At 64.5% G+C, this 270171-nt stretch overlaps 2 protein-coding genes and 1 long non-coding RNA gene across 8 annotated transcripts; 1 reads left to right on the top strand and 2 right to left on the bottom strand.

Annotated features, from left to right (window-relative positions):
• Positions 1 to 23559: 23559 nt before the first annotated feature.
• Positions 23560 to 27035, bottom strand: LOC136322712 (uncharacterized). Its single transcript, XR_010728854.1, has 2 exons — positions 26933 to 27035; positions 23560 to 24496 (listed from the first exon to the last, which is right to left on the bottom strand). It is a non-coding gene; the product is annotated as an uncharacterized lncRNA (long non-coding RNA).
• A 63544-nt stretch (positions 27036 to 90579) lies between these two features.
• On the top strand, positions 90580 to 199032 carry RXRA (retinoid X receptor alpha). 6 transcript variants are annotated; one of them, XM_066255758.1, is made up of 10 exons: positions 90580 to 90754; positions 171943 to 172208; positions 177688 to 177838; positions 177989 to 178168; positions 189240 to 189409; positions 193939 to 194068; positions 195020 to 195152; positions 196525 to 196616; positions 197068 to 197173; positions 198743 to 199032. In XM_066255758.1, exons 1-10 carry the CDS (start codon positions 90727 to 90729, stop codon positions 198888 to 198890), a joined length of 1404 nt encoding a protein of 467 aa, XP_066111855.1. In that variant the 5' UTR covers positions 90580 to 90726; the 3' UTR covers positions 198891 to 199032. The 6 variants fall into 6 exon arrangements, with proteins under 6 accessions (XP_066111855.1, XP_066111854.1, XP_066111853.1 ...); XM_066255757.1 differs by lacking the exon at positions 90580 to 90754 and adding an exon at positions 101550 to 101709; XM_066255756.1 differs by lacking the exon at positions 90580 to 90754 and adding an exon at positions 137365 to 137503.
• A 34315-nt stretch (positions 199033 to 233347) lies between these two features.
• LOC136322132 (collagen alpha-1(III) chain-like) lies at positions 233348 to 236119 on the bottom strand. Its single transcript, XM_066254290.1, has one exon. It carries the CDS (start codon positions 236117 to 236119, stop codon positions 233348 to 233350), a length of 2772 nt encoding a protein of 923 aa, XP_066110387.1.
• Positions 236120 to 270171: the final 34052 nt, after the last annotated feature.

Below are 270171 nucleotides of genomic sequence, written 5' to 3'. Positions count from 1 at the left end.
CTGTCTCTCTCTTCCCCTCCCGCAGCCGAGGCTCCATTGGAGCAAAAAGATAGCCTGGCCTGACCAGGCGGTGGCGCAGTGGATGGAGCGTCGGACTGGGATGCGGAAGGACCCAGGTTCGAGACCCCGAGGTCGCCAGCTTGAGCGCGGGCTCATCTGGCTTGAGCAAAGAGCTCACCAGCTTGGACCCAAGGTCGCTGGCTCCAGCAGGGGGTTACTCGGTCTGCTGAAGGCCCGCGGTCAAGGCACATGTGAGAACGCAATCAATGAACAACTAAGAAGTCGCAACGCGCAATGAGAAACTGATGATTGATGCTTCTCATCTCTCTCCGTTCCTGTCTGTCTGTCCCTGTCTATCTCTGCCTCTGTAAAAAAAAAAAAAAAAAAAGATAGCCTGGGCGCTGAGGATGGCTCCTTGGCCTTTGCCTCAGGTGCTAGAATGGCTCTGGTCACAAAAGAGCGACGCCCCGGAGGGGCAAAGCATTGCCCCCTGGTGGGCGTGCCTGGTGGATCCTGGTCGGGCGCATGCGGGAGTCTGACTGCCTCCCGGTTTCCAGCTTCAGAAAACAAAACAAAACAAAACAAAAAAACTACAAACACTCTCTAGAATTATAAAATCTGAAAATATAAAACTCCTAGAAGAAAACAAAGAGGAAAAGAAAGATCTTCGTGACTTTGGTTTTGGCAAAGATTTCTCATATCTGACCACAAATGCACAATCCATTTAGTATTTGATAAATGAGACTTGACTACATTAAAAAAATAAAATGAAATGGAAAGACAGTCTGCAGATTTGGAAAAGATAATTTCAGAAACACAAAAGCTGACCGAGAGTTTGTATCCAGAATACAGAGAACACTGCCCAAACGCAATAATAAGTAAAAATTTAAAAATGAACACAAGAAGGTACGTGGGTATCAAATAAGCTCACACAAAGGTGCTCAGTGTAACTGGCCATTAGGTCAATGCTGAACGAGATACCACCGTAACCTGTGACAATGGTCTGCTTTCCTTTCATTTTTCTGCAAAAAGCTTTACTGTTTGCATTGGGCGCAATGCATGGGAGAGGGCCCAGGGTGGTCAGAAGGACACCTGCTGGTTTCAGGGAGAGGCTCAGGCAGCAGCCGGACACCAGGGGGTGCAGAGGGGCCCCTCAGAGGCCGCGGGGCTCCACGGCTCCCGGTCAGGCTTGAGGGTGAGCCTTCCGAAGAGCCCCTCGCCCGGCCCAGCCTGGGGCCGGCGGCCCGCGGAGGTTGGTCAAGTGGTCGGCCATCCTCTTGATGAGTTGCACCTGCTCACCCAGGCAGCGGGCCTCCAGGAAGTCACAGGGCTGAGGGTCCGTGCGGGCAGAGCCCAGGGCACGCAGGTCCAAGAGGGCCCGGTCCAGGTTCTGCCCCGTGGCCATCGCGGCCTCTGTGGCGTCCCGAGCTCTACCCCACTCGTCCTGGGGAGGCTGCTGCACGTCCTGGCAGGGGACGCGGCCACCGCGCTGGTTCCGCGTCTTCAGGAGCCGCTCGGCGCCCTGGCGCTGCCCCTGGGCCAGCTGGCGGAAGGGTGGCCCGCGCCCTCCGGGGACACGTCGCTGTGGCCGGAACTGGAGCCCGGAGACAGGTAGATGCAGGACGCCCGCGGGCGCAGGCTGGCCAGGCGGTTGACGCAGCCCTGAACTAATTCTGACGCGTTTGGGAGCTCGTGGTTGGTCGGCAATGAGGAGTTAAGCTCAGAACTCGGTGCTGGCCGTTCCCGGGGGCCGAGGGCGGCTGAGATCGTCCCGAAGGCGGCGACTGGGAGAGAGGCTGGAGGGTGGTCGGAGGCCCCCAGGAGAAGGGGCGTCCCTGGACTGTTCTGTCCGAATACTGTGGAAGCAAGAGGCAGATCGGGGAACAGTGTGGCCATTATCTTATAAAGTCAGACCTACACTTACCCTATGCCCCAGCCATTCCCTTCCTAGGCGTTTACCCAAGAAAAATCACACAAAAATCGGTGCATGAATGTGTATAGCAGCTCAGTTTTTAATTGTCCCAAACTGGAAGCAACTCAAATATTCTTCAAACCAGGAAGTACTTTTTAGAAAAAAAAAAAAAAAAAAAAGAGCTCTTGATCTATGCAGGAACATGGGTGAATTTCAAACGGAAAAATGCTAAGGACAAGTCAGACTCCAAAGGCTGCAAACCGTCTAGTTTCATTTAAATGACACCTAGAAAAGGCTAAACTATGGGGACACACAACAGTCACCGAGTGGACTTGGGGAGGCGGGGGAGGCTCTCTGTGTCTCGATCATGGGGGTGGTTACACGGTTTCCGATTTGTCTGAGTTTACAGGACTGGACACTAACACAGGACGGATTTTACGATAGATAATTACACTTCAGTGAACCTGACCTTAAAACCATCCATGGGGGGAGAATTCACATCTACATAGTGTTGAATATTTTAAACCACAAATGCAGTATACGCCCCCCCCCATTTATTTAGGTCTTCACCGGTGTCTATTGATAAAGCAACATGATTTTTATTTTCCTGTACAGGTCTTGTGCATATTCTTACTGATTTATTTACTATGTTTATTTATTTATATATTTAGGAAATATTTATTTTCTAAATTTTCCCATTGATTTGAGCGAGGGGGGGGGGAAGGGCATGTATGAGAAGCAACCATGAGTACACAACTAAATACAACAATGTGTTGATGCTTCTCTCTCTTTCCCTGTCTCTCACACCTTAATAAAAACATCGTTTAAAAATATGAAAAATGAAAACGTTGTAGTAATATAAGGTTATAGTAATTAAATATATAGAAATATAAAATATGGAAGATACATAAAATTAAAAGGATATTAAAAATAATTATTAAAATTAAGTAAAGCTATGCCAGTTGGATAGGAATTAATATAGTGGCTTAGTGCCATAACTCTGTACTGTGATAAACAGACTCTGACTTTCAAGCAGAGCCCAGTTAGTGTGTGTGTGTGAAGTTATACATAGATAAGAAGTGGCTTGGTGTTATTTACATTAACTTTGTAAATTAAAGAAAATAAGAACATCTTAAAAAGTGATTGAATGTAAACATTTCAGTAGATTGACATAAAGGGGGTTCCCTGGGATGAACTCCCAAAAAGGCAGTTTGAGGTGATAATCCTGTAGATTGACACCTGTTAGAAGGCGTTGGCCAGAAAGGGTACCAAAGCTGAGGGGCCCCCTGCTGAGGAAGTCGCCCAGACTCCAACGTTGATGTGGACTGTCTCCACGCCGCTCTGAGCTCTGACCAAAGCCAGCAGAGAGGAGCACGCCGACGGGGCCCCCTTAAGCTGTACCCAGGAACGCCAAAAGGGTTTGTGAGTAATAAACTGCCTGTGTGATTATTGCAACTAATTTGTGTGTCGGTTGTGTCTTTCCTGCAGTGACATTTAACAGTAGCAACCTCATAGCCGCCTCAAGAGTAGTCTCAAAGAGGCTGCCAGCCCTGCTGACAAGCAGGAGTGTCCCACTGCAGGGGGAAGTCGAATCAGGGACGCCTGATCCACGTCGAGCTTGGGCTCTACTGGGACAGAAAAATTTAAAAACTAAAAATATTTATAGCTAAAAAATAATTTTTGGTAGAACTTACTGGTTTAGTCATCTAGACCTGAGGTTACCTACTTAGGAAGTTTTTATTTTGTTTTTTTAATGATTAAACCTATGTACTGGTTATAGCAGTGGTCCCCAATGCCCGGGCTACGGACCCGTATTGGTCTGTGGACCATTTGGTACCGGTCCGCAGAGAAAGAATAAATAACTTACATTATTTCCGTTTTATTTATATTAAAGTCTGAACGATGTTTTATTTTTTAAAAATGACCAGATTCCCTCTGTTACATCCGTCTAAGACTCACTCTTGACACTTGTCTCGGTCACATGATACATTTATCCATCCCACCCTAAAGGCCGGTCCGTGAAAATATTTTCTGACATTAAACCGGTCCATGGCCCCAAAAATGTTGGGGACCACTGGGTTATAGGACTACTCAGTGTTTCTATTTCTATTAGTTTTCTATTTCTTCTTGTGTTTGTTTCGATAATTAATCTACTCTTTAAAATTTGCCCATTTCATCTAATTTCATACCTTTTTTTTCAAATGTATTGGTACCTTGTTCATTTTTAATGGGTGTTACGCTTTTTGTTTGTATCTTCGTGGGACCTAAACAGCGTTATTTTAGAGTCTTTGTCAGACCGCTATGCAAACTTGATTTCTTCTTCCTACCATTTCTCCTTGTTTTAAAGAATGAATACTAGCCTGCAGGCTCACGCGCGTGGGGGGGGGGGGTTGGAGTTCGGCTCCCTCTGGTTTCGCATGTTGTTCATACTCCACCGTCTCTGTGACCGGCCCTGAGTACTTTTGTGTGTGTCTACTTGGCCCCTGGGCCCTTAGTCCAGAGTCAGGCTTGGAGGTGCTCTCTGCAGGGTGGCGACACTGGGGACAGAGCAGAGCCAGTTCTGGAGGCAGAAGCTGTCTTGACTGGGCTGCTCCCTTTGAGCTGTGGAATCACCCTTCCTCCGCCACCTTCACCCCCTCACCCCGACCCCCACAAACCCCTGACCTCCCCAGGCCACAGCGCCTCCAATCCACAGCCTTGGTGCTCGGGCCACCTTCCCCTTTTCCTGTCCCCTTTCACAGCTGTGCGTCCTGGTCCCTCCTGGACTCAGGCCCCCAGTTCCCATAGGAAGCTCCCGAGTCCATCTTTTCCACCGCTCCCCACCCTGGGCCGCTGTGCCCTCCGCCCCACCCTCCCTGGGCCGCTGTGCCCTCCACCCCCACCCTCCGCCTTCTGCTTGTCCTCCCTGGAGATGTTTAGTGCATCTTTAGCCCCGCCCTGTGCTTAGGGTCCCCCCCACCACAAGTTGTATTTAAGGCTGCCTCGTACTGGACAGTGGGGTGTGAGAAAGTGTACCCCAAATCCCCTTTGTCTGTCTCGGCCTCTCCAATCCAGAGCAGATCTGGTGGCCTCACCCTGGAGTCCAACGCCGTTGAGAATGTTTTCTGAAAGACAGTCGCAGTCCCGGCACGCATCTGCCCCAGCGTGGTGGCCTGAGGACAGGGCGGTGGCTTTCTAAGCCAGGTTCCGGACCCTCTGCGTACAGATGGTATCCGCTAGTCTAGTGCGCATTCCTGCGTGTGTGGCAGGTCGAGGCAGCAGCGAGATCGGACGTTGGCCCTTCTCTCTTTCTCCGACTCAGAACCTTCTTGCTGACGCTCCCTGCGCCCTCCAGGGTCAGCTGCAACAGAAGTCCCTGAGCCGGGCCGGCCCCCGACGAGGCTCCCCTGACACCTGTCCTCTGCCTTTGTGGCTGGGGTGCCCTTGCGGGTCTCATGACAGCCCTGGACGGTCAGCCGCAAGACCAGTGGCCGTCATCCTGAAGGCCGCTGGCCGCTGGTGCCAGGCCTGCCCGCGGAGAGCCACTCCGCATCCACCGAAGGACTGGGTGTTTTGTGCCCAAACTCCCCAGAATAAGACCAATTTTGTTCCCCTCTGTCCGCTGCTGGGCCTCTGGTGGCAACGCACAAGCCTCCCCCCCTGACCCGCCCCGCTGCCTGGCTGGCCCTCGGCCTCTCTCCAAAGGGGGAGCGGAGGAATGTGCCCCTCCAGAGGTCCCTTTGCGAGGTCCAGTGTGACTTCCTGTCTGAAGGGCCTCTGAGTTTATGGAATTTGAGAAACGCTCTGTGCGTGAAGGCAGGGGTCACCTTTGACCTCCCCTCCCCCCTTACATCCTGTCAGAGGAAGCCAGCCACTCTGCCCCACCTACCAGAGGGGGACAAGACAACATCCCTGGGAGGAAGTGCCATGGCCTGGCCACCCCATCCTCCCTCTGGAAAGTCCTGTGCCCTCTTCCCTGGGGGGCCATGAGGAAGACAGTGTGTACGAAAGTCAGCTGTGTGAGGCCTCCGGTGTTTGATCAGGGCCAGAGCTCTGCAGGGGGCGGGGACGGGCACCCCCCACCCCGCAGGGTGGGGAGACCAGAGGCACCCCCTAAGAAGAGATACCTGTGGACAGGAGCCCAGTCCTTCAGCCGGGAGGGTGGGCGTAGGCAGAGTTTTATGTACCTTGCACGGGCTCCGCCAAGCAGACGCATTATTTAGGGACTGGAATAAAAAGCCATTCACTTTAGCTCAATGGACTATTTAGTTCAATTTGTGTGTGGCTGCAGGTAATTACTCCGGTGTAATAACGGGCGGTAATCCGCGCTGACGTGGGGTGGGGGGAGCCCGCCCGGCTTCCCGTGAATATTGCGCGCGCGCACGTGCGTGCGGGGCTAGCTACACTAATTATCCGTGTGTTGCCATGGTGATCTGCGCGGACGCTGTGTTAACGACACCCTGGAAACAGAAAGCCAGGGCAGGCTGTGAATCGAACCATTGTGTATGTGTGCCCCTCTCTTGGAGCGAAAAAGCGCGTTTCACATAAAATAATCATGAATAAAATGAGATCATCCTGGCTGTTGTTGCCAGGAAGCTGGTGAACCGGACTGCAGAAATGTGACTTTACCCTCCACTCGGAATCGCAGCCTCCCCCCACCCCTACCACCACCACCAAAAAAAAAACAAAACCCCAACAACCCACAAACCACGTTGTGGGGTTGCTAGGCAACCCCCCAGGGTGACATCACTCACACAGCCCGGCTGCCTCCGATGTCATCCCTACATATTTATAGCGCGCCGGTGGAGAGGGTGTGCTTGTAGGAACGGCATTATTTTTCTCCTGGATGACGGGTCTGAATGGCGGGCGGGCGGGCGGCCTGCGAGGGATGGGGAGAAAGAGAATTGGGGGACACCTGTGTGTGTGCCTCCTTCCCTGGGGGGCATGAGCGATGTTTTATTCCTATCAGGTTACGCTGATGGGTCCAAGGGAAAAAGGTACGTGCCCCAGCGCCAGTCTGGGAGCTCGGTCAGTGCAGGCGGCCTCCTTCTGCCTGTGAACAGGAGGCTGTGTGTGTGTGTGCCTGGCCTCGGGGAGGTGATAACGTGACAAAGTCCCAGAGGGCGACAACAGGCCCTCAGCTCCCGGCTCCAGCCTGGAACCCACACCAGGAAGGAGCAAGCCAAGCAGGGATGTGGCTGGCCGGTGTGATGCTGAGCGCCCCGTCACAGGAGGCATTCAAGGGGAAGCTGGACTAGAGCACAGCGGGTAGGAGAGGCAGGAGGTTGAAGAGGGGCATGCCGTCAGCCTGGCTGACCAATGCCGTCTCTCCGAGCCGTGATGTTTTCGTTTTCTGGTTCTGGGGTTGCCTTATTGCTCACTGCGAGGCAGGCTGGCCACGTCGCCGTCAAGGCCTCCTGGGGGGGGCAGAGGTGAGCGGACCCCAGTAAGCAGTGAGCCTGGAGCACACGGAGGAGGCTTACCCCAGCGCAGGGGACTGAGGGAGGGCTTCCTGGAGGAGGGATCGCGAGGAGGTCTGGCCTTCACCCGAGGGTCGTCCTGAAAATCAAGCCCACCTGGCGGCGACAGGAAGAGTGACCAGGGGCGGGGGTAGGAATCACAACACACCTGATCTCTCCTGGACGAGTCTGCGGTCTCTTTTCCGGCCCTCCCCTCTTGGCTATCTGGAGTGCCAGGGCTCGGCCCCCTGGCTATGCCCCCGACCCGTGACCTCCCCAGACCTGGCCCTTTAAATGTCGTCCGTGCAGTACGTATATTCCAGTATATTCCAGTACGTATATTCCTCCGGCGACAGCCTCCGCCCTGAGGTCCGGGCTCCGTAGGTTCAACCACCCAGGCGACACTCAACCTGCCACCCTCTTACAGCCTCTTTGTGAGACTGCCCCACAGCGCAGAAGGGGCGTGTCCAAACCTGAGACCTGCTCTTCCCTGCTTCTTCCCACCCGAGATGACACCCTCATTCTCCGTCTGGTCTGGCTGGCCCCGCGACGCCCTCCCGAGACACCCTGGGACACTGTCTTCCGTGTCCCCTCCCTCCAGCCACGTTGCTCATTCCTGCCTCAGGGTCCCCCACCGGCTGTCCCCCCGGGTTCTCAGGGGTCCCTCCCTCATGTCATCGGCCCGCGGCTTGCAGGCTCCAATGCTGGAGGCTTGCCCCACGCTCCGCTCCCCTCTGTCCCTGTCCCTGACGGTAGGACGGGTGGCACCCTCCATGCTCACTGCCGAGACCTGTCTTCTTTGCTTCGCGATGAGGCGTGCCTATCTCTCCCTAGCGTGGAAATTCCGTGAAACCCGCGGATTTTCTGCCTTGGTCACATCTAGGTCCCACGCGGAGTTGTGGAGTTAATAACAAAGTAACGTAGGAGCTGGTGTCGTGGTGACAGGGGTGAGAGGCACCGGGATGGCTTCCAGCAGAGTGGGGCACGGATGTCACAGGCCCTGGAGCTTCTCATCCGGTCAGGCAGCCCAGGGGTCTCTGTCCCGCCCCGCCTGGGGACGGGGGTCTGAGTTCTCGAGGGACAGTGACTCACCTGAAAGTCGCTCACCTGGTCAGTGGGTCTGCACCTGTGGGCTTTCTCTCATTAGCACAACCTCACGACTTCCCAGCACAGGGGCGTCCACAGCGCCGGGAGCCAGGGGGTTCTCTGCTCCTGCCCAGTCTGGACAGACGCGATGCCGGGGGCGTTGGGTGGGAAGGCACACAGCAGGGGTTGTTGTTACTTTGGGGGCGCACTTTCTGAGCCGGGGTGTGAGGGATAGCACCGTGGAAGGGGCTGAAGGTGGACGCTCAGGCTGGGAGACACCCTCCAGGGGAAGCATCGTGGTCCTCTGCCTGGAGGCTGAGAGGCTGGCTAGTGGTCACAGAGCTCGAGGGGACCAAGGGGACAGGGCCGCATGCTTCCTGTAGGAGGAGAGGCTGGGGCCGGCCGATGAAGTCGCGGCTTGGTCCAGGGGACGGCAGAGAACACGCACACGTCCCCCCTGAAGGAGGGCCCCTCCCGGAGAGGGCTTTTAGAACGGTACCCTGGCTGTGGTGTTGAGGATGACAGAGGGGACGACTAGAGGTGACAGGTCAGCGTGTGCTGTTCCTGAGGAGCACGGTGTGTGTGTGTGTGTGTGTGTGTGGGTGGGTGGGGGTCACGCTGACCCACTGTGGTCCCCCCTTCACTGAGCTCTGGACAGGGGGCGGGGACTCTGAGTCCCAGCGTCCTCCTCGGTGGAGTGGAGAGCATAAAACGGACCTCGTAGGGCCCTCCTTCAGATCGGCCAAGAGCTTGCTGAGACCAAGTTCCTAGTGACGGGAGGTGGGGACCGGACAAAGGGGATGGGGAAGCCCCCAGGCCTGCATGGATGCAGGAGAGCCGTCCTCGTTCCCAAGGACACAGTGGTGGCTGTCTGTGGGCACCCGCGTGTCCGCTGTCCGCGGTGGGGAAAGCCCCACCACACTGTAAGTTTTTCCTTGAGATATTTTCCAACTCTATTCTTTCCTTAAGCAAGTTCAAGTTCAAGTTTACTTATGAGCTGCTCCTCTCCCTCCCTCCCTCCCTCCCTAGAATGGAAATTCCATTTAAGCAGCGGATTTTCCTGCCTTGTCCACATCTACGTCCCGCACGGAGCTGTTGAGTTAATAACAAACATAGGAGCTGGTTGTCGTGGCGACAGGTGAGACACCAGGATGGACTGCCCAGAAAGTCTTGCCGGCTGGAGCTTGAATCCTGGCCCCCGCCCACCAGACCAGACAAAAATCTAGAGAGCCATATGGGGTCTGGGGCAGAGTGGGTTAACTTCTTACTGAGCAAAGACACGCAGACAGACAAAAACAAAACCCAACTACCACACGCTATGGCTGTGACTTTGTGAGACTGAGGACGTCCAGGCACCCAGAGTGGAGGCAGTGTGACCTCAGAGTAGCGAGCTGTCTGTCAATCACACTTCCTGCTCTTGTCTGTCACCGATGGCAGGAGTCATTGTCACCACCCGAGTTCAGTATGGGGACCAGGGCTTTTGAGGACCTCTGCAAGGTCCCAGGAGGCGGGGCTGGCACAGGGGTCCCTGGCTGTCACGACAGGGGCCCGTGACGGTGGCTCTGTTGCTGTGCGTGCTCATGGTCCTCCGTCCCTACATCCGCGTGCCAAAGTTACAGGCCTTTGGCAGCTAGAATGAACGTTCCCGGTGGATTTGGAAACCGAGCCGCAATACCCTCCCTGGTGTCATCATCACGGCGCCCACGAGCACACTTGCGGTCGACATTCACGGGCCCACATGCTCCCCAGGGGTGACAGCGCGCAGGGCCAGCGTGCTGACTCTCCACTTCCCGTTGTCTCCTGTCGACGCAGCTCGAACACTGCGCCCACTCTCCCCGAAGAGCCCGTCTGGGTCACGGTTCAGCAAGGACGGGCTTGGCACCCGCCGGTCGTAAGCGGGGCAGAGGTCTGCGGAACTGCCCTGTGCTCGGCAGGAGCCCTGTCCCTCTGACTCACACAGCGCGGCCTCTGGCGTGCCAGGGCCCCATCCTCGGGGACCTCGGTGGGCTCTGTCTCTGCCACGTCTGTGCCACGTTGTCCCACTCACGGGAGATGCCCGGCCCCTCCCTGGGCTCCGGCCCGGCGTCCTCTCCACCACAGAGCAACCCAGCCACGCGGGCAAACGCGGGTCCAGCTGGGCTGCAGCTCCACGGCGGCCTCCCTCTCTGGGAGCTGCCGGGCTGGCAGGGGAAGGTGCATGGACGGGGTCCCTGTGGAGCAGCAGCGGCCAGCTCCATGGTGGCCTCCGTCTCTGGGAGCTGCCGGGCTGGCAGGACAAGGTGCATGGACGGGGTCCCTGTGGAGCAGCAGCGGCCAGCTCCATGGTGGCCTCCGTCTCTGGGAGCTGCCGGGCTGGCAGGACAAGGTGCACAGACAGGTGGCCAGCAGCGGCCAGCGGAAGCCGGCTCTCAGTGGGCCTCCAGGGCTGGGGGAGGGTGAGACTGGCGCAGTGGATACGGGGTCTCAGCAGTTTTGGAGCGGAGGAGCGAGGAGAGCGCAGGGCTGCTTCTGGAAGGGAGCTCACGTGGCTTGTCCGGGAGCGTGGGGGCCGGGGGCCGTGGGTGCAGGACGAGGCCCCAGTGATGACGGGCGTGACCACAGCTCCTCGTCACAGGGCATTTCCAGAGTCAGGCTCTGTGCTACCTATTGTCCTAGTCTCCTTTTTAAAATTTTTTTTATTTTTCTAAAGTGAGAAGTGGAGAGGCAGTCAGACAGACTCCCGCATGTGCCTGACCAGGATCCACTGGGCATGCCCACCAGGGGGCGATGCTCTGCCCATCTGGGGCATTGCTCTGTTGCATCCAGAGCCACTCTAGCGCCTGGGGCAGAGGCCAAGGAGCCATCCCCAGCGCCCGGGCCATCTTTGCTCCAATGGAGCCTCACTGCGGGAGGGGAAGAGAGAGACAGAGAGGACGGAGAGGGGGAGGGGTGGAGAAGCAGATGGGCGCTTCTCCTGTGTGCCCTGACCAGGACTCGAACTCAGGACATCCACACGCCTGGCCAACGCTCTACCACTGAGCCAACCATCCAGGGCCTGTTCTAGTCCTTTTGTCTCACAGAAACACACACCACAACCAGTGACAGAGGCACCCATTCTACAGATGAGACTGAGGCTCAGAGAGGTGACCCTACTCAGGAGCTGGCCGTTAGCCAGGCTCTGGGGTCTGACGCAGGAGGTGGCCTGGGGGAGAGGAGCCCCAGAGAGAGGGCATCAGAGGTTGACTGTGGAGGTGTCCAGGGGTGTGAGGAGGGCCTCAAAGGGGTCCCGGTGACTCTGGGCTGGCAGGTGGACCACCATTCGCCATGCCCTGGAGGAAGAAGGCAGCTCTGGTGAGAGCTCCCTCCCCCCACCAGGGGCTCAGTCCTTCCTGTCCTCCGAGAGGCTGAGGCCTGGCCCTCCTGCCCTCACTGGCTCTGACCCCTGGTCCACCTGGCCAGGTGGTAGAGGACGGCAAGCCAGCTGGTGCCAAGAAGAATCAATGTCACAAAGTCACTGCCACACTAAAGCAACAGCAGCATCCTCATCAGCTGCCCCTGCCTTCCCAATCCTGAGATGGCCGAGTTGGCCAGGTGACAGTGTGTCCCCTGGCAAAGGGGACAACACGACTCCATTAGTTACTGCTGGCACGCAGCAGGTGTCCCCAAGGGCAATGTGCTCTGGACCAAACACAGAGCCGGTGTTAATCTGCTGAGTGGAGGCGGCGGTGCCCAGACCCACTTTATAAATCACGTCTGCGTGTGGGGGACGACAGAGAGAGAACTCCTCAGGGCTTCGAGCTGCCACGCATGGGACCGCGTGGCTGGTGCCCTTGCAGGCGGCTGGCCTTGGACTTGCCCTCTGAGGCAGGGGTGGGCGGCCTTTGCAGCAGGCGCAGTCTGCAGTGGGGGGCGGGGGCGTTGTCCTCCGACGGGGATGACACCTCGCCCGTGGCTGGGATCGCGAGCTGGGTGTCGGGAGCGGGTTCTGGCGGCTGCAGCCTTGTCTCTTGCGGGCCGACCTTGCCCTGTGATTTCACCTGTTAGGGCTTCCTTTTCCTAATTCAGAAGTGGGAGGTCATCTGCTCAGAGGTGCCATGACGGTCTTTCAGGCTGTGTGGGGAGACGGGGGAGGGTCATGGGAGCATTCAGCGGATGGTGTCTGCCGCCCCTCCCAGTCCGTCCTTCCTTTCCCCCTCCTTTCCTCCCTTCCTTTTCGTTCCTTCCCCTCCCTCCCTCCCTCCCTCCCTCCCTCTGCCCCTCCCTCCCTTCCCTCCCTTCCTTCCTTTCCATGACTTTCTAAGAAAGAGTGTGAAGTGATTAAAAAAAAAACAAACAAAACCAAACCAAGAAAGTTGAAGGTGGGAAGAGTGAGTGGAACCTCAGGGCAGCGTGCTGATTGAGGGTGGAGTCGGGAACTCATTATCTGGGTCTGCATCCTGCCCTCCCCCCCCCCCCCCCCCCCCCCCCCGCCAACTTGGGAGCTGTGTGACCTCAGGGAGCTTACTTGATCTCTCTGTGCCTCTGTGCTCTGGTTTGAAAGATGGGGCTGGAGAGAGTCCTGCCTCCCGGTGGCCGTGAGGACTGGAGTGCGGACATGTGGACAGGCAGGTGGCCCTTTGCTGGTCCCTGGGGGACCCGTGCCTGTTGGCCATTACCACTGGGTGTTTTGTTTTTCTCTCTGTCTGCCCCCCAGGAAGTGCCCAGGTGTAGCCTGCTCAGAGTGGGGCTTACCAGGGGGTCGTGAGCCCGGGGAGAGGGCCCCCCTGAGCTGTGCTTGGAGCAGGTGACGCAGATATGAGTCCCAGGGGAGGCCGAGGAGGGCAGAGTGGAAGACAAAGAGGAAGCCAGCGGGGGCCAAGGTCAGGGTTCCCAGGAACTTTCCTGCGGTAGCTGATCTGGTTGTCTGCGGGCGCCCAGTGTGAATGCGGGACCGCCGGGGGCAGGCAGCCCGGGGCAGCCAGGATCCCGGGTCTGGCGGGGGCAGCCAGGCGAAGCACCCATCCCTTCCCCTCCCCCACTCCTCCCCTGACTGGAGTCCAGGGCCTCCTCTCCCAGCTCTCTGAATCTCTGGGGAGGGGTGGGGACATGCAGGAAGGGCCCCCACCCCCGGCCCAGCCGGCCCACTTGCAGCAGACCCTCACCCAGCACCCACTTCCTCAGCTACCCGGGGGAGAGAGCCAGCGATGGGGGGGGTGGCTCCGGGCCCTGCCCGGTTCAAGGCTGGGATGAGATTCCCTGCCCGGCCACGCCAGGGTCAGCCTGGGGTCACTGCGCCTTTGTGTGTATCTGTAAGGGGGTGGCCACCGGGAAGGCCTTTCATTAACCGGACCCCAGCCTCAGGCCACCAGGTTGGGAAGAAGGGCTGGGAGCCTCCCCAGCAGGGACGCGGTGGCCCTGCCCTTGAGTTTGGCATTTGAATTCTACATGAGCCCGGAGGCGGCTACAAATAGCCCAGGAGATGGGGGCTCTGCTGGGCTAGGTGCTCGCCTGCTGCCCGGGGACCGGGAGTGGAGCTCAGAGGAGCAGCGAGGTGGGTGGCGAGGGGGCAGGACCTGGTCTCGGGTGGGCGAGGCCCTGCGTGCAACCGGGCTGCTGCATCCATCCGCCCCCGCTGACTTGCCCTCCTCGGCTGTGTGACACTGGGCGGTCACTTCAGCTTCTGTATCTGGAAATGGGGTGAGTGACAGACCAGGGTCTCGGAGCGCTGTGGGTGGGGACCATGGGGGACACACCGTAGGTGCTCCACCGAAGCTGTCTGTCCTTGCCTGGAAGCCGGAGGAGGGCAGAGCTCTTTGGGTTGGGGAAACTGAGGCTGGTGAGTGAGTGGTGGAGCAGGAAGGCCAGCCCAGGCTGGACGCGTGAGTGCCCCTTTGTCCTGGTGTGGTGGTGGCGAGCCTGTGGGACTTTGCCATTGTTTCTCCTGCCTGTCCCCCCCCCAGATAGCCCCTTATCACCCAAGGTTCCCTGCAGGAACCTCTTTTTCTCTTCAGGGTGCCCAGGCCCCACCACAAGGTGGCTGGCATGGAGGGGGCAGTGGTGGGGGCGGGGCAGGGCAGCCTGCAGCCAGTGTGGACAGAGGGACACAGAGCAGTGCACAGAGCCCAGCCCCCCCTCCCTGCCCAGCCCCCCCGACCCCAGCCACAGCCGCCCCCTCATCCCTGGGTTTTCATTAAAACAGCAGCGGCTCCGAGCAGCCCAAGGTCACGGTGGGGCTGCGAGGGGAGCTGAATGCGGCCATTACGCTGGCCTCTAATGTCCCTGCGGCCGTGGCTTGGTGCTGGCACAATCAAGCACCGGGGACACTCCAATTTCCGCCTGTCCCGCGGCGATCGTATTAGGGCCTGAGTGATCTCCTCCGGGGGCCGCAGAGAGGCGAGGGGGCGGCCGGCCCCGCCGCCCAGCGGCCCGAGCCCCTCTGCGTCTCTCCCTCAGGAACAAAGGGACGCACGATGGACGGACGTGGCTGAGAAACGGCCACACACGGGCCATCGCCCACGTCCCCCCTGCTCAGAGTTCGAGCTCAGTTCACGGCTGTGGGAAGCGCGCTCACTCTTCCAGATGCAAGGGCTGGGGGGGGTGCGGGCGCAGCCTGCGTGGCCCCCCCTCCACGTGGAGGTGGTTGGGGGTGTAAGGAGGCGCCAGAGGGGGTCCCAGCCCACCCGCAGGCGCCCTCTGGACCCTAGGTTCTGTCACCCTGTTAGTGAAAGGCCCGTGACCCCAGGCCCATAGCAACCCTGACCTGTCAGGTTACATTGGGGGGGACGTGAGTGTGGGGGTGTCGGGGGTGCTGTCTGCAGGGACCTGTGTCCCCCCCAGCCACTCTCACGATTGCACAGATGTCCACTCACAGCAGCCCATGTGGATGGGTCCCTATTCTGGAGCTGGAGGCTGGGATACCAGTTTTTAGAACTTGGCTCAGCAGAAGCTGGGAACAGCTGGCAGCCCCAGGCTACTCGGCAACAGAGGGGCCCAGCGCCCCGGGGGAGTCTTGGGTGTGCTGTGCTGGCTCCCCAAGGCGGCCTGTGTCTGGTCCTGCTTACGTGGCCGGACCCCAGGCACAGAAAGGGCCGCTGCCTGAGGGGTGGGGCTGACCGCAAAGGGGCCCACTGGGAAATTTGGGGGGCGGTGATACAATGTTGCTACCTGTGGATCCTGACTCTCAGGAGGGTACAGGAAAATGGTGAATTTTACTGAATGTAAGTTACGCCACAATAAACCCCCCACAGAAACCCAGAGAGGATTCTTTTCCCTTGCACCCAGATCCAGGGGCAGTCTGCGATGGGTCCGGGCTGGTCAGCCCTGCCTTTGTCCCTCTCCTTAGGAAGCTGGGAAGGGCTGTTGGGGTGGGGTGGGGGGAATCTCCTCTCATAGGCGGGGTGGGGGGCAGAAATGGGGCCCTCAGGGACCCCGCCCCTGGCTCAGCTTCTGGGAGAGGGCCCCCTGGGGTGCAGAAGGCAGGCTCAGCTGGGGACACGCCTGCCTCCTGAGCAGACAACAGGGGGGTTTCACAGACACACCAACCCCTCAAGGATTCCACCGTGGGGGCGGAGGCAGGACCGAGCTGGAATCAGAGCTCCTGGGTGCCTTGTCTGTCTTTCCCGTTGCTCTCTGATGGCCGGCCGATGAGCGCTGGGGGGGGAGTGCCCTTCCAAGGCAGGGTCCCATTCCCTCCTCCTCCTCAGCTGTGACTGAGATGGCAGGGGCTCTGTCCCTTATTCCTACAGGCTCACCGCCTTCTCCCGCCCTCCCCCCTCCGGCAGGGCCTGGGCAGCCCCTCCACCTCTCCCCCCCAACTGACAGCCCCCCCTGGAATTCCATGCTGGGGGGGACAGCTCCCGGGGGTGCCCCCCCATCCCGTGCTCTCTCCCAGGGAACCCTAACCCTCACAACACACAGCTACTGACATGGGGGGGGGTCCTGCATCTTCAATATTTATTATCCTACTGGCCACGTTAGACCGGCCACCTGTGACTGTTACCGCACCCCCCGCCCCACCTCAGAGGGAATGGGGAGCCCTCTCCTGAGGAGCAGGGGTCTTATAGCCTTCGGGTCCCCTGGATGACACATTTCGTGGCAAACCCACTTGAGGAGCCCCTGCTGTGTACGGGCCCCGTAGGGTGGGCCCAGGCCCTGTAGGGAGGGCGGCCGACAGCCAGGTACCCCCCAGGGCTGCCAGGGGGGCGGGAGGCAGAGAGAAACCGGCCACGTGCCCCGTCTGCATGCCCGGCAATGGGTGCGTCTAAGTGTTCTCGTCTCACAGATGGGAAAACTGAGGCCCAGACTGGGGCTGGAACACTGGTCTGTGCGACCCACGGGCTCCCCACTGTGGCCACACAGGAGACTCTCCCCTCTGCCCCTGCTAGGGCCTCTCCCCAGACCAGGTGTGCCAAGGTCTCTGGGCAGGGCCCTGGGCACCTGCATTCTGTAATGTTCCTGGTGGTTTGCGGGGGGCTGAATTGCAAGTCATAGGGAATATAACTTATCTCACATATGATTTAAAAAAAAAAATGTGGCCCTGGCCGGTTGGCTCAGTGGTAGAGTGTCAGCCCAGCGTGTGAGGGTCCCAGGTTCGATTCCCAGCCAGGGCACACAGGAGGAGCACCCATCTGCTTCTCCACCCTTCCCCCTCTCCTTCCTCTCTGTCTCTCTCTTCCCCTCCTGCAGCCAAGGCTCCATTGGAGCAAAGTTGGCCCGGGCACTGAGGATGGTCCATGGCCTCCCCCTCAGGCACTAGAATGGCTCCGGTTGTAACGGAGCAACACCCCAGATGGGCAGAGCATCTCCCCCTGGTGGGCGTGCCGGGTGGATCCCAGTCAGGCATGCAGGAGTCTGCCTCCCCGCTTCTCATTTCAGGAAAAAAAAATCTATATGATGTCCTGACTATAATATTAAGGAGGAATGAAAGAGATATCATTGATAACAAAGTAACTTGCTTTTGGTACGGAGATGCCGCGCCCATGCCCAGTAGAAGCCGTGGGAAGTCTTGCCCTGGTTCATGGATTTCCTGTGTGGGCCACAGCGGGGACGCATACAGCTCAGGGAGGTATGAGCCCCCGGCACCTGCAAGGTGTGTCTTTCTGTGATGTGACTTTCCCAGATGGTCAACTTCCAAACAGAACAGGGCACAGAGGCTTCAGTTTATAGGTGGACCGTGTCCTGGAAAATCCAGTGATTGCTAAACATGCACAGAAAACTCCGGGGTCTGGAAGCCTCTAGCTCAGCAATGTAAGTAGTCTCCACCCACCAGAACGCCTGGGGGGGGGCATAGAGAAGTCGGGGGTCAGAGTCAGGCACTGTCGCCGGTGGGACTGGCCGGCACCACGGGGGGCCCTTGCTCACTGTTTGTCAAGGGTGCCACCCCTGCCCTGGTCACTGGGACAACCCCAAATAGCCCATCCTGAATTTCCAAAACGCTCCTTTGGAGGCGAAGCTACCTAGCTTTAACCATCGTGATGTCAACCCCAGGGACAGGAAATGCTCCGGGGGACGTAGGGAGCAGCAGAGTGACCCGCAGAGCGTCCAGAGGCCCAGAGAGTGGGCAGGGGGGCACGACTGAGCACAGAGAGACCGGGGCCGGGACCGAGGGGAAGAGACTGAGGCACTGGTCCCAGGGTCCTGGAAGCTCGGTCCTCGAGAGAAAGAATGCTTCCGTGCAATATCCTTACAGATCAAAGTGAGCACAAAAAGTCTACAATACCAAAACACCCACTTGGTCAGCACAGAGGGCCTGCGTCCCTGAGGTCTCCTCTGGTCTCAGGCTCTGCCCGGGCCGAGCAGGCGGCTGCGGGGGGCTCGGCTCTCAGGGGCTCTGTCCCCGGCACAGGGGTGCTCTGGCCCTGTGGGCATCCCAGTCCCTGCGTGGCCACACTGCCCGGTACCTGCCGTCCACGCAGGGCCTCACCATGCTGTGCTGTTAGGTCCAGGTCTGGCAGACCAGAAGGAAGGTGAGAGGCCCAGGGGGAGGGCCGCTTGGGTTCCATGATCTACTGAGACGTTGTGGAACGTGCTGGATCAAGCCCCTTCGAGATCGATCGGTCTGGGGGGGCTTGGTGACCTCGCCCACAAGGCCATGTGGCTCTGATGGTGTTACAGAACCGGGCTGTGCCGGCCCATTCACGGGGCTTCAGCCTCCTGGCCTCTCTGGGGGGGGGGGCACAGAGGCAGGCGGCCCAGGGGGTGGGTGCCCTGTGGGGCAGAGGTGTCCGGTGGTCTGGGCTGCCTGCTGGCCACACCAGGCTAGTAAAATCCAAGTCTCTTGGGGGTGGGCCGGGGCACGACTGTTTTAAAACCTCCCCAGGTGACGCCAGCACTCGGCCAGGACTAAGAACCCGCCAGGACCTTCCCCGGCCAGCGGACCTCCCTGTCTGTGTAGTGAATTGTTTGAGCGTGGGCGTTGCCCCGGCTTCGGGGGGGGGGGGGAAGCAAACCCCCTGGGCCCCGTGTGCTGTGCGTGTGGCAATGCAGGGTGACCTGTCAGGTTTCAGACACAGTTCCTTTCAAAGCGCCTTCGCCACCTTGTCATTCTAAGACTTGTCGTTCAATATTAGCAGGATCGAGCCCGCGTCGCAAACGGGGTGGGCACGACCGTTCTCGGAGTCCTCTCACCTTGTGCCCGGACATCCCAGGTTTCTGTTCTCAGAGTGTCTGTCCCAGGGGTGTCCCCGGGGCTGCACCTTACTAGCCAGGAAGCTGAGGGACAGAGGAGCCAAGTCACCCTCCTGGGGGCCCTCAGGCCGGCCTGGAAGACGAGGGAGGGGTCAGAGCTGGGACCGGGGTCCCCTTGCAGCTCCAGCCCCGCCCCCTCCGGGCTGCAGCCAGCCCTCTCCATCCTTCCTTGGGGTGAGACCTCACCGTGCCCTCTCAATGTCACCCTGAGCCACAGCGAGGGCAGCTTCTCGGCGGCAACATGCGGCTTTAATCAGCCTGGTGGCCTGGCTGTCCCCGGTCCTTGCCGGGGTGACAGCAGCTCACGCTGAGCTAGCTGCTCCGTTTGCTGGGGGTGCCTCTGTAGCCACCAGACTGGAGGATGAAACGCAGCCTGACGCTCGCTGCGATGGAAGAAGGCTGAGCCGGCAGGGATGGACGGAGGGATGCCTGGAAACCCGAGAAGGGCTTTTTCACGGGCAGGGGAGGGGAGGGCAGGGAGGGCGGCGAGGACCGGACCTGGCGAAGGCGCCGCGTGGCCCCGTGGCGGGGGTGGCGTGGCCTCCAGCCCGTGGTTTTCCCCGCGGCTGCAAAGTGGGAGCGGAGTGCTAGGCCCCGCCTCGCGAGTGTTACGGGCGGAGCGTAGTCGGTGCCCCGGCGGCGGAGGGACGGCGATGGCTGTCGTCTGTGCGGACTGTACCGTGGGCATGACGGGCCCTACACCGGGAGGGCTGCGTGATGTCGGGGACCTCTCAGAGAACAGCACACGGAGAGAACCGTGGAATGGCCGGCTGGAGAACAGCTTCCCCTTCGATATTCAATTATCCTTCCCTTCCCCCACCCGCTCCCTCCCTCCTCCTTCCTCACCCCCCCCCCGCCCCCCCATCTGCAATTGGATTATTTCGGGCCCACAATGCACTTGTGTTAACACGTAGGAGCCTCTCCTGCGAGCACCCGGGGAACCCAATAAGCAGCAATCGCTGTGGCTTCTCTCTTGGGGGGCGGGGGGGTGTCGATGGGGGGAGGGAGAGCATGTCGTCTGGGGATCTCGGCATCATTCTCTCCCTTTTATGAACCGGAGAGACCAAGTGACTGGCTGAGGTCACGGCACAGTCCAGGGCCGGGGTCGGCCTAGGGTTCTGACTCAGGTCCTTTGGTCTCCGGTGTCCGTGGTCTTCCGTCTTGATATCCGGTCATCATTCTTCCACGTCCCTCCCTCGGGGCTCTGTGTGGGGTGTGTGTGTGTGTGTGTGTGTGTGAACGTGTCAGACCCCGTGTAAAGGCTGAGACAGAGAGCACACACAGGTCAGACTGCAGAGCAGAGGGGCTCAAATACCATGGGGGGCTTTGGGGAAGGGTCGCCGTGGCCGGGGCAGCGGCCTCTGCAGGTGGGTGGTCAGGTCGATGTCTCCTGGAAGAGGTGACCCAGAAGGCAGCACAGTGGTGGGAGGAGCCGGCTCTGGACGGCGGCCGCCGCGCACCGGCCGGTGTGGGGTGGGGAAAGCAGGGCCCTGTGGCGGGTCAGCCCTTGGTACCATCTCGTCCCCAGGCCTGTGAGGTGGCTCTCGCCCTCTGCTCGGACAGGAACTGGGTGCTGGGCCCAGTGTGTGGTCCCTGTGGTGCGCCCGGGGCCAGTTCCCGTCGGGCGTGTGGGCATCAGAGCCAGCGGAACCTGCTCCTTGGAGAAGACGGCAGCCCCACCCAGGTACTCTCCAAGTGGGAAGGGTTCACACGCATTTTTCTTTTATTTATTTATTTATTTATTTATTTATTTATTTATTTATTTATTTTTTTAGAGAGAGAAGGAAAGGGAGAGAGAAAGAGAGAGAGAGAAACATCGGTTTGTGGTTCCACTTATTCACGCTGTCATTGGTGGATTCTTGTATGTGCCCTGACTGGGGATCGAACCTGCAACCTTGGCAGGTCAGGACGATGCTCTAACAGCTGAGCTACCCGGCCAGGGCCTCCCACACACTTTTCTGTGACACCTGCCTGCATTCACGGGGTCCCTATTACCGGTAGAGCCCTTAGGAGTGTGAAGAGTTGCAGGTTTCTTGACAACACATGCTACTTCCCAGTCAGCTGAGGTCTCAAATACTGGGCGGCTCCCCCCGCCCCGGGCTGGTCCGAGGTTGACCTCGAGCCCCCACGGCAACGTACTCTCCCGAGAGCCTGGGAACCCCGCTGGGCCCGGGGTGTCCATCCTGCGGAGCCCGGCCCGCCGAGTGTCCACTTGGTTCGCTAGCCCTGAGGCCTGTTGCCTCATCAGGCTTGGTGCTTCCATGTGGAGGAGACAGGGGTCCCATGGCCTCCTGTACTTTATCCTGTTCCCTGGTGGACAAAAGCCAGCCAGTGGGAGAGGCTGGGGGCCTCCTCTGTGGCTGCCACACGGGACAGGCCTCCTCTCTGGACAGGTAGCCTTACCCTGTGAGTATGGCTGCCCTGAGGGAGGACACAGTGCAGAGACCCGCTGCCTGGGCCCCCTCCCACCGGGGGTGACTAAGAATGGGACACATGGGAGAAAGCTGGCCAGGCCAGGCCAGGCCAGGGGAGGAGAGGGGCTCGGGGAAGTGGAGGCTCTGCCCCGACCCCTGCCAGTTCCGCCGCTGAGCCCTCCTGGGGCACCGACTTTGGGGCAGCGAGCCTGTGAGCTTCTCATTCTCTCTGATTTAACTTAGCCCTATCAGTAGCCAACCTGGGCCCCCTCCCCCCTGCCGGCCATGTCCAGGCTCTGCTGGGCACTGACCGATCGGCCGGCCGGGCTCCAAGCTTCCGGGGTCAGATGGGGGATGGATACCCAGCCCCTCACTGTCCCCGGGCTGGAGGGTTCAAGGAGGCACAGTGTCTGGGGTCTGGCCCCCGTGAGTGTGTCCTGTACACGCAGTTTATCCACATCAATTTCCTTCTAATCAAAAAAAAATTTTTTTAACGGGGGTGAAATTCGCATACCACAAATCTACCCCCTCCTTGGAGTGGACAATTCAGCACACTAAGCACATTCACCGTCTTGTGCAACCAGCACCTCGTCTGGTTCCAGAAGCATTTCATCACCCCAAGAGAAACCCTGTTCCCCCACCCTCCTACCCCCCACCCCACCCGGCAACCACCCAGCCTCGTCCGGTCTCTAAGGACTCGCTTCTGCTCAGTTCGCAGAAATGGGATCGGACAGGACGTGACCGTTCACGTCTGTCTGGCTTCTGCCACGTCCCCTGATGGCCGGAGGAGGCCCCGCCGGGTGGTAGCCCGTGGGTTGGTGCTCCGGTCCTTTCCGGGGCTGAGGGATGCTCCGCCGTGTGCGCGGACCACGCTCTGTTCGTCCACCGTTGGCAGACGGGCCCGCACCAGGGCTGAGGGATGCTCCGCCGTGTGCGCGGACCACGCTCTGTTCGTCCACCGTCGGCAGTCGGGCACGCACCGGGGCTGAGGGATGCTCCGCCGTGTGTGCGGACCACGCTCTGTCCGTCCACCGTTGGCAGACAGGCCCGCACCGGGGCTGAGGGATGCTCTGCCGTGTGCGCAGACCACGCTCTGTCCGTCCACCGTTGGCAGAAGGGCCCGCACCGGGGCTGGTCCCGACCGCTTGGCTGAGGCGAAGGGCGCCGCGGTGTACGTGGTATGCCAGCGCTGGCTGGTGCCCCGTCTGCATCTCTTCAGAGCACGTGCAGAGGAGCGGGATTGCTGGGTCTTGGGGGCGATCCTGCGTTTAACTGTGTTTGAGGTACTCTCCCCCCGCCCCAGTTTTCCTGAATGTCCTTCTTTTGGATGGCGTGGCAGTTGGCCAGCATCCCACAGGCTTTGTGTCCCTCACCCCTCACTGCGATGGAGGCACTGCGGTGACTCCCACAGGCCAGGTGACACGTCACCTGTGCAGCCAGGACCCAGCCCCTGCATCCACTCCTCCCCGGTGGAGCCCCAGCCGATCTCCGCCTCCTCCGGGAAGCCCTCAGAGGGGCTTCCCCCCTTTCCCCTCCTGACCCATCTGCCTGGGCATAGAGCTCGGTGACAGCTTTGCTTCCGAGGACAAGCTCCTTGCTGGCGGTGACCTCGTGTCCTCGTTCTTGCGGCAGCCGCCCCTGCCCCCCTCCCCTGGGGACCATGCGCACAGTGGGTGTTTTATAGATCACCAGGTTGTGACTGTTGACGGGCTCCACCAGTTTCCGGGCTGAGCCCAGGACGGGGCCGTGGCCCGAACAGGCTCCGCGCTCTCTCTCTCTCCACGGCCGCCGCCGGAGGGGCTTTGGCGCCTGCTGGGCGCGCGGCACGGGCTGGCGTCAGCTGGCTTATGGAACCTCCTTCCGACTTAAAGGAAACCCTGTGTGTTTGGAGGAGAGGATGCTGCCAGGAGTGCCCGCCTCCCTTGCCTCTCTCCTGGAAAAATAGATCATTCTTTTCTTTCTCCCCCCTAGCAGAGCAGATGTTAACTTTCCAATAAACGGAGGGCGGAGGGGAGTAGATGAGAGACATTTAGCAAAGTATCACTGAGCAGGCCAGACTTACCACTCTGATTTCAACGGGGACTATAAAATTTTATGAGCTATTAAATTGTCCTGAAGCTCCTTGAACGCACAAGCTCGAGAGTCTGCGATTGCCCATTAAGAGAGAAGTGGGTTACATCAGGAGAACTTTTACCACTGACGCTCGAGTGTGTTCCATCAATAAAACTTTTAACCAGCCGGCCGTGTGGCGTGGGGCAGATTCCATGGGTCCCACTGTGGACTGGCCGGTCAGCGGTCCTGGACATGTCCATGAGCATGGACATCGCTAGACAGCAGGGCTCTCAGCCAAGGCGGGTCGCCTCTCTAAGCCTTCCAGAAGGTTCTGCGTCCTGCCTGGGGGTTCCATGGTCATGGGCTGGAATGGAGGGGGGCTCCCAGAGACCAGCATGTCACAGGGGTGCCCACCAAGGACTCGGAAGGGAGCCCCGTGGCAATACCTTGGCCTGAAACCCCCCTGGGAGGGGTGTGGGCTGCAGGCCAGCCAGCCCTGCAGGGGTGAGTGTGGCAAAGGCAGGGCCGGTGGTCCCAGGAGGCAGGGGCAAGGGCGCCCCGTGATAAAGCTCCTCGCTTTTATAGACAAGAACTGGGGCTCCGACAGGGTGTCCAAGACACTGTGCAACTGACGCCCTGGACGCCGGGCCAGTGTCTCTGTGCCACCGGTTGTAGGTGGGACGCTGCACCCCTGGATGGTAGGCGTCTCACCAGGGGAGTGAATGTGAAACTGTGGGACCCTCGGGAGGGGAGGTGCCCTCCTCGGGGGGTCTGTCTACCTGCAGCCGGAGGACTGCGGAGGAGGAGCCATCGCTACAGAGGTGGGCTTCCGGAATCCTCGCAGGACTGTGACTTCTCGCTGACCCACGGTCTGCGTCGGGGGGCGGTCTGCCGTTTCCCGGTCTGCTGCCCTTGGCGTTGGCGTGAGCTCCAAGGCCAGAGGTGCCATCCTGCTGGACAGAGGGGAGGTGGTCGTGGGGACGCTTGGACTTGAAGAGGATGAATGCCCAAAGGAAGAGAACTCGGAGCCTTCTTCATCTCCTCGGGCCTCTGTGTTCGCACCTGTAGGAAGGGGGTGATCGCATCTGCTTTGTGGTGGGGTCCAAGGCACGAGACGGGCCTCACACCCACCTGGCATGTTGAAGTGCTCAGGACATGGTGGCTTCACCGGACCAAAGAACACTTAGTTTGTAGGGAAAGAAGGAGAGGTCTGGTGATAACAGTGAGGGGAACAGAGTCAGCTTTGCCTTTCCCCCTGAGGTCAAGACTAGGAGGGCTGGTCGATGGCGGCCTGACAGCCGGCCACCTGGGTGTGACAGGGCGGGGAGGCCAGCCTGCCCAGGGCGGACCAGGAGCCTGGCCTTTGGGAATCCCGCTGAGCTCAGGGGACTTCGAGGGCCCACAGCTGCAGTTGTTGAGGCAGGTTTAAGGGCCATCTGGCGACTGCGTGTCCATTCTCTCAGGGCTGGGGGGGGGGGATGTAGGCAGGTGGGGACGCCTGACCAGGCAGTGGCGCAGTGGATAGAGCGTCGGACTGGGACACGGACATCAAAACCCTGAGGTTGCCGGCTTAAGTGCGGAATCACAAATATGACCCCTTGGTTGCTGGCTGGAGCCCAAGGTCACTGACTTGAGCAAGGGGTCACTGGCTCGGCTGTAGCCCCCACCCCTGGTCAAGGCACATATGAGAAAGCACTCAATGAACAACTAAGGAACCACATCGAAGAACTGATGCTTCTCATCTCTCTCCCTTCCTGTTTGTCCCTATCTGTCCCTCTCTCTGTCTGTTAATAAATTAATAAAAATAAATAAGAATAAAAAGGTGGGGATCCTCCCCCCAGGGGCACGGCTGTCCGAGGTGCTGCCTGGCCCTTGGTCTTCCGAGTCCCAGGAGCACGCCGGTGACGTGCCAGAACGGTTCCTTAGCCACAGCTCCACCTGAGCTCCTGTTCCTGCCCCTCACTTCCTGTCCACAGGGGGTGGGGGATGGGGGCCGAGGCACCCCTGGCCTTTCCACCCTGCCTGGCAGCCCCTGTTCTCAAACCTTGGGCGCTGGGGAGGCGGGGAGTCCCGGCCCCTGGCAGGCAGCCGGCTGGAGGGCTGGCGCCCGAGGCCAGAGCCCTTGCATCAGACCCGTTGGGCAATTCCTGCTGGCCGCGCTCTGCTGGGGGCTTGGCTTTCCCGTCCAGCGTCTGGATTAGCACAGTCGGCTTCCTATCGCTGTTTATGTGGCCGGCGCTTGTCTCCGGGGCCTCTGGAGCCTGCGTCTGTGTCCAGCTGGGACCCCTGCGAGGCCCAGGCTCCACAGTCAGGACGACGGTCCTCCGAGGACCGCAGCCCCCGCCGCGATGGAGCCTGCGGCCTGGAGAGGCCCCCGGGGTCAGCGGTTTCCTGGGGCAGCCCAGGCAGAAGGGCCTGCCTCCGACAGGGTTTCGGGGGCGCGTCTGCATGTAGCACCAGGCAGGAAAGCCGGCCTGCTGTCGGGCAGTGTGCTCGCCAGACCCCAATTAGCCTGTTACGTGGAGGTCCGTGGCCTTCCTGCCTGCCTGGTGATAGGGCCGAGGGGCCTCTCCCCGCTGGACCCCTCCCCTGGGGCCCCTCGCTGATTCCTGGAGTCCCACGACCCAGGATGCCTCAGGGGTCAGAGGGCGCGCTCAGCCTCCCTCTCAGCTGGGTCTGGAAGAAGAAGGGGCTCTGGCCTGAGGCTGTGACCCGACCTTGCTGCCCGGGTGCTGCAGGGCTGGCCGGCCGGTCAAGCCGCGTCCCGCTGCGGGTCCGAGAAGGAGGGGAGCAGGGGCGGCTTCGGGGTCTCCCAGAGAGTTCGGCGTGGGTTCCAGCCTGCAGTCTGTGCCCTTCTCCGTTCTCCCACTCCCGGCCTTTGGCTCAGCAGGGACTTGTAGGGGCCCCGTGTCCACAGTGTCGCATTTCCAGGGCGAGTTCGCCTGGCAACCCACTTCTCAGCCATTTCCACCCTAGTATGAATCAGCTCTTCAGCCTGGATGCAGAGTGGGGAGGGGAGGGGACTCGGCTCCCTCCCTGTGTGCGGAGTGCCTGACCCAGCCAGGGAGCCTTGGGGAGCAGGAGCAGACCCTGGGTTCGAGGCCCTGGCCCTCCACGGACTGTGTGACCTTGGGCATGTTAGGTGACTTCTGGCTGTGGGCGTGAGGCCCAGCTCCGGGGGGGGGCAGGGAAGAGGGGCACAGAGGCAGCCCCCCCACCCACGCCCTGTGGTTTCCAGGGCAGGGACAGGAGGTGCTGCGTGGATACTGGGGCTCAGGGAGGGGAGGCCCAGTCTGTGGGAAGAATGCGGCGTGGCCCTGAGTTCTGTCCCCCGTGAGGCTGTCTTGGTGGCATGGCATGTGACCCCTCCTCTCCGTCTGCCTTACCCCTTCGCTGCCTGGCTGGGTCCATGTCCAGTGCCTCTGTCACTCCCCTGGGGACGGCGGGCAGGTGGGCGTGACAGACCTCCCATGGCCAGGACCAGCGCTGGGCACACTGAGGGTGCCCCAAGCACCTCTCTGCGCTCCAGCCGGTGGGGAGGGGGGCGCTGAGGACCTGGGGGCAGGCCAGGGCGTGTTACCCACCCCCCCTCCACGCCATGTGCCGCCCTCTGCTTTCCTGGGTGGGGCGGCTGGCATGGAGATCGCGGTGGCTCCGTTTGTCCCTGGGCATTTCAGAAAGCGGATTCATTTGGCCTGTGGTTTCTGAGTCGTTTTGGCTCACAGGTACCCAAGGCTCAGCCCCACCGGGGGCCTCCCGCCAGCTGCGGGGCTCCCGAGGGGCGGAGGGCCTGGCAGCCCTGGAATTGGCTGCTGACCGCTGCCCCCTCACACCTCCCCCTCCCCCCGGCTCCTCCCGCCCCTCCACGTCCCAAATGGGCTTCCTGGCCAGGATGCGTCCCGCTGCAGCCAGGCAGCTGGGGAACGGGGGACACTTCTCTGCTTCCCGCGAGTCTGGGCAGGAATCCAGGGACTTGGCCCATCTCGGGCTGCCCAGCTCTGCAGCGGCACCGAGGACGAAGGGGGCTCTGGGGACAAGCCCTGGGCCTCGGGTGGCACTTGTGTCACCGGGAGTGGAGCAGCCTGTGGGGGACATGGCCCTCACTGGACGGGCAGGCCTAGGACACCAGCCCAACCCCTTGGGCCAGCCAGGAGGGGTGTAGCTGAGGGGCTGGGCAGACGGGAGACACCCCGGGACCCAGAGGTACCCCCCTTCTCTGGGTCTCAGTCTCCTCCTCCTCACCAGTTCCCCCATTCCCTTGACGGGCATCAACTGAGCACCTACTGTGTGCCCAGCGCCGTTGTAGCCAGCTCTCCTAATCTGCCACCGTTATGTTGGCTCCTCCTCCAGGAAGTCCTCCCTGCCCTCCTCACTCCCCAGGCCAGGCCCAGTGCCCCGTTTTGTTCCCAAGGTTTCCCGTGTGTCCCCTGCAACTGGGCACCTCCCAGCTGCCCAGGCCCTGGCTTGGGCCTGTTCCCGGGCGCACTCACTGGCCTGAGCAGTATCCCTCCTGCGTCCACTCCTGAGTTGGGCAGATTGAGTGTTGGGGGCTGGTGGGAGTGAGGAGTGGGGGAGGGATTCCAGGAGGAGCTGACACTCTGACGGCCCTGCTGCAGTCAGAGGACAGGGCCCAGACCCGGCCACGTTCCCCCTGTGGACGATGTTGGGGGACACGCTTCTCGGTGGCAGGCACCTTGCCCAGAGCACGGGCTCCGTTCTAACCTCTACCGCTGGCCTGAGAGGGAGAGGGCATCCGCCCACTTTACAGATGAGAAACCGAGCCGCGGAGGCTCTCGCCGCGTGTCTCAGGGCGACAGAGTGGTGAGTGACCGGGCTGGCTCTGGGACCCGGTCTCATCACGAAGGCCTGCGCCATGCGGAGAGCACAGGCCCCCCCAGCGCCTGGGGGGGGGGTCCCGTAGAAGCTGCTGTGTCCTCAGCTCCGCAGGCCTTCTCGCTTGGGTTACCCCAGCTCCTGTGCAGGCCTGGCCTTCAGGGACCAGGTCTCCGAGCCCCACCTCCCTCACTGAGCTTTCCGGGGCGCGGCGTGAGCTCCAGCTCCCTCCCACGGTGGCGGTGGTGCTACCCCGGGGCGTGCTGGGGAGTGCTGTGCTCTGACACGCGTGTGCCCTGTGTACGTGCAGATGGACCCAGACACACACACACACACACACACACACACAGAAACACCCTCGGGTGTTCACATACTCCGTGCTCACAGCAGAGGCGTGTGTATACACGTACCCTGGCGGCTCCAATACGCACACACGTGGAGCCCGCATCTGTGCACGCCAGCCGCGGCCTGGAGCACAGGCGTGCGCATGGAGACCCACCGCCACGCAGGACCCACCGCCCCTCCGCCCAGGAGCGTGTATCCCTCCGCCCCGGCCGCCCCGTGCCCCCAGGCCCCCGCCCCCGCTCCGGCAGCTGGGCCCTCTTTTGCAATCCTTGCATTTATTTCTCAGTCTTCTCAGGCACAGGCTTTCAAAACACTCTGGGCTTGTTTACTGAGCTGCGCAAGAACATTCTGTCTCCTCTCCAACTCGGCCTTCCAGAAGGATCAGGAACGTGCCCATCTCCGCGCTGGGCCAACTGTGCGCCGTGCCAGCCGCGGCCCCGGCCTCTTAAAGGGCCAGCTGGGCTCGCCCGAGAGCGGGTCGGCGTGCGGGCTGGGACAGGGGCCCGCTGGGCAGCTCCCTCACCCCACCCCGCCCCCATGGCTGCTGGCCCCAGACGCGGATGTCCCTGTTGACACGGAGATTGGGAACCAGCACAGGGGTGACTGGGGGGAGCTCCCTGCGTCTCGGCAGACCACCGGGCGTACTGCTGCTCGTAGGACGGGTCCTCCACCCCACCCCCCACCCCCGTCGTGTATCATGATCACCTTGTAACCAAATGAGGGAAGGCCTCGCCGCTGCCCAGGCCAAGTGGGGAGGGACCTGCTGTCCAGGCACTGCCCACTCAGCTGCCCCCCAAAACAGGGGCGGGGGGTAGGGGCAGTGAGCCGTTCTTTTCTGTTCACGTCTCTCTAAGGCCCCGTTACGTGAGCTCCACTGTCCCCCGGGGGCCGCACAGGGCCCCGCTCTGCGGAGGGCTACAGAGGAGGTGCCGTACCCTGAAAAGGGACGGCCACCTAGACCCGGGTGCGGGGGTCCAGGTTTGAGAGAAGGGCTGAGTCATTCTGTGGAGAGCCCCCCCCTCCCCCACCACATCCTCCTGGCTGTTGGTCAGTGGGAGAATGACCTTTGCTTGTTGCTCTCACACGGCTCCTCCTGGAGCCTCTTCCAGGGCCCAGCGTCCCCCTCCCCCCCTCCGGCCCCTCGCTCCGGCTTCCGGCCTCGACAGTGACCACCCTTCGACAGCCAGCACTCGGCCTACCGCAGACCTGTCCCCTTCATCCCTCCTTCTCTCTCGGACCTGCCCCCCCCCAGGCCCTGCTGCCTCTTGAGCACGAGGCCCATTGGGGTGTCAGCCTGCTTGGTGGGTGCATCTCCATGGCGTAGACTTGGAGCAAAGGAGTGGTGAGCCCACCCCGCTCCTCTGAGGCCTGTTTTTTTTTTTTTTGCCAGGAACACAGTATCCAAGGAAGGGTGTCGGCAGGAGGTGCAGAAGCAGAGCCAGCCCTGGAGGGCAGCCGGGTGGGGGAAGCAGACAGAGGAGCTGTGTTTTTGGTCCTAAGTGTTGTGCTGAGCTTCCTGGCCGCCAGGGCAAAAAGGGAAATGTGACCAGAGAGAGGCTCTTCCTTTTCAGCAGAGACCCCTGTATCACACTGTTTACTGGAGGGTCCTTAGATCCAGGCCCGGCGGGGCAGGTGGTCTGAGGGAGACTGCTGCCTACACCCTTCCTGGAGCTCTTGCTGGAATCAGCTGTGAGAGGTGCCTGCTGAGGGTGCCAGGTGTGGGTGTTTGCACTTCAGCTGGGGAAGGGGTCTGGGGGTAGCCCTCACCCAGGGAGTGGTGAGGAGGAGGAGGAGGAGGATGGTGATGATGGAACTCCATCCAGGCCAGTGGAGGACGGGGCACAGGACACAGGTGTGAGGCACCTGGTACTTGGGACCCCTGAGTCCTCAGAGCCTGGTGAACCCAGGCCCGGCACGGGGCGGGGGGCCCCGGGTGTGCGTGAGGTTCCTAGCCGTCACTGTGGGTCTGGCCCCGCTGCGGCTATGGCAGGGCTGGCTGCAGGATGTCAGCTCTCCGAGGCACAGGGACGCAGGGATGCTGGCTCACCACAAGGCCCCAGGCAGACTCCCACCCCAGCTGGGCTCCTGGGTCTCTTCCCACGGGCCTGATGCCCCGCCGAAGGCTGGAGGAAATCTGACTCCTACACAGCTCAGACCGGGCCTGGCAGGGCCTACCCTTAGCCTCCTTCGGCCCACACAGTGACACGGGGCATTGAGGCCCAGATACCCAGGAGCTGGGAGGGCTCAGCCCCCCACTGTCCTCACCCTACAGGATGCCACCGGAAGGCCTCCTCTGGCTGCTGGAAGTGACTCTGCCCATGCTCCCTTCCCTCCCGAGTGTCCACCCTTGTCCGGAGCCCCTGGCATGATGGGTTCACAGACACTGTCCTCGCTGGCACTTCTGTCTCTTTGGAGGTAGCTGTCCCGCCTCCAGACGCCTCTGCCTTCTTCTCCTGCACCTCCAGGGCCGTCCACCCCAAGCCCCACCTTCCAGGCTTAATGGTTCAAAATGCCCCGTTTTGATCACCTGTCTCCCCCGTGAGGGCGCCTGTCCCCCCCCCCCCCCTCTAGCACGTGTTCTTTTAAAAATCAGCCTGTGGCTTCACTTCTGGGGCAGGAACGGCCGTGACCGTGACCTGAGCCAGGCAGGGGTGGGGTGGTCCCAGGACACTCCCCACACCCTCCCCGCTGCCCTGCCGGGGGGTCTGGGGCAGGGCGGAGCTCCCCAGGTCTGAGCCTGATCTGCGGCAAGGACGACCCCAGGACAGACGACCCCAGGACGGACGACCCCAGGACGGAGGCAAGGCTCTGCTCCTTCCTCGGAGGCAGCCTCTCCAGGGTTGCTGCCCTCTTCCTGAGCGCCTGTCCTGGGGGGCAGGGGCCTGCCCAGCCCCAGAAGCCCCGGTCACCTGGACCTTATGCTGAGGGGCTGGGGGAATCAACATGGTCTAAGTCTGTTGGTGACTGGGACCTGAGCCCTCGGGCGGCTCCGCGGGGCTGATTCCTGGACAGGGAGAGGCGGCCATGGAGACAGCGCAGTGCCTGCTGACCCGACGACGCCCACGGGCCTGAGTCAGCCGGGCCTGTGCAGGCCCGGGCCAGTACCTGCCTCCCGGCCCTCGGGGGAGGCAGTCTCCTCCTGGGAGTGGGAACGGCGGCGTCCAGCGCTTACAGCAGGGGCCAGTGGGTGACTGCCACTGGTGCTCTTGTCGGTGAGGCTAGGGCCACGGGGGAGATGGGGACGCAAACCCACCTCTGCAGGGCGGCCCCCCCCCACCCGACCCCCAGGTGCTGCGTTCTGGGCTCCCAGGACTGGCCCGGGAGGAGCAGGCTGTGTCCCTGGCCCCCAGGCAGGCCCCGCACGGGGCAGCGCTGCGCCTGGTCCAGGTCATCCCCCGCACACAGTGCTCCCTCCTGGTGCTTCCTGGTGTCCCCCTCTCGCAGCTGGGCATTGTTCCCTGAGCCTTCCGCACACATCAGTTCCCGGGGGTCCCTCACCACTGGCCGACCCCCTCCAGCCCTGCCCCGCACGGCAGCCCGAAGGGTCTTCTAGAACACGGGTCTGACCGTGTCACTCGGGACCTGCCCACACCTCTGCACCTCGGCGTGAGCCACACACCCCACGCTGGCTGGTGGCCTCCTTCTGTCTGGCACACAGCACATTGTCATCCATGTCCAGCTCAGATGGCACCTCCCCAACCTCCCCAAGGCTCCCTCCCGTCCCTGACGGAGGGGCCTGGCCACCACCTCCCCCGGCCCTGGACAGTGGCTACTACTTGTGGATGCCGTGGGTTCATGCTTTCACTCATCTCTCCTCACTTCACCCGCTTTCTGCAGGCGCCCAGAGAGCCTGGACCTTTGCTCAGGGCGTCCCGGTGCCAGGGGGGTCGTCTGGCAGGACACGTGTGTGCCAGCATTTCCTAGTCCCCACAGCTGTCTCTCTGCAGCCTCCTCGCTCCAGGTGGGGCAGGAGCCGAGGGCAGGGGCATCGGTCAGGGGCCTCAGACTGGAGGTCAGAGGGGGCTCTGGGCTCGACGGCCCCCAGGAGGCCTGCGATGTGGACACGTCCTTTCCTCTCTGGGTCTCAGTTTCCCGGGCTGTGGAATGGAGCACGGAGCTTGGAGTTTAATGGGCCAGGGCCACGAAGCGCTTGGTGAACCGTGTGCTGGTGGTGACCACACACGTGAGCGAGCGTGTTCAGCGCCACCCGGATCCCGTCTCCAGTGGGCCTGGACTTCAGAAAAGCCTTCGGGCCTCCCCAGTGGCTGCGGCAGAACATTCCAGGGCAGGGCCCCTCGCACAGCCCACTAAGGCCTCTTCCTTCTCCCTCCTGCTCTGGGGGGAGGGGCTGCTGACCCCCTGCCCCACACGGCGAGGTCCCATGTGACCGCGTGCGCCTCCAGGTGGGTGTCCCAGGCCCCTGAGGTCTTCGGGCCCCGGTGAGGACCACACTGGTGCCAGGGTGCGCGCCCCTCACCCCAGAGCCTGGGAATTACTCCTGGCTCATGTCAATAGCCTCTCTCTCCCTCTCTCTCTCTCTCTCACACACACACACACACACACACACACACACACACACACACACACACCCGTGAGTGTCTGTTTATCCCGTTCCCATGGCCATGTCCCGGCTGGATGTTCCGGAAAGCCTGGTGCCCGCTCGGGGCTGTAATTTTCCTCTTGGAGGCCTCTCCTCCCCACACTTCCCCTCTCCACAACCCTCATTGAGAACGAGGGAGCCCGGGGCCGGGGCAGGGGTGTGCCCAGAGCCCGGATGGGCGGGGTGGGTGGTGGACGCTGGGTCTGACCGGCCCTGCTTGGGCTTCCCTGACTCCGTTCTGGGCGGCACCGGCCTGGACCCGCCACTCGGTTCTCTCCCTGATTCCCCGGCACCTCCGGGCCTCGTTCTTTCCTCCCTACCCGCCTCCTCTCCCCTCTCGCTCACTGCCCCAGTGCTATGGGCAGCGCCTGCCCTCCTGCGGCCCGCGCACAGCTGCTGGTCCAGGGACCCCAGCCTGAAACGAGGTGGCCCGCCTTGGCCAGGCCCGGGAGGCGACGTGTTTCCCCAGCTGGCCCCCAGCTCCCCTACCCCGGCTGGTGCGGGCGGGAGGGCGGATGTGCAAGGGTGGGGCGCCCAGGAGGTCTGAGGGTGTCCGCTCTTGGCCGTGCCCGCAGAGGCAGCGGCCGACGGCTTGGTTTCCACCTCGGTGAGTCGCCGTGAAGGAGGGGAAATGGGTTTGTGGAGAGTTGAGAAATATCGGAGATGATCCGTAACCGACCTGCTGGGGAGGACGGGCGACCCTGCCCTTCCCCCCAGAGCCCGCGTGCCCACGCCCCTGAGGCCGGCCTCCTGTGTGGCCACCCGGGCTGTTCAAACAAGTGTGGTGGCCCCCATTGGATGGGCAGGTTAACTGAGGCCCAGGCAGACTCATGGGGCCTTGCTCAGGGCTGCGGGCTCCTAGGGTTGCCTCCGAGAATGATTTATCCAAGGGCGCCAGGGGCCAATCTGGCTGCCCTCCCCCCCCCCCGTGCCCTGGGGCCGGCGGGGACCCCGGGGGTCCTGGAGTGTTTCGTCCCCTGAGTTTTCCTGCCGGCTGCCTGCTTCTGATTTATCCGCACAACGCACATCAGAGGATTTGGCCCCAATCCGAAGGGCTCTCCCTAAGCCTTTTTATCTGAGAAACAGGAAGCGGTGACTTTTGCCAGAAGAAAACTGAGGGACCAGGCTCGGGGCTGTCTCCCTGGGAGCCGACCTCTGGGTTCAAACGGCCTTAAATGACATTCAAGGCCTCTCCCACCCACCAAGCCCGGAGTGGGAAGGGGGCCAGGGCGGGGGGAATGTCGGAGCCTGGTTCTGCGGCGCCTGGGGCTTCCATGCAGCCCGCCGGCCACTCTTAGCCGGTGTCCTTCCTGGGCCTGCGTGCCCGGCCTTGGCATCCTCACTGTGTGAGGGTTGGTTGTGGGGTATTTCACACAACCAACCCTCTGGGTTTCGTGAGAAGTGGGCAAGCTGTGCAGTGTGGGGGTGCACTGTGCTGCATGGTCAGTGGTGGTTAGAATTCATCAGTGAGTGGTTAGTGATCTGGGTGCATTGCTCACCCCATGGTTGCCTGGCCCTCTCAGGCCCCTAGGTCACCCACCTGTCTGTAATATGCCCCCTCTTTCCCATCCACACAGCTGGGACCTGGCCAGTCTGGTGGGCTTAAACGCATGTGCTCTGGCCGCTGGCCGGCTCTCTGCTCAGCCCCTCCCTGAGCCTTGGGGTTCCCTGTGCTCTGGTGGGTCAGTGGCATCCACACACCTTCTGCGGACAGCACTGAGCACGGGAGCCGCTCAGGGAGGGCAGCAGGCTGTGTCCACCTGGATGGCGCTGCAGTGTGGGCCCCGGACCCGGGTCCTCTCTGGAGGCTGGGTAGGACCGGCCCCCGGGTCTGGGAGGTCATCCCCTTATCACCAGGTCCATCCAGGCTATTAGCAGCGTCCACACCGGGGGCGGGAAGGGCGGCCGCCCCCTTTGGGGGGCAGGGCCACAGCTGACCCGAGGAGAGCGTCCAGGCGCAGGGCAGCCCGTTCCTGCCTCTCTCTTTCTGAAAGAGGGTATTTTTGTGGCCCTGCTGCTTTTTAATTCGGCAGAGCAGTCCAGGCAAGGTGGGTGGAGACAGGAGGGCTGCTGTCTCTCTCCGTCCTGGAAGGAGGCTGGGACTCCGGCTCAGGGGCACCGCCAGGCTCCCCCAGCTGGGGTGGGGGGCTGCCTGCCCTGGGGGCGGACTCCCAGACTCCCACTGGTCCCCTTGCTGGTTGGTGCCCGGCACACCGGGGCTTCCCATCTCTCCCGCTCCCAAACCCTCAGCTGGTCCTGACCTTGACCCCTGGCCCCGGGGTCAGCATGCTTCTCCACCTGCAGGGCGCAGGTCAGGCTCTGGGTTTTAGGTCTAAGGACCGCAGACCGCGGGGCACGAGTGACAGGCCGCACCACCACCACGGTCCGGATCTCGCCGGCGTCCGCGGCCGTGGCCCCGCTCTCTGCCTGCAGCAAATAAATAAATTGATTAGCGCCACGGCTCTCGGGGAGGTTGACGCCGGTTGTGTTTGTGCACGGGGGTGGAAGAGATGTCTCTAAATTTAATTATAATTTAAGTGTAAAATATGCCTCCCCGGGGAGGGAGTGTGGCGCCTCCTGCGGAATCACTCCGCCGCTCTCGCCCAATCACCCCCGGAACGAGGCCGCCTCTGTGCGCGTGAGCGGTTGATTTCCAGGCACCGGTAATAGGCGAACACAACATTTAAAGTCATTTTGCCCAACGTTGCTTTTGAGGAGGGACGGAGATCCGTATTTAAAGACCCGTTTTATCACTTTGGAGCGTTACCTGGCGCTCCCTGCGGCCCCCTGAGCTGGCACCACGGTCCTCCACGCCCTGGGCCCCCTTCATTCATTACCGGATGGGCTGGCTCCGATCTGGCAGCGATGACACTAGATAACAGTATGGGTCCCCGGCCGGCCGGGAGCGGGGCAGCCTCCGAAGATGGACACCCGCCCCGCGGGCCCCTCATGAACTAAGTCAGGGCGGAATTTACCGGCCCCTTCGGGAGGCCTGGAGTTGGAGTCGGGCTTGCAGGAGGCATCTCTCCGCCCACCCTCGCCCTCGGCCTGGGGGTGGGGGTGGGGAAGGGATGTGATTCCAGGAATACAGAGGGGTGGCACCGACGGGGGTGGGGTGGGGGAAGTGGGGGGAGCCCACTGCCCGGGCGGGTGACGACGTGCTATTTTCATGGCTCCGCCGTGGAGGGAAGAGAACGGCTCTCGTCATGGCAGGAAAGCCACACACGATCACACGGAACGGTCCCCGCTGCAGGAGCGCTGGCACTGGCTGCCGGGCTCCTCTGCGTCCCTGGGGTGCGGTGCTGACGCAGAGCCAGCTCAGGGAGGGGCTCAGAAACCAGGGCAAAGGGGCGCGCGGGTGGAGACAGTGGCACGGGGACACAGCCAGGGTGAAGGGAGCTGCTGGCTCGGTGTCGTCAGCATCGGCACCCTGAGGAACCCCGACACATGCAGGCGCCCAGGCTCAGGGGTGCTGTCAGCCTCCCCGGGGGAGGATTCCTGATTTGCCGCTCACCACGGTGGCGACTTTGGGAATCTCAGGAAACCCCTGTGTGCCATGCCCGGGGTGGCGTAAGTGGGGCTCCGAGCTGCTGCCCGGGAACCCTGGAGGGCAGCTTGGTGGGTGGCAGGACTAGTTACCCTGACACCACTCATCCTGCTGAGGGGCGTGCAGGCGCGTCCCATGATCCAGGAGACGAGGGTGTCTCCAGTGAGAAGGGCTTGGTTGGGGTGGCCGAGAACCTACTGTCCTCAGGGAGTTAAGTGTGGATGCCTGGTCCCTCGAGTGCCTGGTCCCTGGACGCTCCTGTAATCTTCATGGTCAGGTCCAGCGGACATGCGCACAGTGTGGCGGCAAGCACCCACCATGGGATTTGCGGGTACCCCCATGGGCTGTAGTTTCTGTGCTGTCACTGTCACTATGAAATGCTCGAGGTTGTCACGTTTCACGTCCTGGCTCTTGTATGCTGTTCCTGGTGCCACTCTCCCCTCCCCCCCAGTCCTTCAGTGAGGAAGATGAGTGGATCCTGGAGTCTCGTCATTTGCAAGAAATGACCCTTTGGAGACCAGCAGAAATCTGAGTTCTTGGCTTTCCTTGAATCCAAGGATGCTGGAGAGAGAGAGAGAGAGAGAGAGAGAGAGAGAAGGAGAGAAGAAGGGGAGAGAGAAGGAGGGGAGAGGAGAGGGAGACGGCTCCTCTCCCCTGAGGAGGGGACCAGCCTGGTGCGCGGTACGGTGGCTGGGTGCAGCGCTTTAGCTGGCAGAGGGACAATGCCCCGTGAAGACTTAAGACGTCGCTCTTTCTGCTTCCACCCAGCCCTTGGCAGAACAGTGGGGTCTCCCAGGGAGCACCACAGGGGGCAGGTGACCTCGGGAAGGTCACTTAACGTTTCTTGCCTGGGCCTCAGTTTCCCCATCTGTACGAGGGGGTGGGCGAGAGTGTCCCTAACCCATCTCGAAATGGTCAGATTGTCCTGACACTGACATTCTAGGATCCTGTGACCAGGCACGTGGCAGGAGGCTCAAACACTCTTGTCGTCGTTCACGTATTCAACACACCTGAGTGTGAGGTTCGGAGCACGGCCCTCCAGGTGCGGCGCAGCGAGGCCAGGCTTCCAGCACACACCGTCAGGGGGCCCGAGGCGTGGCCGTGGTGGGTGGGAGCCCAGAGCAGGGCCTCAGCTGGCCCTGGTCATTCAGGAGAGGCAGGGATGGCGGGCTAAGGGGTGGGGGTAGGCAGGGACATAGGGGGGAGCTCAGCAGAGGACCCGGGGGGGAGCCTCTTCTGCAGGGCAGTCCAGACTGTACTCAGGTGGCGGAGGGGATGGTGTGGCGAGGGCCGGAGAGGGGTCACGGAGAAAGGACAGACCAGCGGCGTGGATGTTTAGGATCTTCATCCTCTCTGGATGAAGGAGGCTCCAGCCCCCCAGTCCCTGATGTTAGCTCCTCGTGGAGGACGGAGCAGGGTGAGCGGTCCTTTCCCAGGGTCCAGCCTGGGCCATCATCGTCCCCCTCACCCCCTCATGTCCTCTCGGGGTGATTCTGCAGCCCGGCCTAGTGAGGGGCCAGAGGCCATGGCAGCGGTGGGCCGTGTCCATGCGTCTTCGGCAAAGAGCCTCATAAAGGGGGCCCCCGACTGGAAATCAATTCTTTAAAGCTGAAATCAATAACAATAACTAATATTAATACTGATTATCTTTTCTTTACTGCACTTTGTAGCTAGGATGAATTGTTTTTAAGGATTAGCAGAGAGGCCTCCGCAATGCAGTAGGGGGTGCAGTGGGAGGCAGTGACGGGGGGCTTCCCTGAGACCAGGGGGCCCCTGCAGCCCCTGCGGGAGGCAGTAATGGGGGGCTTCCCTGAGACCAGGGGGCCCCTGCAGCCCCTGCAGCTTTGGTTGACCGTGTCCAGGATCTATTTCCTCACCACGGTCTCCACAGGACCGGGCTCATCAACAGGCACAGGGGGCCGGTGACCATGGGAGCGTAGGATGGGTGCTGTGGAGGGGAGGCTAGCTGGAGCGTGACCCCAGGCTTGAGTGTTCCTGGTGCTGGGTTCCCCCCTCGGGTGCAGGGCAGGCCCCAGGGAGAGGGTCACATGGGGAACACTCAGCACACAAACGGGGTGGCCCCGGCTCGGGCCTGCTCCTCGTGGGGCTCTCCCCAGCAGGGGGGCGGACAGCCCGTGAGTGGGAGCCCAGAATCTGGAAGATGACTCCACCGGAATCTAGCCAGGCTGCCCGACACGGCCCTCGGGGGGCTCAGCATGGGCCACCACAGGGAACCCCCCTGCCCTCTAAGAGGAACAGGCTGCTCACGCCCGTTTTCTGGTTGTACACCCGGGGTCCACATGGGAACCCCTAAGGGTGCGCGTTCACAGAGCAAAGCAGGATCCAGGACTAGGGGGCCCCCCGGGGGATGCCACAGGCTGAGAGCAAGTGGCTGTCCTCATGTGAGATGAACAGACAGGCAGGAAGGACACCGTCTTCTAGAGGGGGGGGCAGGGATGGGGGCACCTCCTGTGTGTGTGTGGGGGTCCCTGCCTCTTGTAGAACCCACCAGTCCCTTATTGTCAGGGTCACTGGGCCTGTTTCTTTCTCTGTTAATGGAGCAGTGACAGTGTCCACATCGCAGGGTGACTGTGAGGGTCCCCTGTGCTAACCCTAGAGGCGGGTTAAGGTTGGTTGAGGCCCCGGGCACAGAAGAAAATATTGGGCCCCTTAAAAAAAAAGAGAGACAGGGAAAATAAAAATACATGTTCACCACATTTTTAAATAAAAAATATTATGTACTATTAATGTTAAAATTGCACATATGAAGCCAAACTTGGTGTTATTAAATCCGCCTCTGGCTGACCCACTGTGCTCAGGCTGCTGCCCGGGCGGCTGTTACTGCTGCCATCGCTGTTAGAGGGCTGTGTGGTCTCTCTGTCCCTGGTTCTGATCCAGAAGAGGATTTTTTTTTGTATTTTTCTGAAGCTGGAAACGGGGAGACAGTCAGACAGACTCCCCCATGCACCCGACCGGGATCCACCCAGCATGCCCACCAGGGGGCGATGCTCTGCCCATCCAAGGCGTCGCTCTGTCGCGACCAGAGCCACTCTAGCGCCTGGGGTAGAGGCCAAGGAGCCATCCCCAGCGCCCGGGCCAACTTTGCTCCAATGGAGCCTTGGCTGCGAGAGGAGAAGAGAGAGACAGAGAGGAAGGAGGGGGGGAGGGGTGGAGAAGCAGATGGGCGCTTCTCCTGTGTGCCCTGGCCGGGAATCGAACCCAGGACTCCCGCACGCCAGGCTGATGCTCTACCACTGAGCCAACCGGCCAGGGCCCCAGAAGAGGATTTGAGGACACCCCCTGATCTTTCTGCACCCTGCGACCTCCTACTTTTCCCCGAAGCCTCGTCCAGCCCTGGACGAGGGCCTTTTGTGCACGAACAGCCTTTGTCCTTCCCTTCTCTTCCGTGTGTGAGACAAGTGCTTTGGTTGGCCACTGGGCACAAGCACACCTGTGACTGTTCATACACACACACGCACGCACACACGTGCATGCAGACATTGGCGCACACTCGTGCCTTGGGAGGTACAATGTATCCCGGAAAGAGGGCTACGGGAGGGAAGGGGTGTGTGTGTGTGTGTGTGTGCACGCACGCACAAATGTTTTGAGGACACAGTGGAAATTATTCGTTCTACAATGTTAGGTGGCTGGGTATTTGCACAATTAGACACTTTCTGCGTCTTCAGTTGGGAATCCTCTGGGAAAAAAATTTGTGCCGAACACATAGAAATCGAACGTGGAAATCTGAGGAAGAGCTCACTGCTGATCCGGACGGAAGGAGAGATGAAACCTCTTCGGGGGACAGAGGGAGCTTCCCAGCGGCCATGGCCGAAGGCCCGCGTGACGGGGCTGTTAGCCCTGACGTGGGAGGAGCTTGCCCCCGAGGACGGGAGTTCAAGTTCAGCGCTGGTTGTCAGGTGTTCCTCGGGCCGGAGGATGAGCGCGGTCCACGCCTTCCAGGGGCCCTCCTTGCACGGGCGGGCACTGAGGCATTTCTGGAGGGCACAGGGTCAGTAGAGCGGACCTCTTGACTTCCTGGCTGTGAAATCCCACGTGGACGGAGGCCAGAGAGTAGCCCCTGGGGACAGGACCCAGCCCGCCTGTTCACCGCTGCATTCTGGGGCTGAGCTGAGGGACCACACCTCTCAGGTGCGGGTTAACAGCCTGTGGGCTGAAGGAATGAGTGTGCCCTCAAGTCCCTCGAAGGGAGGAGGAGGGGTCACATTGGTTTGGGGGCTGCGGGTGACCCGAGAGCTGGGCTGGGAGTCTCCAGGCAGGCCTGTGACGGGCTGGGCTGGCCAGGGCAGAAAGATGGGGCTCCTGTGAGTCTGGGACCTTGGGCGGCTTGGGCCAGACCTCAGTCTGGGGTGGGCACACTTAGTGGCCGTGCCCACCCTGACTGACACGTGGCTGCGGATGGCAGGCTGTTGGCCCAGGCAGGGGGACGGATGTGGACCATCTTGTGGGCTGGGCCTTTGCCTCCCCTGGCACCCTGACACGGTGGCTCATGCCGGCCTGAATCCCGTGGCCATCTCGGGTGAGCGGGACAGCCGGGGAGGGGGTGGGGTGGGCCAGCCTCTTCCGGCGTGGTCTTGCCCTTGCTCTGGGGACACAGTTTCCACGAGGACATGACACAAACCACATCATCTGCTCTTGAATGAGGACCATTTGTAAGCCCATGTGCCCCCACCCCCAACCCCGTGGTGGCCCGAGGGACTGGCCTGGGTTTCAGTTTCCTTGGAAGTTTCTGGAAGGTCTAGCACCGTGCCCTGCAGAGGGGAAGTCACAGCTAAAACACTGTGGCGTTGAACAAGTCTCCTCCGGAGTTGTTTGGACGAAAGCCCAGGCCCTGAGCTGCGGGTGAGGTGGGGCCAGGTCAGGGTGTAGGGACAGCAGGCACCTGTTGACCCGGCCTCAGGGTTCACTGTTCACCACGCGGACGGGCGCCCTAGGTTCCGACTGTGGCGATGAGGCACAGTCTCCCTGTCCAGGCCCCCGTGTTCACATCTGTGGGGTGGGGGCCGGGGGCGCAGCCTGGGGGGGCCAGCCCCGGGAGGTCCTCAAGGGTGGGGCTCTTCCCGGCCCCCACCTGGACCCTGGCTGCAGCTGGCTCCGGCCCCCCACAGGCCCGGACTCCCTGCCCAGCCCCCACTGCCTCTCAGAGCCGGCCTGCCGGGGCCGTTTACCCATTGTCCATCTGCCGGACGTGTACAAACAAGATCGGACAAACTGGAGGGAGAGGAGAGGAGACTGGGGGGGGGTGGACCAGAGGGGAGGACGCTCCCCTCCTCTTGGCCACCTTCCTGTCCCTGCGTCCCGTCTGTCTCCCCAGGGGGACGTGAGCACCACCACACCACGAGGAGTCCCGCGAGGCCCGAGCTCAGCTCCGGGAACCCCGTGGGCTGGATTTAATAAATAAAATATGAGAATAAAATGGCATGACCAGCCTGACCAGGCGCTGGCGCAGTGGATAGAGCCTCGGACTGGGACGCGGAGGACCCTGGTTCGAATCCCCGAGGCTGCCGGCTTGAGTGCGGGGCTCATCCGGCCTGAGCGCGGGGTCACTGGCTTGAGCGTGGGATCATAGACATGACCTCATGGTCGCTGGCTTGAGCCCAAAGGGCGCTGGCTTGAAGCCCAAGGTCGCTGGCTTGAGCCCAAAGGGTGCTGGCTTGAGCAAGGGGTCACTTGGTCTGCTGTAACCCCCCGGTCAAGGCACATATGAGAAAGCAATCAATGAACAACTAAGGAACCGCAATGAAGAATTGATGCTTCTCATCTCTCCCCGCCTGTCTGTCTGTCCCTGTCTGTTCCTCTCTCTGTCCCTGTCTCTCTCACTTAAAAACAAAACAAAACAAAAATGCCACGACCAGCGGCATTGCTGTGCCGAGACGGTGCCCCCTTTCCTTACGTGGTCTCGCTGCGATTGAACCGCTACTGTCTCCGCTGACTTCGCCCAGACTCAGAGCTCGGGGCGCTGTCAGGAGACTTGGGCTGGGGGGTTCTATTCACGTCATTCCAGGATCCACGGAGCCCAGACCTGGTGGGGAGGTCCCGGGGGGCAGAGAGGCGAGGTCGGAGCCTGCTGCAGGCAGGTCCGGGCTCACCGTTCCGCTGTCGGTTATTGGGAGGGTGCCTGATGCCCAGTGGAGTTTTCCATGAGGAAGAAGATGATGGAGCGTTCCGTCTTGGGAACCAGTCTGCCTGGCCGTCCTCGGGAATGTCCTCAGACTTTCCGCGTGGGCCTGTGAGGACTTGTCAGGTTCCAGCCTCTCCCTCCGTCCACGGGTGGGAAGGGGGAGGTGTCCATGCTGGCTGAAGTCCCACAGCCACAGGAGCAGAGCTGGCCGCCCCAGGCCTCCGGGCCCCCCCAGCCACAGGAGCAGAGCTGGCCGCCCCAGGCCTCTGGGCCCCCACAGCCACAGGAGCAGAGCTGGCCGCCCCAGGCCTCTGGGCCCCCACAGCCACAGGAGCAGAGCTGGCCGCCCCAGGCCTCCGGGCCCCCCCAGCCACAGGAGCAGAGCTGGCCACCCCAGGCCTCCGGGCCCCCACAGCCACAGGGGCAGAGCTGGCCACCCCAGGCCTCCGGGCCCCCACAGCCACAGGGGCAGAGCTGGCCACCCCAGGCCTCCGGGCCCCCACAGCCACAGGAGCAGAGCTGGCCGCCCCAGGCCTCCAGGCCCCTGGCCTGTGCTCCCGTCTCCGCCCTCAGACACAGCACGGGAGAAGGCGGCCTCCTGGGGATGCTTCCCGCCCTGGAGTTCTGAGGCCTGCACACCGCTGGGCTTGGGTGGCCGGAGACTCAGGCAGTGTGGGCCACAGGTCCGGAGCACACCGTGTGGCCGGTGTTTGAGCACAGCCAGCTTCAGCAGCCGCGAGCAAGGCCACGTGGCCTGTCTGAGCCTCAGTCTCCTGATCTTTAAAATGGGTGTGGCTGCCTTTTCCGGTCAACCTATTCAGGGTTAGTGGGGCTGACCCAGGAGCCAAAGGGTGGGAGGGCTCCCCTGCATAGCTCCCAGCCTGCTGAGGGCCCAGGGTGGTTAAGGGCTGTCCGTGTCCCTTACTGACCGGCACCCTGCATTTCACTGGTTGCAGGTGAGGCCTCCTGGTGATACGAGGCTGTTGACCCCCCACGAACGAGCCTCAATCGGGGTGTTGCTGGGCAGGTCCCCTCGTAGGACAGGGAGGGTGACAGCTCTGGGGTGTGCTCCGCAGCCGTGTAGAGGTCCCCCGAGGACCGAGCCCCCAGTGCCCGCAGCAGACACCACTTAGGAAAGCACCACCCGGCCTCCCCTGTCCCTCCTTGCTGCCACGAGCAGCTGCGGCACCGGCATCCTTGTCTCCAGATCCGCTGCAAGGGGGGGCCTGGCTGAGAAAGAGGGTTGCTGGCTCAGCCCCCAGACCCACAGGAGCGCGGAGGAAACACAGACCAACTAAGTGTGACTCAGTCGGGGGCCGGGGGACCAGTGGGGGCTTTTCCTGGAGGGGACCCCCTTTGAGCAGAGTCTAAAAACAACGGAGGTGGGGAAGGCAGAGTGGGGGGGTTCTGTGCTCTGAGGTTCCCCCACTGCAGACCTCTCCCCACCCCCCGAGAACCGGGGAATCAGCACAGCCCTTTGCCCCCAGCCCCTGGACTGCCAAGAGGAGGCCTCCGTGGCCAGAGGGGCAATGGCGGCTTGATGGACACCTGACGGATTCCAGGCCTGCTACTCGGAACTTCACTTGTGCAAAATCCATGTCGTGTCATTAGCGGCTGGAAAGCCCTTGGAAAGTTAAACATTAAGCGATGTGTGCCGGGCAACGTGGTCTCTCGCGCCCAGGGGCTGACGGTCAAGGCCATGGCTTTTGGTCTTGGCTTTAGAGCTTTCTGACAGACCAGCTTTCTAAGTGCCCATCACTGACCGGTGAAAGCGGAGCCCCGTCTCCCAGGGCCTCTCATGGGCTCCAGAAATGGGCCGTTCCCTCGAAGAAACTCCCAAATGCCCCCAGTGGGTTGGGAACTTCTTAGGAGGTGGATGGGTGGGAGGTAAGGTGGATGGACAGACAGATGGATGGATAGATGGACAGATGGATGGATAGATGGACAGATGGATGGATGGACAGATGGATGGATGGATGGTGGCCAGTAGGGTGGATAGATGGATGATTGAGAGAGAGGTTGGGTGAATGGATGGATCCTTTTGATCGACCATTTCAGTTCATATCAGAAATTGCAGACTTTGAGCCCTGGCTGGGTACCTCAGTTTGTTAGAATGTCATCCTGATACGCCACAGTTGTGGGTTCGATCCCTGGCCAGGGCACATACAAGACTCAACCGATGAATGCATAAGTAAGTGGAACAGCCAATGGGTGTCTCTCTTAATCTCTCTCTCCCTTTCTCTCTCTCTCCAATCAATTAAAAAGAAAGAATTATTTATTTATTGTGACAGAGAGAGACAGAGAGAGAGGGACAGACAGACAGGAAGAGAGAGAGATGAGAAGCATCAATTCTTTGTTGCGGCACCTTAGTTGTTCATTGATTGCTTTCTCATATGTGTCTTGTCACGGGGGCTACAGCAGAGCAAGTCACCCTTTGTTCAAGCCAGCGACCTTGGGCTCAACCCAGCGACCTTTGGGCTCAAGCCAGCAACCATGGGGCCATGTCTATGATCCCACGCTCAAGCCATTGACCTCGGGGTTTCGAACCTGGGTCCTCTGCATCCCAGTTCGACGTTCTATCCACTGTGCCACCTGTCTAGTTAAGCTATCTTACTTATTAAAAAATAAAAAGAAAGAAAAGAAATGGCAGACTTTGAGACCCCCCCTCCATGAGGTGGACGAATGCCCTCTTGTCTTCTTTTTTTTTTTTTTTTTTTTTTGTATTTTTCTGAAGCTGGAAATGGGGAGAGACAGTCAGACAGACTCCTGCATGCGCCCGACCGGGATCCACCCGGCATGCCCACCAGGGGCAATGCTCTGCTCTGCCCTTCCGGCCGTCACTCTACCGTGACCAGAGCCACTCTAGCGCCTGGGGCAGAGGCCAAGGAGCCATCCCCAGCGCCTGGGCCATCTTTGCTGAAATGGAGCCTTGGCTGCGGGAGGGGAAGAGAGAGACAGAGAGGAAGGAGGGGGGGTGGAGAAGCAAATGGGCGCTTCTCCTATATGCCCTGGCCGGGAATCGAACCCAGGTCCCCCGCACGCCAGGCCGACGCTCTACCGCTGAGCCAACCGGCCAGGGCCTGCCCTCTTGTCTTAACTGAAGCTTCCCGGGGCCGACTCTCAGCTCCTGTGGAGGGAGATGCTCGCTGGACCACAGGGTCCTCCTCCTCGCTGCGGAAGGGGGAGCCCGCTCCCCGGGGTCCAGGTTCTGAGATCAGGTGAAGGCTGGAGATTCTCCTTGCCTGGGGGGTTCAGTGGAGGGAGAACTCCCCTGCTTCCGTAGTCCGACCTGAACCTTGGAGAAGGGCCGTGTAGCCCCTCAGGCTGCTGGCCCTGGAGACTGGGGCTCCTGCGGATGTCAGCAGGTGTGTGGCTCAGCCTGGAGCGGCTCTTCCCCCGGCAGGCGGGGCCTTGGTGCCCGTTTTCAGGTTACAGTCCGTCCTCACGGGAGAAGACTGCCCTGCCCTCCCCGCCCATGGTCATCTTCCAGGCTCCTCCGGCCCCACGCTCTCACACACGCACGTGTCACGGCCACTGGACCAACGCTGGCCGACGTCCACATCAGTTGGGCCGACCTGGCTTTGACAGGCGAGGCCGGGGGGTCGCTGGGAGGACTGCAGAGTGGGTGGGAGGACGAGACTTGGGATCTTTTTGGAAGGGCAGGACAGTGAGTTCATCGGCTGGGCCCCACCAGCTGTCCTCGGGGAGGTGACCGTGGCCCCCAACGGGAGCAGTTCCTGTAACCTGTGGGGCCGGGGCTCCGACAGGGTCGAGAGCAAAGGCTTTGGCATTCGGGGGGGGGGGGGCTCGATCCCGGCGGCCGCTGACCAGCAGCGTGACCGCGAGCTGCTCTCGACCTCCCCAGTGGGGTGGGGTGCACGGGCCTGACGTGGAACTCACTGAACCGGCTGTGCCCGGGCTGCGGTCAATCAGCACGTCAGGTTGTTTTTTTCTTTTAATTATTTCCCCATCACAGTGGTCATACACGATTCCCTTAGTTTCAGGCATGTGACATAGTGATCAGACACGTACGTCTATACCTTAGGAAGTGGTCACTCAGGCGAGTCTACTGTAGCCGTGGGCTGGCAGTCCGAGGTCAGCCGGCTGTCCTGACCTTAGCCACCAGGCTGCTCCTACGTGTCGGAGGAAGGGATGGGTCCCCTCCGCTTGGCACTGAGGTCACCAAGGAGGTGGCTGGTGTGCCTTTGCAGGCAGCAGCATCCGGCAGCCTCCCCGTCCCTGCCCTGCCGTGGTGCAGCGGGAGGACTTGGGCCACGGCGGAACCGCCCTGGCCTCCACCCCCCGCTCCCACCCAGATGTTGGGGCCGGGCTGTGTCCTTGAGCAGGCGGTGGGAGTGAGAGGGTCTGACACGAGGAAAAGGCTACTGGGACCCCACCTGGCCTCTTCCTGGACTCTCCCCTCACCGGGCAACTGCAGGACAACGCTGCAGCTCCTGTCCAGAGAGGGCTTTTTGGGCCAGGCTGCGGTGGGCCAGGGACGCTGAGGCGGGGGCCCCACTGCGCTGCAGATGGAAGGGTCAGCTCAGCGATGCACCTGGGCACGGTGGCTCCTCTGGGTTTTGGAGTGCCGGGTCCCCAAGACCTGCAGGGTCTCCCTGGTTGTCCCCTCCAGAGCCGAGGGCTCAGGGGCCCCCCAGGACAGCTGGGCCCCGCGGTGACCCCAGTCAGCCTGGTTCGCACTGTCTGGGACCTGGGGGGTGGAGAAAGAGAAAGGTCAGAGGGCCCCTCCTCTGAATATGTCTTAGCTTCGTTCCAAGACAGATTTACAATTCAATTGAGAAACAATAAAAACGAGACACTCCCCCCTCTCTGGGCATCTCAGCTTTCTTTCTTTCTTTCTTTTTTTTTAAAGGTTCTGCTCCTGTAAGTAAATGTATTGACTTCTTGATTTGTTTTGATGTTGTGCTGACAGGGCCTGAGGGTGGGCTGGGGCTGGTCAGCCCAGTGTTTCCCCCTCTTCCTCCTGGAGAAGCCCTGGTGGGGACCCGTGACCACAGAGCCACGGAGCCATGGAGCCCTGTCACCTGCCTGGAGACAAGGGCCGCAGGCCTCATGGTCAGGACGCAGTGCTGGTCAGAGCCCCAATGTTGTCACTGACGGGCGGTGTGGCCCTAGGCAGGTAACCAGTTCCGCTGGGCCTGTGTTCTTCTGACTGAAGTGGGAATTCACAATGCAGGTGCCAGGCCCGGGGAGAGGTGGGACCTGGAACAGACCCCTGCACCAGGCTGCAAGGGCTTGTGCATCATGTGTGTGGGTGCGTGTGCATGCATATGTGTGGGTGCGTGTGCATGCATGTGTGTGGGTGCGTGTGCATGCATATGTGTGGGTACGTGTGCATCATGTGTGTGGGTGCGTGTGCATGCATATGTGTGGGTGCGTGTGCATGCATGTGTGTGGGTACGTGTGCATCATGTGTGGGTGGGTGTGCATGCATGTGTGGGTGCGTGTGCGTGCATGTGTGTGGGTGCGTGTGCATCATGTGTGGGTGGGTGTGCATGCATGTGTGGGTGCGTGTGCATGCATATGTGTGGGTGTGTGTGCTTGCATGTGTGTGGGTGCGTGTGCATGCATGTGTGTGGGTGCGTGTGCATCATGTGTGGGTGGGTGTGCATGCATGTGTGTGGGTGTGTGTGCATGCATGTGTGGGTGCGTGTGCATGCATATGTGTGGGTGTGTGTGCTTGCATGTGTGTGGGTGCGTGTGCATGCATATGTGTGGGTGTGTGTGCTTGCATGTGTGTGGGTGCGTGTGCATGCATGTGTGTGGGTGCGTGTGCATCATGTGTGGGTGGGTGTGCATGCATGTGTGTGGGTGTGTGTGCATGCATGTGTGGGTGCGTGTGCATGCATGTGTGGGTGCGTGTGCATGCATGTGTGTGGGTGCGTGTGCATGCATGTGTGGGTGCGTGTGCATGCATGTGTGTGGGTGCGTGTGCATGCATGTGTGTGGGTGCGTGTGCATCATGTGTGGGTGTGTGTGCATGCATGTGTGTAGGTGTGTGTGCATGCGTGTGTGTGGATGCATGTGTGTAGGCGTGTGCGCATGCGTGTGTGTGAGCACGTGTGTTTGTAGGGGGACACTGGACACACGGCCGGTCGGGGGTGTGTGGAAGTGGGACAAGAGGAGAAGGAAGCTCAGGTGGGTGTCCGTGTCGTCAGAGAGCCGGCTAGAGAACAGGTGGGGGAGGGGTTGGTAGGGGCGAGGGGGGCAGCCTAGCAGCAGAGTCCCCCTGAACCAGGGCCGGAGACCTAAGCAGGCTGGTGGCCGGGTTGAGGGACAAAGCGGGGCTGTGACTGCAGAAGCTCAATGTGACTGGGGGGGAGAGATGGCCGCAGTGACCAGAGCAGAGGCCACAGGGTCAGGCAGGAGCAGCTGCCTCCACGCCACTCAGCGGGATGGCTCCATGAGCCGGGTGCCCCAGGTGAGCCCAGGAAGGCTTCCTGGAGGAGGTGCTTTGGATGGTTCTGGCTCGGTCAGCGAATGATCTTCATGCACCTCGTTGGTCACTGCAGATGCCACAGGACAAGGGCAGGGGGAGGGTGGACGTCTGAGGAAAGCTGCTTTGGAAGGGACCGCTCTCATGGGGCCAGAGGGCACCCCACCCCTGGAAACGGCCACACCTGCTCCCTGCTCCCCGGCTCCGGCTGGATTTGGGCTCCGGGGCAACCTGGCATTCGCCCATGCACACCCCAACTTCCTTCCAACACACACACCCCAACCTCCTTCCAACACCTTCCCACCAGACGGATGTTCCATGAGCCTCACCCCACCTCTATGGCCGTCCCTCCTCCTGGGCAAGGGTTTTCCAGTGTTGGTTTTGAGTCAGGTGGGGGAGGAGGCAGTGGACACGGGGGAGGAGGCAGAGGACACAGGGGTGGAGGCAGTGGACACAGGGGTGGAGGCAGTGGACACAGAGGTGGAGGCAGTGGACATGGGGGAGGAGGCAGAGGACACAGGGGAGGAGGCAGAGGACACAGGGGTGGAGGCAGTGGACACGGGGCAGAAGGCAGTGGACATGGGGGAGGAGGCAGCCCTTGGCATTGGTGTCCAGCCTTTGGGCTGCTGGCCCCGGGAGCCTCCCCTGTGCTGCGGCCCAGCCTGGTCTGCCGGCCGGCTGGGAGCATCCCGGCCCCGACCCACCGGGAATCACCATGGTCCCGCTGCCCGTGCCTGCCAGACCGGTCGGCACAGCCTCCAGACGCCTGGCCCCGCTGCCCTCCCGGGGGTCTGGAGGGAGTCCCGCCCTGGCGCTGGCTCTCATTCTGCTCATTTGCTCCCACCCCCCCACCCCCACCACCTCGGCCATCCGTTCCTTCCCTCTCTTTGGCTCATGCAGCACTAGACTCAAATCCCGGCTCAGAGTGGGCACTAGGGGAGCAGCATGACCCCTGTGGCGTGCAGACCCGGGGGGCCCGGCCTAGCAGGAGAGACCCCCTTTGGAGCCCAACCTCTTTGCCCTGAGCGCTCCTTGACCACTCTGTGCTCCAGCCGCTCTGGCTGCCATCCCCTCCTCCTCCCTATCTGACAGCTCCTCCCCTCCTTGCTGCCTTGACCTGGATGTGACTTCTTCCAGGCAGTCCTCCCTGACTGAGCCCCCCAGCCTGGCCCGGGGACCCTAACATGTGCACTTTGAGCTTGGCCTGGCACAGACCCTGCCACATGTCAAATCCACCTGTGGAGGACCCACGGGGAGTCCTAGGGGACCAGGACCCCGTTGCACGTGCCTCAGCCTCACTGAGCCCAGCACACGTGTGTCAAATACTCGAGGCATAAATAAAGGGAGAGGGGAAGAAACGCCCCCTCGTGCTTGCCACGGAGGCTTCAGGCTGCGCAGGAGGTGAATTTTCTTGGCTGACTGGGAGGGCCATCGGCGGCCACCTATCTTCCATTAGGGTGCTACTGATGTTCCCGGCTGGAGGGGCTGCCCTGTGTGCTGGGGTTCACCTCCAGACTCTGCCCTTCCTGGGGCCCCCAGAGCCGCACTGTCCTTCAGGTGCTGGGGGGGGGGATGGGAAGGGAGTCTACAAAAGAACTGGCCCTGTTCTTATCAGCTTGGTGGCCCCACAGGCACAGGGTTAAGAGAGGATGGGGGGGTCCCCAGCGAAAGAGAGCGCCCCACCTGGAGTGAGCCAGGCAGACCGGGTGGGGACGTCCTGCCTTCCCAGCTCCCTCCTCGCCCCACAGTGGGGCTCCCCGCCCCTCTAGGCCTTTCCTCAAACCCTCTCCCTGTCTGAGCATAAAGCCACACTGCACAATGGGAGGATGTCCCCTTTCCCACCCCCCCCTACCGCATCCCTAACTGGGTCCCAGCTTCCAGGGGTCACAGCGCAGTCTCCCTGTCTCCCGGGACAATCAGGAGCCTATGGCCGTGTGTGTCTCCAGACAGCGTCAGGACCCCGGGGTGCCTACCACGGGAGGCAGAGCTGAGGCTGCGTCCGAAACACGTCCTTCAGCGGAGCCATCCCAACACGGACCAGCTGACGTTGATAGGTGGTGAGCACCCTGCCGTGCGCGGTAACCAAGAAGAGAGCTGGGGGCCGTCTCTCAGAGGTGTTGCGTTAGATTCAGGGAGGCTGCGGAATGATCTCTGACCGCACCACCTTGCCGTTGACCTCTCGGCCTGAAACACTGCCCTGCCCGGTATCCTGGCCCGGGCAGGTCCACCCTGGCCGAGCCAGCCGCCTCTCCCCGCCCGCCTCCTGGCCTCCAGCCTCTGTCCCCTCGAGGGAAACCTGACCCTTCGGTTGCTTGAAAGATGAGAGGAACTTGGGTTTGATGTTTTGAAGAAGTGGCTTTTTATCAGAGAGCCCTCTGGGAGCCCGGGCTGCCACCGGTGAAATTATGTCTGTTGTTTCAAGGAGGAGAGAAAACTTGGGCCGATGGTTATTGAGATTTACGGCTTCCCCTGAGCCTAATTGCCTTGGAATCTTTTTAACAGTTGGGCTAAGTGGTGCTAAGATGGACAGCAGAGGCGGAGGTGAGACTCTGCCTCTCCCTCTCCCTCCCGCCCCCTCCCTCCTCCCTCTTCTCTCCCCCCCCACCCTGCCCCTCCCCTGGGCCTCTGGGAGCAGCCTGGATACTCGCGCAGGCAGGGGATGGGGCTCCCTGCTCTGTCTCAGGCAGGCAGGAGAGGAGGTGTGAACAGCACTCAGAATCAGGGCTTCTGGATGATTGTCGCTGGGGCTGCTGTTGGCGAGGGGACCCAGGGGGGCAGGGGGCAGGGGGCGGTGGGCAGGGGGCAGGGGGTAGGGGGCAGTGGCAGTCCTGGCAGGCAGGGCAGGGCTCGGGCTTCCCAGGCAGGTGTCCCTGCAGCGCCTGAGCGATGCTGTCCGTGCTGCGGGGTGGGCACCCCGGCCCAGCACTGCCTTCAGCGGGGTGCTCAGCACGAGCGTGTGGACGGTCTGCCCCGTGGAGGCAGGAGTGGGAGGGCCCCGGGGCCACGGCTTGGGTCCCATCAGGAGGAGCTCTCTCGCCAGCGGCCTCAGCGGCAGCGAGGTGCCCGTCTCTGGAGGCATGTAAGGGAAGCTGCATGACTTCCGGCGAGGAGGCAGGAGGGGGGGTCTTCTGTGTCAAGGGGGGGTTCTATCCAGAGCCTCCGACGGGGCCCTCCTCCCTGTTCTGGGCTGACAGGTCGAGGGGTCCACCCAGCATTTGTACACTTCTCTGTCCATGGTGGTTCCCTGGCTGTGGGGGCCCCCAGGTGGGCTAGGCCTCAGGGCAGGTCTAGAGCACCAGAGGTAGGGCTGGTGACTGAGGGGGCCGGGCAGCCCCCAGGGGTGCCGAGGGAGGTGCACCCTCCTCTCTGAGTCTGCCTTGTGTTCAAGGTCACGTCCCTGGAAGTGAGGGTGGGGGGGAAAAGGGGGGCCAGACAGACTCCCAGCTGGCAGAGTCACCATGGTGCCGGGTCCTGCTGGGCTGCTGGTGGGTACAGAGGTGGTCTGGGGCACTCCTGCTGAGGACGGTGGAGACTCAGAGGTCCCCTGCACAAAGAGCTGGGGGGGGTCCTCAGAGGGCATCAGACCCCCCTCTTAGTCTCCACAGTCACTTAGAAGAGCTTGCCAAGTCCTTGTGGGTGGGGTGGGGCAGGGTCGGCTTCCCTGCCAAGCGGCAGAGCTCACGCGTCCTGAACAGAGCACCGGGCATGGCACATCCCAACCCTGAGATGAGGGTGGGGCCCTGGACGGGGCTCCCAGTCCCTGGGGGTGGAGGAGGCTCTCCGCCTGCCCCGCTGGGCTGCGCCACGGACCGGCTGGGGCTGGTGGAGGTGAGTGAGTGCTCTCGAGGCCTGCTGGCTCTCCTGCTTGGCGACCTGCCTCGGAGCCGCTGGTTCACGGAGCATGAAGAAATGTGGGAGCAGCTGGGCCACTCTAGCCGAGCCCAGCCCAACAGAACCACCCCTACCCTCAGACCTACGGGCCAGGAAACCAAGGCTGGGTATTTTAACCGAGTTTGGGGGTGGTTTGTTACACAGCACAAACTGACCAATACATGTCAGTATTATTATACTGTGTGTCATTCAATGCTACCATTGAAGAAGCTGAGGCTCAGAAAGGCCAGGTCACACCCCTGAGGTCAGTGGCAGCCTGAGAGTCAAGTCCAGCAGTCTGTCCTCAAAGCCTGGACTCTCAGCTCCAGTGCCCGGTAGCACCCTGCCCTGTCCAACCCCTGGGGCCTTGGGGAACCATGGGCAGGCCTGCGGGCGAACAACCCCGGAGAAGTGAGGGAGCTGGGCAGCTCCCAGGGCTCGGGCTCAGGCCCTGGGTCTGCGGGGACACTTGGGCTGCAGCCATTGCCATCTCCCCATTCTGTCTCTGGTCTTGCAGGCCTTGTGGCTAGACACCAGACCCAGCACATGTCTCTGCCGGACACCTCTCAGGTGAGCCCAGGGGCCCTCAGCCCTGGCCGGGACCCCTCCATCCTTGTCCTGCAGCATTGAGGTGGCCTCCAGTTGGTACCTCGGCCACTTCCTGCCTCCACCAGATATCCCAGCAGCCTGGACCCCACCAGCAGCTGCAGAGACCTGCTTTAATCGTCAGCCTGCCCCTAACACACTCTGTGGCTCCCCGGTACTCTCAGAAAAGGGTCCTGACTTCTTATCACCTTGTGGTGGCCCACAGGGCCCTGCTGACCTGACCTCTCTCTCTCAGACACACACACACACACACACACACACACACACACACACACACTCTCTCTCTCTCTCTCTCACACACACTCACACATGCACACATCCTCTCTCACACACTCATATTTACACCCTCAAATCCATGCCCTCTCACACATACTAGCTCCACGTTCCTGGCCTTGCACCCCCTCTTCCCCTGCAGAGACGCACCCCCCCCCCCGACCATGGCCACCTCCCGCACCTCAGTGTGGCTACGTCACCTCCTCCAGGAAGCCTTTCCTCCACACGCTTGCCCAGCCCTGGGTGCTTCCCGTCTCAGCAGATGTCCCTGCATTTCTGTCATTGGTGACAGGTCCCATGCACACTACATAGAACAGGTGCTCATTTGATGTTGAGCAGATCGCTGTTCACCGTGGAGGGTTGCTAGGGGGTGTGGTGGGGGCTCCTGGAAGGGGTCACCCCAGGCCCAACCTCCCCAAGGTAATGGCTGCAGCCAGGACCAGGCTCTGTGACCATGTGGTGATAGCTCCCTGTGGTCTCCCCACTGCCATGTACCCACCACCCCTCTCCCCAGGGATGGATATAGTCTAAAAAATTCCTTTCCCCCAAGATCCAGACACCAGGACCGGATGGAATGAGAGACCCGAGACCATGCTGTGTGGGTGCCGGCTCTCAGCCCCATAACCTGGGGTGTCAGGTGACCGCAGAGGCCCTGGGGTCCTGCTGTGGGCTGCGGGGGATGGCAGCAGTCCCGGGTTGAGGTCCCAGGAACAGGAGATGATGGATCAGAAGCTTGTCTCTTCCCCGGGGGTCGTTTCACCATCCAGGGGCCTCTGGGAGGGGTGGAGGTACAAGGCTCTGACCGCCACTCTGCAGGGACAGGCTCTAGGCCTGCGTCTGCCTGCACTGAGGACTCCAGCGAGGGAGGGGTGAGGTCTCTCTGAGGGCTGCAGCGAGGGAGGGAGGGGTGAGGTCTCTCTGAGGGCTGCAGCGAGGGAGGGAGGGGTGAGGTCTCTCTGAGGGCTGCAGCGAGGGAGGGAGGGGTGAGGTCTCTCTGAGGGCTGCAGCGGGGAGGGAGGGGTGAGGTCTCTCTGAGGGCTGCAGCGAGGGAGGGAGGGGTGAGGTCTCTCTGAGGGCTGCAGCGAGGGAGGGAGGGGTGAGGTCTCTCTGAGGGCTGCAGCGAGGGAGGGAGGGGTGAGGTCTCTCTGAGGGCTGCAGCGAGGGAGAGGTGAGGTCTCTCTGAGGGCTGCAGCGAGGGAGGGAGGGGTGAGGTCTCTCTGAGGGCTGCAGCGAGGGAGGGGTGAGGTCTCTCTGAGGGCTGCAGCGAGGGAGGGAGGGGTGAGGTCTCTCTGAGGGCTGCAGCGAGGGAGGGAGGGGTGAGGTCTCTCTGAGGGCTGCAGCGAGGAGAGGAGGGGGTGAGGTCTCTCCGAGGGCTGCAGCGAGGGGAGGGGAGGGGTGAGGTCTCTCTGAGGGCTGCAGCGAGGGAGGGAGGGGTGAGGGGTCTCTCCGACGGGCTGCAGCGAAGGGAGGGAGGGGTGAGGTCCTCTGAGGGCGTGCAGCGAGGGGAGGGAGGTTGGGTGGTGAGGTCCTCTCTGAGGACTCCAGCGAGGGAGAGGTGAGGTCTCTCTGAGGGCTGCAGCGAGGGAGGGAGGGGGTGAGGTCTCTCTGAGGGACTCCAGCGAGGGAGAGGTGAGGTCTCTCTGAGGGCTGCAAGCAGAGGGAGGGGTGAAGGTCTCTCTGAGGGCTGCAGCACGGGAGGGAGGGGTGAGGTCCTCTCTGAGAGACTCCAGCGAGGGAGAGGTTAGGTCTCTGAGGGCTGCAGCACGAGGGAGGGACGGGGTGAGGTCTCTCTGAGGGCTTGCAGCGAGGGAGGAGGGGTGATGGTCCTCTCTGAGGGCTGCAGCGAGGGAGGGAAGGGTGAGGTCTCTCCGCGGGCTGCAGCGAGGGAGGGAGGGTGAGGTCTCTCTGTGAGCGGTATCTCTCCGAGGGCTGCAGCGACGGGGAGGGGAGGGGTGTGAGGTCTCTCCGGAGGGCTGCAGCGAGGGAGGGAGGGGTGAGGTCTCCTCCCCTGAGGGGTTCCTGCAGCGAGGGAGGGAGGGGTGAGGTCTCTCTGAGGGCTGCAGCGAGGGAGGGAGGGGTGAGGTCTCTCTGAGGACTCCAGCGAGGGAGAGGTGAGGTCTCTGAGGGCTGCAGCGAGGGAGGGAGGGGTGAGGTCTCTCTGAGGACTCCAGCGAGGAGGGAGGGGTGAGGTCTCTCTGAGGACTCCAGCGAGGGAGGGGTGAGGTCTCTCTGAGGCAGCAGTCTCCGGGGCCCGCCCCCTCCCCATGGAGCTGGAGAATGGTCCTTGTGCCCTGGCCCACCACCAGTGTCAAGGCGCCACGGCCCTAGGAGCAAGGCTGGCAGGCTGAGCACCCATCTTCCGGAAGGAGCCCTCGGGAGGGGCCGGGAGAGCCTGAGGGACGGGAGGCCTGCGTTTCCTCGAAGCCTGAGTCACCAGTCTCGGAATCTTGGCCTGACCTCGGTCTCCCGGGTCAAAGCTCCTGGTTGGGGACCTTCACCTTTCCAGGACTGAGAAATGGTCTCGGCCTGAGGACTCTGGCCAGAGGGGCGGTGGAGTGACTCTGGACGGGGCAGTGGCCAGGCCTCCGCCCCAGGCAGCCGAGCCCCCTGGGGACTTGGGGACGGCGCGGGCCGTGCGGGGCCCTGCCAATCCCAGCCTTCCCCGAATGCTTGCTGGGCAAGACTATGCCCCCCACTCCCACCCCTCAGCTCCAGAGTTCACGGCCTGGTGGGACCTGGGAGACGGGGTGTTGCCCTGGATGTGGACATACGTTCTCTGAGGCACAGGGGGTGGGGGGTGGGGTGGCCTCGCCATGAGCCCTGGCCCTGAGGAAGAAGGCATGGCTCCCAGGCTCGGAGAGGGTGTCAGGGCAGGGTGACGAGCCCAAGCCCCGGGCCAGGGCAGGGGCCGCCTCCTTCAGATGCACAGGCTGCCCCAGCAGGCTTAACGGGCTGGGCTTTGCCAGGGGCGTGTTTCGGGGGTGCTGGGACTGTCGTCCCATCCCAGGTGCCTATCGGGCACCTACTGCACGGAGCGCAGAGAGATGGGTGGACAGGTGGCGAGAGAAGGCCTGGTCCAGGGATAGGGCCAGCTGGACCTCCCAGACGGCACAGCGCTCATGCAGAACGGATTGTCGGGGTGAACACGGGCTGGGAGGGGCAGACTGTCTGGGAGAGAGGAGCAGGAATTGGGGGGCGGGGCCGAAGGGGCGTGGCGAGACTGACCCGAGACCCCTGTGCCTGTCACTGGGGGAGGGGGTGGAGCCAAGGCAACGTCTGAGGCGTCTATCCAGGGAAGCTGTGGGGCTCACGTGCCCAGTGACCCAGCAGTTCTACTTCAGACACCAGCAGGCACTGGAGAGGAAGGCGTCACTGCAGCCTGGCGGTCGTGGCCCCCAGCTGGAGAGGACCCAGGTGTCCTTGTGCAATGTCTCAGAGATAAACCCGCACGGGGGTGTGTGTGTGTGTGTGTCACAGGACGGGCCAGCTATACCTGCGTGCGCAGGGCCGTCTCCCGCGGGGCCAGGACAGCTGCTGGACATGCGCTAAGTGAGCCCACCGTCTTGAGTTAAAACAGGAGAGAGACCCACAGTACTAGGAGTGGGGACCTGGGCACCTGGGGGTGGTGAGAGGGAGGGGCGCGGGGGCTTCGGCCGTCTCTGCGGCCGTGGCACCCTCCTGGTTCCCACCCGAGCGTGGGTCATGCCGAGCGGTGTTTTGTGAGAAGTCGTTTTGTGTGCGCTTTGCTGGATGTTCGTTGCGCTTTGATGAATGAAATTGAGGAATTACATTTAAAAATGGGGGTGGTGGCCCTGGGTGAGTCCCCAGTTACTTGGAGGCCCAGCACCTCCCCTCGCCCCCTCCCACCTGGGCTTTGGAAGGCTGAGATTTCTTTTCTTTTTTTTTTTTTTTCAGAGAGAGAGAGGGATAGACAGGGACAGACAGGAACAGAGAGAGATGAGAAGCATCCATCCTTAGTTTTTCATTGCGCATTGCAATACTTTAGTTGTTCATTGATTGTTTTCTCATATGTGTCTTGACCGCGGGCCTTCAGCAGACCAAGTAACCCCTTGCTGGAGCCAGCGACCTTGGGTCCAAGCTGGTGAGCTTTTTGCTCAAACCAGATGAGCCTGTGCTCAATCTGGCGACCTCGGGGTCTCGAACCTGGGTCCTCTGCATCCCAGTCCGACGCTCTATCCACTGCGCCACCTCCTGGTCAGGCAGAAGGCTGAGATTTTTATGTGCATGGTGCGTGGAGCCTGACGTGCGTGGGGCCTGGGATTAAGGTCTCATCAGGCTGGTCAAGGCCTCCCATCCCCAGGCCAGGTCCGGGGGCCTCTGTGTGGGCTCAGGTGCGGAGGAGACGAGGGCAGGGAGGGAACGATACCCTGTGCAGGAGCAGCCAGCCAGGAAGGGCAGGGTGACACCTCGTAAGGGTTGCCGCTCAGCCTCCCCGCGGACCCCTCCGCACGGGCGCCGGGCAGCGGCGGCAGAGCAGGACATCCCAAGGTCATCTGTGCCCCAGTCATGGTGGCCTGCACCAGGAGAAAGGAAAACCCGGCCACCAGCCCCAGCAGCCGGCACGCCAGCACGCCGCTCGGGTGAGGCTGGGCGCCTGCAGCCGGTACGAGCACGTGCGCGCGTCCGTGCGTGGTCTGCACAATGCCCACGATTGCCTCTAAAGGAACGGGCACGTTCTTTAGATGGGGGGCGGAGGGGGGACACGTCTTTGAATTTCAATTGGCTGTCCCAACAATGTTCGTTTAATTAGTGTGTTTTGAAGGGGAAATGAGGGAAAATTATATAACTCATCCAAGATAAATGGTTGTACGTGCTCAGCTCTTCTCGCGGGTTCCGAGCGGGCAGTGCGGTGGGGTGGGGTGGGGGGTGGGGGGGGTGGCGTCCCCAGTTCCAGCAAAGCCTGAGACGTCCAGGCAGGAGGAGCGGGGGAGAGTCCACAGGCCCCACGGTCGGGTGAGTGGGGGGCATGCTCGTCCTGGGTGCTGGGCGCAGGGCTGGGCACAGGGACACAGCAGGGAGCAAGCCACGGGTTCTTCTTCTCGTGACTTTATAACCCAGGAGCTGTGGCCCGCAGCAGTGTGGCTCAGTAAAGGGCCAGGGCCCACTGGAGACCAGTGCCAGCCAGACCCGGTGGGGGGATGATGCTTGTGAACCCAATTAAACGATGACCAAGAAAGGGCTTTCTGAAGTGTCAGGTCCCGAGGGACGTGGCTGCGACACGCCTTGCAGGGTCCTGGCAGCTCTCTGTCCCACACGAGGGCTGAGTCTTGGTCAAGTTCCTCCCTAAGTGTAAACACCCTTTCACTTCCTTCCAGCACCCGGGCTCCCTGGCGGGGGGAGGGGGGGCACGGGTGTGCTTCCAAGCGAGCGCCTCCTGATCGCTCAAGGCTGTGCCACGCGGGGGGCCGGCTCCCTGCAGCCCCCGCACACGGCCCAAGGCTCCTGCTCCGGGCACAGCCCTGAGCGAGCGAGCGGCGAATGCCTGAGCAGCAGCCGCACGGCTCCCTGTCCCGCCTGCAGGGTGGCAGCCACGTTCCTGGGCTGGGCCTCCTTCCCACCCACGGGCTCCCGGGTCTCCCCACTGCAGCATGCCCCTCCCAGAGGGCCCCCCGGGGGGCTTAAGCCCAGGGTTGGGGGTGTAAGGAATCTGGTTCCTCCCCTCCCGCCTGCCTGCCCCCTCAGCTTCTGGGGTACCAGCCTGCACAAGTGGGCCAGAGGTCTGCAGGACGCGGTTGCCCAACGTGCTCTGGAGATCAGCTCGTGTGGGAGGGGGTGGCTGGGAGTGGGGAAGTGCAAGGCCCTGGTTTGGTTTCTAGATGAGCGAGTGAGGGGCTCTGCCCGGGAGGGTGCCAGCCAGGCCGTGTGCATTTACAGGGCCCACAAGGAGCCCCCTCGATATCCACCGACAACCTCACTGTCCCAGCCGCCAGGCCAGGCCCCCCCCCCCCCGTCCTGGTTGAACAGAGCCGTCACTACACCCCTGCGCGGTGAGGCCGGTGGAGGGGCGGGCCTGCACAGGCCCCCCTGGTGGTGACAGACTGGCGTCAGCCCCCCTGTGACTCAAAGCCCCTCCTCTGCTCTGAGGGGCGCTTCCTCCAGAGATGGGAGCCCTGGTGCAGGAGACCCCAGACCCGTCTCCTCTGGCTCCCTGTGCCTGCACCCGTGGGCACCCGCCCCCAGCCTCGGCCAGCTGTGATGCCGCGGTCAGCAGGGCCCCTGCCTGGTCTTGCCCCACTCCCTGCCTCCACGGGCTCTGCCCAGTGCCGGGTGCCCACAGGGTCCGTGCAGCTGCTTTCCGGGCGGCCGGCTTCCCCGCCCCCATGGTCGGGCACCTGGGAGGGCCCAGCTCTGCGCCGTCTGAATAGCGTTGCTATAGCCATCTTGGCACAAACCGCTGCTTTCCCGGCTGCTCATGCTGTTTCCCTCTCGTGGGGTTTGGCGCCTTCCCCGACACGTCCTTACGCACCGGGAGCTGGCCGGACGCCTCCGGGCGGAGCTGGCAGCTGCCCAGGCCGCTGCGTCGCAGCCTCCTGCTGTGGATGAGCCCGTCCTGGGAGCGACGGGCTTCCACCTTCTGTCTGGGCTCCGCTCCGTCCTGTGCCCACGACCTCAGGGAGGCGAGGACCAGCGTCATTTCATAGACGGGGCAACTGAGGCTGGGAGGCTCAGCCACCACAGAGGCGGTGGGAGGGAGCTGAATTTGGCCTGGGCCTGTCGGACTGGAGGCCAGTGCGCTTGTGACCAAGACCCCATCCTTGGGATCCCTGCCACACATCCATGGTGTCCTGTGTCCATCCCCAGGTGCCTACTCCGGTTCCCTTGTTTCCCTGTCCTGGAAGGCGTGTCTGCACCTCCCTGCTGCTGCCTGCTGTTCTGTCCCCCAGGCAGGGCCTCCTACAGCCCCATCTCGCTGACTCCTCGTGGGGCCCACGGGGCCTCGCAGAGCCCGCCGACCCCGACTGGGTCATCTCGGGCGTCTCTCCGGCCCCCGGGTGGTTCGTGGGGACAGGGGCCGGACTCCCCGCTGCGGACGCGCCGTCCGAGAGCACGTCTGGAAGGCCACGGCTCTCCTTCCTCGGCGAGAACTAGATGGACAGGTGGACGGAAGGGTGGGTGGACAGATGGACAAATGGCCGGCGGACGTGCCGTAGGACGTGTCACAGAAGCCTGGGAAAGGATCCACTACACGGGAGACACACGAGGCAGTGTCCAGTGGGCGGGGACAGCCCACCTCCATCCCACACCCCAGCCGAGCATCAGCCCTGGGAAGGGGCCGCACCCGTGGAGGACACGGCAGACCCCAGCTGCTCTCCTGCACCCGCAGCCGATGTGACTAACCGGCCAGGACGCCAGTGCAGCCCAGAGCGGTTACTGCCGCTGGCCCCGGAGGACAAGCCGGCCATGCCAGCTGCAGGCGATTGAAAACGCAGTCACTGACACCCACCCAAACTTGCCAGCCTGTGGGTACCCCCAAGCACCTGCAGTGGGCAGCTTAGACTCCTCCTCTGCCGGTCCCTCCCTCCACAGGCCCGGCGGCTTCACTCACAGGACGCTCAGAGCTGGGGTGCCCGGGAGCTCGGTGCTTCACTGGAAGCTCCAGGCAGCCGCGTGGAGGCCCAGATCCAGGCAGGCGTCATGCTGGGCACAGTGGCTCAGTCACGGCCTCCAGGCACCGGCGGGCGTGCTCAAACCCGCCTGCCGGTCGGCGGGGGGCTGGGAACCTGCCTCCTCACGAGGGCTCTGGAGGCCGGTCCGTGTGCGGCTGGCTGTGCGCTGCTCCCCAGGGTCTAGCTCCTCCCTAAAAGTAGGTCCGGGCTGCTGGAGGGTCCCCGGACCCCTCCCTCCTGCGGTGGGATGACCCCACTATAACAGTCACATCTGTTAGGTCCTGCCCCCCCCAACCCTGTCGTGTTTCTCGAGGCGTGTCCTGGGGAGGAAGTGGCATGTGTTGGTGGCTCCCTGTATGTGGCCACAGTGCTGTGTGCTCAGGGGGGCCTGGCTGGTCCTCGCCTATCCCTTTGAGGTGAGCCCTCTTCTCCTGCTGCCCTGCCCAGCTCCCGTCCCACCTGGCCACGCGACAGTCCCCTCTTGGGCTGGGCCGTCTCCCTGTGCCCTTGGTCACCAGACCTCATCATCCCCACTTGGGCCCCAGCATCTGTCACCTGTCCCCAAATAGCTCTGTCATCCAGGGACCTGCTTGGGGCTTGGCCAGGGCCCTAAAACAATCTTTGCTGTGTCTCCCTATGACCACGGTTCGCCGAGGCCTTGGCGCCCTCGGGAGGTTGGGTGGCCAGCTCTCAGCTGCCCGCTTGGGTCTGTACCCTGGCTCTACCCCGTGGAGCTGTGTGAGTCTGGGCAGTGAGTCAACCTGTCTGGGCCTTGTTGCCTTTCCCTGGGGAACGCACAGTCATTCACCTGCCCCCGGGGTGTTGGCAGAACCACACAGGAGGCACGGGGGCTCGGGGCACAGAGCAGACCCTGTGTGGTGATCATTTGCCCCGGGATGTGGGGCCAGCGCCCTCCTCGGACCGTGGGTTTGAGCGGTGACGAGGCCGCGTGTGCGGTGCTGGGCCCCGCCCCCTGGCACGGCGGCGGCGGCGCTGCTATTGCTGGTGCATCTCCCGACATCCCTGCTCTTCACGGCAGGCAGACGGCGGCCAGCAAGCCCTGGGGCCGGGACGCAGACCTGCCCACAGACGTTCTCTGTGCTCCCAGCCGCTGCCCGGCCACCTCCCAGGCCGGGCCCACCCACCTGCCCCTGCAGCTTCCCGACACCGCCTTGGCCTCGGCCTGCCAGCCTCCTGGGCCACCCAAAGCCCGCGCTTCCCCCTGAAAGTCAACAGACCCGTTTTAGCAAACGTGGAAGCTGCAGAAAGGCAGAAAGGTGTAAACAGAGTGCCGGAGGCCCCTTCACCCGTCTCCGGGAGTCTGGAGTCTGCGAGTCGGGACTGCTCCTGCCTCGCTCATCTTCCGCTCACGGTCGCTCACCGTGAGGGTCCCGAGTCCCTTCCCTGCACCCCGCAGCCCCACACCAGATGCCAGGCCCAGGGCCCCTCTCTCCTCACGACCACCTGCCACCCGGGTCCGATTAGGCCGCTCATTTCTCAGATGGGGAGACGGAGGTGCCAGGAGGCACGCTGGCCCAGGGCTGCACCTGGTGGCCCCCAAGCGTGAACCAGGGTCCCAGACAGCCTCTTGGCTACAGTGGGACCCAACAGATGTGTGTGAACAGTGAGGATGTACAAACAGGACAGCGAGGGGGACTCCACATCTTCCTAGAGGCTCACGGGCCACGCGGGCTGCGGCTGGGGGAGTGAGAGGGGGGGTATCTCCCCGGAAGTGCCCACATGGATCACCCCGGGGTCTAGCCCAGTGGGCTCTGGCTGGTCCCCACCGTCCCTGTGCCCCCTCTGCCCCCTCCTCCTCCCCTGGACCCCCGTCCCCAGCTGCAGCGGCTGGCCCTCCCTGGGGCCGACCTCCAGGTGGACATTCCTTAGAAAAACGACTTCATTATCACCTTTGGCAGCTTGGAGTTGGGGGAGGAAGGGAGGTGTGTGGCCAGAGAGGGGCAAGCAGGACGGACACCAGCTCCCATCGCTGTCCCAGCAGCTGGGCCCCAGGGTGGCAGGACGGCCTGGAGTCCAGGCACACAGGGACCCCCACTCGGGCAGGCCTGACGGAGGAGACTGATCTGTGGGCCCAGGGGCTGGAGGGGAATATTACATTATGAAAACAAATCACTCTACTGATTGGAACTTAATTACGTCTCTTTTATCTTGGTGACAAGTCACGCACCTGGGCTCGGGGCTGGCTGAGGGGCCTGAGCCCCTGGGGATGAATGAAGCCAAGCCCTCCCCCGGCCCCCCCCCCGAAAGCCGCAGCCGCCCCTCCCCCTCTGTGGGGCAGGGGGAGACAAAGGGGGTTCCTGCTGGAGAAGTGGAGTCACCAGGGTCTTGGCACAGAGGGTGGGCTGGGCAGGGCCGGGTGGCCGGGGGGGTCTGCCCAGTCCTGTCCAAGCAAACCCAGGAGAGCAACCTGGCCTGGCCAGACTTTCGACTCCGGGGCAGAGGGGTCATGCTGGAGCCTGACCCCTGAAGTGAGCAGCCCGTCCCTGTCACCTCTGGGTCACCACTGACAGGGTGCGTCCCTGGGATGGAGGGTGCTGCGTACCAGGGCACACAGGCAGCCTCTGGTGTTGGCCTTTGGGCAGAGATGGACTCAGATGGCTTCTCGGCACCCCAGGATGGGACAGGACAGGACAGGACAGCAGGGTGAGGGGGGGCGGGGCTGGCTGCCGGACCTCCCGGGAGCAGGGCCGACAACAGCTAAGACCTGGTCCGAGAGCAAAATCCTGCCAATAATCAGCCTTTGAGGGCAACGCATTTCCCATGGATTTTTCTGGAATGGCTTTGACTGAGAAATGTTGGCCCAGGAACCAACGAAACTCAATATTCTGGAGCTCCTGGTGCAGCTGGAGCTGTTTTCCCAGCCCAGGGCAAGTGAGTTCAGATCCTGGACCCGGAACGCGGCCCACAGGGACCTCGGCCGGCCGTGGCCTGGTCTGGGTCCTCTGGCTTCTGTGGGTCTCGGCCTCCTCCCTTGGAGGTGAGGTGAGGACCGGGAGCCCCCACGCAGCCGACACGCAGCTACAGTGGACGGCAGGGAGTGTTCAAGCGTTTGGTTACAGGAGGAGCGTGTGGCTCTCTCACGAGCCTCCAGCGGACCTCACAAGGGTCGCGTTATCGGCCCCACTGTACAAACGTGGAGACTGAGGAGCAGAGAGGTGACATCTCCGACGACTCACCAAGTGCTAAGTGTCCGAGGCAGGGTCCGAGCCAGGGGTCTGCTCCCGAGGGGTCTGGCTGAGGCTGGCGCTGTTGGTCTAGTTTTTATCTTTCACATGACGACGGTTCATTCACCGGACAAGAGGCATTCTCTGTGCCTGGCACCTATTGGGATCGGAGAATATGGCTCCCACACCAGGCCCGGGGCGTGGACTGGGGGTTCCCGCATGACTCAGGCCCCCGGGGGCTCTCTTGACTTTCTCTGCCCCCCCCACTTGGGGTAGGGCTGCTCTGGGGGCCCCAGGAGAGAAGCGGGGGCTGGCAGTGCTGCCTGGCGTCCTGGGCTGGAGGCCCCACGGCTGCCCCGTCCCCTGCTTCTCCCCCAGCTCCCACGATGGACTCTGGGGTGGACGTCCCCCGCGCCCTCGCCCGGGGGCTGTCGAGGGGGCCGCACGCGTCTGCCTGCTGCCGGAAGTGCTGGGGCGACCCCGGCAGAGTGAGCGCCGTTTCATAGACTGGCTGATGGCCGCTGAGTCATCACGCGGAGCGATCCATCAGCCGGGGCCGCTGACGGCAGGCGCTGGGAACGATGTCATTGCTTTGGGGACCGGGAGGGGGTGGGCCGGGCCTCCGTCTTCCACCCAGTTCCCGGCAGGGCTTGGACGTGGCCGTGTGGAGGAGGGGGTGGGGTGGGTACGGGACTGTGCTCCCTTGCGTGTGTGCGTGGGGCACGCGTGTGAGACCGCAGGCGTGTGCGCGCACACACAGGGCACACATGCACAGACCCGCGGGTGCGTGCGTGCTTGTGCAGCCCGAGTGTGTCTGGACCACACGGCTCTGCAGCCAGCCTCCGTGCGTGTGACCCTGTGACCCTTCCTCTGTGAGCTGGAGGATTTGCATGTGAGCCACAGACTCGAGGGGCTTTGAGGACCCCCCCCCCCGTGCTGGACAGGGGTCTCCAGATCTGTCATTCTCCGCCAGCCAGGTCGGAGCGTCAGCCCTCGCTGCTGAAGGCGGTGAGGGGGGCAGAGCTGACGTGGCGTGCTGGCCGCGAGGGTGATCGGGGAGCGCGTCTTCCTGGCACGGAGCCCGTGTCATCACTCACGTGTGTTCAGAGCCGTGTGTTTGTCAGGGCTCTGCAGAGCAGCGGGACCTGCGTGCCTCTGTGTGTGTGTGTGTGTGAGTGAGAGAGAGAGAGAGAGAGAGAGAGAGAGAGAGAGAGAGAGGAGGAACCGGCCCACAACGGTCCGGAGGCTCAGAAGTCCCACGGGGCTCTGTGTGCAGCCGGGGACCTGTGTGGCCCACAGTGTCAACGCCATGGGGCGGGTCTGAGGCCTCAGAGCCAGGAGCAGGGGTTGCGTGTCCCCCTTGGGGCCAGAGGACAGTGCTGCCCCAGCTCCCGCTCTCAGGCGGCTCTCCTCCGGGTCCCCATGACCTGGGCCGCGACCTGCCTGCCCCTCCACTCACCCAGGCCAGGGAGAGCCTTCGGGACTGGCGGGGGCTGCGGCTGGCGCCCTCGCCGGGACCCTCTGGCTGCCCATGGCCCTGCTCTTTCGCAGCCCTGGTCACAGCGGCCGTGGGACCACAGTCTCTTCAGCTGAAGGGCGGGGGTGGGGGTGGGGGTCCGGCCACCTCTCTCTCCCCAACAGGAACTGTGCTGAATGCAGGGCTGCAGGGTGAGCCTGGTTGGGGGGACCAGTGAAGGCTGACCCCTCCCCACCCCCCACCCCCACCTCCCAGAGGCAGCGAGGGGACAGGAGTTCATCCGACACGTCGCGTTCGTGACTGAACTCGGGACAACCTCTGGAACCCTAGCCCCGGCTGGAAACGGAGCTTCCGGAGGCTTCTCTGGGGATAGTTTTCACGGATACCTGATCCCGAGAGGTGGAGGCAGGCGCCCCTGGGTGGAGGCCTGGCTTCCGTCCCTCACGGGGTGCCTGTCCCCTGGAGGGGGCCGTGCCGGCGTCGGGAGCCTCATCGTACCCGCATCAGTGGTCCAGGCTGTGGGTGTGAGTCTTGCTCAGCCGCTCAGTGTATGGAGCCAACCGAGTGGGCCGCCCCGCTGGTCCGGGTGGGCAGGTGAGGCTTGCCCTCAGGTGCTGGAATCCAGGTGCTCCCCTTCCTGCCTCTCCCAGCTCTTCTGCCCAGGCCGGGCCGGGCCGGGCCGGCAGGCCCTGCGTCCCTTGGCTCGCAGCCGCGGCTCCTGCGCGCCCTTCCCCTGCGTGTCTGTGGGTCTGTCTTCACCGGCCGACCTCCTGAGGACACCGGTCGGTCGTATCGGATGGGAGCTCACCTTCCCTAATTACTTCTGCAGTGACCCCCCTCTCCCCCTCATCCAGCCACGGTCTCAGTTCCCAGGGGTTAGGCCTTCCACCTATCTTTCCAGGGAGAGATAGAATTCAACCCCTAGGAAGCGATTTCAACGGTCACAGCGATCGAGTTCGTGAAAGGCCTGGCCCCCACCTGGCTCCCCGTCGGCAGCCCCCAGGGGTCGGAGTGGAACACCGTGGGGCTGGGCTTCTCAGCAGGGCCTGTGGTGGAGGGACCGCCTGGCCCCCCTGGGTACAGGGGCACCCCCTGGGTACAGGGGCACCCCCTGGGTCTGGGGGCACCCCCTGGGTCCGGGGCCGGGCAGGAGGGGAGGGTCAGCTCCCCGGGGGGTTCTGTCTCGTCCTGCAGCCCCGGGAGGAGGCCTGGGCTGCCCACCTGGTCCCCACGCCCAGGTCAGCTGCCCAGGGTCCCATCTCAGCGGCAGGACCTGCCTGCAGGGGGCTGTTACCTGTGGGCTCGTCAGGGCCCCCAGCAGGAGCTGGGAACCAGCTTTGGGGGCCCGAAAGTCCCCAGCAGGATGGCTCTGCCGGCTCTGCGGGGCCCGCGCCCCTGGGCAGCTGAGCGGTGTTCCCGCGACCCCGGGCAGCTGAGCGGAGGGTGCACAGGCTGGCGGGGGAGGGGCCGGGCCCGAGACAGATGCAGCGGGGGTGCGTCCCCTTGTTCCCTCGTCCCATTGGTGTCTCTTCCCACAGAGTCCCCCCACTGAGCCGGGCCTCCCCCGTCCCGGAGAACAAAGCCCAGGCCCCTTTTATCTTTCCCTGTGCGAGGTCCTGGGGGGAGGCGCACACAAAGGCCTGATGCGGCATCATTTTTCTTGCCCCCTCACCCTCCGGCCCACCCTTTTCTTCCCTTTATAATGTATTTTAATAGGGTCAGAGCAAGATGGATGGCCCCAGACACTGGGAGAGGGCCAGCACCCGGCCTCCCGCCCAGCCGGGGCCGTGCCGAGAGCCAGGACCAAGGAGGGGGGCTGCCCGGAGGAGGAGGCGGCGTCCCACCCGAGGCCGGAGGCTGCCTGCCGCTTCCTGCCGGCTGTCCCCTCTGCTCCACCTCCTGGGGTCTCTCCCGAGGGCGGCTGGGCTCCCGGCCTCCACCCAATTCTAGCCTGTTCACTCCCCCCTGCTCCCAGCCCCCTGGTGGAGGGGGAGAGGGGACCCCCAACCCAGCTCCCACCTGGCTGGAAGGACAAGAACGCCCCAATGAGCCTCGTGCTCCCCCCGCTCTCCGGTCAGTTATTCACGCCGTAGCTGAGACACGTCCCCTCCTTTCCCTCGCCGGCCTGGCTCGGCCGTTCTCTACGCAGAAGCCACTGGTCTCCTATCGCCCGTCCTCCCCAGCAGGGTCTCATCGACTTCCCCAACAGCCCCCAGGATGTGGGTGTCCTCACCCCATTTTACAGCTGAGGGTTCGGGGCTCAGCGGTCTGGGTTCAGTGGCCTGGATGGAGTAGCTTGTCCCGGCAAGGGGCCCTCCCTGACCCCACCCGCACGGAGAGACGGAGGCCCGGGGCCACCGAGGCCCCGCTCGCCCCTTCCAGCATCAGAGACGTGGTGCGGGGAGCGGGGGGCTCAGGTCTCCCAGCCGGGCCCGTCTGCGCTCAGGCACAGAGAGCGCTTTCGAATATCCAACGGGCCCCGTCTCCCTCCTGGGGTCCATTCCCAAGTGAAACCTGACATGTTGGGGAGGGACTGATGTTTGCTTCCCTTATTGAGGGGAGGGGATCGCTCTTCAGCTGCTCTGCCTGGTTCTCCTTCCCTGGGTGGGGCACGGAGCGGGGGGGGGGGGGCGGCTCCAGGCACAGCCGCCGCCCAAGACAGAAGCAGCCCAGCGTCCATTCACGGGTGGACGGGTAGCCCCAGGTGGCAGCTCCACCTGCTGGAATATTACACAGCTGTGAAAAGGAACAGAGGGGCCCGACCCACGCCACCAGGTGGGTGGACTTTGGAAGCATCTCGCCGGGTGGAAGAAGCCAGACACAGAGGCCACAGGGGACACGGTTCCGTTGACATCCGCTGTCCAGAACGGGCCAATGGCGTGGAGACGGGAAGCAGAGGAGTGGCTGCCAGGAGCAGGCGTGGGGGCGGGGCTGGGTGGGGTGGGGCGGGGCAGTGGGAGTGAGTGCCCAGCGCTCCGGGGTTTCTTTCCAGCAGGATGAGAAACATTATGGGATGAGATAGAGGTGAGGCTGGCACCCCTCTGGGAATATACTAAATATATATATATATATATACACACACACACATACACACACACACACACACATACTAGACTGTGTGCACTTTCACATGGTGAATTTTACCGTTCGTGACTTCTATCTCAATTTTTAAAAATTAAAACGAAATAAATGAATAAAGCCACACCGGAGAGCCCCGATCGGCCTGAGGCCACCCTGTCCTCCCTCTGGCCTCGCCAGTAAGCAGAGCAGGTCCTGCTCTTGGTGCCTTGGGAATCGGGGCGCAGGGGCCGCCCGGGCTCAGCACCTGGGAGGAAGGCGGGGAGTAGGGGTTGGGACGGGAGCCGTCAGCGGTGACCTCAGTAGCTCGGAGGGTCAGGGCTGGGACAGCCCTTCTGTGCCCGCCTCCTCCCTCTTACAGAGGGGAAGACTGAGGCTCAGAGAGGGACCAGGACTCCGCGCGGGGCTCACAACGCCCAGCCCTTAGCCCTGGGCTCTCTTCCCAGAAGACGGTGGCACGGGGCGCTCCTGGTGACCCGGAGTTTGGACCACACACGGTGATTTCACAGTGTGCCTTAGGTTTTCGCTGGGGACTGTCCTGGCTACCTGTGGCTACGTAGGAAATCCTCTGACACGGAGCAGCTTAGAACATCCGTGATCATTACGACCCCACGGTTTCCGTGGGTCTGTGATTTGTGGGGAGCTTCGCCGGGCAGGTCTGGCTCGGAGAGGCTACAGCAGAGAATGCTCGCTGGGCCAACATGACGCGCTTCGAAGAGGCTCACGCACGTCACCGGCAAGTTGGTGCTGGCCGTTGGCAGCCGGGGCGGGTGGGGTGGGGTGGGCTGGGGGGAGGTCCCAGCGCCTCCCCACGTGGACACCCCCACAACGCTGCTTGAGTGTCCTCACAACATGAGTCCTTGCTCCAAAGAGAGCAAGGCAGGAGCCAATCCATGTCTTCTTAGAATCTAGCCCCAGAAGTCACACGCCATCTTTCCCACGGTGTCCGACTGGTTACACAAGGCAGCCGCACACAGTGAGCAGAGGGCCAACCGGGGGCGTGGACCCCAGGGGGTGTGGGTCACCGGGGGCCTTCTGGGAGGCTGGCTGCCGACCGCGGACACGCACTCAATTTTACACGGAAAACCCAAGTCTTTCTGGACTCGGCGAGAGCAGCCTCTCCAACCCTTTCATGCGGACAAGTTGACGTTCTGCATGATAAGTCCTCCCAGAGAAGTCGACGTTCATTCCCCCTGTGGTTACTCACGCTGCGTGGAGCACGGGGGGCACGTCTCTGCCCGAAGCGGTGTTTTCAAGGCTGCGCAACACTATCTCTCAAACGAGCGGGCGGGCAGACGGGCAGACCTGGGTACCTACCGACAGCAGGAGCGTCTGCCACACACGGGCCGAACCCTGTGCACGAGCTCGAGCCACACGGCAAGGACAAGGGCAGGTGGTGGCGGTGCCCCCAACGCTCGGACTCGAGGGAGGGCCGTGCCCCAGGCACGAGGGGCATCCGGGCCGGGGTCTTTGCTGGCTCCCGGGACCCTCTCTGTTACCCGTGTGGCCTTGTATCTTCGGGGGACGGCCGGACGATGGGTGGGATCAAGAGCTCCTTGATCAGGAAGGTCAGAGGGGAGCCGTCGGGGGAGCCCGGCAGGGGTTGATTTCTCTGCAGGAGGCCAGCACCTGTCAGGGGCTCCCTTCCTCAGTCCTCTCTGCTTCCAGGTTCAGGTCAGCGCTCCCCATTCCCCTTGCCCCTTCCAGCCTAGGGTGGCGGCAGTCCCTGTTTCCTGGCCTCCTGCCCCTTTGTGGCCCGCAGAGTCTCCAGGGACGCTGGTCACAGCCCGCTCTGGCCCGTCACACTGCTCGAATGTGGGGGGAGCACTCCCTCGGCAACGTGGGGGGAGCACTCCCTCGGCAACGTGGGGGGAGCACTCCCTCGGCAACGTGGGGGGGAGCATTCCCTCGGCAACGTGGGGGGAGCATTCCCTCGGCAACGTGGGGGGAGCACTCCCTCGGCAAGGTCACCTGTTCAGTCCGATGCAGCCAGAACGCTCCCCTGGCCTCACGCCCTCTGCTCCCTCTTCTTGTAGACGCTGTCCCCGCAAGGGGTGGCCGGACCACGGCCAAGGAAGGGCCGTCACCTTGTGGGGGGACCCCAGTCCTCCGAGCTGTGCGGGCATCCGGCCGGGGAAACAGCCAACAGGGACGCTGGCGGGGATGCAGGTCCCCAGGAAGTGAGGTCTGATCAAGCGCCTACATCCACGGAAGGAAAACGAATGGGGTGTAAATGACAGGTTTCCCGGAGCCGGAGAGGAAGGCAGGACCAGCAGAGAGGCTGGCCGAAGAGTCCCGAGGTTCGGGCCAGGGAAGGAAGGCCCTGGGACCCTGCTCGCGAGGGTTACAGAGGGGACGTCAACGGAAGGGGTTCCTAAGGGAGGTAGCGGGGTGGGGGTGGGGCAGTGAGGAGGAGAGGGGATGTCCAGGACGCGCAGGACGCTTCAGCGACACGTCCCTCCCCTGCAGGCCCTGGCCCTGATACTGAATTGGTTTTTATAAAGAGGCCTGCGAAGTGTGGATGCTTCCTTCCTGCCTCCCAAATCCCGGGCTGCCCGGGCTGCCCGGGCGTGCCCGAGTCTGTCTCTGCGTCCGGTGGAAGATTCCTGGGGAGGAGCGTGGAGAGGTGGGCCCCAGCCACGGCCACTCGGGCCCACGGCGCCCTTCCCTGGAGCAGGACCTCGAGGAGCCCGGTCCATGATTAGGGCCTGTTCCTGGACCTCACTGGCCACCTCTCCCTCTCGTGGCTGTGGGCCTTTATTCAGCACTTCCTCGGAGACTTACGCTGCGTTCCTTTCTCAGAAGGTCCCCCCTGAGTCTCCTGGATGGATGAACCCCCAGACTCCGAGCCCCAGTCCTCCACTGTCACTCCTCAGCCCCGTGCAATGGTCACCATCTATCACTTTAATTACCAAGCTGGAAAGCCCCTGGGTGGGGCCCGTGAGTGTCTGATCTGGTCACTGCTGTGTCCCCAGCGCCGGCCAATCCACGTCACCCAGACAGGCCCCTCGTGAAGGTCTCGGAAGCCCGTGGCAGACCCGAACAGGTGGCGGGCCTCCCCGCTAGGGGGCCTGGTGCGTGATCCTCCGTGCCCTGGTCTGCGTGCTCCAGGGCCCGCCAGCAGGCCTGGGCGCTTCGGGGAGACCGCCTCCTTGCTCTGAGTCCCATCTCATTCACAGAGGAGTCCTTGCTCTGCTTTCCCAGAGAGCCCCCCGCCCCATTTGGGGGTGTCCCATTCGAGCTCATTCAGAGGCTGTGGGCCGGCCCCGAGCCTGGCACAGGGGGAGGTCTGTTGGCGACAGTCCATCCCACGCCGTGCCCGGCACCGGCCTCTGAGATCGTGTGCCCCCGTCACAGCCGGGCCCCGTGGCGGGAGCTGTTTTCCTTTTCACTTGCCATTGTCGATAATACCCTATTAAAAAGCTGAAAACACATTTTCCTCCTGCCGATCTTTTTTCTTTTCATTTAGCAAACATTGATTTTTTTCCCCCCTCCTGCCGATGGATGAGAAATGGAATCACACTCGTCTCTTTGGGGTGATTTAGTTGTCAGAGCCGGAGGCAGTGGGCAGATGCGGGCTTCTCCTGTCACCTCCTCCGCGGGTCGCCTTGTGACCTCGGAGAGTCACTTAGCCTTTCTCCTCGGTCACGGTCCCCCCCCCCCGGAAAAGGAGACCCTGAGGCCCCTGCCTGGGAGAGCGGGAGGCTCTGTGCACCGGCCGGAGCAGGGTCAGAGGAAGGCTTCTGTAAGGTTGTGTCAACACCAAACACCACGAAGTGGCAATTATCCAATTAACCTGATCCGTGTAGACAGAACCCCCAACGTCTGCCCTGCACACCCCCCTCTGCAGGTTTCTGGGGCTCAGGCAGCTGTGGCCAAACAGAGAGAATGTGGGGAACAAGGACTGGGTCTCCTAGCTGTCCCTGTCTGTGCCCCAACCTCCCTGACTCTAGTTTGGGGACAGAGAGCTTCCCTCACAGGCTGTGGTGAGAGATCGTGGGCTGGCCCCCGGAAGAGCTCTGGGAAGACCAGGGATGTAGGCTCTTAAAGGGAGGGTGTGGGGGGAGGGTGTGGTGCAGACAGTCTTGCATCCGGGGCCGATGCTTCTAGCGGGGTCATTCTGAGCAAGGTGCTCTACCTCTCAGCTTCTGCATCTGGTCCACAGGCATTCGAGTAGCCTTGGCCGGAGAGAGGCACAGCACAGGATGGTGATGGTGATGGTGATGGTGATGATGTGATGATGGTAAGGAGGATGATAGTGGTGGTGGTCTTGATGGTGACGGCGATGATGGTAATGATGATGTAAATAAAATGATGGTGGTGATGGTGGTGGTGATGTTGATGGTGGTGGTGATGTTGATGGTGGTGATGATGATGATGGTGATGGTGGTGGTGATGGTGATGATGATGAAGGTGATGATGACGGTGGTGATGTTGATGGTGGTGATGGTGGTGGTGATGATGATGGTGATGGTTGTGGTGATGGTGATGATGATGATGAAGGTGATGATGACGGTGGTGATGTTGATGGTGGTGATGATGTTAATGGTGATGTGACGATGGTGAAGGTGAGGCTGATGGTGGTGATGCTGATGGTGGTGATGATGGGGATGATGGTGGTAATGATGATGGGGATGATGGTGATGATGGTGATGATTTTGATGTTGAGGATGATGGTGATGGGGATGGTGATCATGATGTGATGACAATGATGGGGTGATGATCATGATGGTGACAATGAAGATGAAGATGATGATGATGTTGATGGAGGTGATGGTGGTGGTGATGTTGATGGTGGTGATGATGATGGTGATGGTGGTGGTGATGGTGATGATGATGAAGGTGATGATGTGATGATGGTAAGGAGGATGATAGTGGTGGTGGTCTTAATGGTGACGGCGATGATGGTAATGATGATGTAAAGAAAATGATGGTGGTGATGGTGGTGGTGATGTTGATGGTGGTGGTGATGTTGATGGTGGTGATGATGATGATGGTGATGGTGGTGTGATGGTGATGATGATGAAGGTGATGATGACGGTGGTGATGTTGATGGTGGTGATGGTGGTGGTGATGATGATGGTGATGGTGGTGGTGATGGTGATGATGATGATGAAGATGATGATGATGGTGGTGATGATGGAGATGTTGATAGTTATGGTGGTGATCATGTTGATGGTGACAATGATGTTGATGGTGATGATGTTGATGTTGATGATGATGTTGATGATGGTGGTGATGGTGGTGGTGATGTTGATGGTGGTGATGATGGTGATGATGGTGGTGATGGTGATGATGATGATGAAGGTGATGATGATGGTGGTGATGTTGATGCTGGTGATGATGTTGATGATGATGATGATGTTGATGATGGTGGTGATGGTGGTGGTGATATTGATGGTGGTGATGATGGTGATGATGGTGGTGATGGTGATGATGTTGATGGTGGTGATGATGATGGTGATGGTGGTGGTGATGATGATGATGATGATGATGAAGGTGATGATGACGGTGGTGATGTTGATGGTGGTGATGATGTTGATGGTGACGATGGTGAAGGCGATGCTGATGGTGGTGATGATGGAGATGTTGATAGTGATGGTGGTGATCATGTTGATGGTGACAGTGATGTTGATGGTGGTGATGATGGTGATGATGTTGATGATGATGATGATGGTGATGATGTTGATGATGATGATGTTGACGATGGTGGTGATGATGGTGATGATGTTGATAGTGACGATGATGGTGATGGTGGTAATGATGGTGGTGATGATGGGGATGATGGTGATGATTTTGATGTTGAGGATGATGGTGACGGGGATGGTGATCATGATGTGATGACAATGATGGGGTGATGATCATGACGGTGACAATGAAGATAAAGAAGATGATGATGATGTTGATGGAGGTGATCAAACACCTTTCTTATAGGCTCACTGCACAGCTCTTGGCTAATGAGCCTTCCTAAGTGACAGCTCCCTCGCTGAGAGGTGGAGGCTAGTTCTTCCCTCCTTAAACCCAGGCTGCCTCTACAGCCTGCTTCCCCAGTACAACACAGTGAAAATGATGCCACGTGACTTCCAAGTCTAGGTCAGATGGGACCTTGCAGTTCCCCCAAACCCCAGATCTCTTAGGGTATCCTGGGAGCCCTGAGCCATGACACAAGGTACCCAACTACTCTTATGCTGGAGGACACATGTGTGGACATGTCCCATCATCACCTTCATCATCATCACCATCACCACCACCATCACCATCATCATCATCACCACCATCAACATCACCACCACCATCACCGCCATCATTTTCTTTACATCATCATTACCATCATCGCCGTCACCATCAAGACCACCACCACTATCATTCTCCTTACCATCATCACATCATCACCTTCATCATCATCATCACCATCACCACCACCATCACCATCATCATCACCACCATCAGTCCCAGCTGAGCCGAACCTTCTAGCCATGCTGTGCCGGAGCCAGGCGTGGGAGCAAAGCCATCTTAGACTCTCCAGACTGGCCCAGCTGCCCCCTGCATACCAACCACCGTGAAGTCAGCCAAGGCCACATGGAACAGAAAGGGTTGCCTGCTGGGAGTCCTGCTGGGAGTCCTGACCACACAGTTGTGACACAATGAAATGGCTGCTGTGAGCGACCAAACGTGTGGGCAGTATGTGACACAGCATTAAGCCAACTGGAACAGCGGGTCTGGATGTTTCTGGTTCCCAGCCACGGCCTGGATGAACACGTGTCTACCGGTGGCTGCTCAGGTTGCATCACAGACCTATGCCCCCCTCCCCTACCCTGTGTCCCTCCCCCCATGCCTGGGCCTTGTCCTCGCCCTACTATGGGGTCCACTTGAGATCCAGAGCAGTCCAGCGCCCCACCTCCTCAGCGTGGGAAAAGCGGGTGTGTCTTGAAGCTGGTGCCCACAGAGCTGTGAGAAGTCACAGACGGGAGGCCGAATAGAGTGTGGGAAGAGCCTGGCACAGTGTGAGCCAAGGGCTACCCTGGGCGCTGGTGGGCACCACCGGCAGCTCCAAGCCTGTCCACTCAAGAGCAGGGCAGCCCTGGAGGACAAGCTCTTCTGGAGGGTGGCCCCTAGGCAGCCCCCAGGGGTCCCCACGCTGACCACAGCCTGCCACTTTCCCCTGCTCATGGGGGAGCCCTGGGGGCCTGGCTTACTGCCTGAGGGAACTGTTAGGGCAGGAGGAAGCAGGGAGGGGGCAGGGGATGAGCGCGGTCAGTCCACCGGCTCCTCCCGTGCCCGGTCTGGAGGGCGAGGGTGTGCACGCCCCCAGCGCAGACCGGGGCCAGCTCCACGCTTGCAGAGCCCACGCCATGCTTTTCCACCCATTTCACAGGTGAGAACTTGGGGCCTCTGAGTTTTAGGGACTGGACCAGAGTCACCACGCTGGGGCCAGAATGTGAAGCCAGGTCTGCCTGACCCTCCACCCTGGGCCCTCTGCCCCTACATGGGGTCACTCTATAAGAACGAGAGTCTGCACTTGAGGGATTAGAGGGTCCGTTTCTGAATCTCGTTTCCTCCTGGGAGGCCCCCCAGTTTGTGGCCACAGCAGGGAGCCTACCTCACTTATCTGGAATGAGCTTCTCCTGGAATCCCACCCCCTTCCGGGGACACCTGTCTCCCTGTCCTGGGTGAAGTTCAAAGTCTTCTCTGACAAGTCAAACAACACAAACAACCCGTGTTTTATGTTGTGGGCTCAGAAAATGCCGCCAAGTGCTAGATGGCACGGGTGTGGGGAGCAGGGGCGCCCCGCGAAGCCCACACAGCCTGCCACTTGGGGGGTGGGTGGGGGCATCTCTTTACAGCCTGCAGGAGCCCTGGTGTCCTGGGTGGACTGGGCATGGGCTTGATGACCATCTGTGAGGTCGGCTGGAGGCTGATGTGGACATGGTGCTGCTGGGTCCTGTTTCTGCTGGAAACTGTCATTGGGCTGGAGCTGAACCCTCTGCCCTCTGATCCGGGGGGGCACCCCCACCTGGCAAGACCCCAGCACAGATGCCAGGCCAGCCAGTGCCCTTTGATGGGGGGGGCACCTCCACCTGGCAAGACCCCAGCACAGATGCCAGGCCAGCCAGCGGGGTGGGCTCCAACATGCAGGTGCACCGCTTACGGGAGAAAAGCCACCCCTTCCTCAGCCCCGCGGACAATTTGGAGCCTCTCTGGGTGCCTTCTTTTCCCCACAGTCAAGTGTTACTTATTCAGTTTTGATTTTAGGGAGGCAAAGAGAGAAAAGGGGGGCTGGGGGGGGAGAGAGAGAGAGAGAGAGAGAGAGAGAGAGAGAGGAAGCATTCATTTGTTGTTCCACTTAGTCGCGCATTCATTGGTTACTTTCTATATGTGCCCTGACTGGGGATCAAACCCGCAACCTTAGGGTTTTGGGATGGCACTCGAACTGACTGAGCTAAGCAGCCATGGCTCAAGTGCTATTTTTGTAAAACAAAATGTATCGACTGTTCGCTCTGTGTGTCCACTGTGCCACTCACCACAAGCTCCCTGAGAGGGCCGGGTTGCTATGACAGCTGCCCACTTTACAGGTGAGGAAACTGAGGCCTGAGGAAGTAAGTTGCCTCAGAACACACAGCCACCCCGTGGGCCCAGCCACTGCTCCCTCCAGCCTGCTCCGGGGCAGCCTGGGGGACACGCCCCTTGCGCCTATGTTGGCGAGGGCCTTGCAGGTGTCCCCCTGGGCCAGGGGAGGCCAGCCAGCCCCCTTGGGAGACACTGTGCGTGTTCGTTAGAGGGTCCACTGCAATGAGACACGAGGCACAGGTAGAGTCAGCCTCCTTCAGAGGCGTGGCTGGTCCCACGACACTTCCCAGGTGTCGTGCACCTACTATGTGCCCGACACTCTACGTGCGTGTGGCGTCTCTGACACCTACAGGGTCTCCCCCGAAGGTGCTGGATCCTCGCTTAGTGTGGGGGGGGTAAGAGTCAGAGCGGCCGAGGTGCTCACCTGGGCCCCACGGACACGTGAACGGGCCGAGCAGGGATCCCACCTCGGGCGCTGAGAAAGTCCAGCTCTCTCTGCACCCCCTCCCCCTGGGGCCCCCAGTACTGGGACGGGGGCGGCCTGCGGCCAAGCGAGCTGGCTGTCCGTCCAGGCGCCTTTGCCTGCTGGTGCCGGTCAGGGGCCTGACCTCAGGCTCAGCTTCGAGCCGGACTGCGAAGTGCCAGGGCGAGGCGGGTGGTCAGGCGGGCGGTCAGGCGGGCGGTCAGGCCGGCTGTCAGGCGGGCGGTCAGGCGGTCAGGCGGGCGGTCAGGCGGTCAGGCGGGCGGTCAGGCCGGCGGTCAGGCGGGCGGTCAGGCGGTCAGGCGGGCGGTCAGGCGGTCAGGCGGGCGGTCAGGCTGGCGGTCAGGCCGGCGGTCAGGTGGGCGGTCAGGCTGGTGGTCTGCGTGGAGGGAGGAGCAGGGACACTGATTCCTTTTCAGACGTGGAAGGGGGTGATGGCGGGGGTGACAGGGCCGAGCAGCCCCGCCCGTCCTCTGCTCAGCACGCTCTGCGGAGCGGCTCGCAGACAAGGCCTCTCCCGGAGCGGAGTGGTGGCCCGATGAAGGTGGCTCCTGCGTCCCGGGAGGGCAGGCGACCGGACCCAGCGGCCGGAGCGATGTCCCGCCCCTCGCCCGACGTGGAGTCCCGGGCAGGGCCAGGGCGGCCTTGGGAAGCTTTGGAGGGTTGGAAGGCCGGCAGGCCCTGCCAACGGAGTGGCCCAGGGGGGCCTGGCAGGGGCGAGGACCCTCAGGGAATTTAGGGGGGTCTGGGGGTATCCTGATTCTTGCTGGGGACAGCTTTGCTCATGAGTCCTTGGAGAGTGATGTGGGCAGGGTGAGGCCACAGGCTCTCTCCTTGGGCACAAGGCCCAGAGCTGAGCTGACCCGGGGTGGCGCTGGAGGTGGGTTGGCAACGGTGCCCCGCCACCTCCTGCCCTCGCCAGGTTGGACTAGGTTTGCCCTCTCGGACCGGGTGCCCCGGCCACGTCCCAGCAGAGCTACGGTGTGAAGCGTGTCACCTGGAGGCTCAACGCGCTTTGCCCCCTGCAGAGTGGAGACGATGATGGTGTTCATCTCTGTGTGACAGTGAAAGCAGCTGGGGGGTGGGGTGGGAGGTAGTGCCCAGGGGACAGCAGCGCCCTGGCTTATTGTCACCTGATGTCCGGCCCCTCTGGGCTCACCCTCCTGGGGCTCCTGCTCCCCTTTCAGCAGCACCTGAGCTGGGTGATCAAGGGCCTGTCAAACCGGGGCCCCCCGCAGCCCTCAGGGGCAGGACCCTCTCTGCCCAGCAGGCACCCTGAGAAGCTGGGAGCCCCGCTTTCCCGTGGCAGTCCCCCACCCTGACCACCCAGCTCCAGTCCGGCCTCTCCACCTTAGCCCTCCACGTCCCCTGCCAACTCGGCCCCACCTCCGGGCCCCTCTGCAGGGTCCCTGTTCCCTCGTCCCCTTTTTCCTCCGGGGTCCTGTGTCCCGTTTCACCTCTGCTCTGTGAATGTCGGGTTTACCTTGGCGACCACAGGCAGGCCCGAAGGGGACCAGGCCCACGGGACATGCATCCACCTGGAATGTCACCTGGAGAGGAGGAAGGTGACCGTGCAGCTTCCCCGTGCGGCCTCCACCCCGCCACCATGCACCGCCGGCCCGCAGGAGTCCCTCCCGAGGGAGGGGTCTTTGTGGGGGGGGCGGGTGCCAGGGTCCAGGGCACCACTCCGTGCTCACAACCTCTCAGACGAGCCCGGCGACCTGCCGAGCACGGCGCTGGCAGCCGGCCGCCGAGAACAAAAGCCAAGCGGCTTCCGCGCCAGCCTTGAGAACCGCTGAAATGAGCTCACTTGTCGCACCGTGGTCCAAATATTTTGGCCATTTAGACGCAACCTTCTGTGCTTGTGAAATTAAGTGTACTATTAATCTCACTTGGCCCTGTGACAGGGTGGGCAGATCAGATAAATATCCCGGCAGCGGATCGAGGGAGGGCGTGCCCACGCTTATCAGTACACGGTAGACACGAACACGGGGTGTTTCCTCCTCGGGACACTGATGGAGCAGGACCCTCCCGGAGGAGGGGGGGCAGGGGGCAGGGGCAGGGGGCTGGGAGCCCCCCACGATGAGCACGGTGAGGAGAGGAGCATTCTCCGGAGGCAGGGTCGCTGGTTTCCAGGGTCCACGACGCTGGCGTCTGGGGGACAGGAGGGCAGGGCGGGCTGGGGGGCTTTCGAGGTGGGGAGCCGGGCTGAGCTGGGGTTGGCGACTGGCACCAGGAGTCGGGTTTCAGATGCATTTCAGACAGGCCTTTGCTAACCCTCCTTTTTTATTTTTCCTTTTTCTGATTATAAAAGTAATAAAAGGCTCATTATCAGAAAATGACCAAGAAGGGTGTAGAATGCTGCCTGGCTTTACCACCAGAACTCGCCACTCTGAACAGATGGGGGGGGGTTCTCTCCCAGTTTCCGTGTCTGCATTTATAATTAGAATCCCTCTGTATATAATTTTAAACAGCCTCCCCACCCCCCTTCACTTGCCAGGAGGTTATTTTTAGCAGGGGTTTTACCAGAGACTGATCGTTCGGCGTTCAACGGACGGCCTGTCGTCAACGGTCACTGAGGCTGTTCCTGCCCCTCCAGCCGCCGGCTGGGCCTCATCGAGCCCCTCGGCCACCGAGTCTTTCTCTGAGTTTGTCTCCTTGGCCCCGGAGCCCGTGCTGGGCGAGGAGACCCTGGCTCGGGCTCAGTCCTGGTTCCTGCTCTGCCCCGGGTACAGCAGGGCTGCGGGTGGCCAGGGCGTCCCCAGGAGAGAGTTCCCGATCACACACCTGTGGGCGGTGGGGGGCTTGTTTTACAGAGAAGAGGTTGAGGTCGGGAGAGAGGACAGGCCTGCCCCATAGCCAACCAACCATCTGATGGGGCACCCACCCCCCTGAGCCTGAACCCAAGGAAGCGGCCCCGCAGGCTATTGGGGTGACCGTGTTCCCGTCGGATACTGTCTCTCTGAACCTGGTGAGCCCAGAGAATCAGAGGACCAGCGCCCGAGCGGGCATGTGCTGGGTGGTCTGGGGCCGGTCTGGCCCCCCAGCTCCTCGGGACGGTCTGATCACGGTGTGCTGAGTGGTCTGGGGCCAGCCTGGCCCCCCAGCTCCTCGGGACGGTCTGATCACGGTGTGGAGCGTTTTGTGTGGGGACAGTGGGGGCTTCCTCTCTGCCCAGTGGTGACTCAGTGTGCAGTCGCAAGGCGAGAGCTCACCTCTCTGCTGGTGTCCCCGTGGCCACCCCGTGACAGCAGGAACCGGTGCCCTCCCCGGTCAGCTCTGGGGGGGCACTGAGGTTCTGTGGGGAGGCGCTTCTGCCTTTCTGAGCATAGTGCTTCTTAAGACCTGAGACCCAGGGGCTGCACCAGCTGAACTCAGCTCGTGGGGAGGAACTCTGAACCCCCCCAGACCCCAAGGCCTGACCCGCCTCCTCGTCTCCCTATCCACGGGTCGACCCTGCTAATAACAGACCTGTTCCCACCAAGAGGCCACGGTGCCCTGGGAAGTTAGGCAACAGCACATAAACCCCTGGACGATCAGGAAATCTGTGCCTCGTGTGGCTTAAAGCGGGCAATGCGGGGGCGCTTTTCACAAAACTGCTGGGCGCTCGGCTGAAGGCTTTGCTGGGTGACAGGCCCGAGGTGGGCTCTGAGCAGAGGCACCCCTGTCATGGGTGATGTGCCTGCTAACTGTGGCGTTCAGGGCAGGCCATCTGCGGGGCGGACATCGTCTGATTCGACATCCCCTCCAGCCCGACAGGGTCAGTTCTGTCACTTCCCCCCTTCCCTGGCTGCACGGTGGGCGGGGCGGGGGGACCGAGGCTGGAGGTCTCGCCCTCTGGCAGAGAAGGGACTTGGGTCAGGAAGGTCTGACCCCTCAGAGCCCAGGACCCCCGCTCCCACCACCTGGCTGTTTAAGCTGGAAAACATCAAGCGAGGAACAAACTCACTTTTTCTCAATAGTTCGGTATCTCCCGACAACCGTGCTTCAGACAGCAGGCACGCTGAAAAGAGTGAAGACTGACACTCCCGGGAGAGGGGGCACTGGTGCGGCCCCATCGTGGCTGAGGCGACTCGGGGAGGGGGCTCGCTGCCTTCCCTGAACGCGCACACTCCCCAGGTGGTTCCGAAGCCCCAGGCTTCCCTGCCCGGGGAGGGGACGTGGGCCTGGTGCCTGCAGTCCCTCCTGACTCAGTGTCCGTGACTCTGTGGGGTCCGGCCCGCCCCTCAGAGGTTGGGGGAGTGGGACGGCTCCAGAGGCTCCCCAGGGGGCCTCGGCCAGGGCGCGGCCCCTCCCAGGGCTCACACCTGCCCTTCCGCACCGGGGCATTTGAGGAAAGGGTCTGTTGCTTGGTGCACGTGAAGCCTCCTGGTCCCGGGCAGCTAGCTAGCTGTCCAGTCTGTGGGTGGGACCCATGACCTCCTGGGTCTCCATTCCCCCTTCCAAATGGTGAGCCTGTCCCTCACATCCTGGGGAAGAGGCGAGGGCAGGGGGTCCAGGTGAGGGCAGCACGCCCACAGCGTGGGCACCCTCGCAAGGCTGTGGGGGGCTCTGCAGGTGGGTAGAGGTTGTAGGCTGCCCGAGGGATGTTGCCATGCCAACATCGGGAGCCCCAGTTGTTGGTGGAGATACCTGGGGGGGAGGCCCCCCCACATGACCAGCATAGCTACAAAGCAGGAGAGTGGCGGGGGGCCCCAGGAGGAATGGGGTCTCCCCAAAGGGGCTTAGGAAACGCATGCAATGTCTCCTTTGGCTCGTCAGTGAGGCTCTGGTCCGGTGCTCACCTCTGCTGTCCGTCTGTCCTGCCTGTGAGGGTAGCTTCCCTCCTCCCGGGCCCCGGGCAGGCAGGGCCTCCTCCTGGGTGACCCCGTTTCCAGGACAGCCCTCCTCTCCAGGCAGTGCCTCCGCTGTCCTTCGGGACCCTTGTAAACGGGGAAACAAAGGCCAATTGTCAGCCTGCGTGTAATTCATCAGCCTGGAGGGGTGGGGCTTCCCTAGAAGGAGCCCTGGGCGGGACCCAGGTGAGGGGGAGGCGGGGTGATCGTGGAAGGGGGTGAGCCCCCCCCACCCCACCGTCGGACATTTCCTCAGGGCAAGACTCCGAGCCCTTCCCAAAGCAAACCCCGAAAGGCTTCCTCGCGGGTCAGTGCTCCAGACCTCCAGGGGCCCTCCACCTCCAGGGCTGAAGGCTCCCTGTACTTGTAGGTAAACTGAGTCCCGGGAGGGGAAGGATGTTATTCTGAGTGTAGAAGAACTGAGAGGTCACCGGGAACCCTGGGCGTCCACTCCAGGTGGCGGGAGCCAGGCCGTGGAACACAGGATCTCCCCTCCCACCCTCCCTCCTGGCGTGGACATTGCATGAAGTGTCCGGCGGGGAAACGGAGAGCCGGTGGGCCCCGGGCTCCGGAGGCGGTCAGGGGAATATCGAACAAACCGATGGGCCACAGGGAGGGACGGAGGGTGCTGCGGGCACAGAGAAGCCTCAGCCAGGCCTGGGGCTGGAGCGGGGCCTTCGAGGGCGATGTGGAGGGGCCGAGGGTGGACGGTGGCCCTGAACAGCAGTCCCTGTGCTGGCCTGGGCGGGAGGGGGCTCATGGGAAGGGCTGGGTGTGGACAAGAGGCAGATAGCTCAGGGGAGGGAGGGACAGCGGGCCCGGCGGGTTTTCTCACGAGTTCGGACTTTTATCCCAAGGGAGACGGGGGGAACACGAAAGGGTCTTTAAGCTGTGAGTGACCGGAGCGGACAGGCGGGGTAGTGGGCCGTGGGTTCTGCTCTCTGCTGGGCCGAAGGAGACTCGGGACAGGACGATGGCTGGTCAGAGGTCGCCATCCAGAGAGGGCAGCGCCTGGGCCTTCTGGGGCCCCCTCCACGGGGACGCCAGCTTCGTGCCAGACCGGGCCCTCCACGGTCCTCCAGGGCTGCGTGACGGCACGTCCCGGGCGGCCTGTGCCCCGCTTGCCGGCTGGCTGTGGGCGCGGGAGCCGCAGTGTTAAGTACGGCTTCTTAGGCTGCGAGCACCCAGGAGCGCCGGGCGAACACCTCGGCTCCTGCTCCCTCTCTCCGGGGCAACGGCCCCTCTTTAACGGCCGCCATCAATAACGGCTCCGTCCCTGTGGCTGCGGCGGCCACATATATAATATTTAAACCACGTCGGTGGGCGACAGAGACGTATGGGTATTTTTAATCCCAACAGGCTATTACGGTTCATAGCGTGTCTGTCAAATAAATATTATGAATCATTTCTCGTTATCTTTATGGGGGCGAGTGACGCCGTGGCCGGTGAGACGGGGCCCGTCCCCTCTTAGATGCGTGGACGGGTGCAGAGGGAGATGAATGGGGGGACTGTCGACGATGAGGGCCCCCGAGAAAACATGTCCTTCCCTTGCTACGGTGGAGAGGAGCCGGCCGGGGGCTGGCGCCCCAACGCTGGCCCGGGGCAGTCTCGGTCTCGGCCCGAGCCTTCTCCTCAGGTCCCGCGATGATGCGTCAGCATCGGTTTCCCTATTGTGTGACGCGTTCTCACCTCATGCCAAAGAGTCCCTTCACGATCGGCTGGCTCTTTTCACCCGCCTCGTAGAAGAAGAGACCGAGGTTCAGAGAGGGCCATGTGAGAGTTGGTGGCTGAGCCAGGCTGTGACATATCCTTCTTGGTCTCCGGTGTTTTGCCAAGTCTGCTGCCTGGCCCTTCTCTCTGGACTCTGGTCTTACCTGGCACCTCCTGCCGCCCCCTTCACCCCCTGAGAAGCAGGGAGGTGTAGCAGTTCACTGAAGGTGGGTGTCCATAGCCTCTGGTTGTCCCAAGGCTTCTCTAGAGGGTTGGACCATTAGCCTCCGCTCTGGTGACCAGGTACTGGGGCCACGGCCTGCCTGGGAGCCAGGCACTGCTCTTCTGAGCCTCAGTGTCTCCCTCTGTGAAATGGGAGACAGGAGTCTGCAAGGCGGGGAGGGGACGGTGTCTGGCAGTGTGCAGTAGAGGCCCCTGGGGACGGTGTCTGGCAGTGTGCAGTAGGGGCCCCTGGGGACGGTGTCTGGCAGTGTGCAGTGTGCAGTAGGGGCCCCTAGAGAACACCGGTGCCCTCTCCTGACTCAGATCTCTCTGGACCACACCCAGACTCGCCAGCCTCCGTGTCTCGTCCCCCCACCCCCCCAGGCCGCTGGGACACTTTCCTGGTGGCCTTAGGGTTGGGTGGGAGCATCTCTTTGGAGACCTCTGGGGGGCTCCTCTGCTTGGAACTGCTCCGAAGTCCTGGGCTTCCCCACAACCAGCCCCTTCCCCGTAGGCCCGGTCCCCTGCACTGGTCTGCCCAAGTGGCCTTCCAGCTCTCTGGGGTTCAGGAGCCAAGCCCCCAGCTCAGGACAGAGGTAAGCTGCCGGCCTCAGGTCACCCGGGACATAGAGTCCCTGACCTTCTCCTTGCCCGTTCCCCTCCCTCCTCTCTTCTCCTCGCCTCCCCCGGTCCCCCCCCCCCCCCCGTGCTCTCTCCTCTCCACGAAGCAGAACGCGGGAAGCCAGTGGGGACCAGCACCTTTCCCCCAGACTGACGGAGAGGCAGGACATGGCGTGAGTTGCTCTACCTGGCTTTGCCGTTTGATTCTGGGCGAGTGTTTGCCTCTCTGGGCTTCATCCCTACCTCCCAGCTGGAGTCATCTGTCACCACAGGCAGAAAGTGTCACCCCCAAGGAGCCACAGAGACGGTGAGAAAGGGCCCTTCGGGGTAGGGGACAGAGACAGCCACACTCTAAGCCACTGCCATGCCCACTGGGGACAAGGGCCTCAGACCCCTGTGAGGTCCCGGCGGGCCACCAGCTGAGATCACACGGATCCTCGTTCGGGGCACTGAACGGGCAGCAGTGGAGGTGCCCCTCGGTGCTGCAGGAGCTGCTGGGAGCCCGGATGCCAGCCCCAGGAGCCCCAGGCCCTGCAGACACCCGCCTTTAAAAATATTATTCACCAGCCATTCCGGAGACTGTTTACAAGACTGAGCTGAGGCAGGCGCACAGAATAGACCCGAGTGTACCTTAAAAAGCATCCTTCAGGAGAGGGGGGGAGAAAAAGCCCCAAACAAAAAACAAAACGCTCTCAGATCCCACGTTGTAAATAGATGGGTATTACTACAAAAATACCCTTGGCTGCCAAAGCGCATGGCAGGAAGGCTGGGGGCGGATTTTTCCATGGCGAGCCTGGGTCTGGCCACTCCACACGGGGCGGCCGCCGTCTGGGGCGGGCGGTGTCGCATGGGATCATTTGCACCGAAGGGCCCCAGCTCGAGGGGAGAGTTGAAAATAGAAATAACAGGCCGTGCCTGCATTTTCCAGCCAGGAACCCGGGTGTTTGTGGGGCCCCCCCGACTCCCAGCCCCCCCCCCCCCCGTTCCCCTCTCCCCAAGCACCCCAGCGTCCTGCCACCCCCGCAGGTGAGAGGGGCGAGGCTGAGAGCAGGCAGCCTCTGCAGGCACCACCGAGGCTGGATTTCAGCCAGGCCAGCACGGCGCCCGGCCCCCGGCTCGCTCTGGGCGGGCGGGCGGGCCACGTGGTCTCCGGGAGAGAGGCCGGGGCTGGGCGATACCTTCTCAGGTCTCTTCAGAACCCAGGGCCCCTTTCGCACCCTTGGCAACCCGGAGCACCTTGTTGCCTTTCCCGGAGTGGCTGGGGAGTCCAAATAAAAATGTGTCTGTGTGTGTGTCTGTGTGTGTGTGTGTGTGTGTGGGGGGGGCTCCCTGTCTCCAGGCGCCAACACTTCCGAACCGTCCTGAGTTTTCTGTGGCAAGGGTGCGGCTGGGGGAGGGGAGGGCAGCCGGGGTGCCAGGCTGGGGGAGGGGAGGGCAGCCCGGGGTGCCAGGCTGGGGGAGGGGAGGGCAGCCCGGGGTGCCAGGCTGGGGGAGGGGAGGGCAGCCCAGGGTGCCAGGCTGCCTGCCGTTGGAGGTGCCTGCCGGTGCCTGGAGCCCAGCCTCCCAGCCTCCCAGGCCTCCGGGACCAGCTTTCCCACGAGCGCCCGGCGTGTTCCAACCTGCTCGCCCGCCGGGCGCCTCCCACCTTCAGGCCCCTGCTCCTGCCTGTTCTTCTGCCCGGGGTGCCCTCACCCCTGCCTCTCTGCCTGACGGGAAGCTCCCACCTCCAAAACCCAACTCAAAACCAGCCGTGCCTGGGAGCTGCCCGGGCCCCCTGGCTGGACACGGCCTTGTCCTCCCGCCACGGTCCGGAAGGCTTCCTGTCCGCCTCACACGTTCTACCTCCGAGACAGTTCCCTGTGGGGCGTGTCTCATCGCCTCTCTGGGCGGGGGCTGCCGGAGGGCTTCATCCGTCATCTCACAAGAAGAGTAATAACAGTTCAAGTAACACGCTTTACTGCACTTCTATTCGCTGCCAGACTCTCCCCGTGTTATCTCTCTTAGTCATGCCAGTGACTCAGTGAGGAAGGCGTGGCTCTCCCCACTTCACAGGGGAAGAAACTGAGGCACAGGGAGGAGAGGCACCTGGAGCAGCAGAGCTGGGGTCTGGCACAGCCTGTCCATCTGGGACCACCCCTCCACTTGAGTGCCCAGCCTGAGCACAGGGTCTGGGCCTTGCTAAGGGCCCAGCAGAGATAGGTTTGTTGAATGAATGAACGACCCACCGGCATTGGGAAACAGGGGTCATTCATGTTTTCCTGTCCTCCCCTCAGAGGTCTGTCCTGAGACCCAGTGCCACGGAGTGGGAATGGGCTGCCCACACAGGAAGTGGCGGGCAGGCAGAGCTGCACCGCTGGTCAGTGGCTCACATCCTCCGTGGCCCAGAGGTTCTGAGGAGGGGCCCCGGACTTCACATGCTGGCTTCATCCTCACAGACATGTGCCCTCATGTCACCTCTCCCAGCCTCTCACTGTCCTCGCCAGTCAGGTGGGTTAGAATTGCCCACTGCCCACCGGTTGTTGAGGTGACTGGGCACATAGTCCTGGAGGGCGGGCTACTCTTCCTGGTCACTTGTACCCAAAGGGGCCCCTGCGTGGTTTTTCTTCTCTAGCACGAGTGAAGCCGTCTGACCCAGGCCAGGAGGACAAGCTGGGGGGAGGACGGGGCCCAAACAGGCCACTTTTTGTGCGCTGTGGCCAAGGGCACGCTGATGGTGAGAGAGCCAGGCCTGAGCACAGGGCTGGCACGTGGCACGTGCCCCATAGGTTTCAGCGTAACCGGGTTTGCTCATCAGACCTTTCCGGGTGTGACTGCCTGCCCCCAGCCCTGGCAGGAAACCAGATTCAGAAGTGGGTGGCTGCAGGTAAACAGGCTGGGGGCTGACGGGAGGGGTGGGGGGCAGAGGGGCCCAGGAGGCAGCACCGGGCAGGTTCTCTAGAGCAGGGGAGGGGTTCACAGATCAAGCAGAAACCAGGAGGACAGGACAAGCAGGGGCCGTGCCCTGTGGCTGCACTGGGGGAGGGCTCCCCGGCCAGTGCGTGCCCTCCCAGCCCCCCAGGGTGCTCCTACCTCAAGGGCATGAGTGCCTCCTTCCTGGGCAGGTCCCAGGGCCCCTGTGGGACCCGACTCCTGCTGGAAGTTCCTCCTGCTACTACCCCATTTCAGAGAGAGAAAAAGTGAAGGCCAGAGTGCTGTGAGCCTTACTCGTGGTCACACAGGACGCAGTGTGCACCAGGCAGCGGGCCTCCCTCTCCTGCCCAGGGCTGTGGCTGTCTCTGGGCCACCAGGAGGGCCATCCATGCTCAGTCATCACCTTCCTCTCCATCAGCGCCGCCCTGGCCCCAGGACCACCACGTGCGGCCCATGCACCTTAGGAAGGCTCCTCTGTCTCCCAGGGCCTGGGTCTGCACGGGGGAAGGTGGGTTTACACGGCAACAGACCCGTGGAGACGAAGAGGGCAGGCTGCCCGCTGCCCGCACTACATCAGCCAGGCGCGGGTGGGCGCACGGAGGTCCCTCCGGGCTGTGCTTGCCCAGGGAAGCGCGGCTCAGTGCAAGGGTAACTCACACCACCCGACCCCAACTCCAGCCGCACAAGCTGTCCCGGGGAGATGGCTTCCTTTCGTTTTCATACAAACAAATCCTAAATTTTAAGTCCAGGCAGAGCAGAGAGCTACCTACCCAACGCATAAAAATAGCCACCAGCCCCAAGGTCAGTGCCCAACTCTCCGCTGCTCCTCCCCAGCGGCATGCCTTTCAAACAGGGGGTCTCCCAAAGTCGGGGCTCATGTGCCCCGGAAGCGTGAGACCCCTCCTTCCCGCGGGCCCGTGGGTCTGTCGTGGGGGTGGGGCCAGGGTGCCCTTCAGCCTTGGCTTTCCCGTAGGCGTGAAGGGGACAGGCAGACTGGGGGGGGGGAGTAGTGCAAAAAAGAAAACGCCCCCGCCCACCCAGGGACGAGCAGAACCCCGTGCTCCCACGTCGGGGCTCGGCCCCTCGGCCTCAGTTTCCCCACTGTCGGCCTCGCTGCGGGGCCGGCGCGGCCGGCAGCTTTGTGTGGCCGCGCAGACAATGGCCCGGCCGCGTCGGGCTCCCCAGCCCCTCTCTTTTTCTCCTCCTCCTTCGCCGCCCGAGTGGCTTCTTTTTCTTTTTCTTTTTTTTTTTGGCAGGCTTGGGAGGGAATTCTGCTCCCGCCCGCGCCCCGCCCCCGCCCCCTGCCCCCGCGCGGCTCCCGGGAACCCCTGGCGGAGGCAAACTTGCAAGTTTGCACGGCGCTGGCTCGCTCGCAACTCGGAGGCCGGGCCGGCGGGAGGCCCGCGGGAGCGCGCGCGGGCGGGGGCGGCGGCGGAGGGGGTGCGCGCGGGCGGCGGGCGGGGCGGGAGCGCCGGGCGGGGCGGCGGCGCTGCGCCGAGTTCGCGCCCGTCGCGGGCCCCCCGCCGCCTCCCCCCCCACCCCCGCCGGCGCCGCAGCGGTCGGAGCGGGGCGCGCGGGCGCGCGTGGCGGGGGCGCGGGCGCGGGCGCGCGGCGGCGGCGCGCAGCACAAGTAGTTTACATTGTTGGGCGACTTTTGCAACAACTCGCCGCGCCGCGGCCTCCGCGCGCCGCCGCCGCCCCGCCGCCGCCGGCTCCCGCCGCCCGGGCCCGGCCGGCTGCGCCGGGGGCCGCCGCGCTCGCTGCTGCCCGCCGCGGCCGCGGAGCCGCCGCCGACATGGACACCAAACATTTCCTGCCGCTCGGTGAGTGCTCGCGGGCCGGCGGGCGGCGGGCGGGGGCGCGTTCCCGGCGCGCGCGGGGCGCCCCCCGCCCCGGGCCTCCGCGGAGTTGGGGCGCCGGGCTCGGGGCGGGGGGCCGGGCAACTTTTCCCCGCGCGCGCCGGGCGCGGAGGGGGCGAGGGCGGCGGGCGCCCCGGGGCCGCGGCGGGGCCGGCGGGACGACTGGGACGGGGTCCGTGCCGCACGGCCTGGCAGCGCCCCCCGCGGCCCCGGCGCCCGGCTCCAGCCGGCGGCGCAGGGACCGGGCCGGCCTGGCGGGCGGAGCAACTTGTGCGCCTTGGGATCGGGACGGCTTCCGCGCCGCCGCCGCCCGGGCCGCCGAGTCCAGCAGGCCGCCGGCCGGAGCACACGGGACCCTCCTTCCCCAGCGCGGTGGGCAGGGTCAGCGAGGGGCCCAACGGCCGGGGACGTCAAACCTGCCGGTGCCCCGTCCCAGAATGGGGGCCCCTTACTCTGGCGCACTCCGGGTGTTCTCCCGGGCCTTCTCCGGGGCTGGCCCTACACTTGGGGGGGGGGGGGAGGACGCCCCAGAGGTACTGACGGTCACTTTTCCTGTCCTTCCACTGCCATCCTGCTCGGTGGCTTCCTAGCCGCAGACTGTCTTTCAAGTCCAGGATGGGACTCACCTTGGGAGGAGGAGGGGGCATGGCAGGCGCCCCCAGCCGTTGCCCTCCCTAGGGGTTGGGAGCCAGTAACAAGCAAGGGAGGGGGAGGTGGCCGGGAGACTTTATAAATGAGTGCAGGGAAGGATATTAATTTGGTGGTGGGGACAGCAGCCAGGCTGTCAGGCTGGGTGAAGGATTTGCCCTGAATGGAAATTAAAAAAGCTGATTCTCAATGAAACCCCACGGTCGCTTCCCCCCACCTCTCTGCCCACCCCTCTGCAGCCTGAGGTGCAGTTTGGCCACCTGCTTGGTGGTCAGAACCTAGCACGGCCGGCCGGCAGTGCAGGGACCTTGGTGTGGTTGGGAGCTGGTCCCCAGAGTGTCGGGGCCGGGCTCTGAGCACTGAGCGCCCTCACAGAGGACGAGGGCTTGCTGCAGGATGACGGGGGCAGGGTTCCGAGTTTGTCAGATCGAGGACTCCCTCCCTGACTCTGTTTAATGAAGACCTCGGGAGCACCCCCCCTTTCCCTAAGCCCTGGAGGTGGTGGGCCCTCGCACCCATTTTACAGATAAGGAAACTGGCTGGCCACGGCTGGGGCCACCAGCTACCGAGGGGTGGACTTGGGATTCAGCCCACCAGCTCTCGTAGCCGGGGTGTGTGGAGCAGGGAAGAGAGCGGAGTTGTTTGTGACTCGCTGGTGCCTGGCGTAGTATGGGGCTGGCGGGCTCCTGTGTGGGCCGGTGTCTCCTCCCCATTAAAGCGTGAGCTCCGTGCAGAGGCACATGCGCGCGCGCGCACACACACACACACACACACAGGCAGAGCTAGGTTCTCCCAGAGGAACCCTTCTAGAACAAGAATGCTCACTTTAAGTCCCCCCCCCACCCCCCACGTGGCAGGGTCCTGCTGGGTACTAGGAGCAGGACAGGTCTCTGTCCCTGACGTCCTGGGTGTTGGCACATGTGGGGCCCAGGTGGCAGGATGGCTGTGCCCCATGAAGGGGAGAGGTCACGCCTAGGAGCCACCTCCGTTCTGCCAGTGGCCTCCCTCCCAGGCAACCCACACACCCCAGGCCTGAGCCGAGAGGCTTGGGCTCTGATTACATTTTATTTTTTTCTAAGCTTGTGACCAGCTCTGAAGTCCACTGGAGTTGAAGGTCCATTTCAGCGGCTACTTGCCTAAGCCCTTTTGTCAACACAGCCTAATCCCTCCTGGGGGGTGGTGAGTGTCAGAGGGCCTGACATGTGCAGGAACGTCCGGGAAGGCCCTGCCGCCCCTCTGTGCTGTCTGGCCACCTCGGTTAGAGAGGGCTTCCTCCTCCCGGCACCACGCCGTGGGGCTTGGTGGGCTGGGACACTCGCCCTCACCCGCCAGGCGCCTCCCAGCTCCTGCCGGCTGGGCCACTGGCGAGGGCAGGGATGAGCCCAAGGCGTGGGTCTGAAGGCCTCTCCTTCCTGCCCTGCTGCCCAGGCTGCCCAGCCCCCTATCTTCTTCAGTGGGCAAGGCCCGTGCTGCTGGCCTCCAGGACCGTGGGACAGGACGGCAAGCCTGTGACGCTGTCTGGAGGTCTCAGATCACACCAGTCTCCCTTGGCAGCTAGTGACCCATTTCCCCAGGGAGGGGCAGGTGGCTAGTAGCAGACGGATAGGCCTACCGGCTCCCCTCTGAGGGGCTCTTTGGGACCTGGATGAGCTTGGAGCCCTGGCGAGGGGCTTCTGGTAACATCGGAGCCCTTGGGACCCAAAATAGAGCACGTTCTGGGGCCTCCCGAAATAACAGGGTCACATGACTCACAGGAGGCCGGGCTGGGAGTTGGGGCTGGAGTTCCCTTGCCCAGGCAGCTCTCTCCAGCCTGGGCACTGCTGACGGCTGGGGCGTTTGTTTCGGTGAACTCGAGAGGGGGATCTGTTTGTTGATGGGAAAGTGTCAGGGGTCAGATGTGGCCTGACCGTGGCCTGACCGCCTGACCGTGGCCTTGCCGGCCGCATCTTCCCCCAGGACTGGCTGTCATACCCGGGCCCAGCGTGCAGCCTGACCCCCTCTGCCCAGACGTGGGTGGGACAAGCAGCTGGGGGCCCCCAGGATGGCCGGGGCTGTGAGCCAGGGTTCGGCGGCTCCACCAGCTCTTCCAGCTGTGCCTGTCCTTCAGGGCCTGCGGGGAGCTGCACCTCCTCCAGGAGGCCCTCTGCCTGCGCTCTCTCGGCACCCACCCCCACCCCACCCCCTCTGGCAGTACTGGTTGGTGGTCTTCATTTCCTCTCCTGGGAAAGGAGCCCGGAGGTGGGGTAGTTGTGGGATGACTGTGCAGGCGCAGAACGCGTGCTTGGGGGTGGGCCCCCTGCCCGGAGGGGCTGAGTGTGCGTGCCAAGGCTCTGGCACCCAGAGAGGGGCCCCGCGCTGAGTGAGGTGGGACAGACGTGAGCTGCGCACAAGGCGGCGTGGGGGTGGGCGGGAAGCCTCAAAGGCCTTCCCAGACCCGGTGGACGCTGCCCGCGGGGCCTCTGTTCTCAGGTCCGGTGGGCTCTTTCCACAGTTGGCGTGTTTCAGGGCTGGAGCCCCGTGGGTGGTGGTCAGGGCCAGTCTTTCAGGAGGTGACGGCTCCTTCCCAGCTGCTGGGCCCGGTGCAGCAGCTCTCTGGCGGACACGGAGCGGAGACGTCTGAGCTGGCTCGGGCTGAGGCTTCACAAGCCAAGACCTGCCCTCCTTCCCTTCTCCACCTTCTCCACCTTCTCCACCTTCTCCACCTTCTCCACCTTCTCCACCGGCTCCAGGTGTATTGTTCAGAGCCGCCTTTTGTGGCCAGGGCCCATTCATCGGCCTGTTTCCATGGGAATGGGCCGCTGGTGGGGCTAGGGATGGGGTGCAAGGGTTTGGGGGCCTCAAGAGCCTGGTTGCCTGGGTGGTGGGGCTGGCATCGGTTTGGGGATCACCCTCCAGGCCTGTGTTCCCATGCTGGTTAGGGTGGTTGATTTCGAGGATGCGGGGTGGGGGTGGGGGTGGGGGAGGGGTGCCCTTCCCCTCACCCCCCCTCCCCGGCTGGCAGTGTTGATACTTTGTAAGTTACGGCTCCAGCCTTGACTCTCTCTTCATCTTCTCCTTTTCCTCACATTCAGACCCCTTTGTCAGTGGCTCCCCTAGACCCCTCTCTCTGGAAGTATGTGGCCACCCCTTAGGGGAGGACCCTAAAGCCATACCTCCCGGTTGCTGGTCAGGCCACTGGGCATCTGGTCCTCTGTCCTTGCAGCCTGTGTGTGGCCTGCCTCTCCGAGCCTCCCCTGTCCATCTGTATAATGGACACACGTCTGGGCTCTTCCCGGCCGCGGGGGAAGGGAGTGGGTTTGTCGTGGGGGCGTGTGTACCTCCGACTCCTACTGGGGCAGCTCAGGCCCTGTTCTGAGTGCCGGGCCAGAACAGGACCCCAAAGCCTGGCTGATGGTCAGGTGTGTGGGGCAGATTGGGGGCAAGGGGGGCTGCCCCGTGTCCTCCCCTGCTGGGTCCCCCTGCCCGGGCTCTTCCCGAGGCCCACAGGAGGCGCGTGGGAGCCAGGGACTCGCCCGCAGGCTGAGTCGAGCCAGGCGCGAGCTGTTCTGAGCGGTGGTGCCCGGCGCCTCCCAGACGGGGAAATTGCACCCTAGAGTTACAGAACGCTCGTCTAGCTCAGCAGCCGAGCGTGCGTGAACTGGAGCAGAAAGCGGCTCGTAGCGTCTGCCCAGGCCCGTGCGGGGAGAGCGGGATGTGTGCACACGGGCGTGCAGCTCGCACACGCGCTTCGCCAGCTGCGGCTGCACTGTGCCCCTGCCACCAGCCCTGCCTGCAGCTCTGCCGGGCACTGTTGTGTGTGTCCCTGTGACCCCGTGTCTCTGTGTCCTTGTGTCCCTGTGCCCCATGTCCCTGTGTCCCTGTGCGTGTCCCTGTGTCCCTGTGAGTGTCTCTGTGTCCCTGTGTCCCTGTGTCCCTGTGTCCCTGTGCGTGTCCCTGTGTCCCTGTGTCCCTGTGTCCCTGTGTCCCTGTGCGTGTCTCTGTGTCCCTGTGCGTGTCTCTGTGTCCCTGTGCGTGTCCCCATGTCCCTGTGTCTCTGTGTCCCTGTGCGTGTCCCCGTGTCCCTGTGCGTGTCTCTGTGTCCCTGTGCGTGTCTCTGTGTCCCTGTGCGTGTCCCCATGTCCCTGTGTCTCTGTGTCCCTGTGCGTGTCCCCGTGTCCCTGTGAGTGTCCCTGTGTCCCTGTGCATGTCCCCGTGTCCCTGTGAGTGTCTCTGTGTCCCTGTGCGTGTCCCCGTGTCCCTGTGAGTGTCTCTGTGTCCCTGCGCGTGTCCCCATGTCCCTGTGAGTGTCCCCGTGTCCCTGTGAGTGTCCCTGTGTCCCTGTGCATGTCCCCGTGTCCCTGTGCGTGTCCCCGTGTCCCTGCGCCCCTGGGTGGGTGGAGTTGGTGACTGGGTGCTGCTCGGCCTGGTTTCTGCGTCTCCCGGTCTGGACGGATGGAGCTCCGTGGTCCCTGCCTGTCCCGTTTTTCTAAGTCTGTCCTGTCTGTTCAGGGCCCCGTGCTGCCCCTTCCAGGGTGCTGGGGGTTCCGCCCGTCCTGCACCTGCTGTGTACCTGGGACTGGGTCCTCGGACGGGGAGACGGGGGGGGGGCCGGGCCCTCGGACGGGGAGACGGGGGGGGGCCGGGCCCTCGGACGGGGAGACGGGGGGGGGGGCCGGGCCCTCGGACGGGGAGACGGGGGGGGGGGCCGGGCCCTCGGACGGGGAGACGGGGGGGGGGGCCGGGCCCTCGGACGGGGAGACGGGGGGGGGGGGCCGGGCCCTCGGACGGGGAGACAGGGGGGGGCCGGGCCCTCGGACGGGGAGATGGGGGGGGGGGGCCGGGCCCTCGGACGGGGAGACGGGGGGGGGGGGCCGGGCCCTCGGACGGGGAGACGGGGGGGGGGGGACCGGGCCCTCGGACGGGGAGACGGGGGGGGGCCGGGCCCTCGGACGGGGAGACGGGGAGGCCGTGCCCTCGGACGGGGAGACGGGGGGCCCGGGCCCTCGGACGGGGAGATGGGGGGGGGCCGGGCCCTCGGACGGGGAGACGGGGGGGGGGGACCCGGCCCTCGGACGGGGAGACGGGGGGGGGGGCCGGGCCCTCGGACGGGGAGACGGGGAGGCCGTGCCCTCGGACGGGGAGACGGGGGGGGGGACCGGGCCCTCGGACGGGGAGACGGGGGGGGGGACCGGGCCCTCGGACGGGGAGACGGGGGGGGGGGGACCGGGCCCTCGGACGGGGAGACGGGGGAGGGGGGACCGGGCCCTCGGACGGGGAGACGGGGGTGGGGGGACCGGGCCCTCGGACGGGGAGACGGGGAGGCCGTGCCCTCGGACGGGGAGACGGGGGGACCGGGCCCTCGGACGGGGAGACGGAGCCCGAGGCCTGTCGCGGCCTTGGCGCTGCGCCTGGGTCCCTGGGCGGCGACCTGCTCTTTCTTAGCCAACTGAGTTCCTAGCCGGGGCTCCCCGAGTCCCCGCCGAGCAGGACCCGTCGCTGGGATGGGGGTGCCGCTCCCCAGACCTCCTTGATCCTCAGGTGGCGTCTCCCGATGCTGCTCACCTGCTGGGCCTGGGTCTGTGCCCCGGCCTGGGACCGTGGGGTCTCGGGCCCCTGGGAGAACCAGTGTTCTGTTCTGTGGACCTTGCGGGAAGCGGGAAGCTGTCTGTTCTGCTCCTTTTCACGCCCTGAGGCCCTCTGGGACTGCAGACCCTTGGTCCTCACTCAGGGTGTCCTGGGCTGGGGTGGGATGAGGCAGAGGCTGTCAGTGCTCTGGAAAGCCATGGGTTGGGACAGCAGCTGGAGGACCCCTGTGGCCTGGTGCCCACCTCCTCACCCCTCCAGGGTCAAGCTGTCTGGAAGCAAATTCCTGAGGGACCTGGTGGTGGCGGCGGTGGGGGTTGGGGTTGGGCAAGTCCCCAGGGCAGAGTGGGCCTAGCCGTCTGTGTGGTCTCCATGCCCGGCGCACACGTACGCACGAATGCCATGTGCCCACACGGGCATACGCAGATACATAATACATAAACGGTGCATGCACAGACCCACATGAGCACGTCACAGTGGCATGCACACACACACACGTGCACACACATGCCTGTGCACGCATGTTCCCAGCCTGCCTGGCCGATCCTAACAGTCTCTACAACAGCCTGTTTCTTAGAAGGACCCAGGCCGGCTGGCCGGGTTCCCTCCCCGCGGCCCCAGGGCACACCTGCTGGGTGCTGGCCTGGTCCTGTCTTGCCTTCCTCCAGAGATGGGTGTGAGGAGTGGTGGGGTGGGGAGGCTCCCTGTTGGAGCCGTTCTGGCCTGGGCTCTGCGGGAGAGGCAGGGCTGCCCCAGGTGGTGGGGGCAGGGCTGTCCGTCCATCCGTCCGTCCGGCCAGCCGGCCGAGACAAAACCAGAGGCTTGTAGGGCTGGAGCTGGGAGAGGTGGCGATGGGTGAGAGGAGGCTGGAGAGACACGTCATCCGGACGGGGCCCTGGGACTGGGTCAGGTGTGTGGGGGTCTGGTGTTTGGGGTCCGGGGTGGCTGCGGTCACAGCGATATTCGTAGTTGGAACTAGGTCGCTTGCTCTGAGCAGAGGGTGGGCTGGAGGCAGGCAGGGGCTCGAAGGAGGCGGCTCTCAGGTGGCTTGGAGCCGGACAGGCAGGTAGCCCCACGAGGGGCCTGTTCCTCCTTTACGCTGCTGGGCTTCTGGGCACAGCGGCCAGGGCTGTGGGTGGGGGATTTCAGCAGGCTTCCTGGGGGTCAGGCTGGGCCCCTGGGCTGGGCTGGGGAGTCTCCACCTTCCCTGAGCACCTGGCTGAGAGAGGACCCCTTCCCCCTCCCCCTGGCTCTCATCTGGTTCCCTCTCTCCCTTCCTGCCACTTGAGCTTGGCCCGTCCTTGGGGAGATCCTCTCCACCCCAGGGGCCTCTCCCCATGTGGATGGAGAGATCCTGGGGCATGGGGTGCCCCTGGCGTCAGCGAGGAGGCCTGGGGTCTCTGGGGAAGGTGGCTGAGTGGTCTGCTGGCTGAAGAGGCTCAAGCCCAGACCGCCGGGTGGCATTCTGGGGACAGGTTGTCCTTGGTGGGCAAGGAGGCGTCTGGGCTTGCTGAGGTTAGGGCAGGGCTCTGAGGACCGTGGTAGGGAGTGACCTTGTGGCCCTTGGGGTACCAACCACCTGGGGTCGCCATGTGCAGTGTGTCACCTCAGGTCCTTGACTGGCCCGTGGCTCAGTCCCTGAGACGGGTGGCCCGGGCTCTGCCAGCGAGGCCGGGCACACGAAGGGGAGTCTTGCTCGGGCTCGGCCGACCTGCGCCTGGCCCTGGCCTCCCCACGCCTCCCTGGGCTCGTCCGATCAACAGCGACGTCCAGCTGCCCCTCACTTTCCCTGGCTGTGCCCTGTACCCTGGGCACGGGCCGGTGGTGATGGGCCTCAGCAGAGCCTGTGGCCGCGGTCCTGAGCCTGGAGCCTCCGGCCCAGAGCGAGGGAGGGAGGGAGGGAGGGAGGGGGAGTTGGGCTGCGGCCAGGCCGTGTGTAAACCCTCCAGTGCGCAGTTGGATAAGCCCCACGGAGTTCAAAGCCGCCCCGGTGTGGGCTTCGGGCTGTAATGAGGTTACTGATTCAACAGGCTTCCTGGTGCTGCCGCCCAGAACCAAGGAGGCTGGGAAGCCCCGGGGAGGGATCTAAGTATCCCATAATTGACCAATTTAGCTTAAGTGTCCGAACTGGCCCCGGGCAGAGGTCAGGTGGTGACAGCCCAGGTGGCCGCCCTCGCTCTGCTGGGCTCCCGTGGACGGCTCGACAGGACGGCTGCCCTGTCCAGAGCCCTCTGGGGCAGCTGGGCCCGGCTGGCCTGGTGCCTCCACCTGGGACTCCCTCCCCCAGCCCTCTCCCCCTCCCTGCTGTCCGCTGTCTGGGGATCAGCCCTAAAGCCATGTCCTTCCGAAGCCTCCTGGTTCGCCCCAGCCCCAGCCCGAGCCTGCCGGCTGCCCCCTCGGCCTTCCCCGTCTCTGGTGCGTGGTGGGGAGTGCGGGGTGGTGGGCACAGCGTTGGACGTAGTGCTGGGCTGCCGGCTGCCCCCTCGGCCTTCCCCGCCTCTGGTGCGTGGTGGGGAGTGCGGGGTGGTGGGCACAGCGTTGGACGTGGTGCCTGGCTGCCGGCTGCCCCCTCGGCCCTCCCCGCCTCTCGTGCGTGGTGGGGAGTGCAGGGTGGGGGGCACAGCGTTGGACGTGGTGCCTGGCTGTCTGGGTTCCAGCCTCGCTCGTCAGGACCTCTGGCCCACGGCTGTCTCCCGTGGGGCAGTCACGCTGCTGTGGGGACGTGTGAGGTCCAGTGGACTCGGTGCACACGGGGTGAGGGGCTCAGGGCTGTCCTGGGAGAGCGGGTGTGTGGTCAGTGTGGCCCGGGACGTGCCAGCCACCCATCTCGCTGCCTTCTCTCTTTTCCAAGGCTTCCCGAGGGCCGGGCCGGGCCGGGGCAGGCTGACGTAGCCCTGCGGCACCCACACGGGGGTCCAGGATGTGCAGGAGACCCCCATGGCTGACGGGCCAGCCCCCGCTCTTCAGTGAGCCCGGGTTTCGTAGCCAGAGCCCCTCCTGCCTTGCTGTCTGCTGGCCCCTCAGAGGCAGGGCTGGGCGAGGGGCAGCGTGGGTCAGCAGTGGCCACGGGCGGCCCTGTGCTGAGCTGTCCCGTGCTCTGTCTCCACGGGGACAGACTCACGAGGCGGGGGGCTGTCATTCTCACGTTTCCGGGACGAGGGCTTCAGAAGCAGGGAGGTTGAATGACATGCCCTAGATGCCCTTGCTGGGGAGGACCCGGCATGCCGCCTTGGGGGGGTTGAGCCACGACAGGTGTTCTTCCTGAGACAGTTAGCACTGACCGCACAGCTCCTGAGACCCAGGTCCGTCCAGGGTGGCTGTGCCCTTGGCAGAGGTGGTCACTGTTGCTTCTGGGGGTGGTTTGTGGCTGGGAGCTCTGGGCGGTCCCCGAGTCCCCTCGTCCTGCCCCGTTCTGGTGGTCGGGTGGCCACCCACTCCGAAGCAGGGATGCGGCCTGAGGCTGGGGCTGTGGTCCAGGTCTGCCCTTCGACCAGCTGGCTGTGGGCCTGGCGTGCCCCTCTCCTCTCTGGGCCTCCGTTTCCCGGGGGCCCTCTGGCTGTCAGGACGCCTCCTTCCCCTCCACCATCTTGGCCTTGTTCCCATGAGCTGGTGGCTGTCCGGTTGGGATGGTGCAATTGGGGGCCTGTTCCTTAGGAAATGACTCTCGTCACCTCCTCTGTTGAGGGTGCAGGGTTTGGTTCCTGAGGGCCGGGGCGGGGGAGCCATGGGCTCTGAGTTGGTGGAGTGGGGCGTGTGTGGTCACTCCAGCGAGGCCTCGCTCTGGGTTGAACTAGGAGTGTGGTGGAGAGACACTTTGGGGGTGAGCAGTGTGCAATGGGGAAATGGTGAACCTCACTTATTGGGGCTGGACTCAGCAGGGGGCAGTGGGGCCCTGCTCTCCTTGGTCTCTGACTACATTTGCTAGAACTCTCTAGAACCCCCCTCCCCCACCCATGCCCCCCAGGTGACGGCTTGGCCTCTGCACAGTGTCACGTGGCCCTGTAGCCTTTTCTGCCGTGTCAAGAACCACTCCCCCATCTCTCTGACTTTATTGTGTTTAAAACTCGATGATGAGAGAGGCTGCCCTGTGTGATGAGTGCCCACCAGCTCTGAGCGGGCGGCCCTGGGGCTCTGGGCCAGCAGAGCCACCTGTCTGGACCTCAGTTGCCTTACCTGTAAACTGCCTGGGAAGTCAGGGAGGCTTCAAAGAGGAGGTGATGTTGTAGGTGGGTTTTAAGGGATGAATAGGAGTTCTGTGAAATGGACGATGGAAAGAAAGTCAGGTGGAGAGAATGGTTAGACCCTTCCCGGGGAGTTCTGGCCCCAGCCAAGGGTCCGGAGAGGGGATGTCCGTGTGACCACGGGTAAGGTCGGGGGGCCTTCCTGGAGGATTTCAGAAGGATCTGACTGTGTGGCTCGGCTCCTCCCTTGCTGGCTGGGTTACAGGTCCCTGCTGGTGAGCAACCATGTGAGAGCATGGAGGGTGTGCGGGGTGTGGTCAGCTGGTCTGGGAATAATTAACTGTGGGAGGAGGTGGGGCTGGGAGTGGGCCTGGTCACCACCTGGAGCCCCCTCTGAGTCGGCCGGTCCTCTGCCGGCCTGCCGGCCCCTGGACTGACTCCCCACGCCCTGGAATGTGCCGATCCAGAGCATGGCCCATGCCGGCCCACCGTGTGCTGCTGCGCCCGCCCGGACCCCCGGGCCCTGGGGTGAGTGCCGCTGTGGGGCCCCCGCTCCGCCCGGTCGTCTGTTCCCACCGTCCGTGACCCGGCCCCTCGGCGCCCAGCGCTCCTGTCCCGTGGGTGCTGTTTGCCCAGGGGTCTCCCGTGGGTGCTGTTTGCCCAGGGGTCTCCCGTGGGTGCTGGGCTGTGTGGTGGCCCGTCACCGGGTCCTGGCTGGGATTGAGGAAAACAGCTCTGATTGGGGGCAGAGTCCAGGGGAGAGTGGGGCGGCCTCCGCCCCGCCCCTGCTCCCGGACTTTCTGCCTGAGATCAAGGTCAGGAGGCGGGCTGGGAGGCGGGGCCTCGGACTCGGGACGGCTGGCCACTCTGGGCTCAGCTGTGGTGAGGTGGGCCACAGCCGGGCTGGGGGGCAGTGCTGGCCGCGGCCTCGTCCCGGGACGGCAGGGAGGGAGCCGGCCTGCCCTCCGCCCTCTTCTCTCTCCTGTGGGCACAAGGTCTGGGCACCGGCTGGGACCCCAGGAGAGGCTGAGGGGCTGGCACGCTCAGGGCCCCTGCCTGTTCGTTCTGGTTGCGCCACACAAACTTGGTGACTTCCTCACTCTTTCTCTCAGTTTCCTCATTTGTAAAATGGAAGGAAGGATGTTGGGCCCCGTGGGAGGTGAGGGGAGGTGTCGCTGCTGCCGCCTCTCCTGGAGGACCCTCGGCCGGCACGTGTGTCCTCGGCCTGGGGCCCTGCGATCTCAGCCCCTGTGCCTCGGTGGGGTTGGCTCAGAGGTCTTGTTCACCGAGCCCGCAGCGCCGGGCACTCTCTGCCGCAGGAAACGTTTGTTGAATGACTTCGTGTCCTCTGCAGATTTCTCCCCGTCACCATCATTTCAGAAAGGCCATGGGGTGAGCCCACCCCCTTGCGAAGTTGGCTTTTAAAATGATTTGAACACTTTTCTTCTGGGGCGGGGGGGGGGGGAGTCTATCCCAACTTTCAAGGGAGGGAAGTCCTGCTGTGTGTCTAGCCCGGTGCTGATTCTTGAGACAGTGGGCTGAGACGCTGCCCTAGGGGATGCCCTGCGCCAGTGCTCGATGCCGGGGGTCCCGGGAGCCGTCCGCGAGCCTGCAGGCCGGGCCGTGACCGCGTGTGCTCCTGTCCACGGGGTGAGCCCCCACCCTCGGTTCTGCTCACTTGAGACGCACCTGCCACTGGACAGAACCTGGTTTCCTTGGACCCACTGTCCAGGTGGAGCGTGGGGGGGGACCTGCGGCCAGAAATGACCTCCGTGTTGGAACCAAGTTCCTTTCTTTGCTGCTGAGCCCACGCTGTCTGGCGGGCGGATGGGGGAGCCTTCCTGGGTGAGACTTCAGAGCCAGTCTCCTGTCGTCCTCTGTCCATCCCTCCGTCCGTCCATCTGTCCATCTGACTAGCTACCTGTCCACACACGTCTGGCTCCTGCTGGCCGCTGGGGATGCAGTCGCCTGAGGCCCAGACCCCTCAAGGGCGAGCAGAGCTTGAGCGCGCGCAGTGTGGCTCCTGGGACCGGGCCCAGACCCCTCAAGGGGCGAGCGGTGCTTGACTCACGCAGTGTGGCTCCTGGGACCGAGCCCAGACCCCTCAAGGGCGAGCAGAGCTTGAGCGCACGCAGTGTGGCTCCCAGGACCGGGCCCAGACCCCTCAAGGGCGAGCAGAGCTTGAGCGCACGCAGTGTGGCTCCCAGGACCGGGCCCAGACCCCTCAAGGGCGAGCAGAGCTTGAGCGCACGCAGTGTGGCTCCCGGGACCGGGCCCAGACCCCTCAAGGGGCCAGCAGTGCTTGAGCGCACGCAGTGTGGCTCCTGGGACCGGGCCCAGACCCCTCAAGGGCGAGCAGAGCTTGAGCGCACGCAGTGTGGCTCCCGGGACCGGGCCCAGACCCCTCAAGGGGCGAGCGGTGCTTGACTCACGCAGTGTGGCTCCCGGGACCGAGCCCAGACCCCTCAAGGGCGAGCAGAGCTTGAGCGCACGCAGTGTGGCTCCCGGGACCGGGCCCAGACCCCTCAAGGGGCCAGCAGTGCTTGAGCGCACGCAGTGTGGCTCCTGGGACCGAGCCCAGACCCCTCAAGGGGCCAGCAGTGCTTGAGTGCACGCAGTGTGGCTCCTGGGACCAAGCCCAGACCCCTCAAGGGGCCAGCAGAGCTTGAGCGCACGCAGTGTGGCTCCCGGGACCGGGCCCAGACCCCTCAAGGGGCCAGCAGTGCTTGAGCGCACGCAGTGTGGCTCCCGGGACCGGGCCCAGACCCCTCAAGGGCGAGCAGAGCTTGAGCGCACGCAGTGTGGCTCCCGGGACCGGGCCCAGACCCCTCAAGGGGCCAGCAGTGCTTGAGCGCACGCAGTGTGGCTCCCGGGACCGGGCCCAGACCCCTCAAGGGCGAGCAGAGCTTGAGCGCACGCAGTGTGGCTCCCGGGACCGGGCCCAGACCCCTCAAGGGGCCAGCAGTGCTTGAGCGCACGCAGTGTGGCTCCCAGGACCGGGCCCAGACCCCTCAAGGGCGAGCAGAGCTTGAGCGCACGCAGTGTGGCTCCCGGGCCCGGGCCCAGACCCCTCAAGGGGCCAGCAGTGCTTGAGCGCACGCAGTGTGGCTCCCGGGACCGGGCCCAGACCCCTCAAGGGTGAGCAGAGCTTGAGCGCACGCAGTGTGGCTCCCGGGACCGGGCCCAGACCCCTCAAGGGGTCAGCAGTGCTTGAGCGCACGCAGTGTGGCTCCCGGGACCGGGCCCAGACCCCTCAAGGGTGAGCAGAGCTTGAGCGCACGCAGTGTGGCTCCTGGGACCGGGCCCAGACCCCTCAAGGGGCCAGCAGTGCTTGAGCGCACGCAGTGTGGCTCCTGGGACCGGGCCCAGACCCCTCAAGGGTGAGCAGAGCTTGAGCGCACGCAGTGTGGCTCCCGGGACCGGGCCCAGACCCCTCAAGGGGCCGAGCGCACGCAGTGTGGCTCCCGGGACCGGGCCCAGACCCCTCGAAGGGCGAGCGGTGCCTGAGCGCACGCAATGTGGCTCCCGGGACCGGGCCTCGGCTTTCTTATTTGTCAAGTGGGCCAGTACCGTGTGTCAGGGCAGGTCACTCCCAGTGATAATGCTGTTGAGGTTGACAGGGTGCCATGTTGTCCCTGTCCCTGTCCCAGGGTGGGGGAGACGGCGTGAGGGTAGGGGCGGAGGATGTCCCGGGGCAGACGGGGCACAGAAGGCATGATATCAGCTTGTCCTGGTGTTGGGAGGGTTGGTCCTTCTGAGCCGGGTTATGAAGTATGCATAGGAGTTCTCCCGGGAGAGGTCAGTTTCTTCACCCGCAGACCCGTGCGTGAGCTTTGTTTCGTCAGGCCTTCTGGGCAGAGCTCCTTGAATTGGCCCGAGTCGCTGGAGCGGAGCCAGTGGTGGGGGTGGGGCGGGGGAGGCAGAGATGGAGTCAGAGGCGGGGAGAAATCTCTGGTTCTTCTGCCCCCAGGGGGAGGGCCTGTCGTTGGAGGGTCCTGGGCTGGGGAGGGAGGTGTCCCGCCTGTGGCTGGTAGGAGGCTGTGCTGCTGGGTGGGAAGTGGGGGGCCTGAGAGCCGAGTAGGGGAGTAGTCACCAAGTAGAGGAGTGGTCACCAGGTGGAGGGGCCGCAGGGCTTTTGGCCTGAGCCCCCGGGAGGACGATGTGCCTTTTACCAAATGAGGCGAACGGTGGCGAGCGGGGCCTGGGGGACGATCAGGACGTAGGTGGGGTGTGTTCTGACACCTGTGGGGAGAAGGGCGGTGGGCAGCCGCTGTGTGGGGCGGGAGCGCGGGAAGAGGCCTGGGCTGTGGGATGACGTCCCCAGGCGGCAGGAAGGCTTGGCCGCCCGACGAGGTCCCCGCAGGGCTGGGCCCAGAGCGCGCTGAGGAGGCGGCGGGCCGGCCGCCGGACCCTGTGGGTGGACTCCTCCCGGGCCGTCTGGGTGAGCTGGTGTCCGTTGTCTGGGTGCCAGGCTTTGGGGGCAGGACCCCCACCTCAGCTCATCTTTCTTCTCGGGGTCCTTTTTGTGGGGAGGGCTGGCCGGCCTCGCTCTCACTGCTGGGGAGAAGAACCGTGGCCCGTGTGCTCTCGGCTCTGTGGCCACAGAGCAGTGGCCAGTAGCAGCTCTAAGGGCGGAAGAAGCCAGCAGCAGGGTGGCACCCCTGGCCTCACTCCGAGGAGGAGGGGGTGGCCCTCGTCTCCCTGTGGGGGGTGGGCGGGTGCCCTGTGTCCCAGTCTCTGCCCTGGGACGATCTGTTGACGGGGAGAGAGATTATTCCCTCTGCTGTGTCTGAGATCGCGGGCTGGAGACTGGTCCTCTCCTGGCATCCCTGTGGCCATGCCAGGAGGCCTGGCTCGGGCGTTTGAGAAGGGGAGGCCCATCCCGGGCCCCTGCTGCCCAGAGCGCATGCCTTGGGCTGACACCGCTTGGTCTGGGTTTCTGGCTCAGATTCCACGTCTGCGAAGGGAACTCCTGACAGCCCAGTGCCCAGGGCGCCTGGGGTCACAGATGACACTGCTCACACCAGGTGTGAGCTCAGCCTGGGCGCCCGCAGCGTGTGTGCAGTGTGGGCCCTCCCTCCCCACGTCCCTGTACCCCGGCTGCCCTGTGCCTCTCTGAGCCCCCTGTTCTCAGCTGTGTGGGCCCTCCCTCCCCATGTCCCTGTACCCCGGCTGCCCTGTGCCCCTCTGAGCCCCCTGTTCTCAGCTGTGTGGGCCCTCCCTCCCCACGTCCCTGTACCCTGGCTGCCCTGTGCCCCTCTGAGCCCCCTGTTCTCAGCTGTGTGGGCCCTCCCTCCCCACGTCCCTGTACCCCGGCTGCCCTGTGCCTCTCTGAGCCCCCTGTTCCCAGCCACCCCTGGGCCTACAATCCCCGCTGACGTATTCCTGGCTCTTGGTGGCTGCTGTGGCGGGGTTTATAAAGGGGACATGCTGTGGTGCTCAGATGGCCACCTCGTGTCACGGCGTGATCTGACCCTCCTGGCCGCAGGACTGCGGGCGCTCCGTCCAGTTCCAGGGTGACCGGCCCCTGCCCAGGTGGCCGCCTGGATCTCTCGGAACAGGCTGGTGCTGCCTCCCCACCCCCAGCCCCGAGTCCCAGGGTCATGGGGGCGGTCACAACTCCGAGTGCCCCTGCGGGCCGCCGTTCGTGGGAGAGGTGTGTTCCCCGCGGGCAGTCTGGGTGTGGGCGGCCTCCCTGCCCATTGCCCATTGCCAAGCCTTATCTGCTTGTGGACATTGCTGTCTCCCACGTCGGGCGGCGGGGACACTCCTGTGGCCGACTGACGGAGTGGGCGGGTGGGGGCTCTCGGAGCCCCGCTGACCCCGCGTGAGGGTGATAAGCTGCGGGGCTTGTTATCGGAGGGCAGCGGCGTGCCCTCCTCGGCCGTCACGCCAGCCCTGCACTCTGCCCAGGCCCTCGCGTGGGGTGTGGGAGCACGCGGGCCCGCAGAGTCTGCAGACGTGGGTGTCTCTGGAGACGCCAGAGTGAGGAGGTCACTGTGCGCCCTGGAGCTGGCCCCTGGCCTCCCTCTGCTGCTGACCCTGCGCCCTCTGGGCGGCTGACCCTCCCCCTGTCGGAGGACAAAGAGATGATGTCGTCACCACCTGCCTGTCTGGACTCCGCGCTTGGTGCTTGGTGACTCACGCTGGCCAGTACCTGGGACTCCAGGCAGGGGTCCGGGTCACCCGCCCGCATGCCGGCGTCGGGAGGGCTGCAGGAGCCCCTGACTTTGGGCTTGGTCCCCAGGACTGAGTCCGGGAGCCTGGGGTCTGCCCTCCTGTCCTGTGCCCCTCCCCCCATCGGGACAGTCACCTTGTGCTCTCTGGCCAGTTCTGAGGGTCCGTGCCAATGGGCGGGTGCCGGGCAGAATGGCCGGAGGGCCCCCTTGCTCCCCAGACTCTCCTCGGGGACCTGGAGCCAGAACCATGCCAGGGGGAGGGGCTGGCAGTGCCGCTCCTGGGACTGGGGTCCACACCCAGAGTGTGTGTGTGTGTGAGACTGGGTGATGGTGCATTACACGTGAGCCTGTGTGCCCGGGTGTATACACGCGTGTGTGTGTGTGTGTGTGTGTATGAGACTGGGTGATGGTGCGTTACACGTGAGCCTGTGTGCCTGGGCGTATACACGTGTGTGTGTGTGTGTGTGTGTGAGACTGGGTGATGGTGCATTACACGTGAGCCTGTGTGCCTGGGCGTATACACGTGTGTGTGACTGGGTGATGGTGCATTACACGTGAGCCTGTGTGCCTGGGTGTATACACGTGTGTGTGTGTGTGTGTGTGACTGGGTGATGGTGCATTACACGTGAGCCTGTGTGCCTGGGCGTATACACATGTGTGTGTGTGTGTGTGTGACTGGGTGATGGTGCATTACACGTGAGCCTGTGTGCCCGGGTGTATACATGCGTGTGTGTGTGTGTGTGTGTGTGGGAGACTGGGTGATGGTGCGTTACACGTGAGCCTGTGTGCCTGGGCGTGTACACGTGTGTGTGTGTGTGTGTGTGTGAGACTGGGTGATGGTGCGTTACACGTGAGCCTGTGTGCCTGGGCGTGTACACGTGTGTGTGTGTGTGTGAGACTGGGTGATGGTGCATTACACGTGAGCCTGTGTGCCTGGGCGTGTACACGTGTGTGTGTGTGTGTGTGTGTGAGAGACTGGGTGATGGTGCGTTACACGTGAGCCTGTGTGCCTGGGCGTGTACACGTGTGTGTGTGTGTGTGAGACTGGGTGATGGTGCATTACACGTGAGCCTGTGTGCCTAGGCGTGTACACGTGTGTGTGTGTGTGTGTGAGACTGGGTGATGGTGCATTACACGTGAGCCTGTGTGCCTGGGCGTGTACACGTGTGTGTGTGTGTGTGTGGGAGACTGGGTGATGGTGCGTTACACGTGAGCCTGTGTGCCTGGGCGTGTACACGTGTGTGTGTGTGGGAGACTGGGTGATGGTGCGTTACACGTGAGCCTGTGTGCCTGGGCGTGTACACGTGTGTGTGTGTGTGTGGGAGACTGGGTGATGGTGCGTTACACGTGTGCCTGTGTGCCTGGGCGTGTACACGTGTGTGTGTGTGTGTGTGTGTGACTGGGTGATGGTGCATTACACGTGAGCCTGTGTGCCCGGGTGTATACACGCGTGTGTGTGTGTGTGTGTGTGTGTATGAGACTGGGTGATGGTGCATTACACGTGAGCCTGTGTGCCTGGGCGTGTACACGTGTGTGTGTGTGTGTGTGACTGGGTGATGGTGCATTACACGTGAGCCTGTGTGCCTGGGCGTGTACACGTGTGTGTGTGTGTGTGTGTGTGAGAGACTGGGTGATGGTGCGTTACACGTGAGCCTGTGTGCCTGGGCGTGTACACGTGTGTGTGTGTGTGTGTGCATGCATGTGCACTCAGGGCCCCTCACCTGCTGGTCTGCACAGACAGGTCCAAGTGGGAGGTGGCCCCCTGTCCCTGCGGGCTGGCCCCCTCAGCCAGGTAGTGCCCTGAGGAGCGGGAGCCCAGGCCGCGGGGCAGACCGGGCTTGGTGTGGACAGGAGGTGCGGGCACGTCTGCCTGGTGCTGGGACAGAAGCAGTGGGCCTGAGGCCGGCGGTCTGCACGCGGCACTGCCCCTGGAGAACAGAGTGCAGACATGTGCCCTGGGGAGACCTGGGCCAGCGTGTGGGGGTTGGTGCGGCTGGCTCAGACCAGCGACGTCACTCCCAGACCTCCCTGGTGAACCCCTCAGAGTCCACCCAGTTCCCAGGGAGTGGCCAAGGGGGCGGTGACCGTCAGATCCAGTGGTGGGCCAGGCGGCCCTTCCATGGCACATGTCACCGGGCTCCAGATCTAGGCAGTGGCAGGCATCACTAATCGCTTGCTGCACTCCAACGGCCTTCCTGCAGGTGCCGTAGGCAGACTCGACCCAGTGGACACCTGGCAGGTGCCTTACTGCCTGCAGCCAGCAGTGGAGAACCCGCACCCTGCCAGGGATGGGCAGGCAGCGGGGTGCTGGAGCTGGTGCCCTGGCCCACATGGCCCTCCCGTGCCCTCGGGCCGGGGTGCCTCGCTCCAGGACCAGATCACTCGTGACCTGCGGGGTTCTAGACCTGAAGGGAATGATCCCGGGACAGTCACGCTCACTCTAGTGCGAACGAGCCTTGTGCCAACCCTGGAAAGGCCCAACAGGAAAGGATAGGAAGGAAGGCTTCCTCTGATTGTGTAGCTGAGGAAATTGAGGTCTGAGCTGCACGGGGAGCTGGGGCGGCTGGGGGTCGGGCTCGGTCTCTGACCGTCCGTCGTGGGGGCCCTTCCCTCCTGACTGCCCGCCTCCGGACAAGGGAGCGTGCCCGCGGGGAGGCTCCTGGAGGGGACCTGGCTGAGAGAGGTGTGTGTGCCGCAGGCCCAGTGTGGGGCACCCCTGCTCCGCCCCGGTGGGCTGGTGGTGCCAGGGGGGGGTCGGCACCCCTGTTGCTGAGGAGGAAGCCCAAACGCAGGGAGGGGCCCAGCTCCTGGCCCGAGGTCACTCGGCTGGCAGTGGGCTCAGCGGGGATTCCAACTCAGTTCTTAGATTGCTTTTTGAGGCACTTCCTGCCCTGGGCCCTGGGTGTGAGGTCGGAGTCCCGGTGGCAGCTAGGGATTGGGTGGGGGGGGCCTTCGCCTGGGAGGGGCTGGAGCTGAGCCGCCCGGCAGGGCCAGGAGATGCCTTGTTTCCTACACAAACAAGCAGGGCGGCTGGAGCGATTTTATTTTTATTTCCTATTTTTACTTCTCTGTTGGCTCTTTTTAGTAACTGTGAGTTAGAGAGGCCCCCGCCCTCCCGTCTCCACTGGGCTTCCTGGCCTGGCCCCGGGCCCTTGGAGAAGGCGAGTGTGTGTGACCCCAGGGAGGGGGAGGACCTGGCAGCTTGGCTTGCATACACCCAGTGATGGGGAACTCACTCCCTCTCCCGCTCCCTAGGGAGTTCTATAGGGCAGCCCTTTCTCATGCCCTGGGGCCAGACTTGGGGAGCTGGTCACAGTGGGGGTGCGTTGGTTCATGACTCAGTTTCCTTACTCCCCACCACTGTTGTTTCTTGGCTGGAGGCTTAGGTTTGGCGGTGGCCACGATAGAAGAGAAAGGGTGACTGGTACGGCTGTGTGCGCACTGGGCGGGGTGGGCCGCAGACGTGCAGGTGAGTAAGGATGTGGTGTTCCTGCCTCAGACGTGGCTGGCCCAGTGTGTGCAGGCAGGGCTGGACTCGATCTTTTTCAGACCATGTCCACTGTGGACTGACCACACTGCGGGATCAGTGAGACCGCCTTGTTGGTGCGTCTGGCCAGCTGGGGCCTTCCCGGGGTGCATGCTGCTGGCTGTGGGGTGATGTGGTGACCCTGGGTTCCGGAGGGGCATCTCCCCTGGGGCTCATGGCCCCGCCTTGGGGGAGGGGGCCCTCACACCTGAGCTCAGGTGGGCTTTGTACTGGCGTGTGGTGGACCGGGGTCCTGAACTGTGAGATCACTAGGGAATGTTACAGGGCCCAGGCTCGAGTGGGGTGCCAGCCTGTGCCAGGCCCGCTGCACGCCCTTCGCAGGTGAGGACCACGCTCAGCAAGGTTGAGCACATCCCGAGGACCACGCACACGGCTGGTGGGTGTGGGGCGGCAGACACCACGCCCGTTCCCGGTGTTCCCTGGACAAGGAGACAGGCGCAGAGAGCCGTGGGTGGCTGGGTCCCAGAGCCGAGCTTGGGGACATTGCCTGAAGCTGCCATTCTCGGCCTTCAGAGGGGAGGGGCCCGCGGGAGCCAGGCTGCCAGGGGAGTGTGGCCCCGGTCCCGGGGAGCCCCATTGGTACCCCGTGCCCTCTGCCACCCGGAGGTGCTGAGTGGGCTTCCCTGGGACAGCCCGTGGCGTCTGGTGTCTGCAGGGCACCGACCGGGTGGCTTCCATGCCCAGCTCTGCTGTGCCCAGGCCCTCCCGGTGGGCGTGGGGGAACCTGGCCCAGGCCGGCTCAGCGTCCGAAGCCGGGGACCCGTGTCCTGCCACACGGCCTCTCTTCCCGGCGTGAGCTGTGTGGGTGGTGAGGTTAGGGAGGTGCCGGCTGGTGCACGCACGGGTGCTGCCGGGATTGTCGGTAATCCCTTGATTAGAGGCCAGGAAACCGAACCCACGGCAGGCAGGTGGGGGGCAGCTCCTCCCAGAGAAGCCCCAGAGATGATGGGATTTCCACCTGCCCCACCCCGGGGAGGAGGCCTGGGCAGAGGGCATCCTCTGGCTGCTGGGGCCGCCTTGCCGTCCCGGAGGAGGGACCGCGCCCTGTAGCCTGGGAGCGGGGGCTTTGGGCCGCGTGGCCCCCAGCGCCGGGCGGCAGGGACGGCTGTGCCCAGTTCGGGTTGTCACTCCACCTTCTGCAGCCAAGTGACGTGGGGCAGCATGTCCCTTCTCAGAGCCTGGACTTTGCTGTCTATGAACTGGGGTGACAGCACTTGCTTTTACAAAGGTGGCCGTGAAGGGTAGGGCTCTAGACCCGTAGTTTGTGTCGGGAGCAAGGAAGAGGCGCGGTGGGGCCCTGGTGAACCTCGGCATCCTCGTCTGTAGGGTGGAGAGAGTTCGTAGGCCTGGTGCCAGGGGCCCCGGGAGGGACTGCCCGTCAGCACTCTGTGGTGCCCGGAGTGAGTGAGGGTGCAGGCCGCGCTGAGAGCTCGGGGGTGATGGGACTGTGGGGGCCCCGGCTCTGCCCCCCTGAGAGGAAGGCTCTGCCACCCTGGGAGGGTGGTTTCAGGGGCAACTGCTTGTGGAACCGTCCTGGGGCGCAGGGATTTCCCAGGTCAGGAAGCAGCACCCACCACCAGGTGCGGCTTTGACACAGACTCGGGGGGGGTGGGGGGTGGCTGGGGGGACGGCTGAGTCCCGTGGTTTGTCCCCGCCTCACAGACCTTTCCCTGCTTCCTTTCCCGGGCGGGCGGGGACTGTCCAGGTGCGGAGCTCCCTGGCGGGTGGTCCCTGTGGTGGCGCCCTGGTCCTCGGGGGACTGCCTCCCAGCCCCAGCGCGTGTGCAGCGAGCTGTGCCGTGGGTGATCCCGGTTCGCCTTCTTCCTTCCAGCAAAGAGGATCTTTCGTAACTGTGGGAAAGAGCGTTTCCTCCCCACGGATTGGGGGGGGCCGGGGCTTGGTCAGCACATGTGACGTCCTGGCGCCCTCTTGCCCTCTGCCCTCCTGCCTGCGACGCTCACGGGCCCCTTGCCAGGTTGGGGCGGCACATGTCTGGCCTGATCGTGTGGAGCCCCGCGAGGTCCTGGGGGCTCTGCCGTGCGTCCCCACCCTGAGCCTCTGCTCGCTGCGCCTGGTGTGCCCGCCCTGCCCTGGGCTTCTTGGTCCTTGTGGCCTGAGTCCAGGGCTCGCTCCTCCTAGAAGCCAAGAGCCTAGTCCCTGTGCTCTGTAGGGCCCGGTCTTCTCACAGTGGCTCCATGACTCCGGAAGGGGACGGACAAGTCCCCCCTGTCCCGGCCTGGGCCTCCCTTCCCCCGGTCCGCAGGGGGTCCCTTTCAGTGCCGATTAGTGAGGGCGCTGTGGCGGTTGGTAGGCCCTGGGTATGGGGTGCAGGCCGGGAACGGGCGCGCTCCGCTGGGTTCTGGCCTGGTTCTGGCCTGGTGTGCAGCGGCGCTCAGCGGGGACCCGGGGGCCCGCGGGCCTGGCTCCGTGCCTGGGCTGCAGGAAGGGGCTGTGATTCGGGCCTGCCCCCCCCCCCCCCGGCTCCTGACTCAGCAGCCACAGGGTGAGGAAACCAGAGGCTTTTTCATAGACGCCCTGGCCAGGGTGGGGTGCCTGCCGCGGGCCCAGGTTTTCTCATGAAGAAGGTGGAAGCACAGCTCCCCGTTCCTGCCTCTGGGTTCCCGGCAGGCGGTGGGGGGTCTGGGCGGCTGGGGGCCCTGCTCCTCCTCTTCCTGGGCCCCGAGGTCGGCTGCTCTCTCCTGTATCCTTCCCTCTGTGGCTCCGCAGTGTCCACAGATGTAGTTCTCAATGCTGCCCGGGCCTCTGCCACGCCAGATGCCCCCTCAGTCCTGCTGCTTCTGGGTCCTGCTCACGTCGTCCCTGGATCTGCCAGCTTCCTGCTCTGTCAGGTGTCCATGTATAAGCAGCCTCTTCCAGGCAGCCCCCCTGAGTTAGGTCCCCTCCACTCCATGACCATAGTACCTTCTGTCCCATTTCCCTGGTGGTAGAGATGGGACAGGATTCAGAGTCCTTGTTAGCATCAGTGGGTATGGAGTTGTGGGGACAGGGGAGCAGTGACAACCACCCAGCTGGGACCTGCCTCCTGGCGCTCTGGGCCGTGTGGCTAGCTGGCCTGGGCCGAGGTGCCTGGCAGAGAGCTGGAGTCGACGTCCGTGGTTCCTGCTGCTGGAACGGGTGGGCCCTCCGGCCTCCGAGGCCCAGCTGCCCTAGTCTAGCACGGGGTGTGGCCCTCTCTGCCCAGACCCCGACGGTAGAGGGAACAGAAGTGGACGTGCCCCAGAGGTCGTCGGTAGGTGCCTGGGGTCTTGGGCCTCAGCCTCCGGGCCTGCCAGGTGGGTAAGGGAGCCCATGTCTGCACAGCTGCCAGGCCTGGAGGAAGTGTGCCCTGGGGCCGAATCCTGCGCTGAGGCTTCTGTATCTCCTTGGCGGTCAGCAGTGCGGGGGCACGATGATAGGCCCAGGGCCCTTGCAGCCCACCCTGGGGTCAGCATGGAGGCCGCTGACCGGCCAGGGGTTTGCAGTCTGGGTTGGAAACTCCGGCCTCAGTGGCCTTGGTCAAGCAGCTTCGGTCTTGTGGGGACACGTTTCTGACCCTCTGACATCACAGGTTCCTGGCCTGGCCCTTCCCGCCGGGTGTCTCCATTCAGTGTCTGATGAGTGGCTGAGTGTCCCCCACCCACAGGGCCACTAGCGTCTGCCACCACCAGCTGCCCACTTGATCCCTTGAGGTATTTGTGGAACACGGAGCTCAGAAAGGTTCCTCCCCGGTGGGCAGAGCCGGAGGGCGTGAGTGATCGGAGCTGAAATTAATGGTGCCGCGCTCCCCCCAGCCCCCCCTTGCTGTTGATGCATAATGCATGGCGAGAGAGTGAGAAGTAATTAGAGTCTCGACTCCGGCCCGGTTCATTCATGACTAAATCTGGGTCAGCAGATAAGCGGGAGCGGCCGGCGTGGTGGCACAGTGGCCGCACTGTTGTGCCCACGTTGCGTGCCGTGCCCGGGCGCTGCCGTCTACGGGAAGCCCTCCTTGGTGCTCCCACTTGGGAGGACCTGTCCCCCCTCCCGTCAGCCTAGCGGCCTCGTGCATCGGATGGCGTCTTTCCCCCCACCTTTCCCGTAGGGACTGTGTTGGGCGTAGGGGTGGCAGCTCCTGGCATTGGTGTACAGGGGAGGGAGGGGGTGAGAGCCGGGGTCATGTGCTGTCAGGGGCCACAAGGGCCTCCTTGCTGTGCTCACGTGCTCTACAACGCTGGACCCCGATCGTCCTGTTCTCTCTTGGGGTGCCTCCCATGCTGCCACGGCCCTCGGGGTGAAGGCCCAGCGCTGGGCCTGGCGCTCGTCCCTGCTTGTGGGGAACCAGCTGTGCTTCCTGTTGCTAGAATGTTCCCAGCCCTCCCCCCGCTCAGGGCCTTTGCACGTGCTGTTCCCTCCCCGGCGGGCCCTTCCCGTATCACCCCGTGGCTGCTGGGCTGTTCCTTCTGTCTCGCTTGGGGCCTCACCCCCACTGTCACCCCGGCCACCTCAGCCGTCTCACCTCCTTCTGAGGCTCCGCACTTCCTGCGAGTGGTTTGCTGGTGGGGCTCCGACCTGTCCCTGGACCAGGCACGCGCTCCAGGACTGTGGGTGCCTGAGGGACTGCAGGGGCCGCCACACGCCCTGGTGACCCCCGCCCAACCCCGTCCGCACGGTGGGTGACGGAAGAACGTAGCTTGGGTGCCCGGGGGGGGGGAGGGGGACTCCCCAGGGGCTTCATTCCCATTTCAGGGGTCTGCTGCTGCCCCTGCTCCCCCCACCTTCTCCCGCCCCTGTGGGAGCCCTGGAGGGGAGGTTCCGCCCTTGGGGGGCGGTCCCCTTGCAGCATTGCTGGGCTCTGAGTAGTGAGAGATCTCAGGGGCCCCAGGTGCTGGGTGGGGCTGAGACAGGACACTGGTGGGTGGAGGAGGGATGGCCAGGGCCTGGCCGAGACCCCGCCAGCTCTTTCTGTTTTATAGAAGGGGAAACTGAGGCCTGGGGAGAGGAGCTTTCCCTGACTGGCCACTGAAGGGAGCTCTGGGGGCACTGCCTCCTGGCTGCACACCTGGGCCAGACCTGGGGCTTTGGGTGGAGGCCCTGGGGGGATCCCACATGGTCATTGTGGAGGTGACAGGCGGATGTGGGGTGGCGGCTTAGACATCTTCCTCGGACAGACGGGATGGGGCAGCTATGAGCAGTGTAGGGCAGAGAGAGGGTTAAAGACTGAGGGAAGTACTAATGTTTCTAATTTTCCTGTGTGATTTAATAAAAATGCAAATTGCGGGGTGGAGCACGACCCACCAGGCCATGGTGTTGACCGAGATTAATTGTGGGCTCCTGGTGGTCAGCCGGCCTTTGTCTCCACGCCCCCACTGGAGACTGGTGCATCTGCTGGCCCTGCGGTCAGGTGGGGGGGGGGGCGCGGGCACTGTGCCCTCCGCCCAGGGGGCTGGGAGCCGCGTGCTGGAGTGTCCACTGAGCAGGGGGCCCTAGAGGAGCCTTCCGCGGCCTGGCCCATCTGCTGGCCCTGCGGTCAGGTGGGGGGGGGGCGCGGGCACTGTGCCCTCCGCCCAGGGGGCTGGGAGCCGCGTGCTGGAGTGTCCACTGAGCAGGGGGCCCTAGAGGAGCCTTCCGCGGCCTGGCCCATCTGCTGGCCCTGCGGTCAGGTGGGGGGGGGCGCGGGCACTGTGCCCTCCGCCCAGGGGGCTGGGAGCCGCGTGCTGGAGTGTCCACTGAGCAGGGGGCCCTAGAGGAGCCTTCTGCGGCCTGGCCCATCTGCTGGCCCTGCGGTCAGGTGGGGGGGGCGCGGGCACTGTGCCCTCCGCCCAGGGGGCTGGGAGCCGCGTGCTGGAGTGTCCACTGAGCAGGGGGCCCTAGAGGAGCCTTCCGCGGCCTGGCCCATCTGCTGGCACTCCTCTGGCCCCTGCACACTCAGCTCCGGAGATCAAAGTGGCCTGGGGTCTGCGGTGACAATGGACATGCCCCAGGTATGTGGGGTGACATTTGAGGTGAGGTTGGAGGGTGAGGAGGGTCAGCCAGGCAGCGACAGAGGAAGAACAGTCTGGGCTGAGCAGCACGTACAAAGGCCCTGAGGTGGAAGTGAGCTCGCTGTGAGGGTCGGCGCAGAGGTGGGTGTCGGAGCCGGCAGATGGGGTGCCGTGGGGGCGTGGGCCTGTCCTCATAGCAGTTAGGGTCTCGTGGAGCCTGGGAGCCTGGACTGCTGGTGAGAATGGCCCTGGGGTGGGGTGTGGTGGGGTAAGGAGGCTGGACGGAGGTCATGGCTGCAGAACAGATGGGGCAGCGGGTGGATTTGGGCCAGCAGGCCAGGCGTGGGGGCTCGGGGCGACTGTCAGGTCTGTGCCTGGGTGGTGGCGCGTGGGGGGGACAGGGCAGGCTAGAGGTCCAGAGCCCAGGTGGACAGTGAGGGCCGATGGAGGGAGCAGGGACGCTGGTGCCGGTCTTGGGGGCAGACTTAGGACTCGGGAGCCTGCGGCTGGAGCACGGAAGGTTCCAGGCCCGGCGTTTTGCCAGCGTGACCGGGACGTGAGGGTGGTGACCGGGCGGCAGGCGGCAGAGTGGCCTTGGCTGGTGTGGTGAGCGTGGCCTCCCCGGAGGGACGGGTCGCTGGCAGCCGGCTCCTCTCAGAGCTCAGGGCCGTCATCCGTGGGACCCACTCAGGATGGGGGTGGTCGTGCCGGGGGAGGCCCCGTGCCTCTGGACCGCTCTCGGGGACCCCTGTTGACGGGTCTTGGCCAAGTCAGCAGCTGTGAGACCCTCCTGGGGTAGTCCCCTCCTGACAGGTCACTCTCGGGCCCTGTCCTGGGCCCCTGGGGCTTTGTCCTGCTGGCTGGTTCACCCACTGTCAGGTTGAATGCCCACCAGTGTGCCTCCGGGGATGCCGGACACTGCGGTGGGGCAGCTTGGCCCTGGGCGGGGGCGGGGTGGGGATGGGGAGTCACCCAGTCCCTGAGCAAGAGCGGATTTCTGAGTCTGGTGCTGAAATACCGCCTCCAGCGTCGGGAACCACAGACAAGCCCCACACCTGCCCTGTCTCACTGCCCTCTCCGACACCCACCTCTGTGTCCACCCTTGTGGCCGAGCTCACTCCCACCTCAGGGCCTTTGTACATGCTGCTCAGCCTGGAGTGTTCTTCCTCCATGTCGCTGCCTGGCTTCCTCTCCTCACCCTCCACCCTCACCTCAAACGGAGTCGGACAGCTCTGTGCACTTGATCCTGTGTCCGCGGCCCTGCCCAGTCAGGGGAGGAGGCTGTGCGGGGCCGGCTCTGGGTGGGCAGGGTCCAGGCGGGCTGCTGTGATGGAGGGGCACCCACCTTCCACACTGCCCCCTCCTCCTGGCCGGGTCACCTCCTGCTGCATCAGGCCCCCCGCCCCCACATCCTGGACCCCTGGCTGTCCAGAGCACACACAGGCCAGGGTCAGAAGAGCCGGCCCACCAGATGGCCAGGCGGGCACATCTGCCCAGCGGTATCGTGCACTTTGATTTAACGACCTGTCCGGGCTGCCTGGGCAGCTGGTCAGTGTCAGGCGCTCGCGGCAGGATGCGCGGCGGCCGTGTGGAAGCCGTCCCGCGCCTGGGTGGGGGTGGGGAGCGGATGGGCCTTGGCGAGCCCAGAGCCCGCGCCGTGGGGTGCATCGGCGTTAGAGACCTCGCCCCGCCTGGGCCCTCCACCCGGTGGCTGGGGCCCCCTCCGGCCTCAGTCTTCTCATCTGTGAAGGGGGGTGCCTGTCCTCGTCTGGTGGCTGGCAGCGCAGCGCTGTGGGGTCCCCTGCTCTGTGTGTGTCGGACGAGGTCTCCACTGCCTCTTCCTCCTCGGTGGGCACCTGGCCGAAGCCGCAGGGAGGGCTGTGTCGGACGAGGTCTCCACTGCCTCTTCCTCCTCGGTGGGCACCTGGCCGAAGCCGCAGGGAGGGCTGTGTCGGACGAGGTCTCCACTGCCTCTCTTCCTCCTCGGTGGCACCTGGCCGAAGCCGCAGGGAGGGCTGTGTCGGACCGGCCGCCGTGCCCTCTGGGCCTCGCTCACCGTGTGAATTTGCACAGGGTCTCGAAGGCAGCCAGTGCGCTGGGCGGGGTTCCCGTGGTGGCCCACTCCACGCCGGCCTTCCGACTCCCTGCCCACCCCCGGGGCTGCTCACTGGGGGCGTTCGCCCTTCGTGCAGAGGCAGGGGTGGGTGAGCTGTGTGCGGGCAGGTGCCCCTGTGCGCAGGGCGACGCATTCCAGGAGCTGGGGGTCCTGGGCTCTCAGGGCCGGTTTAAGCGCCTCCCCTCACTGGCTCTGTGTCCCCATCTGGACCTCTGGTGACATCAACACCTTGTGGCTTTGGAAGGGGACAAGGGGTGGCACTGTCCCTGTCTCCCCGGGCCAGTACTCCTGGGCTGTGGGTGGGCCGGTCCCCAAGGAGGATGGGCCCACGGGAGGGCGGGCAGAACCTCTTCTCTGCTGCCTCAGTGTCCCCTCCTGTAAAATGGGGACAGCTGACACAGCCTTCACGAGAGGCGTGTGCACCCTCAAGGTGTGTGCGTGCCAGGTGGGGAGGACATGTGGACACGAGGGGGCCGGGCCCTCTCCTATCTGCTCAGGAGACTCGTGCGGGGCGTGGGCCTGCTTCCCCCAAAGCGGGTGCCCTGGGGCTGGAGGCTGGGACACCGTGGGGCTGGGGCCGGGAGGCCCAGTGGGGCGGCACCAGTGACCTTGAGCCACAGCGCCCGTGAGCGGGGTCACGACGCGTGTGTGCCAGGGGAGGGGATGAGAAGGTGGGTGAGGTCGGCCTCGGCCCCGGGGGCTCGGCTCTGGGGAGCACCGTGACCCCAGCCTCCAGACAGCGTCCCGCCGGCTCGGGAGCCCCGGGCGTGGCGGGGATCCACACCAGGGAAACGTGATCCGCTCTCCGGCCCCTGAATATTTCATCAGTGGATTAAATATTGCAGCTGAGCCCCCTGCCCCCCCTCCCGCTCCAGGAGGGTGGAGGAGGCCCGCTGCCCTTGGTGAGGCCCGCTGCTCTTGGTGAGGCCCGCTGCCCTCGGTGAGGCCCGCTGGGGTGTTTTTCTCCATGATAGAGCCATGTCAACACGGAAACGACATTGCTGTTTAAGATGTCGTCCTGAGGCTCGCTTTAGTGAAGGCCGAGACGGCATGGCCGGTCCGTGGCCGTGAACGAATCTTTTCACCATCAGGAATGAGAGGTGACTGGTGCAGAGCAGGGCTTGTCCGGACTGGGTGTGCGGGGGCCGCAGAGAGGTTTGGGGAGGCGCGGAGGGGTTGAGGAGGCCCTTGTGGTCTGTGTGTCCGCGCAGGGCTGGGGGAGAGTCCCGTCTCTGTCTCCGTGTGGGCACGGGCGCGTGCGTGGGCCCGTTGGGACGGGGCAAGCCTGCCTGGCTGAGGTCGGCTTCCTGTCGGCCACGTGTGCACAGCCCGACGTGTGAGGGCCGAGTCCTGGAGTCGGGAGGGCTGGGTGCAGCCAGGAGCTGGTGCTCTGGGGTCCAGGAGCTGGTGCTCTGGGGTCCAGGGCTGGGGGCAGGGTGCGCAGGGCTGGGGTGCAGCCAGGAGCTGGTGCTCTGGGGTCCAGGAGCTGGTGCTCTGGGGTCCAGGGCTGAGGGGCAGAGGGCCTGGTCCAAGGGCAGCCGTGGGCTTTGGGGTTGCCCGGGCATGTGATGGGTACCTGGAGAGACGAGACAGGCAGTGAGGTGACACAGGGTCTCCCTGGCCATGGGGGACCCTGGACCTAGATGGACAGTGTCACTGCAGATGGGTGCATGGGACGCGCAGGGCAGGTGCGCTGGGCCGGGTGGTGGAACCTGGAGGTGGTCGCGTCCAGCCAGGTCCGAAGGCTGCTCTCTGGGGCCCTCAGGGACCGTAAGGGTTGCATTGGGGTCCCTGGGTGCATCTTGGGCGTGGGGGAGGGTGCAGGGTTCTCACTACAGGGCCCCGACAGGCAGCAGGGCCCTGCTCTCCGCCGCACCCCTGCCCAGCAGCGGGCAGGGGTGGCTGCTCGCCAAGCAGCAGACTGTGCGAGGCTGAGTGTCTGGACCACCCGGCCTCAGCCACTCTCCTGCTGGGCCTCTTGTTTTCCTTGGGTGGGGCCGGAGCTGATCCCTGGCTGCTGACGCCACCTCCCGCACCGCCCCGAGATGCTGGGCGGACTTGGGGCGTCGGTTTCCCGGGGAACAAAGTCGTGGCCTGCCCGCGGGTGCCACGGGGCTGACTGAGGGGCAGTGTGCCGTGACGTGGCCAGGGGGGCGGCTCCACGTCAGCCCTCAGGTCTGGTGCACGCCGTGTGGGGGCGCGAGGGGGTCCCGCTGGCCGTCTGCGCGGGCGGGGGGCAGAGCAGGGGTGCCGCTCCCTCTGGGGGTGTGGGTGGCTCAGCGGATCTCCCGGAGGCTGTGGGCACTGAGTTGCTGGAATGCTTCTGGGGCAGCTTCTCCCTGTCGCCTCTCTCTGAGGGGACTCGGCCGCCCTTCCTGGGTGGGCATTGGTGCCCGCTCAGAAAGGCAGGAGGACACTGGACTCCTGGTCGGCCTCTGTGGCTTTGTTGGGCACGGGTTCTGGCCACGTCGTTCGGACTGGGCCTCTGGGCTGTGGGCTGGGGGGGGGGCGAGCAGCCCAGAACTCTCAGTGTGTGCGGAGTTGGGGTGCAGGGCCCCCTCTGGCACTGGGAGGAGGGGCTGGGCCTCCAGGGCGGCTGGGAGGGGCAGGCCCCTCGCTGGAGGCACTGGGACCTGAGGAAGTGAGCCCACACTGGACTGAGCTGGCCCTGCTGGGGCGGAGCCGTGTTTATTTTCCTAAATGGACTTAAAGGGCTGCCGCAGTCTCGCTCATAAACATCCCAGGAGGTGGAATTTCTGACGGCCCTGGGCTGAGAGCGGCTTGGGCCTGTGCGGGGGAGGGGCGGGGCTCCCAGGTGGCCTGGACGTTGTGTGCCTGTGTGTGTGCGCGTGCACACGGCCAGGTGCGTGCACGCTGTACGCCCCTGCACGCAGCCCCTCACTTGGCCTTCCCGCGGGTCTGCCTGCCTGAAGCAGCCTTCACTTGCCTTCGGAGGGGCACTGCCTTCCCGAATTGAGTCAGTGTCCTCTCCTCGGACCCTGTGTGTCCCCAGTGCGTCCAGCCAGACCTTCCCATCCGGAAGGTGGTGGCTCATCTTCCCGTTCTGCGGGTGAACCGGTCGTCTGCCTGCCCCCGGACCTTCCGGGCAGGAGGTGCGCTCTGCGCGGTGATGCCAGGCCCCGGGAAAGGGGGAGTCCCTCTCTTGACGCCTCTGGTGTCTTTGGCACATGACTCATCTCACGGGGCTAGGCGCCCCTGTCTGGTAAGCCAGCCGTCTAGGCCCTGCGCTTCCTGACCTCTCGCTGGTGCTCTGGGCAAGCCTCAGGGACGGCTCCAGACACACCTGCCGCTGTGCTGAAGGCCGGCGCGGAGGAACCTCTGGGGCTGGTGGGGGTGGCCCGGAGCGGCTGGGAGGAAGGGAGCCCTGCTTCAGAGAGCAGAGTCCGGCCGGCCCCCCCCACAGAGGAAGGGCAGGACTCAGACTGTAGCCGCTCTGGCTGTCCTAAAAGACACGTTCGGCCCACGCCTGGGACAGCGGAGAGGCTGTGCCCATTCTGACGGACCGGTTGTGAGCCCTCGGACGCCTGGCAGGGAGACATGCGGGGTCTCGGCGGGAAAGGGTGCTGTGATGGGTGGGGGGCGTCTGCCGGGGACGAGAAAGGGGCGGAGGAGGTGTGTGCCCCGCTGTCCTGGGTCTGCCATCCTCGGCAGCTGATCTGATTGCATCCCTCCCACCGAGGGCTGAGTAATGGGGCTGGAGCCGTGTCCATCATAACTTATGCAGAATTCTCAGCTGCACGCCGCCGCTGGCCTGCAGTTCTGCCCCCTCTCCTTGAACGGCCTGGTGAGCGGAGGCTCTGATGGAGGCGGGCATGCGGCATCCGCCTGCACTAGCCGCAGCTCTGTGCCGACCTGGTCGGGATCATCAGGGGAGCAATCAGAACGCCGGTGCCGGGCTGCAGCCCAGGCCGGTTAGCTCCGCAGCCTTGGGGTTGGTGCCTGGGGGGTGGGGGGCCTTTTCACACTCCCCCCCCTGGTGATTCTAGGGTGCAGGCAGGCAGAGACGTAAGCGCTCAGATAGTCGGGCCCTGCGTCCCCCGGGATCCTTCCCACGGCCCCACTTCCGTGTGCTGTGTGTGTGTCAGGCTCCCTGCGAGATGTCCGTCCCCCGGAGCTCTGTTGTGGCCGAGGGTCTCAGATCTGGTCGACCTTCCTCCCGTGTCCCAGGCCCTCCGTGTCTCACAGGCCTGACTGTCCGAGTCCCCGGTCGGAGGCTTCTGTCCCACAGAGCTGTGCACTCCGACTTCCCTGGCCGGCGCCCATGGGGATTTCCAGGGCTGGTGACAGGGGCTGAGAGGCCACTGGGAGCCCTCGGTTGCGGGCTGGGGAGCCTGTCGTAGAGTTCTGGGGTGTTCGACCCCCAGAGACGGGCTCTTCTGCTTGTAGGAGGCCGCCCCGGACCCGTGACTCAAGGAAGTGTATGGGTCCCTCTGCCCAGTTTGGCCTTTGGGGGTCAAGATGGGTCTGGGGCTGAGCCACCTGGTCCCTGCAGACGGGCCAGGCACAGAGGGCTCGGGGATGCCGGGCTCTCCTCTGTCTGCTCAGCCCTTGGGCATCCCCCGAGGCGTGAGGGGCAGGGGCCCTGCTGAGGGAGGACCTCTGCCTCTTCCTCCCCGGGCCCCATCCTCGCCTGGGGGAAGTGCAGACCCGGGTCCCGGGATCCAGGCTGTGGGCCTCCAGGGTCACTGTGAGGAGTGCCCAGCCGGTCAGGGCACCTGAACTCCCCAGCCAGGCCCGGTGCCCAGTCCAACGTGGAGGGGACAGGGAGGGAGCCCTATTAACTGAATGACAGTGAGAACCCGTCCGACCTCCCTGTGGGTCAGGGGGGTGTTGGGCCCAGCCTCAGTTTCTCGGTCTGCCCTTGGGAGGGCGGGGAGGGGGAGCCCCTGGCCCCAGGAGCCGCCGCGTGTCAGTGTTTGTTCCCATCCTCTCGCTGGGGCCTCACTCTCAGGTGAGGTGGGGAGGGCGGGGAAGACGTGGGCCCGGAATTGAGGGGACGGGGACCCCGAGAGGAGGGCTGGGTAGCAGCTGTCCTCAGAGGTGTGTGAAGCACTCTCTGGCCAGGGCCGAGGGCCCACAGCAGCCTTCTGCCTGGAGGGGTGTTGGGTCCTTGCGACACCTGGGAGGCAGGTCCGGGCCTGGCCCGTTGTGCAACCCGCAGCTGTGCAGGGGAGCTCCCTGCCCTGCCCCGGAGTCTGCAGGTTTTGGAAAGCTCTGTGGCACCCGGGTCCCAGAGGAGCAGAGGCTTCTGAGGAGGCTGGCCTGCTCCCAGGAGTCGACACACCAGGTGTGGGGGACAGCCACCTGCCCTCTGTCTCGGCTGCTGGGCTTCGAGGCCCCCCCCCACTGCACAGAGAGACAGGGCCGTGCCCCTGTGGGTCCACCCAGGGCTCTCCGGGACCAGGAAAGCATGACCCCGCCGGTCTTTGTTCCCTCCCTGTGACCGACTGACCGATATCAGGCTGGGGCCGGGCGGGGCCTTCTCTGGAGGGGGCCCCACCTTCGCCTGACTTCCCAGCTCCCAGCCCTCCGGGACTGGGCAGGCTGGTCGGGGCGAAGGGGGCTGCCTCAGGCTTTTGTGGGTGACCCTACGGGAGAGCAGGGGCCATCGGCAAGTTCCTGAACCACCCCGAGCCTTGATTTCCTCATCAGTGACACGGGGAGGGGAGAGTCCTGCCTTGTGAGTTGTTCACAAGATGGGAGAGAGCCATCTGGCTCACTCCTGGAACACGGGCAGGACACGGCAGGGGGGCCTGGGACCCCTGTGCCCGCACCCCGGCCTCGGGCTGGGCTCAGCGTGCTGGCGTGGGAGAGATTCCCGACTCGCAGCCTCTGCTGCCGTGCCCGTCACACTGCCGATGACGGCGGCCCAGCCACCGACCTTCTTACTCGGGAGCCGGGAGAGCCTGTGCCTCTGCTGAGGGTGCGTCCCTTGGCCGGGCACGGCCTGTTTTCTGAGCGCCCTGTGTGCTGGGCACACGTGAAGGCCCTCCTGGAGCGGACGCCTGGGGCCTCGGGTGGGTAGGGGTTGACTTTCTCATCAGGGTCCTGCTGGAAGGGAGGGTCACGGTCTGGCTGGTGGCTCGTGTGCCCTTGTCATTAGGACAGGGAGGCTTACTCCGTGGGGGTGGGGGGGGTGCTCACCCTCCCCCACACTGTGACAAGGGGTCTCTCCTGGCCTCCTTCCCAGCCCAGCCAGCCCCCCCCCCCCGGGCACCCCCAGGAAGCCGCCAGCGGAGCGGGCTGGGAGCAGAGACAGCACAGCAGAGGAGGAAACACAACACACAACACGACACAACCCACCCCCACCCCGCCCGGCCCACACCCGAGCCTCCTTATCTGTCTCCACGGCCTGTCGCAATCGCTTGCTGGGTGCCGGGTTGAGAAATGCGATGGGCAGATAGTCGCCAGGCGCTGAGCGTCTGGGCAGTCAGACAGGTTTAGTCGCGGGCGGAGGGCCCTCTCCCCGGGAGGAAGCTGGCCGGAGTTCACCGCTGCCACCGCCGCCTCCTTCTGCTGGCTCCCAGGGTCCTGGCGGGGCCTGGGGCGGAGGTGGCTGGGAGGGCCGGGCCAGGGGCCTGCCCAGAGCTGGGCTCAGCCCTGGGGCCCCTTCTGCTGTGGCTCGAGGACGTCAGGCTCTTCCTGGGCCTCGGTTTCCTCACCTGCCCCGGGGGTGAGAGGTCTGTCTCTCTGCAGGACTGTCCACACGGGTGAGCCGCAGGCCCCATGGCTGCGTCAGCGGGGAGGGTGGCAGCCTTGCTGTACCCCGCGGACCCACACCCAGCCGGGGCCCTGGGGGCAAGGCCCTGCGTGGCCTGGGATCAGCCGTGGTGGACACAGTCCCAAGCAGATGTTAGACAGGGGGTGCCCTGCCCAAGCAGCGGTCAGATGTATGTTAGCCAGAACCTTCTGGAACACGAATGTGCCAGAAGCAAGCAGAAGGGACCCTCTCACCCTCCCGTCAGAGTTCTCTGTTCTTAGGAAATTGTGTGTAAGTTATTACGGCTTCTTCACAAGTTGGCCTCTTTTTTTTCTGGGCAACCTTTGGCCTGTTCTGTCAGAGGGTGAGACCGTGGGGGTGGTCTGTAGCAGAGCCCAGGGCGGGGGGGGGGGGCAATGGCGGCCAGGAGGGCGCCGAGAAGACCGACTGTGGCCTGGGCCCCGGGCAGAGGACCGGGGCCTCTGCAGTTGTGCACGGTACCCAGATCTGCTCCTGACACTCTGGCTGGGACGTGGTTGGTGTGTGGTGTGGTGTCCACGTGTGTCCTCACGGACAGAGCCTGGTTGCCGGTGCACTCGGGAGCCGCCTCCTTCACGGTGCTTGCCATGGGAGGGCCTGTGTTGCACACCGACCCCCTGGGGGCCCTGGGCCCCAGCGGAGGAGGGAGCTGCGGTGAGCTCCTCAGCCAGCTCAGAGCTGAAACAGCCCAGTCCTGCCCAGTCCAGTCTGGGAGCCCGAGCCTGACAAGCTGTGAGCTGGGCAGGAGGCCAGACGGGCTGTCAGCAGTCAGCTTCAGGCAGGGCGTAGGTGAGGGTGCAGGCTCTGGTTGGAATGAGGGGCAGGACAGGGTAGTTACAGCCCTGGGTGAAAGGGCCTTCATCCACCCGGGCTGGGGTGGAGTGGGAGAGAAGGCTTCCTGGAGGAGGTGACAATGTGCAGGTCCAGACGGGAATAGGTGGAGGAACAGCATATGCAAAGGCCCAGAGGTGCGAGAGGAGTTCTGGGGTTTGCATGGGGAGGTCAAGAGCCGAGGCTGGGCAGGCCTCCGAGGCCCTGTATGGAAGGGGTCTAGACTTGACTCCGTGGGGCTCGGAAGGATCGTGTGTGGGAACCAACAAGTCCCAGTTCCAGAAAATTATCCAGGAATCCAGCTTTCCAGGCTTCTGTTTGGGTGGCGTCCCGGCAGAGCTGCCGTGCCCGGCTCTCTCCCCGCCTCTCCTGTCCTGCCAGACACAGCCGATCCTGGGGCAGGCCCGGGCCAGGGGTCTGCGCGAGGCAGCGTGGCGGCTTGGGAATGTTGGCAGGCCTGAGCCCGGCTTGCGTGTGGGAGCGTGTGGAAGTGTGCCGCGTGTGCGGGCGGAGGGCTCGGGAAAGGGACGGAGGCCCAGCGCCCCTGGGGCTTGGCCATGAAGGGAAGAGGAGGTGTAGGTGTGCCCCCCCCCCGCCCTGCAGCCACCCAGGGCCCCGTCGGCCGAGGGGCTCCCACCCCCGCAGGGTAGCGGGTGGGTTTTCACCAGGCCTGGTGCCCCACCCACCGTTCACCCTGGCAGAGGAGTCTGAGTCTGTTCAGCTCAGGGAGCGTTTGTGGAGCACCTCTGGGGTGCAGAAGTTTGGGGTGAGGCCTGGGAGCCAACGGGGGTCTGCAGCCCGAGGGTGGGGGCTGGGGGAGGCCTGCAGGGGACGGTCCACAGGCTGGCTTTGGAGAGCTCTCCGGGCCCTCTGTGGGTGAAAGCCGGGAGGACGTCCTGTTTCTGTCCGGCTGGGCCCGGGGCCGCCCCCCGCTCCGTTTCCGGATGTCTCAGAGCCGATTTGAAAGCCACCGACCTCGCCCTGTGCTGGGGAGACGGAGGCCCAGCAGATGAGGAGGGCTCGGGTGGTTCTGACAGGCCGACCCTGGGCCCGTGTGGGAACACCTGTGACAGTGACCTGGCAGTGACGAGCTACCGGGCTGCTGCGGCGTGTCCCCCTCCCCTGCCCAGCAGTCCCCGGCCGCCTCCCTTCTCCGCACTCTCGGCTGCTCCTGGCTGGTACCTGCCCACCTGGCCCTCCCTGCCCCCACTCGGGCCCCCTTCCCACTTCTCCCAAGACCCCCAGCTCCTGTGGAAAATGGATTCCACGGACATGAGCATGGCTTTGAGCGGGGCTTTGGGGGGGGCGTGGTGGTGGGGGTGCGCCCAGCCTTGGAGGGCTGACAACCCCCTTCCTGCCATTAGTGAGTCCGCACTGACTCTTCCTTGAAGACCCCTCCCGTGTACTCTGCTGAGTGAATAACAACAAACCTGGTCAGCAATCACTTGTGGCCCTGGGGTCCCCCCCCTGGTGGAGCTCACAGCAGGCTGCCCCCTTCTGTCCAGTTGGGATTGCAGGGCCCTGTGACAGCTCTGGGTGCCCAGGCCCCTGGCCCAGGTCACCTCCCATCTGGTGGCCTGGGCTGGCTCTGGTCGTCTGTCCAGCTGGGCAGGGGGCCGGGGGACTGTGCATGGGTCTGGGCTGTGAGGGGAAGGGGCCCACAGAACTGAGGCTCCTTGTTCACCTCCCTGCCCCCCAAAGGGGCAGGTGAAAGGTTCAGGAGCCGCCCGGACTGGAGACGCGGCCGGGCACCCAGCAGGGCGTCTGAGCAGTGAGGCGGTCAGCCGCGCGGAGTGTCTGCGTGCAGGGTCTTCAGCTGCACGGCCCCTGCTGGCTTCATCACGGTCACTTTATTTACCCGGGAGGTAGGGGAGGTGTCAGGCCCTTACCTAAACCTGGGGCGGCTCAGGGGCCCCCGGCTGGGCTTGGAGCCGCCAGCTGCCCCCGGCGGCCTTGACCAGGGCAGGACCCTGGGAGGCTGGGCTGGTGTCTGGCCCCTCCTGAGCCAGTGACAGGCTGCGGCTATGTGCTTGTCCTCCTGGGCGGGGGCAGGGCTGGCAGGAAGCAGCTGTTCCTTCCCGCTCCCACCCCTGCTGGTCACAGGATCGCGCTGTGACAGCCCCGGTCTGCCCTGCAGACTTGCACGTGGTGGGAGTCAGTGGCCCGGGGCTTGAATGTGGCCTCCCCGTGCCCGGCTGGGTGCCCTCCCCGAGCCGTTTCCTTTTCCTGAGAATTGGGGGTGAAGACAGTGTGGGTGTGGGTGTGGGCGCCTCGTCTGAACGCAGCTGCCCGCTGTGGCTCCCCACTCCCGGGTCTGGTGAAAGTTCTTCAGAAACGGAGGAGGAGCCGTTTCAGGGTTCCTTGGCCACGGGGCTCACCTTGCGTGGAGGGCAGGGGCGGGGGCGGGGGGGTGCTGAGCTGGGATCTGGGACGGTCGGGCCGGGCGTTCTGGTCGGACTCCCCTGGCAGGACAGCTCCGTCTAAGTCCTGGGGTCCCTCTGGGTGGGGGGCGGCTGCCCTCAGGCAAGGCCAAGGTGTGGGAGTTCCCCATCCGGGCTGGAGGGTGGGCACATGGGGCCCGGCGGGCAGGGCTCCGAGACTGGCTCTCCGTGGAAGAGCTGGGGGAGGGGGCCCAGGTTGGTACAAGGTCCCGTCTCCAGTGCCTGGCAGAGCTCAGGGGAACCCTGCCCTTCCCCGGGTCCGGGATCTGGGGCCCCCTCTGGGCAGTCTGGAGACCCAGGAGGCCTGGCAGGGTTGGCAAGGTGCCTCTGCCCGGGGAGCCCCCCCCTGCCGTGCCTGGCTCGGGCCTCCTCCGCCTTAGAGCCCCCCCCCCCCCCCGCGGCTTCCTCTCCCCGACTCTGCTCGATGCCATCTGATGGTGAGAGCGGGCCTTGGGGTGTCAGACCCGACTTTCCCGTGTGCCCTGCCACCTGACCCGTCAGATGAACGCAGTGACCCTTTTGTTGAACTTGTTCATCAGCGGATTGATTCTAGAACTTTCTCCGGGCCAGGTGCCGGGTCTCAGACCCAGCAGGGCACTTGGAGATCCTGTCGAATGTCCTCATTTCACAGATGGGAAGACTGAGGCCCCCGCCGGGGCGCTGTCCCGGTCCGCACTGGGCGTGGGCGGAGGCCGGTTGGAGGACCTGGCCCGTGGGCGTCCCTCCGCTCCCCGCGTGTAGGCTGGGGGTGGGGGGTGCTGGGGCAGGGACAGCGGTAGCCGGCAGGTGTGGGTGACCCGTGAGGTCGAGGGCACTGAGGTGAGGCGGCTCCCGCGGACTGGCCCGCCTCTCGGGTGCACGATTGCCCGGGGACCCGAGCGCTGTCACCTGCTGGTAATGAGCTTTCTCGTTCTGTAATTTGTGTCCTAATTGCTAAGCAGGCATGCAACGGCCCTGATTAAAGTCGGGGACTCTGGAGAGTCCTCGTTGGGGAGCCAGGCCCGTGGCGCTTGGGGCCGCCCACCGCCTGCCCAGGTGACCCGGCGGAGGCGGAAGGTTCTGGAACAAGAGCTTGGTGCCTGAGCACCGCGGGGAGTCCCCGGGCAGTACTGTAGGCTGGGGACAGCAGTCTGCTCCCAGCAGCCACGGTTCTGGGGCGCCAGGGCGTCCCCCATAGCCTCAGCTCCTGCAGGGATGCCCCCGAGGTGTGGCTGACTGGCTGGGCGGGGCCCCAGGCTGGTGGGAGGAGCCCCTTCCCAGCTCACATCCTATGTCTCAGGTCAGGGGACCCTGCCTGGGGTGGGGCGATCTGGGCTTGCTGCCGAGTTGGGGTCTCCACTGGCTGCTCCTGGGGTCCTCCTGTGTTTCTCCTTCCTGTCACAAGCTCTGGTTTGGTGGCTTGTCCGAGGCCTGTCTCTCCTACAACCAGCGGGCTCTGAGCTCCAGAGGGCGGGAGCCGGGCGGGCCTGGGTCCACGCTGTGACCCAGCGCCCAGCACGGTGATGGCCGGGGGCATCGAGTGGGTCGGTGGTGGCCTCTGTGGTGGCCTCTGTGGGAGTGGAGCCGCCTCCAGGAGTGGGGCCACCTCTTCTCCCCTTGGTGGCCCGCGGCTTCCAAGCATTCCTGCCGAGCCAGGTGCTGGCCTGGCCGTGGAGACACTTGTGGTCATTTCCTCCGGGCAGGAGGGACGGAGGCCCCACTGCAGCGGGTCTCAGGGTCTGTGTTGGAGCTGAGCCCACCACCAGTTCCCGGGTGCCCCTTGCGTGGCTGGGGCTTGCCCCTGGCCCGGGTGGACGCTGGCTGGTGGCTGGGGCTTGCCTCTGGCCCGGGTGGACGCTGGGCTGGTGGCCGCGCCAGACTGAGGGGCTTGGGGCCGGGAAGGGACTGCTCCTCGGTCAGGGAGGCCCTGCCTGTCAGCCTCACGCCCGAGCCTGCACCCGCCTGGCTCCCAGGCCCCGTCCCCGCAAGCCTCATCGTCCACTGTCGTGACCACTCCACTCCCGCGCTCCCAGCCCTGTCCCGGGCGAGGTCCTTGCTGTGGTGAGTTAGAGCAAAGGTGACACCCCTTCCTCCTGCCTCTCCCGGCATCCGAGGTGGAATCTCGGGCCTCCTGGGGTGCTGGGCCCTCATTTCTGCAGACAGGGGCCTTCTGGGGGTCGTTGCGTCTGGTGACGGGTGTCACCCGAGTGCTGGCCGCAGGCGAGCGGGCAGTGGGCCTCCTGGCTCTCTGTCCCACACAGGTGGGGGACGAGGACAGCCGAGTGGCGGCCCCACAGGCACAGCCCCTGTCTACCCGCTTCCCTGCCCGGGGCTGGGGGAGGAGAGGTGGAGACATTCATTCAGAGGACCTGCTGGTTTCACAGCTCCCTGGCTTCCTGTCTGAGCGCCTGGCCCTCGCGGCCTGGGGCGGACCCTGGGGTGGACCCTGGGGTGGACCCTGGGGTGGACCCTGGGGCGGACCCCGCGGGCTGCTCTGGCCGCACCCCTGCAGGGCGTCCGCCTCTGCGCCTTCCCTGTCTGGGCAGCACGGTCCCCCAGGGAGGCCGTAAGGGTGCCCACGGGCCGAGGCTCGCGTGAGCTGTGTCTGCGGGGAGGACGCTGCCAGGAGCCTGCGTCTGCTGTGCTGTGCCGGGCGCTGGGGCCACGGCTGTGCTCGCTGACACCCCAGCGGCGTCCTTCTGTCTGTCCACCCGGGCACAGCCCTCGGAGGGCGGCCTCATGCCGTGGAGGCCCCGTCCCGACCGTGCAGGCTCCCGGGCCTCCCGCGCAGGGCGACTCGGGAGGGTGCGGGCCCGTGGCAGGCCCGTCGGGCAGGCCCAGCTGGTGCGTTTTCTGGGCATAAACATGGTCACTTCACCTCGTGCAGACGTCTGGGGCTCCGGACGTCCCCTCGTCTCAGCGGTTTTAGGGGAAGACTGTCTTGATGAAGAGCTTGTCCCCTAGAAAAAAACCACTCGCGAGAGAGACGGGGTGTGCGCAGCGGGGGCGTGGGTGTGGGTGCTGGAAACACTTGTGTGTCCCCCCCCCGCCCCGTCTCCCCTCCGGCCCGGCTTCCTGGACACTTCCACCACCGGGCTGTGCCTGACCCTCCCCCAACTCTCAGGCCGGATCAAGACATCTTCCCGCCGAGCTGGCTCTGGGCAGCCTGCAGCGTCTTGCTTGTGAAGCCCAGGTGTTCGAGGACAGGTGCAGAGCCCGTGGGGTGGGCTGGTGTGTCCCAGCAGGTCCAGCGAGCGCCCTCTGAGGGTACTGAGGGGCCCGGGGGAGGGTGTGGCCGGTGCTCGGGCGAGGCTGGGCTAGCTGGCTCTCCAGGGGGCTCCAGGGAAGGGCCCGGGTTGGCGTCTCTGCCGACAGGAAGGACGGCAGCCCCTCTGGGCGCCCCCCTCTCACAGGCACGGCCCCTGTGCACATCCCCGTAGCCGAGAGGGCAGCCTACAGCTGTGGAAACTGGGGCTCGGACAGGCAGGCTGAGGTTCCAGCTGGGGCCCTGCCTTGCCCTCCTGCCTTGGCCCCTCCAGATGCTTTTGGGGGCTTCCTGGTGGAGGTGTGGACAGAGATGGCGCAGCTCCTGGGCCCGGGCCCCGCCCCCCACCTCGGCCGGGCTCCGCCAGGGGCAGCATGGACGCTCTGGGAGTCTGACGGTCTGTAGGCCATGCGGCGCCCAGCCTGCCTGTGGTGACGTCAGGGCTGTCTGGGCCCCAGTGGGCCCGTGACAGTGGCAGTGACAGGTGGGGGGAGGGGAGCTGGGAGTGTGAGCTGGTTTGGGGCCCTCACTGTTTGAACATTACAGGTGAGGAAACTGAAGCTGGAGAGGGTTGTGCCCCATCCAGGGTCACCTGACCGGGTAGGGGACCAGTCCCACAGCGTCGTGAAGGCCGTGTGCAGTGTGAGGTGGGAGTGGCACGGGGTCCGGGAGCAGTGATGAAGCCAGACCCTGCACACGAGCTCGTGGGTGGCCGAGAGGTCGGGGGTCAGGGGTCAGGGGTCAAGCAGGCGACCTCTAGGGGTGTTGCTCTGTCTTGGCACCTGTGTGCACCCGTCCTCCTGGGCTGGAGCCGACACTGTCAGCATCTCTCTCTGTCCCAGTGGCAGCCTCGGGGACGGCACAGGCCTGTCACAGATGGGAGTCAGATGCCGGGGCCCCAGCACGGAGGCGGCCAGGCAGGGACTGCGGTCCTGGTGGGGGGGGGTGGGGGGTGTTCTCCAGCATCAGCGCGGCCTGGGTGGTCTCTGGCGTGCTCGGGGAGCCGGGGAGCCGCCTCTCCTCCCCGGCTCCCTGCTCGCGCCCCTCCTGGGTCCACGGGGCTTGGCTGGGGCTCAGGAATTCCACATCATCTGAGGCCCTTTCCAGCTTCCTCAGCAGGGTGCAGGGCTGCTCCTGTCTTCCACCGGCCACATCTGGAACGAGTTACCCCAGGGTGTCGGCGGCAGCGGGCGCTCAGGGGGAGCAGATGCAGCGGCCCTTCCCCCCGCCCCGGCACCAGCTGAAGGGGTCCTTGTCCCTGAGCTCCTCAGGAAGGACGCAGCTGGCCTGGGGCCAGTGGGGCTGAGCCCTGGCCATGGGAGGAGGGCAGGAAGGAGCAGCCCCCCACCGACAGGCTTGGGGCCTCCTCGTGAGCCGTGACTGGGGGAGCACCGTCCTGGCCTTCCTGCTTCCAGAAGTCGTACGTGGAAGGAAGGTGTCAGGGTGAGAAGGGCCGGGGGACTGTGCACACCACCCAGAGGGTGGGTCCCTGGCTCTCTGCCCGAGGCCAGGCCGGGCGCAGGGACTGAGGGCTGCCTCCTGCCTCCGAAAGGCCGGTGCTCCCTGGGAGGGGCAGCTGGGGCGGTGGTCTCACCCCGGGCGAGCAGGTAGCTCAGACCCGGCGGGGAACCGGCACTGGGCTGGGCTGGGAGCCCAGCCGGCTCCGAGCCTCTTGCCTGGCTGTTGGCACTTGGCTGGAGGGTGTGGTGGCTTCTGCCCTGGTTACCGCCTTTGTCTCCAGTGCCGCCTCCCGGGCCTCGACTTGCCCGCCTGTGCAGTGGGCACACAGGAGCCCGAGGGCACGGAGACGGCCTCGGCTCCCACGGGGCAGCGCTGCCAGGGGTGACGCCGGGCCCATCGTGCCGCGCCTCGTCTGCACCTCCGGTTCCTGTCCCTCACCAGCCCGCACCCGGGGGACCCCCTGGCCCTCTCTGGCAGCCGTGCTGGTTCCCGGGCCACACAGCCAGGAGTTCTTGCTGACCTTGCAGGAACTGCTAATTAAGCTAATAGTTCCCAGAGCTCCCTGACATCCATCGATGGAATCGGCCCTGCTGGAGGATGCTCGCCGATAAGGCACTCCCTGCCCGCCCGGGGTAATTTGTTATTAAACAAACACGGCGAGGTTCACTGTGGCGCTGACTCCCCCCGCTTTGCCGGCGCCGGCCTGCGCGGCTGGGCCTCAGGCTGGGCTGCCGGGAGCGGGTGTCTGGCTGCCGCGGGGGGTGCCTCAGGCCCCCTTGGGACTTCTCCTCCATCTGAGGGCTGGGGGCAGGGGTCCTGAGCTTGAGAAGCCATGGGCCCCCAGCCAGGGAACAGCAGCCCCTCACCTCACCTCATTCTCACTCTGGACTTCCGGGACCCTCGTCCCCCCCCCCCCCGTGGTCACCTGCGTAAAGATCAACCGCGCAGGGGTAGTGAGTAGTGGGTAGTGGGTAGTGGTGGGTAGTGGGTGGTGAGTAGTGGGTAGTGGTGGGTAGTGGTGGGTAGTGGGTAGTAGTGGGTAGTAGTGGGTAGTGGGTAGTGGGTAGTGGTGTTAAGAGGAAACCCGTCCCTGGACCCGGTCTCCACGAGCCCCCGTCCCTGGAGAAGCCACTTCCCATGGAGGACACGCCCAGCTATGCCCCCTCTCTGCCCGTGGAGGACATGCCCAGGTGTGCCCCCTCTCTGCCCGTGGAGGACACGCCCAGGTGTGCCCCCTCTCTGCCCGTGGAGGATACGCCCAGGTGTGCCCCCTCTCTGCCCGTGGAGGACACGCCCAGGTGTGCCCCCTCTCTGCCTGTGGAGGACATGCCCAGGTGTGCCCCCTCTCTGCCCCCAGCTCGGCCCCGTGGGCTCAGCACTCTCCTCTCTTTTCCCAGCTCTCCGTGGCCTTTCATGGCCTCTGTGTCCAGACTGGCCTCCTCGCTTGGTTACCCTCGGTTACCTGCCTCTTCCCTGTCCTGGCTCACTGTCCGTCTGCCCCAGCAGGTTCAGATCTGGAGCTGTGCCCGGCGTGATCGGCCCCTGGGCTGCCATGGTGAAGGGCGCGTGGTCGGCCCTCGTGGGGCGTTCGTGTCTGTGGGTGCAGCCCGGCCGCTGAGAGCGTGTTGGGATTTTCAAGCCTGTTGTGTTCTGATGGCCTCGGTCACCCTTTTCTGCCGCCCACCACCCAAGCTCTCCCTGAGTCCCCTAGGCACGGTGCTGGACCATAGGGGTGGTGACCCCCCCGGTAGGAACGTCAGGTCCTGGGAGAGTCCATGGTGTGGTGGGACCCCCCCGAGAGTCTGCAGGGTAGGTGGCGGGACCCCGGCCTTAGGCCCGCAGAGCTGAGACCAGGAGGGGCGGGCCACGGGCAGCGTGTGCGGGGGCTGCCCGCAGCGCTCAGCAGGGCCATGTTCCTGGCGCAGGGGGTGCCCATGGGTGGCAGCCGCTGTCCCGGCCCCACTCTTATTTTCTCCTGAAATTCAGCAAAGGCGTGCAGACCTGGGCTCAGCTGGACAAGTCGGGCCCAACCGGCCGTGCGTGGACGGGGGGGCCAGCCCACGGGGGGCCGCCCAGGGCTGGGCTGGGAGGGCGCCCTGGGCACTCGGGCACCCTCGCCTGCTCGGCTGTGCCGCCCAGCGCCGCTGAGGAGGTGGCTTCAGGGGCACTTTCCCTTTCCGGAACGCACTCTCTCCCGGCTCGCCCGTGGGTGGCTGGTCACGGGAACCCTCCCCCTTCCCTGGCCACGGCAGAGGCGCCGGGGGTCCGCGCAGAGCCTGGTGGCCCATCCCTGGCCTGGTGGCCCAGACTCACTGGCTGGTGGCCTGGCCCAGGATCATGGGGAGTGGGCTGTGTGTGTGTGTGTGTGGGGGGGACTTTGCACCTTTGAAATGGCCCCACCCTTGACTCGTGAGCCCCTGAGGACGAGGGCCATCCCCCCCGAGTTGGGGTTCAGCGAGGGGCGCTGTGTGCCTGAGCTGGAACCCGAGGCTGACCTCCGCCTCGCGTGGCCAGGTGGCTGGGTGGGCAGCAGAGATGGCAGTGGCCCTCGCTGGGCTGCAGCGTGTGGAAACCAGTCGGTGACGTGGCTGGCGGTGTTGAAATAAGAGCTGTGGGTTTCCCAACATCCTGCCAGCCTGTCACAGGACTGGGTGTCAGGATCCGGGGTGCTAGGCCCAGCCTGGACCTCCTTTTTGGGGTGGCTGGCTCCCTGTGTCCTCCCCCACTGCTGCCCAGGGCGAAGGAAGAGGTGGTGACGTCAGGGCAGCGTTGCTGTTACGCGGGGCCCACGTGCCCACGTGATCCTCGTGACCTGCCTGTTTTAGGGAGGTCAAGTGGCCTTGCAGTGGAGGGTGGGATTTGAACCCAGGATGTGGAGTCTGGGGCGTCGCCTCCCTAAGGCCAAGGATTTCCTGCCAGCCTGGTGGGCAGACACCAGTCAGGTGGCAGACAAGGGTGCTAGCCTCCTGAGTCCTCCAAGGGACTGTGTGGACTGGGATGTTGTAGGCCCCTTACTGGGCCAGCTCCCCCATCCCGGAGACGATGGGAGCACAGGGGGGCATCCTTATCCCTTGGGCCGGAGCAGGGCCTGGTGGCTGGACTGCCCTGTGGCCGGCAGACTGTGACCACGATGGCCACAGACGCGTTGTTTACCCACTGTGCTCCCGGCACTTGATTTTGGGGGATCGTGGTGCCCTCTCCATAACCTCTGGGGGGCCGTTCTCATGCTGAGTGTCTAGAAAGGAAACGGGCTCAGGAAGGCGGAGTGGGGCCCACGGCCGCGGAGCAGGGAGCCAGCGTCCAGGCCGCTGGATGGGCAAGGCCACGATTCTGTTCGGTCAGACAGGGAGGAGACAGACTGTGGGAATGTTTGCTGGGGGGAGGCACCTGGCTCTGCCTTTCTGAGCTGTGTGGCTTCAGGGGAGTAGCTGGGGCTCTCTGATCCAACTGAGGGGGCTCGGACGGCCCAGGCGTGGAGCCGGCTCTGTCTGCTTCAGGAGCTGGCTGTCTGAGGGAAGGAGGGGCAGAGGGCTCAGGACCCATGTCCCTGGCGAGGGCCGCTGTGGACCCTGGCTGGGTCCCCTGCTGGGTGGGGCCGGGGGTTCTAGGAACTTGTGGTCATGCCTGCCTGTCGCCTGTCAGCAAGGGAGGGGCTGGCGAGGAGTCTTTATGGATGGATGAGGAAGTGGGAGCCCAGAGAGGGTGAGGGGCTGGCCCCGGGCCACACAGCGAGGCGGCCAAGCCAGGGCCGGTGGAGAGCGGCGTCCCGAAAACACGGCTCCGGTAAGGCAGCCGTTTCGTGGTCCGGTGGGGCGGATGCGGTGGGGTTCCAGCAGCCCCCCGCACCCTCGCCGGGACTGGGAGGGCCGGGAAGGGCCGGGACAGTGACCCCGGGGCGGTGCTGGCTTGTCGGGCTCCTCTGTGCGCCAGGAGTCGTAGTTGTTGCCCGTTGACTTCAGCAGCTGCGCGCCTACTGTGCTCCGGGCACCGTGTCCCGCCTGCGCGCTCGTGTTCTAAGACAGCCCTGCCTGCAGATGTCACCAGCCCGCCTTCCCGGTGAGAACACGGCTGCCTGGACAGGCGGCCTGATGACCGCCGAGGCCTGGGGGAAGAGGCGGAGCTGGACCCCAGCCCTGTGCCCCCGGCTGCCAGGGCCCTCTGAGCCTGCCTGCCCCCTTCCCGGGCGGGGTATGTGGCTAGGGCGGCTGGCATCATGGGGTCGTTGTATGTAGGTCTGTGTACGGAGAGCCCAGGGTTTGGTTTGGGGCGTTGTAGGCGTCTCCTGTGCTGTAGCTGGAGGGAGGTGAGTGGTGCCTCCTACAGGAAGCCCCCCTGGATATCTGCACCTGGACAGAAATGCTACCTCCTCCTGCAATACCAGCGACTGGGCCCTTCGGACTCGTGGGAAAGGCTGTCTGTCTGTCTGTCTGACTCTGGACTAGGCGTCCCTGGGCGGGGCCTGGCCTTGTTTATCTGCCTCTTCCTAGTCCAGAGGGCAGCAAGGGAGTGGATACCCCGTCCGCAAGCGCTCTGTGACGTGGGAAGGGAACTGAAGCCGAGGCGCTTGTCCCTTTTCTGAGGACGAGGACACGGCGACCTAGCGCGGTTGCGTCAGATGCCCGTGGCCCCACCCGGCTGTGAGTCACGCAGCTGGGCCTCAAACCCAGGTCTGCTGGCTGACGGCTGCTTGCACCCTTACCACCTGTGTTTGTCACCTGTGGGGACAGATGAGGAAAGGCCAGCTTTGTGGTCACTCATCCACTGCCTCCTGGCCACTTCCTTCGCCTGTGACATCTCTTTGCAGAAGAGGAAGTACAGGCTCAGAGAGGTTGCCTAACCTGCTGAGGTTGCACAGCTTGTCAGGCCCTTGGGGTCTCTTTGAGCCTTGGTGCTTGCTCGGCTGGTTTTTAAGGGCTGTGGCGAATCCTGCAGCCTGCGCTGGCCCTGTCCCAGAGCTCCTACCACCACCCCGTCCGTCCATTCATTTAGTAAGCCTTTATTTGACACCTGGTGTATGTCAGGCCCCAGGGATGCCTGATGAACCAGTTGTGGGTTTGCCCCTCGGGGCCCCCAGACCTTGGCAGCCTCAGACAGGTAGGCTGGGGACACCTGCCAGGGTGGTGAGAGCTCTCGGAGAGCGTGCAGTAGAAGAGGCCTCTGTCCTGGCTGAGAGGGTCAGGAGGACTTCCAGGAGGAGGTGTTGTTTGAGCTGGATTGGAGGGAGCTAGGAGATGTGTTAGGGGGAGTTTCTGGCCCGGGGGACAGCATGTCCAAGCCTCAAGGTGAGAGAGCTGGTGTGTTTCCGGAAAAGACCCGGTTCCCAGGGTCTAGAGGGCAGGAGCAGTGTGGCAGTCAGGGTGTGGGTGGTGGGCGAGGGCCGAGGAGGAGGCAGAGGGCCCCCGGTGGGCCTCACCTTCCTGGAGCGGTGGGTTGGGCTGGCCCTGGGATGCTGGGGAGGCTGCAGGCAGGCCCTGACCCAGAGCTAGCTCGGTTCACCACGGGGTCAGCCCGGGACCGTGTGTGTGTGTGTGTGTGTGTGTGTGTGTGTGTGTGTGCAGACGGGCTGCTGGGTCAGCCGGCTCGTCTTACAGCCGAGGACACAGGCTCCAGGCCCCCCCCGGGGCTCCTTCCCACTCGTGGTGGGGTGTGTGTGTGTGAGGGGTTCCCGGGTAGGTGGGGTTTTAGAGGAAACCAAGTCTGCGTTTGTCTTGGCACACGCTTGCGGTCGGAGCATTCGTGCGAGTGGCGGGTCACGGAGACGCTGAGGTGCTGTGAAACGCCCCCCACCCCGTGAAAGAACCCAGACGACCAGCCGCCTGCAGCTCTGTCACCAACGCCGGACCCGGAGGGGAAGCGGCCCTCGCGCTCCCGCCCGAGGTGGCCGCCGGCCCGGCCTTTCCCTCCCGGTGCCGAGAGGGCTCGGGCCTCAGCACCGAGTGTTCCTCTCGCAGGAACGGGACGTGGGCGTTCTGTTTTTGTCAGGGTTGGGATGTCCCCTAGGAAGGAAGGACTCCCCTCTCGGGGTGGAGAAGGGGGTGGCCTCTTGGTGGGACCAGCCAGCGGAGGACACTCTGGCCCCAGGACCGGGGTCCTGTGGAGGTGACAGTTCTCCCCTCTCAAGCAGGGCTCACCACGCTGAGGGCGTTTGGGGCTGAGATGTTGTGTGTGTGTGTGGGGGGATTCTAGGGGCTTCTGGGCCCCCAGGCGCATGTGTGCAGATGTCTGTCTGTCTGCACCGACCCTGTCTGAGTGGTGTCCATCCCGTCGGGCGGAGGGCTCCCCAGCGCCCCGGCCGTCAGCCCCTCGCTGCCCCACGCCGCTCACCTGCCCTCCCCCCCACCACACGGTGCCACCCCCTCCCCTGCACCCTGCGCCCAGGCAGCCCTGGCCCCAGTCTGGCCTGTGCGTGGCCAGCCGTCTGGCCCTGGGCAGGTTGGACTCTGTCTCCCTGAGCCTCATCACTGCAGAGAGACAGCAGTGCTCGCGGGGTTCTCGAGAGAGGCTGTCAAGGTGCGTGTGCCAGGGCGCCCAGGGCAAGGTCCTCTGTGCTGGGGACAGTCCCAGGCAGGCTGCTGGATGCTGGTCAGGCCCTCCTGGAGGCCCTGTGGCCCCGGCCGGGGTGCGGGGGCTAGCGAGGGGCTACAGGGACCAGGGACCCTGGTCGGGGGCAGAACCCCAAACCCTCTGCTTCTGAGCTGTGGGAGCCTGGGAGCCCCCGTTTCTGTTCCCAGGGCCCCCGGCGGAGTTGGTGGTGACTACTCTCAACCGGAGGGTCAGTGGTGGGCTGAGCGGACACCTCCCTGTGCTGTCCCCAGTGCAGGCATCGTGGCTTGTCCTCGTGGCCGCCTGACCGGGGAGCAGGTGCTGTGGGGTGGGGTTCTGCGCTGGGAGCCCCAGCCTGGCCTCCACTCACTCCAGGGCCGTGGGGCCGAGGCCTCTTGGGAGCTGGGTGCCCGGGCGCCATGTGCCCGCAGCGAGCACCGCTCCCTCCGCGCCCAGGCACCCAGCTGCCCTCTGCCGTGCGGCCGTGTCTCTTCTTGGACTCACTGAATTGGCTCTTGAGAGGCCGGTGCCCCCCACGCAGCCCGTCCACGCTGTTGTCTCGCCCCGCGCAGGCTGCGAGGGGGCAGAGCTCGTTCTTTGTCAGGTTTGCTGTGACCAGGCCGGCTGGGTGGCCGTGGCGGGCCGCTGGCCTCGGTGGCCGGACTCACCCGGGGCTGCTCTAGCCCAGCACACGGAGCGGTGGCTGCCACACGGCGCAGCACGTGGGGGGGTGGCCGCTGTCGCAGGGGTGTCCCGGTTCCTCCCCCTGGCTAGGCCCTTCGCAGCGGCTTGCTGAGTGTGTGGGGAGACGGCCCCGATCCTGTCCCTGGTCGCACAGGTGGCATGGGTGACGCTGGGTCCCAGTCCTCGTCCACACAAGTCTCCGTCGTATCGTACTGCCGGGGTGGGGGGGAGCCCCCGTTCTGCAGGTGTAACTTTTCATTCCGGGACGTGATTCCTTTCTGAGACTGTGTGTGTGTGTGTGTTCGTTGGTCACAGGCTCCTGCTGTCCGGACAGACTCTGTCCCGCCCGTCAGGTCTGCGAGGTGAGGACAGGGTGCGGAGCCGGCCCTGCTCTGTCTCCCGAGGGGCTGAGCCGCACCAAGTGCAGGGCGGGGCCGGGAGGCAGGTGGCCACCCCTGTGGAGTGAGGCCGCAGGGTCCCGCCCCTGTGCTGGTCCCGGATGGCGGGCGGGTGGCGGTGCTGAGGGCAGTGAGCAGGCTGTATCCTGGCTGCTCCGGGCATCGGGGCACAGGTCTGCAGGAAGCTGGCAGCTGCCGCTGGTTCTGGGCAGGACGAGGGAGGTGCAGGCTGTGCAGGTGGGGCCCCGAGCTCCCAGGGGTGCCTGAGGGTGCCACGTCCGCTGCGGGCATTGCCGAGTGATGATTGTGCATAGCACTGACCCCACGCCCCTGTGGGCTCCTGGCCCCCAAGCCGTTTGAATGCTTGCCCCCCACGGGGGCCGTGCCATCTCGTGTCCAGAAGGTGGTGGGGAGAGAAGGAGGGGCCTGCCCCCATGGGGGACATGGCCTGGGGTCAGGACACCTGCTGCTTTATAGAGGCTGTCGGGTGACCAGGGAACAGGCCCTGGTCCCCATCCCCGTCGATACCCAGCCCAGACCGTGGCTGTGCCCGGGGCCGGTGTGCCGTGGGGCTCTGTCTGCCTCCCTGACCAGCTCAGGCCTGGGGTTTACCAGGTTTGGTGGACGGCTCCGTCCCGGTCAGCGGTGGCAGCCTCGGCCCCACACACGCTTGCCTGCCCAGCTGCTCTGCTCCTGCGGGCTCTGCATTCGCAGACTGCGTGTCCATCTGTCTCCAGGAGTGCAGTGGGAGGTCCTGCCGCGAGTGGCCCCCCAGCTGCACGGAGGGCGAACGCCGGGCTGCCCTTGGCTGTGACTTTGTTTTGCTTCCTCAAGTCAGATTGTCCGGCTCCATCCTGTGCCCGGAAGAGAGGCCTGCCTCTGTCCTGGGGCGGGGCCCTGAGCCCCCCCGCCCCCCATTCTTCCCGCTGGGTGGTGGGGGTGGGGGGACCTGTGCCTCCCTGCCTCTGTCCTGGGGGTGGCCCTGAGCCCCCCCCCATTCTTCCCGCTGGGCGGTGGGGGTGGGGGGACCTGTGCCTCCCTGCCTCTGTCCTGGGGGTGGCCCCTCCCCCCTCCCCCCCTGCTGGGGGGGGTGGGGGGGCCTGTGCCGCCCTCTCTGTCCGCCAGCAAAGGCAGTCACTGCCCCGTCGCTGTCCTGCTGACACAGCGCCTGGGCCAGCCTCCTGGGCCTCTCCCCTCTGCACATCTGTGCGTGCTGTTCCCTCTGCTGACTGCTTGTCCTTGCACTGCTCTTCCTGGACCCCACTCACCTGCACTGGCTGCGTCCCTGCCCTCCAGTGTCTCTGCACTCCCTGTGGCACGCACGGGTGACCCTTGGAGGGGGAGGTTAGGGAGGGCGTGAAGGGAGTCCAGGCTGGGCTTCTGGGAGACCCCTGGGACCAGGCCTTTGTTGCTCTCTGGCTGTCTGTGGGGCCACCGCTGGGGCCGATGGTCAGCAGGAGCCCCTGCCCTCAGGGTGGCGAGTTGGGCAGTGGACGTTGCCGCCTGGGGGCCCTTCCGTGCCCCAGGCCTGCGCTGGCCTCTTGGAGCCGACCCCCGGGAGGGGTTGCCCACACTCCTCTGCCCACTGGCAGGAACTCGCCCTCCTGTCCACTTTCCCTCCTGCCGCCTCGTTCCTTGGAGGTGACAAGACCGTCCTGACTCACCACTGACCACTGAGATGCAGGTGCTTGTGGCCTGTGGGGGACTGGGGCCCGTGGACCTGCCCGGCCTGTCAGGTGCCGATCTCTGGGCTGGGTGACGTCCAGAGGGGGCGAGGGGGTCTGGGCCCCGTGTGGGCCTCCAGGACGGGGTGCCGCCTGCAGGGGCTGCGTGTCCCTCTGTGTCGCTCTGCTTGGCCAGCGTCACCGTGCTGGGGACACGCGGTTCCCAGGCCCGTCCTGCCGTCGGCTGGCGTCAAGTCTGGGCAGGTGTGTGTGTTCAGGGCAGCCGCCCGCGGTGGGGGCCGGAGGCGGCGTGCCGGCCCTGTGAGTCACGCCGGTCCCGGGAGTGGGGGTGGGGGGCCTGGCGCGGCACGGTTGGCGTGCCGAGGCATGCCGCTGGCCTGGCACGGGAACCTGCCGTGGCCGGGAGAGCAGGGTGGGGGGGCGTCCTGCCTGGGAGGGGTCGGCCCTGTGAGACCCCGCCTCCCACCCGGCTGTGCTCTGGGACCAGGCTGGGGAGGCTGGCGGGCCGGGAGGAGCTGGACCTCCCAGGTCAGTGCTTCCCAAGGGGCAGACGCCGCCCTGGCCCCCCCCCCCCAGGAGCAGCTGGAAACCTGCTGGGGGTGGGAGGGGAAGGAGGGGTCCTGGGTGTCCCAGGGGTCTGAGCGGCCACGGTCCCACCTTCTCCTGAGGATCGGTGCCCCCTGCCCGCTCTGTGGCGGAGACAGTGGATCCTGGGAGGGGTGGGGGCTGTGCGCCCCCCTTTGGGGAGTAGTGTGCCCCACTTTGGGGAGTGGTGTGCCCCCCTTTGGGGAGTGGTGCAGACCCCCTTTGGGGAGTAGTGTGCCCCACTTTGGGGAGTGGTGCGGACCCCCTTTGGGGAGTAGTGTGTCCCCTTTTGGGGAGTGGTGCGCCCCCCTTTGGGGAGTGGTGCGCCCCCCTTTGGGGCGTGGTGCAGACCCCCTTTGGGGAGTGGTGCGCCCCCCTTTGGGGAGTGGTGCAGACCCCCTTTGGGGAGTGGTGCGCCCCCCTTTGGGGCGTGGTGCAGACCCCCTTTGGGGAGTGGTGCGCCCCCCTTTGGGGAGTGGTGCAGACCCCCTTTGGGGAGTGGTGCAGCCCCCCTTTGGGGAGTGGTGCGCCCCCCTTTGGGGCGTGGTGCAGACCCCCTTTGGGGAGTGGTGCGACCCCCTTTGGGGAGTGGTGCGCCCCCCTTTGGGGAGTGGTGCAGAGCCCCTTTGGGGAGTGGTGCGCCCCCCTTTGGGGAGTGGTGCGCCCCCCTTTGGGGAGTGGTGCAGAGCCCCTTTGGGGAGTGGTGCGCCCCCCTTTGGGGAGTGGTGCGCCCCCCTTTGGGGAGTGGTGCAGAGCCCCTTTGGGGAGTGGTGCGCCCCCCTTTGGGGAGTGGTGCAGACCCCCTTTGGGGCGTGGTGTGACCCCCTTTGGGGAGTGGTGCAGAGCCCCTTTGGGGAGTGGTGCACCCCCCTTTGGGGAGTGGTGCAGAGCCCCTTTGGGGAGTGGTGCGCCCCCCTTTGGGGAGTGGTGCAGAGCCCCTTTGGGGAGTGGTGCACCCCCCTTTGGGGAGTGGTGCAGAGCCCCTTTGGGGAGTGGTGCGCCCCCCCTTTGGGGAGTGGTGCGCCCCCCTTTGGGGAGTGGTGCAGACCCCCTTTGGGGAGTGGTGCACCCCCCTTTGGGGAGTGGTGCGCCCCCCTTTGGGGAGTGGTGCAGACCCCCTTTGGGGAGTGGTGCACCCCCCTTTGGGGCGTGGTGCAGACCCCCTTTGGGGAGTGGTGCACCCCCCTTTGGGGAGTGGTGCAGACCCCCTTTGGGGAGTGGTGCGCCCCCCTTTGGGGAGTGGTGCAGACCCCCTTTGGGGAGTGGTGCACCCCCCTTTGGGGCGTGGTGCAGACCCGTGCGGGGCAGGCAGAGCCAGGGTCCAGGCTGGTGCCACCTCTTGCCAGATTCGTGAGCTGGGTGCAGCTCTTCAGGGGAAATTCCGACCTTTGGAGCCAGGGCCAGTGTGGACCCCGCTCTGAAGAAGGACGGCGTGTGGGCTGGGCAGGGCACAGGGGCCCTGGAGGAGGTGGGCGCTGCTGGAACAGGTCAGAGGCTGCAGAGGCTTTGACGAGGGCTCGGGGTGGGGGTCCAGAGCCTCAGTCTGGGGTGATGGGCTTAGACTTCAGCTAGCGCCCTGGAGGGCAGGGGCTGTGTGCTCTGAGGGGATTTTTCGGGGCTGGGACTGGTGTCTAGTCTGGAGTTTTCTATTCTGTCTGGCAGGGGCAGGGAGGGCTTCCTGTAGGAGGTGTCTTTGGCAGGAAAACCCAGAGGGAATGATTGTGCCTGCGTTGCGGGCCAGGGGCTGGGGCTGAGAGGGGCAAATAACCACACTGACCGGAGAGGAGGGCTGGGGGCTGGGTGGGGCTGGACAAGGAGGCTTGTGTGGGGCACAGTGCCCTCATCTGCACCACGGCCTCGGGCCCCTCTGGGAGAGGCGGGCGGTGCTGGACTTGGTGAGTGATTGATGGAGACCCCTGGGCTTACTTGGGGCTTTTCCAAGTTAGCGGTCAGCAGTCTTGGGGTCCTGTGGGAGGCTCTCTGGCTCTGGCCATCTTCAACTCTCTGGTCATGGTTTTTGGGGGGTGGTTCCACCTCGGATTAGCTCTGACCTCCCTGGCGTTCTCTGCCTGTCCAGGGACTACAAGCGAGGGCAGTGTGGGGCAGTGTGGCAGCCCTGGGCCTGGCAGACAATAGGTGCTCTTGAAGAGGCTCATCTTGTCCCTGAGGGTGCCCCGGGCAGTAGGGCCAGGGCGGGTGGGGTGGGGTGGGGGGAGCTAATGCCCCTCCCAGTGGGGGCTGCTCAGGTAGGTGGACAGTCCCCAGTGCCCGTTGTCAGGCGTGGCTGTCAGAGGGGCCCCCCGAGGCCCTTCCCCACCCTGTCCCCAGACCCCCAGACCCCCAGACCAGGCTGTGGCAGCAGCTGGCTGGCCCAGGTGGGGTCCTCGGTCTCTGCACTACCCCCCCAGCCCTGCCAGGATGTGAGTGGTTGGGAGGGGCCACTGGCCGAGGCGAGAGGGCGGCTCTGGGGCTGGTGTCCCCGCCGTGGGGCTGGCGCCCACCCCTCCTCCCCGCCGCTGGGCTCTCTCTGCCGGCCGGCCACATGCGGAGGAAGGAAGCTGAGGTTTGGGTGGTGTGTGTGTGTTTACTTTTGCCTGGGCCCCGGGGGCTCTGGCCAGGGCCTGGGCTCTGGCCTCCGGCGCTTTGCAGGGGAGGGCGAGGCCTGGGGGGGTGGTGAGAGGGCTTTGGTGGGGCCGGGGCTCTCTGGGGGCCAGGAGCTAGGTGCCAGGGCAGGCCTGGGACAGCTGGTGGGAGAGAGGCCTGAGAGGGAGGCAGCGGGCTGGCCCATCCTCTGGGGTGGCCCCGGGTCGCCATCCCCGCTGCTGCTGGACTGGTGAGGTGGACCAGAGCAGGGCAGGGGGCCGGTGAGGTGGAGCAGGGCAGGGGGCCGGTGAGGTGGACCAGAGCAGGGCAGGGGGCCGGTGAGGTGGAGCAGGGCAGGGGACCGGTGAGGTGGAGCAGGGCAGGGGGCCGGTGAGGTGGAGCAGGGCAGGGGACCGGTGAGGTGGACCAGGGCAGGGGGCCGGTGAGGTGGACCAGGGCAGGGGACCGGTGAGGTGGAGCAGGGCAGGGGACCGGTGAGGTGGACCAGGGCAGGGGGCCGGTGAGGTGGACCAGGGCAGGGGGCCGGTGAGGTGGACCAGGGCAGGGGACCGGTGAGGTGGAGCAGAGCAGGGGACTGGGCAAGAAGACAGGACGTCTATGCTCGGAAGGAACAGTCGGTCGTGGGATTGAGGGGTGCAGTGGGGGAGGGGACCTCCCAGGTCGCCCCTTCCAGTTCCGGGTGGGAAGCCGTGTCTGGGGGAGAGCAGACCCCTGGCTGGTGGGGGCAGCTCTGCCTCAGTCCGTGCAGTTCCCCCCTCTTCACGGTGTGAATGCTCCCCGCGCCCCCCCCCCACAACCACCTTCGCGCTACAGTGTCCCCCAGTGCTGGCCAGGGCGGGGTGTGCCCACGGCTGGTCTGAACTGGCCCCGCCCCCTGCCGCCCCCCTTCCTGCCCACCCAGACATGGCGCCTGCCGCTTGTGGCTCTGCTCAGCTCCCGCACGCTCCACGCCTGTCGACTGTGTGCACCTCGGGGCCCCCAGTGGGTGAGACCCCGCCCCCCCCTTGGGGACCAGGAGGCAGCTGGCTTGGCTTAGCTTGGACTCCAGGGCTGTGTGACCGACACGAATGTGGCTTCTGTAGGCGGGGAGGGCAGAGTCTGAGCACCCAGTCCTGTGAGCAGCCTCCCACCCGACGGGGCCGTGGTGGGGGGACGTGTGTCCAGGCTTTGCCACGCCTGAGGCCACCCAGCCGATGGGACAGGCCTTGCACCTGGTCACCTACACTCGCTCCTCCGCCCCAGTAGTCCCTGGCAGGCGAGTGGGAGGTGGCAGGAGGGCCCAGAGGGGGGTCTTCCTGCCGTGGACGAGCCGAGTTGTGGTGGGACAGGTGATGCAGGGTCTTTGGGGTAGGGGCGGTGTTGGGGAGCCAGGGGGTCATTGCGAGCTGGGAGCCAGGCTGCTGGTGAGGGCTCGCCCTGGCCTGGCATGGGCCGGCCCTGCTGAGGCCGGAGGCTGGTCTGTGTTGGCTCTGAGAGGTGGCCCTTGCGATACCGGACCCCGCCTGCCTCTGTGGGGCTCAGGGTGAGAGGGGTGACTCTGAGCGCCTTTTTCTCCTTGGCTGCCGAAGAGGGAGGGAGTTCCCTCTCGAGCGATGAGCTGTATTGGGCACAAATGACCTGATTCATTTGTGGGGTGCGGGCCAAGAGGATCTCACAGGAACCGCCCTGCCCCGCCCTAAACACAGGCTGACTGGCCGGGCCGGCCCTCGGGCAGCTGAGGAGGATCCCGGGGGTCATGGTTGACCACCAGCCCTCGCTGAGTTGGCATGGCTCGCCTCTGGGGAACAAAGCCTTTGACTGGATCCGGGTGAGGGTGAGGTAGGCAGGGCTGGGCTGCTCTGTCCAGACCAGGCCAGGCCGTGCCCCGGTCCATCCGTGAGCTTAGCCCAGTGCTGTCACGGGCCCTGGACGTGCAGGCAGTGGGGAGGCGTGAAGGAGGGATCCCAGCCAGCACGGAGGCGGGGTGGCCACAGCCCCAGGACTGTCTGGCCAGGGTCTTGCTAAAATCAGGTCACCGCAGAGGAGGTTTGGGCCATTGTTGTGAAAATAATATCTGCATATGGCATAAAACCCAAGCCAAACAGCTCGGGAAATGACCTACCGCCTCCCAGCTCAGAGCTGGGAGTCCTTGACCCCTCGACTCCACAGTGTAACCCCTGGGGACTTCCCTCGTCATCCTCGGACCCCACCCCTGAGTGAGTTCTGGTGAGTGGGGACCTTTAGAAGCAGAGTGCAGTGGGAGGCCTGGGGAGAAGGGCCCTGCCTGGGTCCCATAGCAAGCTGGGTGTCAGGTGGAGAGTGCAGTGTGGATGGGTGGACAGATGTGGGAGTCCCGGAGTGGCCTGGGGCCAGGGGCCGCTGGAGTGGAGGCCGAGGCAGGGCTGCTTCTGGGCCGCCAGCCGGGTCCGCCCGGGCCTGAGGTCCTTGGTTCTGTAGGAGTCCTGCAGGGGTGCTTCTGGGCCGCCAGCCGGGTCCGCCCGGGCCTGAGGTCGTTGGTTCTGTAGGAGTCCTGCAGGGCTGCTGCTGGGCCGTCAGCCGGGTCCGCCCGGGCGTGAGGTCCTTGGTTCTGTAGGAGTCCTGCAGGGGTGCTTCTGGGCCGCCAGCCGGGTCCGCCCGGGCGTGAGGTCGTTGTTCTGTAGGAGTCCTGCAGGGCTGCTTCTGGGCCGCCAGCCGTGTTGGCCCGGGCCTGAGGTCGTTGTTCTGTAGGAGTCCTGCAGGGCTGCTTCTGGGCCGCTAGCCGGGTCCGCCCGGGCGTGAGGTCCTTGGTTCTGTAGGAGTCCTGCAGGGCTGCTTCTGGGCCGCCAGCCGGGTCCGCCCGGGTGTGAGGTCGTTGGTTCTGTAGGAGTCCTGCAGGGCTGCTGCTGGGCCGCCAGCCGGGTCCGCCCGGGCCTGAGGTCGTTGGTTCTGTAGGAGTCCTGCAGGGCTGCTTCTGGGCCGCCAGCCGGGTCCGCCCGGGCGTGAGGTCCTTGGTTCTGTAGGAGTCCTGCAGGGGTGCTTCTGGGCCACCAGCCGGGTCGGCCCGGGCGTGAGGTCGTTGGTTCTGTAGGAGTCCTGCAGGGGTGCTTCTGGGCCGCCAGCTGGGTCCGCCCGGGCGTGAGGTCGTTGGTTCTGTGTGAGTCCTGCAGGGCTGTTTCTGGGCCGTCAGCCGGGTCCGCCCGGGCGTGAGGTCCTTGGTTCTGTAGGAGTCCTGCAGGGCTGCTTCTGGGCCGCCAGCCGGGTCCGCCCGGGCGTGAGGTCGTTGGTTCTGTGTGAGTCCTGCAGGGCTGCTGCTGGGCCGCCAGCCGGGTCCGCCCGGGCGTGAGGTCCTTGGTTCTGTAGGAGTCCTGCAGGGCTGCTTCTGGGCCGTCAGCCGGGTCCGCCCGGGCGTGAGGTCGTTGGTTCTGTAGGAGTCCTGCAGGGCTGCTTCTGGGCCGTCAGCCGGGTCCGCCCGGGCGTGAGGTCGTTGGTTCTGTAGGAGTCCTGCAGGGCTGCTTCTGGGCCGCCAGCCGGGTCCGCCCGGGCGTGAGGTCCTTGGTTCTGTAGGAGTCCTGCAGGGCTGTTTCTGGGCCGTCAGCCGGGTCCGCCCGGGCGTGAGGTCGTTGGTTCTGTAGGAGTCCTGCAGGGGTGCTGCTGGGCCGCCAGCCGGGTCGGCCCGGGCGTGAGGTCCTTGGTTCTGTAGGAGTCCTGCAGGGCTGCTGCTGGGCCGCCAGCCGGGTCGGCCCGGGCGTGAGGTCCTTGGTTCTGTAGGAGTCCTGCAGGGCTGTTTCTGGGCCGCCAGCCGGGTCCGCCCGGGCGTGAGGTCCTTGGTTCTGTGTGAGTCCTGCAGGGCTGCTTCTGGGCCTTCAGCCGGGTCCGCCCGGGCGTGAGGTCGTTGGTTCTGTAGGAGTCCTGCAGGGCTGCTTCTGGGCCGCCAGCCGGGTCCGCCCGGGCCTGAGGTCGTTGGTTCTGTAGGAGTCCTGCAGGGGTGCTGCTGGGCCGCCAGCCGGGTCCGCCCGGGCCTGAGGTCGTTGGTTCTGTAGGAGTCCTGCAGGGCTGCTTCTGGGCCGCTAGCCGGGTCCGCCCGGGCGTGAGGTCCTTGGTTCTGTAGGAGTCCTGCAGGGCTGCTTCTGGGCCGCCAGCCGGGTCCGCCCGGGCTGAGGTCGTTGGTTCTGTAGGAGTCCTGCAGGGCTGTTTCTGGGCCGCCAGCCGGGTCCGCCCGGGCGTGAGGTCGTTGGTTCTGTAGGAGTCCTGCAGGGCTGCTTCTGGGCCGCCAGCCGGGTCCACCCGGGCGTGAGGTCGTTGTTCTGTAGGAGTCCTGCAGGGCTGCTTCTGGGCCGCCAGCCGGGTCCGCCCGGGCTGAGGTCGTTGGTTCTGTAGGAGTCCTGCAGGGCTGCTACTGGGCCGCCAGCCGGGTCTGCCCGGGCCTGAGGTCGTTGGTTCTGTAGGAGTCCTGCAGGGCTGCTTCTGGGCCGCCAGCCGGGTCCGCCCGGGCGTGAGGTCCTTGGTTCTGTAGGAGTCCTGCAGGGGTGCTTCTGGGCCACCAGCCGGGTCGGCCCGGGCGTGAGGTCGTTGGTTCTGTAGGAGTCCTGCAGGGGTGCTTCTGGGCCGCCAGCCGGGTCCGCCCGGGCGTGAGGTCGTTGGTTCTGTAGGAGTCCTGCAGGGCTGCTTCTGGGCCGCCAGCCGGGTCCGCCCGGGCGTGAGGTCGTTGGTTCTGTAGGAGTCCTGCAGGGCTGCTTCTGGGCCGCCAGCCGGGGACGCCCGGGCGTGAGGTCGTTGGTTCTGTGTGAGTCCTGCAGGGCTGTTTCTGGGCCGTCAGCCGGGTCCGCCCGGGCGTGAGGTCGTTGGTTCTGTAGGAGTCCTGCAGGGCTGCTTCTGGGCCGCCAGCCGGGTCCGCCCGGGCGTGAGGTCGTTGGTTCTGTAGGAGTCCTGCAGGGCTGCTTCTGGGCCGCCAGCCGGGTCCGCCCGGGCGTGAGGTCGTTGTTTCTGTGTGAGTCCTGCAGGGCTGCTTCTGGGCCGCCAGCCGGGTCCGCCCGGGCGTGAGGTCGTTGGTTCTGTAGGAGTCCTGCAGGGCTGCTTCTGGGCCGCCAGCCGGGTCCGCCCGGGCGTGAGGTCGTTGGTTCTGTGTGAGTCCTGCAGGGCTGCTGCTGGGCCGCCAGCCGGGTCCGCCCGGGCGTGAGGTCCTTGGTTCTGTAGGAGTCCTGCAGGGCTGTTTTTGGGCCGCCAGCCGGGTCCGCCCGGGCGTGAGGTCGTTGTTCTGTAGGAGTCCTGCAGGGCTGCTTCTGGGCCACCAGCCGGGTCGGCCCGGGCGTGAGGTCGTTGGTTCTGTAGGAGTCCTGCAGGGGTGCTTCTGGGCCGCCAGCCGGGTCCGCCCGGGCGTGAGGTCGTTGGTTCTGTAGGAGTCCTGCAGGGGTGCTTCTGGGCCGCCAGCCGGGTCCGCCCGGGCGTGAGGTCGTTGGTTCTGTAGGAGTCCTGCAGGGCTGCTTCTGGGCCGCCAGCCGGGTCCGCCCGGGCGTGAGGTCGTTGGTTCTGTGTGAGTCCTGCAGGGCTGCTGCTGGGCCGCCAGCCGGGTCCGCCCGGGCGTGAGGTCGTTGGTTCTGTAGGAGTCCTGCAGGGCTGCTTCTGGGCCGCCAGCCGGGTCCGCCCGGGCGTGAGGTCGTTGGTTCTGTGTGAGTCCTGCAGGGCTGCTGCTGGGCCGCCAGCCGGGTCCGCCCGGGCGTGAGGTCGTTGGTTCTGTAGGAGTCCTGCAGGGGTGCTGCTGGGCCGCCAGCCGGGTCCGCCCGGGCGTGAGGTCCTTGGTTCTGTAGGAGTCCTGCAGGGGTGCTGCTGGGCCGTCAGCCGGGTCCGCCCGGGCGTGAGGTCGTTGGTTCTGTAGGAGTCCTGCAGGGCTGCTTCTGGGCCTTCAGCCGGGTCCGCCCGGGCGTGAGGTCCTTGGTTCTGTAGGAGTCCTGCAGGGCTGCTTCTGGGCCGCCAGCCAGGTCCGCCCGGGCTGAGGTCGTTGGTTCTGTAGGAGGCCTGCAGGGCTGCTTCTGGGCCGTCAGCCGGGTCCGCCCGGGCCTGAGGTCCTTGGTTCTGTAGGAGTCCTGCAGGGCTGCTTCTGGGCCGCCAGCCGGGTCCGCCCGGGCGTGAGGTCCTTGGTTCTGTAGGAGTCCTGCAGGGGTGCTTCTGGGCCGCCAACCGGGTCCGCCCGGGCGTGAGGTCGTTGGTTCTGTAGGAGTCCTGCAGGGGTGCTTCTGGGCCGCCAGCCGGGTCCGCCCGGGCCTGAGGTCCTTGGTTCTGTAGGAGTCCTGCAGAGGTGCTTCTGGGCCGCCAGCCAGGTCGGCCCGGGCGTGAGGTCCTTGGTTCTGTAGGAGTCCTGCAGGGCTGTTTCTGGGCCGCCAGCCGGGTCCACCCGGGCCTGAGGTCCTTGGTTCTGTAGGAGTCCTGCAGGGGTGCTTCTGGGCCGCCAGCTGGGTCCGCCCGGGCATGAGGTCGTTGGTTCTGTAGGAGTCCTGCAGAGGTGCTTCTGGGCCGCCAGCCGGGTCCGCCCGGGCCTGAGGTCCTTGGTTCTGTAGGAGTCCTGCAGAGGTGCTTCTGGGCCGCCAGCCGGGTCGGCCCGGGCGTGAGGTCCTTGGTTCTGTAGGAGTCCTGCAGGGCTGTTTCTGGGCCGCCAGCCGGGTCCGCCCGGGCCTGAGGTCCTTGGTTCTGTAGGAGTCCTGCAGGGGTGCTTCTGGGCCGCCAGCCGGGTCCGCCCGGGCGTGAGGTCCTTGGTTCTGTAGGAGTCCTGCAGGGGTGCTTCTGGGCCGCCAACCGGGTCCGCCCGGGCGTGAGGTCGTTGGTTCTGTAGGAGTCCTGCAGGGGTGCTTCTGGGCCGCCAGCCGGGTCCGCCCGGGCCTGAGGTCCTTGGTTCTGTAGGAGTCCTGCAGAGGTGCTTCTGGGCCGCCAGCCGGGTCGGCCCGGGCGTGAGGTCCTTGGTTCTGTAGGAGTCCTGCAGGGCTGTTTCTGGGCCGCCAGCCGGGTCCGCCCGGGCCTGAGGTCCTTGGTTCTGTAGGAGTCCTGCAGGGGTGCTTCTGGGCCGCCAGCCGGGTCCGCCCGGGCTGAGGTCGTTGGTTCTGTAGGAGTCCTGCAGGGCTGCTTCTGGGCCGCCAGCCGGGTCGGCCCGGTCGTGAGGTCGTTGTTCTGTAGGAGTCCTGCAGGGGTGCTTCTGGGCCGCCAGCTGGGTCCGCCCAGGCCTGAGGTCGTTGATTCTGTAGGAGTCCTGCAGGGGTGCTTCTGGGCCACCAGCCGGGTCCGCCCGGGCGTGAGGTCGTTGGTTCTGTCGGAGTCCTGCAGGGGCGGCGAGCCCCCCACGCCCAGTGTTGCTGGTGCCCCACGGCTGGGGCTAGCGCTCTGGTGGGCAGTGGGCTTTCCAAATGCTCAAAGAGAAGTCTCCATGGTCAGTCCCCAGCGGTGGTTGTGGGCGTTAGGTGTGTGCCTGTGGCCTTGGCCCCTGCTTCTCAGGCAGGCGGCCCGTGGACTCGCTGGGGGTGGAGACTGAGGGGCCTTCCCCTTGCCTGCCAGGGACGGTGAGGCTGAGATCCTCATCCGTGTGCTGTGGTCCTCATGCCCCCTCTGCCTGGGCCGGGCCACTGGCTGATGGGTCACAGAAGGCATTCTGTGCCCCGGGAGAAGGACCCCGTTGTGTGGCTGGAGGGTGCCCAGGCGCACGGAGGACCCTGCCCCCTGTGCTTCCTGCAGAGCCCCACCTGCACCTGTCCAGTCCTGCTCGGGCCCTGCTTCCCTGGCGTGGGGCTCGGCTGTGCCCGCCTCTGCCCGCCGGGCCTGCTGACCGTCTCCCGGCCTGGACTCCTGGCCTCTGTGCTGGCGCCTTCGCTGTCCCTCCTGCGGGACACTCGCTGCAGGTGCTCGGGGCTCCATGCACAGAGTCCCTCCTGCCAGGGAGCCGGGGGGACGGCATGGTGGGGACCTGAGGGTGGACAAGGGCCTGGGACCCCCCATGAGTGCCACCTGGGCTTCTCCCAGAAGTACCACCCCACGCGAGGCCAGGCCGAGACAAGCACAGGGCGTTTAATGACCAGCATCCCTGGGGTACCGGCTGGCAATGTTGGGGGGCATGTCCGCTCTCCCTGTCTGGACACCAGCAGGCGGGTGGTAAACGGTCTCAGCCGGGTTACCTGACTTGCCTGCAGCCAGACAGCTGGCCAGCTGTGGGGAGGATTTGAACTCGGGTCCGCCCCTTCCCCGCTCCCCGACCCCAGGCCTTGTCTGCCCCCCCACCCCCCACCCAGGCCCCCGGCCAGGTGACGGTCCCTCTGCTGTGCCAGCTGCAGGCTGGCACTGCCGTGTCTCAGATTGAGGAAACGGACTGGGGTCCCTGTCCTCTTCCAAGAAGCTCTGGGCCTCGGCCAATGGGAGCTGCCTGTGGTCACAGGTGTCTGGGTGAGGGTGGTGGGCCGGGCGGGCCCCGGGAAAGGGGAACTCAGCCTCTGGGCCGGGCGAGCCCCACTTGCTGCCGACGAGCTCCCAGCCGCCGCGCAGAGACACCGGCTCTCCTCAGCTCCTTCCCCGCGGGCCCCTGCCGCTCGCCCCGCCGCCAGACTGCATCGCCGGAAGCCGCGGGACCCCGAGCCCTCGGGCCGGGGGGCAGTGGGGCCGTCCCCGTGGTGGGACCTCTCGCCCACGCTGGCCATGAGGCTGCACCTCCTGGCCTCTCTCTCGGGAGGCAGCCTGGGCTGGAGGGTGGGCGACCGTCGCTGGCTGGCAGGTGAGGGCCAGGCGTGCCGGGCACGGGGGCAGCGGGGCCTGGGCGGGTGCTGGGGCCTTGCTTGTGGGCGTGGAGCGCATAGCAGGTCTGACCGGGGGCCAGGTGCTGGGCAGTGGCCGTCTGCGAGGGACGCGCCTTCCGACACCCGGTCACCACTGCTGAGCCCGTACGTGGTGTTGGCCGTACTGGGCGGCTTGTTTCTGTCCTGATTTTCACAGCCTGAGGCCAGGACCACTGGCTGGGCTCTGGCCTGCCCTGCGTGTCGGGCCCCGGGTTCCAGGGGGGACAGGCGAGTGGCCGGCGGTTCTCTCTTTGCCTCATTCTGTGGAGAGCTCCCCGGGGTCTGGCTCACTCCACTTTACAGAGGTGGAAACTGAGGCCGGGGATGGTGGGGATTGTCTGGCTGGAGGGGAGCAGTGGACCTGGCCACCCTCCTGGGTCTGGTGTCTGGAGCATCTGTGAGGGAGCTTCGTGAGACCTGGGCTTCCCGGAGTCAGCCTGGGGCCAGGTGGACGGGTGGACAGCCGGCCCAGAGCCGGCGTGCTCCCTGTGGCAATGTGAGAGGGTGTGCGGAGGCTGTGTGCAGGGCGGTGAGGGGCTGGAGTCCCCGTGGGTCCCGTCTGGCCTTGCCGGGGGCTCCTCCCGGCCTGTCCTGGCTGTGCGTCCCGTTCCTCTATTTCGTTTCTTCTGCACACACCCTGTGCGGGGCTCGTGTGGCTAGTTCCCTCACCTCCACAGACCTCCCTAGGAGGATGCACTTTTCTGTGCCCAGGTTCTGGGGGAAACTGAAGCTCAGAGATGTGCAGTGGCTTACCCAGGGCCACACAGCGGCTCAGGGGAGGCCCTCGAACAGGACCTGGCCAGTCGGGCAGCAGCTCGGACCCGTTCACTCCTTCAGGCCTTTTAAGGTCTTTTTGCAGTTATTGAATGGTTAGTGCTTTGCATCGAGGGGCCTGGCTTGCATCTTGGTGGAGGAGGCCGTGGCCTGGCTTCGCTTGTGCCGTGTGGACAGCAGTGGAGACCACACGAGGCTGCACCGGGCTGTCTTTGGGAACCACATGGTTTTGGAGCTGGAACCTTGAAATAAGGACACCTGCCCGGTGCCGTGCGTTCTCGACAGGGACCTGCCCCTGATGTGGGCTCTGCAGGCTTCTCTGCTCGGTCAGGGATCAAGGGACGGACACCCAGGGCGTGCGGGCCTGCACGCTGTCCTGCGGCCAGTCCTGGCACCTGGTGACCCGGAGCCGTGCTGGACCCCTTGGCTCCGTTCCGCCTGCCGTCCTTGCTCCACCATCCTGGCCGAGGGGCCGTGAGGCACGCCCCTGGTCTGGGTCTGCCAGCCCAAGGTGTCTGGAAGGCCCGCCCCCTGCAGAGAACTCCGACATGTGGTGGGGATGGGGCTCAGTCCTCCTGTTTGGAGGTGTTGGTGGGGGTTTGGGCTCCCATCGTCTGGGGGCTCCCCAGAACCGTACCCATGTCCTGTGTGTCCCCACCACGCCCGACTCTGACCCTGACGGGCCTCTTAGCTCCTGGCTTTGTTCTCCTTCTCTGTGAAATGGGCGTGGGAAGAGAGCTTCCCCGGCCAGGCTCTGGATGTGACAGAGGATCCTAACTATGTAGAGTGACTTCTGTGCTGTCGTGCCCTGCTGTGCGTGTGTGTGTCTCTCTGTCCGTCTGTCTGTCAAGTGGTCGTCACAGGCACTTGGCGGCTGGGCCAGGCCCTCTTCTGGTGTCCTGTAGGCGTGCGGCCTGCGTCCCTGGCAGGAGAGCTGGGATCGTTGCTCCGGCCACGCGCAGGGGACGAGCACGGGGCCTTCGGGCTCCTCTGCCTGTCCGCGGCGGGTCCGACGTGGGGGTGTGCTCTGGCCCGCAGGTCACCCGCTGGTCGCCTGCTGCCGCTTGGAGCTCCTTCCAGTTTGTTCTCTGGGGAGGAGAACATGTTAGCGTCGTGCATCAGCGCCAGTCACCGGCTGTGAGCAAGGGTGTCGAAAGGCACATGCGTGAAACCCATACATTAGACGTGCTGACTAACCTCTGGGGTCTTCCTGCCCCTGGTTCCGCGGTTGTGCTGGGTCTGGATGGGGGTGCTGGTTCTGGATGGGGGGTTGGTTCCGAGGTTGTGCTGGGTCTGGATGGGGGTGCTGGTTCTGGATGGGGGGCTGGTTCCGAGGTTGTGCTGGGTCTGGATGGGGGGCTGGTTCCATGGTTGTGCTGGGTCTGGATGGGGGGCTGGTTCCATGGTTGTGCTGGGTCTGGATGGGGGGCTGGTTCCATGGTTGTGCTGGGTCTGGATGGGGGGCTGGTTTCATGGTTGTGCTGGGTCTGGATGGGGGGCTGGTTTCGTGGTTGTCCTGGGTCTGGATGGGGGGGCTGGTTCCGCGGTTGTGCTGGGTCTGGATGAGTGCTGGTTCCATGGTTGTGCTGGGTCTGGATGAGTGCTGGTTCCATGGTTGTGCTGGGTCTGGATGGGGGGGCTGGTTCCATGGTTGTGCTGGGTCTGGATGGGGGGCTGGTTTCATGGTTGTGCTGGGTCTGGATGGGGGGGCTGGTTCCGCGGTTGTGCTGGGTCTGGATGAGTGCTGGTTTCATGGTTGTGCTGGGTCTGGATGGGGGGGCTGGTTCCGTGGTTGTCCTGGGTCTGGATGGGGGGCTGGTTTCGTGGTTGTCCTGGGTCTGGATGGGGGGCTGGTTCCGAGGTTGTGCTGGGTCTGGATGGGGGGCTGGTTCCGAGGTTGTCCTGGGTCTGGATGGGGGGCTGGTTCCAAGGTTGTCCTGGGCCTGGATTGGGGGGCTGGTTTTGCGGTTGTGCTGGGTCTGGATGGGGGGCTGGTCCCGTGGTTGTGCTGGGTCTGGATGGGGGGCTGGTTCTACGGTTGTGCTGGGTCTGGATGGGGGGCTGGTTCCGCGTTTGTGCTGGGTCTGGATGGGGGGCTGGTTCCGAGGTTGTCCTGGGTCTGGATGGGGGGGGCTGGTTCCGAGGTTGTGCTGGGTCTGGATGGGGGTGCTGGTTCTGGATGGGGGGCTGGTTCTGGATGGGGGGCTGGTTCCACGGTTGTGCTGGGTCTGGATGTGGGGGGCTGGTTCCGCGGTTGTGCTGGGTCTGGATGTCGGGGGCTGGTTCTGCAGTTGTCCTGGGTCTGGATGGGGTGCTGGTTCCGCAGTTGTGCTGGGTCTGGATGGGGGGCTGGTTCCGTGGTTGTCCTGGGTCTGGATGGGGGGGCTGGTTCCGAGGTTGTGCTGGGTCTGGATGGGGGGGCTGGTTCCGCGGTTGTCCTGGGTCTGGATGGGGGGCTGGTTCCGTGGTTGTCCTGGGTCTGGATGGGGGGGCTGGTTCCGAGGTTGTGCTGGGTGTGGATGGGGGGGGCTGGTTCCGCGGTTGTGCTGGGTCTGGATGGGGGGGGCTGGTTCCGCGGTTGTGCTGGGTCTGGATGGGGGGGCTGGTTCCGCAGTTGTGCTGGGTCTGGATGGGGGGCTGGTTCCATGGTTGTCCTGGGTCTGGATGGGGGGTGCTGGTTCCGCGGTTGTGCTGGGTCTGGATGGGGGGGCGTGTTGCACTCGATGGAGTGAGGTCGCACATGGCTGTCCTTTCTCTGATGATCAGGGGTCAGCTGAGTGCTCGTGGGGCCAGGTGCTGAGGGTTCCCCTGGCATCTGGCAGGCTCTGTGTACCCTGGAGGGACTGGGTCTCCCCATTCGGGGCGGCTGGTCCATGGACTGGGTGTGAGTTCCGCACACTGGTGTGGGTCTCCTCTCTGCTCTGTCAGATGCTGAAGGGCCTCCCGCACTCTCCGGAGGGCGTGAGGGCTGGAGGCTGCTGCCCGTCCGGCTTGTTCCCCAGGCCTCTGTGCTGCCCTCCCCACCCCCCAGGCAGAGGTAGGCTGGCCCAGGACCCTGCAGGTGGCCCAGCCATGGGGGAGGGGGCGTGTGTATCAGTCACGTGACCAGCCTGAGGTGGGTGCTCCCTATCCACGCCCCGACCCTGTGCTCTGGGCATTGCAATCTGTGCTCGTGGGAGCGACTTGCACCCTTTCCCCAGGACAGCTGCCATGGTGGGAGTCAGCTTTCCCCGGACCCCTCCCCCAGATGACCCTGCCGGGGCCACCCACAGGAGTGCTGTGGGACCCAGCGGAGTGGACGGTGGCGAGGTTGCGACGGCCAGGGCGGAGGCCCCGCGGGGGGACTGGCTTGGCCTCGGGTAGGCCAGGGCTTCGGAGTTTAGGGGGTGCAGTAGGGAGCTGTGGGAGGTTCTGCCAGCCCCTGAGTGGACAGTGACCATCCTGCCACGTGACCGGCGGAGGGCTGGCTGTGGGGAGGGTGTGCAGAGCTGACTGGGATTACCTGGGACTCTCGTCGGTACAGAGGGGGCCGTGGGCATTCCGGGTGGCCGTGCTGCGTGTCTGTCCTGGACTCTCTGTCGCTCTGTCCGTCCCCCCTTCCGTCTGGAGGCCCTGCGGGCGGGGTGCCGCCACGGTGAAGTGACCGCTGCAGCCCCGTCCTGTGAGGTGACCGCTGCGGCCCCGTCCTGGTGAGGTAACCGCTGCGGCCCCGTCCTGGTGAGGTGACCGCTGCGGCCCCGTCCTGGTGAGGTGACCGCTGCGGCCCCGTCCTGTGAGGTGACCGCTGCGGCCCCGTCCTGGTGAGGTGACCGCTGCGGCCCCGTCCTGTGAGGTGACCGCTGCGGCCCCGTCCTGGTGAGGTGACCGCTGCGGCCCCGTCCTGTGAGGTGACCGCTGCGGCCCCGTCCTGGGCTCTCAGGGCGCCTGTCGCAGCACCTGTCCACCCTCAGGTCTGGGGGGTCAGTGGCTTGTCCTCCCTGCTGCCACGGTGTCCTGATGGGTGTGCCATCCCGGCCACGACCCCCCCCCAACACCTGGTGTGTCGGGAGTGAGGCCGTGGGTTAGAGATGTGGGGATGTGGCTCCATGTCTCGTCAGGACGCGGGTGCAGGCTCTGGGTCTGTCCGCACGTGCATACTGGCCTTGGGCCCCCGTCTCCTCAGCACAGGCTGCGGTCCGTTCGTCTGCCCCTGCGTGTGCCCGGGACCCGGCGGGGGGAGGCGTAGAGCTGGCTCATGGCGGGTCCCGAGGGGCTGCTGGGGGGGAGGTCGGGAATCAGTCCCGTCAGCATGGTGGGCGCCAGACTGAGCTGGCCCAGCAGGGGCGCCGTGGTGAGGGCTCGGACTGTGCGGGGACGGCGTGTGGGGGTCTCCCCGGAGCAGCGAGGAGCCCACGGGGCCTTCAGCATGGTGGGGGCAGCCTGCTGAGGCCGAGCTGTGAAAGGGCAGGTCTGGGCGCAGTGGGCTGGCTGGGTGGGGTTGGATGGCTGCTCTGTGGGTCCAGGTGAGCGCCTACACAGGACCCCGCCCGTGCGGGGCAGCCCCCAGGCCACCGTGGCCACGGGGAAGCCCCGTCCGGGTGGGTGAGCGGACGTCTCTTTCTCGGTCTGTCTCACGGGTGAGGCCCTGTCTCCGGTCTACAGAGGTTCCGCCAGCCCAGCCCCCGCACATGGCGGGCACCGGGCTGGCGCTGCCACCGGCTGAGTCAGGGAGCGTGGGTGAGCCTGTGTCTGCCACGGGGAGGGTGCCCTGCGGTCCAGCCTCACAAACGCGGTGGCAGGGGTCTCAGAAGACCCTCCCCTGAGCCCCTTGGGAGTTGAGCCAGGGATGCCTGGCTTGGCTGTGCCCCACCCACTGCGTGGCCCTAGGTGGCCACGCCCTGGAGGCTCTGCGCATCCCTGCGCGTGTCCTCGACATGGCCACGCTTCGTGGGTGCTCGGAGGACTCGGGACGTCCCCAGGAGCAGCTGAGTCCGCACAGGGCCCAGCGGAGCTGTGCTCGGAGCGCCCGCTCTCCCTGACCTTCCCGGAAGGCTGTGCCTTGCCGGCCACCTGGCATGGAGTCCCCCAGCTTCCCCACAGGTGGCCCGGGGCACCGCTAGGCTTCAGCCTGCCTGTCTGCGAGCGTGTTCCAGGAGCCGACGGGGACGCACTGAACATTAGAGAAACAGCTGGAGGGGGCGGGAAACACAGGCGTTCCGCGACAGAGCCGGGTGGCGGCAGGCCTCTGAGCCAGCCAGCACGGCTCAGAGTGAAACAAGAATCTTTTCTTTTCCTGTTCAAGAGAAACCGCCTCAGCCAGCCCACAGACCCAGGGGCCCCTCACCCCGCAGGCTGCTGTGGAACAGGCGGGGTTTCACCAGGAATTCCCCCTCTCTGCCCACCCTCCAGCACGGTCTGGGCGGGCACCCAGGAGGTGCTGGCTGGGGACTGCTCGGGGGGACTGTCCGGAGGGGAGGCCACACTCTGCCTGGGAGTCCCTGCCTGGCCTCGGAGAGGTGAGCCTGCTTCCAGCCCCCTGCGCTCCTGTGGCCCCCACGGCGGGTCTCCCTGCTGGGCCCCGGGGTCTGCGCCTGGAGCCCTGTGCCCGGGGGTCTGCGCCTGGAGCCCTGTGCCCGGGGGTCTGCGCCTGGAGCCCTGTGCCCGGGGGTCTGCACTGGAGCCCTGTACCCGGCCACCGTGGGGGGCTGTGGGGGCGGGGAGTGGTTCTCTCTGCGCCTGAAGTGTGCTGGGAGCTCCAGGGGCAGAACACACGCCTGGCTTCTGGCTGGGTGGCTCTCCAGCTTGGGAATCGCCTCTTTCTCCCTGAGGCCCTTGTCTCGTCTGCCGGCTGGGTCAGAGCTCCTGTCATGAACGTTCGCACGCCGTGGACGGTGGCGGTGTGGACGTGCAGTAGGTACAGCTGCGTAGACCATGGCTTTGAGCACGGAGTCTCTGTCCTCGGGGACTCCAGGCGCGTAGGAAGCTCCATTTGGCGGAGTCCAGGGTGGTAGTGGACCACACACAGGTGCTCTCAGCTGCCTCTCGGCTGCTCTGAGCTCTGTCCCTTTTGTCACCCCCTTTGTGCACCGGCCCCTCCTCCCCAGGGACCCTGGCAGGCCCGCCGCCCCCTGCAGCACAGGTGGGCACTGAGCCGGCAGAGGCAGGGCTGGCTGCGGACCAGGGTGGTCTTCCTCACGCACCCAGGGCGCGGGAGGGCTCTTCAGGCCTCTAGCCATCGAGGTGGAAACTGGCTCTGGGCACTCTCTGGGAAGGGCCCCTTGGCATCTTTCTGGGTGGGTCCTGGCCTCCACCAGGGAGCTCCCTGGCAGAGGCTCCTTTCTGGACACCAGCCGCAGGGCAGCGGGGCTGGACGGGGCCTGAGCTGGGCACTGCCGGCCACCGTGCTCTCCTGACTTCCTCCTCGTGCTGGCCGCACCAGGCAGTCCTCACCTCGGGGTCCCTGGGACGGGTGGGGCGTCCCCTCAGTGAGGCCACACGAATCCTTGTGACCCCCCAGCTCTCTCCAGGGTCGGGTGGGATGTGGGTGCCTCTGGGTCAACCAGACGCTTGGAGCTGTCCTGAAAGGACCAGCCTCGGGTTTGGGGAGTCCCCAGGGATGGCCCGAGGCCTGCCTGCACCCCGAGGACAGGCGTTTTGTGAGGCTTGTGCCCGCTGGGCGGGTGGGGAGCAGCACCTGGACTGAGCACCTGGCCTTGGGCCTGGCACTCCGGGCGGGTCTCTGAGCCCCATGGCCACTGTGCCCACCATGCCAGTCCTGCTCCACCACGAGCCCACCCCACCCACGGCCTCTGGGGACAGGCCTGCTTGCTGGGCCTTGTCCGGGGCTCTGCCTGGGGTCACCTGGCTTCTGGAAACCCGGCCTGCCCCGAGGTCTGAAAGCCGTGGAGTGACATGGGAGCGGGAGGGAGGGCGGGAAGGTAGGGAGTCGGCATCTCCTGAGCTGGCGTTTGGGGCATCTGTGTGGCGTGCAGGATGGAGCCCCAAGGAGGCAGACCTGTGCAGCTGGAGCTGCTACCATTGTCCTGGAGCTGCCAGCGTTTCCTGTAGCGCCCAGGTGCACGCAGGGTGGCCTGGCAAAGAGGGGCGTGACGTAGCGGGGGGGGGGGGAGAGGGGGCAGGGGGCTGGGCCCGGGGGGGCAGGGGGCTGGACCTGGGGGGCAGGGAGCTGGGCCCCGGGGGGGGCTGGGCCCGGGGGGCAGGGCTTGGCGGGAGCTCGGCCCAGCCTCCCCGGGGTCCGGCTGCTGTGTGTCCCTGTTCTTGTGTTGGCCCGTTTCTCTGAGCTAGTGAGTGGATACAGCCTCAGTGCAGGTCTCTCCCCTGTCTCGTGGAGTCTTGAGCCACGCCCCCCCAGGTTAAATGTGCAGCTTGGTCCCCAGGTGCCCCCAGATAGTGCCTCCCACACCTCTCTGTTGGAGTGCCACCGGCCGGGAGGGTGAGGACAGCGCCCACTGCGAGAATCGAAGGGAAGGTGGTGGGAGTGGTGTTGGTTGACTGGAGCTGGGCCTGTTGTGAAGGCGGTGGCCACAGTCCCCGTGGACCGTGGGCTCTGGAGGGCGGGCACGGGGATGCGGCAGCCCCCTGCCAAGGCTGTGGCCCCTGGACCCCAGTGCATTGGTGCCGCCACGCCCCAGCCCTTTCCTGAACACTTTCTAGGCCCAGGCGCTGGGTGACTGGTCACAGGGAGCCCCTCTGGCCACCCCTTCCTCCTGCCTGTGCGTCCCACTTCCCCACTGCGGCTGGGCTCCAGCCACACCTGCTGCCACTGGGCTCAACCACAGCACCCCAGGTTGTGTGAGTGGGCTGAGCGAGGGTGGCTGCTGTCCTGGGCACCACTTTCTCTTCCTGCCCCTCGCCCTCACCAGCCCCAGCCTGCTCGGTGTGTCCAGCAGAACCTGAAACATTGTCCTTTTGTTGCTGTGGCAATACCTGTTTAGCGTCACCATCAGCCATATGGGTTTCAGCCTTTTGGCTGTGCAGTGGGACAGGGCGGGGGGTTGTTCAGAGGGTGAGGAGGAGGGTGATGTGATGCTGGTGGTGATGGTGACTGTGGTGGTGGTGATGGTGATGATGGTGATGGTGGTGACAATGGTGGTGATGATGGTGGTGGTGATGGTGACGATGGTGGTGATGATGGTGTTGATGGTGATGGTGATGGCGATGATGGTATGATGGTGGTGATGATGGTGAAGGTGATGGTGATGATGGTGGTGGTGATGGTGACGATGGTGGTGATGATGGTGAAGGTGATGGTGATGATGGTGGTGATGATGGTGATGGTGATGATGCTGGTAATACTGGTGATGGTGAAGGTGATGATTGTGATGATGGTGATGATGATTGTGATGGTGATGGCGATGATGGTATGATGGTGGTGATGATGGTGAAGGTGATGGTGATGGTGGTGATGATGGTGATGATGCTGGTGATGATGGTGATGGTGAAGGTGATGATTGTGATGATGGTGATGATGATTGTGATGGTGATGGTGATGATGGTGGTGATGGTGGTGATGATGATAATGGTGAAGGTGATGATTGTGATGATGGTGATGATGGTGATGATGATGGTGATGATGGTAATGGTGGTGATTGTGATGATGGTGATGGTAATCATGGTGATGGTGATGATGGTGGTAATGATGGTGATAATGGTGAAGGTGATGATGGTGAAGGTGATGATGGTAGTGATGGTGAAGGTGGTGATGGTGATGATGGTGGTGATGGTGATGGTGGTGATGGTGAAGGTGGTGATTGTGATAATGGTGATAGTGATGATGGTGGTGATGGTGATGATGGTGGTGATGGTGATGATGGTGGTAATGGTGATGGTGGTGATTATGATGGTGGTGATGATGGTGGTGATGGTGAAGGTGATGATGGTAATGATGGTGATGGTGCTGACGTGTTTGTCATTGAGGGCTCACCAGATGCCAGCACAGATATCTTTCTGCTGTGAGCCTTTGTTATGGAGAGTAGTTTCCCTGGTTAGACTCTGGGGTGACCTGTCACCATGAGGCACATTGCAAAGGGTGCCCTCTGCCCTGGAGAATTTGATATTGGTCAAGATTGAAGGACTTTGGGTTGATGTCGTCTGACTGGGACCTGGAGGTCAAGATGTTTGAGTCAGCATTTCTTGACCTCAGGCCTCTGTAGGTCATGGAGGGCCCTAGGGGGGGGCCTGGCCAGAAGTCCAGCAGGTCTGGGTCGAAGATGCTGCCCCTGCCTGTTTATTTGATTTCCTTGGTGGTGGTGGGTGGGGTCCAGCTGCCCGGTCCATCACGTCTGCACACGCCCCGCGTCAGGGACCGCAGGCCTCACGGGGCACCCCGAGGCCCCTCGCCTTCACCCCACACCCCCTTACTTCCCTGCGGGTCTCGGGCTCCTGCTCTGAGCCGGCCCCTGAGCCCGTATGGGGGCTGAGGTAGCTGGACGAGACCCCAGCCCTCGAAGCCTCTTGGTCTAGTGGGGCGTCAGGCTGAGAGGTGAGGTCAAGGACAGAGCCCAGCTGCAGGCTGCTCCCGGGCCGGGGAGCAGGGAGCTGAGACCCTGCCTTCCTTGACTTGGGCAGGGGTGGGTGAGACCACAGAAGTAGGCTTGGCATTCCTGAGTCCTTGCAGCTCATGCCCCAAGGGAGCCTGGGAGACCTGAGCTCGTAAAGGCAGCAGCCAGACTGGAGTCCAGGGCTCTGGCCCAGCCCGGCCCAGCCAGGGTCACTCTGAGGTCTGGACCCCAGAGGCTCTCAGGAGCGCCTGTGCCTTCTCCAGCCCTGGGCAGAGCCTCCGTTGGTGTAGGTCTGCAGCCGCGGGTCACTCTGGGCGCCCGTGTGACCTGGGGGCTGGCTCGGGAGTGGTGTCCGCCCCTCACTCAGCAGAGCATCCTGCCTGTGCTTGGGCCTTCGGTGTCCAGCCTGCCTGCCCCGCCTTCCCCCTCCTGGGCCCCGGGACACCCCTGTCTAGGCAGGGTCTGGGGGCAGCGCTAGAGGGTAGCACTAGGGGAGGCCGGCCGGCCGTCTCCGTGGGGCACGTGGAGGGTGGAGCTGTGAGGTGTCCAGGGCTGGAGTCCCTTAGACCCACCTCGTGTGGCGGGGGGCGGGCAGGGGTGAAGGAGATGCTTGTTTTGTTCCACGGGGCCTCCTCCTCCTCTCTCTTCTGCAGCCTGGGTGGGTCTGGACCACCCTGGACTCTGGTGTGGAGCGGAGTCTGAGTTCTGGCCCCTGCGGGCCGACCAGTTTGCTGGTTCCGGCAGAGGGAGGGGCCTGGGTCCCTTCCGGCCTGTGGGGGCCTCTCCCCAGGGGCTGCCTGGTCACTCCCATCTCACCTAGGCTCCTGGAGGCAGACTGGGGTTTTCCCGGTCACCCGTGAGGGTCGCACTGGCCTGTGTCCTCAGCAGGGGCTGAGATTTTGGGGCTGGGGCCATTGGTTGGGCAAAGGGCAAGGTGACCCCAGAAGAGCTGAAATTTCAGCCCAGGCCACCCGAGCTGTCAACTGACACTTGGCTGGAGGCAGAGGGTGAGCCGTGTTCCTGGGGTCGGAGGGGACAGGCCCCCAGGTGAGCCTGCCTTCCGCGGGGAGGTCAGAAGCAGGCACACAGGACGTGTTCACGTGCCCCCTGCCAGGGCTCGAGGGCCCACGCGGTGGGCGTACGTGTTTACGGAAGGGGCCGCTCAGGCCTGGGCGTGGGGGCCCCGTGGCTCTCGCCGAGGCCAGCCCCGCCCGCGGGCCCTCAGCCCCCGTGGCCCCTCTCGCCCCCCTTCCCGCTGCCGCCGCCCCCAGCTTCCCCCAGGCCCGGCGCCCCGTGGTCCCACCACAGCCCCCGCCGGCCGCCACTTCTCCTCCTCGGGGCTGCAGGGGAAGCAGCTCTTCCGGAAGGTGGGGGCTGGCGGTGGGTGTCCCGGGAAGCTCCTCACTGCAGGCTTTCCGTTCTGGGGGTGGGGGGGGGTTACCAGGGGGGGATTACCGGGCCGGGGCCCAGAGCTGCAGGGCTGGGGGAGCGATGCTTGTCTGGCTGGGTGCTGGCTCCCTGAGGGGGTCTTCTGACCCCTTTGTGCCCCTCCCCTCCTGGGCACCCCCGTTTCTACCTCCGTGCCCCCCTTCATGCCCCTGCTGAAGCCCCTGGCTCAGTCCAGCCTCATGGGACCCCTCCCCGTCCTTCCCCTGAGTTGACCTCCCTGCTCGGGTGAGCGCTGTGTCCTCTCTCGCCCCCGCGGCGCTCTGCTCAGACCCTGCTGTCCTAACTGTCTCTGCAAATTCAGAAGAGCCCGGGGGAGCCCTGAGACACCCTTTCCAAGAACTGGGGGTTCCCTGCCTGCCTGGGCGGGGCTGGCAGGGTCTCGCCCCCCCCTTCTGTAGTACGAGGCTGGCATTTCCTGCCTCCCCGCCTCTCCCCTTCCCCGCCTGCCCGGCAGAGGCCGGAAGGGAGCTGGTGGGGGTTCCCCGGCTTCCTGCTCTGGGGTCCAGGAAGGTCCTGGGGGCATTTTGGAGGGAGCTTGTACAGCTCAGAAATTTGAGTCAGTGGGGATATCCCTTCCCTCTCAAAGGGTCCTCAGGGCTCAGGGGTCCCTTGCTCAGCCGTCCCTGTGAGGTGGCTGTCGTCTCTGCTTGCATACGTGATGGTCTGGAACGCATCGCCTCGGAAGCAGCCTGGCCACTGTCAGTGGCCATGAGAACAGTCTCTACTTTAACTGCACTAACGGAACGTCCACACTCGCTCTCGGGCCCGGGGAGCCCCTCTGAGCCTGCTCGGAGCGATGGCCATCATGGGCCGTTCCATCTCAGCTTCCCGGTTTCTGTGTTTGGCCTCCGGGTATTTTGCATTTTTAGTCAGTTTGGTGGCCTGAAATACTTTTCTGTGGCAAGAGAGAGAGAGGTCTGTCTACCACCTCTTCCATGCTGCCTCCCTGGGTTCAGTCTGACAGCTCTTTGAGGTCCCTTTGCTCGTGTTGAGGGCTGCCGGGGCCTCCCCTCTGCCTGGACACAGGCCTGCCTTTCTCTGGAGGTCCCTGTGAGTTCCCAGGCTCTGGCCTCCTCACCCTGAGTCCCAGGGATTGCTGGTGGTCTCAGAGGGTAGCCAGCCATACGGGGTGTGAGGGGCTGGGGTGCGGGCCCCGGTTCTGAGGGCCCCGGTTCTGAGGGCCCCAAAGCTTGGGCTTTGCCTTCCCTCGGAGGCCCCTCGCTTGGCACCCTCCTGGGGGAGGGTTGGGCTGAGTGTCAGCTGGCTCCCAGGGTCAGGCTCCCAGCCGGCTGGCGTCCCCTCAGCCCCGCTGAGCCGAGGATCAGATAAGCCTGTGGTGACAAGTCCCCTGCTAGTCCAAAGTATGAGCTTTTCAGAAGCACGCCTTATCGCCTTATCTCACAGCCTCCGCTTATCTGTGGGTGGGGACAGGTAGTGGCCGGGAAGGGCAGTGCCCGCAGCACGGCGGGGAGTGGGGGGAGGGAGGACGGGGGCAGGGCCGCCCCTGCAGCCCGCGGCAGCAGAGGACCTTGGGTGCTTGAGGCTTCCTTTCTGACATCCCCTTCCCGGCCAGAGTGTCTCCCTCCTGAAGACTCCAGAAAACACACCCAGCCCATTGTCACCCAGGCTGGGGAAAGTGTCCTGTGTCCAGTGTGTGTAAACAGGAAGTGCCCGCCCGGGGCCTGGGGGCAGCTGGTGTCCTGGAAAGCGGGCGTTGGGAGTCGCTGCCTACTCCTGTGGTGTGTGTGTGGGGACCAGGGGCTCAGGTCTGCCCGTTTGGAGCAACTGCTGCACCCTTGACTTCGGGGTGCAAAGGATGGGGCGTGCCCGAGGAGCCAGGCCCCCTGACGTGGGGTGGGCTGACCCAGAGGCCGAGGCCCCTTCCCTGGTGGCCCCCCCATTCTCCGGAGCCCCTCCTTGTGCCCGTCTTTCCCCGTCTGCCCAGCTTCCCCTCTGCATTGGTTCTGACCTGGACGGGGTGCGGATGGTGCCTGGGGGGGGCTGGGGATCTCTGGGTGCAGCCTGGCAGTCACCTCCCTTCCCTCCCTGCCTCCCTCCCTCCTTCCTTCCGGCCAAGCTTGCTCCTGCGTCTCCCTCCCCTTCCTGCCCTGGAGCAGCAAACAAGCAAGCAGGCGGCTCCGGCCCAGCCTGCCCGGCCAGCCCGCCCCTCAGCCAGACCCTCTGCCTGCCCAGCCTGCCCGGCCAGCCGGCCCCTCAGCCAGACCCTCTGCCTGCCCAGCCTGCCCGGCCAGCCGGCCCCTCAGCCAGACCCTCTGCCTGCCCAGCCTGCCCGGCCAGCCGGCCCCTCAGCCAGACCCTCTGCCTGCCCAGCCTGCCCGGCCAGCCGGCCCCTCAGCCAGACCCTCTGCCTGCCCAGCCTGCCCGGCCAGCCGGCCCCTCAGCCAGACCCTCTGCCTGCCCAGCCTGCCTGGCTAGCCGGCCCCTCAGCCAGACCCTCTGCCTGCCCAGCCTGCCCTGCTAGCCGGCCCCTCAGCCAGACCCTCAGCCAGACCCTCTGCCTGCCCAGCCTGCCCTGCTAGCCGGCCCCTCAGCCAGACCCTCAGCCGGCCCCTCAGCCGCTGCAGCTGTGTGGGCTGGAAGGCCCCCTGCCCCGGGCAGGGCACTGCCTGTCCGGTGCGTTGTGCGGCTGGCCAGCGGCTCTGGGCCTCCTGGCGGACAGCAGCTCTTCCCTGTAGTTTGGGGACCGTCAGCCCCCAGGACTTCCCTGGCAGAGGGTGGGGAGAAGTGGGGAGCTGGGAGAACCCAGGAGTGACTGCTCCTTCTTGGCCCATCTCGACCCCCGGGGCTGGGGGGAAAGGTGGCAACTCCCCCCCGGGTCAGCCAGGTCCTCAGGCTTCAGGGACGTACTCCTGGGGTTGGGGCCCCTTCGTCCCTGACCCTTCAGGTCCAGCCTTTGCCCGGACACCCCAGCGGTCGCCGTGGCTCCTGTCAGTTTGGGCTCTGGTGCCGTCTGCAGCCCCTTGTGCACAGTCTGTCTTCCTTCCCTCTCTGCTGCACCTTGGGGTCAGCACGGGCTTCTGGCCCCCGTGACCAGGGAGGGCCGCCCGGGTCGCCCCGGCCTGCGCCTGCACGGTGGACCTGCCTGCCTGTCCGCACGGACCCGACGCTGAGGCTTGGGCAGGGACGGAGCTGGCTTGCAGGCAGGCCGTGGGAGGTGGACGCTCCGGGCATCCCGGCAGGGGCCTGGGCAGTAGTCGAGGTGGCCCGGCGAGGGGCCGCTGGGGAGCTCCTGGGGTCGTGCCTTCCCGGTCTGTAACAGGGGGGCGGACAGGGTGGACTGGGTCACAAAGGTTCAGTGACATCAGGATGTGCCAGTGCGTTCCAGACGCACGCGGGCAGCTGTGCTGGACACCTTTCCCTGCCTGTCCGCCCTCGTCGGCCCCGACGGAGACCCCTTGGTCCACGTATGATCCAGGCGGTCCAATGACTAATGGGTCGGCTGGCTTGCGTTCCTGGTCTTTGCCGACGAGCACTGTGGCCGTCTGGTGCTGGGATCCCTCAAGCTTCTGTTTCCAAGTTCAGTGGAGCGATTTAGTCCCAATTTTGTGAATGGTGAGGGTTTCGAGTGGAGCACAGGAGGCTTGTTTGCCAATGGAGTGAGTCAGACCGGGTACAGGGGCGGGCGGGCCCCCTGCCCCTGGCTGGCGAGGGAAACCCCGGCTCCCCTTCCTCCGGAGGGGGGCGCAAGGGAGCAAGTGCCCAGCAGGCTGGGGGCAACGGGGTGTGAACTGGTCAGTGCTCCCGGTGCTCCCGGGGGAGGGGGTGCGGCAGGGGTTCCCGTGGGACCAGCCTGCCTCGAGGGGGCCCGGCACCGTCACACAAGTTCGGAAGGCTGGAGTCAGATCCTCTGGCTGGACGGTGCGTGTCCCCCCGAGACTCAGTTTGCACAGGTGGCCGGTGTTGACGAGAGGACTTGGCATGCACAGGGACTGTCTGCTCTGGGCCTGGTGCTCCGGGAGCACTCGGGACACAGCTGCTGCTCGCTTTAGGGAGCTCAGTCGGTCTGGGGCTGCTGAGGGGTGTGGCCACGGTGTGCGCTCTGACCTGGGGTTCGTGTGGACAAAGCCGCTGCCCCGTTGTTCCCGGCTTCTCGGGAGCAGGGGTGACCGCTGCTGGCTGGCTGGCTGGCTGTCTGGGGCAGGGCCAGAGACCCTTGGCAGGTGGGAAGGCTGAGGCCCCGAGAGGGGCATGGCTTGCCCGGGGCATCCTGCCTGGCTGCAGCTCCAGCCGCCTGCTCAGGCCCACGGGCAGCGGGCAGTGAATTCCCCACCCGCCACCCACCCAAGAGCCTCACTGCTGGGGGCACTTCCCTTTGCTGAGCCCCCAGGGTGGGGTGGGGAGGCCTAACGAGCTCCCGTTGGGGCCCAGACATCCTGGAGATGAAAGGCTGTGTGTGGGAGGTCTCATCCCGTCTTCACGGGCCTGGCACACAGCCGGCCCCTCCACGAGGCCCACCCGGCAGCTCCTGGCCCCGGCTGCGTGCCTCCCGGCCCGGGCTCTCGGGGTTGGGAGTCAGAGGGTCCTGGGGGCTCTGGTGTCGTGGCCACCGCTGCTGGGGTACCGGAGCAGGCCCAGGCAGGGTGGCCTGGCAGTCAGGGGCACACACTCGGGAGGGTGCCGCGGCCGGGGCAGGTGTGAGCACAGGCCCTGTTTCTCCAGCTGAAGTGGGAAGCACCCTCACTCCCTCCTCACTCCCAGGTGTTTCTCTACACCGGGCGGGCGCGGGGATGTAGCTCTGCCCCGTAGCGGACGCTCTGGCAACATCCGTCTTCATTTTCCTGTGACTTTTCCCATTCACTTGGACGCCCGCTGGGCACATGGGCAGAGAGTTCGGCTGGCACTCCTGACTACCGGGCGTTGCGGGTGGACAGGCCTGGGGGTGTGGAGGGTTTGAGCTGCAGGCGGCTGTCTGACCTCCTTGCCCACCCGGCCAGGGTTCCGAGAGCGCCTGTGGGGGGTGGGGGTGCCCGGCCTGCTTTCCGTGGGGGGGGGGTGCCCGGCCTGCTTTCCGTGGGGGGGGGGTGCCCGGCCTGCTTTCCCGGCGTCTGCCCGGGCACCGCGGCCGCCGGCCCGGCTGGTGTGGGTGGGAGTTTTCGCTGGTGAGCCTTGCCCTGGCTGGCTTTCCCGTGTCAGGGCCTCCTGTGGTTTCTGGCTGGGGGGGGGTAGCAGGCCAGTCTGTGTGGATTCCTGACCGCCCTCCTGTGCATTCTTGTCTTGCAGACTTCTCCACCCAGGTGAACTCCTCCTCCCTCAACTCCCCCACGGGGCGGGGCTCCATGGCGGCCCCCTCGCTGCACCCCGCCCTGGGGCCTGGCCTCGGCCCCTCCCTCGGCTCCCCCGGACAGCTGCACTCGCCCATCAGCACCCTGAGCTCCCCCATCAACGGCATGGGCCCGCCCTTCTCCGTCATCAGCTCCCCGATGGGCCCCCACTCCATGTCTGTGCCCACCACGCCCACCCTGGGCTTCGGCACCAGCAGCCCCCAGGTGAGCGGGGGCGGGGCTGGGCTCCACCTGCAGGATGCCTGCGTCTGTGGACCCCCGGGGCAGGGTGCCAGGGGGGTGCGGGGCGTGGCCGACGCTGTCCTGCCCGCCTCTGGTCTGTGGGAAGCGGCGGCTCAGAGAGGCCCCCTTGGCCTGGGATGGGGGTTGAGCCTGGGTCTGGCCGACGTGTTGACTGGTGGCCCTTGGAGGTCACCAGCCAGGTTTCCTCGAAGCAGCTTCTCCAGTCCAGCAGGGCCCCTCCCTCCCATGGGGGGTTCCCTGCTCCTGTGACCCGGAGCTCTGTAGAGTAGGGACTCCGTGTTCCTTGCGCTTAAAGCCACCCCTGGGAGCCCTGTGTCCTCTCAGTGGCCCCTTGGTCCCCTCAGCCCCCTCACTTGCTTGACCTGTCTTGGGCCTGGGCCCTCCTCCCCCCTCCTGGTCTTGCTCATGCCCACGCCGGGTTGCGTCAGCAGCCCCTGCCCGCTCTGGACACGTGTCTACGTGCTGCCAGGCTGGCGCGTCCTCCGTGGTCACGTGTCCCAGCAGAGGCTTCTCTGGGACGGTCTGGCTTTGGAGTTGTTTCTGGATTAGGAAGTAGCTGGTACCTCTGGGGTCAGGCTCAGTCCAGGTCTTTTTATTCTGTGGGGACTCAGGAACCCTGGCCCACCTTCCCCTGGACACCCTGGGCTGTGAGGGGCACAGGGCGCAGCTGGGCTTTGCCACTCCTGGCTCCTGGCCGAGGTCTCATGGCCGGGTGATCTGCCTGCACCCCCGTGGGCACTCCCTCTCTGCAAAGCTCCTGCTGTCCACCTGGAGCAGGCAGGCTCCCTTTCTGCTCGCCCCGTCCAAGCCCAGGTTTGGCTGCTGGTCCCCCGTAGGTGAAGGTCGGTGGTGGAGCTTCCGTGGGCCGCCTCCAGGGGGCCTGCCGGGACAGACCCCCAGGGATGGGCACGAAGTGTGGCTTCGCTGCCCACAGGTGTTAGCCCCGTGTCCAGTGGACTCCCAAGCGCCCTGTTGGCTGTGGAGCCACACGACATCCAGGGCAGCTGCCCGCGGGCACCGCTGGGGGGTGGAGCCGGCCCACAGCCCGCTGCTGGCCCTGGTGCCGGGGGCTGTGGTGGAGAGCGGCAGAGGCTCCTCTTCCAGGGCGACCCTGTGGGTCTCTCTGCACCTGGGCGCTGGGCATCCGCGTGGGCTCCCCGTGCCCGCCCCTCACGTCCCCTGCCTTCCAGAGGCGGTCAGCGGCCCGAGGTGCTGGATGAGGAGGCTCGCTGCCTTCCTGTGTGTGGCCGTGCTATTTTTAGGGTAGCCGCCCCACTGCCGTTCTTGTCGGCCGCAAGGAGCACGCAGCAGAGGGCAGATGAAGCCTGGGACCCGGACAGCGGTGGGCGCCTGCTGGCTCCCGGAGCCCCCGAGACTCTGGCCGGTGGCCGAGGTGGCCGACTCTCTGCTGGCGCTGGTGGCCGTGAGTGCTGGTGCACGGCTGGAGCCTGCGGTGGGGATGTGCGGCGGCTGGGTCTCGGGGTGCCCACCGCTGACCTCGGGGTGCCCACCGCTGACCTCGGGGTGCCCACCGCTGACCTCGGGGTGCCTGGTGCCCCTTGACCCTGTCAGCCCGTCTGGGGGCAGGGGTGGGGCGGTTCTGGGTGGGGGGTTCAGGGCCTTCCCCACTCTGTCCTCTGCACACAGCCCAGATCCTGGCACCGACAGATGCCTGTTGGGTCCAGGCCGCTGGGGAGCGAAGGGTCCAGGGCCCTTCAGGTTGTTGAGGGAACCTGGGCAGGCGTGGGGCCTGGAGGGGCAGGGGGAGACCGCACGGGTGTGCCGGACGTTCCCTGAGGTCCCGCTGGTCAGCTCTTGGTCTGGCCGTCCATGGTGGTTGGGCTGCGCTTGGCTTGGCTTTTGCCTGAGCCCCGTGCTCACCCTCTGGACGGGGCCCTGACCCCTGCCTGCCCCCGGAGCCGAGTTTGGCTTCCCGGCTCTAGCAGTTTGTCTTGGAAACCTGGGGTTCCCCCTATTCGTGGGAGTGTGGGTGAGTTCGGGGGGGTGTGCCTTCACCCCCTGATCCCACACTGCAGCTGCAGTTCGAGCTGTGGGGACCAGCGAGGCTCTCTGCCTTCTGCTGTCGGGAGGGCCCGGCGCTCTGCCGCGCCTGCGTGCTCGAGTCTGTGGCTGGGGAGGGCCGTCCACACGCCCGAGGCCACCTCACTTGACCCTGCCTTGCAGGGAGTGGTGCTGGGGTCTGGGCCGAGCCAGACCCCGCCGTAGGCGCTGGCACCGAGCTGTCCCCATCTCTCCTCAGGTCTGGGGGCTCCACCCGGTGCACAGGGCCCCGGGAGCGTCCCCCTCACACCCCAGAGCTCACCCACAGTGCCGGGCACGCGTGGGCACCTTAGTGTCCAGGCCTCGCCAGCCCAGCAAAGCCTCCCTGGTGCAGGACCCGCCCAGGCCCAGTGGGGTGGCCGGTGCTGCCTGCTGCAGGCACCGTGGCTGTGAGGATTCAGCGGCCCCCCTGCGGCCAAGGGCCCCACACAGGGTTAGCCCTGCTCTGACGGGCAGGTGGAGGACAAGGCCGGCTCTTGGCGCAGGGCAGGCCCGGAGCCTCCCGTGGGCGAGGGCTTCCCCCACGAGGGCCGGTGGGGGGGTCCTGCCCTGTGCTGGGCCAGGCAGGGCGTGGTGGGTGTGGAGGAGAAGCTGGGGAGAGATGGGCAGGGGACCGGGTGGGGCGTCGGTGAGGTGGCTGGATCATTTAGTAAGTGCTGTGGACTCCAGCGGGAACTGAAATCCAGGCCCAGGATGTGAAAGGGGAAACGGCCCCTCTCTCGTCCACACCAGGGAGTCTTCGGGCTCCAGCCCCGGGCTGTTGGTGCGCTGGGTTTCCTAGGAGACGGGGTGGGGCGCAGCAGGGCAGCATCCCTGTGGATGGGGGTGACATGGCCACACGGGGCCGCGGGGGCTGCCCGAGCTCTGTTCTGGGAGCTGTGAACCCCAAGGCCCAGCAACTTGGAGCTGAGGCTGGGGGAGCGTCACTCGCTGGTGGCAGCTGAGTCCCCCGTAGCTGTCCCTGGTGGCCACGGGGACTGCCTAGCGGTTGAGATGGAGAGCAAGTGAGTGGTCAGGGCCTGCAGAGGGGCCTGCAGAGGGGGCTGCAGAGAGGGGCCTGCAGAGGGGGCTACAGCTCGCCTTCACCTCCCCCACGGCGGGGTGTCTCCCACGGTGGGACGTCCTAGGGCTCCCCAGCTCTGACCGACCGTGGTGCTCAGGGATGCTGAGCCCAGGAAGGCTGACCGTCACAAACCTCTCTGTGCTGCCTGCTGTGCCTTCCCTGCCTCGGTTTACCTCGGGCCGGCCCCGGCCCCCAGGCCCTGCATGCAGGGGGCAGGTAGCCCGTGGGAGAGGAACACCCACCTGGTTTGGGTGACTACATACAGCAAGAGGGGGTGTTCCCGCTCTTTCCCTCGGGGCCGCCGGGCTGACCCAGCAGTATCGGGGTCCCCCCTCGGGGGTGGCGGCGGCCTGGGAGAGGCCCCCTCTCACAAGTCCTCCTGGCTGTCACCTCAGGGCCTGCCCTTGGCCTCTGGTGCTGTCCCCTCCGCCCCCCACCCCACCTCCGGACTGTTTGGTCGGACAGCCCTCTGCCGGGGACGCCTGCCTTCCGTTGTCCGGGCAGGGTGGCGGCCCCTCCTCCCAGAGGTCCGTGCGTGAATGGGGCTGCGACTCGGGCTCCGTTGACGCGACCCAGGGGCTGGTCAGTCACCCCAGCAGCAGGCCTCGGGCGGGTACGCCTGGCACCCGGCTGTGACAGGAGGAACCCCAGGCTTAGAGTGTCACTTCTCCAGAGTCACACAGTGGGGGGAGCAGGCAGAACCTGCAGCCCAAGCGGCCCCCGCCCCTGCCCTCGGACTGGCGGCCCTGTGCAGGTGCCATGGTGGGCGGGGTCCCTGAGGGGCTCTCCCTTCTGCAGCGAGCCGGTCACCTCTGTGCCCACCACCCGCTGTCTCTGAGGCCCCGGCCCACTCCACCACGGAGCGCTGTGTGCGCGCGACCGTGCCTGAGGCCGAGCCTCCGTGTGTGTCCACGGCTGGGGAACGGGTGGGAGGAGGCGGTCCCCCGAGGGAGCCCCATGCTGTGGGGGGTTGGCGTGCGCTTCCCAGGGCACAGGGGCGGTTGGCACCCTCCCTGCCTTGCCTTCTCAGTCCCCTGTCGCTTGGGACACGCCCCTGCCTCCCGCAGACAGCGCCCGGGGGCGGGGGGAGCACCTCGCCCTGCAGGGCTGCCCTGCTCCGCCCACCTGGGCTCCTGTGTCCTGACAATCCAGCGGTCAGAGCTGGCCTCCCGGCTTCTCTGCAGCCCTGAGCCCTGCGGGGGTTGAGTGGTCACAGGGCCCCCAGCCCACCTGGGGGGAGGACGGAGCAGAGAACGGCTCCGGGGGGGGGGGGCCTGCAGATGTCACTCAGGACGGTTTCTGCTGCGTGTGCTTGGAGCACCGGGCTCTTCCTGTCCTGTGGAAACAGGGGCTGGGAGTTGGGGGCCATGGGGAAGGAGAGCGGACGAGGTTCCTGTGTCGGGCGGGGCCCGGGGCTACCAGGGGGCAGCGGCCGCCACCGCTGCCTGTCCACAGAGACAGCTGTGCGACCCAGCTTCCGCCTCTGTCGGGGGGTTTGCAGAAGTGGGGGTCCTGGGGGCCGCCCGGCTGGAGTCCAGGTGCCTGGCGAGACCGGCTGGCCCGCGGGGTGCAGCGGGAAGCACCTCCGGGCCCACAGTGCTGATGGGAGGGCCGGGGTGGGCGCGGAGGAACCAAAACTGCTGTGTCATTACAGCCTCGGCAGCTGTTGCCAGGGTGACGGGTGAGTTTCCCACGCTTCCCCTGGCGTGGCGTCAGGCTGCCGTGGCAGGGCGGACGGGGCGTGTGGAGAGGGGACAGTGTCCCTCTCGGCGGATGCGGGGGGGTGTGTGTGTGTCTGTTCCTCTCTCCATGAGACACGTGATCGGAGACCCTGCTCTGGCCCCTCTCTCCCCACGCCCCACCCCCACCCTGAGGCCCTGGCAGTGTGGTCCCCGGGTAGACCCCCACTCTCCTCAGTGCCCCCCTGTGTGTCGGGGATCCCCAAGGTGCCCGGTTCCCTGGGAGGACATGGAGCTCACGCTGGCCTATCAGGGGGCGTCCAGTGAGGGGAGGCGCTTCTTTAGGTGGGGCGCGGGGCAGGGTCTTCACGGGCCCCCTGCTGAAGCCGGGGTCGGCGGTGGGAGGTGGAGCGGAGCACGGGGGTGGGGGGTGTCGGGGGCCGGGGTCCCACTGGTGCTCCCAGCTGCTCCCCGCTGCGGCCCGGGGTGGGCAGGCCCCGCTGAGCCTCAGTTGCTCTCTCTGTGAAGTGGGGGTGCGACCTGCTTCACTGCTGTGGGGATTGGTGTGCGGGGGGCAGGGGCTGCGCCCTTGGGGTCCCCGCACGTGCCGGTGCTGAGCCTGGTGCTCCCTCCTCAGCTCAACTCGCCCATGAACCCCGTCAGCAGCACCGAGGACATCAAGCCCCCACTGGGCCTCAATGGCGTCCTCAAAGTCCCGGCCCACCCCTCAGGGAACATGGCGTCCTTCACCAAGCACATCTGTGCCATCTGTGGGGACCGCTCCTCAGGTAGGCCGCCTGGCGCAGCGGGACCGCGGGGCCCTGGGGCGGGTGGCCGGCAGCAGCAGGCCAGGACGCGGGCGGCCGCGGTGGGGGCGGGAGCTCAGGGCCCACGCCCACCCACCCACCGTCCGCGCCCGCCCATCTGCCTGCCCGCAGGCAAGCACTACGGCGTGTACAGCTGCGAGGGCTGCAAGGGCTTCTTCAAGCGGACGGTGCGCAAGGACCTGACCTACACCTGCCGGGACAACAAGGACTGCCTGATCGACAAGCGGCAGCGGAACCGCTGCCAGTACTGCCGCTACCAGAAGTGTCTGGCCATGGGCATGAAGAGGGAAGGTAGGCTCCCCGGGGCCCCGCCTCCCCGAGCGCAGTACTGCCGCTACCAGAAGTGTCTGGCCATGGGCATGAAGAGGGAAGGTAGGCTCCCCGGGGCCCCGCCTCCCCGAGCGCAGTACTGCCGCTACCAGAAGTGTCTGGCCATGGGCATGAAGAGGGAAGGTAGGCTCCCCGGGGCCCCGCCGCCCCGAGCGCAGTACTGCCGCTACCAGAAGTGTCTGGCCATGGGCATGAAGAGGGAAGGTAGGCTCCCCGGGGCCCCGCCGCCCCGAGCGCAGTACTGCCGCTACCAGAAGTGTCTGGCCATGGGCATGAAGAGGGAAGGTAGGCTCCCCGGGGCCCCGCCGCCCCGAGCGCAGTACTGCCGCTACCAGAAGTGTCTGGCCATGGGCATGAAGAGGGAAGGTAGGCTCCCCGGGGCCCCGCCGCCCCGAGCGCAGTACTGCCGCTACCAGAAGTGTCTGGCCATGGGCATGAAGAGGGAAGGTAGGCTCCCCGGGGCCCCGCCGCCCCGAGCGCAGTACTGCCGCTACCAGAAGTGTCTGGCCATGGGCATGAAGAGGGAAGGTAGGCTCCCCGGGGCCCCGCCGCCCCGAGCGCAGTACTGCCGCTACCAGAAGTGTCTGGCCATGGGCATGAAGAGGGAAGATAGGCTCCCCGGGGCCCCGCCGCCCCGAGCGCAGTACTGCCGCTACCAGAAGTGTCTGGCCATGGGCATGAAGAGGGAAGGTAGGCTCCCCGGGGCCCCGCCGCCCCGAGCGCAGTACTGCCGCTACCAGAAGTGTCTGGCCATGGGCATGAAGAGGGAAGGTAGGCTCCCCGGGGCCCCGCCGCCCCGAGCGCAGTACTGCCGCTACCAGAAGTGTCTGGCCATGGGCATGAAGAGGGAAGGTAGGCTCCCCGGGGCCCCGCCGCCCCGAGCGCAGTACTGCCGCTACCAGAAGTGCCTGGCCATGGGCATGAAGAGGGAAGGTAGGCTCCCCGGGGCCCCGCCTCCCCGAGCGCAGGACCCCCCCCCCCCCCCGGACTGGGCAGCTCTGAGCCTTCTGGTGGCGGACGCCTCCTTGCTTGCACGCCTCGCCTCTGGGGACGGGGTGCTCACCGCCGGCGGGGCTGGTGGCCTGGCGCCCCGGATCCTCACTGAGCACCTGCTGTGTGCCAGGCGCTGGGGGTGCAGAAGAGATGGCTCTGGTCTGCACCCTGGCAGCTTCTAGTTCTGTTGGGGGACAGGTGTCGCTCAAACCTTCTTCACGGTCACAGCGTGTGGCTGCAGGGGGACAGGCAGAGGCAGAAGGACAGTGAGGGCCGGGGCTGGCAGTGGGGGCTGGGCTGGGAATGGGAGCTGGGGCGGCGGGTACTGTCCAGCCAGGGGACAGTCGAGGGGGCCCTAGTGAGGACAGGGGATTCTGGAGGCTGTCAGATGTCCCCAAGCCTGCTGGACGCCAGGGTTGAGCTGTGCTCTCCGTCCTGCAGACCTGGCGGGGTGACTCCCGGCGGCCAGGGGGTGGGAGCGACTGGACTCCAGCCGCCAGCCTCTCAGCCTCGAGTCTGTGAGCCCATCTTACTGAGAGCGTGTCAGGGGTGGGATGGGGTCAGGGGTTAGCGCGAAGGTCAGTCCCCTGAGGTCACTGAAATGTCAGGCGGTGCAGCCAGACCTGGGTCCGAGCCCTCAGCCCTGGCCTGCACTGTCCTCGCTCACTCCGTGCTGCCTGGGGCCTCGGTTCCCCCATCTGTCTGGTGACTCCTGTCCTCTGGGGGAGGGTCAACGTCACGCTGGCCCGTGGGGCTGGGGTCTCTCGCTCTGCTCTCTTCTTCGCTGTGGCTGGCATGAGTCCGTCTCCTTCCCACCGGCTCCTGGCTGTCCTCTTGTGGCTGCAGTTTTTATCCAGTTTCCTTACTTTATTTTATTTTTTGCTCCTTCTCAACCCCAGTTCTTGTTCAGAAACCGAAACCTCAGCTGGGCCCCGTGGTCCTGCAGGGTGAGGGGGCCCAGGGACGCTGCCCCATCTCCTTCCGTTGGCACACCCCTGGCAAGGGGCAGTGGGTCTGGGCACCGCCCCCCGCCCCCGGGGGAAGCGCAGCGGCCGCACCCCTGAGCTGGAGGGCTGGCCAGGGCTGTGCGGGGTCTGCCCGCGGGGCTTCCCCTGTCGGGATACAAGTGTCACATCACGCTTGACCGGCCCGTCCTCATGCGGGTGGAGAAGCTGAGGCCCACGTGTTCCGGGGCTTGTCCGGGTCACATGCAGGGCTGGGCCAGGACCCCGGCTCCCAGTGCAGGAGCGCCTTCTGTAGGAGATGGTGCCCGGCCCCGGCAGCTGTGGGTGCCCCGTGCTCAGTATGACTGCTCCTGAGAGACGGAGACCTGGGCTGGGGGCGGGCATGCGGTGGGCAGTGGACTGGATTGGAGCCCGGCCCGAGGGCTGGGTCCAGTGTGCTGGGGAGAGTGGGGAGGGCCCTGGCATGCGGCTCCAGGCTCCCACGCTGCAGTGCAGAGCGGGCGTGGGTCAGCATAGAGATCCCTGGCTTGCTGAGCATGCCAGTCCCGCTGCCGGTACCACGCTGGGCACCACGCCGGGTGCTGGGCACGCAGCAGTGAGCTGAGGACCTATCCACTGAAAGGCAGGGAGCATCCCGTAACCAGGCAGCCCCTCCCATGTGACATAGGGGCGGTCCAGGGCGCCATGGCAACCCCGGGGAGGCACCTGCCCCGGCCTCGGGCATCGGGCAAGGGTTGGGCGGGCAGGAGATGACCAGGCTGACGGAGGCCTGAAGAGCAGGACGGGGTTAGACCCCTCGCCCAGCAGCGGGGATAACGTGTGCGGAGGCCGAGGGTGTCAGCAGGTGGGGCACACTGCAGGCCTGGATGCCACCCTGTGCCCCAGAGGATGACCCTCTCCAGGTCCCTGGGATTGTCCAGGAAACTCTGGCCTCTTCCTAAGGTCCCCCTGAGCCTGTTCACCTGAGAGCCTGGTGTCATCACACGCCAGCTTCCTGTCCCCTGGGGGCCTGGGGGAGACGGGGGTGTTGTGTTTCATCCCAGTGGAGCCTCAGGCCGGGCTGGGGAGACCTGTCCCCTCGGGCCTGGGGGAGACGGGGGTGCTGTGTTTCATTCCAGTGGAGCCGCAGGCCGGGCTGGGGAGACCTGTCCCCTCGGGCCTGGGGGAGACAGGGGTGCTGTGTTTTATTCCAGTGGAGCCGCAGGCCGGGCTGGGGAGACCTGTCCCCGGCCTGACCCTTGCCTGGGCCCGCTGGTGACTGGGGATCTTGTCACAGCGGCTGTGAGGAGCGCCATCAGGGTACAAGGTGTTGCTGCCCCCCCCCGACTCCGCACACTGTCTCTCACCTGGGATGCTGGGGGGTCTCTCTCACCCGGGCTTCTGGGGTCTCTCTCACCCAGGGCGCTGGGGGGTCTCTCTCACCCGGGGTGCTGGGGGATCTCTCTCACCCGGGCTGCTGGGGGTCTCTCTCACCCGGGGCGCTGGGGGGTCTCTCTCACCCGGGCTGCTGGGGTCTCTCTCACCCGGGGCGCTGGGGGGTCTCTATCACCCGGAGTGCTGGGATCTCTCTCACCCAGGGCGCTGGGGGTCTCTCTCACCCGGGGCGCTGGGGGGGGGGTCTCTCTCACCCGGGCTGCTGGGGGGGTCTCTCTCACCCGGGGCGCTGGGGGGTCTCTCTCACCCGGGCTGCTGGGGTCTCTCTCACCCGGGGCGTTGGGGGGGTCTCTCTCACCCGGGCTGCTGGGGTCTCTCTCACCCGGGGCGCTGGGGGGGTCTCTCTCACCCAGGGCGCTGGGGGGTCTCTCTCACCCGGGCTGCTGGGGTCTCTCTCACCCGGGGCGCTGGGGGGTCTCTCTCACCCGGAGTGCTGGGGTCTCTCTCACCCGGGGTGCTGGGGGGTCTCTCTCACCCGGGCTGCTGGGGTCTCTTTCACCCGGGGCGCTGGGGGGTCTCTCTCACCCGGGGCGCTGGGGGGTCTCTCTCACCCGGGCTGCTGGGGTCTCTCTCACCCGGGGTGCTGGGGGGGTCTCTCTCACCCGGGGTGCTGGGGGGTCTCTCTCACCCGGGCTGCTGGGGGGTCTCTCTCACCCGGGCTGCTGGGGGGTCTCTCTCACCCGGGCTGCTGGGGTCTCTCTCACCCGGGCTGCTGGGGGGTCTCTCTCACCCGGGCTGCTGGGGGGTCTCTCTCACCCGGGGCGCTGGGGGTCTCTCTCACCCGGGCTGCTGGGGGGTCTCTCTCACCCGGGGCGCTGGGGGTCTCTCTCACCCGGGGCGCTGGGGGGTCTCTCTCACCCGGGGCTGCTGGGGGTCTCTCTCACCCGGGGCGCTGGGGGGTCTCTCTCACCCGGAGTGCTGGGGTCTCTCTCACCCAGGGCGCTGGGGGGGTCTCTCTCACCTGGAGTGCTGGGGTCTCTCTCACCCAGGGCGCTGGGGGGTCTCTCTCACCCGGGCTGCTGGGGTCTCTCTCACCCGGGGCGCTGGGGGGTCTCTCTCACCCGGGGTGCTGGGGTCTCTCTCACCCGGGCTGCTGGGGGGTCTCTCTCACCCGGGCTGCTGGGGGGTCTCTCTCACCCGGGGCGCTGGGGGTCTCTCTCACCCGGGGTGCTGGGGTGCTGTCCCCACGCCTCATAGGCGGGGTGTTTTAGAAGGTCTCGGCCAGCGTGCGTGGCTGTTCCCTTCTGGCCTCCGCGCTCCATTCTGACAGACGGGGCTGCTGCTTCCGGCACTCTGAGAGGCAGCGTGGGCCCCAGGCCTGATTTGTGGCCGTTTGATAAATACCTGGTCCGTCTAGGGCCGCCCCCTCCCCTCTCCTCCTCCTGGTTTACGGCAGCAGTGTGCAGGGAAGCTCTCATACCCCAGACGCTGGGGCGCGAGACTGGCCTCCCTGCTCGTCCATGTCCCCAGGCCCTGTCCCCGGGCATGCAGCTCCCCAGGGAGGTGGTGGCTGGTCACGATTCTTGGCACGTGAGCGGCAAAGTCCCCAGCTGTCCTCTAGAGGGGTCAGCCGTGGCCCCAATGCAGTCCCTGCAGGGGGCTTCACGGTGTCCTGGGACAAATGGCCCAGAGGGGTCAGGCGACATGCCCCCCCCCCCCGGCCCACACCTGTCATGCGGCCTAGCTGGGTGACGGGCACTGCCCTCAGACCCTGGAAATGGTCCTGGGACACAGCTCCTCCTCTCTGCTGTTCCGAGCAAACCTCTTCTGTAAGGAGGACTTCCTGGCAGTGGTGGCGTTGCCGGCCACGAGTTGGGGCAGTGTGACACCCTTGGGTGATGGGGGCCAGGTGTGCCGACCTGAAGCACCCTCAGCCAGGAGCATATAGGGTGTGAGCTGTAGGCTCCCAGAGCCAGCTCCGGGGAGCCCCTGTGCTGAGGCGTATGGTCACGCCCGTTACAGGTGAGGAAACTGAGGCTCGCACACGGGCAGCACTGCCCAGTGAGTGGTGGGGAGGGGCAGCTCAGGGCTGGCACTGGGCTGGCTGACCACACGGGGGGAGTCCGGGAGGTTCCTGCTCGGACCGATGAGACCCCACCTCCTGGGCTACCGAGGGTGCCGCACACTGATAGCATCGCTGTTGGGTGAGGGCAGGTCTGTAAGCTCAAGCAGCTGCCAGGGACTCACTCGTTCCACAGCATTCCCGGGGGTGGGGGGCGGCCCATGTGGGAAACGCCATCGGTCCAGCCCTCTGCCAGGCTGAGCCGGGCCTGCCAGCTGGGGCGTGTGGCACAGGGCTCAGGGGCCACCTGGCCTGATGGGGAAGGCAGGTCCCGGGCTTGGGGTTTCCCAGTCTGAGCAGGAGACCTGGCCCCACCTGGGGTGACACCGGCCCAGGCTAGAAGCAGAAGCGGGTTTAACAGCGGGGCCCCGACTTCTGAAGGGCCCCGCAAAACCCTAGCTTGATGCTTTGTGTGTGTGTGTGTGTGTGTGTGTTTTTCCAAGGTTGGAAATGGGGAGGCAGTCAGACAGACTCCCGCATGCGCCCGACCGGGATCCACCCGGCACGCCCACCAGGGGGCGATGCTCTGCCCATCGGGGGGGGGGGGTAGCTCTGTTGCAACCAGAGCCATTCTAGCGCCTGGGGCAGAGGCCATGGAGCTGTCTTCAGCTCCTTGGGCCAACTTTGCTCCAATGGAGCCTTGGCTGCAGGAGGGGAAGAGAGAGACAGAGAGGAAGGAGAGGGGGAGGGGTGGAGAAGCAGATGGGCGCTTCTCCTGTGTGCCCTGGCCGGGAATCGAACCTGGGACTCCTGCATGCCAGGCCGACGCTCTACCACTGAGCCAACCAGCTAGGGCTGACACTTTTCCATGACACCAAATTTGGTTTCTTAGGTGCAATTTTTACTTGAATAGTACATAATATTTTTTACTTGCTTAAAAAAAGATTAGTGTGTATTTTTATTTTCCCTGTTTCTCTCTTTTTTTTTAATTTAAGGAGCCCAATATATTCTTCTGCACCTGGGGCCTCAGCTGACCTTAATCCGCCTCTGGCTAGAAGGGGCACCCTGCTGCCCCATCGCTCTCTGCTTCCTCCTCCAGGAAGCCCTCTCCCTGTTTCCTTCCTCCCTCTCTGTTTCCTGTGCCCCGTCTCCAGACCCTGAGGGCCTGGGGTGTGGAAGCAGCAGTGCCTGGTGTGTGTGCATGTGTGTGTGCGTGTGTGTGCACAGGTACGCATCCCCACACACGGCTGCTGTAGGGAAAGAGTCCCGCTGGGTTCAGGTGCCTCCCTGCCATCACTGGGCAAGTGACCTTGCTCCTCTGGGCCTCAGTGTCCTCACGTGCCCAGTGAGGGGATCGGCAAGATGCCCCCAGCACAGCTTGTCGGGAGGAACATGGTGGGAGGCAGCGCTGTGCCTGCTGGTGGGGTTGGGGAGCAGTTTCCACGGACACGCCTGTGGGAGCACGTGTGAGTCACATGGTCACTGTCACCTGCAGACTCCTTGTCCTGGGTGGAGCCCCTTAAGTGAAGGAGGGACGTGTCCTCTTAAGCTCAAGAGACCCTAGCTCGCCATGTGACCTCTGTCAGGGCGCCCCCCTCCGCGGGCCTCAGTTGTCCCGGCCCTTAGATGGGGTGGCTGGGCCAGAGCCTTTTGGTGACGTTCAGTCCTGCCTCTCCCGGGGGCCATGTAAGGGACAGAGGGGGGTCCCAGAGGGCTGGCAGTGCACAAAGGACAGGAGGCAGCAGGGCTAAGGTGCCCGCCAACCAGGACGCCCCCCTTTCCACCAGCCAGGGTGGGTGGCCGTGGGCACCGTGGCAGGGGTGGGGTGTCCCGCTCTGGCTGAGGGGCTAAGTCAGCAGGTCTCCTGATGTTGGGGACCCTGGTTGTGTTGGAGGGTGGAGTTCCCTTCCCCAGGCTGTTTGGCTGCTGGAGGGGGGGGGTCTTCCCAGGGGTCCCCAGCCTCCTCTGCCCACTGTGCCTACCAGGCCCTGTCTTACCAGATGTCTCCTGCCCGAGGCATTCGGTGCCAGTGGAAGGCAAGTCTAACAGGACTCTGTCTAGAAGGTGACCCACCTGGCAGCTCTCCTGGTCCCCTGCTGCCTATAAATAAAACCGTGACGTCCATATGACGCTGCCCGAGCCGCCAGGCCCTGCGTGGCTCCACAGCGCCATGGCTGGTTGGTTCTCGGCCGCGCTCCTGCGCCCCTGCCTGGTCCTCCAGGTGGGCACTGCCCCCAGGCCCTGAGCGCACCTGGGCCCCCTGCATGCCGGGGCCACCTGGAGGGGGAGGGAGCCCCGTGAACAGGCCGCACTGTGGGGAGCGTGGGCGGCCAGGTGACGGTGCCGTGAGCCTCTCTGGGCGCCTCCTCATGGGCCCAGCCTGGAGGCGGGTGCTGCCACCCTCACTGGGGCTGAGGAAGCTGGGGACAGAGAGGCCACACGGCTGTGAGGGGCAGAGCAGGGTCTCGGGTTGGGGGTGGGGTCTGGGCCATCAGACCTCGGAGAGCCTGCTGCTTTACGCTGCCCACTGTCCTGAGAGTTCGGCCACGCCCCTTTGGCTGTCTGTCTATCTGAGCCTCAGTTTCCCCACCTGATAAAATGAAGTGGCTGAACTAGGCCACGTGCTTCTCAGCTGGGTCCTGTCTCTGAGGCTTTAGGGTTCTGTGTAGGGCACAAACCTTGGAGACTCCATCCTCGGGGCCTCAGGGGCATGGACCTGTCTGGGTTCTGGGTCTCCATCACCACTGAGGCTGGCCCAGTCAGTGTGTGTAGCTGCCTCCTGGCTGGTCGGCTCTGCTGGCTTGTTACCGTGTTTGTTGTGACGGAGGGTGACCCAGCGCTCCCCCACGTGGAGGGTCCGAACCCGGCAGCCTCTGCAGCGGCCCCGTGGGCTCCGGGCCATCTGCCCGCCAGCTTGAGCTCCCCACCCCGCCCCCGCCTGCCCTCAGACTTCCCGCAGAGCCAGGCTTGCAGAAACTTGGCCTCCAGGCCTCCTGCCTGGCTCCCTGGCCCAGCTGGTCCCCGGTTCAAGGTGCAGCCTCTCCCTGAGTCTCTCAGCACGAGGACACAGTCCCTCCCTCGAGTCGGTCCTCTGGGTCTTGGAGAGCCAGCCCCTGCCGTGTGGACACAGGGAGGACACGGGGCCCCGGAGAGGGGCCTGGTTGGGTCCCAGCACCTCTTGAGTGGCCGTCGGAGGGGGCCTGTCTAGAAGCACTTGGCTGTAGGTGGCAGGAAGCTGTTGACAGGGACACCACGGCTGTGTGGCAGCGTGACGGGTCACCTAGCAGGCCCGGGGGAACCCCCTCGCACGAGCAGGGAGCCTGACACCTCCAGCCTGGAGGAGGGAACGTGGGTGTGCCAAGTCCCGAGAGAGGGCTGCTCACTGAGGACTGTGGCCTTCGCAGAAAGTGGCTACTGAGACGCGGTGGGTGGGGCCAGAGCCGTGGGCACCCCCCCTCCCCTCCCTCCTTCCTTCCCTCCGGCACTGGCCAAACACCTGCAGAAGCCAAGGGGGCCAGGGTGTGGGCCAGGCTGCCTGGAGCTCTGGCCCTTGGAGCCAGGGCAGGGGGCTGGGTCTGGCGGTGCAGAGGTGGGCCTGTGGCAGCCAGTGTAGGCGAGGATGGGGTGGGGGGACTGTGTCTGCCCCACAGAGGCCTCTGGGGAGGGTGTGGGGAACGAGCCTGTCTGAGGCCAGCGGGCAGTGGTGCGTGGGAAGGCCCGGGAGGGGCTGCAGCTCATGGGGAGGGGAGGCGTGGGGCTGGTCTAGGGTGTAAACCAGGACCGGCCAGAAATAGGGCAATCCAGGTGGGGTCAGGCTGGGCAGAGGGAGGGAAGGCGGGAGGCAGCAGCATCTGGCCTGGGGGGCATCTTTGGGAGGCCTGAGGCCCCTCTGCTGAGCCCCCACCTCCAGAGCTGGTGGAGGCCGGCCAGAGGGCCAGAGCCAGCAGCTGTGCGTCAGCTGGCCTGAGCACACACCTGTGCAGGACGTGCCTGGGCCCCAGGGGTGCCTCCCTGCGAACGTCCTCCCCGCGGGGGCCCCCAGAGGCCCCGGTTCATCAGGGCCTGGGGGGGGGTGCGCTCAGGATGGCCCCCAGGGAGGGGAGGAGGTAGCTGCGAGGGGCCGGGTCCGAGTGGGGTGGGCTGCGGGCGCGCCCCCTGCCTTGGTGGGGCCCAGCATGCGGATGCTGGAGGTCTGCAGAGGGCATGGCTGACTCTGGGCTGCGAGGTCCACGCTCAGGTATGGTGAGGGGCCCCAGGGGCTGCGCGCAGGGCACCGTGACCCCCTGAACTGGTCCGGGAGTCGGGCTGCACGGCGGCTCACGCCCTTGCCCGTGCCCTCTCCCAGGGCCGACGGCCGCCAGCGCCCACCCTGTGTCCCCACAGCCCTGGTGCTCCTGCAGGGGTAAGCCGCCCGTGCCACTGAGGTGCCAGGGGGGACCCAGGCCTGGCCTGGGGGCTCTTCCAGCGCATCCCAGCGCAGGACGGCTCCACCTCCTACCAGGAGCCTTGTGGACCGGGGTGCAACCCGAGGGGGCTGGCCCAGCTCTGCCTGTGCTGGTCCTCCCAGGGTCTGGGGGCCCTGGGTTTGAGCCAGGGGCTCTTTCCAGGACCTTCCTTGCAGCAGGGCGGGCGTGTGCACAGAAGTGTCTACACAGCGTTCCACAGGTTGCCCCGCCCAGGCTCCCCCCCAGGGGTCCCGAGAAGCCGGGGGTCTTGCTTGGGGTGGGAGCCGAGGAGCCGGGCCTGAGGAGGCCAACGGTGTCCTGGGACTCAGCAGGGCAGGACCTCAGGAGGGTGGGCTCGGGCGGGCTCAGGGGAGGACTGCTCGTCCCGGCGCTGGTCCTGCCACACCGTGGCATCCGGGCGTCCCTGGGAGGCCCAGCCCTGACCCGCCAGCCAGCTCCGCTGCAGCGCTGCTGTGTGGGCAGCCCCTCCAGCCCCGTGTCAGCCTCAGGCCGTGGCTCTCCCCTCTGTCTAAGGTCCTTGGTGCCCCCAGCAGAGGAGGGGGTGGGATGTGGGTCAGCTCGGGAGGCTGCAGGGGCCCCAGGAGCCGCCTGGGTGCTCTAGGTGGGCTTGACGGTTTGGCTCTGGTTCATGTTGGTTTGGGCTTGCCGGTGACTTCAGGGAGGTCCTGGCCGCCTCCTGGGCAAGGGCGTCTTGAGCCGCATGGGCTTTGAAGTCCAAGGTCTTTAAACACCCTGTGTGGGGGCCCTGGCCTCCTTGGCTTTTCTACCGCGTGGGTCTGTTTGGGAAGAGAGTTGAAGTGAGCTCCTTCTTCGTCTCCTCCCATGGGGTTCTCTCCCTAGGCTCCCTGAAGCCAGGCCGCCTCCTGACTCCCCCCGAATCTAGTCAGCCCTCCACACATCTCTTCTCTGGCTCTGGGCCTTTGCACGTGCTAACTCCTCTGCCTGAACTGGTATCCCTGTGCTTCTGGCTCCTCAGTCTCATTGCCCCTTCTTTCGGGAAGCCTTCCTGGGTTTGCCTCAGCCCATGGTTCGTCAAAGCCCTTCCGTCTCTCTGTTGGGATCCCTGCTGAGCAGTCAGGTCTATGAGACCCAGGCCCCACCTGCCCCGGCAGGTCCCGGTGGGCCCACTGGTGGAATGAGCTAGTGAGAGGCAGGCATGCTCTGTGTCTCAGCCGTGCAGGAGGAGCGGCAGCGGGGCAAGGACCGGAACGAGAACGAGGTGGAGTCCACAAGCAGCGCCAACGAGGACATGCCGGTGGAGAAGATCCTGGAGGCCGAGCTGGCGGTCGAGCCCAAGACGGAGACGTATGTGGAGGCCAACATGGGGCTGAGCCCCAGCTCGGTGAGTGCCGCCCTCCTCCTGCCTCCCCCTGCGGCGTCGGGGACCGTGGGCCCGGGTGAGCGCGCTTGGACGGAGGACCCCGTCAGCCCGGGCCCTGCTGAGGAGGCCTACGGCCGAGCCCCGCGGGTGTGTGGCTTGTGGAGCCCGAGTGGACACCTGGGCTTTGCACTGACCTTCCTGCTTCATGTTGTCTCCGGTCCATTGCCAGCCGGGCGTCGGGCTGTGTCTGCCCCAGGTTTGCGGGCAGCATCGTGTGTAGACTTCATCTTTGTCTCCCATCCATTTTTCCCCTGGCTCCCAGACACACCCTGCTCATCTCTCCTACCCTAACCCCAGGGCCTTTGCACACGCTGCCCCTGCCGACTCCTCAGGCTTGAGTCTTAGTGAGGGTGTCGCTTCTTCAGGGAGCCCCTTTCCTTGGGGTTGTCCTCATGCCCCTGCCCAGGTGGATTCAGCCCAGACCTTTCCCTTCTCGGCTCCTAGCACACAGTGATCACATGGTGGTGTGTGTGGTGAGCGAATTCTCATTTGTCACCATGACGCTGAGGGTGGCATCCAAGCTGTCCCTCACTGCCCTCCTTCAGTCAGAGACAGTGACACACCTCCCTGGGGGTGAGTGCTCACACATGGCCCGCACCCCCAGTCTAAGAGAGTGGGGGTCCCCCCTTACCTGCTCATGAGGCTCCAACAGGCAGAGACCCCCTGCCTCCCGCCCTTCTTCCTGCGCTCCACGATGTGTCGCCCGACTCTTGAAACCCTGTGACCCTGGACAGTGCTGCCTGGCCTGAGGTCCACCTCTCTAGGCCCAGGGAGGGGAGGGAGAGGCCAGCTGTGAGGGTTTCATGATCTTAGCAGAAACGCCAAAAAAAACCAACCATCGGGTGATTGGGGAAGGGCTGCGAACTTTTAATTCTGTCAAGTAAGGACATTACTTGGAAAGAGCAATGCTGGCATCTGCTCCCCACGTGGCTGCAGGGGAAGGTGGTTGGAGCTGCAGAGACAGGCGTCTGGCGGAGTTCAGGGCATCCCCTGGGCGCACCCGGGGTCCACGAACAGCACGCGCCCGCCCTCTCGCTCGTGTCTGCCCGCGTGCCGGGGCTTCCCGTGGGCCGGCGCGGGTCCCCTTCCCTCAGAGTGGTTGGAGGCCCAGGAGGCCCCGCCGGTGCTTCGTGGGCCCTGCAGGAGCCTGGGGCCTCTGCCCACTCGGGCCCACGGAGTTCATTACATGTGCGTTGTAGAGGCCTGTCTGTCTGAGTGGGCGTCAGGGCTTGGAGACGGGTGTTTGCTGGAGTGTCCCTCCCAGCCCCTGCCTGACAGGGGGCCCCCCAGGCCCAGCCCTGTTCCTCCTGTGCAGGTCACATTGCCCGTGTCCCTTGTCCCCCACATCCTGTCTTGACCCATCCCAGGGGTACAGCAGACGGGTAACCTGGGTGCCCCACTTCCAGGGCCCGGCCTGCTTGGGGTCCCCGGCTGACACCTGTCCCCGTGGCTCCGGGTGCCCTGCTCGGCACCCCCCGGCCCTGCTGAACCTGGTCGCCCCGGTGCCAGCTTGCCCCTCGGCCGGCCCTCACGCAGCCCAGAGCGCTGAGACTGCGCTTTGCTCCTGGGCAGGTGGTTTCCGTAGGGAAGCTCTTCTGAGGAGCCCCAGCCGTGTGGGTTCTGGAATGGGGGCTCCCTGTGTCTGCCCGGCGTCCAGCTGCCGGCCCCTTCGCTGCGCGGGACCCAGAGGGTCTGCCATCCAACCCCACTGGCCGGGATGGGGAGCAGGGTCACCTGAGGCCCGCCTGGTTTCCTCGTCTGTGGGAGTGACCGGGAGTCCCCTGCTGGCTAGAGCTTTCGGGAACAGCCTCTGTTGCCACCCCGTCCATCTGTGTGACACTTCTGTGTCTGGCGGGAGGAAAACATGGGAGGAGCTGGGAGCGCCCACCGGCTGGGCCACGGTGACCCCAGAACCCGAGCCCAGCCCCCAGCACCATCCAGGTCTCGGCTTCTTCCTCAGTGACATGGGGTCACCTACCCCCTGCCCCTGCAGTAGGGCCGACTGAGTCACAGGATGGGTGGTCTTTCTGTGGCTACTGTAGCAAGTGACCCCCACCTGAGTGCTTAAGACAGCACAGACTTGAGGGTCTAACACTTGTCAAGGTCAGAAGTCTGGAAACAGCCCACGAGAGTGAAGGCAATGTGTCAGCCCGGCTGGTCCCCCTGGACGCTGGTCCCCCCTGGAGGCTGGTCCCGCTGGAGGCTGGTTCCCCCTGGACGCTGGTTCCCCCTGGAGGCTGGTTCTTCCTGGAGGCTGGTCCCCCCTGGAGGCTGGTCCCCCCTGGAGGCCGGTCCCCCTTGGAGGCTGGTCCCCCTGGAGGCTTGTCCCCCTTGGAGGCTGGTTCTTCCTGGAGGCTGGTCCCCCCTGGAGGCTGGTCCCCCTTGGAGGCTGGTTCCCCCTGGACGCTGGTTCCCCCTGGAGGCTGGTTCTTCCTGGAGGCTGGTCCCCCCTGGAGGCTGGTCCCCCCTAGAGGCCGGTCCCCCTGGAGGCTGGTCCCCCTGGACGCTGGTCCCCCCTGGAGGCTGGTCCCGCTGGAGGCTGGTCCCCCCTGGACGCTGGTCCCCCCTGGAGGCTGGTTCTTCCTGGAGGCTGGTCCCCCCTGGAGGCTGGTCCCCCCTGGAGGCTGGTCCCGCTGGAGGCTGGTTCCCCCTGGACGCTGGTTCCCCCTGGAGGCTAGTCCCCCTGGAGGCTGGTCCCCCTGGACGCTGGTTCCCCCTGGAGGCTGGTCCCCCTGGAGGCTGGTCCCCCTGGAGGCTGGTTCCCCCTGGACGCTGGTTCCCCCTGGAGGCTGGTCCCCCTGGACGCTGGTCCCCCTGGACGCTGGTTCCCCCTGGACGCTGGTTCCCCCTGGAGGCTGGTCCCGCTGGAGGCTGGTTCCCCCTGGACGCTGGTTCCCCCTTGGAGGCTGGTCCCCCTGGAGGCTGGTCCCCCTTGGAGGCTGGTCCCCCTGGAGGCTGGTCCCCCTGGAGGCTGGTTCTTCCTGGAGGCTGGTTCCCCCTGGAGGCTGGTTCCCCCTGGAGGCTGGTTCCCCCTGGGGGCTGGTCCCCCTGGAGGCTGGTCCTCCCTGGAGGATGGTCCCCCTGGAGGCTGGTTATTCCTGGAGGCTGGTCCCCACTGGGGGCTGGTTCCCCCTGGAGGCTGGTTCCCCCTGGAGGCTGGTTCCCCCTGGAGGCTGGTCCCCCTGGAGGCTGGTTCTTCCTGGAGGCTGGTTCCCCCTGGAGGCTGGTCCTCCCTGGAGGATGGTCCCCCTGGAGGCTGGTTATTCCTGGAGGCTGGTTCCCCCTGGAGGCTGGTTCCCCCTGGAGGCTGGTCCCCCTGGAGGCTGGTCCCCCTGGAGGCTGGTTCCCCCTGGAGGCTGGTCCCCCTGGAGGCTGGTTCCCCCTGGAGGCTGGTTCTTCCTGGAGGCTGGTCCCCACTGGGGGCTGGTTCCCCCTGGAGGCTGGTTATTCCTGGAGGCTGGTCCCTGCTGGGGGCTGGTTCCCCCTGGAGGCTGGTTCCCCCTGGAGGCTGGTCCCCCCTGGAGGCTGGTTCTTCCTGGAGGCTGGTCCCCACTGGGGGCTGGTTCTTCCTGGAGGCTGGTCCCCCCTGGAGGCTGGTCCCCCCTGGAGGCTGGTTCTTCCTGGAGGCTGGTTCTCCTGGAGGCTGGTTCCCCCTGGAGGCTGGTCCCCCCTGGAGGCTGGTTCTTCCTGGAGGCTGGTTCTCCTGGAGGCTGGTTCCCCCTAGAGGCTGGTTCCCCCTGGAGGCTGGTCCCCTCTGGAGGCTGGTTCTTCCTGGAGGCTGGTCCCCCCCTGGAGGTTGGTCCCCCCTGGAGGCTGGTTCTTCCTGGAGGCTGGTCCCCCCCAGGAGGCTGGTCCCCCCTGGAGGCTGGTTCTTCCTGGATGCTGGTTTCCCTTGGAGGCTGGTTCTTCCTGGATGCTGGTTTCTCCTGGAGGCTGGTTCTTCCTGGAGGCTGGTCCCCCCTTGAGCCTGGTTCTCCCTGGAGGCTGGTCCCCTCTGGAGGCTGGTTCTTCCTGGAGGCTGGTCCCCCCCTGGAGGCTGGTCCCCCCTGGAGGCTGGTCCCCCTTGGAGGCTAGTTCCCTGCTGGAGGGCCTCCCCTTGGGGGCTCCTTCCTCCTGGAAGCTTCCATGCCTTCCCCCGGACCAGAGGCCTCGCGCTCTGGGTCACAGCCCGTCCCTCCAGCTTCGGGGTGGCCTTGTCCTCCCTGCTCTGTCCTCACATCTCCTCCTGACTGACCTCCTGCCTCCTTCTCTAAGGACTCCTGTGGTGGCACTGGGCCCACTGTATCATCCGGGTCCCTTCCCATCCTAAGACTGTTAACTCATTCACTTCTGCAAAGTCCCTGTGGCCGTGTGAATGTCACGGTCAAAGGGCCCGGGATTCGGACGTGGTGTCTGTGTCTGGGGGCATGCGCAGCCCCTGCCGGGCTAGCGGGGCCTGGTCCGGGCTGAGTGCTCTGTGTGCTGCTCACCACGATGCCTCCCTCACCCAGCCCAACGACCCCGTCACCAACATCTGCCAGGCGGCGGACAAGCAGCTCTTCACGCTGGTGGAGTGGGCCAAGCGGATCCCTCACTTCTCTGAGCTGCCCCTGGACGACCAGGTCATCTTGCTGAGGGCCGGTGAGTGGCAGCCTGGCGGGGCTGGGCGGAGTCATCCTGCCACGGTGGGCAGGGCTGCCCTTCTCCTCCCTGGGCCTCAGTTTGCCCCTCTGTAGAATGGGTGACCCTTGCTTTGTAGGATTGTGGTCAGGATTACGTGGTTAGTCCACGGATGGGTCAGCCGTGGAACCCGCAGTCTTGGGAGCCCTCGGGAGCGGAGGCCACGGCACTGACCCTCTGACTGTTCCACTGAAGGTGGCTTCGTGCTACCTGACTCATGGGAGTTGTGGAAACATTTGGATACAAGTAGTTTTCAGTTTTCTTTCTAGCCCGTTTCTAAGCCTTGGACGGTTGGTGTGTGGTTTCTCTGCTGGCATCACAGCGTGCCAAGTGGGCCGGTGGCTCAAACACGCCCCGTTTTAGATGGATCGTTGACTGTTTTGTGGGGTTGCACAGAGCACACGTGGAATTCTGAGAGTTTGCTATTGGGGCCCGACGGGCAGCTGCTGCTCCGTGGTTGTGTCAGCAAATCGTGGGAGCTCCCACGTCTCCGTGGCATGGCATGAGCTACCCCGTGTGTCCCAGAGAACAGCGGGCACTCTCACTGATGGCTAAGTGACAGGAGCATCCTGCACTTGGCAAAGAGACTTCCCTGGGCACACGAGTCTGGGGTGCCCAAGTTGAATGCCCGCCGGGATGTTCTGTGAGGGCCTCAGGGCCTTTGCTGCACCAGCGTGCCCTGTAGAGGGGGATGTTTTCCAAGTGGCGGTGCTCAGGAGCCTCTTTTCTGTGGAGCGTTCATGGGATTAGGGTTCCGTGGGGCCCACTCTGGGCACCCTAGCTTCTTGGCTCCCCCAACATGACGGGCCTGTGATGGCACATGCTGCCTTTGAGGGCCCTGGCGAGGGGCGGGCGGGCCCCGGGGGCCTGGACACAGCTGACCGACCGTCTCCCCGCTTCCCGGCGCCCCAGGCTGGAACGAGCTGCTCATCGCCTCCTTCTCCCACCGGTCCATCGCCGTGAAGGACGGGATCCTCCTCGCCACGGGGCTGCACGTGCACCGGAACAGCGCCCACAGCGCGGGGGTGGGCGCCATCTTCGACAGGTGGGGCGGCCTTCTGCCCGGGCTCACGTCCGCATGCCGTTTGCTCCGTTCGCGACGGTCACGGGTGGGGCGCTGAGGGAAGTCTGAGGCGAAGGTCAGCACTCTCCCACCGGGGTCCTTGCGGCCACGCTACTGCTTTGGTTTCTTCCCGCCCAGTCCTCAGTCCCGTACGTGGGGAGGAGAGCTGTGCTCTGTATCTTTTGTTTTTTGTTTTTTTTGTATTTTTCTGAGGTTGGAAACGGGGAGGCAGTCAGACTGACTCCCGCATGTGCCCGACCGGGATCCACCCGGCACGCCCACCAGGGGGCGATGCTCTGCCCACCAGGGGGCGATGCTCTGCCCATCTGGGGTGTCGCTCTGTTGCAACCAGAGCCACTCTAGCACCTGGGGCAGAGGCCATGGAGCCATCCTCAGCGCCCGGACCAACTTTGCTCCAATGGAGCCTCAGCTGCGGGAGGGGAAGAGAGAGACAGAGAGGAAGGAGAGGGGGAGGGGTGGAGAAGCAGATGGGCGCCTCTCTTGTGTGCCCTGACCGGGAATAGAACCTGGGACTTCCACATGCTCGGCCGACGCTCTACCACTGAGCCAACAGGCCAGGGCCACGAGAGCTGCACTCTAAAAAGCAGAAGTTGCTTGTTCTGCAGATATGGCTTCACAGTGTCTGTAAGGTCTTGCGTGCCAGTTTTTGGAGCTGTGACTGTTACGTGTCACAGCCGGCACGTGCCCCGTGTGGTGACCTGTCCCTGAGCGGTCAGCTCCGTCTCAGCCCCTGCTCCTGGCGCCTGCTTGGTGGAGCTCGGCCGCTGCTCAGCACCCCTGGGGGCCTCGTGGGGGCAGGCCAGGCCCGCGCCCAGGTCCCGGCAGCCTGTCTGTTCCGTGTAGATTGTACGCCAGGGACACGGCTCACCTGGCAAGGTGGCCAGGAGCTGCCCGTCCCTGTCTGCTATCCCCTTGACTGGAAGAGGTGGTTGTGATGTGGGCGCTCCAGGGCTGTGCCTTGGGCTGCCGTGCCCTCTGCAACTGGGTGTCGGGTGGCCGTGGGCTTGGTCCCCCATGTCCGTCCGGGTCCCTGGCTCACCTTGGCTTAGCTGTCACAAGGGCCCTTAGTCTCCACTTTCTCAGAATAAAGTCCCACACGCAGAGCCTCTCCAAGCAGGGGGGACACCCCGCCCCAGGGCAGGAAGGGGCAGGCCTGGTGTGGCAGACCTCGAGCCCTGTCCCCCTGCCCGGCAGCTCCCAGGTTGGCCTCGCCCTTCTCAGCGGCCCTCCCGGGCCATGCCAGGCTCCCTGAGTCCTGTGGGTATTTCGGGGGGCAGCCTAGCGAGGGGCCCGGTCTGACACGGGCCTGGGTGTTTGCCCGCTCCCTGCACAGGGTCCTGACGGAGCTCGTGTCGAAGATGAGAGACATGCACATGGACAAGACGGAGCTGGGCTGCCTGCGCGCCATCGTCCTGTTCAACCCCGGTACGGCCTCCCGCCCCGCGTTCTGCACTGGGGGACCCCCGCCGGCCACGGCGGCCCGTTTACGAAGGGGCACAGCCACGCTGCCTCCTCCTCTGGCCCCGCGCAGGTCCCACGAGGCACCCGCTGCAGGCAGTGGGGTTCAGCGAGCCACACTCGTTCGTGCTTTGGCACGGCCTCCGGCTGGGCCTCAGGGTTCTGCCGTCCAAGGCGTGGCGCCGCTGTGCACGAGAACCCTGGGGTCAGGGAGAGCCAGGCTCCGCCTGAGCGTCCAGTGCTGAGGGAGGACAGTGCAGGTGGTGTCCCTGACGGGCAGGCCTACCCTGGGTCCAGCCGGACCGCCCCCCACCTTGGGTGCTGTGTGGAGGGGGCATTCTTGGAGCTGGCCAGTGCGCAGGTCCCCGGGCGGCTTCCCAGGCGGGGGCTCTGACCTGCGGCCCCTTCTCCCCTGCAGACTCCAAGGGGCTCTCGAACCCGGCCGAGGTGGAGGCCCTGCGGGAGAAGGTGTACGCGTCCCTGGAGGCGTACTGCAAACACAAGTACCCGGAGCAGCCGGGGAGGTGAGCCCACCGCGGGCGGATCGCGTGGTCTTGCATCCAGTCCCCCTGCCCCGGCCGGACCGTCGCCAGCCCTTCCGTCACCCCTCCTGGGTGGAGGGGACCCTGGGGAGCACCTGGCTCGCTGGGCCCCGGCGCAGACATGTGCAAACACGCTCGCACACGCTCGCACACGCTCGCACACGCTCCTGTGGCCCCATCGCAAGGTGGGCCCTGTGCCGGCACACAGTAGGTGCTTGTCTCTGTGGAGGACGTGGAGAAGGCCGTGCTGACCCCCACCCCCAGGGGAACCAGCAGAGCAGGGCCTTGGTGCTCGCCCCTACAAGGATGGACACCGGCACATAGTAGGCACTTTGTGAGCGCACGCAGAGTGGACGGATGGCGTGACCCCAGGGCGGAGCTTCCTCTCGCCCGCCTGACAGGGGCTGGGTGGGCAGGGCCGTCTGGTTTCCAGGCTCGCAGTGTGGCGGGCACAGTGGGTGTTGGGAGAAGGGAGCCCGCTCAGCATTGTCCCGATTGTACCCTCTTCTTCCGGAAGGGCACACCCCCCTGGTTTGGGGTCCTCGGGACAGCGGGCCGCCCACCCCCGGCCCACTGGCTGGCGCACACACGGTTAACCGTGTCCGGGCGGCTGGGCCCTCATCTGGTTCGGTTTAGGGGGAAGCTTCCCGGATGGAGGATGGAGTGGCAGGCTGCTTGTTTTTCCTGGCTCCCCGCTGCGGCCTTCGCGCCAGCTCAGCAGAAAACCGCGCGCTTTCTGGCCCCACTCCAGAAAATGGGGGTTGTGGGCAGCCCACCACAGGGCTCCTGCCCCCCCCCCCAAATACAGGCGTTATTAAGTCACGAGGTTCCCCCAGACCTGCAGCCCCTCGAGGGTCCTGAGTGGGGAGACCTGGACAGCATGGGGGGGGCTAGGGGCAGATGCGGACTTTTTTGGGGGGGGGGACATTTGACCCAGTTAGCCGAGCCTGAGGTTTCCCCTCCACGAGCCCCCAGACTTCTCCCGGGGTCCCCTGAAGAGACTCCCGGGGTGGGGGGCCAAGGGGCGTCCTGTCTCAGGCCCGGCTCTGGCAGAGCGGTTTCTGGGGACCGGCTGGGCCTGGCAGGGGCACAGGGCGGGGCTTGCTCGCTCAGACCTCTCTCCGGCTCAGGACCACCTCCCCTTTCTTTGATCTCTCCCTGCGGCAAGTGGCTCTTCTTGTTGCCCCCTCCCTCCCCCCCTTGTGTAAAATACCGTTGCGACTCCCTGGGACCCTCGGAGAAAGCCTGTGTGTTGTAAACGCCCCCACAAAGCCCTGGTCAGCCTTCCTCAGCCCGGCCACTGTCTCGCCCCACCGGCCCCTTCATCCCAGATCCCAGACCTTGTCCACCCTGTGGGTTTTCTTTTGGGGGTCTTCGTGCCCGCCCTCCCGTCTCCAGGCCCTGCCCTGCTATTCCCACTGCTGGAGGGGCTCTCCTTTCCCACTGGGGCTCAGCGCACAGGTCTCTGCACATCTTGGGGGGATCGGGAATGAGGCTTGCCAGGGTGGAGGAGGGTGACCACCCACTCGCCCTCACGCCCGCTCTCCTCAGGTTCGCCAAGCTGCTGCTCCGCCTGCCGGCTCTGCGGTCCATCGGCCTCAAGTGCCTGGAGCATCTGTTCTTCTTCAAACTCATCGGGGACACGCCCATCGACACCTTCCTCATGGAGATGCTGGAGGCCCCGCATCAAATGACTTAGGCCCTGGGGCCGGCCGCCCCGCCTGGCCGCCTGCTGCTCTGCTCTCCTCCACGGAGCCCCGTCCCTGCCCCTTCTCTGCCTGGCCTGTTTGGACGATGGGGTGCAGCCCGTCCCTGCTAAGCCTAAGAGATGTGTTGCCACACTCGTGATTTTCAATACTACTTGTCTCTGGACCCAGCAGGGCAGCGGCCTGGCCACGGACTGGGGTGAGGCTTAGCCAGGCCTGTCTGCTCACCGGGATGCTCAGGGCCGCTCACGGGGACCTCAGGCCCCTGTCCTGGAGCTGCAGCAGGCCGGAAGGGCGGCCCGGTGTGGGTCACTGTGGTCTTGGCTCCCCTGTGAGGAGTGCTTGGCCAGCCCGGCTCCACCCGTGATCAGGGCCGGGGGAGGGGAGGAAGCAGGTGGTGAGGCTGGCGGTCTCCGGTCTCCGTGCAGAAGACCCCGCCCGCTCCCTGGGGCCCGCGGGCGTCTCTGCCCTCCTCGTGCAGGGCGAGCAGCCCCTTTTCCAAAGATGAGGTGCAGCTTAGCCCCGAGCCAGTCACCGCAGGAGTGGACTCTGTTTGGGGTTGGGGCCACCTCGAGGCTGCAGGGGCTCTGTGTGCGCCCACCCGCCTCGGCCTTCTCGGCCTCGTGGCCTCGTTTCAGCTTCTCTTTCCGCCGCCCGCCTCCTCGCTTCGGTCCCGTCCCGCCCAGGGTAACACGCTCAGCCTCTTCCAGGCGCTGAGGAGGGCTCAGGCTTAGTCAGCCTCTGCTTGCTGGAGGGCTAGCCTCTGGCCCCGGCCTTCCTGGACACACTGGCCGTGCCCATGCGGCTCTGCTGCCCTCTTGTGGGCAGAGGTTGCCCCCCCAACCCGGGAGGCCCACAGGGATGCCAGGGGAGGAGGGCCGCTCTCCGAGGTCTCCCATCCGCTGTGCACGTCTGCAGACCGCAGGCAGAGGGAGCTGGGGCAGGCAGCCCGGCGGGGAGGGCGGGCGGGCCCAGCCGGAGCTCCGGGAGAGGCCCCTTTGCCAGCGGGCTGTTCTGTCAGTAAGAGTTTTGGAGTCAGAAACGACTGCAGGCCAGCCTCCTCGGGCAGCTGGCTGTTGCCTGGCTGACGGAGCCCTGGGAGGGAGCCCCTCCCAGCACCTGCTCTGGCTGAGGGGGCCGCGTTCAGCTCAGCACCCACTCATGCAGCCTTCTGACCCAACCCGGGCAAGTGGGCAATCGGGGCGTGCGGGTGGGGGTCCCTCAGGTGGAACTGGCCCCTTTTGCACTGTTATCCCTCCCTCTGGTCTGCATGCTTTCTGTCTCCACAGCCCGAGAACCCGGCATCTGCCCGTAATGGGGGCCCAGCAGGAGCAGGGAGGGTGTGAGGGACGTGGGTGGGGTCCTGTCCATTTAGCCCAAGGGCATCTCTGTAATAGTGGCTTCCCACCGCCTCCTGCCACCCACCTCGAGCATCCCTGGCAGACCGTGTGTGCGGGTGGGGGAGCGGCCTTCCCCAGAGTCTGTGTCCCCAGATGGTACAGGGCCGCGTTCCCTGGCCGGGGCTGGGCAGGAAGGCAGGCCTCTGGGCCTCTGAGGGCAGACGGTCCATTCTTGGCCTTCCTCTGAGTCCCCAGCCCGGGCTGAGCTTGAGGCATCTGTGCAGAGGCTATGAAAGACTCCATGAACACCTCCCTCTGGCCGCCCAGCCACGTGGCCGCTGCCCCTCTGTCCGGGGGGTGCTGGAGCCTGTCTGGATGCCCTCTCCGGGAAGGCCCTGGTAGCCTTTGGGGCGTGGTGGTGACAGGCAGCGAGGCAGGCGTTCTCGACGTGTTCCCTTTCGGGGCCCCCTCCCAGCAGTGGCGATGCGAAGCTGCCCCATACCCAGTACCCCGGTGCCTTCTGCAGCCAGACACACCCGTCTCCCGTGCCCAGCCCCCTCCTGCTGCCCTGGGCCTCTTTCCCAAAGGAGGGAAGCCAGAGGGGTCCTCTGTTGGGGGCTCGGTGTCCCGGGAACTCCGCTGTTCCTGGCCCCGCCGGGCAGTCTATGCAGCCCTGAGGCCCCCCTGGCCACCAGCTCCCGGCCTCCGAGGCCCCCTGGCCCTGTTCCTGCTCCCGCCCGGCCCCTGCAGCCCCCCAGCGCCAGCGTCTTAGGCCCATGGGAGCCGCCCTGTCCTCCCTCACCGGCAGCTGCCATGGTCATCACGCCCACGACACCGTGTTTGGAGGAGTGGACCATGTGGGGCGGTAGCACATTACTCAGTAGCGAGGTAGAGTTTGTATCTAACCAGATCTCCAGTCGTATTACCCATCTGGTTCAATTAAGGTGATTCTTTTTGTAATTATTATTCTATTTGTGGGACAATCTTTAATTTTCTAAAGATAGCACTAACATCAGCTCGATAGCCACCCTGTGCTGGTTTCCGCCTCGGCCTGGCTGGACACTGCCGGGGCCTGCTGCTGCCTCTGGCCAGTTCTTCGGCAGCGTCACCTCCCCCGGCTGTGACATCCAGACGGGGCTCCGGGGGCTGAGGATTGCAGATGACTGCACCCTGAGTTCGGAAGGTGTCAGCAGAGCCGGTGTGCCCCGCCCCCCAATCCCTTTGGAAGCTGACCCCGCTGGGATGTTCACCAAGATGGCCTCGTTCGCTGAGGTGGCCTCATGTCAGCCTCCGGTCACCCGGAAGCCTGCGCGTGGTCAGCAGAGAAGATGGCCGCAGCCCCCTGGGGTTTCCAGGTCTCAGTGTTCCCAAAGGATTCAGGCTGGAGTCTGGGCCGGGGCTCCGTCCTCTCCGGGGCCCCGGGAGGGCCAGTGGGTAACCAGCTGATGTCCCCATCACGGAACTAGGGAGCGCGGCCTGGCCCCCGACCCACGCGGGAGTGTGGCGTGAGAGGCACGTGCTGTGCAGACCCCGCAGGTGGCCGCGCCCCTCCGCAGCGCCGTGGTTCCCAGCGTGGCGCGTTTATTTTTAATCGAGAGACTTTTTTTTCCCCTCTCTGTTTTCCTATAAATTTGCTTCGTATAAGCAAGTACATGAGGGCCCCTCCTTTGGTGGAATCGGGTTTGGATGACTCGTCTCCAGGCGAGGAACCGCATCTATTTTAAGATGCTTTTGGAGCCGACAGCTCGAGCTGGCCCCCACCCTTAGCCATGCCTTAGCCGGGATGCGTAGCTGGCGCTTCTGAGGTGACAGAGAGAGTAAAGATTAAGAGAAATGTCTAAAGCATCGGGAAAGGTAAAAAAAAAAAAAATCTATTTTTGTACAAATGTAATTTTATCCGTCATGTATACTTGGATGATACGGCGGGAGGGGGGCGGGGCTTGTTCTGTTTCTGCTTCCACAGCGTGAGGTGGGTGTTCTGGGGACACACGTGGTTGGGACGGCGACGGAGCAGAGGCAGGGGTTCTCCGATGACAGGGCACAGGCTTCGTGGCGCCGCTGCACAGGGACCTACCCATCCTTCGGGCCCTGTCCCTGCTGCCGCCGCCTCCTGCGACTCTTGACTGTGAAATCACTTCCCGACGCAGTCCTTCTGGGGCAGGGGCCGGGGTGACGGACAGCGGCGTGGGAAAGAAGACAGGAGAACCTGAGAGGAGGAACGGAAAACATGAGCGTTTAAAAATACATCATCCTCTCCTCCAGGCCTCGTTTGTTCTGCTCGGGTTTCTGGTTTGGGTCTGGAAAGTTGGTGCAAGGGGCTCTGGGGGCTTCCTGCTGTCCCCCCGTGGAGGGCCAGCTGTCCTCTGCCTGACCCAGGCCAGGTCCGGACAAGGCTCATCGGCAGGACCCCACATGGCCACGTTCGGCCACTCCCCTGCACCATCTGCTGTGCCCCACAGTTCTCTGGGGTCCAGGGCGGGTGCAGTGGCCTGGGAGGAATCCCTCCGCGTCTGCGCTCCGCCCTTGTGTGACCGCCTACCTGGCCCCAACGTGGGACGGCTCACCCAGTGCCACAAAATGACAGCATCTCACTGCCCCACAGCTACCTGACCGATGCCTGCCCTTGGTCTCCACGCGGCCTGGGGGCGGGGCTGGGCCCGAACCCTCCTGTACCTCCTCGGTTCAACGGGCATCCTCCAGGGAGCCGCTGAGCACCCTGGAGCCGGTCTTGCCCCAGGCCGCTGGACAGGTGGTGCTGAGGTGGAGGGCCGCCCCAGCCAGGAGGGTAACCTTACAACACGGCCCACAGGGCAGAATGTGCTCACACACTCAACATATGTGTGTGCACACACTCAAATGCACAACATTCACACGTTTCCAGCGCTCCCAATGCCTCCCTCCTGGGCACGTGGCCGCTCCAGGGCCACGGACTATGGGTAATTAGGGCGCAGTGGGGGCGGAGGGACACGTCTCAGGCTTTGGCAAGTTCGAGGCAGGACCGAGCAGGCCTCCAGCAGCAAAGTTGGATACCCACTCCCACGCTGTCCCCCTTCCCTGGTGTGCTGGGGTGGTGGTTGCACCCTGGACCTCTGAGCTGCTCTCTGGGCCCGACTGGGAGATTGATTGGTGCCAACGGGACTCGGAACCACAGGAATGATCTGTCCTCTAGTTAAGACCCATGGCCAAGCCAAATGCCGATTGCGGGGCCCTAGGGGAGTCTCATTTCCTTACCTGGTCGGGTCCCTGGCCTCGCCCCCCAGGGTCAGTCTGGACCTCCTGACCTGCCTGGGGTGGGGGTGGGAGCCAAGGACAGGAGGGGCCTGGCCGAGGCCCCCAGGGTCAGTCTGGACCTCCTGACCTGACCTGGGGTGGGGGTGGGAGCCAAGGACAGGAGGGGCCTGGCCGAGGCCCTGGTCCTGCGCCCTCAGCACAGTCCTCAGCGGCCTCTGGACCTTCCTGGCACCGGCCCACTCTGGCTTCCCGTCATAGAAGCTCATGCGTGCCCTGGTGTCGTGCCGGTGTGACCAGTTCTGGGCTGCGCTCCCACTGGCCCAGCACGGAACCCGAGGACAGTGGCCAGACCCTGCCACTGGTGACCTCTCAGACTCAAAGTGTCAGAGTGGACTGGCCATTTAATTGAGCATTTCCACCCACCCTCCAGCCCCAGAACCTTCTACATAGAAGGCCAGAGAGAACCCAGAGGGGTCCGGCCTGCAGACCCCTTGGGAGGAGTCCTGGGCCTGGAGATAGGCCCAGAGGCAGGACCAGCCCAGCCCCCAGCCCCTTGGTGTGGAGGAACCCCCAAAGAAATGCCTGGCTGTTGGTGCCCTGGGTCCCTCAGAACCAAAGCCCCAGTGCTGTGTCCCAGGTGCGAGGCAGCACTGCCCCCTGCTGGTGATGCTGGGGCAAGGCCACCCTGGTCCATGGGGTCCCTTCCCATCTGTGGGTGTTTCCTGCAGTCCCTCCCCTGACTCCTTCCCTGCTGCGGCCGCTTCCTGCCTGAGGTGCCCGTGGCTTCAATCACTGCTTCCACTGGGCTCCTGACCCTCTAAGTGCTGCTGCCCCTTTGGCATGGGGGCCCCCTGAACACTAGAGTCACTGGGAGCTTTAGGGGACCCTGACACCCAGACCACCCCCCAGGACGATCAAATCACAAGGTCTTGGGGGGGGGCAGCTGGCTTCGTGCTTTGTGAAGATGCTGGGAGTGGGCCCTGCAGCCCTACTGTGCTCTGAGCCTGGGGTGGGAGGTGGGGCAGGCTCTGTGCTCTCTGGGCCTCAGCTTCCCCGCCTTCTCAGTGAGGACGGAAGTCCCCATGTCCCACGGCCGCTGTGATGAAGGTGTACAAAGGCCTTGATCAGCCAGAGAAGGCCCTGAAAGCTCCACTTCCTGCTTGATTTTGGTGTGAAGAGGCCCTAATGCAGGGGAACCCTGGGCAAGGGGAAGAGACTGGAGCCTCAGAGAGTCAGCCGGGGGTTCCTCTCTGGCCTGGGTTCCGGGGCCCAGTAGGTGATGTCAGGAGAGGGACTGGGAAGGTGGTTGTGCCCTTGAAGGTGAAAATCCAAGATTTCAGAGCTGCTTGTGGGGGCGTATGGGAATCAGGGGAGACTTCGTTCCTTCATTCATTCATTCACCGGACAGACTTGTCAGACCCAGGTGCTGAGGGGTGGCTACATCATTAGGGCAGGAAGGGGGGGGGGCACCGCAGGACAGAAATCCCAGAGCACCTGGGCAGCCCCCACTCCCCTCTCCCAGGGAGAAAGCATGATCACTGTGATAAAGGGTCAGAGCTGGTGACATCAGTATGAACTCATGTTGAGGCCCAGAGGCCCCCCCCCCACACACACACACACAGTGTGACCAGGCACAGCTGTCCTTGACGCTGAGCCTCAGGCCTGTCTTGACCCCTGGTGGCCCCAACCTAACCCAAAGGGCTGGCTTGTGGAGCCTGCGCAGCAGGACACTTGCACCCCGTGGGGCTGAATAAGCCGGCTTCCGCCTTGGGACCCGTGTTTACAAGACTGGACCTCGCTCAGCAGGTGTGTTCCCAGGTATTTATACAGCTGATTTGAAAACAAATGTTCCCCCTCCCCCCGCCGCCCAAACCTGCATGTGGACATTTATAGCAGCTTATTCATCATCGGTGAAAACTGGGAGCAGCCGAGATGCTCTTGGGCAGGTGCACAGATGCACAGACGGCGGCCCGTCCTGACGGCGAGTCCTCCCTCTTAGGGATGGAGAGAAAGGAGCTCGCCGAGCCAGCAACGGAGACAGCTGGACCACGGAGTGAGAGAAGCCTGAGAAAGGAGAGTGGAGGCTGCACGCTGCCCGGTTCCACTCGCCGGACATTCTGGAAAAGGCGGAAGGGTGGAGATGGTCAGCGGACCAGTGGTGGCCCGGGGTCCAGCGGGGGCAGTTAGAGCAGGGGCCGCAGGGGAGGTGGTGAAGACAGTGGAATCACTGCGCGGGACGTCGTCCTGGCGGACGCAGGACACTCCGCCTTTATCAGAACGGGGGCGGGGGGGGGGGGCTTTCCAGCAGAGCGCGCGCCTTGCCCGTGTGTGCACCTGAAGATGGCTTCGGAGGCCGGGAGAAGCCAGGGTGGACCACAGACCGTGACAGACAGAGCCCCCTGCCCAGCACCCCAAAGGTCCGAAAGAACCACACCGAAGGGGCGGAGGAGAACGGCGCTGGCCCAGTGGCGCCGGACGCAGCAGGGCTTGTGTAAACAGAGGAGAAGGTTGCTAGCTCGGTGTGACTGTCCCCTCCCTGCTCAAGCTGTTTCCCCAGGGCTGTGGGTTCACAGCGGAGGTGCTGCCGCCCGGGTCCTCTGGAAAGGAACGGTTGAGCGTGGTGGCGGCAGCCAGGCTTGTCACTGTTGGAGTGGAAGTGACAGACCAGCCGGGCGAGGCTGGAACACGTTGTGTGATACAAGGGTCAGGGCTGGAGACATCAGCAAGAACTCGTGCTGAGTTCCACACGGGCGGCTACAGCTAGCGATCCGTACCCACCTGTGAACCTGACGTGGGTTAGTGCACGCGGGTCTCCCGCTCGGGCCGAGGGCCTGCATGCACGTGGTAACACCCCGAGGGCAGCAGGCACACCTGGGCCCACACCGTGTCTCCACCACCATCTCCCATCCGAGGACTAGGGCTCCTGCGGCAACGGCTGGTCTAGGGGCCGGGCAGGAATAGCTCCTCCCAGGGCCAGAAAGGAAAAGAAAACAGCAGCAGAGACCCAGCGATGGGGGGGGGGTGGGGAACGTCACAGGGACCCAGGAGGTGGCCGACCCAAGCTGGGGCAGTTAGAGCTGGGACGAATAAATAGGGTCGTGTGGATGATAACCCAAAGGGTAACAAGTAAATATCCACGAGGTCATACTCCTGGGAACAGACGACCAAACACAAACAAACTGCGAAGAAGGCGAATTCCCGGCGGCAGAATTCCAAGTGCGGGAAGACGCTCCGCCCTCGGGGGCCGGTGCCGGGCACCCCTCTTCTTCCAGCCCCAGGGCCCCGGGGACTTCCCTACACAGTGGGCAGCACAGGAAGGGACAGAAGAGAGGGACTGCACAGAGGGGGCGGGGGAGACACCTGGCAGACATGCCTCAGCGCATGCCCAGGGTCAACCTCGACAGTGACGGGTCGGGGCGACATCATGGACCCATGGATACGAGGGGAGGGGTCCTTGGTGACAGGTTGTGGTCTTCTCCCCAACCCACCTCAGTCTAACCACCAGGAACACACCAGACAAATCCTGATGAAGGATATTTGACAGAAGACGGCCCTGGCCAGTCCTCCCCCAAACTGTCACAAACACGGGAGGCCTGAGTAAGGGTCCCGGCCCAAGGAGAGCCCAGGGAGATGGCCCAGTGTCACGTGGGTCCTGGATGGGGCCCCGGGCCAGGAAAGGACATGTGGACAGGAACAATCACTCGCGGACCTTGGGTCATTCACTCATTCCTGCACTAATGCTAGATGTCAGGGGAGGGCCGCAGGGGATGTGGGGGCGTCTACAGCAGGGCTTCGGGCCTCTGGGCTGTTCTTGCAGCTCTGGTTCATCTAGAATGATTCTAAAATAAAGAAATTTACTTAGAAAATTAAAGCAGTATGTATACATAAAAAATGTCACATTCCGTTGCCTAAACACTTACTCATGGAAACCACCTGTTTGCTGAGGACCCCGGGAGGGATCCCAGCTGTTGTGGATAAGGATTTAGCTTTTCCAAAGAGATTCCACATCGGGCCTTTAAAAAATATCCTTTATTCAGGAAAGAGAGAGAGGGAGAGAAAGAGTGGGGAGGGGAGATGGTGGACGAAGGGAGGGGAGGGGTCTGGTGCTGGGGGAGCGGCCGATAGGTGGACAGGCTCCCCTCCATCTCTCCCTCCCACCCTCCCTCCTTCTAAGGTTAGGACCGCTAACTAGGTCACTGTTGCTGTGCCCGAGCCTCAGTTTCCCCAGGTGTAAAAGCTCTTTGGGGATCGGGATGACCCAATCACAGCCAAGCAGGAGCAGCCTGGACAGAACAACAGGCAGGTTGGCAGTCCGCCCCGGTTGTCAGCATCTCCTTTTGGCCACCAGAGGGGAGCATCGCCTTGCAGAGCGCATTCCGCCACCGAGTCCCGTTGGCTCCTGCTGATTGGCTGAGCCCTGCTGTCTCCTTGGCAACCGTCTCCAGCCCTCCCTCTCCCAGCGCACCGCCCGCCGCGCTGTCCCCTCGTCTTGTGCCGAGGACCGTGCCGGGCAGTGTCAGCAGCTGTGATTCCACCTGGGCTGAGGGCTCTGCTGGGGACACAGCGGAGAGGTGGAGGGACCGTCCCTTCCCAGCGGGCCAGCGCATCCCCAGTTGGCGGCGGGGAGTGGACGGACGGTTCACTTGCTGCCCAGGGTCCAGAGGTTGTGCAACGCGGGGGATGGGCTGGGGAAGCAGGGTGCTGGGACATCCACCAGGCCGGTCCTGGAGGAGGTCCCGTGGGAGCCCCCTCTGTGGCCAGACGTTGTCAGGTGCGAGAACACATTGTGAGTTTTGGTCCCCAATCTGACATCCTTAGCTATCCCCAGCACAGGGAGTCTAATTCACATCAGGGGGCCCGCCCATGGCCCCCGCTAAGCCCTGGGGGGCAGGTTGGGAGTGTGAGGAGGCGGTAGGGAGAAAATTTACATGAGTGGCCAGGGTGGCGGCCATAGTGCCTGCCGGGCAAAGATAAAGGGAAGGACATGCCAGCAGGGAACAACGGGTGCAAAGGCTCAGAGGCGAGTGGAGGGTGATGACGTGGGCCCACGAGTCCAGTCAGTTAAGGGCGGGAGGGTCCACACCCCTTAGCATCTCCAGATGTCTGATGGTTCTGGCTGCCTCCTCTCAAACCCACTTTAAATGACTCTTAGCTCTTACCCACACTTCATGGACATTCCTGCCTGCTCTTGGTCAAGCGCCTGCTGTGAACCTCTGTAGCTGCTCACCCAACGGAGCTCCCCATCTTCTCCTCGGGGTCCCTGAGACCCCAACTCAGGACCAGGCACCCAGTGCAGCTGGTCACATGACCCATGGTTTGAATGTAGACCCCAGAGGAGGGAGCTGTGGTTCAGTAAATGTCACACAGTGTCTGATTTGACTGGACATTCATGCCGGGAAGAGTCAGAGACTTGGGGCAAAGGTGATAGCGTTGGACCCTGAGTATCCACTCATCCATTCATCCATCCATCCATCCACCCATCATCCATCCACCCATCATCCATCCATCCATCTATCATCCATCTATCCATCATCCTTGCATTCCTCATCCATTCATCATCTATCCATCCATCATCCATCATCCATCCATCATCCATCCATCCATCCATCATCCGTCCATCCATCATTCATCCATCATCCATCCATCCATCCATCCATCATCCGTCCATCCATCCATCCATCCATCCATCATCCATCCATCCATCCATCATCCATCATCCATCATCCATCCATCCATCATCCATCCATCCATCATCCATCATCTATCCATCCATCCATCATCCATCCATCCATCCATCATCCATCCATCCATCATCCATCATCTATCCATCCATCCATCATCCATCATCCATCATCTATCCATCCATTCATCATTCATCCATCCATCCCTGCTGGGAAACCCATGTGGCTGGCCCTGTGCTGGCTCTGGAGAGGGCATTCAGCACAGAGTTGGCCCCACAGAAATACAACCTGGGCCACATATGTGACTAAATATTTTTCTGGTAGCTGCATTAAGAGCCACACGGATTTTAATAATCTATTTTATTTAACCCAATATGGCAAACTCTTATCATTCCAACAGGTAAGCAACATAACAATTATTAATGAACCATTTCACGTTTGTGTTTTGGACGCCACGTCTTTGAGACTGGGTGTGTATTTTATACCTAACAGACTCTCTCTCCACTTGGGCTCGCCACGTTTCAAGCTCTCAAAGCCACATGTGGCTCGTGGCTGGCGTTTTGTACAGGGGAAGTCTGTAACATCCTCGGGGCTGCGTGCAGGCTGACCTGTGCCTGGAGGCGGCCATGTTCAAGGTGCTGTGGAAGCACAGAGGAGGAGCAGACAGTGGGGAGAGGGGTTTGGAAGGCTTCCCAGAGGAGGTGGCACTTGAACCGGACACTGAAGGATGAACAGGAGTTCTTTGGGTATGACACAGAGAAAAGGAAATCTTCTAATTTTATTCCTGGGACCCCAGGAGGGGCTTGTGAGGATCAAGGACGGTCTGAAGGAACCAAGGACCTGCAGTGGCCTCTCCCAGGTGTTCCTGAAGAACCGCTGGTTTAAATCCTGCTTTTCCCGCCCCTGGGCCGGCGCTGACGGTTTCCGACTCCGAGTTACAAGCCCTCGGGCCTGGATGTTGAGCTACCTTACTAGCGGGCAGACCGCACACCGTGAGGTGTATCACCCCAGTCCTATCCCTCTTTTCGAAGGCCACCACGGCCCCCTGAGAACCTTCCACACCCTTAGCATATGTGTTCCCGGGAGGAGGTGCGGGTGGGGAGCCCCACTTGTCTGTGCCCTGGCGCGGTCTCCGGGGTTCTGCTTGTGGCATCGTCCTGGGGTCTAACTAAGACCTCTCTTGCTGCTGCAGGGACCCCGGTCAAGGCTGCTTCACAGGGCTCCTCAGGGGTCCCCTGTACCGATGACTGTCCCATGGACCGGCCTGGGAAGCCAGTGTGTTCTTAAAAACCTTTAGTCGTGAATGTTCCAGGATGTTTCCACAAAGAATCAAAGATTCCACCACGCAGGAGCGTCCCTGGAAAGGCGGCCAGGGTCGGGGTGGACCAGGGCTGTGACAGGTCGGAGTGAGGAGGCGCCCTCCCACACTCTGGGGGTGCCAGCTGTCCCACTGTAGAAAGAGGGGCTGTTCTGTGGTTCTGCGGTTCCGGTTCCGGGTGGTGCGGGGGCGGCAACAAGGCCTCCCCTCCCCTCCAAACCTCCCTCCTCTGCCGTCTGGAATCTGAGCACCAGGCCCCAAGCGGCGGGCCAAGCACAGCCCTCCCCCCTTGACAGACACTTGCTGCACCCGGTCCCCTCCCGTTCTTCTGGGGGGGCGGTGTCCTGGGAGGGATGGAGCAGGGCCCAGCGGTGTGGCCACTGTGAAGGGTGCTCGTGTCAGAGTCCAAACTCCATGTGGAGTTGAGGAAGGAGAGCCCAGGGTGACCGAGGGAAAGCTACCCACCGCAGCCCCACCCGGCCCGGTTGGCGGGAAGTGCGGGCGGGCCCAGCCGGCTCCCCGGGGAAGAGGGGAGTGGCAGGTGGGAGGGGCGGGGCCTAGAGGGGAGTGGCAGGTGGGAGGGGCGGGGCCTCCGCGTGAGAAGATGGGGCTTAGAGTCGGGCCCCAGGACCCCCATGCGGCCTCTGTCTCATCACCTGTGAGGTGAGGGACAGCTGTGCCTCGCCGGACACTCCCTTCCTTGCCCTCCCCCACCTGGGCCCCTTCAGGCCAATGGCCTCTCAACTCGGTGGCCGGGGGAAGTGAGTGGGAAACACAGGGGACCCGGGAATGTCCAAGAGAGGTCCGGCCCTGGCCCGGCTCCGGGAGGGCACCTGGGGTCTTGGGAACATCCTGCCCCACCCGAGTGTCTTTGTCACCCTGGGGCCTTGGGCCAAGCCAGAGAGTCTCTGCTGCTGATGGATTTATGAGGTCCTGGGGCCACACGGGATCCACAGAGGTCAACCCTGTGGGTGGTCTGCCGTGTCCATGTGACGGACCCCAGTGAGAAGCTGGCCACCAAAGCTCAGGCAGGCTCCCCTGGTTGGCAACACCCCGTGCGAGTGGTCACACGCCCTTCTGGAGAATCGTCACCCACACACCACCACTGGGAGGGGAGCCCGGGAGCCCGAGCCTGGTGTCCCCTGGACGCTGCCCTGGACCCCTTCCCTCCGCCCTCTCGCTGAAATAAACCGTGACCGTGAGGATGACGGCCTCCTGAGTTCGGGGAGTCTTTCCAGTCACAGAACCTGCGGGGGTCTTGGGGACCCCCAACCCGCAGTGTCGGCATGACCGCAGTCAGGCGAGGGGAAGGTGTCCCCCATTTTTGTCGCAGCACACAGCAGGTGGCCCCCCATGGTACATGTCAGACTCTTTCAGACCCCGGGCCTGTGACACCTGTCTTGCCGGGCCTGTCCGCCTGGGCCTCCACCGGGCACTGCAGGGTCCCCAGGGCCTCCACCGGGCACTGCAGGGTCCCCAGGGCCTCCACCGGGCACTGCAGGGTCCACAGGGCCTCCACCGGGCACTGCAGGGTCCCCAGGGCCTCCACCGGGCACTGCAGGGTCCCCAGGGCCTCCACCGGGCACTGCAGGGTCCCCAGGGCCTCCACCGGGCACTGCAGGGTCCCCAGGGCCTCCACCGGGCACTGCAGGGTCCCCAGGGCCTCCACCGGGCACTGCAGGGTCCCCAGGGCCCACCGGGCACTGCAGGCGAGGGAGCCCCCCCCCCCCGCGGTGGGCAGGCCCTGCCGTGTGCACAGGGCCCGGGTCGAGGACTTGCCGCTCCCCAGTTCTGAGCCTTCTGGGCCCAGGGAGGCAGACGGGCTCTGTGGTCTCAGAGGGTGGACTGCCAGGGGGCAGTGCCGGGCTCCTTGTCCACTGGCTTGGGCGATACCTCCATGTTGCCCTCAGCACGGCCTTGGCAGTGTCCGGGGGAGCCTGCCCCAGCTCACAGCTCCTCCGAGGGTCCTCCCGGGCCAGCCTCCCAGAGGTGCCTTGGGGCCCAGCAGGGTGTCTGCCCGGCCCCTAAGCCCTTGCTCAGAGTGTCCCCACCGAGACCACCTTCCCCGTCTTAGCCTGGGGCACACCTGGGCCTCCTTTGCGGTTCAGAGGCCCGTTCTCCCCTGAGCCCTCGGAACCTGCCTCCAGGTGAGCAGCCCTGGACAGGGGCTGCTTTCATTAAAGCTCCGTGTGGAGACGTGGCTTCCCCGTGGCCACAGGCGTGGTCAGTGGAGCCGGGAGTCACACGCAGGTCCGCCGAGGCCCGGCCTGGTCTCCACGCTCTGCCCCGCCCCGCCCTGCCCTCTCCCAGCCTCAGCCTCCGCTTGGCCGGCCAGCAGCTCGGGCCAGGGTCCCCCGCATCCAGGGCGACGGTCTGTGGCCTCGTGGCCATGTTGTCCCCGGTGTCCAGACCGGGGCAGGGGGGGTGGACACGCGCTTGGATCTGGCTGGAGCCTGACGCCTCCCTGGCCTGCAGACGTGGCCAGCCACCCCCTCCCTGCCACGTCGCCGTCTCCACCCCAGCAGTCAGGAAGCTGTGAGCTCTCACTCTCTTTTTGTGAATTTTTGGAGGGTTGTTGGTGCAGGAAACATCTGGCCATGGTCCAAGGAACATAATAAAAAAAAAAGAGAGAAAGAGGGGTGGGAGGAGGCAAGGGTGGGGGAGGCTTGGAAAAACCATCTGATTTCACTTTGCAAAGACAACTGCAATTATGCCTCTGAGGGTTTCATAGTCATTTCAGATTCAAACCATGCTGGTGACGTCAGCGGGAAAGTATGTGGCCCGGGGTGGTTTTGTGGCACACACAACATGCAATGCCCCCCCCCCCCAGCCGGTTCCTGGCCCTGTGGCCAGGACAGCTGATGACCTACGGGGTCTTTTCCAGAAGGAAGCAAGCGGATGTGGGCAGAAGGGGGTCCCTTGCTTTGGACTTACTGGGCCATCTGGCCTCAAACGCCAGGCCTGGGCCCACTGGGCGGGAGGGGGTGCCCCAGGCAGGAGGGGGTGCCCCCAGCTTCTCCGAGAGGTTCAGTTTCTGCGAGCCCCCCGTGCCCGGAGGGCAGCACCTGGCTCTCTGAGCCCACTCTGTGCTCGGCCAGGCCTTTGCCACGGCGGCTCAGCTCCAGCCTGCCCCTCGGTCAGCCCTGTGGTAGCATGGGGCTGGTCCGTGTCCCCTCATGGTGTCCCCAGCTCCTGGCCCCCCTGGGAGTGAAGGTGGCTATTCATCTCTGTCCCTCCTGCCCTGGGAAGGTTCTGGTCCCTGGGGTCAGGACCTTGTTCTTCCTGGTACCGGCTGCTGGGGTCTCTGGAGGGTGTATCCCCGAGCCAGGGTCCTGGGACATAACAGGAGCTGCCCAGAAAAGGGGGTCACTTCCTGTCACCAAGATTCCAGGAACCCTTGTCCCCAGACAGAGCCCAGGCCTCCAGATCACCGCAGCCTCCCCTGTGGACCTGGGGCAGGGAGGGGCTTGCCTACCCCTTGGAAAGCCATCACAGCCTGCCATCTCTGGGATGTCCCAGCCTGGGGGTCTGCACAGGTGACAGCCTAGTGCCTCCTCCAGGTTTTGTCTTAGAAATGAGCAGAGTCCCAGAGGACGTGTGACTCACAGCAGGGCCTGTGCCAGTGGGAGTGCCACACGGAGGACTGGGGTCTGTTAGGGGCCTTGGCACCTGGTGGTAGGCTTCCGCCTCGAGTGGCCCTCCCTGTGACAGGCCCTGCTGGCTGGGGGGGGGCAGCCTGGCCCAGGACAGAGGCCATCTGTCTGGGAAGGCGTCCGCCTCGGCCGCAGAGCCTTGAGTCACGGGCTGGGGCCTCCTGGCCTCTGGGGGGTCTGAAGACATTTCTTCTGTGGAAACTAGCCTCTGGCTGTCTGCTGAGCAGGGAGCCCTGGGCCCCTCCTGCCTGCGGGGCTGTGGCTGTCCTCGGCTGGTTCTCTTCGCCTGACTTCCCACGGCCAGGGAGGGGCAGGGGTCAGCCTCCAGCCAGCGCCTGCCCCCTGAATCTGGGGGGTTGCTTCTGTCAGCATCTCACTTTGGGGTGAGATGGGACAAAGAATGTCAAGGTCTGGCTGTCTGCGAACAAACCTGAGTCCTTTGTTAACCCTTGAGGGGGAAGCTGGGTGGGGGCCGGAGGTCCAGGGGGGGTCACCCTCCTGGAGGGAGGAGTGGCAGGTCTGTGGGCACTTGCTGACGCTGCTGAATGCCACAGCTGCCACCTTGGGCGCCCCCACCAGACAGCTGGTAGGGTGGCATGCACCTGCCTTGTGGGGGCCAGTTCTCTGCTGGGGCCCCTGGCTGTAAACGGTGGGTCAGAAACTCTCCCTGGAGCCCCTTGAAACACTCATCCCTGGCAGGAGACGCTGCCAGCTGAAATGCAGGCACCCAGGGCCCCGGAGCGTGTGCTGATATAGCTGCGGGCAGTGGGTCTGCGTGGCGACCCGTGGGTCAGCGTCCTCTGAAAGAGCAGCGGTCCGTGGCCGAGCTCCGGACCGCACCTTCTCTTCTCCCTGTAGTATCGTGGGAGAGGCACGCAGACAGTCCGGCCGGCCAACCTCAGGCGGCCGCTCTCCAGACTGGACAGGGGCCTCCTGGCTGGGTGCGGGCGAGGAAAAGACCAGCGTGGGTTATTCCCAAGTGGCCTTGGCAATATGGTCCTGGGGTTTCTACAGGGGACATCCTGTGACCAACTCCTCCTCCAGGAAGCCCTCCTGAGCCTGCCCTGCCTCTCCTCCTCCAGGAAGCCCTCCTGAGCTAACCCTGCCTCTCCTCCTCCAGGAAGCCCTCCTGAGCCTGCCCTGCCTCTCCTCCTCCAGGAAGCCCTCCTGAGCCTGCCCTGCCTGCCTGTGTTTCTCCTTCGGATTCTGCTCGGTTCAGCACATGGACCGCACAGTCTGACCTTCGTGCCTTCTCTCTGGACAGGCGGGGGCAGGGCCGGGCCGAGGCGTGGCTCCCGGAGGGCTCCCCGTAAGCGCCGGTTGGGCTGACAGACGGGAGTGGCGGGGGGCAGGCATGCGGCCCAGAGAGGGCGCCAGGCTTTGCAGGTCGATGGGCCTGGGTGTAACTCCCAGCACTCCACCCACAACCTGCATGGCCTTGGGCTAGTGGCCCATTGCTCCGAGCCTCAGTTTCCCCTTCTGTGCAACAAGGTCACAGCAGAGTGGAAGGATGTAGGCGTAGGGGGAAGATGAGATCAAGCCCCGGGCCCAGCCCATGGAGGATGGATGTTTAGGGGAGCAGTTGCTGGGTCAAGCAGCATGCACCCTCACGCCTCAGCGGTCACTAGGACCCTGATGGGCACTTTGGTCGTCTGAGGAGTCATGTCAGAAGAGAGACGACCTATTTACCTGCTGTGGTAATGGTGAGTTGGGCCCAGTACTCTGCCGCTCCATCCAGGAGGCTCGGGCACCAAACCCCTGCTCAGCCAGGCCCTAGCCATGGCCCTTCCCCAGGACAGCCCTGTGGCACTGTCCTGTGGTCCATTTCCTCACGGGCCTGGCTCAGTGGGACCCGAGTGTCCGATGTGCGGGATGGGTTCAGCGTTGGAGTTGAACTGGCCTTCAGCCGGGGTTGCAGGCTAAGAGTTCTCCCTGGAGGGCCTGCGTGGGCTGTTCTGTGATTTGTGGGTGGTAGTGCAGTGTGGTGATGTCTGGCTAGGGGGCCGTGTGTCCCTGCCCTGGCTGTGGCCCCGGGCAGGTCGCTGATTCCGCGGGGTCTCAGTTTCCTCACCTATAAAGTGGGGCTGATAACAAGACCCCCCCCCCCCGTCCGCCCTGGCCATCAGGAAGCTGCATCAAGGTTTCAGCACCACGCCCGTGACGCAGTGGCGGTTACCATGGCAGCTTAGTCGACCCAGGCTGGCTGTGCTCCTGGCCTCTGCCTTCGGACTGCCCGCTGGGCCAGGGGGCTGCAGGAGGGGCAGCAGAGGGACCAGGCAGGGGGCAGAGGGGGCACTGACTCCCCAGCTATGAGCTGTGGCCAGTGGCTCTGGTGGGGAGGCAGGCCCACTGTCCTGATGATGCTGGGGTACCACGCTGCCTGGCTGGGAAGCATGTCTGCGCCTAGCTAGGGAGGAGGGAGAGAGCGAGGGGGGGGACACCTTTGAAGACGGACAGAACCAGGGGCGCAAGAGAGAGCGGCTTCACCACGCCCGCCCGGACAGACGGACGGCCCCAGCAGCTTCACGCCTCCGAGGAGGGCGCGGTGTGTGAGCCACGGAACGCCTCGAAGCGCCCGGTTCTCCTCAGCGCTGCCTGCCTCTGTTACACGTGCACGCCCGCCGCCTCCTCTCACGGAGACAGACCAGACGCTCACAGAACCCCTGCTGCGTTTTTCTGCCTGCAGACAGACGGCGGTCTGAAGAGCAAGGGCGTCAATTCTGCTGGAGCGAGGGGAAAAATCAACCTTAAAACAACCCAACACAGTAAAACGCCCAGACAACAGAACGAACGCCCCGCCTGGCAGATGGGCATCGCGGACAGCACAGGAGAGGCTGGTGGCTACGGCAGGGTGGCCTCTGGTCGTCCCGGGCCGTCTGGCCTCGGTCCACGGGCAGGTTTACCCCTGGTCTGCCCCACATTCCAGAAGGTTCCATGTTTGTGCAGGTCACTGGTTGGGAGTTGGTCCCAAACATCGCCATAGCAACAGCCTCATTCCTGGTTACTCAACGCTTCTTATTAAAAGTGAGTACAAAAAAAGTTTTTGAAAGGAGAGCAGAAGGCTGGTGTCCCAGGCCCACGTGGCACCTGACCCCCACCGTGGAAGCTGCAGGTGCCCCTGAGCCTCCGGGGTCCCCGTGGGAGGGGGTCTGGGAGCCTGCCTCTGTCCTGCACACTCCCCTCCGTCCCACGCCCGAGTCCACCTGAGGCCGCCTCCACCCTCTGCAGGTGCCCCCTGAGCCTCCGGGGTCCCCGTGGGAGGGGGTCTGGGAGCCTGCCTCTGTCCTGCACACTCCCCTCCGTCCCACGCCCGAGTCCACCTGAGGCCGCCTCCACCCTCTGCAGGTGCCCCCTGAGCCTCCGGGGTCCCCGTGGGAGGGGGACTGGGAGCCTGCCTCTGTCCTGCACACTCCCCTCCGTCCCACGCCCGAGTCCACGTGAGGCCGCCTCCACCCTCCACCGCGGCAGGGGCAGCAGAGCCCTGCTCACCCCTCCCCTGCCAGCATTCGCTCTGCAATCTGTCTCCCCCCCCCCCCCCCGCGAGGTTGCCACTCTGCGTGTCCGCCGCCCTGCTGCAAGCCTGCAGGTGAAGCCCAGGTCCGCCCGAGCGCCCCTGCCTGGCCTCCACCTGGCCTTCTCCTCCTTACCCTCAGTGCACGGCCGGGACCCCTACATACCCGGCCGGGCTGTGGCCTCTCTCCGCACTGGTTCCCCATGCCCCACCCTGGGCTGAGCCCCCAGGCCTGGCCAGCACGGGTGTCCCGTGGATGTCTGAGCAGGCGCTGGGCCCACAGCTCAGGTGCGTGTCAGGCCCCATGACGGTGGCACGGGGTGGGGGAGGGGAGCCGCTCTGGACGTGTGGGCTGGTGCCAGCGGTCCAGGTGAGACTGAGTAAGACCGATGGGCCACAGCTGGGCGCATGTGGAGTTAACACCCTTGGGGGACTCTGCCCGAGGTCTCGGCCCAGCTGATTTGGGGCTGAGTTGGCCAGTTCGTTCCGTTCTGGGGCGGACGGCCTCGGTGCCTGGAGGTCCCACCGCAGGCAAAGCTTCCACTGGGCGCTGGAAATCTGGGTCCTTGTAGAGGGTCTCAGGGTGAGACTGAGGAAGGCTCGTGAGCAGGTAGGAGCATGGGCCCCAGACATCAGGGGGTTCCCAGCTATGTCTTGTGCTGGGGACCCCCCACTGGGCCACTCTGTGGGGCAGACGTCAGTGTCTGGGGCCCACACAGGCCGCCTTGGAGCTTCCTGCGCAGAAGGGGGTCCAGCGGCCTCTTGGGGCAGAGCGTGGCCTCTCTCGAGCCCCCTCTGTGCCCCGTGGGCCACTCTCTGCTGTTCTGTTCCGCTCACTTGTCTGGCCGTGGCCTCTGGGCTCCACTCCCACCCCCGACCTGTGTCCCTGGCTTCAGTCCCAGTGGGCCTGGGGTCTGGCCTCACGTCCCATTCCAGGTCTGGAGCTGGCAGGTGAGGTCACCTGGTGCTGGCTGCCCTGAGGCCAGAGGATGGGGCAGGGCCCCCCGCAGGGGGCCTGAGTGGGTGGTGGGGGGAGGCAGGAGGTGGAGTTGAGCTCTGGGGTCCTTGTAGCCCTTGCTGGACTTTACTGCCCTCCACGGGGCAGGCTCTGGGCAGGGTAGTTCAGGCACAAAGAGACCTTAGTGTGTGGAACTGCCCTGTTACTCACAGACAAGGTCGGGAGGCTTACAGAGCCCCCAGGGCCGACGCCGCTGCTCTGTTCCCCGGGCGCACCTGCAGCCCACCTGCTCGAGACCACCCCTGGGGCCTGCCCCAGCTCAGCCGCTCGCTCTGAGGGCCCGGCGGGCTCCTCGGCCTCGCTGGGCCTCAGGGTCTCCCTGTGCACCGGGAGGGTTTACGTAGTTTGACCGGGGTCCCTCCTGGCCCAGGAAGTCTGCCTGAGGCACGGACCGTCCACAGGGGGACGGGGGTGCTGCTTAGCGGAACCCAGCTCATCGAGAGGTGCGCTTTGGCCCTGAAAAGAGGCCACTTGAAGGGGGTGGGCCGGCCGGCCACTGGGAGAGGCCAGGCTGGGACACCGAGGCGTGGGGCCCGCACAGGAGGGTGCGGGGCCTGGGCCGGCCACTGGGAGAGGCCAGGCTGGGACCCCGAGGCGTGGGGCCCGCACAGGAGGGTGCGGGGCCTGGCCGGACGCCGGCCCAGGCTTGTTTCATGTCAGGATGACTCCGGCTGCCGAGGAGGAGCCGCGGTGTTGCCAAAACAATGTTTAAAACATCTCGGAAAATGTGCGGCTGCCTCGTTTCCACGGGATTCCTGCCGAGAGTCCACACCGCTTCCCGGGCGAGGGCGGGGCACCGGGCAGGGAGAGGGGGAGAGGGGGAGAGACGGCGGACATACCCAGGGGCAGACCTAGCCAGCCGTCTCTGCCCACGAGGCCTGGCGTGTGCCCTGCCCCTGCCGCCCTCCCTGCCCCCTCCCCTCCCCTCCCCGTCCCCCTGGGCCCGCTCCCTTCTCCCCTCGCCCTGCTCTCTGCACCTCCCCACACCGCCCTGGGAGCTGGGCATCGACTCACTCCACAGGTGGCAGCCAAGGCCTGGGTGGGGCCCAGCTGGCTGTCGCCTCGCAAGTGGAGAGCTGGGAGCCGGGCCAGGCTCCGCTGACGGCTCGAACCGGAGTGAGAGCTGCAGGAGGGCAGCCGCAGAGCGTGAGCCCAGCACGGCCTCCTGAGCGCGGGCCCGTGGGGCTGTGGCCGGGAGGCCCGTGGGGTCTTACCTCCCGCCCCACTCCGCTGCGGCTGTCTGGGCCCTGCTGCCGGTCGCCAGGTGCGCAGGCCGCTGAGGAAGTCACAGGGAGCTCTGTCGGAAGCCCAGGCCTCCCGCTGCCCAGCTGACTCCCAAGGATGGGGGCGGGGGGGGGCACATCTGTCTGTGGCCCATGGTCACTGCTTGGGGCCCTGACGCTGTCCGAAGGGGGCTGGCCACGGGCAGCTCAGGGGTGAGAGGGGGTCCGGCCTGGGCTGGGGATCCTCTCTCAGACAGTGCCCTGGGCTTTGAGTTTGGAGGAGCTGTCTGGAGGCTGGTGGCTGGGCCTGAGGCCCTTGGAGAAGGGGCGGTCAGCCTGGTCCTACACCTGTGGAGCCTCCCCGGTTCCCAGCTGACCAAGCAGAGTGGCCACCCCCGCTGCCCGGGGTGTGTCTGAGGGTCCTTCTCATCACAGACCCCTCATTCACACCCACCACATGCCGGGCTCTGCCCTCCAGTGTCCGAGCGCCCAGAACAAAGCTGGACAGGTCCCTTCTCCAGTGGGGCCACACGGCTCCCACGTTGTGTGGCTGAGGAGGGGTTTGGGCTCCCCACACCCCCCAACTATCAGGTTTATCCCCCAAAAAGGGCTGGTGGTCTGCGCGGGGCCCCCTCTGGTCTTCCACTGTGAGAGGATGAACAGCACTGGTCATGGCTGGGGCCCAGGCTCCCTGGGGGCTCTGGTGATGGAGGGCCTGCTGTGTAGGTGACAGCCCTGGGGCTTCCACGTCTCCTGTGTCCTTCCTATGTCTGGGCTGGGGGTGGCTGTCCCCTCTCAGGTATGGCCCCAGGTCAAGTCCCTCGGCCAGAGGCCTGGGACCCACTGTCACATACTTCTCGTGGTGGAGGGTGAGGGGACAAGCCTCAGACGGGGGGACCCCAGGAGGGGGGGGTCCCCCAGCCCAGGCCAAGCTCGGTCCTGATTCGGTGTAGGGCCGCACTCTGGGTAGACGGGGCTCCTCTCCCGGTTGCTGTGGGTCCCCCAGCTCTCTGAGGGTCCCCACCCTGGGGCGTTTGCTCAAGGACACCGTAGATTCAGCCTGCAGGTGTCTGATTCCGTGCTGGTTACTCTGGAATCGAGCAATCTGTCCTCTGGGAACCCGCCTGCCTGAGCCTCACAGGTTTCCCGAGCAGCCTCGGTGGGACTCCCAGCTGCCTCCCTGGACTGCCCCTGGGGAGGAAGAGGCCCTTGGGTGGTCTCGAGGCCAGAAGGGTGGGAGAGGCCGGCGCCTCGGGTGGGAGTGAGGGAAGCTGCTCAGCCTCCCTTTTCTGTCCACCTCTCCCCCTCCACCTCCTCCTCCTCCCAGCTGAGTACATCACACCTCCTCCAGGAAGCCTGCCCTGATACCCCCACGGTGAGTCTCTGTTCTCCACGCCATGTCCTGGTGGGGCCGAGGGGTGTTGAGACTGGGTTAACTTTGGAGAGAAGCTCTGAGGTCCTCCAATGTGGGCTGACGTGGCCGCTCTCCACCCGGCGCTCAGCGCAGAGCCGAGGCCCAGCTGTGCAGGCGGGACCTGGCTGAGCCAGGACAGAGCGCCTGCGAGAGGATGGCTCCCCCTGGGGTGGCTGTGGCCCTGCCTCGGGGTGTCGTGAGGTCTTGTGCGTTTGTGCCTGCAGGCTGGAGCCAGCCCCCCGGAGCAGCCCTGTGACGCTTGGACCTCCTCTGGGCAGCCCTCGAGGAGGCTAAGTGGCTGGCTCGAGCCGGCTGGGGCATCGAGCAGGCTGGGGCATCGAGCAGGCTGGGGCATCGAGCCGGCTGGGGCATCGAGCAGGCTGGGGGAAGCAGAAAGGGGCGGGGGCAGGGACCGTGTCTCTTCCCATGAGACAGCGGGCCCTGAGTGTCCCGTGAGCACCCGCTTCACGGCCCTCTGGCCAAGGCCAAGCCCGGCGGACGGCCGCACCCCCGACTCCCTCCCCCAACAGAAGCTCCTCCACTGAGGCCTTCGCAGACTCCACGGCCTCCTCCAGGTTCCATCATTGCTCTGTCCTCACGGGACCCCAGAGCTGCTCGTGTCTGAGGTGGGGGGACAGTGGTGGCTGGAGGGGGGCCCACACAGGTGCCCCGCTGAGAACCCAGCTGCCAGTGGGGAGCCCCACCCACAGAATCGGGCACACCACTGGCCCTCGGGGCGTGTTGAGGACAGGATGCCTGACGGCAGGGCACAGCCCTCAGGGTGAGAGGAGTCGGGAAGGCAGCGACCTTTCTCCCTCCCTCCCACAGGGCCTCCAGGCCTCCCGTGTGCTGCAGACACAGCCAGGAGCACACTCCTGCCCCGGGGCCTTTGCACTTGCTACACCCTTGGTCCCGAGCGCTTCCGCAGACCCTTGGCATTCTCGCTCTGGCGTCCACTTCCTGGCAGGGCCTCCTTCGATGGTCGATGGTCCGTTCAGCAGGCCCCACCCTCACCTGCTGCCAGGTGTCCTTCCTGGGTCTTCCCACCTCGGGCCGGAGAGGCGTGTCCTGAGTGCGGGACTGCTCACTCCCTTCGCTGGACCCCAACCCAGGGACACATGTTCTCAGGCCGTGTCCCAGTGGGTGGCCAGGGCAGGCCTAGCCCATAGGAGTGTGGATTTTGGCCCCGTGGACCCTGAGGGAGAGCCTGACCCGGGGAAGGGAGCAGGGAAGCCTGGCCCTGTGGGGGACAGCCCTGCTGGCCCCTGCAGACCAGCTCCCCGGGGCCCTTTCCTGGGACAGGGTGAGATTCCTCGAGGCAGGAGAGAGGCCGAGTTTGAGAGGGGCACGAAGTGTAGGACTGTGGGGCGCCCCCTGTGAGGACGGGACGGCAGGGGGGCGAGGCCGGCACCTGGGGACTGCCCGGTGGATGCCGTGCACACTCGCCTTTGCCACGCTTGTTCAGGAAGTGAACTTGTCCCTCCTCCTCCCCCTCCTCCTCCCCCTCCCGCTCCCCCTTCCCCCTCCCCCTTCCCCCTCTTTCCCCTCTTTCCCTCTTCCCCTCTTTCCCCTCTTCCTCCTCTTCCCCCTCTTTCCCCTCTTCCCCCCTTCCCCCTCTCTTCCCCCCTTCCCCCCTTCCCCCTTCCCCCTCTTCCCCTCTTCCCCTCTTCCCCCCTTCCCCCTCTTCCCCCCCTCCCCCTCTTCCCCCCCTTCCCCCCTTCCCCGTTCCCCCTCTTTCCCATCCCCTCCCGTCTCTTTCCCTCCCCTCCCCTCCCCTCCCCTCCTCTCCTCTCCCTTCTCTTCCCCTCCCCTCCCTTCTCTTCTCCTCTCCTCCCTTTCCCTCCCGTCTCTTTCCCTCCCCTCCCCTCCCCTCCCCTCCCCTCCCCTCCCCTCCCCTCCCCTCCCCTCCCCTCCCCTCTCTCTGGCTCAGTTGGACACTCTCCCCTTGTAAATGGGCTCTTGAGCACACTGTGGAATGGTAAAAGGTTTTAGGTCTTTGTGAAGTTGTATTTAGGAAATCTAGAAACCAGGTGGACAAAATTAGCCGCCTCTGGGTTTTCCAGCCGTTGTGACCTGGAGGGAAATTGCTTCAAGTGCACTTTTTGAAAGGACTTTCAAGGGAGATGGAAACACTGCTCTCTGCTCACCCTGGAGCAGAATTCAGGCCAGGTCCCTGAGGCTCCTCTCCCGAGCCTCCTAGCTGCCCGGCTCCCAGGACAGGGAAGGGCTGCAGGAGTGCGTGTGGGTGGGCGACTGAGCTCGGCCCCCTCTGGGCTCAGGGTGGGGACGGGGGGGAGGGGCTGGGCTTCCTGCTGTCCCCCCCCCCCCCCCCGCGGGTGCAGGGAACCTGCTGTCCCCCTGAGGGTGCAGTGAACCTGCTGTCCCTTCAGCTGGGCTGACTCCCCCTGTGCCCAGCTCCCTCCTCCTTCAGCTGGTCGTGTGGGGTCCCCAGACAGATGGCCAGCCGTGGGAAGGGAGCAGTGCCACAGAGGGTTCCAGGGCATGTGGCCCTGCCACTTGGAGGGTCCAGTCCCATGATCTCGTCCTCAGCCTGGGCTGGGGCCCCCCAACATGAAGACACAGGCTCCTGTCTGCTGGTGGCCCGGCTGGTGGCCCCGGCTGGTGGCCCGGCTGCAGCCCAGGGTCCTCCCTTTCTTCTCCCAGCGGCTGGTGCCGGCCCTGCCCCTCCCGGGGGTCTGCGCCTCCCGGGGTGATGCTGGGACCCATTGCTCCAGCCTGGAGTCCGCAGGGGCTCCTGTCTCTCCGGGACCCGCTCCCAGACTCTCCCCTCCCGGGGTGATGCTGGGACCCGTTGCTCCAGCCTGGAGTCCACAGGTGCTCCTGTCTCTCTGGGACCCGCTCCCAGACTCTCCCCTCCCGGGGTGATGCTGGGACCTGTAGCTCCAGCCTGGAGTCCACAGGTGCTCCTGTCTCTCCGGGACCCGCTCCCAGACTCTCCCCTCCTGGGTGCCGTGCCCACTTCACAACCAGGCTGCAGCATGACCTCACAGGGCACAGGCTCCGTGTCCTGCAGCGAGGTGGGGACGGCAGGTGCCTCTCTCTCAGGGGAGGTCTCGGGGCTGGGTGGGCTCGGACTGCCAGCCTCCACCAGAGCAGCAGGGGTCGAGCCCCTCCAGGTGGGCCATCCCAGGTCTGGCGGCCCTGGGGTCTCCCCACCAGGATCTCGCTCGGGGGGCATCTGGCTGCCTGGGGGGCCCAGCCCCTCTGATCACCCAGGCCCACGGGCTCAGTCCCAGCAGCCTCCACCCACCTCCCTGCAGGACCCTGGCCTTCCGCACCTGGGTCGCTGGCCGACTGCCTGCTCCTGTCCCCTGCGTCCCTTGTCCCTCATCCTCCTCCACATCGTCAGTCCGCGGAGTGCCGCTGTCCCTGAGGCTCTGTTCTGAGTATGTACCAGGCTCTGAGGAGTTCCCAGGGGCACAGCGCTGAGTGAGTGCCCGGTGTGGCCGCCCTCACGTGTCTCCTGCCGGGTCCCCTACACCAGCCGGACTCAGGCTCCAAGGCTACTTGAAGTCCCCAGGGGCGGGGGTTTGCTGGAGACACTGGGGGAGAGGCAGACAGGTGAGAAAGTGACCCCGGGAGGGTCCTGTCTGTCTGAATGACCCTGTGGGGGACAAGGGTCCATCCTGGGGGCTGCCGGAGGGCTGGGTCTGAGCAGGGAGCTGGCACAGGGCACAGGCCCGCGGCTGCTCTTCCAAACATCTGAAGGGCGGAAAAGCTTCTGGCTATTTAGTGTGGTGGGAGTTGCCAGGAGAAGTGACCTTTCAGGCCATCAATTGTGACTGAGGCAGGAACCGGCTTTAGGAAGTGTCAGCGGACGGGAGGCAGATGGGGTGGGGTGGGGGGTGACTTGGACGGGGCTCCCCTCCCTGGGGAGGGGCTCATCTGTCTGCTGGTGTAGGTGGGCCTCCTCACCACATGCTCACACCTTGGGGACAGTGTGACCTGAGTCAGTGACGGAACTTGGAAGGGCGAATGGCCACAGGGTGTCTGGGTCAGAGAACCGTCCCTCAGCGGTCCATCTGAGGAGACCCCCCACCCCCCCCCTCTCTGGGCACTGGTGCCCCTCTCCAGGCCCCCTGTCCCTGGGTAAAGCCTCAGAGAGGACATCCCCCTCCTGGTTTAACCTCCCCACACTCCTTCACTGAGCCGGGCGTTCTTGTCAAAGCACTTGGGCCTCTGAGGGCGCACCGGTGGCGTCTGATGGGAAACACCCTGGGAAGTGTTTTGGCCACATTCTTTATGGGAAAGGAAATATAGAAAGTCCAGGCCAGGCGCCCTGGTCCACGGTGTGGGAGAGACATCGGGACCCTCCGATGTGTGGGCCCCCTTCCCAATCACATGCAGACTCCCCAGCCCCCGGTGGGACTGTATTTGGAGATCAGACCCATCCGGAGGTGATGGAGGTCATGTGAGGTCCCGAGGATGGGGCCCTCACCTGTGAAGGAGAGACACGAGGTCCCTCCCACCTCCCCTGCCCTGTGAGGGTGTAGTGAAGAGGTGGCCGTCCTCGACGAGGCAGGAGGGGAGGGGAGCTCTCGCCAGAAACCAAATCTGCCGGAACCGTGACCTTGAACCTCCAGCCTCCAGGCCTGTGAGACATGAAATCCTGTTGTTTAAGGCCCCCAGCCTGGGGCACTTTGCCGTGGTGACCCGAGCTGACTGAAGATGGGGCCCGTGTGCCCGAACGCTCAGCCGCGTCCACACAGCGCGATTGGCGGCCTCAGTTGAGCAGCTGGAACCACTCCCTCCCCGTGAATTATGGCTGCAGGGGACCGAGCTTGGGAACCTTCCGATGACCTGGGAACTTAGGAAAAGAAAAGGGGTGACACTAGTCCCACCTGAGCCAGGCTTAGTCCCCTGTCACGGGGACAGGAGTTTGTGCTCTTGCATGCTCACGGGGCTTGAGAGTCACCATGCTGGCCCATTGCAGCACGACCACTTAAGCTCCAGAGTGACTTTATTTAGAGTGCCTCAGACCAGGAGCTCCTCTCTCCAACACCGCTACCCAGGGCAGGGGCCCCTCGGGACGAGTGTGTCACCCGGAGCCACATTCTGTCACCACCGACCTCGCCGTGCGAAGTCACGCACACAGGTTCTCTGCCGGCTTCTGCGGGAGGGGCCGGGCGTGGGGTGGCCGGTGCCCTGCCCCACCTGACAGCTCCACTGAGGAAGGAGCCCAGCTCAGGCGTTTGCTGGGAGGGTCGTTCTGGTGGGTTAGACCCATGTTCTCACTGTCTCTCTGTCCCTTCCCCTCTGTCACGAGGGCTTCCGTTCCTGGCTGACCGGGAAAGAACTCTGGAAGGTGACATTCCATCACCTTCGTTGTATTATATTAACCATGAATAAGTCATGGGTCACACACACACCCCTGCCCCCCCACACTCAAGGAGAAGGGATGGCACAGGGCGTGAATTCCAGGGGGCGTGGGTCCCGGAAGTCGCTTTACAATCTGCCCCTCGGAGCCTGCCGTCCGGCCCCCCAGGGCTTCACGGTCCTCCTGCGGATACAGTACGACCGCCCTTCCCAGGGTCCCAGGGCTCCACGGTCCTCCTGCGGATACAGTACGACCGCCCTTCCCAGGGTCCCAGGGCTCCACGGTCCTCCTGCGGATACAGTACGACCGCCCTTCCCAGGGTCCCAGGGCTCCACGGTCCTCCTGCGGATACAGTACGACCGCCCTTCCCAGGGTCCCAGGGCTCCACGGTCCTCCTGCGGATACAGTACGACCGCCCTTCCCAGGGTCCCAGGGCTCCACGGTCCTCCTGCGGATACAGTACGACCGCCCTTCCCAGGGTCCCAGGGCTCCACGGTCCTCCTGCGGATACAGTACGACCGCCCTTCCCAGGGTCCCAGGGCTTCACGGTCCTCCTGCGGATACAGTACGACCGCCCTTCCCAGGGTCCCAGGGCTTCACGGTCCTCCTGCGGATACAGTACGACCGCCCTTCCCAGGGTCCCAGGGGACACATCGCTGTGGTGTCGAGCATCTCTCTGCTCCAAGTCCACGGACTCATTCCTCCTGAAACCACAGTGCAGGGGCAGACAACTCCCTGGGTACAGTTCCCCTCATCTGTCACCTATAAACCTCAAAAGAGAAGCTATCTGCCTCCCCCCTCCCATGCTCCCAGCGTATGGTGGGACAGGCATAAGATGGCAGCTACAGACATGCCCTTCAAAGTAGGGACCTGGGGGGGGGGTTGTCCACTGGTCCGTGCGATTCTGAAACCCAGCTGGGCGGACGTTGGCAAGCCCTGGGCTGGCTCTCCCCGGCTCTGGGGCTTTGCTCTCTCGAGTCTCGGTTCTGCCCAGGGGTGCTACATCCCCCTTTTCGTGAAAAGACGCTGCTCATATTTGTGGTTGGAGCGGCTTCTGCCGGTAGAACTTGGGAACCAAATCGCTGTCTCCTACTCTGGGGGTGCGCCACCCCCACCCTCATCAGTTCAAACTGGTGGTATTTTGGCTGATTTTTTGCCCCTCCCCCCAATGTTGTGATTTCTGTACGTTTCACTTGGATTTAATCCATTAGAAAAAGTCTCCCCCACCCCGCACACACACAACACGCTCTTCTCTGCCTTGAGGAGGTGGCCATGGGACAGTCCCCGGCAGCTCCCTGGAGGCCGTGTGGTGTGTGACGGAGACTCCATGAGGGGGACTGTGTGACTTCCTACTGCGAGTCTCGGGGGCTTTTCTGTGTTTTAGCCACAGGTCGTGCAATCACGCTTGGGGTTTTCTCTCGGCCACACTTTTCTGACTCTGCTCAGACAACCCGCCGCTGAGAGAGGCTTAGAATCTCCAAAGTCATCGAGTTCTGGTACCTTGTGTGATTGAACCAATTGACCTCTTGCCTTCCTGCCTTCTGTCCTCAGCAGCGAGGAGAATCCGGAAAGCACTCGCCACTCTCGGCCTGGCCGCCACCTCTTTGGTTAGACAACCACACCTGTCATTTGGCAAGTCCTGCCCGAGACCCAGCACAGCAGGTTAGGTGGCAATTTCAAGGAAGTTTCTGCTACTGTGTAACAAGGGTCCCTCCCTTCCTCTGGGTCCTGATAACCTCGTCCTCGTTTCCTCCCAAGTCCTCACGGGGCGGGGCTCTCAAAGTTCGATTTCCACAGAGGGTCCGTTCAAAGCCATGCGGGGTTCTCTGCCTTGTTCCTCACGGTTCTCCCAGCCTCTGTCCACTGCCCAGCTCCTAAACTCCCACGGGGAGGGGGGTGAGGGCGGCCCCCACTTCAAGGCAGCAAACAGCAGACTACAGCGCTGGAGGCGCATGGCAATGTGACCCCGTCCCTAGGGACTTCGAGCGGCTGTATTTACGCCGTCGCCGTTTCTGTGGGTCAGGGCCTGCAGCGGACAGGTGCAGCCAGGAAGGGCCAGCGTGGCCAGGGCCCTAGTCTTCTGCAGGGACGTTCGTTCTCTGGGTTGTCAAGGTGGAGATGTGTCACCTGAAGTTTTGGTCAGGTTCGTTTTATAAACCAACAAGGGCTACGTGGCGGTTGGAGCTCCCTCCCTCCCTCCCCCCCTCCCCCCCTCCCCCCGGACCGCAGGAGCGTGGCCCGACCCTGGCTTGAGGAGGAATCGGGTCTCACCCTCCAATGCAGGACTGAGCAGCAGGCCCCGGGCAACCGAGGGCTCGGCCTTGGGTTCAGCAGGATCGAGGCCAGGGACGTCCAGCTGCTTTCAGAGCCGGGTCTGGTCACTCACCAGGGGACGGTGTCCCACGGCCAACCTGCTGAGGGTCAGACAAAGCTGCTGGGCTTTGTCTTCCGTCCGACGGGCTCAGAGACTGGCCCTGGGCACCTCGCTGGACGGCGATGAGTGTCAGGTAAGAGGGCGGCCACAGGTGGGTCAACGTGGCGGAGCTGCCCAGATCCCCAGGAGTGGGCTGGCGTGCAGCTGCACAGGACACTGGTCTATCAATGTCAAATGTGCCCACACTCTATGACCTGGTGTGTCTTGTCCTTGAGCAGTGACACAGTTTTGCCCCCAGAGACTGGCATAGTGCTGAGACAGCCACCACCGAGAGGCCAGCCAGTGTCCCTCAGCAGGAAAAGACACAGCCGTAGAGTAAGTGGCCTCTAGCCACGAAAAACACCGCGAATGTCCGGCGTCAGGTGCGCGGAACACTGACGGCCGGGGCACAGGAGCGGGTGTCATCACGTGACCTCGGAGAACAGGTGACCCATTGCGGGTTCTCACAGATGAACGCAGAGGTGGGAGGCAGAAGGAAAATGGGGCGCAGGGCGCAGAACCGAGGGCGCTTCCGATCTCCGGGGAGATGGCGGGATGTGGTGACGGGCCCACGGTGGTTTCCAAACAGCTGGTGAAGTTTGACTTCTGACTCTGGGTTGTGGCCGCTGGGCTCAGCACAGCAGGGCCTGGGAGCTGCGCCTGCCCCCTGCCTGCGTCGGTGTGGGCCTGCCCCAAGGAGGGCTTGACGTTTCTCAAGGACTGCATTTTTTTTGTTTCTGTATTTTTCTGAAGTTGGAAACGGGGAGGCAGTCAGACAGACTCCCGCATGCGCCCGACCGGGATCCACCTGGCACGCCCACCAGGGGGCGATGCTCTGCCCATCTGGGGCGTCGCTCTGTTGTGACCAGAGTCACTCTAGCGCCTGAGGCAGAGGCCAAGGAGCCATCCCCAGCGCCCGGGCCATCTTTGCTCCAATGGAGCCTCGGCTGCGGGAGGGGAAGAGAGAGACAGAGAGGAAGGAGAGGGGGAGGGGTGGAGAAGCAGATGGGCGCTTCTCCTGTGTGCCCTGGCCGGGAATCGAACCCGGGACTTCCACACACCGGGCCAACACTCTACCACTAAGCTAGCCAGCCAGGGCCTCAAGGACCACATTTTATTTGATGATATAAATGCCGGCCTTGTATCTTCAGTTTTACCTCCTTGTCACAAGACAGCTTGAAACATTTACTGCCTGACTCATGACGAAAAAGTTTGTGGCCTCTAGCGTGACCATCCTGGCGGGAGGGGGAGGGGGTGGCTCTCAGAAGCAGCCTCCTCAACCCGCACTCGAGGGTGAGCAGTGTATTTGGGGGTGAGCCCAGGAAGCCTTGATTGGGGAGCAGGAGCAGAGGCAGGAAGGGCAAGCAGGTGAACGCTGGGTACCACTGGGAGAAATCAGGGTGCAGGCCCCTGGGGACCTCGGGTGACAATGCTGAACGCCTCTCGGATGTCCCCTTCGAAGGTTCGAGGAAGCGGGGTGTTGATCCACCAGTCTTGTCCCACCGTGGTTGGAGACTGTTTCCCAGCTGAGCCACCCGGGTCTTGTGTCCTTCCCGGGTCACGAGCCGAGCTTAATGCACCCCTGGGACTGCCCGGGAGAAAGTCCGTCCATGGGCATCTGGGTGGGAGAGTGCCTTGGGGAGGGGTGGTGCCAGCGAGTTACCTTAACAGCTACACCCCCACTTGACAGATGGGCACACCGAGGCTTACGGAGGGCCCAGGGTGCCTGCCCGAGGGGCGAACCAGGACGCGGGGGAGCCTGGCTGGCAGGTCCTGGCGCCCGGCCCACAGGCTCTGCTGCCCCTGCCGGGCTGCCCTGCGCCGAGGGGCCCCCGCGGGCACAGCTGTGCCTCTGCCACCAGGGAGCCCGCCAGGCTCTGCTGCCCCTGTGGGGCTGCCCTGCACCGAGGGGCCCTCGCGGGCACAGCTGCGCCTCTGCCACCAGGGAGCCCGCCAGGATCTGCTGCCCCTGCGCCGAGGGGCCCCCGCGGGCACAGCTGCGCCTCTGCCACCAGGGAGCCCGCCAGGCTCTGCTGCCCCTGTGGGGCTGCCCTGCGCCGAGGGGCCCCCGTGGGCACAGCTGCGCCTCTGCCACCAGGGAGCCTGCCAGGCTCTGCTGCCCCTGCGCCGAGGGGCCCTCGCGGGCACAGCTGCGCCTCTGCCACCAGGGAGCCCGCCAGGCTCTGCTGCCCCTGCCGGGCTGCCCTGCGCCGAGGGGCCCCCGCGGGCACAGCTGTGCCTCTGCCACCAGGGAGCCCGCCAGGCTCTGCTGCCCCTGTGGGGCTGCCCTGCGCCGAGGGGCCCCCGCGGGCACAGCTGCGCCTCTGCCACCAGGGAGCCTGCCAGGCTCTGCTGCCCCTGCGCCGAGGGGCCCTCACGGGCACAGCTGCACCTCTGCCACCAGGGAGCCCGCCAGGGGGCTGGCCCCGTTCCTGGACTCCTTCAAAGCGGGCAGGCATGTCATCGCTTTAGGCATAAATTCACTGGCCTAAGACTTCATTAAACTGCACTCAGACCCCGGGCCCAGAGCCTAACGAGTCCCAGATGCCCAGGAGCCGCTGGACGGGATTTTCCATGTCAGCCTGGTGATTTCAGCGCTGCGGCCGCGCGGGGCTGGCATGGCGGGTGTGAGCATTACGTCCCCACACAGCCCCTCCGTCCTGGGCTGCAGAGTTTATCCCGGGATAACAACCACGGGCTCCTATGAAATCATAGGATTCCTGGGGCTGGGTGGGACCGCAGAGCCCTCTGTGCCGTCTGTGTGTCGGTCGGACGAGGGAGAGAGCGGCCAGGGAGGGCGGGGCGGGGCGGGCTCAGTTTCGAAGTGACTTTGGGGGTGGAATTAAGATTTCTTTGCAATGGGGTGCCTTGTCCAGACCCTCTCTGCGTACAGGGCACAACAGGTGGGGTAGGAGTCCGGGAAGCTTGGGTGGCCCGGGATGGGAGTGGACAGGGGATGGGGGAGTTGGGGGGCGGCTGAGCCTCGGTGAGTGCTTTTGGGGACATGGAGAGACCAGTGCGGTGGCCCCGTCCTGTCTCAGAGGAGACGCCTTAGAGACCACAGCTGGGTTCTGTCCAGGGTCGGGCCACCTTGCCTCTGCCACCTTCTAGGACATGCCCTCCATGGTCACCTCCCTGCCAACTCTACAGAGAGAGAGAGAGTGTTCACTAGAGACGATTCACACAGTAAAGGCAGGCTCACCCTGAAGGCAGTATGGCCTCAAGTCTGACCACCAGGCAGCCCTACCTGAACCCCGGGCCCAGAACCAGCCGGGTAGAGGGCCTCCACAGGGACCAGGCCGGCAGAGCCCCGTGTTCCTGCCCAGGCGTTTCCTTGGAAACCCAGGTGTCCCCCCCCCGAACCCCAAGTCCTGCAGGGAGAGAGGCCACTGCAGCCCTGTCTGCACATGCTCTCGCCTTCTAGGGCTGAGGACCACTCACGCGGCTCCGCCCAGCTGCAAGGGAGTCTGGGAGACGTCCCGGTGGGGACAGCGGCTTCCCAGCAGCGACTCTCCACCTTGGGAAGGAGTCAGATCCTTGCTGGTCAGCTGGCCGCTTGGGCCGCAGGCTCAGTCCTCTGTGCCTGGTCCGGCAGCGCTTCCTTCGTGGTGGCGGCGGCGGTGGTGGCGGTGGTGGTGGCGGTGGTGGTGGCGGCGGCGGTGGTGGCGGCGGCGGCGGTGGCGGTGGTGGCGGCAGTGGTGGTGGTGGTGGTGGCGGTGGTGGCGGCGGCAGCGGTGGTGGTGGTGGCGGCGGCGGCGGCAGTGGTGGTGGTGGTGGTGGTGGTGGTGGTGGTGGCGGTGGTGGCGGTGGTGGTGGCGGTGGTGGTGGTTGGGGGTGGGATTTTAACCACCTGTGATCTCATCCACTTTGGGTTGACTTATGGCCAAAACGGGGGACATCTATGGCCTGCCTTCCGGACGTCTGTGTCTCGTATTTCATTCCAGTGGTCATGGAGGGGATGGTGGGGAACGGCCGAGGGCTGAGTTGAACTTGTGGCTGGACGCCGCGGGCGAGTGAGTTCTCCCATTCCCCCCCCATCCCCTCCCCGCCCCCGCCAGCCGCCCCTCCTGCACGTCCGTCCGTCCATCCGTGTGTCCTGGGACCCGGGGAGCAGGAGGTGGCCCGTCTTTCTGGCTGGAGCAGGGGGGGAGCACTCTCGCGCGGTCCAGATTCGGAACCTCCCTGCCTCGGCCCACGGGCCACGGCTTCGGCGCACGTGGCCGATGGACCCCCGAGCTCAGAAGGAGCCTGGCCTTGGTCGTCACGGTGAGAACAGCGAGGACCCCCCAGCGGGGGACGCGATGACTGATTCAGAGCTGGCTGCGGCCAGGGGGGCCGGTGTCACTCGTCCCGTCTGGGGGGCAGGTGTCACGCGTCCCGCCAGGGGGGCAGGTGTCACTCGTCCCATCTGGGAGGCCGGTGTCACTCGTCCCGCCAGGGAGGCCGGTGTCACTCGTCCCGCCAGGGGGGCAGGTGTCACTCGTCCCGTCTGGGAGGCCGGTGTCACGCGTCCCGCCAGGGGGGCAGGTGTCACTCGTCCCGCCAGGGAGGCCGGTGTCACTCGTCCCGCCAGGGGGGCAGGTGTCACTCGTCCCGCCAGGGGGGCAGGTGTCACTCGTCCCGCCAGGGGGGCAGGTGTCACTCGTCCCGCCAGGGGGGCCGGTGTCACTCGTCCCGCCAGGGGGGCCGGTGTCACTCGTCCCGCCAGGGGGGCAGGTGTCACTCGTCCCGCCAGGGAGGCCGGTGTCACTCGTCCCGCCAGGGAGGCAGGTGTCACTCGTCCCGCCAGGGAGGCAGGTGTCACTCGTCCCGCCAGGGGGGCCGGTGTCACTCGTCCCGCCAGGGGGGCAGGTGTCACTCGTCCCGCCAGGGGGGCCGGTGTCACTCGTCCCGCCAGGGAGGCCGGTGTCACTCGTCCCGCCAGGGGGGCAGGTGTCACTCGTCCCGCCAGGGAGGCCGGTGTCACTCGTCCCGCCAGGGGGGCCGGTGTCACTCGTCCCGTCTGGGGGGCCGGTGTCACGCGTCCCGTCTGGGGGGCCGGTGTCACTCGTCCCGCCAGGGAGGCCGGTGTCACTCGTCCCGCCAGGGGGGCAGGTGTCACTCGTCCCGCCAGGGGGGCAGGTGTCACCCGTCCCGTCTGGGGGGCCGGTGTCACGCGTCCCGTCTGGGAGGCCGGTGTCACTCGTCCCGCCAGGGAGGCCGGTGTCACTCGTCCCGCCAGGGGGGCAGGTGTCACTCGTCCCGCCAGGGGGGCACGTGTCACCCGTCCCGTCTGGGGGGCCGGTGTCACCCGTCCCGCCAGGGAGGCCGGTGTCACTCGTCCCGCCAGGGGGGCAGGTGTCACTCGTCCCGCCAGGGGGGCCGGTGTCACTCGTCCCGCCAGGGGGGCCGGTGTCACTCGTCCCGCCAGGGAGGCCGGTGTCACTCGTCCCGCCAGGGGGGCCGGTGTCACTCGTCCCGCCAGGGGGGCCGGTGTCACTCGTCCCGCCAGGGGGGCAGGTGTCACTCGTCCCGCCAGGGGGGCCGGTGTCACTCGTCCCGCCAGGGGGGCCGGTGTCACTCGTCCCGCCAGGGGGGCAGGTGTCACTCGTCCCGCCAGGGGGGCCGGTGTCACTCGTCCCGCCAGGGAGGCAGGTGTCACTCGTCCCGCCAGGGAGGCCGGTGTCACTCATCCCGCCAGGGGGGCAGGTGTCACTCGTCCCGCCAGGGAGGCAGGTGTCAGTCGTCCCGCCAGGGGGGCCGGTGTCACTCGTCCCGCCAGGGGGGCCGGTGTCACTCGTCCCGCCAGGGAGGCAGGTGTCACTCGTCCCGCCAGGGGGGCCGGTGTCACGCGTCCCGTCTGGGAGGCCAGTGTCACTCGTCCCGCCAGGGAGGCCGGTGTCACTCGTCCCGCCAGGGGGGCAGGTGTCACTCGTCCCGCCAGGGGGGCAGGTGTCACCCGTCCCGTCTGGGGGGCCGGTGTCACTCGTCCCGCCAGGGAGGCAGGTGTCACCCGTCCCGCCAGGGGGGCAGGTGTCACCCGTCCCGTCTGGGGGGCCGGTGTCACCCGTCCCGCCAGGGGGGCCGGTGTCACTCGTCCCGCCAGGGGGGCAGGTGTCACTCGTCCCGCCAGGGGGGCCGGTGTCACTCGTCCCGTCTGGGGGGCCGGTGTCACCCGTCCCGCCAGGGAGGCCGGTGTCACTCGTCCCGCCAGGGAGGCAGGTGTCACTCGTCCCGCCAGGGGGGCCGGTGTCACTCGTCCCGTCTGGGGGGCCGGTGTCACGCGTCCCGTCTGGGGGGCCGGTGTCACTCGTCCCGCCAGGGAGGCCGGTGTCACTCGTCCCGCCAGGGGGGCCGGTGTCACTCGTCCCGCCAGGGGGGCCGGTGTCACTCGTCCCGCCAGGGGGGCAGGTGTCACTCGTCCCGTCAGGGGGGCCGGTGTCACTCGTCCCGCCAGGGGGGCCGGTGTCACTCGTCCCGCCAGGGGGGCCGGTGTCACTCGTCCCGCCAGGGGGGCAGGTGTCACTCGTCCCGCCAGGGGGGCCGGTGTCACTCGTCCCGCCAGGGGGGCCGGTGTCACTCGTCCCGCCAGGGGGGCCGGTGTCACTCGTCCCGCCAGGGGGGCAGGTGTCACTCGTCCCGCCAGGGGGGCCGGTGTCACTCGTCCCGCCAGGGGGGCAGGTGTCACTCGTCCCGCCAGGGGGGCCGGTGTCACTCGTCCCGCCAGGGGGGCCGGTGTCACTCGTCCCGCCAGGGGGGCCGGTGTCACTCGTCCCGCCAGGGGGGCCGGTGTCACTCGTCCCGCCAGGGGGGCCGGTGTCACTCGTCCCGTCTGGGGGGCCGGTGTCACTCGTCCCGCCAGGGGGGCCGGTGTCACTCGTCCCGCCTGGGATGCCGGTGTCACTCCTCCCGCCAGGGGGGCCGGTGTCACTCGTCCCGTCTGGGAAGAGACCCCGAGGGAGGCGGAGAAGCGGGGATGTCTCGAGCAGAAGCAGGGGAGGCGCTCGGCTGCGCCCCGGTTGGAGGCGGGGCCGACCAGAAGCGGGGCGCCCTGTGTGATGGGTGAGGGGGACGTACATGGTTTTCTCTGGTGGGTCGAACATTAGGGACACTCCGGTTATGAATGAAGTCCATTTGGGGCCAAGAGTGACCGGGGTGTTGCTTGCTGGGCTTGGCGGCCTGACGTCCTACACGTCTGACTTGTAGTCCGCCGCCCCACCCCAGGCTGGTCACTGGAGATGGGGGGTCCGTCTGTCTGTCTCCTGGGCTGGCTGTTGCAGGCCGTGTGTGGGGGGTCAGAGACCTACTTTCCTACCGGCCCGTTTGGCCCGCTGCGCTCTCAGCAGGGGTGGAGGGGCGCTGCCTCTGGGTGTGGGAGGCGCCAGTGCGGCAGCTGTCTGCCATCGCCACCGTGAGCCTGCGCGTGTCCACGGTCCGCCGGGCCTGACCCCTGCGAGCTCGGGCTTCCTGAGCAGAGCTCCGGTTCCCAGCCCCGTGGTGGATGCAGGGAGGGAAACGGACACAGGAGAGAGGCCCTGCTTTTGCTGATCTTACAGCTCAGCCACAAAGAGAGCTCCTGCCACGGGAACCCGCTCTCTCCTGGGGTGGCCTCCCCTCCCCTCCCCTCTCCCCTCTCCCCTCCTCTCCCCTCCTCTCCCCTCCTCCCCCTCCCCCTTCCCCTCTCCCCTCCCCTCTCCCCTCCCCTCCCCTCCCCTTCCCAAGGGACAAGGGCTGTGAAGACACCACCCCAAGGTGGGTGCTGAGGGGGCCCCATGGTGAGGAGACCCCAGCCCTTGGCGCCCCCCACCTGGGTTGGAATCCAAGCTCCGCCGCCCAAGGTCGGGTCCCCAGGTCGGGTGGGGTACCCCCCACCCCCTGGCTCACAGTTGGGGAGGTTCAAAGGGAATCGATGGGTCAGAGAAGCCGGAGTTGGTTTCTTCTCACTGGAACCTGGTTTTCTGTCTCGGTCCCTTCGTCTCGCTGGCCCAGCGAGGACGGGGCTCCTCTCTGGAAAGCACTGGGAAGGAAGAGGTACTCCCTCAGGATTTCAGGGGGGGCAACGGAGCTGCAAGTGGCCGAACCCACATTTTAGCAACGAAATTCCGGGGAGGAAACCCTGAAGTCAGCGCAGACGTGTTCCACCCGACACCAGGCGTGACAGGCGCGGGGACCTGAGGGTGCAGGGTTAGCGCTGCTCCCCACAGGCGCTTGGGCTCCACTGGCCAGTGTGGAGGAGGACAGGGCTCTGCTGGGCTCTGGGTCCCTCTCTTCCACGTGAGTGGTCCCGGGGTCGGCCGGCCTGCGCTCAAATCCTGACCTCCACCCCCTGGGGTCCGGGAACGCTATTGATCCTTCAGCACCCCGAAGTGTAAAGTTGGGGTGATGATGGTCCCCTGCCGTGCTGGGTCACTGGAGAGCCCATGAGGGAAGGGGGGGAGGCACCCAGGGGGCCGGGGCTCTCCAACCTCATCTCACTTAGGAACCAGCTGGAAGAACCGCTCCAGCAGAGCACCGTCTCCCCGTGACCTGACGAGCTCCGAGACTCAGCGGGCGCTCTCTGCCCGTTCCCGGGAACGGCTGCGCTCCCACCGTGGTTCACGATCCTGCCTGTTCCCGTTGGCAAGCCTGTCCCCCTGGGCCTGTGTTCTCTCCACAGATGAAAAACATAGGTTCCTGACCATCCAGGCCAAACGCAGAGTCCTTCCTTCTGCGGCCAGAAAACCCGGTCCCAGGATGGGGACGCTCGTGACGGCCACCGCTGAGCCCAGGGCCGGGACGCGGTCGGCACGCACCCAAGTCCTTCTGCAATGCCAAGCGCAGTGTAAGCGCTTGTGAACTCCAGGGAGGAGGAGGTGGTCCCCGCCCTGTTTCACAGGGGAGGCCACAGGGGGGCCTGGTAACCTGACCTGCCGTGGGTCACAGACGGACAGAGCGGGCAGTCAGGACTCTCCCTGGATTGCCCCGGAGCCCTGACCTCTTGTGGCCTCAGCTCAGGCTCTCTGTCCCCTTCCCACACACCCAGCCCAGCCCAGCCCCTCCGAATACGTCAGTGCCGCCAAATCCCTGCCAAAGGAGCCGAGAACAGGTCCCTGCCAGCGTGTGAGATTCTGTGCGAGCCCCCGGCGGCGGGGAAACGGGCGTCGTGAAGGCATTGGAGAGAGTGGGGTGCGGGTGTTCTCGGAGGCCTGGCCACGTCGGACATGCTCCGGGAGGCCTGGCTGGTGAGCCCGACAGCCCAGAGGAGATGGGAAGCCCCAGCCGGTCAGAGGAAAGGGGCTGTTCCCAGCCCTCCGGCGAGGCCCGTGCAGCCAGCGAGCCCAGCTCGGCTTCTGAAGGCTGTCGGCACAAGCATGCAGAAACAATCCACGTGTTCCAGAGGAGCCGCTCACGCCCGGCCCGGCCCTGCCTGGCCTGGCCGGCCCAGCATCTGCTGCTGATTAAGGGTCAGCGAGCTCACCCCCGACCGCCACCCCCAGGCCCGGCGTGGCTGGTGTGCGTGTCAACCACACGGACAGCCGGGATGAAAGTGCATCCCCGCAGATAAGGAGTCCCGCTGGGGTTTGGAGCAGAGAATCCTTTGGGCTCCCAGAGCCTTCCTGAGAGTCCAGCGGAGCCTGTGCTGCGGGCCGGCCAGCCATGACCCGCGGGGAGCCGGAGCTCGGAGCCCACCAGGAGGGCCGTTCACTCATCAGTCCCTCCCTCACTCATGTTCGGTAGCTGTGAGTTCCCGCTCAGTACAGGCGGGAAAGAAGCGAGAACCCAGCCAGCTTGATCTCACGAGGGGAAGGGAGATGCAGCCAGTAGCCCGAGGAGAGGTTCTGAGAACCGTGGGAGGGGTGACAGGGCCCGAGCTCGTCTTGGGGGTCCAAGCGGGCTTCCTGGAGGAGGTGGCCATCAAATCAGGTTTTGACAAGTGGGTAGGAGTTAGTGAGGTGGAGGGCACAGCCTGTGCTCCGTGGCAGCGCCAGGGTTCAAGGAGGTGGGTGAGGCTGGAGCGAAGGGGCCGAGGAAGAGGGACTGGTGTGTGGGGGGGGCAGGACCAGGAGGCCCCCCGAGGCCAGGTGAGCAGGAGGGAGGAGAGCCCTGCTGGAGCGGGTTCTGGGGTTAACCCCTTAGTCTCTGGGAGATCCTGGCGTTTGCAGGGATGGGGGAATATGGAGCGTCAGTTTTTACTGACCAATAAGGCAGGAGTTCAATGTTTCATACCCTGTCCCAGCTGCCCCCCCATGTCCCAGCAGCCCCCCTCCATGTCCCAGCAGCCCCCCTTCATGTCCCAGCAGCCCCCCCATGTCCCAGCTGCCCCCTCCATGTCCCAGCAGCCCCCCATGTCCCAGCTGCCCCCCCATGTCCCAGCAGACCATGTCCCAGCTGCCCCCCCATGTCCCAGCAACCCCCCATGTCCCAGCAGCCCCCCCATGTCTCAGCAGCCCCCCCATGTCTCAGCAGCCCCCCATGTCCCAGCTGCCCCCCTCCATGTCCCAGCAGCCCCCCATGTCCCAGATGTCCCCCCATGTCCCAGCCCCCCTCCATGTCCCAGCAGCCCATGTCCCAGCTGCCCCCCCATGTCCCAGCAGCCCCCCATGTCCCAGCTGCCCCCCTCCATGTCCCAGCAGCCCCCCATGTCCCAGCTGCCCCCCATGTCCCAGCTGCCCCCCTCCATGTCCCAGCAGCCCCCCTCCATGTCCCAGCAGCCCCCCATGTCCCAGCTGCCCCCCTCCATGTCCCAGCTGCCCCCCATGTCCCAGCTGCCCCCCTCCATGTCCCAGCAGCCCCCCATGTCCCAGATGTCCCCCCATGTCCCAGCAGCCCCCCATGTCCCAGCAGCCCCCCATGTCCCAGCTGCCCCCCTCCATGTCCCAGCAGCCCCCCTCCATGTCCCAGCAGCCCCCCTCCATGTCCCAGCAGCCCCCCATGTCCCAGCTGCCCCCCCATGTCCCAGCTGCCCCCCTCCATGTCCCAGCAGCCCCCCTCAATGTCCCAGCAGCCCCCCATGTCCCAGCTGCCCCCCTCCATGTCCCAGCAGCCCCCCATGTCCCAGCTGCCCCCCTCCATGTCCCAGCAGCCCCCCATGTCCCAGATGTCCCCCCATGTCCCAGCAGCCCCCCATGTCCCAGCTGCCCCCCCATGTCCCAGCAGACCATGTCCCAGCTGCCCCCCATGTCCCAGCAACCCCCCATGTCCCAGCAGCCCCCTCCATGTCCCAGCTGCCCCCCCATGTCCCAGCAGCCCCCTCCATGTCCCAGCAGCCCCCTCCATGTCCCAGAAGCCCCCCATGTCCCAGCTGCCCCCCATGTCCCAGCTGCCCCCCCATGTCCCAGCAGCCCCCTCCATGTCCCAGCTGCCCCCCCATGTCCCAGCAGCCCCCTCCATGTCCCAGCAGCCCCCTCCATGTCCCAGCTGCCCTCCATGTCCCAGCAACCCCCCCATGTCCCAGCTGCCCCCCCATGTCCCAGCTGCCAGGCAGCCCGAGAGAGCAATGGAAGGTTTTCCCTGGGGGGGGGTGCGTTCTGATGGCCCCTGGTTGTGTCCCCCTGACTGCGGGGGGAGCACGGGCTGTGCAGGGTGGGGGGGCCAGCAGCTACGAGGTTCACCTGCCATCCTCTGGGGAAGGTGACGCTCGGGGCTTGGCCCAGGGTGGGCAGGCGACATGGAGCCCAGGGCTGCACCCAGCCAATTAGAAGGAAGGGGTCAGCGCCCTGGTGGTGGGCCGGCTGGGGGTCTGCCGGGGGACGTCCAGTGGGAGGCTCTTTCCCGAGGGGTCAGCGCCCTGGTGGTGGGCCGGCTGGGGGTCTGCCGGGGGACGTCCAGTGGGAGGCTCTTTCCCGAGGGGTCAGCGCCCTGGTGGTGGGCCGGCTGGGGGTCTGCCGGGGGACGTCCAGTGGGAGGCTCTTTCCCGAGGGGTCAGCGCCCTGGTGGTGGGCTGGCTGGGGGTCTGCCGGGGGATGTCCAGTGGGAGGCTCTTTCCTGAGGGGTCAGCGCCCTGGTGGTGGGCTGGCTGGGGGTCTGCCGGGGGACGTCCAGTGGGAGGCTCTTTCCTGAGGGGTCAGCGCCCTGGTGGTGGGCTGGCTGGGGGTCTGCCGGGGGACGTCCAGTGGGAGGCTCTTTCCCAAGGTCATCAGCATTGTCCTGGGCTCTTCCTGTCCGGGTAAAGGGGAGGAACGAGAGGCACAGCACACTGGGCAGATGGCCAAGTCCGGTGACCACCACCATCTTGTCTCCGTGGCACCTGAGGAGCATGTGTGGCCAGCGGACTGCCCACTGCAGTGTGCGGTCAGTCCTGAGAGCTGGGGACCCGATGACCTCTCCTTCTCCTTTTCACCTTCCTGCCAGGCAGCCTGCGGGGTCCTCGGTTTGTCCCAGATGGGCCCCCACCCCAGCAGACTCGAGACAAAGGTTTGAGGGCGGGGTCCTCACTCCGTGGACGTTACTCTCCAGCCCCGGCGTTAGCTAAGCCACAAAGAAGCCGCAGGTCCTGACTCACAGGACGCAGGACAAAGGACCCGTGGTTGTTGGGGTCCTGGTCCCTCTGCCTCACCTTCACTAGAATGGGAGTCCGTTGGCCTGAGGTTACATCTGAGTGGATCCCGCTGGGTTCGTGAGAGGCTGAGCCCCTGGTGAGTGCGGCTGGCAGAGAGAACGTGGGGGGGGGGAGGCAGACCGCCCCCAAGGCACACGTCTGATGGGCTCTGGTTCGCTCACCTCGTCACAAGGACGCTGGTTGGTTGCATGAAAGAATGGCACCCCGTCCAGGGCTGGGCGTCGGTCTCTGTGGCCCCCGGTCGCACACTCAGCAGTGGCAGAAGCTAGAGCAGCCTCGGTGGGAAGACCCCGAGGTCAGCGGGCCCACACAGGACCTCCAGACCGCTGGCCCGCTGCTCTGCTCAGGTGGTCAGTGTTCAAGCACTGGGCGCCGAGGAGAGACGCCAGCGGACCCTGACCGGACCTGCGTCCCATCCACACCCAGTGACCACTGTCCGCAGGGGAGGCTGTGAGCGCTGGTCCACGCATCGGGAGCCCACCTCCCCGCCAATCCCCTGGTCTCCAATGTTCCAAGCCGCTGCCCCTGTGCCACAGTGATTGTATGCCCCAACCTGCGGCCACCTCTTCCTCCACACAGAGCGTCCTGCTTGAAGCTCCGTCATGCAGGGCCACCCCGAAGGGACAGGGCTGGGCCTCGACCCGCACGTGTCAGCGGGCAGCAGTGGGCGGTCAGTGGAAACGACACGTCAGGAGACCAGAGCCGCCTGTGGGACAGAAGCCGGGCGTTCCGGCCGTGGTGTGATGTCGATTGGTCTGAACTACTCTGTGGTCTTGTCGTTCGCTGGATGGTGCAAACCCACAACTGTTCTTTTACTGTTCAGTGACGCTTTCAAAACTGCCGTAAACCCACTGAGCAGCTGCCGGCCGGAGCAGAGAACGTTCTTAATAAACGTCTTGAAGTTCTCTTTCCCTTTTCTCCAGCGGGTCGATGACAACCCTCTCAATGGCGTGACTCCGACTCCCAACAGGGGCGGCAGCAGCAGAGCTGAGGGCACGAGGTCCGGGGGCGAGACCCCCCGGGTGGCGCCCGCCGTGCGCCGAGCAGGTGGGCGGTGCATTTACGCAGGACTCTGGAGCCGGGCGTTTTGTTCGGAGCAAACCTCTGTTCCTCGAAATTAATTTTACTCGTGTTTTTACGCCGAGGCCCTTCGAGCACGCGTGGTCGGGACGTCGCGAGCCCCCACGCGGGGCCTGCCTGGACGCTGTCGGCGGCGGCATGAGTAGGACGTCGGTTCCATTGGGGTCCAGAGGCGCGCTGCCGTCCCCCTCTGGCGGCCGCATCCGGGTGAGGCCACAGCGGGTCATTTCAACGCCCGTGCCACGTCTGGCGACCTGCTGTCAAGACGGCTCGTGTCAGAGAAGAAACTGAGAGAAGCATTCTACGTTGACATTTTGTTTGTGGTGGTGGTGATCACAGGAAGACACCATGTTGGAGGATCACCGCATTGTGATAAAAAAAAATGCAACAGTGTGACGACGTGAAGAGACCTTTCCTGTTGGGAGCTGGGCGCAGTCTGCACAAAATTCCCCATCACGTCTCGACCACTTCCTAGGCGCCTGTAGACACAGAGGGTGTAGGGACCAGCGCCTTTGTTCACGTGCAGAAGCACGGAGCCACTGGTCTGATGGGGGTGGGGTGGGGGTCGTGAGGGATCCCAGCCCAGACCCTTCAGCACAGCAGCCTGTGCCTCCCAGCGGGGGCTGTTCTCAGAGGCGTGTGGGCTGCTGAGGAAGCGCGGACCGGATTGGCGGCCATGGCATGGAACGGAACGGGTTGGAAAGCCAGGCTCGCCACGCCAGTTGGGTTGTGTTTACATTCACTTGGAGAGTTTTAATCAAACTGTTGGCACACTGCAGCCCCCAAGCCCTTGAACTTTTCCATCTTGAAGGATTGTAAGTTTGGAAACAAAGTTTGCAGAGTAGCAGGCAAACTGTAAAGTTTGGAAACAAAGTTTGCAGAGTAGCCGGCCAGCAGGGTGGGAACACAGCCAGTTCCACTGGGTGGGTAGGTGGGCGGGTGAGGGGGACGCTCAGTGTGGGAGAGACTCCAGGACTCCAGGGGGGAGGGTTGTGCTTTGGAAAAATCCCTCTTGTGGGAGGACTGGGTAGATCAGGGGTTCCCAAACTTTTTACACAGGGGCCAGTTCACTGTCCCTCAGACCGTTGGAGGGCTAGACTATAAAAAAAAACTATGAACAAATTCCTATGCACACTGCACATATTTTAAAGTAAAAAAACAAAACGGGAACAAATACAATATTTAAAATAAAGAACAAGTAAATTTAAATCAACAAACTGACCAGTATTTCAATGGGAACTATGCTCCTCTCACTGACCACCAATGAAAGAGGTGCCCCTTCTGGAAGTGCGGCGGGGGCCGGATAAATGGCCTCAGGGGGCCGCATGTGGCCCGCGGGCCGTAGTTTGGGGACCCCTGGGGTAGATGGTGCTTTGAGGTTTGATTGGATACATGTATATTCCAAAACTCAATGTAACGATGCGGAGGCAGCCCTTCAAAAGAAAGACAGGCAAGGGCAAGGTACTTGAATTTTGCCTTATCAATAGGTTTGCTGAAGAAAGCCACCCTGAGACCCGAATAATAAAGCACCGAGGGGGTATTGGGGCTGAAACATTTAAGCTAAAACAAAACAGGAAACAAAAACTAGAACGGTGACTATCCCCCACTCAGCAGAAACTGCTCAGAACTTGCAACGTCAATGGAGAAAGCGCATCAGAGGGCCTCAAAGAGTCAATCGATGAACGCAGAGCTGACCGACTGGCCAGCAGCAATTTCATAAAAGAAGTAAAATAAGGTCACGTTAAAACAGACGTCAGCGGCAGGTGTTACAGCCCCACGCAGCCACGCTGTAGGCAGAGAGCCCGGCGATGGCAAGGGGGACATGTAGGAGCGGCCGGTTTTCTTTCTCTTTAACGCGCACAGATAATGTTCCGTATTTTTGAAAGCGTTTTAGTTTTGAGAACAGTTTTGGAAGCGGAGCTATGTCCCCGGGCCACCAACCTGTAGGTGAAAGGAATGTTTCTCAGCCCTGATCACCTTAGTTCTTGTCAGTGTCTCCGCTGCAGGGGTACTTGCCCTGGGGGCCAGGGAGAGGGACCCATGTGCCATCCTCCCTCCGTGGGTGGGGGCCAGGGAGAGGGACCCGTGCGCCATCCTCCCTCGGTGGGTGGGGGCCAGGGAGAGGGACCCGTGTGCCATCCTCCCTCGGTGGGTGGGGGCCAGGGAGAGGGACCCGTGTGCCATCCTCCCTCAGTGGGTGGGGGCCAGGGAGAGGGACCCGTGTGCCATCCTCCCTCGGTGGGTGGGGGCCAGGGAGAGGGACCCCCCCTCTCAGCCCCTGGGGGACAACTAGGAGACCCCATGGGCTTTGGGCCCTTTGAGGTGTTGGGCAGGCTTGCTGGGGGTATTTAGGAGTCTTGGCCCATTTATTTATTCTTTCATAAACGCTACATTTAATTTTTAATTAGCCCATTTAAATCAAAACTTCCCTCCCTCCCCGATTCGGTCTTTGCCCCCCGCCCCCAACCCCACAACCCATGGTTTGTCTGGTGCGGGTTTCAGTCCCACAGACTCGGGTGAAGCAGTCCTGTGCCCGGACCTCCCGTCCACACCACCCCGCTGCTGGTGCCTCTGTTCCCCCACCCCCCGTGCAGGCGGGGGGCAGGCGCGGGAAGACCCCCGCACGCCCAGGGAGGCCGCCCTGGCCGCTGCTTCTCTGGGCTCCACCAGGGCTCCCCTTCTGCCCAGGCCCTCTGCCCTCTCACTGGGCGTAGGCTCCAACCCCCCACTCAGTGCCCAGACCGAGGGCTGGGGGGGCAGGCGGCAGGCGAGCCTTAGGTTGTGGGGTACAGAGGGCCGGGTGCTCTGGGTCAGTTTTGTGGCTGCTCTGAACTTCTGGTGACAGATGAGCAGGAGGGGTGTCGGGGGTGGGAGCAGGACACAGCAGCGGTCAGTTTGCCCTGAGCGGCCTGCCTTCAACTATCTGTCTCATGTGGGGGCGGCTGTGGGACTTGACTCCCAGGAAGAGCCCTGGGTACCAGACTGGTCTGCCAGACCCCCGAGAGGTTGAATGAATGTGGTCAGCGGGCATGGCCGTGGGCCTGGACTCTGTCACACTCTCTCGTCTCTCCAGCCCCCTGCCGCTGCCGCCACTGTGGGGACCGGGGCCCACGCGGGGAGGACATCTCGGGGCCGGGGCCCTTGTGCAGGGATGCCTGGAGGAGGGCGGGGTGCGGACGTGGCGTCTGCAGCCCGTGGCCTGGTCTGGGAGAGGCCTCAGCCCTGACTCACTGGGAGCAGAGCAGAGCAGGGCCCAGCTGTTCCCCGAGCCTTGGGGATCTCCCTGTGTTCTTGCAAACTGGAACGGGGAAGGGACAGAGAGAGACGGTTACTCACCATGACATTCCTGCCCGGCTGACCTCCCTGGGAAAGGCCGTCTCAGGCCGAAGGCTGGGGCGGGAGGGGGCAGTGGGGCACAGGCACGGCCCTCCCCGCTTCCAGCCTGCACCACCCGGGACACACGCCTTGCGGTGCTGAAGCCAGGAGGTCCCTGGACACAGGGGACAGTTGGGCCCTCTTGTTGGGGCTGCTCAGCTGGAGGACATTCATGGACCCTCCTGATGCAGTGGGCTGGGATGGGGAAACTGAGGTTCCCAGGAAGTCAGGAACAGACCTACGGCCCCAAAGTTACTGGGACCAGAACCCGGAGTTTTCTGACTGTAGGCCCTGAAGCCTCGCCTGAGCGCCGCGGTCTAGCCTGGGTGGCAAGTGCCCGGCTGTGAGCCGCGGCTACACACGCACGCACATGCACGCACACGGCAAAACTGGTGCCCCTCCCCCCAGTGGGGGCAGCCTCCAGAACCTTCTGCTCCCAGCACCTGGTGGGCATTCCCATCCGACGGGAACTGTGGGCTGCGTGACATTTGGGCTGAACGAGGGTGTTTAGAGAGAGTCCCTAGTCCTTGAGGGCTGTAGGACCCCCACAGCCCACCCTGTGCGGTTGGAGCCCGGCCCCAAGTTCCAGATATCCCTTCCCACATCCCTGCTACCCGCTCAGGAGGCCCTCACTGCAGCTGACCCCTCTTGGCCGGCCTCCCTCCCACCAGCTGAGTTTCTGGTGACTCCCAGCTCACAGCTGCCTTGACCCTATCTCCAGGCTTGAGGTCCTGGGGCCATCCTCTGTGTGTCTCCTGTTTTTGTTTTTCTTTTTGTGATAGAGACAGAGAGAGACAGCGACAGAGGGACATAGAGACAGACAGGAAGGGAGAGAGGTGAGAAGCATCAGTTCTTCATTGCAGCACCTTAGTTGTTCACTGATTGCTTTCTCATATGTGCCTTGACCGAGGGGCTCCAGCAGAGCGAGTGACCCCTTGCTCAAGCCAGTGACCTTGGGCTCAAACCAGATGAGCCCGCACTCAAGCCAGCGACCTCAGGGTTTCAAACCTGGGTCCTCTGCATCCCAGTCCGACACTCTATCCACTGCGCCACCGCCTGGTCAGGCTCCCTCCTACTCTTATAAGGACACTGGTCTTTGGATTCAGGTCCACCTAATTCACTATGCTCTCATCTCCATGTTTAGCTAACTACCTCAGCAGCTACCCTATTTCCCAAGGAGGTCTCATTCTGAGGTCCCAGGTGGACATGCCCTTGGGGCGACACTACCTAACTGCCTCTACTTAGGAGGATGCGGAGCTGGTCAGACAGGGCAGGACCCCCCAGAATGTCAGCGACCCAGATTCCGCTGCCTGGCTCAGGGCGGGCTGCGTAGACACTCCAGCTGTGTCTTCACACACAGAGATTTCTTATTCACACCTTGCTGCTCACCTGCCCCACGGTTGCCACTTTCTCCCCCGCCCACTTCTCTCGCGTGTGGTCCTGCGTCTGCCACGGAGGGGGGGCATGCCCGGAATCTGCCCTTAGGGCTCCCCTGCACGGGTGGCCGGAGGCAGCCGAACTCTGCATCCCTGCTGTCTGGAACACGCCTCTCTTCTGCCCTCGTTCTTGGAAAACGATTCACGGGGGGGGGGTCTCCCTGGGGGGGGGTCTCCCTTCTCTCCACACCCTCGTCAACACGGGTTATTTCCGGTCTTTTTGGTGATAGCGATTCCACCGTGGGCGAGGCGAGAACCCAGTGCGGTTTGGACGGGCGCTTCCTTGATGGGCGCCTTGTCCTGTGCCGTCGGCCGCCCGTAAGTCTGAAAAACATGTGGGTTTAGTCCCTTTGCTCATTAAAATAATTTTTTTTTTTTTTGCGGGGGGCTACCGAGTTGTATGAGTTCTTTGTCTATTTCAGATATTGACCCCTCCTCAGATAAGTGATTTGCAAATTTGTTCTCCCCGCAGTAGGCGGCCTTTCCCCTCTGGGGATGGCTTTTCCTTTGGCCGTGTGCAAGCTTTAGAGTTTGCTCTCGTCCCCACTTGTTCATGTCTGTTTTTGCTGTCTCCGCTCTCAGTGTCAGATCCAAATAGTCATCACTTGGCGTCTAAGTGCGTACCTCCCGATTTTCTTTTTTCCTGGGAGTTTTATGGTTTCAAGTTCTATGTTCAAGTCTTTTGCCCATTATGAGATGATGTGTTGTACACGGTGTGAGATGGGCCTAAGTTTCTCCCTTTTGCGTGTGGCTGTCCAATTTCTCAATATCATCTGTTGAAGAGACTATCCTTTTCTCCATTGTATTTTCTCTCTCTCTCTCTCTCTCTTTCCCTTCCCTTCCCTTCCCTTCCCTTCCCTTCCCTTCCCTTCCCTTCCCTTCCCTTCCCTTCCCTTCCCTTCCCTTCCCTTCCCTTCTCCTTCCTTCCTTCCTTCCTTCCTTCCTTCCTTCCTTCCTTCCTTCCTTCCTCCCTCCCTCCCTCCCTCCCTCCCTCCCTTCCTTCCTTCCTCTCTTTCTCTTTCTTTCTTTCTTTCTTTTGTAAAAAATCCATTGACAGTATGCGTGTGGGTTTATTTCTGGGCTCTCTAGTCTTTTCCACGACAGGGTTTTAGGCCAGTACCATGCAGTTTTGATCACGATGGCTTCATAATGTAGTTTGAAAACCAGGGCGTGCGATGTCTTCAGTTTTGTCCTTCTTCCTCAAGGGTGACTTTGGCCGTGTGAGGCCTTTCGGGGTCCCATATACATTTTAGGATTGTTTATTCTACTTCTGCGGGAAAAAGTGCCATTGTGATGTCGATAGGGGTCGCCTCAGACCTGCAGGCTGCTTTGGGGGGTGCGAACATTTTCACAACTGCTCTGTCTTCTAATCCGTGTGCACGGAATAATATTTTCATTTATTGGTGTCTTCCTCTCTTTCTTTCTTTCGCACGAAGGGAAATTAAAAGCTTGAACACGAGGAGGAACCGCACTGTTCTCTCTGGGCCACGGGGGCATTCAGAGGTCCGTGCGGGGTTCTGGAGAGGTATACCTGTGTAGGCTTCGCTACCTAACGTGAACTAAGAGTTCAGACTTAGTGATGTTGTATGAACGTGTAGGTAACAGTCTGGCCGAGAAGGCAGCACCCGTGGGACACAGCCCCGTTTTGGAAACCCGCCCCTGGCCAGCCACCTGCCTGGCGGACTGGCTTCACTTCTCTTTCATTGGTTCCTGGCTCTATGAGCTCACGAACTGTTGATGCGTATCTATTCTATATCGGTGTGACGGCCATGTGTCATGCTTTTAACTCTTGAAAATTATCCTCAGACCACCTCTCAGGCCGGTGAGCGAGCTTGCAGCTGTCCGCAGTGCTGGGCCGTGTGCTGGCGTTCCATCTTATGTCACGCCAGGTGCCTGGATCCTCTGTCGGTTGTGGGTCCTGGGGAAGGCAGCCCCTCTGGGCTCCAGCTCTGGCTTTGGCTCCTGGTCTGGCTCCCACTCCCACTCTGGCTCCAACTTCTGCTCCAGCTCCAGCTCCAGCTCCCACAACCACTCCGGCTCCGACTTCGGCTCCAGCTCCCACTTCCACACTGGCTCCGGCTCCGGCTCCCACTTCCACTCCGGCTCCAACTTTGGCTCCAGCTCCCACTCCCGCTCCAGCCTCAACTTCTGCTCCAGCTCCAGCTCCAACTCCAGCTCCAGCTCCCGCAACCACTCCAGCTCCGACTTTGGCTCCAGCTCCAGCTCCAGCTCCAGCTCCCACTTCCACACTGGCTCTGGCTCCAGCTCCGGCTCCGGCTCCCTCTTCTGCTCCAGCTCCAGTTCCTGCTCCTAATCCGGCTCTGACTTTGGCTCCAGCTCCCACTCCTATACTGGCTCCCGCTCTGGCTCCAGCTCTGTCTCTGGCTCCCAGTTCGGCTCCCACTTCGGCTTCGGCTTCGGCTCCGACTTCAGCTCCAGCTCCAGCTCCAGCTCCCACTCCCACACTGGCTCTGGCTCTGGCTCCTGCTCCGGCTCCCACTTTGGCTCCGGCTCCCTCTCACCCGTGAGCCCCTCCTTCCACGAGCCTGAGCTTCTTACAAGGACTACGCGAGACCGAATGAAGCCCCGCAGTAACGATCATGATGACGATGGTCAGCTGTTGGTCTCCGTCCGTGGGTCTGCACTGAAAACAGGAAAGGCCCCTCCTATAACCAGGGGGGTCGAACAGACTCTCCCCAGCCCCACCACCCGCTGGATCCTTACCAACGGAAAGTGCTTGGTGCGGCTCCCCGGGGGTGGAACCCTGTCCCAGCTCTGGCTCATCCGCAGGTGGACTCTTGTGGGTTTTTAAAGAAACTTCACTGGGCTGGGACGCTCACACCGACAGAGCACCGTTTATAGTGTGCAGCTCCAGGGCTTCACAGGCACGTGCAGTCGTCATTGCTGTTAGTTTTAGAATATTTTTTCACCTTGAAAAGAGCCCCTGCACCCCTCCTCCGCCCCCACCCCCGCTCCCTGTCACTGTGGACTTGCCTCTCTCGACATTTCACGGGAATGGGATCATCTGTTAATCACACGGCCCTTGGTGGCTGCAGGGAGCCCATGGGCGGCCCTACCAGGAGATGCGGCCGTGACCCCACCAGGCAGGGGGCTGCAGGCTCCCGCCCAGCGCCCGGGGACAGCCTGGTGGCCTTGTATTCATCCGGTCGGTGTTCCCCGAGCACCAGCCACGCCGTGGTGCTGTAGACCCTTGTGAACGAGGGGCTGGCGGTGCCCTCTCTCGTGCCTGCCCAGGGCCAGCGGCAGATGGCTGGGGTGGGTCAGTGGGGTGGGGGACCGTGACGGGCAGCTGCCCTGTCCCCTCGGGCCCTCTGGGTGGTGGCCCTCGCACGGGGCTCCCTGAGGGGCCCCTGGCCGGGATGAGGTGCCTTCTGTTTGTACTTAGCTGCCTCCTGGCAGGCTGATGTCATCACGGCTCTTGGCCTGGCGGGCGCTGGCGGGCGGCCACCACGACAGCTCGGCTGGGGGCCCCAGCTGGTGAGGCGGGCTGCGGCGTTCAGGCCCCGGTGGGGCTGCCACTTCCAATCCCGGAGGGAGCCACGGCCTGGTCCCCGGATTCCCGGCCAGACAGGCCACGTGGGGAGGGGTGGCCAGGTCCGGCTGCAGCGCGGGGACCCCACGAGGGGCCGGGAAGCTGTCCCGGAGGGGGCCGTGGGCCCCGCGCAGCCAGGCTGCTCCCGCTGCTCGGCAGTTGCTGGCGGTGCTGTCGGCAGGCCCGGCCAGAGCCGAGGCCCGGACCTGGGCTGCCAGGGAAGCCGTCCTCCCCCCCGCCCGCCACCCGAGGGCGGGGCTCCTCATCTGGGCCGTGCGCACAGCTGCTGAGGGGCTCTGGCAGGGCGGCACCATGTCCTGCACACAGGCGGCAAGGTCCCCGTGGTGGGGAGCCCTCGTGAGGACCCCGAGGCCTCAGGGAGATGAGCCGGGGGGCTTGAGGGCGCGGGCTGATGCCGGTTAGGAGCCGACAGTGACCACTTAGCCCTGCCGGGCTCGGGGTCCGCCAGGAAGTTGTGTTGTCTCAGACAAGCATCCTCCCAGCGTCCCCGTCGGCATTGTGCAAGTGTGGAAACTGAGGCTCAGAGACACCGGAGCCGAGGGTTGACCCTACGTCCCGCTGACCCCAGAGCCGCGTTCTTGGACTTGGCCAGCTAGCTCTGTTAGCTCGGGCCGGGTCCCACGGTCATGTGGCTGTGGGGACGAATGCCCTCTCTGCCCGACTCCTCTCCTTACAAAGGGCTTTCTGGGGACAGGGTGAGCGTGACGGCCGGTGCCTCTGGCAGGGTGGGGGTCCTCTGGGCTGACCCCCCTGCTCCACCCCTCAGGTAGGGGCTCCCCCTGAGCCAGGTACCGGCCCCCGGGCCACATTGCTGTGCCCACCAGGCCGCACCCACGCCCCTTTCTATTTATGTGTATTTTATCCCCCCAAACAATGGCCGCGTGCATTTGTGCCTGTCCTGTGTGAGTCCTCTGTGGTCACAGTAGACGACGCCTCTCTCTTGTTCTGTCCTCAGTGAACGTGCCACCGCGAGCCCCTTGGAGCGTCACCTCCCCGCAGGTATCTGTGGGGGTGGCAGGGACGGACACCCCCACTGTTCAGTCTCGAGGAGCTCCGAGATTTCCCTTATTCCAAACAGCGCTGCTGCGAACATCCTGGGGAGAGGGCTCCCCACCGACCTGCTTCTCTCCTCGGGCCGGACGGGGAGGGGACGGGCCTCTCTCTGCCTCTGCAGGTGTTCTCGGGGACCTCACGGTGTCCCAGGGCCAGATCCATCCGGCTCTCTGGCTCTAGACACAGACTCACACGTGCTGCTGGGGTGAGGGGTGGGTGCTGGGAAGGGGCGCTGCTGTGCCCCACACCGCGGGCACGTGCTTCCTACACCGACGCGCCAGGTTTTGCTAAAAGCGTCTTCTCGGTGCTTAGCCTGCCTTCTCGCCCCGACGTGTATCGCCTTCTCTGTGTGAGTATAAATGTCCACCTGGGTCCGCGGTCAGCACGGCTGCACTGCACCCCCACCCTGCTCCCAGCATGGGGCCAGGGACCCGGCTTCGGGCGTGGAGTGCTCGGGGTCTGCATCCTGCTCTGCCCTTCCATGGGAAAGACCGCCTGGCAGCCTCAGTAATGGGGGGCCCCCTCAGGCTCTGACATGGCCCGCGCCCGCCTTGCTCCAGGCCCAGCACGCCGACTGCTGGTGGTCGTTTCTGGAGCCTCCATCGGGAGGAGGGAGGGCTGGGCTGGCCGGGGCTTGGGAAGGGGAGGAGGCGGTGGTGATGGTGGCCTCTGGGTGCAGAAGAGGTCAGCAGGGAGAGGTCGAAGGCTCTGGCCCCGCAAGCAGTCCCTTCCTGTCCCAGGGACTTTGCCTGGGTGGCCTCCTGGGCCGGAGCTGCAGGCTGGGCCCTGCCTGGGGGCCCCTCTCTGGAGGGTACCCAGCGCTCCGGCTGCGGCCCCGGCACCTGCCCGTGCCCTCAGCCCCATGGGAAGTCTCCTCTGAGTGCCTCAGACGTACAGCAGAGGCTCCAGCGCTGGGCAGCAGGTTCCGGTCCAATGCCCCCCCTTTTTTTTACCAAGAACTTGCAATGGCCCGTTCACTATCCCAACGAGAAACCGCAGACAATACAGCTACCCTCCCACGTAATTCCCGGTGTGATGGGTTGAGTAGGGCCCTCCCAAATCCACGTCCGCCTGGAGTCTCACCGTGACGAGGCCTTATCTGGAAATCTGGTCCTTGCAGCTTTGATGGAAGCTTGCTGGGTTAGGGTGGCTCTAACTCCGGGCACTGGTGTCCTTAGTAGAAGAGGACTCAGAGGGACGCAAAGAGGGTTGTGTGAGGACAGAGCAGAGACTGAAGCGAGGTGGCCACAAGCCAAGGAACACGGGGTAGAGGGTGACGGGCAGGAGCCGGGAGAGGCAGGACGGACGGACCCTCCCCTAGTGTGTCCAGAGGGATCACGGCCCTGCGACATCTTCATCTTGGACTCCTGTTCTCCAGAACTGGAAGAGAAGAGTCTGTTGGGTGAAGCCCCCCAGCTGTGGTCATTGGTCACAGCAGCCCCGGGACCTGGACACACAGTCAGTTAACACACTGACCGCGGTGGAGAGGAGCTGCCCCCCACTGGCCTGTCGCAGGTGCTCTTAGCACATGCTCATTTTATAGAGCAGCAAACAGAGGCTCTGTGACACTGGGGGACCTGCCCCCCAGGCACACAGCCCGGAGGGGGGGGGCGCCGGGTTCCAACCCGGGTCTGTCTGACTCCCTCCCCCCCCCAGGTGATGCTCTCAGCGTTCTGCCCGTGGCTTTCACCTGCTGCAGTGTGGGGCGGGGCACTGCAGGACCCTCCTGCCCTCTGAGTCTGTTTCCTCCCTACATTGCGGGGCGGGCGACTGCGGGACCCTCCTGCTCTCTGAGTCTGTTTCCTCCCTACATTGCGGGGCGGGGGGCTCCCAGGGGCTCACCCCTCAGCCCCTCCTGTCCTTCCACCCGAACTGGAGCCTGTGTCTTCTCTCTGTGCTGATGAGGTAACGGCTCCCAGTGCTAAGCAACCACAAAACAAACCTGAGCTGCCTGCTCGCTCCTGTGGGTCGGGCAGCAGGGGCCCGCCCGGACGGACGGATGGTCGGTGGTGGCTCTGGCCAGCGGACGCTCTGGGCCAGGGGTGGTCTGTGTGCACGGGGACTGTCCTGCAGAGACAGAGAGAGCCGAGAGTCACTCGTGGCTCTGGCGGGGGGCGGGGGGCGGGACTCCAGCTCCCGTCTGGGCCCCAGTGGGCTGGTCCTTATATTTGCGTGACAGCCGCGGGGCTGGCCCCCGACCTCTGGGGACCCTGTCTGAGCTGACCTGTGGGTTTGTCCTGAGCTCTGCAGGGTGCTGTCGGTGTGAGGGTCCAGCAGGCCCCGCCTCCCCGGCCCAGCTCCAAACCCCCAACCACCCTCAACACCCATGGAATTCCCAATGAAATCAGTGCTAACCCAGAAATAACTGGGAGCACATCTAATCGAGTTTGGTTTTGCACAAAATGCTGTTTTTCCCCTTATTGTTTACATTCTACCCAGTTATTTTGGGGGTGATCAGGCACGTGCCCGCTCTGCCTCCTGGGGCCGCAGGGATGTGTCCGGAGCTTGGCCCCCTCCCGCCCCTGCCCCGCCCCAGGCCCGGCGAGACGTCGCCTACAGCCCTCTTCTCTGGATTTCTATCGCCGCCCCATTTTTTATTATACAAGTTTTCAAACCTTCAACATGTCAAACAAGAATTCAAATAAAATAGAGCTGCGGTTGCCACGCAGCCAGCACCCAGACTTCACAAGGTGTTCGAGGCAGCGTTGCCTGGCCCTTCCCGGGGAGTGGGGTGGGGGGCTCGGCTGGCAGAAGGCACCTCGCTGCAGGCGGCAGTGCCCCCAGCATGGAGGGGACGGGCACTGTCCTTTAGCCTAGAGAGGCTGGGCCTGTCCTGGGGGCAGGGACGACCCAGGGGACAGGGTGCTGGGTGGTTCCCATTCTGTCTCCTGCTTCCTTTCCCGCAGCCTCGGGGGCACTTCTGGCCCAGCCGGCGGGCAGCTGCAAAGGTCAAGTCACAGGTCAAATAAAGTTGGAGGGGTGAGAGGGTTAGGAGCCACCTCCGTCTCCAAGGCCTCTCCTATTCACTCCTACTTGCCTCCTCCTCCAGGGAGCCAGCCTGGGTTCAGATGTGCGCCAGAGAAGGAGGAGATGGGGCCTCCTGTCCGAGACCCCATTTCTCTCTACGAAAGCTACCTGCGCTATGCTGACCAGGAGGCAGCCCTGACCGGCCCACAAGGACCAAGTCACCGTGTTCGAATCCCAGCCTTGAGATGCAGCCAGTGTGTCTCAGATGTTTCCACTCAGGGTTTGGCAAAGACGCCGAGTGGGGAACAGCAGCAGGAAGGCGACGACGGCCCCAGCGAAGCAGGGAGAGGGGCTGCTGCCCCCCAGGTGTCTGCAGTGTGTGTGTACGTGGGGGGGGTCTCCTCCCAGCCGCCCCTGGACCGTGACATCGGGCAGCGGGGTGCGGGAGGCGGCAGGGGACCCTCAGACCTCTCTAGCTTGCCGGCTGTGGCCTCTCCTCTTGGCGGTGGTCAGTCTGCATTACACAGAGCCCGTGTGCAGAGCCAAGGGCACAAAACTTTTGTGTGTAACCCAGGGAGACAGGGAGCATATGGTCTGCGGCCGCTCCCGGGGAGGGCCGGGAGCGCAGAAACGAACGGGAGTCCGCGGCGCCCATGGAAAAGGGGTCCCGGGTTGCCAAAACCCAGGCAGAGCCACACGGCCGGCCCAAGGCTGCCCAGAGAGCCGCGGCTCACTTGTCCACCGGGCGCCTCCGAGGGTGTCCCGGGTTCGACGGAGCCCAGACGCGGCCCTTTTGTTTCAGGTATTTTCTTAATGGAAATCTTCCCTCATCCCGTGGGGATCTGGGCCAGCTCACAGGAAACACGCCGAGCAAAACAAGCGTGGATACACCAAACTCTCGGGGCCAAGCCTTCCCCAGCGAGGCGGCGGGGACGGTTGCGCAACGCGGTGAGCTCACGCCATTGCCCCTGGACCGTGCACTTTTAAAGGGGCTGAAGTGGACACACACACACACACACACACACACACATGAAAACAAAACCCAGGGCCAGGGAGACTCTCACTGGAAGGGGCAGAAATGGAAGCGCCCTCCCTGCCAAAGGGCCTCCCCGGCTGGGCTGCCGACAGGCAGTGTGGTCTGTGTTCTGCCCTCCTCTCCGCGAGCGGCCCGGAGGGCAAGGAACCCCGTCCGTCTCCGTGTTCCGTCCGAAGAGATCGCCTGGCCCTGGGTGTGTGGGGGACACACACGCCGGTAATGAGACCCCAAAAGGTCCCTGCCCTCGGGGGTCCGTCTGTCCTTATGTCCCACAGCCCCGAGGAAGCCAGCCAATTCCAGTCCTGGCCGTTCACGAGGACGGCCGTGTGAGTTGCACGGGGTGAGGCGAGGCGTCCGGTTTCGGGGCAGTGGACTTTCCAAGAAATTTCACGCAGGGGACAGGGAGCTCTCGGACCCTCGGTGGCCCCAGAGCAGGGCACCAGGATCTGAGGAGGAATCAAGAAACTCGAGTGAGACGCTGATGAGGAGGACCCGGTGCCCGAAACCGAAGGGGCCTGTAAGGGCGGCAAGGAGCCTGGCCGGAGAAGGGAGCCGTCAAGAGGCGGCAGAGTTTCCAGAAACTTCCTGGAGCAGAGAGAACGGGAACGGGCGCCCTGGGCCAGGGGCAGTCTGTGCACACGGGGACTGTCTCTCAGAGACGGAGAGCCGCGAGTCACTTGTGGTCTCGCAGGGGCTGAGTGGCAGGGCTGTCCGCTGTTACAGTGTCAAGGTCTTCGTGTTTGAGTGTCCTTTGGTAAGGGTCCCATGGAAACGATGGTGGTGGCCTCCTGCCTGAGACCCCCTCCCCAATCCTACAACACTTAGAAGGTCTGCATAAATTGCAAGAAACATCCTCACAGTGACTGGTGGCTTGGTGGCCAGCTCCGCATTCTGCAGAGAGAGACCCCCGAATGCAGGGGGGAGCCCCAGTGACCCCCCCGGGCTGGCTGCCCCACGAGGGGGTTGCCGACGGCCAGCTGTCGGATAGCATACAACCACGGAAGGGCTACACAGTTGGACAATCCCTCCGACGCGCTCCTCTTGTGTGTGGGCACGTGTCCTTGACGTGCTGGCGGGTAATGACAAGCTCAGAGAGGCAGTCTGTCAGGGTGGGTGCCCGCAGAGCCTCACTGGAAGAACTCAGGAAGGACAGGGCTCAGGAGGAAACAGGAGGCCAGAGGACCCGTTTGCAAATGCCGCGTGGAGCGTGGAGCGTGACACACGTGTCTACCGCACGTTGACGGGGGGGGGGGGGGGGGGGCGTGGCGCAGAGAGGAAGGTGAGCTGTCAGCACAGCCGCCGGGGTGGGGGGTCCAGCCTGATTTCGTTATCTGGACGAGGCACGCACAATGGGCTCCTGCCCCAAGGGCATTTATACACACGGACACACAGCTCAGGATACACAGACACACAGCTCAGAACACAGCAGTAGATCTCAGTAGATGTTTTGCTTTTTTTTTTTTTTTGGAGAAATGAGTGATTTCACTATTTAAATTAGGCTCCAGGTCCTCTGAGCACACCAGAGACGGAGCCCCGGGCCTGGTTTCCACCTGCAGAAAGACTGGCTTCTCTCTGAGGGGTCTCCCACCCTGAGAGGAACCAAACTGACACGTAGGGGGACAGGGGCCAGTCCCATGGAAGAGGTGGAGTTTGTTTGGTAGGAGAAGAGAAGGCCCTGGAGTCTGAGAGGAACAAGGTCAAGGCTCTGCCCACCTTGGGCTTCCCCGGGCAGGTCAGTTGACCTCCCTAAGCTCAGGCTTCTCGTCCGTAAGATGGAAACACCGGGTGATGACAATGTCGACAATGTTTGGAAAGAGGGGTGCGCCTTGCCTGGCACCCCCTGGGGAGGCCCACGACGGGTGGGGATGTGTTGGCTAAACACAGCCTTCCTGGAGGCAGGGGCACATGTGCCCAGAACAGTGGGGGTCCCAGCCCACCGGTCAGTCAGGTCTCACCTGTCCAGGGCTCGGAGGAGGGCTCGGCTTCCATCGAAAGAAGCCAGGCAGATGGTGTGTTGGCAGAGTCGTGGGGTGCTGTGTGTAGGGATGGAGAAGAGGGGGCTTCCTCCTCCTGGGAGACCCCCGGGAAGGGGCAGCAGGGAAGCCCCTGCAACCTGGCCATGTCCCGTGGGATGGGGTTGGCGAGCCCCAGCTGTACGCCTGGTAATTAGCATGGCACGCGGCTGCTCCAGGAGTATTTGCTGAATAAATAAATACCAGGGTGTACGACTCCAGAGAAACTCTTGTTTATAAAACAGGAAATACAGAAAAGATTTGTTTATAGAGTGCTGTTTACAGTGCCAGAGCCTGGGAATGGCTAGAGCGTCCCTCTGCAGGTGCCGGGATGGAAGGGCTGTGTGAGTCCTCACAGCGCAGTCTCAGGCGGCAGCGGCGGTCACACGGGCGAGGAGCCGCTGCGGGACTCGGCGTGGTGGGTGCTAAACACCACTGGGAGGGGAAAGGCCGTTGAGAGAAGATGGGTAATCATTGCTCATCTCATCAGTCCCATTCCTGCTGCTGCAGCTGCTGAAGCCAAGCCCCGCGCTTCAGTGCTGAAAGCAACACATCTGTGCTCTCACAGTGCTGGGGGCCGGGAGTCCAAAACCAGCCCCACGGGAGTAATGTCAACGTGTCAGCTGGGCCAGTCCCCGCTGGGCGCTGGTTCCTGCTAAAGGCTGGTCCCCCCTGAAGGCCGGGTGCTATGGAGGCTGGTCCCCCCTGGAGGCTGGTCCCCCCTGGAGGCTGGTCTCCCTGGAGGCTGGTCCCCCCAGAAGGCGGGGTGCCCTGGAGGCTGGTTCCCCTGGAGGCTGGTCTCCACTGGAGGCTGGTTCCCCACTGGAGGCTGGTTCCCCCTGGAGGCTGGTTCCCCCTGGAGGCTTGTTCCCCCTGGAGGCTGGTTCCCCCTGGAGGCTGGTTCCCCCTGGCGGCTGGTCCCCACTGGAGGCTGGTCCCCCCTGGAGGCTGGTCCCCCTGGAGGCTGGTTCCCCCTGGAGGCTGGTCTCCCTGGAGGCTTGTTCCCCCTGGAGGCTGGTCTCCCTGGAGGCTTGTTCCCCCTGGAGGCTGGTTCCCCCTGGAGGCTGGTCCCCCTGGAGGCTGGTCTCCCTGGAGGCTGGTTCCCCCAGAAGGCGGGGTGCCCTGGAGGCTGGTTCCCCCTGGAGGCTGGTCTCCCTGGAGGCTGGTTCCCCTGGAGGCTGGTCTCCCTGGAGGCTGGTCCCCCCAGAAGGCGGGGTGCCCTGGAGGCTGGTTCCCCCTGGAGGCTGGTCCCCCCTGGAGGCTGGTTCCCCCTGGAGGCTGGTTCCCCCTGGAGGCTTGTTCCCCCTGGAGGCTGGTTCCCCCTGGAGGCTGGTCCCCCTGGAGGCTTGTTCCCCCTGGAGGCTGGTTCCCCCTGGAGGCTGGTTCCCCCTGGAGGCTGGTTCCCCTGGCGGCTGGTTCCCCACTGGAGGCTGGTTCCCCCTGGAGGCTGGTTCCCCACTGGCGGCTGGTCCCCACTGGAGGCTGGTCCCCACTGGAGGCTGGTTCCCCCTGGAGGCTGGTTCCCCCTGGAGGCTGGTCCCCCTGGAGGCTGGTCCCCACTGGAGGCTGGTCCCCACTGGAGGCTGGTCCCCACTGGAGGCTGGCCCCCCTGGAGGCTGGTTCCCCCTGGAGGCTGGTCCCCCTGGAGGCTGGTCCCCACTGGAGGCTGGTCCCCACTGGAGGCTGGTTCCCCCTGGAGGCTGGTCCCCACTGGAGGCTGGTTCCCCCTGGAGGCTGGTTCCCCCTGGCGGCTGGTCCCCCCTGGAGGCTGGTCCCCCCTGGAGGCTGGTTTCTCCAGGGGGCATCGCTTCCCTGCCTTCCCCCAGGCCCCCAGCACGTCAGAGTCTTACTCTAGACAGCTCTGCACGGTGGCCACATCTCTGTGCCATGCGAACACCCCTGCATCATGACTGGCCGGCTCCTGCCTGTGGGTGGGAGGATTCTGGGTCGTTTTCCCAGAGTGCCCCTCACCCTCTGTACCCACAGTCACCCTCTGCTAGAACCGGCTTCACACATATGTTCCTTTTCTCTTCTTTTTTTGCGGTGAGATTCACGTAACACAAAGTTGACCCTTTTCAAGGGAACAATCCAGCGGCATGTGGCACAGTCACCAGTCATTCAGCCAGCTGTCTGGTTCCAAAACCCTTCCAGCATCCCGCATGAAACCCTGTCCCATCAGCCACCGCTCTCTCCCTTCCCCATCCCACCCCCGAAGCCCCTGGCAACCACCGACTTACCTCCCGTCCCTGTGGGTTTGCCTGTCCTGGCCACTTCCTATCCGTGGACTCACACAGTGAGTGGCCTTTCGTGTCTGACGTCTCCCGCTCAGCACCCTGATGTGCAGTCCCTGCGCACGCTAGTGAGAGCCAGGGCTCCGGTCTTTTCCGGGGTCGCGGGATGCTCCACGGTGCACGTGGATCGCACTCCGTTCCTGCACTTCGTTCCTGCACCCCGTTCCCGCACCATCGGCGGACGCGCCTCAGGGCCGGCTCCCGCCTCCCGGCTGGTGCGAGAGGTGCTGCTATGAACGCGGGTGACCGTGGGCTGGTTCAGGTCCTGCGTTCACCTCTTGTTAGCGGTCCACCCAGGCGAGGAGGCCACTCTCTCCTAGCTGGTGGCCTTCCCTTCCCTGGGCCCCCTGCCCCCGCATTCTCTCTAACAAACCTGCTCTCTCATCCCTGTTTCTCGGGCTCTGTTTCTGGAAAGAGCGAGACTTCAGAGAAGCTGGGATGTGTGACATTTGAGCCGTGTTCCCTGAGCCTGAGCTGGTCCGGAGGGCAACCCGCCCGTGCCCGCGTCCTGCATGTGTCTGTCCGGCCGTCACCATCGTGCGTCTGTCCGGGCGTCACCACGCGTGCGTCTGTCCGGGCGTCACCACGCGTGCGTCTGTCCGGCCGTCACCACGCGTGCGTCTGTCTGGCCGTCACCATGCGTGCGTCTGTCCGGCCGTCACCACGCGTGCGTCTGTCCGGGCATCACCACACGTGCGTCTGTCCGGCCGTCACCATGCGTGTGTCTGTCCAGCCGTCACCACGCGTGCGTCTGTCCGGCCGTCACCACCGTACATCCTACTGGACGTGCTGCTCTATGCTTTTTGGGGTGTTTGAGATCTTTTATCCTTTTTTAAAAAAATGCCCCTAAACACCTCAAAATAAACCCAAGCCAGCAGTGTTGGGCCCACACTGGGGGACAGAGCCGGCTGGTGGGCACTGTTGACCCTCGTGTGGGCTGAGTGGACTCAGAACCCTGAACTTGGGACTCAGCCTGTCGACCTGGAACTGGTTGGGCCGGGCCGGGCCGGGCCAAGCTGGGCGGGTGTGGGGACGTGGACAGGGCCGTCCTGGGTGGGGTCAGTACACCAGCTGCTTTCACACCCCGCGTATCGGAGCAGGAACCCCGTCTGAGATCTAAACGGGAAGTGACTGGGCCGTCGGTGCAGATGGCCGGGGAGGGGGAGGGGGGAGCAGAGCAGGGCCGCGACCCTGGGGTTGGGGTCTGTGCCCTCTTCCTCCTCACCAGGAGGGTGCCGGTGCCGGGCTGCAGGGGCCGAGCTGCTGTCCATGCCACAGACGGGTCCGGCCCGAGAGGGCTTCCGACCACACTCCTGCCCACCAGCTGGGTGACGGGGCGGGCCCTGGAGGTCTGGGTCATTCCTAGATCCCAGATGTCAGATAAACAGGACCAGATCTGTCCTCCTCCTTCTTTCCTGTGCATTTTAGCTCGTTTAATACACGACACTCCCGTGCCAGCGGCGTTCTTACGGATTTCACTTTACAGACCAGGAAACCGAGGCTGACAGGGTCGCACGGTCTGTGGAGACTGGGGCTGGCCCAGAGTCCATACGCATGACGGCTTTGCCGCACGATTCGGCATCTTAGCGTGTTTTTAACCCGCTGGGCGGAGCGACCCCGGCCCCGCGTGGACCACGCTGGCTCATCGATCGGTGCGTTTGCCGGAGGCAGAGTCTGCAGGCAGAGGAAGAGCCGGCGGTGGCCCTCAGCCCCCGCCGCCCCCGTGGGGACGGGGCGGTGGCCCTGCCTGCACGTGCCGTGCTGACGTGGGACGCGCTGGCGGCGGCCACCGTGTCCGGGATCCCAGAAGCTCCAGGGATGACCTCACCCTGCCCACACCCTGGCTTCACACTGAGCCTGACCCCTGCGCGGCTGTCCCTTCTCAGAGGTTTTATGGAGGCCTGGAGAAAAGAAAGGCTCCCAGGGCTTGGAAGTGGGTTCACTGGGTGTCCATCCAAACCGTGCTTTTCCTGTACATCCCGACATTCTGCCTCCCCGGCCTCGGGGGCCACGGCGGCCCTGTCCCCGGGGTGGACGGTTCCGGAATGCTCGTAATGCGTCCTAGAGACGTGTCAGGTGGCTTCCGCCCCTCGGAAGGTCCTCGTGGTCCTGGGTGGGGTTCCCATGCCCCCGTCCCGAAGAAGCCATCGTGACTTTTTCACCCGCTTGCTCCTGTCCTCCGGGTTGGAACGGCAGGTTGGCGGCGGTCACACAAATTGCATGGGGACAAATACAAGCACGGTGCCAGGTCCTGCCCCGGGGGTGGGGGGTGGGGGGGGGCGGCTAGCGCTGCACTCGGCCCCCCACCCCAGCTCTCCTGGGACCCGTCACGTGGAAATGAAACACCGTCTTCCAGAAAGTTAATGAAAACCGCCTTTCCGAGGCAGCTGTTCTCGGGTGTGAACTCTGCTAAGAGACCGGCGTCCAGGGATGAGCTGGGGGGCCCCACCCCCCACCCCCACCTTGTCCATCTTCCCTTGCCTGTGAACCCTGGGAAGGAATGTGCTGCGGGGGTGCCCACCCCAGAGGGCCTGTGCTCAGGCGCGGTGACAGCCGCCCAGTTAATTCTTGGGGCAGACAGACACCCGAGGAAGCTGGTCTTTTACTAGATTTGGGGCACGAGGGGCTGGCTCTCAGCACAGGGCTTGCTCGGGGGTCAGCAAGCGCCCCTCTGATGCGTCTGCAGCCCCGGGCACCCAGCAGGCTCTCCTGCCATCAGCAGCTAACAGCCCGTTTTGGGCACCCGTTCCCCATCCGTAAGCCGACGTGTAGACGAGTGTCCACAGTGCCTTATCTCCAGCTGCTTCTACTGGAACAGCCTGAGCAGTGGGCTCAGCATTTTTTTTTTTTTGTATTTTTGTATTTTTCTGAAGCTAGAAACAGGGAGAGACAGTCAGACAGACTCCCGCATGCGCCCGACCGGGATCCGCCCGGCACGCCCACCAGGGGGCGACGCTCTGCCCACCAGGGGGCGATGCTCTGCCCCTCCGGGGCGTCGCTCCGTCGTGACCAGAGCCACTCTAGCGCCTGGGGCAGAGGCCAAGGAGCCACCCCCAGCGCCCGGGCCATCTTTGCTCCAATGGAGCCTTGGCTGCGGGAGGGGAAGAGAGAGACAGAGAGGAAGGAGGGTAAGGGGGTGGAGAAGCAAATGGACGCTTCCCCTATGTGCCTTGGCAGGGAATCGAACCCGGGTCCCCCACACGCCAGGCTGACGCTCTACCGCTGAGCCAACCGGCCAGGGTAGGCTCAGCATTTTATTAGCCTCTCCTTACTCAGTGTGGGCAGCAGGCTGTGGAGTGGGTTCCACTCTAGCCTCCAGCTTACAGGAGGGGGAGCCAGGATCAGAGAGGGGCAGCAACCTGCCTCTGGTCACCCAGCTGGGAGACTGGTGGGTCCCTGCGGGCTCGCCAGGAACCACTGCGCTCGCTCCACGTGGTGCTGGAGGGCCGAGAGCCTCGGCTGGGCGCCCACCCTGGGCCAGGCAGGATGAAGCAGAAGCCGGTGTGTGGCCCCTGCTTCCCAGCCCGATGACGTCACCTCGCGGCCACAACGCCGGCCCCGAGGGAGGGACGGAATGGGGAGCCGGCTCCTCTGGTTTTATTGCTGCCCCGATGGAAGGCCGGCCGGGCGGACGCCTTGGCCGACAGCTGGCCCTCTGGCTGCACCGCCGACCCGTCTTCTAGACCTCGCGCGGAATCCAGCGAGGGGCACGGGGTTCACTGCTAGGAAGAACGAGGGGGGATCTTATCGCTTCACATTCGTTTTTGAAACAGCCCCTCGTTTTTGTGAGCTGCGGATTTTCCATGATGTGTCACAGCCCCCTCTGCGTGGGGGCCTCGCGGATGGAAATAAAATATTTACCATTTGGAACGACATTCCAACCGGAGCACAAAGCAGTGGAGGCTGAGGATGTGGGGACGGGGGGGGGGGTTTCGGGAGCAAACAGCTGCAGCCCAGCTGTGGCCGTGGGAGACGGGACCGGGCCGGGCGGCCGTGGGCTCCTCCGGCCGGGCTGGGCGGCTCGGGCCTCCCCCTCACCCTCCTCAGTGCTGCCAGCATGGGACCCTCCGGAGCCTGGACCTCGGGAGTCATCCAAGCCCCTCAGGGGCGTTCCCCAGTTCTCTCCGCCCCTCCCAGCCCGCGGCCGCCCTTTCATCGGCCTCCTCCCTCCCTGTCCCTCGAGGGCCCCGTCATCAGCTGTCCTCTCTCCCCCTGGTCCACGGCCAGCCCCACGGAGATGCCCAAGGAGACCTCGGGTCGGGGGTGTCCCTAAGGTCCGGCTGAAAGGACCTGTGGGAACCCTGAGGCCGGCAAGCCCGCAGCTGGCGAAACTGAGGGCTGAGCGGGGAAGGGAGCCCGCCAAGGTGGCTCCTGCAGTGCATGGCGTGGCCGCCTCCCCCCCCCCCCCCCCCGTTCTCCCTTCCTGCCCCACCCACACTCCCTGTCCTTGACTTTCCTCTCCTGGAGGGATGTCCATGTGGGGTCACAGGGTGGTCCTGACTGAGCCACATGGGATTCCAGATGATTATCTCCTGATCTGAGGAGCAGTGAATGCTAATCCTAATCTGTTCCTCGTTTCCCAGCTGGGCAGTACACCCCCCCTCTCACCCACCCCACCGCTGCCCCGACCTCCCTGGAAGGCACACACCCTGACCCACCAGAGCCGGGTGCTGGGTCTCTCTCCTGGGAGGAGACTCCTCATCTCCTGGGATTGGAGGGTCATGCGTAGTGGGGAAGGGTAGACCAGTTGTCTGGAGGGAGGGAGAGAGAGAGAGAGAGAGAGAGAGAGAGAGCGCGCACGCGCGCGAGCCCCCCAGGCTCTCTGCCACTGGGCTGAGCCACTCCCACCAGTGCCCCTAAATCGGCCCCTGGTAGCTTCCCCTTCCCACTCGTGAGGACTCCGGGGATGGTCTGAGGGAGGTTCTAGGGAACATTCCTGTGTGGAGGGACCCGAGGTCTGCGGATGTGGGAGGCATTTGTTAATGTCCTCTTCCCAGCTGTCCCGGGTGGCTGAGGCCATGACCTCTCCAGGCCTTGCTCCCCACAGTGACCTCCACCCTGGCCTCCGGTGACCCGCAGACCTACCACCTCGCCTGCAGGACAGACCCCGCATTGATCCTCTGGTTCAACGAGAGGACAACCCCCTGGATCTCTGCCAGGGGTGTGGGGCGTGTGCTTGGGGAGGTCGCCCGAGCCGGAACCCGGAGGGGGGCCCCCCAGGAGGCCCCCCAGTGTTTATGACTTGCTTCGAATAACTTTCTGGAGGTGGCCGAGTGCGGCTGGCAGCCCCGTGGTCTCTTTGGGGAGCAGTGTTCCGTGCAGGGGAGAAGGGAACTTCTTCGAGCTCGGCTGCGGGCTCTTGGCCAAACATCCAGACTCTGTAGAGGCCTTGGGCGCTCCGGGCTCAATGCGCCTTCTCAGGACCCTGGGACCCTCCTGCGGTCTCCGGGATGGTCTGCGTGGGCACGTCGGAGCCGCCACATCTGCCCGTCGGGCCGTCCTGCTCGCCCGTGCTCGGGTCCGCCCTACAGTCTGCTGTGAGGCAGCGTGCTGAGGGAGGAAGGGCCAGCAGCCTCCAAGTCTTTGGAAGGATGATAGAAATCGTTCCCATAAACAAACCGTGAGCCGGAACGCTCCTTGCCGGCCACACGAGGAAACACACCGGCTGCTGGGGACATCCCCCCCCCCCGCCCCTGCCAAGTGCCAGGTTCTGAGGCAGGCCTTCCCCACTTCCCGCTGTGTGACCTGGGGCAGTTTCCAAACCTCTCTGTGCCATCCTCACCGATGGCAGGAGGACGAGGAGGGTGCCTGCCTCACAGGCCGGCTGTTCACCTTCCCAGAGCACCCGAAGCAGCTCCCGTGGTTAGTGCCCCACGTGTCTGGCCGAGGTCTCTATCTGTGGGAGCTTTGTGCCTTTGTGAGCCGTGGGGGGCGGGGGGGCTGCGTGCGTTCCTCTGCGTGTATCTCGGCCCCTTCTCTAAACACAGGCCAACGCAGCGTGGGATTTCACGTGTCGGTCGCTATAAACGGATTGCCCTGCCAACAGGTAACACTGGCTGGCACCCCACCCCGGCTCCAGGATCGCCTCTGACCCCGATCCCCTCGCCAACAGCACGTATTGAAAAGTTAACGTGGCTGCCGACACCATAGGTTGAAAAGAACATGAGTTGGGTTGTGAATCTTTTCATGGAATGGTAGCCTAAATTTTTTCTCCCTCTTTGTGCCTTGTCCGTTTGTCTCATTGGTTTGGATAAATTCTGGGCTTTCCTAAGGAGTCGAGCCTCGGTCCATCCTGGAGCAAGCGTGGCTCTTTTTGGCCGGGTTCCCCTTGAATTTGAAAACATATGTAATATGTTTGCAGATACACGTGCAGGTGTCTACACACATACACACGTGCACCCCCTATGGTATTGAAACACGGATATGTTCTGTAGCTCGACCTGCGTGGACATAGATGTGTAGGGTTACGCAGAGCTTTCAAATTTTACGTTTTCAAATCTGTCGGTGTTTTCTGACACAACCGTCTTGGGCGCGTCCAGGACGGTCTCGCCCCACTCCGTGACGGGATTGTGCACCCCCTACCTCGTTATGGTTTTATTTCTCATGGTGAAACTCTCCCCTCCTGGAAGTGGTTTTGGTGGAAGGAGGGAGGTAGGGATTCCGTTTCTCCTTCTGCTGTTTTTGCTCCGAACGAGTGGTCACATGCCCCGCCCCAGCCCACAGGATGTCTCGTCTTCGCCCTGGAATTGATCACATCGGAAGACCCCGCATGGTCTCTCTGGGGTTATTTCCGGATCTGCCTGGTTCTGCCAATGGTTCCCAATGTCCAGGCACGGGATGTCTGAGGTGTGGTGGTGGCTTTCCCGTCAGGGAGGGCCGCGGAGGTGACGTCGCTACTGTGGCAGTGTTTTCTGGACTGATCTCATGGGCGAGTTATTTTATTTGAGCGGAAAATCCATGTGTTAAAACTCCCCTACAATCCCCCCACAGAGGGGGCCGGGGGATCTCAATCCGCAGGATTCAGTTGAGTGAATCCAGCTGCGTTTCACAGGGAATAGTTTTTAAATTCACGTGCTTCCGCGCCACCAGGAACCCCCTCCCCTTGGTGTCCTCGTCTTCCTCACGTAGGTCCTGTGCGTGTCTTGTGAAGTTCGCCTTGAGTTGGGGATGTCTTAGCGTGCCGTACACGTTCGCCCTTGGTGTGCCCTGGCCGGCTTGTTCCTGTCCGGGCAGGCAGTGGCCACGGCGTGCTCACTGGGGGGAGTAGCCTTCCCAGCGCGGCCAGGGGTGACCGGCCCCTGTGCCGGGTGTCCCACCCTCTCTGCGGACCCAGGAGCCTGGGTGGGGGTGTCCGTGCTCTCGCTGAGAGGAGAGTGTCGGAAGGCGATGGACCCGGGGGGGACCGCTTCTCCTCTGAACCGTGGTCCCGGCTCTCTTCCGCGTTATTGAGAGAGAGGGGGACCCTGGGCAAAGCGAAAGGGAAGGTTTGCTCCAGCCTCTGGGTTCCCCCTGGGACGGGTGGCGGGGAGGCACTTGTTGTTGGCAAGGCCTTGGGCGCCAGGTCCCACCCCCAACTCGCGGGAGGTCCTGGAGCGTGCCAGGGGCGTGAGTCACACATGGGTGTCAGTCACGGTGGTGGAGGGGGGGGAGAGAGAGAGAGAGAGAGAGAGAGAGAGAGAGAGAGAGAGCACATGGAGGCCCCCTCCCCCCACGGCCGCCCACAGCCTCTCCTTCCGACCAGCCAGTTCTTTCCCTCTCTTTTTGGGGGAAGGACTCAGTGTGCGTGGTTGTGGCAGGTGTGAGTAAGCTCGAGGTGCACTCGGTGACGTGGGGGAATCTCACACACCGGCAGCGGGAGAAAGGGAGCCACCCGGGGTGGCCCACTGTCCGCACCCCGTGTGCCGAGGGCAGCGTCAGGCAGCAGGGTGGAGGCGGCTGTGGGGACAGGGGAGGGGACGGTGGCAGGAAGGGCTCCCAGGGGATGACCTTGTCAGAATTCTTGACCTGGGCGTGGTCCCCTGGGCAGGTGCTGTGTGGGTCACTCACCGAGTGACCTCTGGCTGGTCGATGACGTGGCTTTGTCCTCACGTGAGTCCCATTAAAAAGAGAAAGCTTTTATTTAAAAAGAAAAGAAAAGAAAAGAAAAATTCCAATGTATGCTTTACTAACGTTCATTTTCCGAGTTTGCAACGTCTGAACATCTGGATTCCCAGGTCGCAGGAAATGGCAGGCCCCGCTCGGAATACCGGCGACGGGACCAGCCGCACCCGTCCATCCGAGACGGAAATCGAGAACGCAAACACTTCTCCGGAGCTCGGCCCCGCGCCGGGACCATCGCTCTTCCTCGCAACGTCCCAGAAGATTATTTTTAGCATCTGAAACTCATCTTTCCTCTCCTAAATTTGAACTTTGTGTTGCAAGCAAATGAGTGTCTGTGTGTCCCACCCCCACCCCCCCGCCCCAGAGAACCAGAGCCCAGCCGAAGTCACAAAGAAACGCTTGTGGCTTCTTCACCCAGCGAGAAAGGAGAAGCTCTCCCCCAGGCTTCAATCTGGGCTGAAATTTCATTCTGAGGAATGAGCGCGGCGGTGGTTTGGCCCGGTGACAGCCTCCAGACCCGGGAACGGCCCAGTCGCATGCCTCCTCTTCTGCCTCGAGCAGGCCTTCAGGTGGGGAGACCCACCCCCAGGATGGTAGCGGTGGGGACAGAGGCTCCTCCGGGCAGTGGCTCCCTGGCCAGGGCAGGTCCGCAGCCGCCTGGCCACCAGCTCCCCCAGGACGGGAGAGGGACTGGGGTTGACTGTGAGAAGTGCAGCGTGCACGCCTTCTGGTGGGTTCTGCATTCTTTCCTAGTGAAGTATTGTGCATGGAAAACCAGAGTCTATATGGTCAGCATTCTTCCTATAAACAGAGCAATTGTACTTTGTGGAAGAATGACTTAGCCATGACTGGGGGCAGGTTGCTATGGTTACCCTCCCCCCTTACCTCCCCCCCCCCCATCGATGTGGTCTGAGTGTGCTGCCTACATGGAGCTGGGCAGCTCGGTGCCCAGTGGACGTGTGGCTGCAGGGGCCACCACCGCCTTGCTTCTCGGCTTCCGGCTGGGACCCTGCTGTCATTTCTGTGTGAGCAAGCGTGCCTTTGCGTTCTTAGCCACGAGGCCCATCTGTCACACGACGTCAAGGTGTGGGAACCCAGGATGTGGAACAGACTGAGATGGGGTGCCCAAGGTGATGCTGGGGAGCCCCTCCCCGCCCCTGCACCCCAGGGCAGCCTCCGAGAGTCCCCAGTGCACCCCTTAGGGCTCCAGAAAACACAGTTTGAGAACCATCTAATTCTTCAGAGTCTCAGCCAGAGGATCTGTCTCTTGCCCCCCCCCCCCCAAAGCTGCACTGTCAGGAAATTCATCTGCGGCCTGAAGGGGAGCCCAGCAGGCCTGACATCTACATATGAGTGAAAGAGAGAGAGAGAGAAAGAAAGAGAAAGAGAGAGAGGGAGAGGGGGAGAGGGGGGAGGGAGAGAAAGAGAGAGAGAGAGAGGGAGGGAGAGGGAGGGAGAAGGGGAGGGAGAGAGAGAGAGGGAGAGAAGGAGAGAGAGAAAGAGAGAGAGAGGGAGGGGGGAGAGGGGGGAAGGGAGAGAAAGAGAGGGAGGGAGGGAGAGGGGGAGAGAAAGAGAGAGAGAGAGGGAGGGAGAGGGGGAGAGAGAGAAAGAGAGAGAGAGGGAGAGGGGGAGAGAGAGAGGGAGAGGGGGAGAGAGAAAAAGAGAGAGGAGGGAGAGAGAGAAAGAGGGAGAG

This window comes from Saccopteryx bilineata, chromosome 2 (assembly GCF_036850765.1).
Source record: "Saccopteryx bilineata isolate mSacBil1 chromosome 2, mSacBil1_pri_phased_curated, whole genome shotgun sequence".
Taxonomy (NCBI): domain Eukaryota; kingdom Metazoa; phylum Chordata; class Mammalia; order Chiroptera; family Emballonuridae; genus Saccopteryx; species Saccopteryx bilineata.
Note: the sequence above shows the minus strand (reverse complement) of the source record. Positions and strands in the feature narration are given on the sequence as shown.

Bases quoted from the DNA above. Each gene is read 5' to 3' on its own strand.
- RXRA (XM_066255756.1), top strand. From the start codon at position 137,398: ATGAGGAAGTGGGAGCCCAGAGAGGGTGAGGGGCTGGCCCCGGGCCAC. The intron at 137,504-171,942 runs GTAAGGCAGCCG...CTTGTCTTGCAG, and splicing joins GTCCCGAAAACACGGCTCCG to ACTTCTCCACCCAGGTGAAC. The intron at 177,839-177,988 runs GTAGGCCGCCTG...GCCTGCCCGCAG, and splicing joins CTGTGGGGACCGCTCCTCAG to GCAAGCACTACGGCGTGTAC.
- LOC136322132 (XM_066254290.1), bottom strand. From the start codon at position 236,119: ATGTTCGACCCACCAGAGAAAACCATGTACGTCCCCCTCACCCATCAC.